Raw genomic sequence first — 269,916 nt, 5'->3', positions numbered from 1 at the left:
TAGATACAACGATTCATGTTTTTTGTTTGTTTTGTTGTTGCTTTGAATAGCCTTCGATAGAGAGTATAATCAAATTGATATTAAGCTGGCGCATATATTGCACTTGCACACACACACACACACAAACATGCAAACAAATATATGAATGCATGCACTGCAATTGATCAATAATTGATTTTTCATTTATTTACTGTGCACTAATTTCGAACAAATAGTTGTTGGTTAGTGTATACCACAGTTTTGTTTGCTGGTTTCGCTTTAGTATTTGACTAAATTATAGAAATTAATCAAAAACAAGTTTTGGCTTAAAAGTTCAATTTTAAGAATGTGGCATTGGCGCGCAAAACGTCAAACAGGTTTATAAATGTTTAAAAATACACGCCATAAAACATAACGTAGTATAATGAACATTATTGAACTTGACAGTGGTCATTCTAGAAAATGTTGCCCACTGCTTTCCAGCGCAGCAGAGTGCTTCAAGTCAGCTGCGGCAGCACTTGACATTCATTAACTCTCTAAAGCTTAACGCAAACACTCTTAGCAAACAACAAATCATTTTTACTTACCGGCAGTGGGCTGCACTACAATAGAGTCGCGCGGTGGAGCTACCATGGCACCTGCGTCAGCATCAGCACCACCATTGCCGCCCGCTCCAACAAAATACTGATTAATATTGTCCTCAAGCTCGTTCTGCAGGTCGAATGCGGCATTTTAGCATATTTCACAATAAATTCAATAGAAATTCAACATACCCGTACAAACCGCAAATTCTGTTCGCGGTAAGCGTCATTCGCATCCAGAAAGTTAGCACGGCGCGACATTTTGGATATTTATTTACTTTTAATAAAATAGTGTTTGCTTTTTTAGTTTGTCATTAGCAAAAATTGCGCATGTCAGAATGTTAGTGCTGGCCACTTAACGATAACATTGCGGCGATATGTAATGCGTGTTGTAAAATGCTTGCAGTTACGGTCTATCGGTTTTTGTTATTGCTGCTGCTGCTTCTTCTTAGCTTGTAAAGCCGACCAGCTGTTTGCATAGTATAATTATTTTTTCTATGATTTACAGTTTATATTTCGTGAGCAGTTAAACACGTGCAGTTTAAATCAAAGTGAAAAAAACTGCAGCATGGAGGAAACTACAATTCCGCCCATAGGGGAATCTATGAATTCGTCCATGGACCAGTTTTGTGGCTCCGAATTTTGGGTAAATAATTTGAGACATTGTTATAGCAATCAGAGCATAACCGAGGGTCATGATATTTTTGCTATAGAATGCCAATAAGACCTGGTGGACACTGGATCCGGATTTTACGCCCTGCTTTGAGCAGACAGTCTTAGTTTGGATACCTTGCGCCTTCTATTGGTTATTTGTGCTCTTCGATTTCTATTATCTGCGTGCCAGCTTGGATAAGAATATACCATGGACTAAGCTCAGCATAGCCAAGCTGCTATTCAATTTAGGACTGGTAGTTGTCACTGCCTTGGATTTGATTATGGCCTTTATAAAGAAGGGCGGCGACTCCCAGCTGGCTCTAACTAATCTAGACGTCTGGGGTCCAATTATAAAGCTTGCCACATTTGTAAGTATTCTTTGTATATATTGAATTTCGAAACCCTTGCCTTATGTTTATTTTTGTTATATAGTTGATGCTATTAATATTTATACCACTGAATCGCAAATATGGCGTGCAAACCTCAGGCTGCCAGTTTCTGTTTTGGTTTCTACTCACCATATTCTCCATACCGCGTTGCCGCACGGAGGTGAGGGAGCAGCATAGTCGCAACAATATACTCAACACGCAACCGGCTGATTCACACGACTTTTCCTGGGAAGAGTATCAGTTTGTGAGCTTCTTCATATTCTTTGCATTTACATGCGTAATGCTGATCATAAACTGCTTTGCCGATGGCTTGCCAAGACAAACCAAATACAAGCGTGGTGAGAATGAAATCCCAGAGCTCTCCGCCAGCTTCTTGTCGCGCATTACCTATCGCTGGTTTGACAGCATGGCCTTGAAAGGCTATCGCAAGCCGCTGGAGGAGGATGATTTGTGGGATCTGCGCCCACAGGACAGCTGCAAAGAGGTTATGCCCACATTTGCCTTCTACTGGAACAAGAACATAAGGAAAAATTACAAGGCAAGCAGTGCAGCCACAGCGGAGCCCAAAGCGCAGTTTAGCAATGGCAAAGTTTCATTTGAGAATCCTCATGGACAGCGCAGCGGACGCAAGAAGGGCATGGCCAGCATTATGCCGCCCATTTACAGATCTTTCGGCGGCATCTTTATGTTTGGCGCCTTCTTTAAGCTAATTGCTGATATGTTAACCTTTGCTCAGCCACAAGTGTTGGGCTTGATCATAGGATTTGTCAATGACTATCAAAAGGATCCGCAGCCTGAATGGAAGGGCATTATGTATTCGGTTATGCTGTTTGTGCTCGCTGCCATGCAAACCTTCATCTTGGCTCAGTATTTCCATCGCATGTTTATTGTTGGCCTGCGCATTCGCACAGCTTTGATTAACTGCATCTATCGCAAGGCGTTGCGCATTTCGAATGCTGCACGCAAGGAGTCCACTGTGGGTGAAATTGTCAATCTTATGGCTGTGGACGCGCAACGTTTTATGGATTTAACCACATACTTGAACATGTTGTGGTCTGCACCACTGCAAATCGGTCTGGCGCTTTACTTCTTGTGGCTGCAGTTGGGTCCATCTGTGCTTGCCGGTCTGGCGGTCATGATTATTATGATTCCCTTGAACGGCGTCATTGCCAGTCGCATCAAAACCTATCAAATACGCCAGATGAAGTACAAGGATGAGCGTGTCAAGCTGATGAACGAAGTGCTAAGCGGCATTAAGGTGTGTAGCTAATAATTTATTTTATATTTGATTTAAAGTTAAACTCCTATTTGTTGCAGGTGCTTAAACTGTACGCCTGGGAGCCCAGCTTTGAGAAGCAAGTGTTGGACATACGTGATAAGGAAATTGCTACACTGAGGTCTACAGCTTACTTGAATGCCAGCACATCCTTCTTGTGGTCCTGTGCGCCCTTCTTGGTAAGAACCGTGCGACTTAGCGCGTACTCTTTGCATTCTCTTTACAGTTACTTGCCGTTTTGGACTTGGTTTTAAACTTGACCTGTGTGTCTATTATCTACCCAAAAAAAAAAAAAAATTGTCTAATGACATATTAATAAATTAAAAAAAAAAAAGATATCCTTGGTGACATTTACCACTTATCTGCTGGTCGACAGCGATCATGTCTTGAGCGTCGAGAAAGTCTTTGTCAGCCTTGCACTGTTCGATATTATGAAACTGCCGCTGACTATAATGCCCATGCTAACGGTCGATATAGCCGAGGTAAAGCGCACAATTGGATGCGAAAACACACAGCTTACAAATATCCTCTTTAATCTATGGGACAGCAACGTTGGATTCATTATGCACTTATTTATAGAAAATATATATTAACACTTTTACGATTTATATATATACTTTTCTAGGTATCATTAGTTACATTCGCTACTTATGTTCTCATCGATGAAAATAATGTGCTCGATGCACAGAAAACTTTTGTCTCATTGTCATTATTCAATATTCTTCGTTTTCCGCTAACAATGTTGCCCATGATGATCACCAATCTGGTGCAAGTAAGTTTATGGAGCAATTACAAATTTATTAATAGCAACAGCAGTTCCAAGTGTGTCTAAGCACACACTATGAACTGTTTTGCTTGTATTTTGTTAATGTCTTGTGATTGTAATTATTTATAATTTTTTATAGCAAAAAAAAACCAATGAATATTATTTTGTATGCACTAAACATTCCCTACCCTACAAGCTATTTAAATTGTATTTTATATTTATTGCTTAAATTAGTCTAACTCAACAGCTTTTGATTTAAATTATTTATTTAAAAACTTTACAAAACGACAAATTTGGACAACATTTTGCATTCGGCATTGGGCAACTATTTCTATTCGTTAACAATGCCCTTGCAGAAATTGATTTTACATATTCTTTTAATATTTATGTCCGTTGGTTTTTATTTAATTTTTTATTCATTCAAAATTCCCTAACCCTTGTATTGCTGCAAGGGTATTCAAAATTCGGTTTGATCGACTTTATGTTCTCTTATTTTGTACTACATGCGCACCCATTATATCCCACATAATCCTGCCTTTACTAAACTAAACCTACCTACTAACTGTTACTGTGTGTTTTATTTATTTTTATTGTAAGAAACATGCTAATCTATTATATTTTTGGCATAGACGCAAGTTTCCGTTAAGCGCATTAACAAATTCTTGAACAGTGAAGAGCTGGATCCCAACAATGTGCAGCATGATGCCTCCAAACGTAAGTTCATCAACATAAGCATACCCAGATCTCTATTTATTTTGTATTTTATTTATTACAGGTCATCCCATGAGCATTGAGAACGGCCACTTCTCGTGGGGCGATGAGGATGAGTTGACGCTCAAGAACATAAATATTGAGGTGCCCAAGAATAATCTGGTCGCCATTGTCGGCACTGTGGGCTCCGGTAAGTCGTCAGTGATACAAGCGCTGCTCGGCGAAATGGAGAAAATCTCCGGCACGGTCAATACAGTGGGCAAAATGGCCTATGTGCCGCAGCAGGCGTGGATCCAAAATGCCACCGTACGTGACAATATATTGTTTGGCAAGCCGTACGATCGCAAGCGCTACAATCGCGTAATCGACGCCTGCGCGCTGCGCACAGACATTGAGATACTGTCCGCTGGCGATCTCACCGAGATCGGTGAGAAGGGCATCAATCTGTCCGGTGGCCAGAAGCAGCGCATCTCCTTGGCACGCGCTGTGTACAGCGATGCAGATCTTTATCTGCTGGACGATCCACTGAGCGCTGTCGATGCGCATGTAGGCAAACACATCTTCGAGGAGGTGGTCGGACCGAAGGGCATGCTGGCACGCAAGACTCGCGTGCTGGTCACACACGGCATCACCTTCCTGCCCCAGGTGGACAACATCTATGTGCTGAAGCTGGGCGAGGTCAGCGAGTTTGGCACCTACAATGTGCTGCTCAAGAACAAGGGTCGCCTTTGCCTGACTTCTTGATTCAACATTTGCAAGAAGGCGAAGAGGAAGCCGAGGAACTAGACCAAATCAAACGCCAGCTCAGTCATACAGTGGAAGAGCCGGAATTGCTTGGAACATTTGAGAAAGCCATCAAACTAGCACGCACCGAAAGCCTGTCAGACTCTATGTAAGTAAATCAAATAGAGATTAGTATGTAAGTGATATATCTATAAGTTAGATCCCTTCTATGTTATTGCTATTTGATTGATCTAAGCAAAAGTCTCTTAGATCTTAATTCTTAAAGATTCAATCGTAGCTGCATAAACTAAACTTTGATTTAAAAGCTAATACTCTAATTATATTTAATCTGCTAAATTTAATCGGAGTTAGCTTCTTAGTTAGTTAAGTTGCTTTATCTTTTTACTAACATAGTATTTGTTGTAAAACTTTTTTATTGACCTCTTTGGCTACTGAAAATCTCATGCATAAAATATTTATTATATTTTTAATTAAACCTCAACTAAATACCTTTTTTTTGCTTTGCAGCTCTGTAACCTCTGCTGATAGCTTAATCGGCAGCGGTGGCGGCGGAAGTTTGCGTCGTCGCGCCAAGCGTCAGAGTTCCCACGACTCAGCGGCCTCGGCTGCTTCGTTGAAGAAGAAACAGGAGAATGAGGGCAAACTTATTGAACTGGAAAAGTCTCAAACGGGTGGCGTTGATTTCGCCGTCTATAAACATTACATCAAGAGTGTGGGCATCTTTTTGTCTGTGGCAACGCTAGTGCTGAACTTTGTATTCCAAGCATTCCAAATTGGCTCCAATCTGTGGCTCACCAAATGGTCCAACGATGACACTGTGGCTAACGATACAAGCCGTCGTGACATGTACCTGGGTGTCTATGGTGCCTTTCGGTTTCGGTCAAGGTAAGTTCATTGTGATACAGTTTATAGAACTTACAAAAAAAAAACTCGTGTGTGTCTCATTTATGTTTAATGGTTTAATGTTATTGTTGTTGTTTAATGCGTTGCGCTTAATGTTTTATTTTTTATTAATGTTTGTTTTTGTTTTTTGGTTTTGGGCTTTTATGTTATTGCTACGCTAACTCACGCAGTAAATCTTCCAAACTTTTTGGCGCTGACAGAACTTGCTCAACCAAACGCTCCCTTTTTGCACTAGAGTAAAAAATACTAAACCGCTTAACCCGAAATTAAGTCCAACAACAAATGGCAACTAACAGCTTAGCAACATGCACTATTTGCTTTAAAGTTTAGCACGCTTAACTATAAAGTAAATTTGTTGTGTTTGTCAACTAAAACAGAATAATTTATCCCAAAAATTCTCATTCCTTTCCACACTGAAACTGCCCAATGACAAATCAAATTTAGTTGTCATCAATTTCTTTGCATCGCTTACCATCTCCTTGGGCGGTCTGCAATGTGCACGCGCTTTGCATAATATTCTACTCCATTCGACTTTGCGCTGGCCCATGGAGCTTTTTGATACCACACCGCTGGGACGCATGGTGAATCGATTTTCGAAAGACATTGATACCATTGATAATGTGCTGCCATTCAATATACGCGTCGTTTTAAGTCAGGCCTTTATGGTAAAGAGAGCTCTCAACGTTTATCTTAATGCACTCGAATAATTCGTTATATATCACAATCATATCATTCGGTTTGAGTTTTGAAACTATTTACGCGGTTTGCGGTGCGCTTAAGCTAATTTACATATACTCTTGCTAAAACTAACGCGCTTACAGTTCTAACCAGCTATCTATCCACACTTGCTCTGAGTCTGGGCTGCATTTATAGCGCCTTCTATTTGCACAACACTATGCTTAAGTATACCATGCGCTGGCCCATGGAACTGTTTGACATAACGCCGCTGGGTCGCATTGTAAATCGCTTCTCCAAGGATGTCGACACCGTTGACTCCACGCTGCCCTTGAACTTACGCGTAGCTGTGACGCAACTATTTGCGGTATGCAACATAAAAAATAGAAAGTCCTAGGTCTGTCTTGAAAAACGAATCGAAATTACAACTTTTAAAACTCTTTGTTCAAACTAGTCTTATACAGTTTTCATTTATTTCATCAGTCATTCCTTTTGGAAGAATCTAAACTCTGTACATAGTTAACAATTTCTTCGATATCGCATTTCATGACAGATCTAAAATCAAATATAACCTGCTATATTTTAGTTTATTTCATTTCATAAATTTAGTTATAGATTAGCTTTATATATCTTATTTTTTCTTAGCGCTGGTTTAGCATAGCTTCTGTCACGCCTCTTGCAGCGCTTTTTGTAGTCGTTCTTTTATTCCATGTCTAACTACGTTTAAAACCTGATAAACTTTCTTTCTCTTATAGTATTTGCATACTTTTGTGCCTCATTAACTTTGGCACTGGGTTGCATTTACTGTTCGAAGCTGCTGCACGAACAGATTGTCTTTAATGTATTTCGTTGGCCCATGGAACTGTTTGACACGACGCCATTGGGACGCATTGTGAATAGATTCGCAAAAGATATTGATACCATAGATAATACATTGCCAATGCTCTGGCGCATGGTCATTAGCACATCATTTTCGGTAATTTAAACATAAAGCAACTAACACAACAAAAAAAAACATTGCACAACCAAAAACAAAATCATCGCTGCACCTTTTGGGGCATTAAAAGGGTGAATTTAGAACATTCTTTTACAATTGGTCTTTCAAAATTGATAGCAATAATTCGAATATAAAATTTTAACTTCGTTGTGCCTAAACTTAAGCCTACTTTCAATATAAAATCCATTTCCTTACCTTTCTTGTAATAAGTATTGTGCACTAACTAGCGGGTACTGTTAAATTGCTAAAACAACTTTGCATGTCTAGCATGCTTAGCTCTAGTTTAGTCAATTGCTAAGTTAAGCGTTTTAATCAATGCAGTGTTGGCACGTTATTTGTCGGGACTTTCGTTGGCCCTGGGTGGGCTGCATTGTTCAATGGATGTGTTTACCAAGCTGATCGGCATGGTGCTTAAATGGCCCATGGAATTATTTGATACGACACCAATTGGTCGCATACTCAGTCGTTTTGCCAAGGATATCGATACAGTTGACAACACTTTGCCTGTTATACTTGCACAGTTCCTATCCACCTGCTTTTCGGTAAAGATTACAATTCAAAGAATTTCTAGAGCAAGCCCAAAATCCATACAAAAATATGCTACTGCTTGAAAACTTTAACCTAGCGCTACTAACAAATATATCAAATTAATAAATCTTATCAAACTATCTAAACTTTTACATTCCATCTTAAAGTTATAACAAGTAAACGCATTTTATTTTGATTTGAGTTCATTTTGAGAACTACAGAGTAACAAAGTTTCTATATCAATTAACTACACGCTAAGCTTTTGCTTTTATATTAAGTCGTAAGCCCTAAACCCACTCTGTCGATTCGCTAGTCGCAGAGGTTCTTACTAGTTTCAATATGAGGTTGCAATAGGTATGGTTGGGGTTGAATACGTCTAAGGTATTCTATAATCCCTGGTATGGTTTTAATTCGAATTCAGTGCGCCCATTATATTGCATACACTACTATTCTTCAATATTGAGAGCTTTTGTTCCGTTCCTCTTTGACTGCTCAGGTGTGTTTGCCTACGTTATGGTCGTGGTCGTCTACGTGGGTGGGCTACGTGCTGCCAAAATAATTCATAACCAACTGCTATATAAGGTAATACGTGGTTCGGTCTGTCGCTTCTTCGATGTGACACCGCTGGGTCGCATCTTGAACAGTTTCAGCAGCGACATGGATGTTGTCGATGAAGAGTTGCCCGCCACCATGGACTCACTTTTGACCTTTGTGTTTATGGTATTTTTCTTTAAGCTTATCTTAATTTAGCGCAAGTATTATTTATTTTGTTTTGTAGCCCAAAACTTATGGTTTGTACTTTCCCATGAACAAATATCCTTAGCATCTAAGTTCTGCCATTCAAAGTACACCTGCCATGCTCTTTCTCTTTCTAACAATTCTGTCATGTAGGTCTTTGCAATTACGGCGCCGCCATAACACTATTCAGCTCCTCGCTTAACGCCTCATTTAAAGTGTTTCGCCAACTCTTTCATAATATCATGCATTGTCCATCTGAATTTTTCGACATAACGCCCAAGGGGCGCATATTGGATCGCTGTTCGAATGATGTTAACTGCTTGGATATGGTAATGCCCTTGAATATACGCATGTGCCTATCCACAGCATTTCAGGTAACCGCCGTAGTCTTCTAGGCACTATAAGAGTTGAAATCATTTAAGCACTTTTTATTATTTTGTTTCAAAATTATACTTTGCGAAGAAACTGCGTTTACATTAGCATAGTACAAAACTAACCTAAAAATTGATTCGTTTTTAACCTCAAAATTTGTGTACAGTCCACACATAATAATATTTGAAACATTTGCAGCTGCTTGCTACATTGGCACAGCACTATTTGTGGGCTTGGGTGGCCTTAGGGGTGCCCAGCGACTCTTTTGCTTATTATTTTGCCGCATTATGCGCGCTCCCCAATACTTTTTTGATATCCTACCACGGGCGCGTATACTTGATCGCTTGGCCAACGATGTGTACAAGTTGGACAGCGTGTTGCCAGAACTAATACGTACTTTTAATTCCATAGCGTTTCGGGTACGTTTCTTCCCAACTCCCAACTACCAATTACTGTAACTAACCCCAAAAAAAAAGAATAACAACAATAACTAAACATTTGAAACTTAAGCACGTAGCAATTTGAAAAGGGAGCGCAGTGTAGTAGACACTGTAAATATGCCAATTAGTTTGTAACTATCATACGCGCGCATGTCAATTTGTCTGTTCTATATACTGGGGTACACACTTTACTTCAAAGCTAATATATATTATTTTTTATCATCATATCATTACTAAATCAATAATTTTTGTAATTTTATTTAATCGATTGTATAAATCGCTGCAGGTTGTTGCCAATCATTATACTTTTTTCGGACTGGGCTTATATACTTGAATTATAGTTTCCAATCTGGGCTGTCTGCAGCATACATCGAGTGCCCATAGCTCGTCTTTGGGTTAATTATATTTTATTTTGTTTATTTATACGTTATTTTATAGGTCGCAAATGATACCATGTGCATTTTTAATAAATCGATATACAATCATTATTCTATAATACAGTGGTTCTTTGACACCACGCCCACCGGTCGCATTGTTTCGCGTTTCTCCAAAGATATAGAAACCGTTGACCAGAGAATGGTGGAAATCTTATCCGATTGTCTTTGGTGTGCACTTGAGGTAAATCTTTTTGCAAATATTCGGGGCATTTCAAATTGCTACAACACAAAATTACAAATATTAACAGCACGTTCAACAGTCTATGCCATAACTTTCTTTACACACGATTTAAAACTCAAAGCTTTGTAGCCTAGTGTAATTAGTCTAATTGAAGCTTGTGGTATTCGCAGCGATTTTCTCATTCATTAAGGTCTTGATGCCCGCCGTTGCCGGCGTGCGTGCGGCCAAGTTGCTACACATGTTTATCCTGACGCATGTGCTGCATGCCCCAACGCAATTCTTCGATACCACGCCAGTGGGACGTATTATGTCGCGTTTCTCGAAAGATATCGATATGGTTGATCAGATACTGCCACACCTAATGCTGCATTTTGTGTGGGTGGTACTTGAGGTAAATGCTTCCGATGCATGCCGCACAGTGGTTCAAAAGCTGCAGACATCAATGTAGTATTTAATGTTGTAAAGCTTCATCATAAGAAACTCTCTACTCAACTAATGTAACGCACTGGTGGAAGTGGATGTTACTTTATATCCAAAAAAATAATACCCTAAAATAAATAAGGTTACATTACACTATTAATAAAGTTAAAAGCACTTAATTTTTAGCAGCTCTTGCTAATTTGCAATTTGTTTATTGCACTCTAAAAACAATTGAAAAAAGAATTGTATACGAATTGGAATCCAAGCAAGTGTAACCAGCATCGTATATCATTTATTTTTATTATAACTTAAGTTTATATTTTTATTTATTTTTTTGTTGTTCCACGATTTCTCGACTCAAATCAAATAACAGCGTTAGGACTGCGTTCTTCTCTTTTATTTTTAGTCTAATCAATCAGCTAATTTTTTACTCATTATTTTCCAACTAACTTCACTACGCACTGCACCAATCAATATTGCTCCACATATTTTTGACTAGCTGATATTAATATTTCTTTGTTGTTGTGTTAGGTTTTGGCCACAATTGTGGTTATTAGCATATCGACGCCAATATTTTTGACCGTCATAGTGCCCATAGGCTTCATCTACTACTTTGCTCAGCGCTTCTATGTGGCCACCTCCAGGCAGCTGATGCGCTTGGAGTCGGTCTCACGTTCGCCCATCTACTCGCACTTTGGCGAAACAGTCACGGGAGTGTCCACTATACGTGCATATACTGTGCAGGATCGGTAAGTCAACAAAATATATAAAACATACGCATTTTTAATTTGTTTTTTTAAATGCAGCTTTATTGATGAATCGGACAACAAGGTGGACAAGAATCAAGTATGCAAATATCCATCGCTGATTGCCAATCGTTGGCTGGCTGTGCGTCTGGAGATGGTGGGCAATCTGATTATATTGTTTGCTTCGCTGTTTGCTGTGCTGGGTGGCCAAACGAATCCTGGTCTGGTTGGTCTGTCTGTCAGCTATGCGCTGCAGGTAACCCAAACGCTCAATTGGCTGGTGCGCATGTCCTCGGACATTGAAACAAACATTGTGTCTGTGGAGCGCATCAAGGAGTATGGCGAGACGAAGCAGGAGGCTGCCTGGGAGCTGGAGGAGGACAAGAAGAAGCCACGCAACTGGCCGGAGCAGGGACGTGTCGAGTTCCAGAACTTCCAGGTGCGCTATCGCGAGGGTCTGGATCTGGTGTTGCGCGGCGTTAGCTTCAACATCAGCGGTGGCGAGAAAGTTGGCATTGTTGGACGCACAGGCGCCGGCAAGTCCAGCTTGACGCTGGCTTTGTTCAGGTAAGTCTACCTAAACAACATACATAAATTATTTTAATTAAATTTGTTTACATTTTTAGAATTATCGAATCAGCTGGCGGCAAAATTCTCATTGATGGCGTTGATATTGCCACCATGGGTTTGCAAATGCTGCGCTCACGCCTGACCATCATACCACAGGATCCCGTGCTGTTCTCTGGCTCGCTGCGCTCCAATCTGGATCCGTTTAATGTCAAGACAGACGATGAAATCTGGAAGGCGCTGGATTTGGCGCATTTGAAAACATTTGCCAAGACCTTGACCGCCGGCTTGAATCACGAAATCTCTGAGGGCGGCGAGAATCTTTCCGTGGGTCAGCGTCAATTGGTTTGCTTGGCGCGCGCGCTGCTGCGCAAGACCAAAGTGCTGGTGCTGGATGAGGCAACAGCAGCTGTCGATCTAGAAACAGATGATTTGATACAGGTAGAGTAACTATTGATGTTGCTACAAACTGCCAAGCTAAGCATATTTACTTTTACTTTTTAGAAAACAATACGCAGCGAATTTAAGGAATGCACTGTGCTTACCATTGCGCATCGTTTGAACACCATATTGGACTCGGATAAGGTTATTGTGCTGGATAAGGGAGAGATTACAGAATTTGCATCGCCCACCGAACTGCTGGATAACTCCAACAGCGCCTTCTATAGCATGGCCAAGGACGCCAATCTGGTTTAGTTAGTTAAATGGAACGAAACTCATATTCAAAGAAACGGCAGCTAATAGATAATACTATATAGAACAATAGCTTAAAATCAAAAGAATACTATTTGGCAATTGTAAGAGCTCTACCTCAAGCGCAGGCAAAAGCTACAAAACATAATTAACTACAACAGCAACAGCAATCAGAGAACTATATTATTTTGTATTCGTGCGTATGTGTGTGTGCAATTAGTGAATACCATAAAATGTTCATAATTTATAAGCCAAAAGTTCAATGCCGATGTAGCCAGGTGTTTAATTGTTAAATGTAAGCGTACTCAGTACTTAACCAAGTATTTGTCACTTTTACTTGTATATATATACGTACTTATATACACATAAGTATGTGTGTGCTCTATGTATATGAAATTAACCACATGCCAAGTTTATTTTTCTATGCAAATTTTACACTTGAAAAAAAAAACGTACACTTTATGTAATGTACTTAAGCTACAATCAAAAAATTACTTAAAACAAAAAGAATTTGCCTTCGAGTGATTAAATCAGTTTAAGCTAATCAAAGCCCAGTTGTTAATGCAAGTTGTGCAACATTTTGTGTACTTAAAACAAATGCTAATCTTTAAGAAAACATTTAAATAAATGCCAAGTTAATTAAACAACATGTTTGTATACTTGCTTAAATTAATGTTTATTATGAGTGCCAATGCGACTTGGGCTTGTGAAAATAATTCTTTTTGTGTAGCGTCTTAGAAATTATAATTTTGTGTGTGTGAATTAGTTGAGCAAAAGCTGTGCCACTATGTTGCTATCATCCGCACCACTGGAGCCATGTAGACCGGAGCCGCTTTCCAGAAACTCGCGCAGCTCATTCTCCAAATCTCCGCCAGTGCTGACATCCGGCTCGTCCAGCTCCATGGGCACTTGACTGCCTACAGCCGGAATATGTGGCAATGCTACAGGCTGCTGCAGCAGCTCTGGAAGTTGCACGCGTGGTGATGACGGCGGTGGCGGCAGACCAACTGTAAGCAACAAACAAAAGTTCATTATAAATTCAATAGCAAATGTGAGACACGCTTACCAAAAGACATGCCCATGGCCTTGCGCAGCGCATATTGATCCGCTATAGCTGCAGGCGGCAGCTTCTTGGCCACCTCAGATAGCTGCTGCGTCAGCTGTTGTGCCATTTGCACTTCTTCTGGTCCAGGCTGTGCCACCAAAGCTAGATGCGTGGGCAGCGGCTGAGACAAACGATCATGCTGCATTACACGCAGTTTATCAATCAGCGTCATATTGTTGCTCAGCTGCTCATGCATGCGTTTGGTTAGCTCAAAGTTTTTCATATCTGCTTCAACGTCGTCCAGAAAACTCACATCTATGCCCACATCCTTGAGCGTGCGCAAATGCTTAAAGTCTAAGCGCGTGTTCTTGTACTTTTCATACTCCAGCTCGATTTGTTCGCTCGTCTCCACAGCAGCATCGCCTTGCGTCTGATTGGTGAAGCATTTTTCTATTTCACGCTGCTCATAGCGCTGCAGCTGCATGCTGTAGAGCTCATCCAAGGACTTGGTGTGCTCGCCATTGGTGAGTATGTCCAGCAAGCCGTTGGCTATGTTGGTGCCATAGCTAGAGTCCTTGGTAAACTGTAGAATACTTTCAGCATACTCGGCGCTGGCTACATCGCCGTAGGTGCGCAACACCAGCTGCGTTTCCTCCGCGCTCAACGTGGAGAAACGCGAATCGAACGTAGGCGCAAAGCTGGCAAAGGGACCATAGTTCATGGGCTTCACCGTCTTCACAATGTTGCGCTGATCTGTATGCAAGCCATGCAATTGGCCACTGCCCGTGGGCAGCTTGCCCACCAAGTCACCAATGGTGACTACTTTCTCAGGTCCCTCATTGCCGTCGCCAACGAGCACATTCAATGTGGTGCTGCCATCTTTGCGTTGACGTAGAAAACCCATTTTATGCGCTCGCTGCTTTCTATTAATGCGCTGCTTGGCCTGCTGTGATGCGTTTTGTACTTGCGCCAGTATCTCCTCGCTAGTCAAATCATCCACATAAGGCTCAAAGTGCGTTTTGGGCGCATTTTCCAAACGCAGCGCACGCTTACGTTCCTCCTCCTCCAGCTGTGCTTGCGTGGGCTCTTCTGCGCCCGTCGACGCACCCTCATCTGCTGAATCATGTGCTTCAAAGCCTGCTAGCTCATTGCTGCTGAACTCGAAGCCCAACTCCTTTGCAGTGAGCTCTCTTATGTAGCCAGAGAGCGGCTTGAGCGTGCGCATCAGATTCTCCGGTTGCAATTGCTTAATGCCCAGCTGGAGCAGCCGCTTGGCTGCCTTGTGGTAAACGGTATCCACATGGTTATAGCGTATGGCATTTTCACACATTAGCCTAAAGTCATCGCTGAATTCACTGAGCGCCGTGTACTCGTGATCATCAATCTTCTGGCGCATTGTCGAAAAGTCCATGGGTTTGCTAATGATGGACGAGTAGCCGGGCGCAATGTCGTCAGTGACAGGCCAGGCAAAGAACTGATGTGGATCACGTTTCTCCAAAAATCGAAGTAAATGTTCCAGCAGTTTATTAAGCGGTGACTTTTGCTGTTTCAGCTTCAGCACACAGCTGCGCGGCTCTCGTCCGGACTCACTGCTACTGCTGGGCGTCTTGGGCGCCTCTAATGCTTTGGGCGTCAGTGCATTTAGCGAACTAGCACCGCCTGGTGTTGAAGCAGCCGTCGAACCAGATGGTGAGGGTATTAGAAGCTACAATATATATATATTAATTTAGTTACCAACAGATTAATATTGAACTTACATCTGGTAGAGGTTTTGTTGGACTGGTGTTGGTCAACCCCAAGCTGGAGCTTGCAGGTGAGCGCAGCAGGTCGTCCAGCTTGCGTGGCACAATGGGCTTTGACACCGGACAATGGGATGGTGAATTATCAGTGGTTATGCCTGCATAGTATAAAATATTTTCAGGCAGTGGCTGTGACACCTCCGCATCGTCGTCCATAAAGCTGAAGCCATCCTGGCTGCAATCTGCGTCTACTTGACTGCGTGGACTACGATGCTGAGATTTCCATCCACTAAAAGTGGTATCATCTGCAACAGCAGAATCATCATGCAGCTCTGAGTTATGCTCGCGGTGTCTTTCGCGGCTGCGATGACGCTTCTCCTTGTGATGTTTGTGCTTCTTCTCACGATCCTTCTTCTTTTTCTTCTTCTTTGATTTCTTGTGGCGCTCGCGATGTCCCATTTCACCGCATTGCAGCTCCTCCGGCACAGCTGGGCTGCTTGGTGCCGCCGACATCATTGCCTCAGCCGCCGTCGGCGGCCCGTGTCCATCCAATGTGGTAAGTGGTGAATTTGCGCTATACTCGGGTGTTGCATTTGAGCCTACTTTTAGTATTAGCTTTAAGCCACGCTGCAGCTGCGCGGGATCTTGATGTTGACTATACTCTGCGCAAAATGTAAACAGCATTAAAAATCTGCAAGCCGCATTGCCAGCACGCTTTTGTTTCTTACGCTTACCCTCATATTTTTCACGACGTTCCGATTTGTTCTTTTTGTGCTTTTTCGATGAGCCCATGTTGTGAGAGTGGGCGGCTAGCTACGCCCCTTTGCTACAGCTGGCAAACAAAATTCACAAAAAAATAAATTAAAAGAACAATATTTGGCCACAGACGCTAAAAAAATGCTCGATTAAACGCATTGCAGCTCGATAGCAAAAGTTATCGAGTACGCGAGTGGCCAATTGAGCTGCCGCCACATGATTTTCAAAGAGTTGGCAGCACTGTCGCAGTTAGTTGCAGAAATTCAAAGTGTTGTGAGCAGTTGAACTAAAAAAGCTTATTGTTAAATAAGTTAATAGTGATAATAAATTAATTACCTTTTAATGACGACGTCGACGCGGCGGCGATGCCGAGTGCTGGCGCTTTGTAATAATGTTGCTTGACTTGCCGCCAGGGCTTCTGCTTGTGGCTTTACTATTTATGCGCGGTAGCTTTGGAGTACTTGCAATTGGTAAGGCCATTGGCAATAAATTCTTTCTGCTTTTCGACATGCCGTTATACATGGTGCGCGTAGAGTTCAATGCTTGTATAGATGTGTCCAATTTATTTTTGATCTTGTCCAGATCCTGACGCATACGCTGTATATCCAACGCTATAGTTTGCCTATCGCGCTGCAGTCTCTTGTGTTGTAATAACATATTTTCCAGCACAGACTTTTGCAACAACACTTCTCTGATGCGACGCTGATTGGCAAAGTTTTTCTGACCCATGTCGCCCAGGCCGCGTCTCAAAACCTGCTGGGACTGATGATTCAAGCGCGCTTTGATCTGTGATATGGGCAGACTGTTCTTCGATACACCACCACCCTTAATACGTTTGCCTTTCTTTGATGCAGCAACGTCAGTGGGTGGTACTGGAATCTCAGCGATGGCCGCTGGTATAGCAGGCACTGACTTGCGCGGCGGCGCCGTAGCTATAAATATAAATTAATTAGAACTATTAAGTTTTAATATGAAAATGTTTACTTTTCATATGCTGATGTATGTTATGCATCATGGATTGCACTCTAGTGCGCATATCGGGCTTTTGTGCAAAGTAACTAGCATAGGGAGCGCCCAGCCTGTCGGGCCCAAGCCGCAGCGCAGCTTTTTGGGCCAAGTGCGCTTGCTCTTGGCTATCCGAATCTCCCACAGAATCGCGCAGCTGATTCTTCAGTATATGATGCAAATTCAGTCGCATGGTCATCTTGATTAGCGCGCTTTGCCCTTGAGTTACTGAGAATTTGGAATTTGCAAGTTTTAAAATAAGGGCCAAAACTGTTTACCCGACAATAATTTTGAAATTTTTATTAATAATTTTTTGACAGTAGCTTAGCTCATGCCTGAGTTAAAATTTCGAATGCATAAAATGTTGTTTGCTAAGCATAACAAGAAAATGAGTATGAGTAGTTAGCTTGTTTATTGTTAAGAATTTTTAAACTATATAGTTAACAGCTTTAATTTTATAGATGACTCTTGAGCTGCTTGCGCGCTAGCTGGGCATAGATGGTGCCATGTGGCTTGTCGACGGGTATGAAGACTTCATTATTGTCGCCGGGCACAACTTGCTGGAACGGCTTTGTGTCGAAGGTGAAGTAATGCTTGTTGGGCATGGTCATTGAGATGACAGAGACTTGTGGCAGCACATCCAGCACCTGCTTTTCGCTAAGATAAAGCGTATGCTGCACTGAGGGCGAGGAGACTCCCACATTTGGATCGCCAGCAAAGTTCTTTAGTATAATGTTCTTGATAAGCTGCCAGGCATTGCCAAAGTTGACAGTTTCTGTATCGGAGTACTCCCAGGAGCAGTCCACAACTGTGCTGAACAGACGATCGTACTGATCGGGCAGCGAACGAAACTCATCCTTGACAAAGTTAACAAACGAGGATTGTGTGGTCTTCAGCACGCGCAAGCCTTTGATGCCGCTGATGACTTTCTGCTTGGGATCTGCAAGCAAATGTTAGTAATTTAATTATATCTAAGCTAAGTTAACTCACCATGACGACGCATAACTACATCGCAGTAATGCTGTGCCACAGGCGTAAAGATGAACGCGTGATTGTGCAGCCTGCGATTGCCATGTGCGCTAAAGTTGCAACCACCGGGCGTGGGCTTGACTTGCTGCGCTTGCTGCGTGCCTTGAATTTCATCCTGGCAAATGCGCTGCCAAGGATACGCCTCGACATGCACATGCGCCTCCTCCACATGCGCATACTTGTTGATGAAATGTTTGGCCAGCAGCAGCGCAAATGTTTCCGGATTCTGAATGCCGTGCTTCTTGGCCAGCAGATAGACTGTGTTCTTCTGCGAATCTGTTGCCACAATATCCGAATTGTTGCCTTGATAGTAATCCTTTTTGCTGTACAGCTTCAAATGCGTGCCCACCTCGAATTCGTGTATGGTATGCACAGGTCCTTCACGATTTACATGCAGTATCTTAACTGCATCCTTGCCATAGCCATGATCGGTTATTTCATATTGAAAAGGCTGCTCCATATTCACTTTCTCATGCTGCTGCTTAGCTGCATAGCCTTGTGGCTGTCTCAATGGTGTGGCAAACATAATGCTTAAACTTGAACTGTAGCCAGCTGCAGAGCTAACGCCTATTTATCTATCAAATGTTATGAAATTCGTTAGGATTTAATCAGAGTCTGTCTGCAAACATAAATATCTAAATGCATACAGATAAGCGTAATCTCTCAGCTAAGCAGTGAGTAAAGTCAAGAGCGAGCTACTGCTGTCTGTTATTTTGTTTCTATTTCATCAAGTAGCGAGTTTTTCCTGGGAACACTATCAAAGCATAAGAATCTTCCAAAAGTTGCTCTGCCAGCTTCAACTGAACTGGCGTACGTGCTGCTCTAAGTAAATAAACATTGCATCTGTATCTGGCTAACAATATTTGAGTCTTGTAACTATTTTTAAACTTTTACAATCTTATATTTTAGCAGCTTAGCTGGCGCTTGGGCATTGCATATATCATTTTCACTAGCACTTTCCATATATCTGCTCAGCTTTAGTTAGCTCTAGAGTTTTATTTGCATTGTAACTCACTCTGCAAATAAATTTTAAAACACGTGCATGTTGTCAAGCAGCACAGAAAATATCTGTCGCTTTAAGCTACAAACAAATTTGTTTATTTACCAACAATTGGGCGTACGTGTGTGGGTGTGGTCCACGCTCCCACGAACGTGCACAAATATTTTGTAATGTTATGCAAGTGTATAGAGTCTTTTTGTTATTGTTGTTGATTTTATGACTGCACTTAGTCGCAGCAGCTAACGGCTTTTGTGCTTTTATGCTCGCCGCTAAAATAAAAATTTGTAAAATTCATAAATAACGACAGGTGAATATTGCCGTTTATACAATTTTGCATAAATGCAGATTTTTATGAAGTTTATTAAAGCTTTTGCATTAGCAGCTGTGTTCAGTTGGGCGGCAAATTGAATTGACTATATATATAATAAGAAAAAACATTAATTGTTCAAACATTATAATAATTTATGAATACTTATTAAAAAGAATTAAATTTCTATATTAATCAGAATCACAAAATATTATTTTACTCGTATACATGTTTATTTTTTGTATATATTTCAAATGTATTTACAAAAAACCAGCTGATTTATTTTAATGGAATTTTTAAAACATTACGCACGTTGTAATTATGTAAATTGTTTTTATTTTAAAAAGCTTTTTGCACTACAATGTTAAGTTTGCTTGGCTTTTGTTCTTTTTAGCAAAAGTTCAACGCTAAAGTTAAGCAGCGATGCTTCAGTTATGAATGAGACGCGGAAATAGTGAGCGTTAAGTCAAGTTTGGGCTTCACCAAATAGTTGTAAGTTAAACAAGTGAACGCTTTTGTCTGTGGGCCCTAAACAAGCGTGCAAATTGTTTGGGCTCGGAAACCGAAAAAGTCGCACCTAATTTTGAACCCAAAGAGCGTGTGGGCTGACCCGACTGCTGTCAGTTGCGTTTTGTTGCGCGTTATCAACAGTTAAGTTATGCGTGCCCAGGAATATTTGCTGCTCAGCCTTTGCTGTCTAGTGGGCGTGGCGCGCGCAGCGGTGCACGATGAGCTGAGCAATTGCGATTTGCAGGGCGTTTACAGACAGCGACAGACGCTCATAGAGTCACCTGGTTATCCGGATAACTATCCGGTGAACAGCTGCGTGGATTATATGATACGCTCGCCATATCGCTGCCCCACCAAGTTTCACATACAGTTTCTGGACTTTCAGCTGGAGCTGTCGCCGAACTGCAGCAAGGATTACTTGGCTATAGGACTGCAGAACGATGGCGACGATATGGATGTGCTGTGTGGTCAGGTGCTGGGAATTAAGAAGTATCATACACCGGATGGCATATTACGCTTGCGTTTTCTTAGCGACAACTCGCCTTGGACTACAGCTGGGGGATTTAAGCTGCTCATCACACGTTTAGCCTGCGAGAGCGAGGATTTGTTTGTGCGTGGACGCGAGGTGGAGCAACAGGATGACACGGTGCAGGTGGAGGCGCATAAGCAGCATCAGCCACATCAGCAGTTGCCACAGAATCAGAGCTTGCTGCATCCGCAGGCGCCTTTTGCTGCCTGGCCAGGCTATCAGCCAGTTTATCACCCAGCATATCCTGCCAATTATCAGCCCGCCTATCAAGCTAATTATCCAGCTTATCCAGCATCTTATCCTGCCTTTGCTGGTGGCTTCTATTTGCCAGCAGCTCAGCCACAGCCATTGCAACCTCAATTGTTGCCACCAACAGCAACTCCCGCCCCACCTTGCAACAACAACGAGCAGCAACAGCCACAATTTCCAACTCAACCACAATTTCCAACTCAGCAGCAATTCCCAACTCAGCAGCAATTTCCTTTGAATCAACTGCAATTTCCCACCGCGCAGCAACAATTTCCCTCACCGCAGCAACAGCTGCAGCTACAACAGCAATTACCCGCCATATCGGATCAATATCAAACCACAGCGTTCCAGCCACAAGGCGTGCAGCTCAAGGATTACGATGCACAAACGTTGCAGCAATTTGGCGGCGCTGTTGATCTTTGCTGTGTGAGCAGCTTTACCCAAGCGCATTTCTACCTGTCCAGCCCTGGCTTTCCACGCACCGTGCTCAATGGATTGCTGCCGCGTCAGCAACGCGACTGCGTCATTTATCTGGAGAAGCACACAGCAGCTGTGGCTGGACTACGCATACAGCTGAAGTTCTTTGACTTTGGCCAGCCGACACCAGCAGCAGCAGCAGCTGGTGTGGGTGCAAGTCTATGCAATGGCGACTTCTTGGAGCTGGATGGGCAACGCTATTGCGGCTGTCGTTCGGGTCATGTGCATCGCTCGCTGTGGCGTGAGGGACGCAAGGCATTGCGACTGCGCATGGGTCAAGCGGGCAGCGCTACAGGCAATGGCTTTCTGCTGGAAATCTATCAGGATCAGGATACAAGCAACTATGGGCAGCCATTCAATGGCTTGGGCCAGCAGAATAACAATGGACTAGTAGGACTTGCAGGCTTGCCACAACAGCAGCCCAATGGTCTCGCTGGTCTTGCTGGCTTGCCACAGCTTGGCTTTTATCCTGGCTATCCAACTCAGCTGGGCGCCTATCGCCCGCAGCTGCCGCCGCCGCCTTTAAGCGCTGCGCCGCTCTGGCCCAACTATCCCGCGCGTCTGCCCAATTATCCTTTATTGGCGACACCGTATCGCCAAGCGCGTCAAGCTTGGAGCTGGGCACGCGGTCTGGAGCAGCCAGCGCGTGTTGTAGAAACCAATTCCACGCGCAAGGAATTTTATTTCTATGATGCAGATGAAGCCTTTGCCAAAGCTGCGCTCGACGAAGCCGACGGCAAGCCACAGAAACTTATAGCTGCCAATCAGCCTGTGGTTAAAGCTTTCGAGCAGAGCAGCTGCAGCTTCGACTACATGGAGGTGCTGCGTCTATCTGTGGACACATTGTGGCTAACCAAGCCCATTTGCTTTGCGCCTGTGCGCAGCTGGTTTAGCAATATATTTGGTTAGCTCAAGGTACAATAAAAATAAATATAGAAAGCGCTTGCAACTGCTTTGAAAACAGAAATAAAATTTAATTTTCTATAAGCTTAAGTATAAGCAGCATTAGCAATTAGTTTTTTTATTTAAAAGTTAAGCTGTTTGCTTTAGCAGCGGACTCGAAGTTAATGCAGCTGACGAAAAAGTTCGGTCAGTAGTTCTGTTTGATTATTTTCAAAAAAGAAAGCTTTAGTTTTGAGTATTGAGCTCTTCAGTTTAATAAATTCTAAGTCTTCACTTTGATGAGTCTACACAGAATAAGTATGAATTAGACTAATTTATAATTCAAATCTCGCAACACTTTCACTAAAAATAAAATGCTAACAATTGTAGCTTTAACTTATCTGCGTGCAAAAATAATTTATTAATCAGATTTTAAGCGCCATAAGCTAAGATAATGTTTTTCAGCTTGCGGTAGCTGCAAAGCGATTCCATTTAACTTGAAAATTTAGTGTTCAAATTCAAGAGAAGTCTGTCTCAGCTGCTTAGGCATAGTCTGGCCAGGTCTGACTGTCATAAACAAATGCAATGCATTGTTAGTTAGCTTACAGTTGTGCTGACAAGTTTACATACAGCTGTCGCTCTCACTCATTGTCAGTCTCAGCTCTAAGTAAAGCAGGCAGAACGGCTGGAAATTGGCAACAATGTGTGCCGCAGCTTTAGGCCATGTTCATATCGAAAGCTGACTCAGCTTTAAGTGAAAGCTACTTGACGTCATTGCCGCATAAATATTTTAGGCTAATTTTGTGTCAATTCATTGAAATTGGGTTTAGAAGATTTGCGTTGAAATGTTTATATATTTATTTAATTTAATAGCTTGCTTCAACTTTACACATGCATTACATAGATTAGTTTATAGTTATGCATATTGTTAAGCATACATATACATATATACACATTAATAGTTATAGTTGCTGTTTGCTACAAAATAAAAACATTGTGGTTATGATATGACAATTAAACAGACAAAACATTAGTTTAGTTATTAAACACAAGTATATACAAAACATTTAGAGATTAAAGTTAAATGCTAAAGTTGTGGCTTGAATCTATGTGCGCTGTCTATTAGTGTGGCTAAAATACTGTTAATATAGTTAGTTAGTTGGTTAATTGTTGTTGTTGTTGTTTGGCTTGAAGACTGTTGCTGCTTTTAATTGTTAGTGCTTGCTCATCGACTCGCTGCGCTGTCGTCAATTGTTTGCTTGGTATACATATGTCCTGCCGTCTGCCATGTCCAGTGTGTGCGTGTGCGTGTGTGTGTGTGCTTCGGATTGGCTGCTTGTCTCTGGCCCTTAGCCCAGGAAGCGTATGTTGGTGAAGACCGCCTTGGCTGGTCGCTTGCGATTGCAGAAGTTAACGGTCTTGCTGTGATTGCCCTTGCGATTCTCGTGAAGATTGACGAGCAGCTTGTAGATATCCTCCTTGCTGGGTGTGCAGGCGTAACGCAGCTCCGGTTCATAGTTGCTGTTAATAGAATTCATATAAGCACTGCTAACAGCAAAATAGTTTGCAATTAGCAACATTTTTGACAGCACAGACAGCACTAACATAGACTAAGCTAAGTAAAGCTAAATGCATAGTTTAAATTAGAGTTAGGCGCGAGCTGCTTATACAATTACCGAGCATGCACATTTGAAACGAGCTGCATATATTTTTTATATTGATTGAGATTGATGTGCGTATGCGTAATAAAATTAGATTGAGTCAAAGCAGGCTCGTAGCTATCTCTAATCTAAATAGTTTATATATATAATAGAAAAATGATAAAGCTAACAATTTATTTTTTTTTTTATTATTTTTTAATATTATTTATAATTTTTTTGTGCAAATTTTTAGCTATATTTTTCATTTTGATTGATGTACGTATGCGTAATAAAATTAAACTGAGTCCTAAATATTGCTTTTGTAGACTCGTAGCTATCTCTAATCTAAATAGTTTATTTATATAAGAGAAAAAGCGTTAAGCTACCATTTTATTATTCATTTTATGTCATTTCTAATTTTTTTTTTGCACATTTTCAACTAATTCTTGAGACTTGAGTTCATTATTAAGTTCAACTATTAATTTAAAATGTGTGCTTCAATATGAAGAATATTTATTTTTATGCCAACTATATTTTTATAGTTAATTTAAAATGATAAATTGTGTCTAATATTTGCTACTCAAATTGCTTACAGCCTTAACCTTGTAAATTTTACATTACGCTTAAGTAAATTTGCTTGAGCTTAACTTGGAACTATAAATAAAAGGATGCGTGTAAACTCACCCGCGAGTGCGCGTGTGACGCTTCCAGGGGAATCGACGATAATACCGCGAGCGCTTGGCCTTGCCCTCGCCCAGCATCAGTGCCTGCAGTCCTTGCTCATTATTCAGCTCCGGGTAGTCAACTGTTGTGTCTGGCGCTAGCTGAGCGGGCAGCTCTTGCTCCTCGACATAGACCAGCGGCAGCGTATCCAGCGTTGGATCCTAGCATATTTATTTTTAGCTTTGCTACTTGGCAGCGGCTTTGGCTTACTCACCTCGAGCATTTTCATAAGCAAAGCGGATTTGTCCACCAGCTCCTGCTCGTCACGCAAATCCTCTTCCATTCTCTTGAGCATATCATATTTATTGCTGGCCACTTGCTGCTGCTGCTGCTGCTCAGCAATTGGCGCATAGTCTGGCTCCAGCTGTAGCTCTTGGCCCAGCTCAGCGTCCAGTGCCTGCAGCAATTCTGCAAAAGGAAAAGCCACAAATATGTTGGCTACTAATCTGGCCACAAGTCAACTCGAATCGAAGGCTTGAGTCGACTTCCGCTTGCCTGCCAGTCAAAAGTTTAGTTTGCTATTTGTTTGTTAAGCTGTAAGCCACAGCTTAAAATACGCGCTCATACATATTTTAAAGCTATATATAGTAAATAACTCGGGTACTTAGCGCTCTTGAGCTGTCAACTGGCGGAAATTGACCGGCGACTGTCAGTCAGTCAGTCAGACAGACAGTTGGTCATTCATTCTGCTTGCTTGACTGGCAGCAGCCAACAAGGCTCCCGAGTATTTGCGCTCAGCATTTAAATGAAGCTTCAAGTTTACTTGAATATTTATGAGCGAATAAAACAAACAGGCGACATTGCATTTAACCCAAAAGTGTTGTTAACCTAATCGAATTATGAACTCATTTTTGATTATTTCCAAAACATTTTTCAGCTTGAATGCGTCCACACAACAAATTCGCAAACTCGCTCTTAAGTTTTTATGTGTGTGGGCGCGCTCAACTGTTTGCGTCTCTGTCTCTGTGGACACTTCTGAAAATTGTGCACTGACCGGAATTATGCATTGCCCACTTCAGAATGAAATATGACAGCGCCGAGAGTCCAAGAGCAAACAACAGTCAGTCAGTATTCGAATTTTAGCTAGCGTTGAGTGTGAGTTGAATAAACTTTTGTTTAAAAATAGCTGCTCAAATATAAATTGAATTAAATTAAAGCCAGCAGTCAGTCAAAAATTAATATTAAACAAAATTTTTAAATTTTCTAAGCTGTTAATTCCAATGAGCATTCAAAACAATTATTAATATGTAGCTATTAGTTCTGAATTAAACTAAAACTACAATTGGCAAGCTTATAAAATTCAAATCAATAGCTTCGGTTAGCAATTGAATTGAATTTACCCACAAATATTTATTAGTCACTTGGCTTAAAGCTTGTGCTAAGCCAACTCAACAAGCTTGTAACAATGCTTGTATTAATTTCATTCCCGCGTATCCATGCGAGCTTGTCATGTCAGTTTTTCTTATATTTCATGCTAGGCCCTAACCCCAGTTCATTGTACGCCTACGCGCTTGTTCATCATCAAGGGCTCGAATGTCAGCGCAAATCCGCGCACAACAGCAAAAAAAATGTCAAAGTGTATAAAAAGCACAAAAGGCGCTGAAATTTAATCTCGGGACTTACCATCACCAGGATCGTAAACGTTGCGCTCTGGCGCGTGTAACTGGCGACGCGACTGCAGTGCGGCATCCAAGTTAAGCAGGCCATTAAAGTGACGCGACTGCTGCTGCTGTTGCTGCTGCTCGCCATCAAAGCCAGCGCTGTCCAAGGGCGCGCTGGCTGCCTCAGCTGTTAGAAAGCCAATGGCGTGACGTGTGCTGCCCAAGATCGTGGCTGCTAAGATGCAAAGCGTTAAGATGTCCGACTTCATGGCCGTCATACGTGTGTGTGTGTGTCTGACTGGGATTAAACTGGCGGCTGGCTCGGCTCTCAAGCTCTGCAAGGAAAAATGCGTGGAGTTGCGTATTATGTATATGAGGGTAATTACCATTACTACCGCTTAAGCATGAAAGGCACAGCATACTTTCACACTTTTTGTATTTAACACACACACACACCCATACACATACATCGTAGAATTTTTAATAAACAAGTTGCTTGGGTTAAGACGTCGAGCCAACTTTCTTGGCTTTTCGTTGTTGTCTTAGAGCTTGTTTTTATTTTAAAGCCGCTATTCGCATCGTTTCATTTAATTAAGCGTAGGCGTGGCACATCCCACATCCCCAACCGTAGCTCAACTCGTTACGCTTCCCAACCTTGTCAGCCTAGCCACAGTCAAGCTCATCATATGGTTGGGGCTTATTTTTTCACTTGTTTTCTTTTTGCCCACCCTGCCTTGATAACTTTTCTTTTTTGCCTGGTAACAATATAAATGAGTTGGCTTCAAAGTTTTGGCACTTGCGGTCTCCCCAGGATACTCTCGAGTTTGTGATTTGTTTGCCAGCATAGAAAAGAAATGATTGTCTGCCCTGCTATTCACAAGAATTTTTTATTGGCGGCAATTTGGACAAGTCAAGGGTAAAATGCAAATCAAATATGGCTTAGATTGCTGCTTGTCGATTTTGAATTAAATTAAAGCGCAACATGCTTTGCAGCAGTACTCTTATCGATTTGTTATCGAGAGATTTGCTGTAGGCAAATTATGTGACTGGCGCTCTTGGCAACATGTTGCTAGCAACATGCTGCAACACTTTTAAGCAAAAGTAGCGCATGGACGAACTGACTTTTTGACTTTTGCAAAGACAAACAAATTATTGAATTAGACACAGCTTGAGTAAATAATTGAGCAGCCAAAGTCAACAAATAATGCTGGGGGTGGCGTATCAATAATTATATTTCATCTGCGGCGACAGTTCATTAAGCGTAAGCAAAAAACTTTTCGCTTTGATTACGTTGCCATGTAAATTTTATATAATTTTGCGCAATTATTCGCTCTGCAGCCTTTAAATTGATTTAACGTATGAGCAATATTTATATCACGTATACGTGCTGTTTACATTCAAAATTGACTTGCAGAGTGTGGGAGCATATGCAAATTTTTTATTATATTTTATAGCAAAACATTTGCTCTGCTTGCAAAATGAAATATCAAAGGCAAAAAAAAATTGTAATGTAAAAACAAAACATTGCAACTGTTTACAATAACAAAGGCTCAGAGCCTTATTGTTATGCCTGCAAATATATTTATGTACATTTATTTATACGCATAGACTGCGGCAGTAAAACATGAATCGTTGTCAAACTGTTTTAATTAACTTGTTGACATAACGCCGAAAGTTTTTCCGAAATAAAAAGGACTGGCATGTGTTTTTGGCTAATGTCAGCTCCTTGGGGTAAAATGAAATTTATTTAATAGCTACACGATATACGAAAAAAAAATAAAAAGAGAAAACTGTAATGCTGTCAACTCACCTGCTTCGCAATAAATGCTTGGCTAATTGCCAGCAATGAGAAAATTGAGCTTAAATAACTGTCCGACCTGTTAATGGACAGTGTATGTGTTTGCGTGTGTATGTGTGTGTGTGTGACTAACCCTAAAACTAAGAGCCTAGTATGCCAAATAACAAGTGCTGTGCCTGAAGTGTAACAAGTTGTTTAATTAGCATTGGACAAAGCAGAGCGCACAGTGGCAAGAATAACTTTGATAAAAACTATTACGTAGGACACGTTTTGGGCCAATTAGCTAAACGAACTGTGCTACAGTCAAGACTGGGTTAACAAAAGTTATTTAGTCTTAAAGCTAAATATAAATTTAGACAAAAAAAATTTGCATTGGAAATAATTTAAAAGGTTGTTGGCTGCAGCTTTTTTGTTTGCTCAGTTTAGAGAAACGTACTTGGGTAGCTCTGGGGCAGCAGCAGATGAAACTGTAACTAAATTTATATTTATGCTTTTGTATTATATAAATTGCAAATTGCATAAATTAAATCACTGCCTTTGCCTAAATGTCATAAATGTTTTATAAATCAAAAATGTTTTATTAAAGGCCACACAAACAACTGATAGACAGCGATCAGCTTGCGGGTTAGCAAATTGATTCATATTCGATTTATGCACACACACACCAATGCATTCAGTAGTGACTGATTTCACTGCTTAATTCAAGCTGAATTCAAATATGGTTGAATGCATTAATTTTTCCTTTATCTGATTTGAATTCGCTCAATTCAAGCTTAAAGCATTCTTTTGATATTGAATTTAAATAATATATTAAAAATTTCTATGTTGGAAGGCATTCTTTGGATTTCCCAATGTACGGTGTGATGGCAAGTTTTTTTCACTTGTATTCATTGACGTTTCACATATTAATGTACACATCGAAGTTGGCTATTCTTTTCATTATATAATACTCATTAATCAGTTTAAAATGCTTCACTTTGCTTGTGAAAGGCGAGACTGTTCTATACATTGTTCTTTTTTTATTTTTAGTGAATTTACTTGATTTTTTTTAATTTTGCCATATATAGTGATTTTTGAATTCACGTAATTTTTAATTTTAGGCTTACGTGCTTTTGTTTTCTACGGCTGTACAAAAATAGACAGCGAGACTGGCTTTGAATGTTGCGTCGACAACGACTACGACGACGCCAGTTATTTGTCAGGTATGATTTTTGCGATAATTAAGTAAAAAAATAACGTAGCTCGTGGGAGTCCTTATATCTGATTTGTATTTCACATTTTAGAGAATCTGAAATATGAAGATTGTAGAGAAACCCAATGAAACTGTTCAAAAAATCTCTTCTACAACTGATATAAGAAATAAAGTTTATCAAACTAACTATACATGGACTATAAAAAACGCCAAGGTGTTGTGGAAATTTGATAAATATAATGGCTTAAAGTCAGAAAGATTCTCTGCTGATGGTGGTGTAGCAAATTCATATTTAAAGTTCCATAAGGCAGACCCGGACGTATTCCTTGAATTTCATTCGTCTATAGAAACGAATTATGACTCTATAATAAATTGTATACTAAATATACCGGCCCTGGAGTATGGTAAAGAGTTTCTAATTAGCTCTATAAAATATCCATTCTATCTTGGATCACTTAGCGAAATCAACAACAAAATTGAAAAAATTTATATTGATAAGATAATTATATATTTTGAACTTAGTATACAACAAATAAATGGAATTGAAAATTCCGCAGATGCAAACTTCAAACCGCGTATAGAAAAAAACAATGGCAAGCTACTAAAGGAACTTGGGGATTTACTCCATGATAGCAAGTTCACTGATGTGATCATCATATCGGCCGATAAAAAGGAACTACGAGCCCATAAGCTCATACTGGCAGGTAATATTTGTATTTGAATTTAAATATAGTTTATATACAGATTTGTATGCTTTTGATGTAGCACGAAGCGAAGTGTTTAAGGCAATGTTTAGCCATGAGCTGGAGGAGAACAAACTAAATGAAGTGTCTATAAGCGATTTCGATGCGGAGGTTATACACGAAATGCTGAAATATATGTATACCGAAAAACTGACGAAATTGAATGATTTGAATGCAGATCTTTTAGCCATTGCCAACAAGTATGAGCTGCAGGAGCTCGAACAAATGTGCGTAGATTCGCTGCTTGAGCATCTTTCTATCGAAACAGCAGCAGAAGCATTCCAGCTGGGCGATCTGTACAATTGGCAAATACTAAAAGATAAAGCAATGATTATCTTTGAACAGTGCACAACAAATTGGTTGAGGAAAAACGCATTCCAAGAACCTCAAGTACTAAAGAACATATTTGAGATCATTATGAGTTTGCCAAAAGCTAACGTAGCCGAAGAAAGCAACGGTACAGCGGAAGCAACAACACATTGCAATTCCATTTAAAAAAATTGTGCTAAATAACTTTCGTATCTATCTTAGTTTTAATATTGTTTAACATTGCGCATATATATATCGATAAACAAAAGCCAAAGCTAGCGCACAGATTTCCAAAATGTTGAAATATTTCTTTAAATCTGAACACATGTGTTTGCTGTTTGCTGTGGCCATAAATTTCTCTCTGCTTTTCACTTTGTAGTGTTATTTCTTTTACTTGCCCAGGGATTTCATGCTGAGCATTTTGTTCAGCAGAAATATTGCAAATATTTTCTCAACTTTGTTTGGCATTGGTTTGTTTTTCTTTTTCTGTTTGCTCGACATTTATTGCTGGACATTGTTAAGCAACATCTCGTTTGATTGGCCTGCTGCAGGTAAATTAAAAACAACTACACTTGCACTCAAAGAAAAAATTGGATTGGGTTGAAGTTAAACGAATGAGATTTGCCTATTACAAAATTTAAAGCTGTTGCCTGAGTTCGACTACAAATTTAATTGCTTAACAAGCAATCATATATTAAAATATATATTTTTGAAATCGAACTTTTATAGCTAAAAGTAAGCATAACTCTAAATTAAATATTTTACGTGAACTTTTTGTGTAATTACAAATAACAAATTTAATAATAAAATATTAATTTCATTTGCTTTTCGCTGATAAAAATGATGAGCATTTAGATTAAGAAAACTGCATCTTCTATATATATACTATATATTTAATTTATTTAATTTTAATTTTCTATGCAAAATGAACTTGCAATTATATTTTGTTTTGTTTCTGTTTAAAAAAAGAAATTATTTTGTATATGCCAATCTAAGCTAAGTTCACTGCTTGACCCGATTTTTTACACACGTGTTTGTTCTTAGCACACACATGCTGTTTGGCTTTTGTAGAATCTTATTGTTCAGCTCGAACTCAGGTAAACAAAATGACAGTTGATTGATGGGCTTAAATTTTAGAGCAACACTACTTACGCTAATTGAACGATTTAAGTTTGAGAGTTAAAAATAAGTTTTCTAATTGATTGATGCGCCCAAGCGTGAGCTAAATATAAAACAAATATAAATTAATTTGTTAAGGCTTAGCTTTTAGTTTATATTGCTGAACATATTTCAATGGCTCACTTAAAGTCCTTCACATCATTGATAACCAAAAGTTAATTTCAGCGACGGCATTTCTAAGACTTCGCGACGCGTTCACCAAATGTTTGCGCAATTTATAAAACAAAGCTGCATTAACTTGTAGCTAATTTAGCAACATGAAGTTAATATAAAATATTAAGTATTTGACACTTTTTTTTGGCGCGTTAAACTCACTTTTAAATTTTTGTTTAAATGGCTTTAGACTGTGATTAGTTGCACTAGGGCAACTGTTGCTGCTACTACTTGTTGAACACTGCGTAACCGACTAGGGGAGCTAACGACTTTTATAAAGGACGAGCGGCCAGCGCCGAGTCGTGTTGGCTTCGGTTACGCATACGAACAAATAGGCGAACAATGCGTAAAAGCTTAGCCAAAGCTTTTGTGTCGGCAGCTAAATTTTGTGGTTTTATCAATGAAATACTTTGCGACATTTGTAACAGCGTCAAATTCGTAAGCAAATCGCTGGCAATTTGGGCAAAACGCTGCGCGCTGCTAAGTAGGCAACAAGTTTGATATGTGGGCGACAACATAAAGGGTGAAAGGGGGTGGAGGGTGGTGTTGAGCACAGTAGGCATGTCACAATTGTTGACAACACTTTGACGCGTCATTTGTTTTTAGTTGCACAGGCGTGGGCGTTTCTCAATAAGGCTATGACGCCATAGAAAGTCCCAGAGCAAAGTGGTCTAGTCTGAGGCGTGCAGCAACGAGCAGCTAATGCAGTTAATTCAAGTGCTAGCTGTCAATAGAGATTTGCTTAATTAAACTGCGATATTAATGCTAAACGCTGCAATTAGTGTCACCTAACAAAGTGTCAAGTCAAATTGTCAAGCTGCAAAAATAAATCGCAATAGTTAATTTCATCATGTTGTTTGAATTTTTTGCCTGTGCTACAAATTTAAGCTATACGGGAAAAGCTTAAGCAATTAAAATAAACAGCTGTCTAAACAACTCTTGATTGCTGCTGCTGCATTTATATTGGCTTAATATTTGAGATTTGACTAAAGCGCTGTGGTTTGCTTTACATGTCTGGCTAATATGATTATGCCAAAAATAGATTACTTTTCAGCTAAAGTTTGAGCAGATTTGTATAAGCTAAATTGATTTCGTTCATTGTATGAGCCTTTGAACATATTTTTAAAAAGTTCATTGATCGCTTGCCCTTTGGTAGTTGCATTTTCAGTAAACAATAGTTTTATTTTTACTTTTTACATATGCAAAGCTGTGCAGCGACTAACAGTAAACAAGCCTCAAGCACTGGTCAGCTCAAACGAGAACAAGCAACACTTTAAAGTCAACAGTTTGCATTGACTACGAACAGACAGTTAAAAGGCTACTTTGGGCTAAAATAGCAAAGTGGCAAATGGCTGACGCCTGTGGCAAGCAAAAGCAATAAAAGATATGCATATATAGTAAAGATTTCAATTCAAGCTTAGCCCAGAGCAAAACTATTTATAAGCTTTTGATTTGCATATAACAAAGTGCACGTTGCAATCGAATATAAAACACTATCTCATGTTAGCAAATGCGTCACGCGTTGCTATTGGATTAATGCGGCAATAGATAAGCATATTAGCTCAGCTAATTACAATCAAACTGAGATTTGCTAACAGCTACTGTCAGCAAGCGCAACTAAATAGTAATAATTCTAATTAAAAATAGATAGCAACAAACAGTTGCTGCTCTCTTATCAGCTGTCAATGCAAATATTTGTAGCATACTCTGCGGCCTACGTATATTTATTGTTACGCATACGCCGCGTTGTCAGAAATGTCTGTAGTTTAATTAAAGCGCATTGACACTTTTTGTTTGTTTATTGCTCATTGACTGATTTTTAAACGTCATTTCGCTAAACAGTTGCTAATTCTCTAGCTTAGTCACACTGTTTAGCGTAAAAAACAGTGAATTGCTAAATTTTGCAATTAATAAAATAACTAAAAACAAATTATTCGCCACCATCATCATCGGAGCTATGAGGTTCAGTTTTTTCCTGTACTGCTTCTTCGTCTCCTTCTTCCCCGTGCTCCTCCTCTTCGACAGGTCCGCCTGTAATGATTTCCTCCGCCAGCTGATACAGCTCCAGTATGTTCTTGGCATTGCGTAGCGCCACAATCTTCTCATCCTCGTAGCGCAGTTGATCGTATTGCTGCTTGGATATGAGCAGTCCGCGATTGAACTCCTCATCCATCTCCTCCTGCAGCACTTCGGCGTACTGCTGCTTGGCCACACTCAAACTGATCAAGCTCTCGCTTTTCACAGACTCTTCGCTCACATCAGAGGCATCGTCCATGTACTTGATCTGTATGGCGCCTGGATAATCGCCAAAGCTAGCGGAGCGTTCGCGTGGCGCATCAATGTCGCCACCAGTGTCGTCAAACTCAAACAGATCCAGCTCGGTGGGCGCAGTCGTAGTCTTCACTTCCTTCTTGCTATCGTCCAGCTGATTGCGTATGCGCAGCTCCGTTTCGCGGAACTTTTGTCTGCCCAAAAAAGAGAAATTCAGCTAAGTTTCATTTCATTAACTTTTAAGCTTTAAGACTTGCCTGGCGCGCACTATATTAAGTATGTCCTGTGGATCCGATGAGAAGGGCTTGGGCACACGCAACGAGCGTTCCTTCATCTTGGCACGCTCCTGTTCCAAAAACTCCTTTAGGTTCTGTTCGCATTCGCGCCACTCCTCGTTATCAATGCTAACAAAAAATTTTTAAAGGCAACAAGAGTTAAAACAAGCAGCTTATGCATATTCATTTGCTGCTAAGTCAGACAGACGTTTGCTGCTTAGCCTACGTTTGTTTAGCTAAGAAAGGTTACCAAAATAGATTTAAGACTGCGCAAACACAATGCCAAAATTATAATTTTCGAATGGCAAACAGCAACCGAATTTCTAATTTAAGAATATGTCAGAATATCAAACATTTTTATACAGTTTAGCAATTTGAGTTTAGTCAAAGTTTTGCTATTTAAAAATTCCAATTCCAAACATTTCATTCAATATTGGCTTAATACTAACGATAGGTATTAAAAGAATTTCAAATTGTTTGAAATCTTAAACTTTAGCTGCTCATACTAATTGCGATTAGTTTGCTCGCATAATTTTGTTGCTCAACAGTTTTAATTACCGAGCGCAAAGTTTCGCACGCTCCACACAACTTACCGTAACAAATCCATGCCGCGCTCCGCATCCTCCATTCTGTACTGCTCGACGAGCAGCTTCTGCTGGCGCTGACGCTCGTGCTTCTTTGCCAGCAGCTCTGCCTCCTTGGCGGCATGTTGCAAACGCTCGCGTTCCCACTTGACGCCCTGCAGCTTCAAACGCTCGGCATTCTTTTCACGCGAAGTTTTGAGCTGCGAAAAAAGTAAAAAAAATATCAGTTAAAGCGAATTGCTGAAATGTTAGCGCAAAGACAAAGACCTTGGAGCGTTCCTTTTGTATCTCAATGTTGGCATCTTTGTTAACCATGAATATGGGATCATCGGCCAGCTCTTCGGGTATAATATTCGTTTTGCCTTCGATAATTAGCAAACGCTCACGCTCCACTTCACGTATCTGCAAAAGTTAAAAGCAGCTGATAAAATAAATATAAATACAGCAAGTTTAATTGCTGTTAAAGTTTAAAGCAAAAGTTGCCATAGTTGAGCACAGTCGACAATGTTAAACTCAGTAACATTTAGACTTGCTTTTAGCTATGCTGACACCTTGGCGAGTCCTTCCCTTTCCGCCACAGTCAACTGCATTGTCTGACAACTCCAAGTGCTCATTTCCGCACTCAAGACTCTTTGCATGTCTTGTAGGCATAACAAGAAGTTTTTTGCCTATCGCGATGGTCTAATTTTTTATGATTTTGACAGCTTGGATTTTTGCCATGTCGAGAGCTCATTCAATTCAATTGTTTGCCACTGCAGCGAGTTGGGCGTGACTTTTAAGCAAAACTTTTGGCTTATACAATTTTGTAGCGCGACAATGCAATTAGCTGGACCCAACAGATTGGCAACATTTGTCTTGGCTAATTGGCCACTTGACTTACCTCACGCGCCTTGATGCGCGCCAAGAGTTTCCGCCGGTAGTCCTCATCGATGCGCTCGCGCAGCTCCTTCATGTAGGCGCGGTCCGTGAGCTTGACCACATTGGTGCCCATGAGACGCTCGAGGCGCGCGCTAATTCGTGGCAAATTAAAACTGCAAAAGGGTTACTTGATTAATTATTGTTTCGTATGTAATTTTTAATATTCACGCCTGCCGCCGGCATAATTAAAAACAATTTGGCACCTTTATGGTTAATAACGGTATTGCGCTTGGCTTGCACATGGGTCACGAACTTGGGCGCACGGCTTTTAGCCGCTTTTGCTGTTTTGTACGCTTGTAACTGTTGGTAACGAATGAGGTCGGCCACATATTTGGTTACTATAGCGCCTATAATGCTTGCCTCAAAATTCGGTTGCCAAACACCCGAAACCGACAACACAAGGACAAGACGTGGCCCCGCCCACCTGACTAAACGGGGCGTGGCGGGCAGGCAAACAGTGCGGCAAATAAACAAGCAGATAAATGTGAAAATTTCTTATTGCCAAAAAAAGAAAAAAAACAGAAAAGTAATAAATAGAAATTTTGAGGCAGACAACAAAATACTCTGCGAATTTAACAGACAATAAATATTCAATTTAGAATATTTTTGTTACTACAAAATAGTGCTCTACTGTTAATGCGAAACTTACAATAGTAAATAAATATTTTAATTATGTTTAAGAGTTTATACAAAAATGTATAAGCTCAAGTATATTTTGAAGCATTATGCTGTTAAATAAATCAAGTGTATATTTCATTATTATTATGCTTTAATATTTGTCATATTAAATATAAGTGTCTTGCAACTTCGTCTTTAACTTTCTTTTAAGCCCCTGCTATTTATTTTGATTTGCGCTATGAACAATGCAAACTCCCGAACAATTGAGCGTAATTTTAGACATGCAGAGGGCGTTTGTTACCGTTGGCATAGGTCTAACCCAGCTTGAGTCAGCTCTAGACATTTGTCTGCTAAGTCGTTCGCCAAAAGGCTCATATGTTAGCCTAGCAAGTGTTTATTCGTTTGTTTTTTTTTTGCCATTTATTGTGCTCTACATATTTGCGAGCCTTTTTTTATGGTAATATAGGTATATTGTAGTCGCACATGCGATAAAATCTTTAAAAGCAGACAGCGACATGATATATGCATACACTCTGCTATGCATATACATATGTATATATATATACTATATATGAACAATTCGCGAAAGCAATTAGTAAGGCATTAACATGGATTTATCCAACATTTGGCGTTGCTTGCCACACGACAGACATAAAAATATTCATGTATTTACCATGCTGATGGCTTTCTGTCGTTTGCTGCACGAACCACACAGTGAATAGCAAAATTTAGCTAAATCGCTCGAATATAATGTAGCTATATTAAAATGACTTACACAGATTTAAGCTTAAGCTAATAGAAAACTTGCAAAATCTACTAGAGAAATCTTGCAGTAATGTTTTTTTCTATTTAAATTTACAACTATATGAAATACGTATACGACATGTGTACGTATGCGTAATTTTATTATTTTCTTGCTATAATAAAGTGCGCGCTGACATTTATCGCCCACATAAAGAGTACTCCAACCACGCTATATGCATATTGGTGGCCATTATAAATCACGACCCACCTCTGAGCAGCTGACAGCGTGCGGATGCAGCTTCCCAGCGGTTTAGGTCAAAGGGTAGAGACCAGCAGCAAGTCAGGAAATTGGGATATAAGTTAAACGCTTCCGTTGTGCACTACTCAATTGTTTGTGTCTTAAACAATTAAATACGCTGACAAACAAGCAGCAGACATGACAGATTGTCGCTTTGCTCGCTCTAGAGCTCTGGAATGGGCGTCAATATGGGAAATTTATGCCGTGTGCAAGAAACACAGCGACAGTTGACTTATTGATAGCCCTGATACACACATTGATTGGAATTTCATTATCAATGTCAATGCTTATATTTGTATGTATGTGTGTGTGTATTTTTGTTAGCTCCATAGCTCGCAGACAACACTTAAGCTGGCACTGCAATTTACCTGGCACATATTGAAAAATTGATTGAATTGAACTTTGACGACTTTGAACTACGACTGAGCTTAAGGGGGTGTGTGTAAGGCTTAAGACATCAAAGTAAAAACAATGTTGTTGTCAGTGCCATAATATATGTTTGTGTATATGTATGGGTGTTAACAATGTTGGACATTGTTTTGTCACAGAGCCTGACAAATGTAAATGTAGCTAGCAAAACATTGAGCAAATATTGTTTTCAGTTTAAGATTGTCTGCAGCTTTAAAGAGATGGGCAGCTGCTTGCGATGCCAAAAGAGCAAGAGAGAGAGATGTAGCGATAACTAGCCAAAGGTGTATCGATAGGCAATTTAAGCAAACGCTAATTGCGGCCCTGGTTTAATAACTACTCGAACTGCAAATGAACTTAATGCACATTTTGCTCTTCATTTTTTTTTTATCACATTTAATCAAATTATTTGCCAAGCATTTTATGTGCATATTCATGTGTTGGCTAAGTGCAAGTAATTTTCCATTGATTATATTTACGACTTAATTAGCGCACTAACACTTACTGGCACTGTCAACAGCATGTCAGGCGATATTAGTTTACAGTCAAGCCTCGTAGGAGCAGCAGCGCTGGAGCTAATTGAAAGGCAAAGTCAAATTGCTATAAAAGTTGCAGCCCGACGACGACGACGACGAAGACGACAACCCGCGCACGCACTCGAGTATCAGCGGCCTGAGCGCCTCTAGCTATGCAATGGCTAATTAATGCGCGGCACGTGCATAAATTTCCAAACACTTGACATTTATGCGTTGCGCAGCGCATTAAAAATTGATAATTGCCACACGTAGTGCTAAGGCAATAAATGCGGCTGCAAGTGCAACTCTAACCAATTTTATTTATAGTTCTAATGCTAGCTCGTACCTCTCTGGCGGCTCCAGTGTGCACTGCACAAAATCAAATAGGAAATCCTCCTCAATTTCGGCCATGGCAGCCGTTGCAAGTTTACTTTTGCTTTTTTTCTTGATTTTTTTGAACATGCTGTGCTACTGAACGTTGGCATTTAATTGAAACAACTTGCTGAACTTTCAACAGTCAGCGGCGACAGTCGAATGTGGGGCACACCAGCTGGAATTACCCGTTTGCACACAGACACACACACACACAGACACACACATGTGTGTGGCAAAAGCGTGTGGCACTGCCTGCGTTTGCGACTTTAATGTGGCAGCAGGTGAGTGTGTCGTGTTTCAGCTTTCAGCTCGCATTGGCCAAAGTAGTAGGCGGGATCTAATCCGGATGAATGTCGAGTTCACCATATCGCATGTGGAGCCAAGCGTTTAATGTGAGGCTTAATGACATGACACCAATGTCAATATTATGACAAATACACAAACTTGCTATGTCAACAAGTTCGCATTCGACACTGCGCCAAATTTGACAGCTGAACAGATTTAAATATTTTTAAATCAAAGACAGCGCATACATATAATTGATAGTTAGAGTTTTCATTAGTTGACTGAGTCGCAGACTTGCATTGATAGGTAAACAACTTGCCCAGTTTATTCTTTCAGTGCAAATAACAACGACATTAAACGCTTTTTATAGGTGACAGCTCTATTCTTATAATCGTCTGCCAAACTACAATACCCATACATATGTTTGCAAAGTATTTTGCATAGGCAATTTTTGCTCCACTTTTGTTTTTAGCCGCACGAATATCGTTTTTGTCATATGCATATTTGTTCTATAGCCAAACGATTCGATGAAAGGGTTGTGGACTCACATTACCAATGAAACCAGATAACAATTTCGGTTTATGGCCAGGTTCCATGCCACAGAGTCGTGCAATAATTCCCTTTAATCGACTTGCAGCGCGGAAATTGAGCAAACACTTTTGCCTGCCAGACGTGTGGGGTGTGGTGTGGGGCCAACTTGTTGGCCAATGCCAAGCTGGCTGTCAATGCCATGCTGCAAGTCATTTGTGTGTTTTAACCAGCTTTAAGTCAACTCAAAACGACTGTCGCTGACCTCTGCGCTGCGCTATGTGCGCTTTTCACCTTTGCAAATAGTTCTGATTGGTATTGGTATTGGTATTGCGTTTTCCATTTCCACGCTTTCCTTTACGCAGCGCTGTCATCTCGGGTTAATGCTTGCGTCTGCCTGCTTAGAGAGAACCAAGGACCAAGGACTGTTTTAAAAGCCAACGTAAATTCTTTTTAAATTTAATAAGCTTATGCAGTTTGTGTGCTGCCTCCATATTTTGCTTTAAAGAGCGCGCAAACTTTTTAAATTTAAGTTGTTTTGGCTTAAAGCTACAAAGGTGCAGCCAACTGATAAGAGTAGCAACGCTCTCATTTGAAAAATCGCTCAGCATGCATGAAATTCAAGAGAGAGCGCAAGAGAGTTCAAGAGAGAGCGCATTACAGACTGAGTATGTGGGAGCATCATTTGGGAGCTTCATTCGCTCCCGCTCACACCGTACACAAAACGAAAAGAGCGAGAGCGAGAAAGCAGCAAGCATGAAGAAGAAGCTAAGTAACCTAAGAGCGCAGTCCTCTACCTTGTATTCTTCTACTATGTGTGGGGGGACGACAGCTGTGCAAGGCGAACGAGAAAGTTAGTTGAGGATCAGCTGCCAAGCTGAGCAGGTCAACGTGCAGTGTTTTCACTTTCAGCTTTGTTTTCTTCTAAGCAAATGTGTGTCGATTATTTATTCGTCTAATGCATTCTGCTTATTTTCCATAACACTTTTATTTACATACTAAATACTAAACTTAACATTTAATTTATATGTTCATTTGATTATAAATCCACTTTGGAAAATAAGCGTGTAGCTTAGATAATCCAAGAACGAAATTAAATCAATGACTACCAATTGCTTACGAATATTATAAGCTACATTATAATATAATGTATGTTATTTAACTGTTGTTTATAACATATATCATTAATTTTTATCAAAAATAATCCAATGATTAATTAATAATTTGTGTTTTTGTTTTTCAATTATAATAATTTACGCATTACGCAACTTTATGTAGTTTACCTTTTTTTAAATAAAAGTAGCAAAGTAAACAGTGCTAATATTTAAATAAACTCTTTTATTTTGGCTTACGTGCACTTGACCAGATCCTGCAGATCCTCCGATGTGAGCGCGTACTCAGCCGTGAGCACTCTTGTCTGGCATTTCTTACGACGACTGCGACGCTTACGTCGTGGCAGAACAGCAGCAGCGGCAACTGCAGCGCCACGCAACGTCAGCGTCAGATTATCACTCGAATGTTCACTAACCAGGCTCTTGCCCAAGACGACACTCGCTGCTGCAGGCTCGTGGGCGTATTTGTCACCCGCAGCTGCAGCGACAACTGCTGCTCCGGCCAACGCCTCCGCCTTGGCCTTTTCGGCGAAGCTGTCGCGTCGCCAGGACGGAGTCAATGTGCGTATGAGATTCTGTGTGTCCGCAAAGCCATCGTAGTTGAAGCGCTTGCGCTGACTTAGCCCGGACAGATACTCCAACGTTTGCCAGACGTTCATCTTGTTCGAATGGTGTAAGCGCTCGTCGTCGACTGACCAACAATCGTTGCGTGCAATGCGCTGGGCGAGCAGCATCGTCACCGTAGTGCACTTGCCGCCCCCAGCTGCCACGACTGGCAGCAACCATTCGCTGGAATCGGAGCGAGCAACAGTGCCAGCAGCTGTGAGTGACATATGGGCTGCAGTTTGTTTACGCGGCCCACAACGTGGGGAAACGGACACGCAGCTCTGGTAACGCTAGTAACTGCCACGTGAGTTGTATTCTATATTTTTTTTTAGTTTTGAGTTTTTTTGGGCGAACGTAAATTGAAATGTAATTAAGTTCTGTTTAAAACTTTTCGTTGCAGGCGGCCAGACAAGGGGCAAGGCGTCTCGCGTGCGACGCTGCCGACGGCTAAACTTAATTTGAGACCAAAGCTAATGGCAGCAGCAGAAGCAGCAGCAGCAACACCTCAAGTAGTGTGGGGAGGATCAAGCTGCCACTTTGCTATTGCGTGGCAGCGTCGACGCGTATCGTGTTTATGGCTGGCATATGCAGTCCAAGGTAGCAGCCAAAGCAGCGGATAGGAGCCAGAGGTGGCAACAATTCAACGCCATTAAAAATAATATCATTCTGATTGAGTGACGCGCCGCTTAAGTACTTTCTTTGTCGTACTCGTACTGACACCATTTCCGCTTTTATTTTTGATTTCCCTTTTTATTGAACACGCAAAGTGTTGGCTTCCCTAACGCCCAGAAATTGTCTACGCAGCAAAGAGCTACACTTAGGTTACATAAGTGGAAATAGGGCTACCGACAGTCTAGACACTCTCTAGAAATTGTCTAAGCGCTAAATTTGTTTAAAAACTTAGCGCTTGAATTTGCTGATTTAATAATTTTTTAAGTAGTTGCTGAGCAGAGCGAGCGCTTAAGACAGCGCAGCCAATTTCCTGCTATCATATATTCCCCAATTACTTGGCAAACTTTTGCTGACAGCACGTCCAAAGGCTGCAACTGTTTCGTTGCCGAGCTGAAGCCATCAATCAAACGCTTAGTTAGCATCGCGTGACGACCATGCAAACCCAACTCAGCTCAGCTCTCAAACTCCACCCAGAAATTAGCGCCCGCATTGCTCAGGCAAACTTCAGAGTCCAAGAGTGCAACTGATGCAACAAGCTACGCGCATTGCTGCTGCTGCTGCTGCTCCATCGACATTTTATAATAAAAGTTTTTAATCGTACGAGGTGTGGCCAAAAATTCAGCAAGTGCCGCGATTTGAATTTAATTGAATGTCAATTGCATGAGCGCCAAGCAGTGCCAGTTGACAATAATAAATATAAACCGCACATAATATTGACATTGGTAATGTGACAGCTCGTGGCCATAAATATTACAGCTTTGTTATCAAATGTGCAATACTCACGCAACAATTACATCTGGATCCTCCCACCATTTTTTTTGTGTAGGTGCCAAACGCAGGCTCACCTGACGCCAGTGATTCTTATGTACCACCTGCAAAGCACAATTGCAATGATTAAACACGCTTTAGTATCGTTCAGTTAACATACGCGATACTTCTTGGGATCGTAGGCATTGTGGTCCTTCTCCGTAAATACTAAACGCGCCATATTCCAGCCTTATGCAGCCTAATCGCGTATAAATTGTATAAATATTGTAAGCTAGAACCGTTAAATAATTATTGTTTTTACTAGAGATTTCGCTTTGACAGCTCAAGAAAATGTTATGAGAGTTTTAGTGTATTATCAATCAATCTGTTTAATGTACGCAAAAATATCTACAACTATCTACTAGCAAATGCTTTAATTAGTTAGCCCAACTAGCTTTTGAAAGCATTGCATATCGTTTGCTAAAGCTTTTAGTCGGCAAACTTATTACAGAGCAAACAAATATGTGGAAGTGATTAATTAAATTCCAATTGAATATGCTGATGAAATATATATACCACCTAAGTATGTATAAATAAACCAGACACACAACTTCTCTACATTCAACAATTGTGTTGATTGTTGCTATTGTCGTTACGTATACGTAATCTAGTAGATTGAACATTTCACAGTTTCTAAGCCAGGGTTACAGCGCAAGTGCTTGAGGCAATAAAAACAACTTTATAGCAATAAAAATATATTTCATCTTGTTAAAATAAAACATCTCAGATTGTTTAAATAGAGCAGAATATTTATTCAATATATTTATTTAAAGTTAAGTACATTATTTCTTATGTTTATTGTTTGCTTAGAGACAAAATATGTTAATATATTAAAAAGCTTAAAATAATTTTTAAATTAACTAACTTTATATTTATTTTACTACGTTTTTTTACCCTAGTGAACTTTATGTAGCCCTTGTTTAACTGACAGTATGAATTGATTGGCCAAAACGAAAACTTTAACAGCTTTAACCGTTGTATGTTGCGTTAGCCCGTTTATCACTAAGCTTGTCAACTTCGCGTGGCTAATTGTCGTGTACTTGAATTGTCGATTGTGGGTCTGGGTCTTGATCTGTGGGCTGTCTGTCTCAAAGAGAAGGTCAAGGGGGGCGTTTGTTTGTTGCCCGGCCAGTTTCCGCATTAACATGGGCATGGACTCGTATGCTAAAAAGAATTATGTATTGAACAAGAAGTTGATTTCGTACGCCTAGAATTGGAACTATAAAAGCCCAGCAACTGTGGTCAGCTGTCAGTTAGTTACGTTTACAATTCACCAACAGCAACATGAAGGTGAGCAGAGAGCAGTCTGCTCCAGTAGAACTTAAATTAATTCCATTTAACTATTTCCAGTTCGCCGTCGTCGTAGTCTTGTTCGCTTTGGCCTGGGGTGTCAATAGCTCCGTGGTGCCACTTGTCTATAGTGCTCCTGCTGTTGCTGGATCCGTTGCGGTTCATGCTTCGGCTGTGCCTGCTGCGGTCGCTGTTGCCGCTGCTCCGGCTGGACCAGTTTTGATTCAATCTGCTCCCTTTTACCACCCAGCTGTTTATGCAGCTCCACATGTCGTTGCCGCTCCCGCTGTAGTCGCTGTTGCTGCCCCAGAAGCTTCGTATGTGGCCAAGACACGCGGTGCTGTGCATGTGGCTCCATTGCCAGGACACTCACAGAGCGCTGCCTCCGTCAACTTGGAACCTGCACCTGGAACTTTGTAATTGAACACCTTCGAATCCAACACAACCAATGACCTTGCCATCTTTATCTTTTAATTTCGCAGTCAAATTTTTTATTTCCCACTCACATTCTAAGTCAATTTTTGTTTGTAATCAGCTCCTCTCCTTCTATATTCTGGTATTTCTGTTGCTTTTCTTACACAATTCTGTTGAGCAAATAAAACAAGTTGTTAAAAAAATAATACTTTTAATACTCTGATTATTTTCCATTAATACAATTATACATCCCAGAGATATGCAATAGCAGTTAACTTTGATTGCAATATTAAAATGCTCTAATTACTGCACTATTAAAAGCAGGTTAGAGTATGAAATTAACATTTTGATAACTTAGTAATCCAAATGTTGTACAATTTAAAAATTCATAGTTTCAATTTCAAAGTGCTGGTCACACTGCCTGTATAAAGTATCGTAAAGTACAATACGGTATCGAAACTGCTTATAGCAGCTCTGGCAACTCTGTCAATGCATTGCATGTTTTTTTTTATTGTTATTGTAAATTGCAAATAAACTGTGCGGGCTGCGCCCGTTAACAACATGTCTAAGCTTTATAACGCAATACCGGCTGGCTTCGAGTCCGATGAAGAAGAATTGGAATACATGCTAGCCGACCTGAAAATCAAACGACTGGAAGACATAACAACTGGTAAGTGGTAGCAGGCAAAGTTAAAGGCTACGTTATAACTCTTAACTCCGACAGGTGCAGGCATAGATGGCGACTTTGATGCCACGCTGGACAGCGATTTCCAGCAGTTCTTCGATTCATTTCGCAGCAATTGGAATATGCACAACAAATGTAAAACGCCGTATATGCAGAAGGATTTAAAAAGTGCACTGATGCGTCATCAAAACCCATTGCTGATGGGGCTTAAAATATTTGCAAATTGCCCGGACAGCAGCAATGTGAAGAACAAAAGTTTATCACACTTTGTGCTGGACACTGTGTGTAAGCTGCGCGTGGAGATGCCGCATCTAAGCGAACAGTGCGACGAAAACATGAGCATGATAGCTTTTCATTTCGTCAAGACCACTGGCATGCAGTCGCTTAACAATGCCATGATACAAACCTATCGCATACAACAAATTCGCCAGCTATTGGTGCCTAAGCTAAAGCACCTGCTCGAAGGTGGCAACTATAAGGAAGTAACGCAGTGGTCCATTAGTCTACAGTTAACACACGAGTTCGATATGATGGAGTTGGCTTTTCCTTTGGTTGCGCAAGAGAAACTGCCGCTGGCCGAGGAGTATCTGGATCAGGCGACGCATCAGCGACTGCCTTTTGTTAAATTTCTTGACTCACTTCTACACAAGGACAAGTCAGTTATCGAGCTGTGTGAGCATTTGCTGAGGTTTGTATTTCAAGAAGCAAATTTATTTAATCTTTATTAATCAACATTGCTTGTCTCAACAGCCGCTATAAAAATCTTAAGGTCTCACATCATGTGCTCAGCTATCGCCCTGTGTCAAAGATCGTAGCGCGCTTTGCTAAGAAGTACAACTTTGATGACTCCATTACGCCCAATTACAAATTCACCAAGACCTGCAGTTACCTACATTACCTCTATCGCGAGTATGAAAAGTCGCGTATTAATCTAGACAGCTTTCGAGAGCTGGTGACTCTCCATGCCTACAACTATGATATACAAATGGATTTTGTTAGCTATTTGGCTGCAGCTGCTGCTTATGGACCACACGAAGCGGAGGCCATATACTGGTATCATCAGTTTAAAATCTTGCCCGAGCATTGTCCACTTGAAATCAAATCACTGATCTCAAATAAAGCGCTGCAGAAACAGCAGGAAAGGCAACATCTACCACTGACCAAGGAAGAGCCTGCAGCCAGTGAAGCGTACCTGAGCATGGATCTGCCCGATGAGTGCCTAATTATTGTGGATACAGCCTTGCAGTTTGAGCGCATGCTGGAGCATCTACAACGTGAGCAAATCATTTTCATGGACTCCGAGTGGATGCAAAATGTTTGTGTGCAAAATCAGCTTTGCCTGCTGCAAATTGCCACAAACCTTAATGTGTACCTTATTGATTGCCTTGCCAGCCAGGAGCTGAGCGAGCAACATTGGCGCACCTTGGGTAACAACATATTCAACAATCCCAACATACTCAAGGTGGGCTTCTCTATGCTAAGTGATTTAAGCGTATTGCAACGTTCGTTGCCACTGCAGCTGCGACTACAGATGCCGCATCATTATTTAGATTTACGCTCTGTTTGGTTAGAACTTAAGAAGCAGCGTCATGGAATTGAACTGCCATTTGGCAATGTGCAGCAGGCAGGTGAGGCGCTTACAGATCTGTCCATGCTCTGCCTGGGCAAGAAGCTCAACAAGGCCAATCAGTGCTCCAACTGGGCCAATCGTCCACTGCGACGAGAACAAGTGCTTTATGCGGCAATCGATGCGCGCTGCCTTATGCTCATCTATGCCTGCCTTAACAACTATGTGCCCGACATTAATGTTATTATTGAGAAGAGCATTGCTAGCAACAATTTCTTGCGACGTGGCGGACACAATCTCAAGTAGCCGCGATTCTCAGTAATACTTAGGTTAAAATCAAAGTATTTTCAGTTATATGCATAACAAGGTATAGAATGTACTTTATGAAAAATAATAATTGCAACAAGTGTGAATACAATACAATACAAAATACTGTTATCAAAAATAGTAAAATAGCAAATGGTAAAAATTCTTTTCTTTCAACTAGAGTAGACAATCGATAGTGTAATTCCTGAAATTTTGACTTTGTACGTTGATATGTTTCAAAAGTAACGAGATCTTTAACTTAGAAATGGTCTACTCTAGTTTTCATAACAGTCTTAAACTTATTTCAAGTCATATGCATAAGCACTATTCCAATCACGTTCGAAAACATTATGCAAATCCCGACGCAAGGAAGAATTGGCACTCTTCAGCGTGTCCTTTAACACCAGACCCAAGCCCGCTGTGTTGGTAAAGTAGTCGCCCGACCAATTGGAAGTGCCTATATATGCCACACGATCGGTGACCATATACTTATTGTGGTTAACACGGCCAAAGGGTATTTTAAGTTGCTCTGCATCCGCAGGCACAGTGAAGAGACGCTACAAAAGATGCAAGTTTAATAAGCTAAGAATACATTTATTAGTCATTGGCCTTACCACTTGTATATCAACATTTCGACTCAGCATGGAGAGATCCTGCAGTGAGCGCAGATAATGTTTCATGCTTTCGTCAGAGTGTCGCCACCAGGAGATGAGCAGCTTGACAGATACGCCACGCTCTATGGCCGCCTTGCGCAAGGCATTATCTATTTCCGGCCAGTAGTGCTGCTTGGATGTAAACACCAACAAAGGATAGTAGTCCATGACAGCCACGTTAACAAACTCCAGCGCCGTGTTGATAGTGTTTAGTATGGCATCCAAGTCATGTGTGCGTCCTGTGGCCGAGAGTGGCGGTGGTGAGCTAGAAACATACCCTTGCATTTCATATTTTTTATTAATATTAAGAGTCATAGGCTGTTCCTTATTGTAGTTAGTGTTGTACTCCCAAGGCCAGCTACTGGGTATGCGTGCATCTGGATTGCTACCCAAATACCAATATGCCTTAAAAACCTTTGCCAAGTCGCTAGTCAACTGTGGACAGTTCTGACCCAGCACTCCCAGCTCCTTGACCTGCGTTAGTGCACGCCAATCCATATTAGCGCTGCCCAGGTAAAAGTGCTGTCCATCCACAATCCAAAGTTTTGTGTGCAAAATACCGCCACCAAAATATTTCGGAAAGTCCAAAGTAACCACCTGAGCGGCGCCATAGCTAGCAAGCAACTGCGTATCCATATCTGGCGATACCTTCGATGGTGCGCTCTGTGCTATACGCAGCTTGAACTTTGCATCTATACCATTATTTAGCAAACGCTTAAATATGGCATCGCCTGGCTGTGAGCTGCTAAAATTGCCTTCAGTGTCTTCACTGCGCAGCGTCCAATAAAAAGAACCAATGTCTAGAGTGGACTTTGTATTGTCCAACAAATGTTGCCAGGCATCATAGGTGCTCATGAACTTTACACTGCCGGGCGTAAAGTTAAGACCAATGGGAATGGACTCCACTAGCGTTAAGTTGCACTCGTATTTGTTGTCATCCCGCTTGGACTGGTAGGATCTAAGTAACGGCTTTGGGTGCAGGGTTGTGCCAGCCAAAAAGAGTAACAGAAATGTGGTGAGCAAAAACATTTGTACTGCTTGCACATTGCTTCTTTGCATCTGCATCCTTCTATCCGTGGCATTTTCAACATCATCATCATCTTGTGGCAGTAGTTGCTCTTTCGACATTTTACGCACTTAAATGAATCATTAACTGCTGATCGGAACTTTTTGCACTTTTCTTAAAACTACACTTCTAGTTTTTATCTTATGCCATTCCACCCAATTTCGCCTTCGCGCGCAGTTCGCAATCTATCGATTATAATAATATATCGCCTAATAATTGTTTGCTTCGCTCAAGGTTAATATTATTTACTATTAGACTAAATAGCCTTGTAACATGTATTATTTTAATTTAAAAATAAAACGTGACATGATTTTAGCAAACAATTAATAAATACAAACTACCAAATTTTAAATCGAAGCATGTGACATCCCTAGAACTCAAGTTGATTAATGTAAACAATTTAAAAATGGCCAAACGTTTTGAGCCCCTTAGTGAGTTCACGCGCGCAAAGAAGCCTAAACTAGATGTCAGTGTAAATAGAGGCCGTCCCAGCAGCCCAGTTAGATCCAATATAGTCGATTTCTGGGCCAGTGATGATGACGATGTAATCTTGTTGGCCACACAGCAGGCTGAGGCAGTGGCCGCGGAAACAAATTTGCAGAGCCAAGCACAACCCCATGAAAATGGTGTACTTATTACAGAGAGTCAGTTTGCGGTCGCTGTTGGGCGGGCAACGACCAGCACCCAAGTACTACCAGTGACAGCAACGCAGTGCTTGGAGAACACAGTCTTGGAAGATATATTTGGTGACGATGGAGCCGATGCATTTTCCTCGGCATGGAAAGAGATTCCCCTGCCTACGGTGTCAACTAAAAGTACTGAACCTGATCCAAGCACAGCGAATCGGCGGCAATTGGCACAGGAAAGGCAAATCAAGTTTCTTATGGAACGCGTCGATGCGCTGAAAAAGGATAATACAAAATTGCAGAAGGATCTAGTAGAAAGCAATGATCAAACGGGCATAAAAACTGGCGAGGTGAGTGTGCACATTATATGGCCTAAAAAGAAGCTACTAATGCACAATCTGTAGGTCAGTTTGCTGCGTAATGAGCTGCGCCAAGTGCGTCAGCAGCTGCAGGCTAGCAAAATGGAGAAACTAGCGCTCAACGAAAAGGTAAACAAGGAAGTGTTGGCCAAGGAAACAGAATTGAATTTTTCGCTGGTGGAAATCTCCGAGCTGAAGATACGCAATGCCAAAAACAGTGTAAACTGCACCGTCAGAGAAAATCAAGCGGATACAGTGAGCACTAGCACGGAAGAACGTCGCAATTTACTGCGCATGCAAAAGCTTGTCATTTCGGGCTCTGCCAGTAAAGCATGTGCTCAGCAAACGTTGAACAAAGTCTTTGCAAGCGTCAGCGAGTCACACAGCTTGTCCAAAAGTCGCGTTCTCTTCGAAGTGGAACTGGAGCAATTACTACTCTGCTATGCTGAACTGCAAACACAGCCCCAGGACGCGTTCAGGAGTACTGAACGCTTAATTGAGTCTGTGTGCCGCGTGTTCAGCGAGTTTTGGTCCTATGCCCATAGCTTAGAGGCGCCACAAAAGTGCATGCTATTTGGCTATCAGCACTTTGATTTGCAGCTGGATGATAGCAGTGCCATGCGCGAAACATTGACACAACCAAGCGTTTTGTTTCGACAGGAGCGCGCCATAGTACTACGTCGTTATATAGCCACCCTGGCGCACATATGTAAGCAATACTCAAGCGTAGCCTGTGCTTTGTTTGAGAAGCAGCATGGCAAATACTGTGTCCTGCAAATAGCTGGTGAAGCCGTATCCAAGTTGGGCTACTCCTTTGAGCTAACGCAACATTTTGGTGTACTGGAAGCGACAGCAGCTTTGCTGCACAGTTTGTTGCAACATTTGGAAAGTGGCAATGAGGCACAGTTAGCTGCCATTTTTGGTTTACTTAAACATATGGTGTTCACGCGTCCCAGTGCTTGGGTGTTTAGGGAGCTTAGCCAATGCCTGGTGTTATGTGGAAGCCGACCTAAACTTTTAGAGAAGCTGTGTGTAAATAGTCCAAGTAGCTATTTTCTATCCGATCGCGTGCGTTCGGTTTATCGCTTTGCGCCCCATTCCTGTGTAATTCAAGTCTATGCTGGACTGCTAGAGCTTTGCTTCTGTGATGATTTGTGCTTGCAGCCCATTCACTTTCAACTTTTACTCAACATATGTCATAATCATGTGAGATTTGTCTATGATTGCTTTGCCAATAAGCCAGAGTTTATATTGCGCATGCTGCCGTTTCCAAATTTTGCGGATGAAGAGCCAGCAGAGCAAGAGGAGACTTTTAGTCGTGTAGCTCCACTTGCTTCCAACTTGACAGCTAACAATAATAACAGCTCTGCTGATGTGTCATCAAGCAAAACGATTGCTGCACAGGATCAGGGTTGTGAATGTTATGTCAAGCTCTGTCTCAGCGTCGTAACGCTAGTATTTCAGATGCTATATCAATGGACATTGCGGCAGAATAAATCTGGTGAATATTATATAATATACGTTTACTTTAATGAATTTTTCTTATATGTGTCTTTTTTGCAGATACTTCAAGAGTAGCTGAGATCTCACAGTTAGCTGTACAATTGTTGACACTTATCTTTCGCGAATATTATTTAACCTGCCTTTTTCGCGATTCGGAAGAGACCACTAAGCATTACCTATATCTTATTTGCAACTGGTGGAAAGATCATGCTACACTCTTGAATTTCAATGAAATGCACAGTAATAATTCTAGCCTCAAAATGTTTTTATTTAGTTAATTTTATTATATTTTTAGGGCGTTATTTAAAGCGACTGCGTGAATTGCATTTTATGCTTAAACCACTGCATCAAGAAGCTAATCCCAGCAATACTGTCAATGATCTGGCTGACTGGCAGCGCATTTTTAATACACAACCAGCGGACAGAGTCGGTGCTGAACCTTCTTTTAATTTAAATATAAGAAACTTTTTCAATGGCTTAAAAAGCATTGACTGTAATTTTGAGTAAGCTAGCTTAATATCATTTGTTTAGTTATACTTTTGTTTCACAAAAATGTAAATAAATTCGATTTCTTTTAGTTAACCTAACGCAAGCAAATTCAAATTTGTGTACATCGATAACAAATCGATAAATCGTAATACGCACCTCACCAGTGATAGAAATGTAAATACACACAGTTTTAGAGTCACATAGAAAATATGCTGCGAAGTTTGTCTTTTCTGAAGGAACGCAGGTAAAGTTTACAATCAAACAGAACACAATTACAATATTTAATGTTACATTCTTAGTATTACAAGCTGTCGACCATTTGCTGGTACTATAGCTAGAAAAAGTAGCGAACAACAAACTGCAGAAACTGCACGCGAGGTAAAACATCATGAGAATCTGGCCGGCAATTGGTGGGATAAGAAAGGTCCGATGGGAGCACTTCATGCGCTAAACGAAATACGGTGAGCAAAGCTGTCATATTCAATTCCAAGTCAAGTAATTAAAAAGCAACATTGCAGAGTACCTTTTATACGTGATGGATTGGTAACGCGGGGAAATGTCGAATCACGTTATATAAACACTACAAAGGTTTTGCATGGACAGCGCATATTGGAAGTGGGATGTGGTGCAGGCTTGCTCACAGAGCAATTAGCACGACTCGATGCACATGTGACGGGCATTGATCTGGGCGAGGAGCTTGTCAAGACAGCACGCGCTCATTTGACAGATTGCAGCGCTGAGCTGAGCTCCAAAGTGCAGTATAAAATGGAATCTATAGAACAGCATACCAAGTCGCATGGAGAACATTATGATGCTGTCGTGGTGTCTGAGGTATTGGAGCATGTAGAGGATAAGGTAGCGTTATTGCAAGATTGCGTGCGCTCGCTTAAGCCAGGCGGCTCAATTTTTATAACAACTATGAACCAAACGTTGCCTATGTGGCTCGGCGGCGTTGTTCTCGGAGAGTATTGTCTAAATCTGGCACCCAAGGGTACGCATCACTGGGACAAAATGATATCACCGCTGGATGTGCAACGCATCTTGGACACAAGTAAGACAAGAATTATGTTACTCAACTTTTGCTTTAATTCTATCTTCCTGTTCTCAAAGTGAATTGTCAGACTGTTTTGTTGAATGGCAGCACCTACGATTTTTGGCGAAACACTTGGCGCTGGATAAACTCCACTCAAATGTGCTATGCACTGCAAGCCGTAAAGGAAGTGCCAGCGGACTGTAACTGAGCTTAGTACTTAAGCAATGTATTTTACAACTATATTTAATAAGTAAAGAATATTAGACTTGTACATTATCATCGTCCTGTCGTGGTTTTTTAAACTGCGCTTTCTTTTTCCACTTTGGTCCCTCGCTGGATTTGCGTTTGTTAAACTCGTTTTTTGTGCTAAACTTCTTGGACATTGTTCTGCTCACAGTCGGTGCGTTGTTGGCGTAATAAGACTCTGCCATCTCCTTGTCCGTAACCTCCTTGGGTTGTTCGGGCCTTGCATTGCCTGCTTTCTCTGCCTGTTCAAGCTCCAACAAACGCTCCAGCTCTGGATTCATGCCTCGAAAGCTTAGTCTGCCCTCAATTAAACCCTCACAGATGGAATAACTCGGTTCTATGATGTAGTTAGAATTGCCATTGAGCACCATGCCACTTAACTCATTGGAGTACAATGCGCGGCTTTGCTCATCATCCGCTTCCTTTGCCACCTTGGCTTTGGTGCGTTGCATGAACTTCATGTCCAGAATGCCACGCGATAGTCTTGGCTTAACTTTAGAAGGCATATTTAATATATATGTCAAATTTTATACTTCAAAACTAGACTGCACGTTGTTTCTATAGAGAATAGGCAAGCACAACAAACACCGCTTAGTGATGTGTAAATCTTAATGGTATATGAAACTATGTTTCGATAGCTCTTAATTTATCGTCGCAGTGCGCCAAACGTGTTCGGCTTCTAAATATATATTTTCAGCAATATTTGTTATTTTTCTATCGTATACTAGTTACTGCATACAAAAGAGGTCATACAACTTTGTACAAGCCGCAAAGTAGAAGACCTTCAAGTATATTTTGAAGTATATTTCAAATAAATATAAAAAGCAAACACTGCTATAATTTTGGGCAAAAGTCGTGACTAATTTTGCCAGATCACAAAAGTAAGAAATGCTAAAAAATATGGCAACCTTGCTTAGTTAAAATTACAGCGGCAAGCCCATTTATCGGTTACCAACAAGCTATTGGCTGCCTCTAAAGTAATTTACAACAAGCATAAAACATATCAGTAATGGAAAACTGCTTGCAAGCTATTTTTATATGCACATAGTTGATTTAATTTGGCTTTTAATCACAGGGCGCCAAGATAAAAAATTGTTGATAAATTTTGTGGTGGTCGAACGATAGAATTTATGTACAGTGCTGGGAGTAGAAGAAAAGTGACATAAATGGCGGAATTGTGCTAAAGCAGCGCCAACATTTGTATTTAATTGCGGATTGTATAAAATAATAGTTAATTTCATAGCTTTAAGACGCGGCAAAGCAAGTGTGGCAACTAATTGGTCATCAAATAATCAAGATATACCAGAATTTAAGTGCGCGCCATGTATAAGCGTAAATCTGCAGCTGCAGCTCTACCTTCAAAGCAGCGGGTCAGTGTCAGCACCAGCCCCGAAACAGCAGATGAGTCTGCTGCTACTGCTGCTGCACATGATGATTTAGACACAAAGTCACGCGTAGAGCTGACAGAGGATCAAGAGAAACTGGACATGGACGAGCAAAACTCAAGCCAATCACAATCTCAGCCAAGCCAACAGCGTTCTGTTGGCTCGCTTGTGTTATTGACCCAAAAATTTGTTGAACTAATGAAGCAGAATGGCGGCTCGATAGATCTGAAAGAGGTAACATTAGCAAACACAAGGCGCCTAGTTAAATATAAACATTTTGTTCTAATGCTCAATTACAGGCAACAAAAATCTTGGACGTGCAAAAGCGACGAATTTACGATATAACCAATGTTTTAGAGGGTATTGGCTTAATTGACAAAGGCAGGCACTGCTCGTTAGTACGTTGGCGGTAAGTTTCAACAATATTTTTTTATACGCTAACTTATAGTTACATTTATTTTTAGGGGCGGAGGCTTTACTAATGCCAAAGACAGAAGAGCGTATGAGATAGCTTGTGAGCGCACAAATCATTTAAAATCATTAGAGGATGATTTGGATAGGCAATTGGAGTATGCCCAACGCAATTTGAATTTTATAATGCAAGATCCAACTAATCAATCGTATGCGTATATAACGCGCGATGATTTTTTGAACACTTATGGTGACGACACAGTCTTCACTATACCCAATTATGATGAAGAAGTAAAAATTGAGCGTAATGACGTAAGTGCATGATTTTCATTTTTATTCAGTGGCACGCATTCCATACTTTATTTCGCAGGACGAACTGCGAGTTTCATTAGATAATGGTAGCACAATTGACATTCGTCTGGTTACCGATCAAGGTACGGGTATTACGAATCCGCAAGATTCGGATGGACCCTTTGATGAGCAACACTGCGACACACCAACGCCAAACTCATCGCCTTCACACTCTAGCGATGCGGGGCAGGGAACTGGCAACGTCATTAAAGACGAGCATACGTATTCTTGCAATCCAGAACTAAAGGAAGAGAACAAAACGCTGGAGAATGAGCTAACTGCAAAAATAATATTTCAAAACTATTTGTCGGGGCATTCACTAAGAAGATTCTATCCGGATGATCCCAATTTAGGTGAATGAGCACAAGAACTTTGTGGTTGATAGCATCAAACTAATAATGTGATCTTATGATTTCAGAAAACCCTCCACTTGTGCAGGTGAACCCACCCCAAGAAGACTTTAATTTTGTGCTGAAAAACGACGAAGGAGTTTGCGAATTATTTGATGTACATTGTTAGGCAACAATCGTTAGGCTTGCGTTTGTAATTGGCCGAGTGCATTGTGCAAATATTTAAGCTTAGTAAAATTCTGACCTTTAATTATTTTTTATAACGTAGGCATTTTAAATTAGTTTAATTGTAATAAACTTTTGGCCAATAAAAATTACGTCGATATCTAGTATGCGTACACCAATGTCCTTTTTTGTGTTCTTAATTTTGCTAAAATATATTGAAACACAAATTCATTTAAACTTAAGCCCTGCATTCTATTTGACACAGGTGTGTTCAAATGAACCATTGACTCACATGCTCACAAGTATTTTAAGGTAACGGTTACAAAATCGCAGTTCATAGCGCCAAAGCATGCGGTAGCACACATTTAAAACGTTTTCTAATGCTAAGATACGACGCAGCTATTGGTAATTTCAATTAGTTAATTATAAAATGTGCATTTGAAGCTTACGTGCATAGCAATACATTCAAACACCACAAGCCTGTTTTGCTCTAACAAGTAACAAGGCATTAAGTTTGTTGAAAACAAAAAAATATAACGGCACTTCTTTTGAAGAAAAATCGTGAACGCCTAACAAACATCTTCGCAGGTTCAATATGCGGCGCCGTGAAATACAACAATTGTTTGCACAAATTGTCCAATCGGAGGGCGAGGATAAATATACATCAGAGGAATGGCAGGAAATTTTCGATGACTTTTGGAAATGCATGTTGGATATTACAGTGCCCTGTGTTAGACTCGATACGGTAAGTTTTATGTTTGATGTACTTGCATTCTAGGATTAAGCAGCTTGTGTTTCTAGCCTGAAAGTTTAGATGAGCTACTAAGGAAATCTAAAGAACCTGTGCCCTTAAGTCGTCCCCCGTCTCCCGACGATTTGGAGCCTTTGTCAGTGTGGCGAGCGCGTATGAGGGCAAATTTTAAGCCACCGCAGCCTGAAAAGATAGAAAAGGTGGAAACTCAATTAGAAGAGATAAAGAAAGTTATAAAATCTGCACCACTTCGTAAACAGTCACCAACAACTGTTCCGGAATTTCCTAAACGTAAACGTGGTCGTCCTCGTATACTTAAAAAAAAAAATGAGACGCAGGCGGCTCAAGGAAAAGAAAAGCAAAATAATAAAGATCAAGTGCCTATAAAAAAGTGCAGTGATGAAGTTAAGGTTAAAGACAATGTAAGTAATAGTGTTTATTATTATATGTTGCTAATATTTGTCATTTAAATTTCTCAGAAAATAAAAGATGAACCACTGAAGGTAGAAATAAAATCTAAACCCTTCAAAGAGATCAAGATAATAGGAACTGAAAAGGCACCCGCGATAAATATCAAACCTAAGAAAATTACGCAAACAAAACGCAAACCTGTAAAAATATTCTGCGCTTCATTACAGTTATTGCCAGCTAATAAATTCCTTTTGTTACCACAGATGCAGATGCAACTAATCAAAGAAGCACATGTTCACCCAATAACTCCCATTAATTTGAAGATTACTGAGAATATACTGATCAAAGAGAAGCCTATACAATTGCCATTGAGTGCAGACGATTTGAGCTTGCCCAAGAATGCAACTCCCTCGCTGGAAGCAGATAATAAAATTAACAATATGCCATTGGAAAATATAACACATGAAAACCACTTGCCCAAGAACACAAGTCACGTGCTGGATGCAGATAATCAAATTAACAATATGCAATTTGAAAATATGACACTCGAAAGCCACTTGCAGTTGGATAACGAAATGACTGAATTGTTTGCTGATAATATTGTTGATCAATTTATGGATGTGGAGCAGACAGTTGGCGTTGAGGAGATTGATCGTTTTATAGAAAGCTTTAGTAACAAAACGCCTTCTGAAATTGATGATGCGCTTGCGGATACCACACATTTTTTTGAGAAGTTATCAAAAACGCCTATAGACTTGGATAGGCTGGACTATGAATATGACGAGAATCTTGATGGCGATATACTCTCAATGGACACTTCATGGGAGGGCGATTCGGATGATGACAATGCAGCCAAACAGACAAAGAAAAAATATAACTTAAAAACTGCTAGCAATAAGGAGCAACAGCAGCCTCAAGAAATTGTGCCAAGTACAGCTAAAGCTGCAGCAGTCAACAAAGCAATGGCTAGAAAGCAAGCGGAACCTCAAAGTAAAGGGCAAATTATTGCTATAATACCAGCTGATGACAATTTAAGTAGACAGATGAAGATAAAGGAGAATTTACAACCTGCTCAGACTGAAGCTCTACAACAGTCCGCCAGGAAAACACCTACTGCGCCTACAACGATGCCCAAATTTCGCATACAGAAGATATCTAAGACGCAGCCAACGCAACAAAATTACTTACCGCTAGATAATATTATAAAGAGCATGGATACCAATGGGCCCACGTCACAGATAAAAAAAGGTAATGGACATCAAACGCAACAACAAGCCTGCATAGAGCGACGTGTGACAGCAACACCCGCCGCACCCGCACCTATATTTGCGCCACCTTATCGACGACCGGCGCCAGCTGCAGCAGCATTACCAGTCGCACCACCACCACCAGCAGCAACACTACCAGTTGCACCACCACTAGCAGAACCACTACCAGTTGCACCACCAGCAGCAGCAGTAGAAGCGGACCTGCCAATAAAACCTTGCAAAGGTATCTACGCTGCACTCTTTGGCATCAATTGTTGGAAATATTTAAGCAAAACCTGTGAGCAGTCGAATTGCAACCACACGTTTAATGACGCGATCTATGTGCAGAGATGTCTCAGTGAGCTGCATACAAGAGAATTGCTGAACAGCTATAGTTTTGTGCTACGCCATGGCATGCTCTTTAAATACTTTTTTATGTTGTATGCAAATGTCTTTTCCGCAAAACAATTTCTGTGGGGCTTGCAGCAAATGGTTGAGGACTGCGCGCTCTATATGGATCTAAGCGCACCGTTTCTTATGGATTTATATCAATGCTTATTAAGGCATGGCATGCCAACACAGGCAGCTGCAGGACACTTTATGCAACATTTGTGGCAGCCAAAGCAGGCCTGCAAGTATATTAAATCTACCAATCAGTTGTTGCTGATCCTAGCACATGCAGATTGGTACAGCTACATTCCACAGCTGGACCAATTATTGCACAACGAACCCTTTCCCTTGCCTCTACAATTCTTATCAATCATTGCTCACAATGCAATGACCACCAATCAGCCCGAGCTAGTGAAAAAAGCGAGCGACTACCTGTTGTTTTATCCAATCAACAAAAGTACCGAGAACCTCAGTTCCGCTCTGCAATTACTTCAATCGATTCTGTCATATACTGGTGGACAACGAAGCTAATCATAACAATAAAAATTGTATGGACCTTACAATAATGAACTACTACTACATAATTGAAACACAAGATGCGTATATTAAAATTAGTTTTGTTTATTTACTTAAAAAAAATAACACTTTATTATATACTATAGCTTGGAAATTAATTTCGTTTTTTGCCTCTGCTCCAATTCTTTTTGCCGCCTGGGCCTGCTTTGCCGTGGTTTTGGCTCTTGCCTTTGCCCATTGGCTTCATGCGCTTGCGCGCACCTGTAAACTGCTCAGAGTCATCAACGTCTACAGCGCGCTTTTTGCCACCCTTATAGCCCTTGGAATCCTCCAAATCCTTAAGCTCTAGTTTTGCAGTGCGCTGAGCTTCAGCCACTCGCTCCTGCAACGCCAGCACTTCATCCTCCTCGCATTTGTACAGAGGCAATTGCTTTCCTAGCAAGTGCTCTATGCGCTGATACAACTCTATGTCATATTGACTAACCATAGTAATGGCTTGACCCGAGCGTCCAGCACGTGCTGTGCGTCCCACACGATGTATATAGTCCTTACTATGTGTCGGTATATCAAAGTTAATAACCACATCTACATGTGGTATGTCCAAACCACGCGAGGCCACATCGGTTGATATTAAAATGGAACGATTTTTCGCTTTGAATTTATTCAAAGCCGCCAAACGTTTGTTCTGTGACATTTGTCCATGCAGTGGTATGGCCGCTAAGCCCAAGGCGCGCAGCATTAACGCCGTCTTTACAGTATTATTGCAGGTGCTGCAAAATATCATAAAACTATTACCAGCCAGCTCATTGAGTATGTGCACCAGGTAGACATCCTTGTATTTAACGGGTATGAATAGATAGTACTGTTGCAGCTGATCGACTGTCTGATATTTGTTGGACACCTCCACCTTGACGGGATCCTTAAGCGAGGCACGCTGTAGCTTTTTCACTTTCTTTGTCATGGTGGCGCTAAACAGAAATGTGCGTCGCTCGCGGGGCAACACTTTTAATATTTTATCCAGCTCCACTTCAAAGTCCATGTTAAGTATGCGATCGGCTTCGTCCATAACCAAGTACTTAATTGCCTTTAAGTTGAAGCCTTTTAAGTTCTCAAGATGGTCCACTAGACGACCGGGTGTTGCAATTATTACGTGTGGCTTTTTAGCCAATTGTAGACCCTGAGCCACCATGTCCATGCCACCAACTATGACACAGCACTTGATGCCAATGCCGACGCCTGTTGGGTAAGTAAAAGTACTTGCATGTTACTAAAAAATAGTTTTGGTATGGATAACATATGGTTACATTAGCTTTACTCAGAGGTAGTGACGAATAAAGAAATTATAATTTCATATTTTCGTTTATATAAACATAAAAATCAAAAAGGGTTTAACATCATGGTATAAAGCAAAACTGTTTCTATTACATTATTTAATGCAACACTTACCCAGTGCCTCGAACTGTTCTCCAATTTGGAAGGCCAACTCACGTGTTGGCGTTAGCACAAGCGCAAAATATCTCTGCGGATTCTCAAGCAACGCATGCAATATGGGCAGAGCAAATGCACCCGTTTTGCCCGAACCTGTTTCAGCCAGTCCTATTACATCTTTTCCCTGTAAGGCAACAGGTATAGCCTCCTTTTGTATCTTAGAAGGTGCTTTCCATTTGAGTTCCTCGCACGCCTGGCACAACGTATCATTCAGACCCTACATTTGAAAAACAGTTTAAGAAAATGCTTAACCTTATGAGTTATTTGTATGCGTACAAGATCTTTCCAGGTTAGTGCTTTTTCATTTTCTGCTGGCTTGTCTTCGTCGCCTTCATGTTCAGAGCCTGCCTCAGCGTCGCTCTCAGCCTGATCCTCTTCTTCGGAACCATTTTCTTCATCAGAAGCAGCGTCATCGCCGTCTTCAGCACCGCTCAATTCTTCGTCATCCTCTTCTTCACTTGTTTGTAGCTCTGCTTGCTCCTCTTCTGAAGTTTCTGACATATTTTTTTATATATTCTTACGATTTTGCTACCAGAACACTACCTTCTCGTACACGTGCTCGCAGAAAAAGAGCGACAGCAGAAAATAGCTAAGTCTAGCTATAAAATTGAGAAAATTCCAACACTGCTTGAACAGTGCTCTGTAATTGTGAAGACAAAAATGTACTATTTTTGCCAACGAGCTGCAGATGAATTGCAATAGTATAAGAAATAAAAACCAAAAAGTTTGTGAAAAATTTAGTGTTCAAATGAAAAGTAAGCATAAATTATTTGCGCATTACATTAAAGTTGACAAATGTAGGCGTTAAATTTTGCACGTATCTACTATTATTAAATGCACACTGATACGATTTTAGAGTGTTAACTTTCGGTCAAACAAATACGTTCGCCAGTAGATAACTACTGAAAATTCCAATATTATGAGTTAATCTTTTACTTTTACACCTGTTGTAGCTTATACTATTATACATTTTAAACATAATTTGTGCATTTTGAGATGTTACTAACGTTTTGTAATTCGCAATTTTAGGTAAACCATAAAAATCCATTGTGAAAAATTGTGGGTGGTGTGGGAGACTCAATAGTAAAAGAGCGTAAGCCAAAGTCAGCGCAAGGCGAGAGTGAGTGTGTATGCGTACGTGTGTGTGTGTCAGTCGAGGAGCACGACATGTATTTGATGTATACTCAGCGGCCGAAGAGAGCGCAGCTATAAACAAGAACAAAACACACATGCACATATACATACAAACTGGCACAACAGTAGCATAGCTTGTTGTGGGGGAGTGGGAGCCACAGTCGGTTACGAGTAATACGCCAACGCGAGCAAAGAACGGCAAAGAAAAAAAAAAGAGGAAAAGAAAAGGAAGCACACACGTACGCAGCAAAAAACAAGGATATTGCAAGAATAACTATAAAAACCGAAAGTAGAGTGACTCAAGTAGAAAAAAAAACTTCAATATGAATCCAGCGGTTGATGCGTGGGTGGTTACCCAGCGTGAGAGAGTCAAGTATCAGGAGCAGTTCAAAGCGCTGCAGCCCGTGGGCGGCTTTGTGACAGGAGCTCAGGCTAAAGGATTCTTTTTGCAGTCGCAGCTACCGCCACTGATCTTAGGACAAATATGGTGAGTCACTTACACATATATACAATGCATGTGTATGTACAAACATGAAAACCAAAAGAGGCGTCAACTCTCACTGATAAGCAAAGAATTTGCTGTTTTTTGTTTTGCTTGCTCTTTAGCATGAATTGTTGATATGAACACAAATTATTTACATCTTTATCTTTTTTGTTATATGCAGGGCTTTAGCCGACACGGACTCGGATGGCAAAATGAACATAAATGAGTTTAGCATTGCATGCAAGCTTATCAATCTCAAGCTGCGTGGCCTGGAAGTGCCCAAGACCCTGCCACCTACACTGCTTAGCTCTCTAACGGATCCAGTAGGTGGTCAGACGCCCACAATGACGCCTCGGGGATCGACTAGCTCCATGAGCCCGATGGATCCGCTTAAGAGTCTGGCTACTGCGGTGCCTGCGCCCATAGCAGCGCCTCCAGTTGCTGTTGCAACTCCAGTTGCTGCTGTTGTGCCGCCCCCTGTAGTTGCGCCAGCTGTGTCCGCTGTGCCCGCAGCAATTGTATCGCCACCACAAAGCAATCCACCCAGTCGTCACATGTCCGTTTCGGAACGTGCGCCATCCATTGAATCACCGTAAGTAGTTTGCTACATAACATAAAACTTGAGCAAATAAGTTAGCAGTCTTTTCCACCCTCTCTGTTTCTCACAGTCAAGGCGAGTGGGCGGTACAGGCGGCACAGAAGCGGAAATACACGCAGGTCTTTAATGCCAATGATCGCACACGTTCCGGCTACTTGACTGGAGCTCAGGCACGTGGCGTGCTAGTGCAGAGCAAACTGCCACAGGTGACGTTGGCGCAGATCTGGACGCTGGCTGATGTGGATGGTGATGGCCGTCTCAGCTGCGATGAGTTTATTTTGGCCATGTTTTTGTGCGAAAAAGCGATGGCTGGTGAGAAGATACCTGTGACCTTGCCACTTGATTGGGTGCCGCCGAGCTTGCGTAAGATTAAGTCACGTCCAGGCTCTGTGTCGGGTGTTAGCTCACGTCCTGGATCTCAGCCAGCCTCGCGACATGCGTCGGTTTCATCACAAGGCGCCGTTATGGCGGACATTGATGCTGCTGCGGGCTTGCCACAGAGTAAGTAAATTTTGTGCTTTAAATTGATCATTGAAGCTGACATTTTTTGTATTTTGCAGACTCGTTTGAGGACAAGCGCAAAGAGAACTATGAGAAGGGCAAAGTGGAGCTAGATCGCAGGCGCAAGTTAATTGAGGACCAGCAGCGGAAGGAGCGCGAGGAGCGTGAGCGTAAAGAGCGCGAGGAAGTTGAGAAACGTGAGAAGGCACGTCTGGAAGCAGAGCGCAAGCAGCAAGAGGAGCTGGAACGACAGCTGCAGCGTCAGCGTGAAATCGAATTGGAAAAAGAAGAGCAGCGTAAACGTGAACTTGAAGCCAAGGAAGCAGCTAGAAAGTGAGTTGACGACACAAACTCTCGCCATACAGAAGCATCTAATGCTTGCTTACTTTTCATTTTATTTTGCAGGGAACTAGAGAAGCAGCGCCAGCTGGAATGGGAGCAAGCCCGCATTGCCGAAATGAACGCACAGAAGCAACGGGAGCAAGAGCGCGTTCTCAAGCAAAAGGCACACAATACACAGCTGAATGTGGAGCTCAGCACGCTGAACGAAAAGGTTGATTGAAGAGCAAATAAATACGCCGAGTGGCTTACTAAATTTTCTTTTTCCCTAGATCAAAGATTTGTCGCAAAAGATTTGCGATACACGCGCTGGTGTAACCAATGTGAAATCGGTTATTGATGGCATGCGCACTCAGCGCGATACTTCGATGAGCGAAATGGCGCAGCTGAAGGCGCGCATCAAAGAGCAAAATGCCAAGCTGCTGCAACTCACGCAAGAGCGCTCGAAATGGGATGCTAAGAGCAAGGCCAGCGGTGCCGGTTTGACTGGCGATGCAGCTCAGCAGGAGCAGCTTAATGCTGCCTTTGCACACAAGCAGGTAACTTAAGCAGGCAACAGTGAATACAACAGCTATTAATTTGTATATACTTTCTTTTATTTATATAGCTGCTGATCAAGCAAATTAAAGACAAAGTGGAGAACATTGGCAAGGAAATCGAAAGCAAGAAGGAGGATCTCAATTCGAACGATGTGACCATGACCGAGCTCAAAGGCGAGCTGTCCGCTTTGATTGCCAAGTGTGAGGAGCTGTACAAGGAGTACGATGTTGAGCGAACATCTGTGCTGGAATTGAAATACAATCGCAAGAATGAAGCAGCTAGCATTAGTGCCAGCTCAGCTTGGGATACTGGCAGTGCATGGGGCAGCACTGCGGCAGCCAGTGTGCCCGCCGCAGTGGATGCCTACTCCAGCTATGGCCTGGCCAGTGAGTCAAGCGCAGCTGTTGCTGAAACAGCGGGTGCTGCTGCTGCTGCTGTGGATGACAGTGGACCAGCGCCAGAAGGCTTTGTTAAGTATCGCGCTGTCTATGAGTTCACGGCACGTAATGCCGAGGAGATAACATTTGTGCCAGGAGACATTATATTGGTGCCATTTGAGCAGAACGCCGAGCCTGGCTGGCTGGCGGGTGAAATCAATGGTCATACTGGCTGGTTTCCCGAATCTTATGTCGAGAAACTGGAGGAGGAGGAGCAGTCGGCTGTGCCAGCTGTTGCCGAAGCCGCAGAAGCTGTACCTGTAGCCGATAGCTACAACGACAATAGCATGCTGCCTGAGTCAACAACTGTTGCAGCTGGCGACATTGAATATTATATAGCCGCATATCCTTATGAATCTGCTGAGGACGGAGACCTCAGCTTCGGTGCCGGTGAGATGGTGATGGTTATCAAAAAGGAGGGCGAATGGTGGACAGGCACCATTGGCAATCGCACTGGCATGTTTCCCTCAAACTATGTGCAAAAGGCTGATGTGGGGGGAACAGCTGCCGTCAGCACCAGCGCCAGCGCCACTGAGGCTTCATCTGCTGCAGCTGCTGTTACTGAAACTGTAGATCAGGTGAGTGCAGCCGACATACAGTTCAAACTCGATAATTCAGACAAGCATAAACATTATGAATTTCTTGAACTTTTGTCTTTTGAATTTTGTAAACTTGTAATTAAGTCCGAGTGGTGTCCTTACTATCGAGATTGTACTATATATAATAGAGTTCCCCAATATGTAATGCGTTTTTAACCAACCCTCATGTGCTCTCATCTACTAATCCAATGCTTCTCATCGGCCCCCAACACACAATATAACTCAACACCCAAATTGAACATTTGCATTAAACACGCTGCACGCTGCTCAGGAGTTGACATACAATGGAAGTAATGCTGCCTATGCCGTGCAGCAGCCGGAGCTGCAGGAGGCGGTGCAACAGTTACAGTCACAGCCACCACCGCAAGCACAGCCCGCTGAGTTGGAGGAGGCGCCCACCAATGAAGATCTCGACACTGAAGTCTCACAGATAAACACACAGTCCAAGTCACAGACCGAACCGGCAGAGAGCTACAGCCGGCCCATGTCACGCACTTCTTCCATGACACCCGTAAATAGTTGATTTGCATATACAAATATATATATATATATAATGGTTATTTATAGTGCACACTGCCAAGTTATTTTGCTAATTGTTACATTCGTTTATTGCAGGGCATGCGCGCCAAGCGTTCGGAGATAGCACAAGTCATAGCGCCCTACGAAGCCACGAGCAGCGAGCAGTTGTCGCTGACTCGCGGCCAGCTGATTATGATACGCAAAAAGACCGACTCCGGCTGGTGGGAGGGTGAGCTGCAGGCCAAGGGCAGACGCCGGCAAATTGGCTGGTTCCCTGCCACTTATGTTAAAGTGCTGCAGGGCGGACGCAACAGCGGTCGCAATACTCCCGTCTCTGGCAGTCGCATCGAGATGACCGAAACAATCTTGGGTGCGTCTTGGTTGTAGCCGAAATATGTAGACTGAAAATTAATAAGCTTAATTGCAGACAAAGTGATTGCGCTCTATCCGTACAAAGCACAAAATGATGATGAGCTATCGTTCGATAAGGACGATATTATCAGCGTACTGGGTCGCGATGAGCCGGAGTGGTGGCGCGGAGAATTAAATGGTCTCTCTGGACTATTTCCGAGCAACTATGTGGGACCCTTTGTCACGTCCGGTAAGACAGCCAAAACGAATGGCACCAAGGCGCCGTGAATCTCACAATCACCACAACAGTAACAATTGAAACCAACACCATGACACGAGCTCTCTTTATTTACACATTCCAAGAGTAAATTTAAAATTCGTTTATTTTTTATTTGTTCGAATAAGTAACGCCAATTTGTTCTCGCCACTGCTGCTCCTTAGTTATAATTTAATATTGTTGCAATACCAATGCACGCACACACACACACACACACACATACAATATGTGCAACTATTGTTAATTATATAATTGTTATTATTTAGTTATTTAGCATTTATTTAATTTTAAGTTACAATTACGTCCTATGAGCATTGTGTTTCCATGTTAGCCAATCGGTAGCTTTAATTTTGATATTGATATCGCATACGCCTATACTTTATATTATATAGTATGTTTGTATTTTGGTAGTCCATTATTTGTATTTATTTTGTCTCATTATTAATTGTACACAAATATTTATACATTTTTGTTTATTGTACATAAAAGTAAATTTGCAAATGAAACTAAATGATATTTTTAATGTTGCTTAATATTCGTTTTATAAAATTCTGTAAACAGGAAACGTATAACGAGGCATTGGTGGTCTCTAAACAGCGTCAGGACAACGCTTCACACAACAACAACAGCAACCACAATAATAAAAATTATTATACAAATCACACGAACAACAATTAAATGCTTACAGCTCTAAACTAAGTTAAAGCCCCAACAAAATATTAACAAAATGTAGTCAAAGTTTAGTAAACAATTGTATTAGATATTGTTATTATTATTATAATTCTGACTAGGCTCATTTGGGAAAAAAGTGCAATCATTACAACCAAAAACAACAACAAAAAAAACCCTAACTAAAATCAGTAAAAAACTAAATTACACTTGTATTTTTTATTTCAAAGTTTTGATACATTAATTAAATGTCCTTTGCTTGCAGTAAGTATTCTCATAGCGATCTGAATAAGATAAACAAACTCATGCTCATCAAAATCAAATCATGCAACTTTAAATCTCATAAATGTAATCAAAGTACCATTAAAAAATACAAATACAAATAAAATTTAAAAGTTACAAAGTACATACATATTAAAAACGATAATTGCTATATACGCATTCATAGACACATTATATATAAATATATATAAAAAAAAAACGAAACACTAAAGAATTCTGTTATATTAGATGTGTTTTGCAAAACATGAAATCTACGATAAATATATTAACTATATATGTAACTATAGCGATTTTTTCGAACCAACAAGTTATATAAACACTACTAACTACCTAAATACATGCATACATACAAATATATTTATATATATATAAATGGTTTTCTGTGTTTTCCAAACGTATTTGTATATAAAACAATATTTAATATTAATTGTTAACTATATACTAAGCATGATGACCATTCTCTTATATACAGACATATGAACACAGACAGACACACATGCATATACATAGTTATTATATATATTTCAATGCACTTTTGTGTGCGTGCAAGACAACAGTATTTATTTATTGTATCGAAGATTATATGCAATTTATTTTCAAGTCTACTTTAAGCGCTTAACTCAACTGCCATTATTATGTATATTACTTTAATTCTAATGCTAAAATGTTGAAATTATGTTGCAAGCGTTAAAGTTGCCTAATGTTGTATTGTATAAACTGAATATTGTACAAAATGAGAAATTCAATTCAATACATGCATATACATCTACATATATACATATATCGGAACATATACTTATAGCTACATATGTTATGTTATGCCCTGTTATGCTGTGCATCGGTTCTATAAATGATAACTAGTATATGCCTATGAATTCTAAACAAAACTCACTTGCCTTTCAAGCTGATAAACATTGTAACTTGTTATTGCATACAACTATCTGATATATGCGTCTATAGCTCTATATAGTACACACACACACACATGATGGTATGAATTAAAACCAAAGTAATTATCTAACGAATTATACAGTTGATCCGCAAGCTAAACTCATATTAAAGCTAATGTTGGTTTAATTAGTAATCAAGGACACACACAAATTAAGCTATATACTAAATAATAAGTGGTCCTTTAAGCAAATGTTAATGATTTCAATGCAATATGCTATGCACACTTCAGACACACACACACACACACACACACACACACATAACTTATATAATGCTCATTTATATGCGTATTTGTTTTAAATGTTAAAAAGCGTTAATGAATTCAAACTATGCAGTGAATTAAGTATTAAACTAAATATATATATAACTAATATATATAACGATTAATAGCAATCCCCAAAATTATATATACATAGCACCCACTCACACACACACACACTTGCATCAACTTTAAATGCGAAATGATGACCAGCGATATACATACAGCGATATACTGACTTACATATTTACCTAACAGCACATGCATACAGTATATATATATCGGGAGTTATTTAACAAATGGAAAAAACTAAATAGTAAACACTTGCAAAATTCATTAAGCATATTGAGGTATATCAGTTGGAAAACCAAGAAAATTAATTAACAAAGCATATTTGGTGAAAATAAATGTATAAACGGTATTTCAAACAACAACAACAGGACTCTTTTTATCTAAACTGGGAAGCAGGATACTGGGGCGTCGTCACATAATGTTGTCTTGCTTGTTTACTATTTTGTTCATAACTTCGCCAAATAATTTGTATATCATACAAATTTTTAGCTGAGTTATAGCTCTGCAAAGTCGGAAAGTCAACAAAAAGTTACTCTTCAGCATTGGTTTTGTTGAAATAACTTTAACAAAATCGTAGACTTTCCAAGTTTGAATGCAGTTTTATTCTTATGCATCTCACGAGTCTAACAAGGCATGAAACTCCGCAATCGGATGCAATTTCGCTGAATTACGGCTTATCCAAGTGCGATATTTCACAAAAAAATTTTACTTGTTTGTTAACTATTTTGTTCATAACTTCGCCAGATAATTTTTATATCTTGCAATCTTACACACATTTTAATTGTGCTTCCCACGCCAACATATTGGCGTATAAAGCATTTGGCTCGTATTTTATTTAGTTTAGCTTTAGCAAAATCTTGCAATTAAAATATTTAATTGTTTGACAAGCAGTAAGTCTGAAAGTTGCTCAAAATACTTTATTTTATTTTAATACAAATTTTAATTTATTTGCACTTTTTTTCGAACACAACAGCATATATTTATTTAGTATCTCAATGGACAAATAAGCCCTACAAAACTTCGTTGTGCGAATTTTTATTTTTGGCTGAGATATAGCGCTCTATAAGTTTTTGAAAGTGATTAGAAATGAAGACGGCATCATTTTTGGCGAGAATCCATTAATACAGGGGTTTACATCTAGTATATTTTGCGCAAAATACGAAATCCGTTAAACTTAATTTCACACAGATTGACTCGCTTTACTTCGTTTGATAGAGCCATCTCAGAGTTCTATTAACAATTTGCTTAATTGATCAGAGGCTAATCGGATAGCGAATTTTCGTGCTGATTACGTAGGCTGCTATTTCAATATGTGAGCAGATATTTTATGCACAAAAATTATAGTCGTTTGGATGATTTAATATTGTTATAATGTTTCGAGAAGACGACCTTCGCCAAAATAATTTTTTATATCTTGCATGCTGAGACATAACATACTATTTTAAGTTGGTGGCTTTCCAACCCAAACATAATGAGAGCTGTATATTAACAGCATTTGGCTCGGATTTTTTTTAGTTTAGTTATAGCTTTGCAAAGTTTGAAATTAAACAAAAAATTACTCTTTCAGTCATAGGTTTTGCTGGCTATTTGTCAAAAATTTATTTATGTCGAACACACCAGCATAAAATTTTTCTAGATCATCTCATGTTGTAGTCAATATTTAAGCTACAACTTAATGAGAGTGACGATTTTTTTTTGGCTGAGCTATAAAGCCTCTCAAAATTTGAAAGTGGTAAGAAAATTGAAGACGGTATCGAATCTACTTTGGGTATAAATAATTCTTACATCCGATATTTTTGTATTTGCCACATCATATTTAATTATCTTGAAAATATCGTAAGATTCTTAATTATCCGAAAGTCTAGAATGCAGTTTTATTTCTTATGCATTCTCACGAGTCCTACAGGCAGAAACTCCCCGCAACTTCTCGACATTGCATTTCGCTGAATTACGGCGTATCAAAGTGCGATATTTCCACAAAAATTTGTCTTATTAGTTTACTATTTTGTTCATGTCACAACTTCGCCAGAGAAACTTATTTTATTGCTTGCAATTCCGAGCCAAACATTTATATTATCTCGTGCTTCCCACGACTTCAACAGTCATATGAGGCGTATTATTTCAGCCTTTGCTCGTTTTATTTATGTATTTAAGTTATAGTTTTGACAAAGTCTGAAATCTAAACGCCAAAAAGTGTCACTCTTCACAGCATTGGTCTTAGAGCTGGCCAATAGTAGAGCTTATGTCAAAAACAATTTATTGTATTTTGATTCCGAAACACAACAGACCATAATATTTATTTAGTATCTCATGAGTAAATTGCCATACCAAACTTACATGTGCTTGATTTTTTTGGGCTTGAGATATAGCTCTCAAACTACTTGATAAAGTTGATCAGAATTAGAAGACGGCCTCGATTTTGGCAAAAAATTTTTACAGGGGTTTTCATTCACCGTTTTTGCCAAAATATCGAGAATCGTAGACTTTCCAAGTTTGAATGCAGTTTTATTCTTATGCAGTTTGGAGAGTTTGCTCTTGAAATAAAACAGACTGAGTTGCTTATGTTTGATTTTCGTTTGCATTTTTATTTTTAGTAAAATTTGCTTATGTTTTATTTAAAATCAGTTTAACAGTTTATGTGTTTTTCTTTTATTTAATTTGCTAAATCATGTTTAAGAAGTTTTTGTTTAATTCATTCATTATCAATCAATTTCTATGCACAACTTAAGGCCTACGTATGAAAATGTTGCAAATGTTTTTTCTTATATTTTATGAATTAAAACTTTCAATTTATGTTATGTGACTTTTCTATAAAAAATTGCAGCAGTAATTTATATAGCAGACACACGCTCAAATATAACACAGCTCTGATTTTAGTTTATGTTTTAGTTGTTGTTGTTGTTATGCTTGAAACGACAATTTACAAGACATTTGAAATACTTGTAGCTGCTTATTGTCTTACAATTAAAAAAAGTAAATGAAATACGAAATCAATGTGCATATGCTGAAGGCAATTTCTTGGATAGTTTATGGTTAAACACACAATCCATAATAATATACATACGTTATTAAATTAGTGTTTTTAGTTGTTTTGTTAGCATAACGTTGCACTACAATTGAACATAATTAATTAGGTTTTATGTTATTTTATATTGTTTACCAGCTTGAGTTCATTTACTTTGCTCATACAGTCATCTTATGTCTTATAGCTAGAGTTCTTTCGGTTAACTTTCGGTCAAACGGCCGCGCATCAATCGTAAATGTTTACAAAAATAATTTATAAATTACATAACTCTTGCTTTACATATACATACATGCTCACTATGATGTAAGTAAGTAGTTAGTTAGGCTACTTTAACTAGTTTAGTTTACTTTTTACACGTTTCTTATCTTTCTCAAGCTACGACATTAACTAAATCGTAATTCGTTTGCAACTAAGTACGCGCCTACATTTTGAAATTGATCTAAACTAAAAAACTTAAGCAGAACTTTGGCTAAATTGTTAATTATTATGGAACACATTAGCAGCAGCTACATACATAATTTAATTGAAATACTTTAATGCATTAGTTAACAACAAAATAAGTAAGTAAAAAAAAAAGAGTAAGCAGCAAACCTAAACTAATTTTTATATATAGTATGTATATAGTACTGACTTGTATATTTTGTTGTATACACAATTTTTTGTTGGTTAATTTGGTTTAATTGGTTGTTAAAGCTTTTTCATGTATTAAACCGTAATTTGCTTACAACTAAATCTCATCAATATATATAGTGTATAGAACTGACTAACGGCTTATTAGCATATATACTATGTGTGTGGGTTAATCGTTGCTGGCCTCAGTGGAACAACTCGTAGGGGAACAGCTGCTGCCTGCTACGCGCACTCGCCTCCTCCGCTGCTCAAATGATGCTCTCATCATTCTTACGCGTCAATCTTATGCTGGTGGTTGTTGTGGTGGCACCACCTGCTCCTGGACGTCGGCCGCCCAGGCGTGGTGTGGCGGGCGTGGTGAATGTGGTTACCACAATATTCTCATCGTCGTACAAATCGAAATCCTCGCCTTCATCGTCATCCTCCTCATCCGCCGTATCGCTTTCCGTATCCTCGTAGTCCAGCAGCGCTGTGGTCACCTGATTCTTGCAGCCTGGCACGCCCACAGCCGCACCGCCCACGGCGCCAGCGTTCATGTGTCTACGCTGTGTGCGCGGCGTGCTCGCCATGGCGCGTGGGCGTGGCAGCAGCGGCTCGCGTCCGCTGCCGTGCATGGTGTTGTCGCTCTTGACGCCGCCGCCAATGCAGGCGCCGTTGCTGGCCAGCGGCACAGCGTCCCAATCATCGCTGTCGGCAGGCTCGCAGAGCGACTTGGAGTGTCCATGCTGGTAGCTCGACTCCTCGGGTATTGTGTCACTGTCATGTGTGTTGTTGTGTGGGTTAGGTTGCAATGGTTGTGAATAAAAAGGGTGTAGAAGTAGAGTTAATGTTAATGTCAGTTGCATGAGTAATTTTGATAAATGCTGCGATTACGAACTATGAGAGAGCTACTAAAACTAGTTAAACGGGGGCCGCTACAGATCAGTCGAATGAAACTACTAAAATTCAAAACGAGTAGTTTAAACAAAGTTTAATAAACTACACACAATTTGTTGAATAATAGTTAAGCTACTTATGAAAGCAAATTAAATGAAATGCATAGCGTAGTAAGCAACAAATGGTCTAAGCGTTAGTTAGTATATAATATAGTTATAGTTGGGGATTAAGTATAGATATGTATATACATATATACAATGCAATAGCTTTATATATATAGTTATAGTCCTGTTTACCTGTTTAGCCGTAGCTTAATCTACTGAAAGTTGCTCAAATCAAATGCGAATCTGATCAAAGCTATAGCGCTTTAAATTAATTTGAAATTTCGAGTTGTTAACTTACTTAGACAATCTGAAATATTTAAAGCTAGGCCAACATAGTTATGTAGGTATAAGTTTATTAATTGAGCGTGTTTAAAATATAATGAAAGCAAAGTATGGTAAAGAAATTAAATTGTTAGCTCAAATAAAGTGATTTCAAATAAAATATAAATGTTATTATTATTGTGAGTAGACAAGGCATATTTAATCCTACCTAAGTATGATATTTAGTTACAAGTGGATGCGTTTCAACTTTGGGCATAGCTCTATTGTTAGTTTCAAGTTCTAGCTGATTCGTATGTGATATGCTTTGACTTTGATTGATCTTTAGTTACATATGTATTTATGTATATACAGATTATACAGAGAGAGAGAGAGAGAGATATCGAAGTTAATGCTTCAAAGTGTTTGTACGATTTGAAGTTAGTTTGCTTATAAAGTTGAAATTCGACATTGGCCGGCTTTGGTTGCTGTTCTTAATGTTTATTGTTTATGCCCAAAATATGTTTGGTATGGGTCTTGGGCACTCGGATTACTTGGAATAGTACGTGGCTCCGCTGCTCTCCGATGTGGGAGAGCTATAGCTGGTGGTTGTTGAATTACTCGGGGAGTTGTTAGTTATTAAAGCTGTTGTTGTTGTTGATGATGTTGGAGTTGGAGTTGTTGTTGTCGTTTTGACAATTGTGGCTGTTGTTGTTGTAGTTGTTGTTCTTGTGGTTGTTGGACTGGTTGTTGTTGTTGTTGTGTGTTCTAATAAATTAATTGCTGCTGGACTACAGAGTAAAATTCTACTTGGCCTGCGTCCGGTTGCAATAAGTCTGCAAAATAACCATCACATTAAGACCAAGACGCCTCACACATGAGCAATTTGGGATAATGGGTGATATTAAATCGATTTGTTGTTGTTGTTGTTGTTGCATCAAGTATGTGTGTGTGGCAGCAAAACGCAGCAGACAACAAAGCTAAGCTAATTCAAATGTTTTTTTGGACATATTAAAATAAATAAAAAGGGACTTACATAAAGTTGTGGTTACAGAACAGGCGCTAAGCCATAAATAAAAAAAATGCGTATGCGCAATTTATGCGAATCAAAACATTTATATACATTGGACGTTAATAAACAAAACTTTTGAATAACATTTTATTTGTTTTTGGCTTCAAAAGTTTGCTAAATAGTTCGAATTTTTTAAATTCAGCTACTTTTATTTATAAAACTCTTAAGGCAGCTTAAACATTTAAATTATTGCCTTGGTCTGATTGTTAATCAAACTAAAACATTCAACGCAATTATTTCAAATTGTTTATAATATTCCAGCCTTGCCATCCACTGTTAATTGCATTCAAAGCTTTTGCTACAAAATCATGCGCAGTATTTTTTAATTGACGAACAAGACAATAAAACTTCAAATCAAAAGTTGTTATTTAGTATGCCCCTTAGTCAGTATTAAAATCTTTTTAGTAAGCATTAGTTGTAATCATTAATATATATACATGAAAATAAGAAACGCTTGCAATGAACAAACTACAAATACAAATGCACATGCAACAGACACACACACGCACACACACACATACATATATATACGTATAGTTGTGTATGAGTGAACGATAGAGAAATTTGTGGGAGGGCGCACGTGCCGTTGGGTGCTGGACTCACCCGCTTAGCTCCAGCATGGAGCCGCGACGCACATTACGCCGATGACTGGCGGTGACTGCGAATGGACCCGCATGTCCATCGGGTCCAACCTGATGTGCGTTTAGTGGACCGCCGGACGTGGAGACGGAGATGGACTGCGAGCGCGCGTCCAGCCGCGGATTGTGCATAGACGTGGAGGGCGTTGTGCTGGGCACAATCACCAGTGGGTCCAAACTGGCGATGGCATCGACGGCGCCGCTGCTGCTGCCGGCCTTGGAGCTGGAACTCTCGCGGCGAAACAAACCTATGACGGACTTGGGCTGTTTAGGCTTGTTTATACCACCTTTGAGTGTTTGGGAGCGGGAGCAGGAGCGTTGCATATAATGTACAGTTGGTGGTGGGCGTGGTGTAGGATATACAAGTGTGCGGGTTGTTGGTTTTGGGCAACAGTTGCCAATAAAGAAAAAACAATGCGGCAAAGAGAGAGAGAGAGAGAGGCGGAAGAAATAAAAATCAATAAACATCAAAATCATTTACAAAGTGTAGTTTAAAGTTTTTTTTTGCCAATCTTAAGTGCAGTTGAGGAATTAAACCATATAAACATATATAATTTACATATGTATATTTCATTTCGCGGGCATCAATTGGTAAACAACTAATTAGTTTATAACTTTACCTAGAAATGTGGCACTTGGCGAATTGTAGGCCAGGTACTCCTTGTTGGAGGCCCAGGCGGGAAACTCGTTCTGCTGCACTGCATCCGTGGACTCGTCGTCGCCCTGCCGCTTCCAAGGCAGCTGCGACTCTGTGGCTGTGGGCGTGGCCACGCGACGTTCGCCATCCGAGTCACGTGACAAATTGCGATCTTCCTCTGGTATTGGATGCTCGGCCACTGTAAATAATTGCAAGTGAATTTAGTAAATTTTGCTGCTAGTCGGAGCTGTGTGGCATGCAACGCTATTGAGAGCGATTTGTGGCTTAAGCGCTGTTATTGGTAACTAAATAGGAAACCAAAGGACACGCAGGATAAGAAGACAAGAACAAAGTGCACTTAACAGAATACGGCAAATGAAACTTCGATGGTTAAACTAAGAATTTTATTAATAATAATGTAATACATAATTAAAGAAATTATTAATTAACTAATGTTGCGTTTTGCTTAAAGTAATATGCGCTGATTTTTATTAATTAACTTATGCATAGTAATTTATTTCGATTTTAGTTTCAATCTGTAGTGCAGACACGTCTTTGACTTATACGAATATTCAATATTGGGGGTGGGAGTTGGGGGTGGGCAACAACAAATAACTTTGTCATGCACAAAAATGCCATGCTGCTTTTTTTTTGTGTTTGGTTTGCTTTTGGAATGCGTTCAACATTATAGTTTATAATTTATGGCAATTGTTGTTGTTACTTATGTATGTTAGCTACTTAATTTTGGCATTACTGCATCTAAAATGTTATGCCCGATATTATATTGATGGCTCTACTCCAATATGCAAATGTGTTTGCCTCTAGCAAGCAAATTCATGTTTCATGATTTAATTTACAGTCAGACCAGCAGTTTGATAATGACAGCGAATGACAATTTCATATTTATCTTTTACAAGTCTTAAGGAAACTAAAGCGTTTAAGTAATTAAATTATAATAAGAAAGCATTAGAAGTAAACTCAAGTAGCGAATTCAAATGCTTTTTACAAATACTCGCTCAAGCTGAAGGCATTTAAGATTTACGATTTTTATTAAACACTATTTTTTATGTATGTGTGTGTGTGTTTGATATGAATCTGCATGTTATTTAAAATATAGGTAATACTGCTCACCAATAAAACATTGTCTAAATTTGCTAATCTCTTTAGGTCTGAATCGTTTGAATGCAGAAAAATAACTGCAAGCTCCCACACCTTGCGCTCTACTTACATTCGTTTATTCTCTCCACCTCTCTCTCATTTTCTTGCGCTCCAAGCTCCCAAACCATGCGCAGCTTACGCTCTACTTACATTCGTCTATTCTCTCCCCCCTCTTTCTCTTTTTTTTTTGGCGCCTTCAGCAGCAAGAGCTTCAGTATTTTCTGATAGAGCGAGAGGAAAGCAATCTATGTATGTATTTAACTGCGCATGTGTGCACGTTTTATTTGTTTCTGATTTGCTGCTGATCTTTGTCTTTCTCTTTAGCACGCCATGTCTAATTTAATATGCATACACATATATATGTATGTATATGTATGTGAGTAATGAAGTTAGCAAGGCTGTACTATGGAAACCTTACACACTTTTTCGAATAGTAATTATATATTTGTATATTTTTCTATCTTTTTCTTAATATAAATGCTTTTGATATGTAATTAATTTCGAGTAGAAGTTGAAGATAATATTGAAATCTGCGCCTTATCTATTAAATGGCATTGTGAGCATTGTTTTTTTTAATAACAAATAGTCGGAAATGTTATATTGTAGCGGCTAGCTGCCTAGCACACTCTCGTATAAGAGCTGGTATAAGAGTTTGAATAGAAGCTTAACGGCTGCCATTTTAGAAGTTGCTGCTATTACTCACTTGATTTTAACAATTATTAAGTATTTAATTCACCCACATGTCTTATGAATGCTTGATTTGGGATGTAATCTAATGCTGATCGTATTATGGCTATGAATTGATATGAGTGTGCATGATTATATTCTTATAGCCACTGAATAGTTGTTGGTTATACTCTTAATGCATTATTTGTGTTGTTGTTGATGGTGGTTTGGTTTACCAATGCTCTGGTATGAACGATCCCGACGCCAAGGCAGTATGAGTTCAGCCGCTGTGGGTCCAACTGATGGATCTGGTGAGTCTAACTCTGGCTGAGCATCCTCTAGCTTGGGCGCATAATGCTGAACGATGCGCGCCTTGGATGCATCAAAACCGGGCAGGTTTTGTATATGCGCTATCAGGGAGTTATTATTAGCGCGATCCGAGTCAGCTAAGTGTGTGTGTGTTCGAGTTGTTTTTATATATCGAGTAATTTGGAATTTGGTTTGGTTTGGGGATTTGTTGAGCAACACATTGGTATACAAATTAATTGGATAGGCATAAAAAGTAGGAAACGGGAATAAAAAATATAGTAAAAGTATATATAAACGTTGTTATAGCTCATTATTTAGTTTAAACCTTAAATTTTAGGCATATGGCGTTTAAGGACTCAGTTTATTTAATATGCAAACAAAGTTTTGGAACTGAGTGAAATCAAAAGACAAACGAAATCATCAAAAGGACTAGAGCAAAGCATTGAGAGAGGTAAAGGACAAAATCAAATTTTTGTTTGTGTACAAATCTTAGCTAGCAGGCAAAAAAGCCTAAAAATCTTTGCTACTGTAGCTACTTGAAATGCTAGTTTGCTATACAAAAATGTCCTTGGAACTTTTGAGGATTTCTTTGACTCTAGAAAATCAATCACTTCGAGCGTACTTTAACAAATTAAACACGTTGATGGCATTTTTGTGTATTCAAGTGTTAAGAAGTCGGTCAAGGCTATATGACAGCCGATCTTATTAAAGAATAAACATAAAGGTAATGCATGGACCAGCCACCAATAACCAGATGTACATACATAGATATAAATAGCTTACAGACTAAATGGATAACATATAGAAGCGAGATGGTGACTTACGTGATGATTTAGCAGTAAAAGTAAGACCGTCATCCCAATCATCCGTAGGCGGTATCACATTGATCTCATTCGGATTCTGTTGACACTCCTCGGCTGTTTCATTAAGCACATCGTTAATATAGTCTTGGGTATGATAATTGCGATTAGGAACAAATGCATGTGTTAAGAGCAAAGGCGGAGGATTTGATGTAAACCAATTAAGAATTTTTGATAATTTTGAGCGCACCGCAGGATTAAAAGCATGAATAGATGTAAATAAATATAAAATTGTTGAATTAGTCACCAATTGGTAAATGATTAACATTTTTGTTATAAATTTAGTTGCATGCGATAAGTTCAATTTTGAATAAAAATGTTTAAAGGTGCAGGTTAATTAATGATATATGGCGGGTGAGGAATTAGCTAAGTTAAGTTAGTATAAAAATTAAGTTCTATAAAAAGCTACAAAATATATTTTATCTATTGGATTATTTTTCGCTTTTGCTTTTCTACAATTTGAAGCTAGCATTACAATTTGTTGAACTCGTGTCCAATTTGTGTTTTTATAGTAATTTAATTGCTGCATTTAGCGCCATTTACCTATGTCTAATCTACGATATTTGTTAAGTGAATTGTGAGAATGTCTTTTTCTGTAAGATTTTTTGCGTGAATGGTTTGAACTCGTATTCGTACCAGTTGACAGTTGCTTGGTGGTGCCATTCTGCTGAAAATCAGTGAACGACACATGATTTTGTTTGACATTCTCTTTGGGCTCCTGCAAAATATAATAAGCATATAATTAATTTAAAATTAATTTATGTATTTATAACACACTTTACCTTATTGCTGGCTCCACGTTTGCTGCGCTTGTGATGTTTGCGATCATTGAACATGCGCCGGAAATTCATTTGCATTTTATAATTGACCTGCAATTGAGTTAAAAATATAATAAACCATTACAGGCTGAGTGTGCATATTTTATAATTTTGTGGGTGTTGGGTAGCTGGTGGTGCTGCCTGCAGAGATTTGTCAATGCGTTTAAACTGTGCGGGCTTGTGGACTCACCTGTGTGGACAAATCTCTGTCATCTACTGCGTGTCGGCTATAACTAAGACGACGGTGCTGTAAGAATACGGACAATAACTAATTAATACACAAATCACAAGTGTTATAAAGCCATAGATTCAGTTATTATAGTTACAATATTAAAGTTGCACAAAGAGTACGATTAACAACAATTGTTTACATGTTTAAGATAGATCCCAACTTTTAATTAAAAGTGCAACTCAATGCACTGCACTTCGATTAGCCGAAGCTTGAATACACTTTCCATAGATTCACATTTTGCAAGCAGTTTGTATTTAAACGCTATGGAAAGCAATTTCAGTTTATACTTATATAAAAACACAACATTTAGAGCTATATATGTTATCAGAATATGTTTGTTTTTAAAGGTTTTTTTTTAAATAGCAGCTAAAGTATTAGATGGTATCAAAGTTGTATCAAAAGTGTAGTGTAAAGTTCAAAAAATAGCTGTAACATTTTGTAAAAACAACTAGCTAAGCTTAATTAAAACGTGTGTAAGAATAAAATGAAATTAAAAATTTGTTGTGCTTTGAAATAAATAAATCATTAATAAATTTTGTACATGAATATTGTTCCAGAACCATTTCAAATCGAAAGCTTTTGCTTTAGCGAGCGTTCACTGTATGGCTAAATGTGATGTACAATTGCGTGGAATGTAATTCTTTTGAAAACTAATTGCTGTAAAGTAAAAACCAAATCGACTGAACTCTATTGTGTGCTTTTGTTTTTGTTGTTTAATTTCCAAACCAGAATTGTAAACAGTCTAATTGAATTAATGTTTGCGTGAATATTTGTGCATTGTGTTGTACAATGTAAATGTTTAAACTAAAGTGTTGAATTTATTGTGGTGGTGGTGTTGTTGTTGTTGTTGTTTTTGTTGAAACAATTAAATGCATGTGAGATTTGCTTTGGCATTTAGCAATAGTTTAGTATCAATATTTAAAGACTGTTAACACCAATTGGAATACATTAAGATAATTACTAGAAATTGTTAATTATATATATAGTATAGATAGATATTTATGCATTACAAAAAGAACGTATTGCAGTCATGAGTATAGACACAAAAGAAACGGTTAACATTTAATTGTTGAATTTAATTGGGAAAACAAATTAATTATTGTAGCTTAAATCATATTAACAAAATGAACCAATTTATTCGTACCATTTGTATAGAAGCCTTTTAATCATAATTATATAACCAATTTGTTAATCGATATATTATATTTATTTTGTTTGGCAAAAGCACACAAAATATATTTTATTTTTGATTGAAGTTGAGTTTTGAGGAACGCGTTTATATTATTTTTTTATTGCAATACGTGTCGTTGACGATAAGTTGAAGTTGTAGTTGTAGTTGGAGTTGAGTCACAACGGGAAGAAATCAAACAAACGATTAATTACAAATACATATATGAAGAGTATCTATAGCAGATATCAATAGTCAGCATATAGACTTAAAGAGAGTGTGAATAAGAGATTGTGAGTGTGTAAAGAAAATGCCCAAAAAGATGAACTCAAGCTGAATAAGCATTACGACTACTAAAGGCGTAAGGTTAGTAATCAAAATTTGGTGAATTCGTAACTGAGAGCAAGTGGTGAGAAGTTAACTTGGGCCGAGTGTGTGTGTGTGTGTGGTGAGTTACTTTAATAAGTAATGTATGCAAGGTATGTAATATTAGTAATTCAAACTGATACTGCTATATAGTTGAAAAATCAAACGAAATTGATTATTATGAAAACTGCAGGTGAAGAAGTTTTGAGTTATACGCACCCTTCGATAAGGCTTCAGTTCTTCGGCCAGCAGATGATGTATCTTGGCATCAGTCAAATCCTTCTTGGATGGATTATAGTCCAGCTCAGCCATATCCAGATTGTGCGAGCAAGTGTTGTCCAAATTTGTCAAACTGGGACTAATTAGTAAATAGAATATGCAAGTTTAACAAATAGTGTACACAGATTTAACGCAGAGACTAACAGCAATACAGTTAAACGAATTTCAGATAGATTAAATAGTTAAGAAAGTATATAAATTAATTACGTGAGTAAAAGTATTTGTGCTTGTTCATGCTACAAAAGAAATGGTTACTACAAGATTATTAATTAGTTGGCAATAATCATGCAGAGTCGATTGTGTATCCAAAATTCGTTTACCAGGTGGTGTATATGGTTGGCGGTGCCCACCTGCCGCCAATATAATTATTGGTATAGTTTCTAAACAGCGCGCTCATCGATTCGGTGCCAGTCATTTGTCCAATTGTCGAAGGATTACGACGCATAACCTCCATGGCATCGCGCATTGTTAGCTTGGAGTAAGTCTCAATAATTTTGGGCTCAGCGCCCTGCTAAACAAATGAGCACAAACTGTATATTTGATATACTATATAAATAGTTTGAGCTACCTTAAGATCTCTGATCAGCAGCGGGCGTATGAAGCGATTGTCGAAGCGCTTGAATTTATCACGCACATTATAGTTGCCCGTCTTGCCCACAATGTCCTCAATGCCTGCCATCAAGTGATCCATAAACTAAGCGTATGGGCATAATTAAACAATCTATTAAGCATTTAATATTTAATTTCTTACGCGCTCATGTATGCGCTCATTCATGGTCGGCTTGCGTTTGTTGGCGCGCTTTACATTGAGTATCTTGACCAGCGGCTTTATGGTAATGCCTTGCAGAAAGACAGTAAAGTAAATCACAGCAATGGTTGTGGTCACAAACATGTTCTTATGCTTGACCACATTCTCATCCACGAGCAGCACCAGCGCAAAGGCCACAGCTCCACGCAACCCGCCATAGGACATTACAAACTGATCCACGCGCGATAACTTGTGCAATCGAAAGCGATTTGCAATCGCCGATAACAGGATGACACCTGCAACAAAAGTTAAATTTAAAAAAAAAAAGCTAAATATCTTTGAAGCCATGATGCTCTAGCTAAGCGTTTGCTTTTTTGTTTTATAGTTAGACAAATTTATATAATAAAATATTGCTTACCTATTACACGAAACACGGAGCAGAAGAGAATGGTCAGCACCACAAACCACGTATTCCATACGTGCATATTGTTGACGGTGGCCACACCTAGGAACATGAATATAATCGTCTCCGATGAGCTGGACAACATCTTGAGCGCGTACTTAACCGTTGTATGCGATTTCTGTGAGATGTTCGACTCCACATAGTTTTTCATCGTAATGCCACAGAAGGTAATGCTATATACAGATTTGAAATATATAATTTATTTATATATTTATAGCTATAACTCACGCTAAGATGCCGCTCATATGGAATATTTCAGCATTCAAATACGCCAGATAAGCCATGACAAATATAAAGATGGGCTCAATAACGCGCACATGATCCGTAAAACGCGTGGCCAAGCCAGTAAGGAAGCCCCAGATGATGCCTGTGTAGCAAACTTATAGCATTTCAATTCCTAATAAAGTTGTAGAACTTACCTATGGCAGTGCCACCTAAGGCGACGACAAAAAAGGAGCCCACGCCATTGATCACATCCTGGGCTATAATACGTGGCAGGCCAATTTCATTGTAGGACTCCATCATGTGATACATAACCACCTGTAAGCAAGCAGAGCCCATGAGTAAGGCTTGCCACAATTTGTGGCTTACCGAGCTTACCGTTACAGCATCGTTCAGCAAGGACTCGCCAAAGACAACAATATAGAGTATCTCATTGACATGTATCTCCTCGAACACGGCCAGCACGGCAACCGGATCTACGGCGGATATTAGTGAGGAAAACAAAAAAACATCCAATAGCTTGGGCGCATCATCACCAAAGATGCCGCATTGTCCGCAGGCATAAAGCGAGCCAGCTGTTAAACAATAACAAATATATTAAGTTAAGATATGGTATATGCAATAAATTATTGTTTAATTAAAATCACACTGTCTTTTATTTCACAACAATTTTATACGCTGCATTTTTTATAGCTTGACACTTTATTGTTTTTTTAGGGGCAACTTTAATTACGCATTGCATCCTTGACTTTTTTATATAGCCACGTTGCACTTTACTTTATGCCCCTTTTGTATAAATCAGTTGCAAGTGGTCAAGTTACTGTTGCTAGCTTCAGCCCACACGTCTGTGCAACACGCGCATGCCACAAATTTATGTGCAACTTATGTAATCAGTCTTGGCTAATGCCACACACTTTGTTATATGCAACGTGTGTAGCTTGCAAGTGAAATGTAGTAGATTACATAAACGACTCTATAAGTCGCTATTTATAAAAATTATACTGCCACAGAAATCTCAAGAGATATAAGACTGAAATAACGCAAAGCAAAGCGTGGGAGTTACAGAGCTTAGAGATATTTGATTGCCTGCAATATTTAGTTAAGTTAAATGCCAATTAAAAAGCTTTAAAATTTTAATTCTGCTTAATAAAAAAGGAATCTGTGTTTATATTTATTTTGATGTATATTTCATTTCCCTGTTTAGCACTCAATAACTATTAAAACTTTCCTATGTAATCCCTTGGTTTATCGACCTATCAAATATTTGCTTAGTCCAACGCTCCCACGTCATTGACACTTTTGATGAATGGGGCACACTCCTGTTGACGCAGTCACGGCTCAGCCCACACACAACATTCATTCAAGTTTATTACTTCAAGCCAGATAGCTTACTCACCAATTAGAGACGCATTGAAAATAGTGCCGACCACAGCCATGAGCAGTATGGTGCCCAGATTATCGAAGAACATGCGATTGGGCATAAAGTAGCCCGCATCCAATATTATGGGTGGCAGCATATAGAAGAAGAACGTGTTGGGGGTGAGCGGGGAGACGGCCACATCGGTGCAAAAGTAAAGCACAACGCCAATCACCACGCCCACCACAATCAGCAGACAGGACTCCGGAAATATCAGATGCAGCTTGGGCGTCATATGGAAACCTGCAAGGCAATTAAAGCAATTTATTAAATTACTAGTAATAAAGTAAACATGTAAATTGTTAAATAAATGAAAAGCAGTAGCTGCTGCTATAGTCGTTGTTGCTGGACTTTCACTTTAATATTTGCTGTAATTTGTATTTTGCTTGGCGAGACAAAAAACAATTTCATTTCATTTACATAAAATTCTAAATGTATCTCTAACACACACAAAAAATTAACCGCTTATGGTACTTAGCTGTGTTTGCCTAATGGCATAATTTTGTATTTGGGTTAATCATAATAATGGGAATATGCAAAAAATTCGCAGGCGATTGTGTCAGAAGCTGTAATTGGATTAAAGCGAAATCGGGCAGTACAGGCAGCTAATATTTATTATTTACTTTAACAATATTAGGCTTAGCTTATGTAAGTCTACTGGGAAATTTCTTGTACAGTAAACTCTAAAGCCAAAGCGTAAACTTTCTTTTAAATTAAATATGCCAAAGTTAATTTTGCTTGCCACTTTTAGTTTGCTTAAGTTAAGCAAAGTCTGTTCTTTCACTAAACAAAAACTAAGAGGCGTTATTAAAGCTAACTTACTATATTTAGTGCTATGATTTAATTTACTTAATTATTTTCATTATCATTTGCTCAAGTCTGTATTTAAATTCCATTATGCAATTAATTTGTCTAGCTGCTGCCTTAAAATTTGCGCTCTCATTTTAGTTGCCTTAAATTGTGTATTAAATTCACACTGTGGCCTTAATTCGATTTTGATGGCCAAAAGCCATTGCCTTGACTCTGGATAATTACATAAACGGCCGAGCGTGTGTTGGATTTAGTTGCACTTGGCACTTGTGCCAGTTATTCAATTGCCAGGATACGTGGCAAATATTTGGCGCTTTATACAAGTCCTTGACTGAATTGGATTTGGCCAAGGTAGCCAAAGTGGCAGCTGATAGCTGGCTAAGCGGCAAGGCCGAGGTAAGATTGCTCAAATTATTGCAGCGTGCAAATTGTTTATGCAATCTGGCAATTGTTGCTCCCAGCAGAGAGAGAGGCTTAAGGCCTGGGGGTTCAAGGTTATGTTACCGCTTGTTGCGCACTTGGCCATTTGCTTATGCAACGTCCTTCAGCTGCACACACGCAAAGCCAACACCCACACACACACACACGGAGAGAGTAGAGAGAGTCAACCAGGCAAGCAGCCAGCCAGGCAGCCAGGCAGGCAGTTGACTTGACGTAAATCTGCATGACAGCGACAGCGACAACGTCGAATCGTTATATAAAGCTCGTATTGATTTTGTTGCTTACGTATAACGACTTGTAGTATATGTACGCAGGTATATAACTCACCGATTTTGGCTATGCTGGCCGAAAGTATCCAAACCCCAATGATGAACGGCGTCTTGACGCGCACAAAATCCACCTGCGACAGCGGATAGCGGTGAACCTCAGACTCCGCCTCATTCCCATTCGACGCAGTAAGCGGCTCAGCATGTGGCGGCAGCATAGATGGAGAATTTGTTGCTGCTGCTGTTGCTGCGGGCGTAGGCGTCGCAGCTGACGTCGTTGCTGACTGCAGCAGCTGTGAAAAAAAATAAACAGCAGACCACAGATGGTTAGATAAGAGTTTCAGTTGGCAATGAATTTGCAGCTTAAAAGCAATTGCAGTTAAATTTAAAGGCAAGACGAATTAAACAAGAGAAATAAATTTAATGTATTGAAAATATGTTGAACAAAATATTTATATGTGCAAAGTATTGTTATAAATAAAAGTAAGACTGCTCTAATTATTAGTTCAATTTAAATAAGCGTGAAATTTAAAACCAATAAAATAATAATTTTTTGTCATTATTTGTATAATACCAGTTATACAAATAAAAATTCTGCTAATAAACAAACTATTTTTATATTTGTCTAACAAACTAACGACAGTTCGCTAGATAAACAAACTGAATTAGTTTTTTTTTTTGATGTCATGTGACTTTGATTTCGCTAAAATTGCTTTTAGCTTAGCTCAATTATTGTAATTATTGGTGGCAAGTGTCACTGTCAAAAGTTTGTGGCTTTGACAAGCGCTGAGTCAAGTGCAATCAGTTAAAGAGCAATTTGTGGCATGTGGCAAGTGTATTAACTGCTGGTCAAGTTTATTGATTATCTAACCATTAAAAAAAATGCTCGCACTTACGTTTGGTGGCATGACTGCATCGCTTGCCTTGCTCTTGGGCGTGGCGGCGCCCACAACGCTCACATTGGGACGTGCCTGGGCGCAGGCGAGCAGCAGGGAAATGCAGCAGAGCAGCTGCAGCCAGGAGAACTTGCTGAGCTGCACTCTGTACTTTTTGCTTGGTGGTTTCTCACTCGGTGGTTGACTGGGTTGACTGCTGGACGCGGCCTGTTGCCCAGTTGGGTATAATTTAGCTAGTATTGGTTTAATAGCACCATGCGGCTCCAGCTCCACGCCAGCGCTCCAGCAGGCGCGTCGGGCCAAATTCATTTGCTGTTCCAGCGCTGGCGTCGCGCTGTCGTAATCCTCCTCCGTGCGTTTCTTCATGCTGCTGCCGTTGCAGCTTGTTGACTTACTTTGTTTATATTGACTTGGAGCTCAAATAGGAATTGCACGCGAGCGTTGTTCGCTGGCATAATACTCAAACTGCTTGCGTATACGTAATATTTTCAGCTACAGTTCCAATTGTTGTTGCCTGCAAAAGGAATTTTTGTGTGTGTTAGTCAACAGTTTAGCAATTTAATTTTTGGCTGGAACGACAAGTCGACCGACCTGCCACAATAACCAACTGAAACTGGTTAAAGCCACGTTGGCGCACTTGGCTTGAAGACTCCCACGCCCGAATTTCAATTCCCAATTCCCCAACGGGCTATTTACTCAGCAAATCAATTTATCAAAGCGTTTGCGTGTCTATGTGTGTGTGCTCAAATGTGCTAAAATCTGGCTATAGCCTATATATAGTATATAGACATGCATACACTGCTAGCTAATTGAATAGCTACAAACTCTAAATACATAAAAGTTAAAAATGATAACAAATAAACTATTTTGATTTGAAAATTTACACGCTATAAGCTTAAAGATATTTAACTATTTTTGTCAATTAGTTAGCTAAATTATATATTATGTGTCTAATCATTTGCCTAATTTAAATTGTTTCTATTCAAGCGCATTCGAGTGTTTAGAGCTCTGTATGTTTATTAAGTATATCAACACGTGATTTTAGAGTCATCAATGGAATTCGTTGATAGACTTTGATTGCAAATTGTTAAATTAATATATTAGTTTAGGCATGAATTAATTTAGGCGCTGATTGCTTGATTGATTTCAAGCTCAAATGTTATCAATTGAAATTTGATTTGCAGCTGAAATAAGCATAGCATACTTTTAAGCTGCGCTAAATATTTTCATATGCAAATTAACTCATTTAAAATTTGTAAGTTTTAATAAATGCGTACAATTTTCAAATAACTGAAACTCTCTATAGCTTAGCTCGCAATATTCTTTTTATAGCCTGACTTATTTGTTATTATTATTTGCTTATCAACTGCAAATATTTCTTTTTATTTGCTAACTTTGTTAAATATCACACTGTGCAATATTTAAACTTTTAACTGGTTGAATCCAGCGCACTTAGCGGCTCTAATCTGTTCACAGTTTGTTGCTAATTACACCTAAATTAACACCTTGTGAGTTTAAATGTGGGCGCGCTATCTGCAGCGTAGATAACAACAGATTTTAATTGGGCAAGTAGCCGGCGATAAGCTTCAATTGTAATTACAATGAGAGCTGATTACAGCTGCTGCTGCAGACGTCAGCACAGTTATTATCGTAATTGATATAAAACATTTGTTTATCTTATTGTTAGTCAAGTGCAATGTCAGTGGCGCTCGATCAATTGCAGCCTCTCAGCTAATTGACTGTGGGGTGTTTAATTATTTTGAGTAGCAACATCAATTGACAGATGGAAAGTTTATTATGTGCAATTGACAAGACTCTGAGCGCAGTCAAATGATTTGTATGCAATGCAATCTCTTCAATGAGCTTTCAGCTACTTGCAAGTTGAGTGGCTAGTAAGACGCTTATGGTTACAAGCTTAAGTGGGCATTAGCCATTGGCAAAGTAAACTTCAACTTTTAATTAAGTTAAGCGTAAAAAAATTGTCAAGCTCAGCGCCACAAATGTAAAGTTAAGTGCTGGGCTTTTAAACTAGAAGCAAATTTAAATATCTAAGAGATATTTACTTCAACTTTAGACTAAGGCCAAGCAATGTGTATATAGAAAATCATTTAAATAAATTATGAACTGCTTCAAATTGTTATAGCAACAAGTATACAAAATTATCTATAAATAAATGAACTTCTAATTTCTAAATGAAGTAAGTTTTGCTTAATTTTGTGTGGCTTGAGTTCTTAGCTATGTTAGCAAGCTGCTAATTAATTCTTTTTTAATAGGTTAAGTTGCTTATAATTTAGCTATATGTAAAACCGATTAATATATCATAGCGAGCTTGTTGTATACGCAACTTTTGCATTGCACCCAAATTGAATTTATTGTCAGCACTTAAAATAAATGAAATAGTTAAAAAATAGCGTCTAGTGTCACGCAAGTCAATGCACAATGACTTTATTTATTTTATTCAATGAATTATGAACTGCGATTTGCGTGCCTGGAGCGCTTAAGCCCAAATCCCAAATGGGATTGACGCAGCTGGCGGCGTCGCTGGCGTTTGGCATTAGCTCAAGCGTTTACTTTGGCCGCAATGCGACTATTTTGGTTGCATACACAAATATTTGTGTTTGCCCAGTGTGCGGTCAGTGGCCAGCCAAGCTAATGTACTATATTGTATTTTTAAAGGTCAAAAGTAAAAATTTTCGAATATGAAAAACGCCATTTGTTTATGGCCGGCCCACAGTACGTATAATCGATATATGCATTTTCGGTTTTTTTGGACGCGTACCAACTAAATGCTTGTCTTTTAACGATCTAAAAATGCAACAACATTTTGTTGCTCTCGTTGTTGTTGTTGTTGTTGCTTTAGTTACGCAAGTTGTAGCAACTCTATGGGCATCGATTGAATCGGCACGTGCCGCACTGATTTTCATTAGAACGCAGGTGAGTGGGGGCTGCATTCAGAATCAATTGCAGCCAAATGATCTGGCAGCTGCTATAACCAGTCGAAAGCCATTCCAACCAGCTCAAATTAGTTTTGGCAGTAAATAGAAGATTAGTCAATAGTTCCGCAATGCACAAGTTGCTGCCAAGTTAAGCAATTTATGACTGACTACAATTGCCACATGTGCAATTTGCGTAGACGAGTGAGCCATGTTAACTGAGCAGCCATCCCTTAGCCCTTAGACACTTGTCTAGTTGAGTTCAATTGCATGTGGCCCAGTTAACTGACCGATTAGCGCAAATTGCGGTCAAGTGTTGAGACCTTAGCACACAAAAATAAAATCTTTACACATAAATTATTATGATTCTATTTTGCTTAGTTTGTGATTTAACTTTAAAATCGGTTTAAGCAATTTATGGCCACATTCGCACAGTAAAAGAATTTAGGGACATGCTGTAGAATATTTTAAAAACACACTTGAGTTAGACTTATGGACAAAATACTCTGTGCTTGCAACAAATCTATAAATAAGATTTAAGCTCCAATATGTTTACAAATATTTTATAAAGACTTAACGTTGCTTATTAGACCTTTTTTTATAAATATTACATAGCACACATTGCTCTTTTGCAATGTGTATAAAGCCATTTAAGGGTTGCATGAAAAATCAGCAGAAAAAATTATTTGCCAAACTGACTTAAGCAGGGGTGGCTACATTGACTGACTGACTGACGCGCTAGCACCCAAAATATTTGTCAATGGCTGGGTTGCCTTTATTTTTGTTTAGGGCGCCAATGTAATTGTGCTTGGGAGATAAACAAAAGTTGCCACAAAAGCGTAGGGGGCACGATTGTTATATTTATGAATGCGTTGCAACAAATTGGGGCAAGGGCAAGCATTATTGATTAAAGTATTAAGACAAAGTTGTGCGCCAATGACAACAACTAAAGTAAATAGAGAGAGAGTCTAAGACAACAATAAATAATGAAGTTGCCTTAATTTGCAAGCGCATAAAACACAAACTAGTTTTAAGTTTGTGGAAAATAACCAAAGGTTAGGCCATTAGTGTAGCTATAAATCACAGTTTACATAATTGAATACCTTATCGAGTTATTTTTGTTATATTCGTCAGCAGTTTACAAGAAATAAAGCACCAAATTGCTATTGCCTAGCTTACAATTGTTGATAACAAGCTAGCAAATCAATGAAAACTTATTTACACATTAACCAAAAGTCTGATAAACAAGCTCATTATGTGCCTGGCAATATATTTCGAATTTACATTAACTAAACTTAACAGCTGCAGCTGAGTTTTAACAGTGAGAGTCACTGGTAATATTCCAAGCATATTTCTTATCAGTCAACGCAGCTGAGAACTGGCAAAATATATTTTGGAATGAGACCAAAATAAACTGCGAGCAGTTGCAGCAAAAATTCATTTCACTCACAATTTATAGCACTTTTTATTTTTAGGCTTTATTAAGTTTTGAATTTTCCAACACAACTTTTATACTAATGCACTTTTTGTATATTTTGTATACATAGTTTATAAATAGCTGCAATTTTATTCATAAATGTTGCAAATCAATTGCAATTATCAAATACTATAACAAACTCGCGTAATATTTACAAACACATGCATTACAAATTGCAATTTTCAGTAGTAGTGCGCATATTTTTAATTTCTTTTTATTTTTTTTTGCAAACAGAGGCCGGCAAAATATTTTGTAAACTGCATGCCGCGCTCTGAAGCTGAAAACTGAAACTGAAAACTGAACAACAACCAAACAGCAGGAAAAACTCATAACACTCAGCAAGGGGTGAGTGGTGAGCGCGCTTTTGCTTTGAAGAGTGTTAGAGGCGAGAGACTGGGCGAGAGAGAGAGCAAAGAATGTACAAAACATGAAAGAAATAAACGCCGGCTGCAAGCACAGCACAGTGTAGCAAGAGCTGCAGAGCAATAGCTGAAAATACAGATATGTGCATAAATTTTTGACATGGCTTGCTGCACAAAAATATATTAAGTGCATTAATATATATAAAATAAATATTAAATTATAAACGCAGCTGCTTGACTGCATTATATTTAGTGCAACAACAAATGCATTTTTAGACACTGTGCGCTGCAGTTTTGTTCCAGGGCGGCTAGCAGCGCTTTAACAGCGCTCACCCTCGCAAATGTTAGTTAACAGCTGCTAAGCGTTTATTGTGTTTGCAAATAGATTGGCAGCTAACACGAATTGAATTGATTACGAATGCATTATTTAAATGCTCTGCAGCACATATTAAAGGCTTAATTGGCCATTTATGCAAACTGCTGGTGGATTAAACTTGAACTTGTCTGCCAACAATGTGCATTGTTAAAAGGAATTAATAATTGAGCGCACAAGCGGCAGCCATTCAACTGCAATGTATTGTCAGTATGTGGAATTTAAATTGATTTCGCTGTAACGGTGTGTGTGTGTGTGTGTGGCAAGGATAACAAGCGCCTGGTAATTCGTTTATAATTACAATATACACTGTAGTCTGCTTGCCATTGTAACTATGCACTTTTACATAATGTATGTGAGTTTGTATGTCGCTATTTCCGTATGAGGTTCGTGGCATTTTCATATCGATCCGCAGGTCCAGGACGTGTCAGAGTGTGCCCAGGCAAAGGGGCATGATAATATAGACAGCGACTGGCGCCTTGTAACTGCGCAAACTACAAGAAGTAGCAGCAGCATTCAGACAAAAGTGTAATAAATGATATCTGTGGCATGCAGCAGTCATTATCCTTGTACTTGAACGACACGCGCTGCAGCCTCACAGCTGCAATCTCATCTAAAGCAGCAGAATGCGCTATATTTAATTGAGTTTATTGCTTTAAAATAAATTGACTGCTGTACCACGCAGCCTCAAAAACACAATCAAACTTTATCAAGTATACGCTTGCCAAGGCAACTTTTGAGTTCGATAGACTTGAGTGCTGCGGCTCAAGTTTTGGTGTTGATACTGACACCCACCCAATGAGCAACAGCCAGGCGGTCTGGCTGACTGGCTGGCTGACTGTCGCGTTATGTAAGTTCTATGACTAGGACTATGCCTCAAGGACAAGCGACGGCATTGGTGGTAATATGAGCATGGTAACGAAAATAGCAAAAAAGCAGCATTTAGTGCCAAGCAATATTATAAAATGAAAGCAAAAAGAAGACACACACATTTATTACACATACGCAATGACCAAGCTCGAAGGACAAAAAATAAGCATTGACTAAATCAGTAGCAAATAAAACCCGACACTGTGTATGGGGCGTGACAAATAGCACAATAGTTATGGCTACGTGGAGATACGAAAAAACGCTCGTATCAAATGAAGCTAAAAGATAAAGGCATTGTGCTAGCGATGGCACAAAATAAACATATAAATGTAAATTGTGTAGCATTTGCTGAAGTAAAGTGTAACACTAATGACATGACACACACACGCACACACACATGTTTATATATAGATAATGTAGCACACTTTTGAGCGCAGCATGCAGCTTGTTATTATTATTGCCTGCTGTAACAACAAAAACAACAATAACAATAGCGAGTTGTGACAACTTGTTTTTGTTTAGCGTAGGTACCGTTAGCGTGGGCGCATTTGCACAAACGGTAAATGCGGAACATGCGCATTGCACGTTGCCGCCTGCAAAACATATGTTTGGCATTTAAAGCGTGGGAGCGCAACCACAGACAAAGAGAGCGACCGTGTATGTGTGTGTGTGAGTGCTTCAAGATTTTTTTTATGGCAGACTTAACGTTAGGATGCTTTTCAGTTGCCAGGCATTGGCTCATTAGACTTATAACTTGGATTTATAATGACAATACATCAGCTTAAAGTTACAGTTACTCATATTACAGCAACTCGCATTACACTTTATTATGCAATTAACATTTCGCTTAAAGCGTACGCATAATTATGTAAGTCTTTATTTTATATTTTTATTAAACAATTCAAGTCAGGACTTACCGCTGCTTTTGTTTGTTAATATCTAGCTAAAGTACAGCAATCAGCAGACACGCCTCAGCATTAGTTTCCATTTGCACTAATCAAACCAAATTCAATTTACACTTAATTCTGTTCAAACGGTTTGACAACTTGTTTGTTTAACTGCTCACACCGCAAATCATCTAATAATTGATTTAACTTTAAGAGTAGCATTAGCAACTTTAAGCACACACACACACGCACACACACAGGCAAAAGACAAACAAGGCAAACAGCTAGTTGTTCTAATTGTTATTTTGCTTTACAGCGAGCGCTTAAGCACATTAAAGTTTTGCATTAGATTTGCCGTTTTCATATAGGCAGCAAACAATTTAATATGATTTTTGTGAAAATTGTTATAGCTGCTAAAGTCAAACTGCCGCCGGGCCATTGCCATTGCCAATTTGCTGGAGAACACGCACTGAAAGACTAAAAAATTTTTCAGGCAGGACACTTACAGGACAAACGCAAGCGATAGTTAGCGCTTAGGGTTGTGCAGCGCCAACTATCGATAAAAAGTTTATTGTGTGAATGGCAAACTCAACGGAGAAACAGACATTCAAACTTACAGTTTATTTAAACTACATATTTTATATTATTGTATTTGTACATTAGTTTGTTGATTTATTTTCTCTAAAATTGTTATTCTAATTTTCAAAATAGTTTGCAATTCGTTAAAAAATTAGATACAAGTATTCATTTCTTTTATTCTTAATTGAAAATGCGCTACACATATGGAAAAAGCATTCATCAGTAATTAATTCTTGAGGCGCGTGTCGACTTGATGTACTGGCGATCATCGCGCGAAGATGCGCCGCGCTCTCGTTCAAACTTCTCATGGCTACGCTCATGTGGGGACTTCTCCTATTAGAAAATTAATATTATATTATTTGTGCTACAAACAATTGTTTAAAACTTACTCGATGACGTTCCGCCCGTTCACGCAACTCGTCTTCGCCATTTTGTACTGAAAATCGTTCATGCTTGAATTTCTTGGATATAACTTTTTCTTTTCTTGCCTCACCTTCACGTCGACGCTTATGCTCGCCGACGCCAGACTCCTCATTGCGATCCCGCTTACGTCCCAGTTTGCGATCCTTGCGTGCGTCGCGCTCCTCTTCGGTTGCCTTGTCTTTGTTGCGCTCTTTGGTTTTGAGACCTCGCGCCTTCTTCACGCTATCTACGAGTTCCTCTACCTTCTGTAATGGCATTACAATTAGTAATTGACAATAGAAATATTGAAATTACAAAATATTTACAATTGTATAGAATTATAAATCAACACGTAAACTAAACAATAGACCGAATCTTAAGCTCTTGTCGCCCTTAAAGCACTGAACGCCCATGCCCATGCCCACGCCCACTTTTTAGAAACAACCGCCCGCATCGCGCTGTGTTAACTTACCCGTTAGCTCACACAATCGAGCTCAACGAATTTACAACTAAATGGCAGTCACTGTGTTGGATGGTGTGGAAGTCGCACCAGAAGATCTTACGGCAGTTACAGTTGAGTATACAGTCGGAGGGGGGCGCTGACTTAATCAGAAGGTATACAATGAATCCAGTTTCCGTTTGGACAGCTCACACTTGTCATGATTGTCGTGGTTTTTACAAAAGATGATTGCTTTTGGACGGAGTTTCGTTTGGTTCCATTTAAAAGAAATAGCCATGTTGAAATTGTGGCTGCCAATTCGATAAAGTTGCTACGAATACACGGACAATCTGCTTCAGTTCTCATTTGGGTGAGTTTGATAAAATGATGTCCCATTGTTACTATTTGCTTCGGTTCTCATCTCGTTGAGCTGTAGCTTCCCTGAAGTGTCACTCCTCCAAAATACAGTTGAGAACGGATCATCGGCTTCAAGTTTCTTCTGGGCTGTTTTGTAGATTTACATTTTAACACATTTGTGTATGTCTTTTTATCACTATCGTTATAGCTTATGGTGTATGGAGTGTACTGGGGAATGTTGAGTCATCTCTTTCATCGAAGTAAACTGCTGCATTTTGATTCCATTGACTATTAGTTATAGTCTGATGTTATGTTTAAGTTTGTGCGTTGTTATTTACATATAGCAAGACCTCTTTATGGCTTATGCGTCAAGTGTAGTTCACATCTCGGTTTAAATATTGTTGTTGCTGCTTTTTGTTATAGCATCTTGGGCTTTGTGTTCCAGCGTTGATTTAATTTTAAGTTTTTTTTTGTTTGTAGATATGCTTCCAAATTAAGCTTAAGGATTTGCTGCTTCCAGTATAGCGCCGAAGTCCAAAAAGTTTAACGTTGTCCAAGCGAGTATTTTGTCCAGCAACGTCTTCGTATTGTCTTCTTCGTCTTTTAACTTATAACACTAGCTTAACTTACAACTAACTAGCCAACAATAGTAAATTCATATAAAAATATACCTAAATTGTACCTACATTTCAATGAGCAACTAATATAATACATATCCAGTTCAACTGTGCGCTTACAAACTAAACAAAACTTATAACTAACTGGCCCCCATTGCAACACTTGTGTATACTTAAAAACGACTGCGTTTGATAACTAGCATGAGATCCGGTTGTATCCAGCTCTTTGTTTTTGGATGGGATGAGTTGGTTTGGGTATTCCTCTCGCATGTTTTACAATTCATTTGCGTACGCATGCCACCATATGCTACTAACCTTTGAACTGCTTGACGACGCTTCCAATTTACGACGTTTCGAATCAACTGCGTTTAAAAGAAATTGTTTAGTAATTGAATGCAATATTAGCATGAGCAACTCAACCTTTTTCATATTCAAGTGCGTCAAGGCTGCGACGAATTTGCAAGGATGCGTTGCTTTCGTTGGATACTGAACTGAGATCACGATCCCGCTGGCGACCATCGTATTCATCAAAGTGACGATGATCCTGATTGTTAATCAAGTCCACAGTCTCCAAGGCGTCGTGTCTATGTTGATTGCGCTCCTCACGCCTCGACGGCTTCTCACGCTTCAAACCTCGCTGCGCTGCTGCCTCCAGCTCTTCCAGACGCTGCGCCCGTTCACGTGCGCGTTGCTGTATTTCTGCTTCAGTGCGTGGCTCCTTGTTAATGTTGCCGCGATCCCTTTGTGAGCTGCGCGTGCTGCTCATGCTATGACGCTCCTCACGTTCGCGCTCGCGTTCACGCTCAGCCTCGCGACTACGGCGCTCAATTTGGCTGCCATTGCTGCTGCTGTTTGCATTGCCATTGTTGCTGCTCGACTGCAGCTCGTCACGCGTCTCCGTATTGCGATTCGACTGCGTTTCCCTTGCTGTCGCTTGAGCTGCATCGCGTTTGCTTTCGCGTTCGCTGGCGGCAGGCGCTGAAATTGATTTTGCTGGCACTGTGCCGGCATCTGGCTTGCTAGACTTGCTGGCAGCTGCAAATACAACAATAGTTAGATATAGTCAACGCAAGCGCATTGCAACTTACCTGATTTGGTGTCCTGCTCTTTGCTGGACGGTTTCTGTTCGTTGTTGTAGACGGGCACGGCAGTGGTGGGCTTTGCTGCAGCTGCAGCTGGCGTTGTAGTCGTCGTCGTTGTCGTTGTTGTTTTATCGCTGGCAGTCACCTTAACAGGAGTGACAACAGCTGGTGTAGGACGCTCAGCAATTTGATGGAAATCGCTTTCCTTGAACATGTGTGGCGTCTTTTGCTTGAGCTGTCCAATATAACTGGAGGCAATGGCAAACAGATCGGGACGCTTTGTCTTCTCCTCTTCGCGCACTTTGTCCACCTTGCGTTCAATAATCTGCGCCAGCTTAGACAGCACCGGATAGTGTGGTAGGATGCGCATTAAAATAATAAGCGCATTACGTATTTGCATAAAGTCCTTCGAGTCCAAGCAGAAGACAATTGCTTTTGTAATCTTGTAGTGCCACTTGTGGCACACATGCCGATAGTTCTCATAGCCCACATGATCGTTGGCCTCCGAGAACTGATTGCTGACACGGAACTTGGTGACAAAGCCTGGATAATTAGCACACTCCTTGTTGAACACCGCCTGATCCGCATGCCAGCGCATAACAGTCTCCAGCATGGCGCACAAGAAGCGACCATAACGCGTAGCCTCGCCCTCCGTGCAGGAAGTAACCGAGTAGGTTATGTCACAGAACAGCTACAAGGATTAGTGCATAAATTAGCAATACGCTTAAGCGATTTATGCTGTCGACTTACTCTATCGTAGCACAGCAGCGTGCTAAAGTTCGCCGTCTTTAGATTGTGTATGGTCTGCACGAACTTGGCGCAGTAGAGCGCATCCAAAGCGGTGAAGGTGCAGCGTGGAAATAGGCACAGCTGCAGGAACTGTGTAATCGTATCGTTCTTGGCCGATTTCGCCGAACGCAGCAAAAACCAACTGTCCTTTTGCTCCTGCAGACGTTGCAGTATCTTGTCCACATGCTCATGCTGCTTCTTGCGCTCGTCGCTCAGCTTTTCCATTAGCGCTATATAACGCTCCTGCTCCTTTTTGTTTTTCGACTGATTCTAGCACAAAACAAAATTAATATATTGACATTGTGTTTAGTTTTAGTTAAGCTCACCGAATCCTTGCCATCGGCTGCCTGTTGTGCCAATTGCTTTAGCTTGCCAATTTCACGCTGATAAATATCATTGGGCACATGCAGATCGTACATGCTAAGGCTCCAGAAAGTAACCAAAAACTGTGGACTAATATCCTCCCATACTTTGATGCTGTGCAGCGGTCTAACCGACTCCACAATGGGGCTCATAATCAGCTGCGTAGCCTCCAAATATTTCTGCAGCTTTTGCGCTGTTGTTAGCTTCTTGGCATTGGGATCTGCCTTGCGCAGCTGATCATACTTTTGCTATAAGCAAATATAAATGTTATATAAAAATGATAAAAGTTACAGCTATAGCTTACATTAATCTGATGCGTAAACATGGGACGCGCTAAGAAAAAGGCCACATCGGTGTTAATATGATACTCGCGCAGCATTGTTATAATCGATGGCAGTCGCTCCACATATTCATCCACTGAATAGCTGGAGCCCAAGAAGGTGCCAAACTGCACCAGCGCATCCTGGCACTGATCGTACAAGCTGCCCACCAGCTTGAGATGACTATGTGCAGCTGTTTCACGATAGATAACGCAATGTTTCTGCTGCGCCATTAGCAGACAAAGCGTAACAGCCAAATCGTTGTTGGCCAGCGCTTCCTTTAAACGATTGGAAGACTTTTTGGTGTTGCGCACCTGGCTAAAGTAACCAGCCTGCAATTGAAGTTTTTTATATTAATTATATATGCAAGCAAGCTAAAGTACGCACCTCTCCACGCAGCTGTTCACCACCGCAAAGCGCCTGCAGCTGATCGTTGGTCATTTCCTCGCAGGACTCAACGCCGGCCATTTTATGCACAATCTCGCGTAGCACAAGCAGATCCAAACTCTTTTGTGATTTCAACTGATTGGCCACATATTGCAGCAGGCCGCTCATCTCAATGTTGTACTTTTTATAGATAGTGCCGCAAAATGAGGCCAGACTTTGTAGCCACAACGACAACGACGTGCCATCATCCTTAAAGCGTCCACGTCCCGTCATCGTCAAGGACTCAATTATGCAGTAACCCAAGCAATCAAAGGACAGCGCCGTCAAATACTTGAGCATATCGCAAACAGGTCCAATCAAATTGTCGTACATCTGAATTTGCACAAGTATCTGCATAAACAAGCGCGAATTAAGTGTTGAGTGTTGAGTATATAATGACTAAACTTACATAGTCAAAGAGCAAGCCCGGCGTGCAGTGACTATACTTGCCCACCAGTCGTCCCAGCGGTTTCACATTCTCCTTGCTGACGCGCTTCATCAACGCCTTAATGTCACGCTGGGCAAGGCCACAGCGACGTATAAGATTCGGATGCAACTGATAGCTGTCGTTCTTCCAGCGTCCGTACAGACTGTAGCGCAGATGATAGGGAAAGAATTTGAGCACCGCCCAAATTTCCTCAGACATGGAACAATTGTTGTCCAGATACAGCAGAGCAGGCAATATGGACGCATCCAGGCAGCTAATTATTTCATAATAATGCTGCTCTGCCTCAGTATTTGGCGCTGGCCCATTTAGATTATCCACACCGAGATCCAGCAATATTTTGCACATAATGCGTGTCAATTTGTACATTAAAACCGTGTCATGGTACATGGAAGGGCCCAGCACATTGGCCATGGGCCAAGTGTATTTACGTAAATCGCTAAATTCGCGCGCTTGCATCTTGGCCAGCAGCTTGGTATCGTCATATATGCGATTGCGGCTTTGCTTGCGTCCAGCTGGAGCCTTGAACACCTTCTTATAGTAAATCTGCTCCACAGACAGATGCACTAGCTCAATAATGGCACGCGCTATGGGCTCCTGTACCACAACACTCTGCTCCGGCAGTTTTTGTATAATTCTATAGGCATTCTCCCAATCGCCCACTTTGAGAAGTGCCTCGCACAGACCAAACTTTTGATTGCCACAGTACTTATCCTCATCGAATTTCTTAGTTGACGGCTGCACTGCATCCTTGTCCTCCTCCTTTTTGTTTGTGCAGATGACATGCAGCTTGCGCACCATTTCTCTAGCGTCGGCCAGATCTGCATCCCAATCCGCACGTATTTGTGCATCATTTGGCGCCAGCCAAACATACACATCATTGAGTTCAATCACCCCATGCTTCAGCAGCAGCGCACACACATGGTAAAGAGAGCGTGGCGTGCGGCTGGCATAAAAATAACAAAATTTGTAGCCTAAGACTTCGCATATAATGGCACCGGTAGGCATATAGCTACGCAGCAATGGTATAAACAGCTTCCAGCGATCTGGGCGTGTCTCAAAGGACTCTATGATAATGTCTAGTACGCGGTTAGGATCTAAATTAAAGCAGCCTGCGAGACATAAAAGCCATATTAAGTGGTAGAGCTACACAATTTGTTGACAGTTTACCTATTAACGACTTGATTATGTCCATAATGGCAGCGGGCGTTGTATGCTCATCGAAGTCCTGATTTAGTTCCGTAATAAGCTTGGCAAAGCCCTCGCTCTCTTCGCGAAACAGATTAAAGCGACGTTGTTTGTAACTGCAAGTGCACATCAACATTGGATCTTTTCTTTCCAATTAGTTATGGCTATACTTACTATAACTTAGTCTTGACCTTAATAAACTTGGTATAAAAGCTTTTGTTTTTCACAATGCCCACTTCTTGTAGCGTATCAATTTCCAGCCGCTCCTTAAGCAGGCTCTCCGGCAGCACCTTATCCAGATCCTTGACGATTTGCACAAAACTGTGACGCTCCTCCTGCAGGCCATCAGTCATTAGGGAGGTTTCGCTGTCCAGTATGTTAACCACATCCAGTATAAGGCTTGGGAACTCCTTGTGCAGCGCCTGTAAGCAACAGTTAACATGAAGCGAGACTGCAAGCGATTGACTGTGCGTTACATACCACAACATCGTTGAGCACGTGCAGGAGTACGTCCTTCTTCACCTTGAAGCGCAAGGCTTGCCATATCAGTTGATAGATGGCATTCGAGATGCCAAGCTTGAATGTGCCATTCCGATCGAAGACGGGACTATCTGGCGTATCCTGTAGCTGTTGTTTTAAGTATTTCAAACTAAAACGAAAACGTAGAAATAGTAGTAGTTGTAGTTGAAGCCGCGCTCTGCGAAACTATTAGATTCTCAGCGTGGGGAAAGTGTTGCATGTAAATGTGAATAATATGCGCGTACAATTCGCTTCTCCCGGATTTATCAAAATGCTTAAATATATCTGCATTCAATAGGGTTTCTTTCAGTGTGTTAGCCACACTGCTGCCGCCATTGGTATCTGCCTCGGCCGCATCAGTCGATGCTGCTGCTGCTGTTGTTGTTGCCGCTGTTGTTGCGGATCCATCGGTCTCTTGTGTTCCCGTCACACTGTGACTCTTGGACAGTTTCTTCAATCGCCGCATGCAAGTAATTTAGGAAAACCGCGCGGCTAAAACGTTTACTTATTTACGTTATACACTTTTGTGTTGTTTATTGAAGTAATTTACAAATTTTCACACTTTTCTCTGTCTTTCTGAGTGTGAGCGATAAGTACGTAGAATATATCGATAACAACAGTCCAGACAGGGCTGGCTAACATAGACTAGACAAAACAGAGCGCAGCAGGACCGCTTTGGAATTGACACAAACACTGATCGTAATGGAATAAATTATATATCCGCCTAGTTTTAAATTCACAGATGTAAAATATTAAATCAAAAAAATAAATATGTACATACACATTAAATATAAACCGAAATTTTACTATCAGTAATCTAAAATAAATAAAATATAATAACATTGTGGCTTATGTTAGGCTCTAATTTTTCTTAAAAGTAATTTATTTTAATTAATTTATATAACTTAACTCACATATACGCGTGCATATATATGCACAGTTTATCTTTACAACTATTGCAAAAAAATTAAAATAAATTATTACATTAAATTTTACATTCGCCACAATCGTTTTTGGAATTTAAGCAAGTTATCGAGTTTCTGAAAACGCTTAACTTAATTTGGACTATACACTTTGATGGGCTATACCATACATACATACCATGTACATAAATAGTATTAAATAATTTACAAAGCTATCTTCAAAATATCAACCTCAGTAAAATCGTATCTCTTACAACTTATATAAACTGTCGCCGTCTACTTTAAAGTGTTGCCCTTTACCCTTACCCTTTACTCAATATTCCAAACATATGTATGTATGTTTAAAAATTAAAAATCTACATTTAAAAACTGTTAAAAAAAATGTGTTTTTATTTATTTAAATTTGGGTATTACATACATATATATTGAAAAGCACAAGATAAGGGTAGACATATTTTTTTTTTATTTTTGGTGAAATAAATTTTCTAGAATTAAGGTGAAGATCGAAAAATTTGGGATGTAGCCAATTATTACAATTCGTTGTGCACTTTTAACTTAGATTAATGTATCTATCGTTTTCTAATACAATGGCTCATTTTCTATTTTAACATCACATTCTACCAGTGAACTATGTAAAATATTTGAGCTCCCATTCAGAGAGCCACGTGAACCAAGTTTATTTGGTTCCGGTTGGTAACTGGCTGGAGCGGGTGTTAGTCTGGGAGTGTTTACAGTTTTGGGGCTCTCAACGGCCCGAATTTCTTGCTGGTTCAGATCCATCAACATGCGGCTGACCTCTGTGCGAAATTTCATGTTGTTCATGCTGGATAAAGTTTTCACATGTGGCAACAAACTGATAAGAAAATTATAGTCTGGATCATCTTTGGCCGTTGGCTCCGATGCAGGTGTAGAATTAGTGGTGGTGTGCCCATTTTGATAAATTCCATCCACTGAGGATGATGTGCGACGGCGTTTTGTGCGCTTTGCAGGCACAGCTTTAGGCATCATAGGTGAAAGTAAAGAAGGTGATGGGTTCTGATGCTCATTGCTTATTTTGGATTCAGTGTCTTGAGTCGACTCAGCTGGATCGCGCTTAAATATGTCACCCAGTATTTCAAAATCACAAGAATCATCGTCTACGTCAATTATAAAGTCATCCTGCCTTTCCTGTTCAGTACTGGTACTGTGGTAGTCTATTTCAATATGGTATGGCTCTGGTGAAAACGGCACAATTTTGTTGGGATCAAAGATTTCACGCATAAATTCCAGCGCACGAAAATATGGCCAGTGTGAATGTTTGTTGAGTCCCTTTTGTATTTTCCGTACCTCTGACCGGTAGTTGTCGCGCAGAGCCTTGAATCGCTTCCTGCAATCGGAGACTATAGATATTTTTAGATTATTTAGGTGCAGTGCTAAATTGCATTATTAAACTTACCGTCGTGTTGCATTATATATGCGACTTCTTGCCATTGCGGGCTAAAGTGATCCTTTCGCAATGTTAATGAGACTGTTGTATCCCATAGCACTCGGCGTTGTCGTACCTCAGCGATCAGTTGAAAATTGTCCAGCTTCATGTTGCTATTTACAACAAAAAATATTTTGTTTCGCTTTTCGCTCCGTGCAGTGTAAACAACTAAAAGCTGACCAGGGACGCAGCAAATTCACTTAACAACAGCACAGAATGGCGTTTAACTGCACGGGACAATGATTAATTATTGATTTAACATTAAATTAAATGTTATAAAAATAATTTTAACAAAACAACGCGCAAACTGCTAAAATGCAGGCAAAACTGTGCAGACGCGCTGTGACAGCAAAAACGGCGTAGGCTAATGCACCCCTGGTAGAACATAGTGAATCATATGTTCAATGGAACAGCGGAATCAAAACACTGTCTAAAACTGAGAGGTACCTCTGTGTTTATGTGTCCGACTGTTTTGAAAAATAATTATTTAAGCGCAAATAAATAAAAATGCAGCAAAGCGAGGATGTTAAAGATGAAGATCTGCCTGCAAATACCTTGGAGCACTTTGCCGAACTCGACCAAGTGCTCGAAATGATAGAAAATATGCTGCCAATACAGGCAGAAGGTTTTGAGCGTGGGTTTGAGCATTATACAGAGGTCCTCTCCCGCTACCAAGAACAACCCCACTTGTTGGATACACACCTGGAGGTGTTGCTGTCTCGCCTACTGGGCAAGATACGTGAGGCAGCGCCACCCACAGGTGCAAGGGATGCAGCTTTCAAGTATTTGTATATAATTTGCAAAGTGCGCACCTACAAGGTGTTGGTAAAGTTTATGCCACATGAGCTGAGTGATTTGGAGTTTGTGCTGCAGCTGTTGGAGCAACAGGATCCGAAGCAATTTGAGAATTGGGAGACACGCTACATGTTGCTGTTATGGATGTCCATATTGGTATTAAATCCATTCCATATGTCACGCTTGGATGCGCAGCAGCTTGGAACTCCAACAGAGACTGACGAAAACAATTTCGTGCTCATCAACAATGTCAACAACCAAGCTGTCACGGTTACGCCCAAAATGGAACGCATCTTTGAGCTCTGCAAGCTATACTCCTCCACCAATGATACTTGCAGCAGCATGGCTGCCTATCTGGCTGCCAAGTACTTTGTACGTGCTGACATAAAGGATTTATATTTGGAGCGGTATCTTGACTGGATTATGGATCAGCATCAGGCGGACACTTTGCAGGTCAAGTTTGGTCAGTTGGCCGCAGTGGCTGCCATATTGAAGCATGGCAAGCGCGAGGATCTGCTGCCCTATGCGGATAAGCTGCTCAAATGGATTGTCGGCTGTCAGTACAAGGATGTCAACGATTTTCTCAAATACAAGTATTATATAAAGATTGTGCAGCGTCTGGGATTGGTGCATCTTAAGCCTAGAATTGCCAGCTGGCGTTACAAGAGAGGTAAGTAGATGGCAGCCACCAAGAAAATAAATTTAATAATATGATTAACAATTGACAGGCACACGTTCCTTGGCGCGCAACTTGAATCAGGCCAGTGCTGCTGGCGATGCTGAAGTCATAGCAGATGCGGATGAAGCAGACGCTGATGCAGAGGAAATTGTCGTACCAGATGCTATTGAGGAAGTAATTGAAGAGCTGCTGCAGGCTTTGCGCAGCGGTGGCAATGACATACGCTGGAGCGCCGCCAAGGGTTTGGGTCGTGTGACCAATCGTTTGCCCAAGGAGCTAGCTGATGAAGTCATAGGCTCGGTTATTGGAATTCTCAGCCCGTTGGAGCCGCATGAGGCTTGGCATGGTGCCTGCCTGGCACTGGCGGAGCTGGCCAAGCGTGGTCTACTGCTGCCCTATCGTTTGCATGAATTGGTGCCGCTGCTTATGCAGGCGCTCTTCTATGATGAGATGAAGGGTTACATGTCTGTGGGTCAGCATATTAGAGACGCCGCTTGCTACATGTGCTGGGCCTTTGCACGCGCCTACAATCCGGACGATCTGAAGCCATTTGTTCAGCAAATCTCGTCGGGCCTGCTGACTGTAGCTGTGTTTGATCGCGAAATCAATTGTCGCCGAGCTGCTTCGGCTGCCTTCCAGGAGAGTGTGGGCCGTCTGGGCAACTTTCCCTACGGCATTGAGATTTCCACTACTACTGACTTTTATTCCGTAGGTCTACGTCAGCATTCCTATCTAGTCATCAGCGATTTTATAGCTCAGTACGAGGAGTATCGTGAGCCCATGATTGATCATCTGGTGCAGCGTAAAGTGGGCCACTGGGATGCCGCCATCAGAGAGCTCGTGGCCAAGGCGCTGCACAAACTCACTCGCCGTGCTCCGCGTTACATGGCTGCTGTAGTGCTACCACAGCTACTGGCAAAAACGGAAACCATTGATCTCAATGCGCGTCATGGCTGTGTCTTGGCCATGGGCGAAATTACTTTGACGCTGCGACAGCTGGAGCTAGAAGGCCCAGGCAATGTTTATCTTACTAATCAGCGCATTGCAGAGTTGAACGAACTCATCAATAGCTTTGTGGAGCGCAGTTACTATCGTGGCATGAGCGGTGAGCTGATGAAGTCCTGCTCCGCCAGCTTCATACGCAACTGCAGCTTGGCTCAGCTGCCCGCCACCGATGTCTGCTTGGGTAAGTTAAGCTTAGCACCCTTTTAAATTCAAATAAAAACGCTTGGCTTACAGCCAGTTGGCAGCGTGTCATCGACATGTGTCTCATCACCACGTCCAGCACAATACGCACAGCAGCTGTGGAGGCCTTTGCTGAACTAAGCCGTGCCTACTACTGCGAGGAGAAGATGAGTGCTGGCAATGCGCAGATTATAGGCCGATATCTGGAGGGCGCCGACAATGACTTGGAGGAGCATATTCGCATGGGTCATCTGGCTGCCCTAGGCGTGTTGCCAGAGTTTATGCTGCGTCCACAGCTCAATCCAGTGATGTATAAGCTGGTGCTGCATTCACTAACGAATCAATCAGCGGCTGGAGATCACGAGAATCAACAGACATTTCGCTGGAGCGAGGCTCGCACCCAGAGCGTGTACGCATTATGTAAAATAGTGCAAACCATAGGCTATGATGATACCAAAGATGGATTTGGAAATCAGCATCTCTTCAATGACGTGGTGAAGTGCATGCTGAATGCGATGGCCGAGTATACACTGGATAACCGCGGCGATATTGGTGCCTGGGTGCGTGAGGCAGCCATGACATCGCTCTTTGAGATTGCTACTACGTGTCCCAAGGAGATGCTTGAAGAGGACTTGGTGCATCAAATTGTCGCGGGTTTCATGCAGCAGGCGGTGGAGAAAATTGATCGCACACGTGGTCTAGCAGGCAGACTCTGCTGCAGACTTATACACACACAACCAGCCATACCACATATAAAGGCGCATGCTCGACTCCTTGAAATATTTCCAAGTGATGAAAATACAGTGCTCTGGCTCTTTGCTGATAACACATTCCCACTATTTTGCGAGCTATTGGCATTGCCTGACTATTCCAAGCGTGTGCTCTTGGGTCTGTGCGCTAGCATAGGTCAGCTTACAGAATCTCTGGTTAGTTAGCTCATTATAAGATATATTCTATAGCATTCATTACCATTTCTACACTACAGATCAAATACGCTTCAAATGCATTCTTCGAGTTTCTGCGCTCCCACAAGCAAATGGTTCCGCGCTTGTGCACAGAAATTATCCAAATTTTCGAGGAATATTTGCTGAATGAGCGCATTACATATCCCATGCTTAGCTTCCTCGACATACTCATGGGCTCAGGCACTATTGATGCTGTTTTGCATGATGAGCAGAATTTGTTTGCCGAGGACGTCTATCGTCTGCTCAACTTGGAGGTCAAGGGTTATAAGAAGCTCTACAAAACAGCCACCAGCATCGGCACCTATTGCCAGCTAATCCAAGTTCCGCGGCTAAGCCGTCGCATCTTCGCCAAGATGTCAGTATTTCTGGGCTTGCAGCATGTGCATGTTCGTAAAACGGCTGCAACTAAATTATACGAGGCGCTGGCGCTTCATGGCGATGCCACTGAAATACCCGAAGAGAATATGGATGAAATCCTCTCTTTGCTATCAGAAACCGACTGGACTGCTCCGTTGGTCCAAGTACGTCCACTGCGCAACCAGCTCTGCAATCTAATAGGCATACAACCACCAGTAAGCGGTGGAGCTGCTGCTGCTAACAAGCAGGTCACAGTTGCTGATAAATAAATAGTATTGCAGTATTCATTAATTACTCCATTAATATATAGACATAACTAGTATGTCATCTCTTAATAATTACTACACAAATAAATAGACATAAATAGTATGTCATTAATCAAAAATTACTCCATACTGAAAACATAATCCGAATTTGAGAAAAAAAAACTATTTATTGTTATTATACACAGAGCATAAACAAAAATAAACTTTCTTGCTGCGTTACTTAAATTTGAATTTGAATTTAAATAGAAATGATGGAAATGGAACAGCACAAGCTCTCAGCTATTATTAAGACTAACCAGAACGCACTGTTATATTACAAATTACGCATATAATTTATTCTAAGCTAATTAGTTCATTTTAATTTATTAATATAAGCCAACTTTGTTTTATAACTACATTTCCAAGTTGCTCTTATAAATGTGAAATTGAAACATTTTACTGCAGCCTTGTCAGTATTTTTTTAATACCAGTGCTTAGCAGGGCTGGCAAACTCTCACAGGAACGTGTGTCTGTGTGATTTGTGATGTAAAATTAGTAGTTTCTTCTATTGCTACACAATAGTTTTCGCATTTAAAAACATGTGTGTGCCGCAGCGACGGCTTCAGACGTATTTACATTAACTCTGAGATATTACTCACAAATCGTAGCGACACGAGTTTTCTTTCGAAACACTTGGCAATTAATACACGTTCATACTGTTGTTACACAAGAAAAGCCAAATAGCCCAGTTTTTTGTTTAGTAAATCTTCTCGTTGTTATTTGTTACCTGCCCACCATAGACACATACAGAATATTGTAAACGGTATTATGAGCATTTGGACTGTACGATGTGTTTGCCAGAAGTTTTGCCGGCAGGCGCACATTTTAGCTAACAGAAGAGTGTTGCCGTCGACCAAGCGAATTCCAGCGGTCATCAATGGTAAGTGCACCCTACAAGTGAGGTTATGTTCAGTTTCACAATTCTCTTGTCTATTGCAGGCATCAGCCGGCCGGCACACAACAGCTTATATCAAATGGTAAAAAAGCGCACGCTTGAAGCAAGAACCAAGTTGCAAGCAAATAAATATCCAAATAATCAAGCCTGCATGAAAATGCCAAAGACCGTGGAGTTTGTATCCGATGTCGATGAAGATACACAACCACCTACATTGCCCACTGGTCAGACTCAGCTGGGCAATGTCACTGCATCAGTAACAAATCAAGATCCACAATTTCGAGTGGTATAACGCATGCTAACCACATCATCATATTCATCAATTTTCATTTTGCAGCCGCTTCGTAGACATTAATTTATGTTTTATGTTTTGCAGGGCTTTGTCGACAGCAAATCCTATTCCACAGCCAAGGATGTGCTCAAGTCTTCGCAATGCGATAAAGTTTGCCCACAACCCCTAGATCCCTGCAAGCCGGCTCCCAAGGATCCTTGTGAAGAATTCCATAAGCTGCGACGTGAGAGCGAAATCACTGGTGGTGCACAGGGCGGTGGTTGCGACGGTGACAGTGAAGACGAGCAACAAAAGCGTCTGAAGCTCAAATGCTTGCTGGGCGCTCTAGCAGCGCTGCTAGCTGGTGGCTTTGTATGTGAACAAATAAGCTAACGTGTTGTTTAAGTATAATAATAACTTACCCCATTCAATGCCGCAGGTGGCCTGGATGATGACACGCAAGAAGGAGTGCGAGGTGGACGGTGATAGTCCCGACGATGCACGTAAGCGCGCTCAACTATCTGGCATGATTACCTGTATGTCTAAGCTTGGCTATATGTAGTCCACAATGCTAATTATCTCTCGCTTTCTTAGCACCTCCCAGCTCAGAGCAGTTGCCTAAGCACGTACCCTATTTGATAATTGGTGGCGGCACCGCTGCCTTCTCAGCGTTCCGTGCCATTAAATCAAACGATGCACGCGCCAAGGTGTTGATGATCAGCAATGAGTATCGCAAGCCATATATGCGACCGCCACTATCCAAGGAGCTGTGGTACACACCCAATGCTAATGAGGATCCCATTAAAGATTATCGCTTCAAGCAGTGGACGGGCTCGGAGCGCAGGTAACATGATAGCATCACAGCTAACCAAGTGTCTTCACTTATGTCATTTTCTTTCACGCCGGCAGCTTGTACTTTGAGCCCGACGAGTTCTTCATTGAGCCCGAAAAGCTGGCAGACAGTGGTAATGGTGGCATAGCCGTCGCTCAAGGTTTCTCAGTGAAAAAAGTGGATGCACAGAATCGCATTGTGACATTGAACGACGGCTATCAGATTAGCTACGAGGAGTGCCTCATTGCAACGGGCTGTGCGCCCAAGAACCTCAACATGTTGCGTGATGCGCCACCGAGCGTGCGGGAGAAGATTATGGTCTATCGCACACCCGAGGATTTCGATCGGCTGCGTCGCTACGCAATGCAAAAGCGCTCGATTACCATTGTGGGCAATGGTTTCATTGGCAGCGAGCTGGCCTGCTCGCTGGCTCACTACTCCAAGGAGAACGAGGGTGGCAAGGTGTATCAAGTGTTCCAGGAGAAGGGCAACATGTCCAAGGTGCTGCCGCATTATCTAAGCGATTGGACTACGCGTCGCATGGAGAAGCAAGGCGTCTGCGTTATACCCGATGCCAGCATCAAGTCCGCCTTACGCGATGAATCGCAAGTTAAATTGGAGCTAAGCAATGGCATGACGCTGCTGTCGGACATTGTAGTGGTCTGCGTAGGCTGCACGCCCAATACAAACATAGCGGGCACCTCCCAGCTGGAAGTGGATCGTACTCTGGGTGGCTTTGTGGTCAATGCGGAGCTTGAAGCGCGACGCAATCTGTATGTGGCCGGTGATGCTTCCTGCTTCTATGATCCGCTGCTGGGCAGACGGCGTGTGGAGCATCATGATCACTCTGTGGTCTCTGGACGCTTGGCAGGCGAGAACATGACTGGAGCAAGTAAGTAGTGAATGTCTATGCCGCAAAGTCTTTGCTCATCCTAATGCCTTTTGCTTGCAGAGAAGCCGTATGAACATCAAAGCATGTTCTGGTCTGACTTGGGACCTGAAATTGGCTACGAAGGCATTGGCCTGGTGGACGCCTCTCTGCCCACAGTAGGCGTCTTCGCGCTAAGCAAGGACGATGCTAAACGCTCGGACAGCCACACGGACTCAAAGCCTGCGGACAAGAGCAGCGAAGCGCCGAAGCAAACGACTGTCGTCGAAGGCGAGCTGCAGTGCAATCCCAGCGATGAGCCCAACTATGGCAAGGGCGTTGTATTCTATCTGAAGAATGATAAAATTGTGGGCATTCTGCTGTGGAATCTTTTCAATCGCATTGGCCTCGCACGCACGATAATCAATCAAAACAAAAACTATGAGGACCTCAATGAGGTTGCAAAACTATTTGAAATACACGCGTAGTCGGCAACTGAAAGTTTTATCTATTGTGCACTTGTCTAACTATAAGATTGTATGGACTACACTACTGCCGCTGTCATTATCCCAACTCCCAATCCTGTCCCTGCACATAATATTCCAAGCAGTTAGTTTATGTAAATATGTAACTAGAACAAAGTGGCAGAGAAATGCAACAGAAATTTAGTGTTATTATTTTTTTGGAATAAATTGTTGTTTTTAGTAAAAATGCAAGCAGCAAAAATGACCAAAATGAACAAAGCTAAAGCAGCCTACAGCTTGTTTAATCGATGCATTAAAAACAGATTAATAAATTTATTGTAATTCAATAAGTTTCAATTCGCTTTCCAAGTTGCTGTTTCAATGGCTGGCATTTTATATTTATGATTTGAATAAATTGTATTTGTAGTTCTAGTTTATAAGGCGTTAACTAATGAAAAATAAATTAATGGTTTTCAAAATGTGTGTATTTTGTAATGGGAAAATTGTCATCATAAAAAATATATATTGGTATGCTTACCTACAGATTTCTGCCTAAACGGGTGGTAAAAGGTTTTGCAAATTTTCCGTAATAAAGTTGCAGCTGCTGCGGATTAAGTTTAGCGCCTATTAGGGTCGCCAGGCTTAAGTCCAATTGGCAGGTAGCCTGCGTACTGCAGGTAAATCCTTAAACTATGTATAAAATACGCCTGCAGCACTTGACTTGACATCAGTTGAGCTATAGCCAGCGTATGATGAAGTTTACGCCAAACCAAAAGGACAAACAAAGCACAAAGATGATTGCAGAAACTCATGGAGCACTGGAACTGGAGGCAGCCACCGCATTGCTAATGCTGCGCTATCAATACGACCTAAAGGCATATGCAGCAGTTGCCAATTGTGCTGCCACACAGACGCCATCGCCGCCGCCACCAGCGCCAGCAGCAGCAGCAATAGCAACAGCTGCTGCTGTTGTGGTAGTAAACAAGCTGGAGCCAGCAGCTGCAGACAACTGCACGCCCAAGGAGCAAGTGCGCACAATGCCAACCTCAACGCAGCCGCTAAAGAAACGCAGCATACCGCCGCATCTGCTGCAGCGTTCACTAACGCCAACAGCCAAGGCCGGACTAAACCAGAGCAACAGAAACAGCAGCAGCAGCGGCGGTGGCGGCATCAGCGTCGGCGTCAGTGGTGGCGGCATTACCAAGCCCAAATTGAAGCCACTTGCATCGCAATGCAACAAGGCATTGCTCAAGTCCTGCCGCAACATGATACGTGAATTCCTAGACAATCAGGAACTGATTTAACATTTAACATTTAGATTCAAAACTTTTTAAAAGACGTTCCTTAGCAGTAACATTCATTTCAATTCATTTCAGTTTCTCATTCATTTATTTATTGCATATATAAATTTGTTTCATTTTATGTGTGTGTGTGTGTGTTTTATACATATCATATCGAAATATCGAAAGATAATGATTTTCAATGGAAGAACAGGTATTGTGGCGACACTAGTGTGCTAATTATTAGCTATTGGCGGTGTTTAAACTTAAGCGTACGCAAAAACAAACAAATTATATATATTATATATGCTCTATATATAGATTGTAAGCTAAGTTAATAATTACAAAAATTGTATGTGTTTCGCTTCATTTTCATTAATAATAAACATAATAATATAATTATAATGCTAAATGTACTTGTGTTTGTGTGTGCTGCAGATGAGAGACGTAATAATGATTATTAAACATTAATAAAGTGTATGTGTGTGTGTGCACAAAAAAGCAACTAATCAAATGTTTTTAATGTTTTATATGCATATATTGTGGCTGTGGCTTAAATATGAACACCTTGCGCTTAAAAATAAATTAAAATGATTAAACATTATATTAAATTTAATATGTGTGGAAGCCAATGTTGTTTTTTTTTTTCAATTAAGGTTTAAAGTAAACTGTTGCAGTTTTCCGTTTTTTTTTTTATTATAAAATGCGCTCAAGCAATGTTAAACTCTTTCAATTTTTATTTTATCACAATTAATTTGAAAGCATAAAAATTAATGGCTGTTTGAATTATAAATTTTCTTCTTTAACAATACTTTTAATTCATTTTATATTCTTTCATATTTTTTTTTTGCCAACAATTGCAATTGTAAATTGTATATTATAATTATTATATTTTCTTTTCTAACAATTTTGTTTATGTGAAACCATTGTTGAGGCAACATTGTAAAGCTCAAAGGTGACAACACTTATATGCTAATGTGTGTGTGTTGGTGTGTGTTGGTGAACTTAATGTTTAGTTAAATGTAGAAAATTGGCACATAACTCTGTATAAATTGTTAAAGGCTGCGCTGCGCCGTTTCTCTTAGCAAAAAATCTACTTAAATTTAAACAAATTGTTTATGTTGTTGTTGTGTGTGTGAGAGCTTAACTTAATAAATATGTTGTTTGTTTTATATAAAATATATATATGTGTATGCATTTCTATGATTTAGACAGCTACTAAAAGCAAGTGTATGTATGTGTGTATCTGTGTGTGTGTGTGTGGTATGTACAAGTGTGAAGCAGTTGCTGGTCCCAATTGACAGCTGCAGTTGTTGCTCAGGTAAGTGGATTTGTTGGAAGTTGGACTTGATTGTCATTTGTGTGTGTTTCGTTCTCTACTGTTGCATGTGTCTAAATGCCGTTGATGATGATGTCTCCTCGCTGCTGTTGCAATCGCTGTCCATGGGCACAGCTTGTCCCTGCTGCTGCTGCTCCAATGCATCCATGGGCTTGGGTGAGCCAGCACTTTGCTGCTCCTGCTCCACTCCCGACTGCTGCTGCTGCTGCTGCTCGTTGTAGCGTATGAGCTTAATGGTGGTCAGGCCGTCAGCATTGCGTATGAGCCTGCAAAGAGCGCTGAGCATTAACATTTGCTTTTTGTGGTAAGCGTCTGGAACTTACGGATAGCAATCCTCATTGTTGCTGGCGCTGGCGCTCTTGCTGCTTACGCTCAGATCAGTGGGCTTGAGATCTTCGTTGGCATGATCGGGACTATGGCTGCCACCGCTGCCGTTTTCCAGCTTCAGCGGATGAAATTGAAACTTGTCGCCAACTTGTGGCGCACCGGGCGTATGACAGGATACAGCGGCAGGTGAATTGGGTGGCGGACCAGCTGCAGCAGCGGACAGATAATGGAACGCCTGCATAAACAGCGGCGAAGGCGGCTGCGGTCCGTAGGCAGCGGCGGCGGCGGCAGCGACTGCAGCTGCAGTTGGCAGATTCATGGGCGCGGCATTGCGCGAGGCAGGACGCTGTGGCGACTGCTGCTGCTGTTGTTGTTGCTGCTGCTGCTGTTGCTGCCAATTGCTGGGACTGCTGGGCGGTTGATTGGGCGCTGTTGCAGGCGTGGCAGCGGCAGTCGCTGGCGTCGTTTGCCGCAACAGCGATATATTCTTTATATTCTTGAGCTCCGTGGGATTACGCAGAAACTGATAGCAATGGCGCTCGCCCTGCACTTTGCGCAGAATATTGACGCGATAATAATAACGCAGAGCACGCGACATTTTGTCATAGTTCATGGACAGATGATTCTTCTGTATGCCCCAGAGCTTGGCCAGCCCGGCGGGATCGACAATCTTGAAGACGCCCGTATCGCGGCACTTCCAGGCAATCAGGTCGCTGTACTTCTGATTCCGATCGTTCAGCAGCTGCTGCAAAAAGTCCCACAACAGGCGTCCATCTAAACCAAGAGAGAGTGAGTACGTTAGAGCTGGCAGGGATTATCTATTTAAAGTAAAGACTTACTTGTATTGGGCTCGGAGTTCTCCGGGAAGAACTCACGCTTGGCCTTGTACATATAGCTGGGCGTTGTGGGCGCCGAGATGGAGCCACCAGCTGGTGCAACAATAGAGCCGCCTCCAGTGTTATCCAGCGTTAGCTTTTGCTGTTGAGATTGCTGCTGTTGCTGTTGCTGCTGCTGCTGTTGTTGTTGCTGCTGCTGCTGTTGCTGTGACCAAGTGTTGACAAAATTGTTGGTCAGCTGCTGTGTCCAGTTGGGCTTCAGATCCTTGTGTATGGGCGTGCCTGGCGGGCTGCCAGCGCTGTAGCCCAGCGGAGCCGGCGGCAGCGCATTCGTCTTGCCCTCGGCGTACTCCTCCTCGGAGTCGGAGTGATTGCTGCTGGCGCTGCTGATGCCCTTCATGGGTTGCACGCCACTTGCGGGCTGGACGCCATTCGTTGTGCTGCCGCTGGCGCTGCCATTTGTAGGCGTCACCGCACTGGAGCCATTCTGATAGGCAGTGGGCTGCGGCGGGCTGCTGGCCTGGGAGTCGACTGAGGGTGGCGGGCTCAGCGTGACTGAATTGGGCGCCATAAAGTGATGCGCTGCCATGTGGGCGGCAGCGGCTGTGCTGCTGGCGCTGCTGCTGCTGTGGAAGGGATTGCTGCTGTCGGGCGGCGCGTTTAGTGGCGGCCAGGTGGGTGTGGGCGGGTGACTGTGAGGCGAGAGCGGATAGCGGCCCGTGGGCGTCACAGGACTGTTGGGCAGATGCCACTGCATCATGTGTGATTCGATGATGAGCATTTGCAGCACATTGTGCAGCACATCGCCGGCGCCGGGGCAACGATGTCCGAAGTCGGCGCGTGTGAGCAGGCAGAGCGCCTTGCCGTTCATTTGGAAGAGATCAAAGTCGAGCTTGGGCAGATCGAATTCACGCACGCAGAAGCGCAAAAAGACGAGCACATCGTCACGGCTCCACAAACGCGGATCTGAGGGCAGCGATGGTGGCAGCTGGGTTTTAAGCTCCGCCAGCTGGCTGGATGGTGGTGGCGGGCAGCGCCAGATGACATCGCTCCAGATGCTGGGATTGAGCGGATTCAATGATAGCTGTACTGGAAGCATTTTCATTTTGGGACATGCAACGCGCCAAGTGTTAAGTAGACCGTCGTCGTCGTCGTCGCTGCTGCTGTCGTCCAAGCCACAAGAGTGTCAATCTGCAAATGAAAGCAAAGCAAAGAAATCGAAGCATTAGTAAAGGACACACACATACACTTCCGTCACTAAATAGCTGAGCACACACATCATCGCCCAGAGAGAGCGAGAGAGTAAGAACAAGAGCGTACGTCCAGACAGAGACAGTTTTTCGATTTTCGCATTCCAAGCAAATCAGATTGCTTCGTAAACAAACAGGCGCGTAGCCAAAAGAACCAAAGAGCGGGAGAAGCAGCCAAGTGCATGAGTCAGCCTCTCCACACTCACACACACACGCACACATATGCGGCGGCGACACTTGGCGCTCTCTCTTAGTTGTGCGCGCTCGCTCTAATAACAAAAACACACCCCCACCGAAAACGATCGACATGTGAAACGCATTTCAATCTCATTTCGTTTCAATTTCAAACGTAGCTCACACTTTGTTAGTCGTTTATATTTATGTGCACAAATACCTTTGTATGTATGTATGTAAATCTAAATTTTAGCTTTTTTAATTGAAATTTTCTCAATATGGTAATTGCCATAAATGTGTGCGTCGGCGTTGGCAGCAGCAAATGCTTACACTACTATTCCGGATGTGTACAAAGCAAACACTGAAAGCAGTCTACAAATACAAACAGACACACATACATATGTATGTATGTATGTAGACTTGCACTCTACACACACACACTTGTGCATATCTTTGCATGATCAGAGTCGCTTAAAGATTTCAACATAAACGAATATATTGATGCCGCTGCTGCTGCTGCTGTCGTTGGTAAGAGCGCGTGTTGGGGGGTAAGGGGGGAAGCCTACTTTACGAAACTTGAAAGCCGTGCCCAAGTTGCCCACTCGGCCAGGGCTTGTCTTGCCTTGCATATCGCTGCCAGTGCAAAGCCAAGCAGACGACGACGATCTCGGCAAACGGAAGTGCACATTCCATACCCAAAACCCGTTTTCAAAGCAGCAGCAGCAACAACAATAAGAAGCTGTGGAGTGCTGTGGATGTGGAGAAAGACGATGACGACGACGACATCAACTAATAAATCCGCCACTGGGTAAAGAGAGCAGCAAGCCAATGCAAAGACGCAGCAGCAGCAACAATTTATCCTAACCTGGGGCCCCAAGCACCCTGTATATTGCTCGGACACACACACACATACAAACTTATATATATACATACATGCAGGCAGGCAGCCATACGTAAACATATAAAAATTTATCTCATCTTGGCTCTCGCACAGCAGAAACTTCCTCATTCTCCGGGAAGCATTTCAACAAGTGAGCAAAGAAATTTACTTAAAGTTCAGTTCAAACGAGTGCAAGCGAGATGGCAATAGCAGCAGAGAGAGCGCGCGCATATAAGAGAGAGCGAGCGTGTATAATAAATATTTCTTATTACTGTGTTGTTGTTGTTGCTGCTGCTGCTGCTGCTTGTTGAGCAAGAAGAAGCAACAGGCACAACAGATGATGATGATGATCGTGTGTGCATAAGTGTGCGTGTGTATGTGTGTTTATACGAATATTTTATTGTCTACATGTCTTTTACTTAGAGGGGGTCTATTTGTTTTGTTTAAGAGGTGCTGGTGCTGCTGCCCCCGCCCCCGCCGCTCGGCCTATGGAGCCTACGTGTTATTTTGGTTGCCGCAACAACATATGGTTAAATTTGACTAAAATAAATCCATGGCATACATATAAACATACACATGTTCACTCGCTGGGCAGCAGCAACAGCAATAACAACAAACAAAATAAACATATAAACAGTCGGTGGCACGTAGTAAAATGACAAATGAATGTTCATCGGACAACAACGAACAGAACAAGAACAACAAGAAAGTTTCAAGAAGCAGCAAAAAGCACAGCACGCAATAAGCTAAAGAATAAAAAACAGATATACAAACACATAGAGAACGCGAGAACATGTGTATTCTAAAATCTCTGCCGGCAAATGATGACGCTGCCAGCAGCAGCAGCAGAGACTGCGACTGCGGCGCAGGAGACGCAACTGGGAGCAGCAAGGGGTAAACAGGCGCAAGGCACAGGTAGTTAGGTATGCGGATGATGGCGAACCGGTTTCAACGGAAATTACAAACGAAAAAAAAATAAAAATTATAAAACGATCAGTTTAGAAAAATGCCAACAGCAGCAGCAGCAGCCGACGCTGCCCCCAAAAACAACAAACAGCCCCAGCAAGCGACTAAGAAATGTAAAAGCTAAACAACAACAGAAACTGCAGCAAACGCAAACGTGTGATGGAAATAGCAAAGAGCAAGCAAAAAGCTAAAAAAGACTTTTGTGTGTGTGCGAAGAATTTTTGCAGACGTTTCCGTTTTGCCAAGATTTAGTGCAGTGGGCGGGGGGCTAACGGAAATGGGCAGACAGAGCAATTCAAATATGTTATCGATAAGCGATTAATATACAAAAATACTTGTATGACAGTTGGAATATACTAACGACTGACAGTCACCCTTTGCAGCAACAAGGCAATGATTCACACACTTGAGTGCGTGTGTGTGTGTATGTGTTGCTGCAATTTGAGAGTTAATGAGTAATTTCCGCAGGCGCATCCTCCCTGGGGCCAATCGAGGCTGGGCTTTCCACTGGTCTCTGGCTGTGCATCAAGTGGCTGCTGCTGTTGTAGAACGATGTGAAAAGCAAGAAAAATCTGATAACATAAAAAGGCAGAAGCGACAGCCGCCACGGCGCATTAAGATTAAGTGCATAAGTGAGTGCAAGAGCGAGATGGCGGCCGCTGTTGCTGCTGCTGCTGATGATGATCGTAGCTGGCAGCAGGTAGCGCAGCCAAGCCAGCAACAACAGATAAGAGGCGTTGGCGGCTGTGTGCTGGGAATAAGGAAATGCGTACCTGCTGCGGATGCACTTACATCTTTGTATGGGACTTCTTGGAAAAGCAAAAGAATAGACACGCATGTGGTGATGCCCAAAAATACAGCGACGGATTGACATTTGATCTCTTTTATGAGTGCGTTCCACTTACTGCGCGTTGTTTATCAAGCAGTGCGCCTTGGGCCCTCAAGTGCCAACCCCTAGATTTGGTCCTAAGCTGAGTTACGCTAAGGTTCTGCTTCTTTGTTTGCCTGGGCAAATGAAATTCAATGAGTGAAGACAACAAGCAACGTGTGTTTTGCACGTGTGTGTGTGTGTGTGCATTGGTAGCCTAGCATCGTTAGCTATACTACGGCATATCAAATACTCAATTAATAAGCACAAAAATTCAAAACCAAGTCAACGACCTGCTTTGCTTTATAACTGCTAACAAATAATAAAAAAAAAAGAAATACAACACATACATATATTTAAGAAAAGACAACAACAGACACGTAGCTGAGTTGAGCTACTCGTTACTACACCCGCTCTGCTCGTAGCTCCGCACCCCCCTCTCCGCGCCTAGCAGCAAAACTCGCTTTAAAAAAAACCCAGCCCAGATATACAAATAGTAAACGTTGTTGGAGCTTGGAGCTGGAGAGCTGAGTGTGCATAACAAGCGCGTGAGCGTAACTACGCGCGTATTGGTGAGCATATATAAAATATATAGAGACGCCAATTCCGGGTTCTTCTTTGCTCACACCGAAAACCAAAACGTCTACGGTTCAATTTCTGTCTAGATCGTCACTTTAGCTTAGCTTTTGTAGTTGTTTGTGTAGTTTGTTGCTTTATAAGCGCCGTAGGCACTTTTTTGTGGAGCAACCCAAGAGCCCCAAAGCAACAGACAACTGAGCGATCATCCAAAAACACAAGCAAATCAATCATTGTTACGCACTTGGATACAAAAGAGTGAGAGAGAGAGAGAGAGAGCGAGAGCAGCACGCTTAGCTAGCAAATTAGGTAGAAGCAGCCAAACTCGCTTTGAAAGATCAACAACAACAATTTCTACAACGCTTACTTTTGTTTTTGTTGTAGCTTCAACTAATTATCTATGCTAAGCCACTGCAACTTGTGCTCACACTTTAGTCAGTTATTAAATGTTGATCACGCGACAAGATCTACAAACAATAAAGAAGAAAAAAAAGATCATGCATGTAGTTCATAAACTGTAAGCTCAGCTTGAAATCTTTATGATCTCTTAACTTTTGTTTGTCTTGTTCATTTCTAATGTGTCTAGGGCGTTTGCTGCTCCAAAGTTTTCGACACTTGAAGCGCTCTTTTGACTTTTTCTGCTGCCTCATTGTTCATCTTTATGCTTTGCGCATAGTTTCGGCTTCTTCTTCTACGTAGGGGGAAATGATATGAGACTAAAGATATGCCGCATAGGAAAAAGACAACAACAGCAACTGAAGCTGAATACAAAATGCTTAATGATATCAAACGTTCGATAACCTTTTGGTATTTTAATATGCAAACCCCAAAGCTAAAGTTGAAACTGCTTTGTTTTGCTTTTTTTATAACATACGTATATTTGGAATCTTTTTTATCGCTTTTTATGCTGCTGCTGCTGCTGATGATGATGATCATTAGCCATTACCATAAGCAGTGGAACAATAAAAGCACAGCATCATCTTAGCCAAGATGATCATCAACGGTAGCTAACTCTCTACCTACCTACGGAGTCTCAGTAATCATATTTTTCTTCTTTTTTTTGTATTTTCTACACTTCTTTGTTGTTTTGCGATGAGTTCATCAAACGCTCGAGCAGAGTTCAAAATCGTATGTGGCTAACCAACTATTTATGCATGGAATCCATGGAGTAGCCTGCCACATGATGATGACTGGGCGTAGTTGGAACTGGACACACAGTCGTCGCCGCCGCATCATCATTTGTGCCCATTACATTCAATTAGCTGCAACTGTGTGTTTCAACTTTTGCGATTTTCTCGCACTAGTTGGAAGAGAGAGAGAGTCCACTACACACACCCCACTGCACCACTTGGGCTTAATCTAAAAGTTCCGCAACTTAATAAGGCAGTTGTCGTCAGCGTTTGACTGTCATGTCATCATCAGCATCAGCATCATCATCATGTCGCTTGCACAGTTTGCAACAAGAATCATAAATGAATGTCTATGTGTCTGTGTCTGTTCGTAGGGGTCGAGTTCAGCTTTGGGTCTCGACTTGGTTCAATTGAGTTGGTTGACATGCGTTGAAATTGCTTCCGTGTTTGAAAGAACATTGACAATTAACTAAAAAATGAGCTTGACAACCAAAAGACATTTTTAAATGGAATTTTGCCGCATATCAAAGTCAAAGGCATTCCGTTGTAGAAAGTTTAGCGGAAAGAACGATATTTGGGAAGATTCGAAATCATCAATTCTGTATTCTAAGACTGGTTCTGAAGTTTCGAAGTTCAGAAAAGAATTCGAAATACATGAAGTCTGTATTCTACTTTCGGACTTCCAAAAAGAATACGAAATTCATCAATTCTGTATTCTCCGACTTGTTATAAGAATTCAAACTTTAAGCAGCAGTTCGAAATTCTTTCTGTCTGTATGCTAAGACTTCCTATTTCTGCTCTCTTCTATTTGTTATCTTGGAACTTAAAGAACTTGCACTCGTGCATTGATTTCAATTAAAAGAACCGAAGGCGTACTTGTCCATCAAAGAGATAAGCTCAAGCCCCTTGACTAGGTTAGGGCCTTGTCAGTTTCGACACACAACTGTTGTTAGCTCTGCTTTTAAGTAAAACTAGTAATCCTAGTGTTGTCTAGTATTGTCTTGTTCTCATATCAGCGAGTGAGTAGCATATGGTATTATGAAATGTAGAATTTCCTTTTTTTTTCAGTAAGCTTATAACAAATATGCGTAGATAAGATAAGCATAAGATAGATACAACATTTGCTTTGTTTGCCTTATTTAAAGAGACACACACACATACGAGTGAGTGTGTGTGTGTTGACTTGAAAATAAATCGACTTGGTTATTGACTTCCTGTTGGGCTTTTGGTTGCTCTCGCTCTCTCTCTCTCTCTCTGCGCTTTCCCATTGGCAATTGATCTAGACAAGCAAGTCAGCTTCCTGTAACGCAAATGGGCAATTAGATCAGCGTCCAAAGCACGGATGTGGCCATCCATCCAAGAAAAGTTGAAGTCAAGCCAAGCTAGGCAAGCAGCCAAGCTAAACCACTCACACACACATACATACACATAGTTATGTATCTAAACCGGTAGTTAGTATTTGCGCTAGTAATCAAGCACATAGCTCAGATCTAGGCATGCATGGAGCCCAGTCAACAGTTCCAAGCCTGTTCACAGTCTGTTGTCTGCTGTGAGACGCAGTCGATTGTAGCAAGAACTTTGGCATGATCTGATCGTTGCCAGCAACAACGATCGCGCCTCGCATCTTAATTACAGCGCACAGTGCAAAAAAAAGAAGTCGAGAATATACAAAAAACTAGCTGCAAAAACCTGAATTGTAAAACGTTCTAAGCGAACTGAGCTCGCAACGTTTTGCGCGTCGCTTGGAAAGACACTTAATAAATGCGGAAGCGGATGTACGAGCAGCGGACAGCACGCTAGAAAGAGAGAGAGAGAGAGAGAGAGAGACAAGCTGACTATAATCAGAAGCAAGTCATGCAAGTCCAGAGACTGAAAACTTGGAGCAGCAGCAGTGTATAATTTTCATTAATAGATTAGCAAAAATCGCTCACGTTTTCTAGCATTCTAAAGTCACTTCCTTAACTTGGAACAATAATTAAAGGAAACTGTGGGAAACGCATGTGCAGGAAATATATACGTATTGCTATATCTAAATTATGGGGCATTGTCTTGAGACATGCGATAGGGCGACTTGTCTTATTGATTAAATGAAAACACAATCACTACAAGCGCATCAGAGCTGCTGTATGAAGCGACGAGCCGAAAGAGCTACAGATATGCTTTGAACTGAGCGCGCAGCCACACATGAGATAACGGTAAACATATCGATAATAATGTTGAACAAGCGATCAACATGCGATATTCAAGGTAACAAAATGTTGATTAAACTTGTAATTGCAAGTTGTTAAATTTAGTTACAAGAGATTTTGTTTATAGTTTTGAGCTGCCACCACAAAGTTCAAAGTTCTGCAACAATAAATATTAAATTGATCAGTGCAATTTTCTCAGACTCTTTTTATAGTTCTACAATTGCAGGAAATGACTTTTATGTCGGCGCAGACAACTTAGCAAGCACTAGCTATATACATATATATACTTTTTACACAATAGATATTACAGTATATAGTAGTTCTACAATTTCCAGGCATTGCTGAAATTTGTCATAAAATTCAAACGAATAATGGCCGCAACGTTAATTCCAAGTGTCAAATGATATGACAGCAACAACAACAACAACAACAATAATAACTAGAAATAGCTGTGGGGCATTTGGCAAGTAGCTGGAGCGGCATAGACAACAAGTGCTAGGGAAACGTGGAAATTTTTTAGAAGAATGCTACACACATATAATGCTATATACATATATAAGTGCGACAAACAGCAGCAGATTATATTATAATTTCCAAGTAAAGCAAACAAATTAAAAAACAAACAACGAAATTGACACGAAAGGCACGTAGCGAAAAAAAATGAAAAGTGGGAGCGCGTCAAAGGCTGCTCAAGCTCAAGATGCTGAGCTGGCTAAGAAGCCGCCACCAAGTTGTGTTTCGTTGTTTCCTATTGTCGCCACCAAATTCATAATTAGCGTCTGCACCAGCACCACGTGGCTTGGGGCAATGCAGCAAGTTGCAAGTGCTGACAATAGTTGTGGGCAGGCAATTGAGGCTCTGAGGCTGCTTTATTTAGCTCATTAGCTGCTAAAGTTGTTGTTGCTGCATTTTGTGGCAGACACTTGACAGCAAAGCACTTGTCAGTTGCAATTGTTGTCAGTTGTCGTTGTTGTTGCATCTCTTAGCGTTGAGCTTTCGTAGGCGTGTATCTTCTTCTTTATGCAATTATCCACGTTCTTTTATCTAGTATTATTACTTACTTATAGTGCTCATACTATTGTTGTCGTTGCACTAGTTGCTTATCAACGACAATAAAATTATAATAATAATATTAATAAGCTATATAAAATTAACAACAAACTGAAATCAGCATAGAAACACTAAAGTTGATAAGCTACAGTTACAATCAAGTAAATTGCATCCGCATATGACGTCGCTAATATTTGTTTATTATCAATTAATTGTGTACACACACATACACATACAAATATGAATTTTATATGCTTGTGTGCGTTTATGTTAATTACTTGCGCAAATATTTGCCAAACACAGCGGCTAACTTTAGCAGCATTAGCATAAATATTTTAACAGCTGTTAGCAGCAGTTGCTTAACATTTGTATGGAATCAATTTTAATGTATGTAGCATTATTTTGTGTGTTTAAATTTGTAAATAAATCAAACATATTTTTGTCAATTTATGTTGTTAGCATTAACATAATTATTTTAACAGCTTTAAATTTGGCTAACCAGTTACTTAACATTTTTTTGTAATAAATTTTAAAATGTATGCAATTAAATTTTGCATTAATAATTATAATAAATTCAAATTATTGTTCATACATTTTACACAATGTATATTTGTAATTTTCACTTAATTTGCACAGTTGCTTAACATTTATTTGTAATAAATTTTAAAACATATGTATAGCAATTTTTTATGTATTTAATAATTTTTGTAAATAAATCAAACATATTTTGCCAATTTAGTGAATGTTAGCAGCATTAGCATAAATATTTTAACAGTTACTTAACATTTTTTTTAATACATTTAAAAATGATTTGTACATTTTTTTATGCGATTTAATTTTGCATAAATATATAAAAAATCAAAGAATTTAGCAAATGTTGCATTAACATAAATATTTTAACAGCTGTTAATTGCGCTAGTCAGTTACTTAACATTTCTTTATAACTATTATCATGTATTTTATTTATTTAAAATTGTGCTTTATTTTTGAAAATATTAAACATCTTTTGCATGTAATTTCCTACAATTATTATTGTTTAAATATTTAGTTGTATTTCTCATGATTACGTGCATTACTTTCAAACTCAAGTGCTGAATATTTTTTTCTTCCAAATCTCTATTTTTTATTTGTATTTGTAGACTTGCCACTTGTGAACCTTTGCGATATGAAGAGTGAATTGCTTGCGTTTTGTTTTGTTTATTGTTTTCTACGTTTTTACGCAAAGCGCCTATAAATAATGCATAAAAAACAAAAACAATAGCAGCTAGCTAGGCTAGCGTACATAATTAACAATAATTTAAATTTGCTTGTGTGACGCGAGCGCAGTAAAATTATTATAACAATAAACCAGACCAAGTGCAGAGGTATTAAAAAAAAAAAAACAACAAAAAATTGCTAACAATTTGCTGCTGATTAGTTCATATCAATTAAGACGCACACTAATACAAATACAAACTGACCACAGCTACACACCTAAATATTCCCACTGGCGTCATTTCCGGTTCCCCACCTCAACCCCAATCAGTCTATAAACAAACCCACGCCTCTTGCCCCTGCCCCAAACTGCTGCCGACTCAAATTTTCGTTCCGTGTGCGGGAACGCTGCGAATTTTGCTGCTGCTGCTCCACTTGACTCGCTTATCGTAGCTCGCCGATTACACACACACATATATACACACGCATTGGTAACGTGTATTCTTTATCAATGCTATCGGTTCTTCAGCATCAAATTGATTTATGAACGATTTGCCAAAAATAAATAAACATGTATGTTAAACAATAAAAACATTTTTTTGTGCCACACTTTTTGATAACGCGAAAATTTGCAATTTGGCAGCTGATTTTGTATCTATTGAGAAAAGTGTTAATGTGTGTGAGAGGCTGCAGCTGCGTGTCCTGCTTCCTTCCGTCTGTCTAGCTAATTTCCTTGAATTTATTTTCATTGTGAAAATTGCAGCGCAGGCGGGAGGGACACTCGAGCTAAACAATTGGTAGCAAGCTTAAGGACCACCAATGGTGAGGCATGCTCAACAGGTAACAATTGCAGGTAGAACTTGCACTTGACAATATAGCATATAGCAATATATAATATCATGCTGTGTGGCAAGACTTTTGTTGCATTTCCTTTTTGTTGCTTACGCCACAGGCCAAAAAGAAAATTCAAAGCGTTACGTCTAGCCACGCAACCCCCTCCCCTCTCTCTCACTCCCGCTTAGTTAAATAGCTAGAAAAAGAAAATTACCTAATTGTGTTGCATCGACAAACAAACAAGAGACAACATTACTCCACTTCTTGCGCCCTCTTTTCCACTCTCTCTCTCTCTCGCTCTTGCTCTATCACTTGGCTTAGATCGCAACTAAGCCCGTATATGTGCCAAGCTAGTAAATGTGCCATAAGACTTGGGCTAAGAAAACGGCAAATGCAGCGAATTTTTGCTTGTTTGTTAGTTAGTTTCTTTCTTTCTCTTTGGCGCAGTTAGATAATAGCCAACAACAACTACAACGAGACACCGTTAAAGCTACAACAACCAACAAGCCGAGCTCCCAAAAGCCATAACATTGTTGTTGTTGTTGTTGTCGGCGGTATAACTCAAGCAAGACTTCCTATATTTTGAAACACGTTACGTTCATTCGTAACATAATTCACACAACAGGTTACTATTTTTTCTTTTTTTTTTTTTGCGCCACATAGCAACAACATGTAGCCAACTCATTGAGTCGCGTTTTAGCCAAATGCATTTGCTTTAACTTGTGCGCTGTGCATCGTTGGTTACCAAGTTATGGGCGCTGGCAGCAAGATTTATGTCAAACTTTGTTAGGCTTAATTGAAGCTAGGATGTAAGCATCTGTCAAATGCAGCGGCGATCGATTTAAGCTGCTTTATGTTATTCTGATAAACGGCAACGACCTTTGGCAAGCTTAATCTTTGCTTTGATTAGACTAATCTAAACTAAATTTACTGCATTGCTAATGCTGCCTAAAAATAAATGTAGACAAGCTTCATAATTTATGCTGTCAGGGCTGCAACATTAAATGTAATAAGCTGCAAATGAGCGAGTCGGAGCAAGAGTGAGAGGCTGCGATCGAGTCGAGTTGCTTTTTTTTATGGGAAGCTGTAAGCGCGAGTGTGCGAAAGAAAGCAAGAAAGAGAGACAGCGACTAGGCTAAAACATTGTTGGCAAATTCAGGTTAGTGTGTGATTTTTGTGGGTCGCCACACACACAAGTGGGGCTAGTGGCATAATGTTTCAGTGGGTGGCTGGGTGTTGGCTGTTGCTCACTCATGTGCGTTCAATTGCAAAACATCAATATGGTGCATTAAGCGATAACAACACGCAGCAAAGAAAACTAAATACACACACATTTGCTTTGTGCTTTGCTACTTCCGCATGCAAGTTAAAGCAACTAAAAACAGCAGCAAATCGACAGCACAACTGCAACTTATTCTATAATGCAGTATGTTTGTATGGGGTCAGGAGCCGCACGCAGAGCGCCTCACATCCGCACATTGTTATTAATTGCAGCCGCAGATATATATAAGCCTTAAGGTTTTTTATCCCCCCCCCGCCCCCTCTTTGATCATTTGTGATTACAAGCAAGCAGCGCCGACACAGCATACGTAATATAAGGAGCGTGAGCGAGCAAGAGCGCCGCCTTCACGCATACTACAGCACTTTTTTTTTTATTGTGTTGGCATGCTCTTCCTCTTGCTTGCTTCGCTTTTGCCTTTTTCTGGCTGCTGCTGCTGCTGACCCGACAGATCGTCCAAGTCTCGACTGCTTTGCTTTGCTTTGCGCTCTCTTCTCTGTTTTTGCTTCCGTACAACTTTTGCGCTCTGGCTTACGTTGTTAACGCTGTTGTTGTTGTTGCGCTTACGCTGCCACACATTCACCCGTTACGTTGTTTTGTGGAGCAATGCGGAAGTGAATTTAATTTATTGTATTTACGTTTTTTGCTGTCACAGTGCAAACTAGACAGACAGACAGAACCAGGAAAGGTAATCGCTCTCGCTCGCTCACGCTTTAGCGCTAGCTAGCTAATAAAATACATCAAAATCTGTGTTTTTTAAATAGCAAACAATTTTAATCAAACAGATAATGTTGTGTATATTTGTATATTTTCAGCATGTTTCAACGATTTGTTTCGTTATTCGCTAATTGGAGAATCGAGCATGTTAAATAAATATCACACACACATACACACATACATATAGACTCATACGTTATTTATACTATGATCAAATTTATTGTCGGCAATTTTTGCTTGTCGTAAGGGTTGTAGAACAAGGGGTTGGGGGAGTGTGGCGGCAGCAGCGTGATCAGGTGCGCTGCTTCCTTGCCCGAGCGCTGCCGCCACCACCCACAGAGCTTTTAAGCTTTTTACGTGAGTGTGAGTAAGTGAACTTTGTGTGTGTGTGCGTGTGTGTGATTGTAGCTAAACCAGAAGCAGGAACTGTTGGCTGTTTCGCTTTAAAGCGTTAAGTTAAACGCAACTTGCGACTGCGGACAGGCGACTGCGGCTGCGACGAGCAATCGTTACAAATAAAACAATTCTCTGCTTCTGTGCTGCTTTTGAGCAACAGACGATTGATTTGCTGACGTGCGCTTCAACATAGCGCGCCCAGCAGAAGAATAAGAAAACAACACACAAATGATTAAATAAGTTAATACATTAAACAATTGGAGCTTACGCTTATGGTTATGTTTCACTTCCATAGAAAAGCGCTCCATGCAATCAGAGACTCGTCGAACCCAAAATTTTCAATTTGCCTTAGTTACAACTACAACTAAATGCTTAACACTTATTTTGGCTGTAATTAGAGTTCAACTGCAGGCAAAATTAAGTGAAAATTAAAATGAGTAGAGAGGGAGCCCTTTAGCGCTCATAAATCAAACAATTTTCGTTTGCTTTAATTGAAACAAATCCCATGTATACAACCATGCTAAAGATTAGTGCGGGCAGCTGGCTGTAAAATAGTTAAACTAGCGAAATTATCTTGTCAAAAGAATTTACAATTTGTTGACCTCTAAGCGCGTCTGACAACAAACGCTGTAAACTCATATAAAACACAGTGTCAGCAAATGACAGAAACAATAAAAGCGATTTCAACAAGATTAGCGTACGGGGCTACGGGACGCATTTATATCGCGCAGCTGATAAAGTCTGGGCGAGTGGGGCGGGGGCGGGGGCGTGGGCTTGTTGTAAACAGATTTATGTTTCATGTTAAGTGCGATATGAGTTAAAACATATGGGAGGCAGCATTAAACAGAAATAGCCAAAGCAAAGAATTAATTTAATTGCTTACCTGTTTGCTCCACTGTGCAGTGACGTCGTCGTCGTTGAGTTGCGGCGCTGCTGCTGCTTCTGCTGCTTGTTGTAATACGCGGCGTTGAGTGAATTTTATCTGTTTGCCCGTTCTTAAAGCTTTTAAGCTTATGGCGACGGCGCAACGCGGAAGCGGATACTTTTCGTTAACTTTTGTTGTTGTCCAGCTTGTACTTTAATCGATGTGTGTGTGTGTGTGTTAGTGTGTTGTTCTGCTCACGTTAAGTAGCGCGCTTTTACTACAACTGCTGCACTATTTTGCTACGTAACGTAAACGTAAGCGTTGCGCTACGTAATGCATGCACTTTGTCGCTGCTGCTGCTGCTGCTACCAACTGATTTCCTGGTTGGCGTATGTGTATTAGTGTATGTCAAGTAGCCATTTAGCTAAAGATTGTGAGAGACTTTAAGGCAGTGGAGAGACGACGGCAATGTTTAATCCTGTGTGCGTCTGCTTTAAATTTGTTTTGTGCAGTGTTTCTGATTCGCCATTGCAAGCGAATGTCAGCGCCAAAGCAGAATGGGCGACAGCATTAAAGCAACAAAACACAAATCAAGCGCAAGCAGCCAAAGACGTTTGGGGCGAGAGCGAAGGCGAAGCGAAGGAGAGAGAGAGAGAGCGCCCCCCAAAGTACTTCCGTCTGTTCCTGACTCTTCAACCATGCACACACACTCACACTTAACAAATAGACGCGCTGCACTTGTGCTAGACCGTATTATTATTGTTGTTTCTGTTATTGGTCTTATTTCTTTACTTTGGCCCTTTTTTATCACTCACGTTACGTACACGACGACGAACACATGCATATGTATGCATAAAGAGCGCGCGCGACGCGCAACAACAATAAAAAATTTGCTTCCTTTTCACTTTTGCTTGCACACTACTTGTATTTGTTGTTTTTCTTTTTCTCTCGGTTTTTGTTGCTAATTTTTGTTTATTTCTTATGCCTTCAGTACACACAGTTATTTTAGCTTGCTTGGTTCTCAACGGCGGCTTTTGTTTGTTATTGTTATGTTATGTTTTCAATTTGCTTGTTCAGCTCAACTCCAATTGTTGCTGCACTTGTATAAGTTTAAAATTTAGTTGGTGCTGCTGCCGCTATTGAATCAAATTCAACTTTAAACAATATTTTTGCACAACTACAATTCGAAATTATAATTATTGTACAACAAATTCTTATGCCGCAGCAACACACGTCCGTTCACCACGACAGTTTCTTAAGTTTTGTTTTCAACATGCACGAGCAAGTCTATGCGCATGCTAAGCAATGTTGCCAACTTAGCTATATTCACGTCAAATCTGGCTATTTTTCATACTCGAAAACTGGAAACAATTTGGCAGAAGCCTATTATTTTGTCTATTTCAAAAAATTAATTTGCTATTTGCTGCTTAGACGATTACTTTAAAAAAAAGGTCGCTGACTTCGCTTTTACACCAATTTCCCAATTTATTCACTGCAGCTTTTCTCTTTCTCGGAGTCAGCCTTTTTTACCCTTGCTTCCAGCCAGAAATAGCCTTTTTTCTGATCAATAGTTGGCAGCACTGATGCTAAGACGTAAACACCGAGAGCGAGAGCGAGTGAGCGAACGAGAGCATACTCTCGCATGCAGACCCAGCGGCAAACAAGTGGCTTACATTTTATTTTTCACTCATGTCTGCTGCAACACAGCCTATGCTCTTAATGATATCAATGTTCACTTGCCTCACTGGGTAATGTGCGGGAGGCAGAGCAATGGAATGAGAGAGAGAGCTAAATCGAAACACAGTAGAGAATAAAATTGAATTAGTGTGTGTGCGAGTGAGAACGATATAAAGAGTTTGCGATCGTTTGTCTTAAGAGTGCCAAAGAGAAAATAATAAATAAATTTAATATTTGTTTTATATATTGTGCATTCTTCCGTTGTTTATTTCCTTTTATAATACATACATAATATTAATTATAGCGGCATGAAAAGCTCATCACACATTGTATAATATTCAGGTATATTTTAACATTTCACTGAGCTAGCTCCTTATATTATAAACAAAAATACATGCATATGTATAAAAAGCTTTAGTAAATATTAAAAAAAATTTATTTTTGGCCGAAATACAATTATTAACAATAAATGTAGCAAAAGGTGAGAATTAGTTGTTGGCTTGATTTGTTTATTAAAAATGTGAAAATGTTTTTCAAACAGGTGTGGGCGTAAAATAAAGTTGTGATTCGAATGTGATAAAAAATGTTAACATTATTAACTTAACAATCGCATTTCGATGAACTCATTGAGTGGGTTTGCATATATGTAAATAAATTGATGAGCCTTCGCAACAAGTTGGTCAACAGCTTTGTGATATTTCCGCTTGCCGAGACATTTTCCTACAATAAAAAAAAAAACTAGAGAAAAAGTTCGTTAACCAGTTTTTCCTAAACATCGTTGACATTTAAAGTCAAATGGCCATAAATGGCAGCGATCAAGACATAACCGTGGCCTGTCCCACTCCCCACCTTGCTGCTGCTGCCCCCGCTGCGCAGTTGGCCCAAATTAGTTGCAGTGCAGTGCGTAGCGAATATAAGAGATGAGCAAGAGTGTGAGAGCGAGAGAGCAATAAGGATTGTGATGCCAGAGCCAGGTTCAGAGTTCAAATAGTCGCTCAATTAAGACAATCAACACACACACACATTAACAGTGGCATACACTTGCATTTAAGCGATCATCAGCATTTTTGCAAATTGCGTCTGGTTCAACTGTTTGAGTGGGTGTGGCAAACGTCATAGGTCGGCCGACGACGACGATGATGATGATGATGCTATAGTAGTCCAATTTTTATGCACTTGTAACCTCTGGCTATATGTTATATATGTTCAACCTGCTGCTGTCAATCTGGCAAGCATTAGTCTAGTCTTAGTCACAAGTTCGATGCCCAAGTGCAGATAATACATTAAAATAGAATATCATCATACAATGTCCAGAGCAAAAACTCTGCCGTGCTCTCACTCTCTCCACTTATAGACAGCCCAGACATAAACCCGCTCTCGTTCCCCAAAAGATTCATATTTGTAGTAGTCGCCGTCGTTGTTTATAAAAATAGCTGCAACTCTTTGGCTGCCATAGACGGCGACGAATCTCTGTGATTCCCGATGCGGAAGTATTCCAGACGCTTCACGTTTTTTGGTCACTTGCCAATCGGACAAATTATTAGCACTAAAATGCGGGCAATCGGGGCCGCCAAACGGGGGGCAGGTTTGTCTGAAGAGCAATTGAAAATGGAATGCAATAAGAACTCAAAAATTCACATAAATATTTAAAAGAAATGTATTCAGCTAGACAAGTGGAATTCAAATTGTTTGACGCTTTGCAATTGAATGTTTATTATTTAGTTAATTAAGTAAATAAATGGGAACGTAATCATTATAAGTTATATTATAAAAATTGCACGGTAATGATTATTTTCAAAGATAATTATTATTTTTGAGTAATTTCATAAGGCTTAGAATGATAACAATCTTAATATTCTGAAAACCTTACACCAATTACTAAAAAAATGTCATTTGCCAACCTTTGTTACCTATTTTCTATGCTCAGCATATCTCTTTCATCTAGGCTCAAATTGATAAAAATCCTTTTAAAAATGCCGCAACTTCATTAAAAATTCTATTCATATCCTGGCATACCGCCCACACAGTAGCTCTGAACTGAAATATTTAAGCAGAACACGATCCTAACCGCCCTCAGTTGCCACCTCTATAACAATTCGTTACACTTTTCCGGGCGTACAACTGAAAAGTAAATTTAATTGAATTTCAGTTTTTGTTTTCAGTTACACTTTTTTAAGGATATTAAGTGCAGATCCTGGTTGGCCTAATTGTTACACATACACCCAAGAAGCAACAATGACTAATTGTTCAACATTTGCCGCCATTGGAACGCATAAAAATGAACATTTTGACAGTTGCGTCGAAAAATCAGAACCTGCCTAAGGATCAGCTGTGTGCATTAGTGTGTGTGTGTGTGTGCAGGATATGCGCTTACAATGTGCAGCCAAACGAGCAAAAGAAAGAAGAAACCGTGGGAACAGCAACAGCAGCAGGAACCAGATGAGAGCCCCTTAGGGCGCACTCAAGGAAAACCGTTTCGAAAATCAAAGACCTGTAGAACAATCACCTACAAAGTCGAACTCTTCGGCTCCGGTCAGGATTATGGCAGTTCCAGTATCGAGAGCAGAACAAGTTTCGTGTTCTAATTTAGCGCCCTCAGAATCGAAAACGAAACGACGCGCAGCCAAGCAGAACACAAAAGCGACAAACTCAAACCAAAATCCCAGGCAGGGTATAAGCCAAAAGCCGAATGCTGTATGCCCTGCAAGAAATATTTTTTGAGTTGCTTACAATTTCAAAACGTCATATAATAATAATAAATATTGTTTCCATTATGTTGTTAATTGTAATCTATTTTTGAAATGAATAAGTGCTGCATTTTCTATATTCTGTATTTGAATATATTAAAATGATCTATTAGAAATATTTTGAAAATAAATTTAATAATAAGCGATTAATATTAAATGTTATAGTATTATTATTTATTAGAAATAATTTGAAATTAAACTAAATCTTGAGAGATTAATACATATATTAAAATAATTTGAAAATACCTTGAGCAATGAAAGATGAATATACAATTTTTTTAGTATTTAATTTGAATATATTACAATTATTTATTAGAAATAATTTGAAATTAAATTGAATGATGAGAGATTAATATAAAAATGTTATAGTATATTAATTTATTATTATTTCAAACTCTTCACTTACATAATCGATATACCCAAGCGTAGAGTGTAGACAGCAATGCACTTAGGGGTTGAAAAGTGATCGAGACAAAGAATCAGCGTAGCAAGAGCCACAAGTGTTGCCTCAGAGCAGGTTGTGCTTACCACAGAGGCCGGTGAAAGGTTTCGGATTTCATGCAACGAGTCGATGATCAGTGCATTGTGCAACTGCGATACGATACCAACGATCGATGGATCGATCGATCCTCTAGGGCAGGATAAGCAGCGTTTCCCCCTCTTTAAAAAAAATGCGTGCCTTTGGCTTCTTATAACGTGTGGAATGTGAAATTTTATCAATTAAATATCACACACACACACACTTACGCACAATGTGTAGATGATCTTGTCAGAATTGTATCTGTATCTGGGTGAAGTCGTTGCCTGGCCCGAGGTTAAGAGATAGAGATAGATATAGAACTAGCCGTCATGCGAGTCATGCGATAGCTGCACGCACTCAGACTTGGGCTATTTTGGAAAATGTGCGCCACATCCGCTCAGAAAGGCTCTTTAGACAGAGCTCCGTCATCATCTCGGCTTCGTTCTTGATCTTGCTCTATGCCATTGGCTGCATTTCTTGGAAATCGTTTAAGCGCAGCAGCAGCAACAACAACAAGTTGATGATGATGCGTCTGTAGTTTGAAGTGAAGCTGCGCGCTCAAGCTGATGTTAGGGACTCGGCTGTTGAAAATGGAAAATGCTGTGTAATTAATTGCAGCAGCAGAGGATTGCAGACACAAAGCAGCAGGTTGCATGCCACATCCTCTTCGAGTGCCTGGGAATTTGCTACGGCTGCAGGCCAAAGGAAGTTCTAACTCTGCAACAAAAGGAAATGTCATAAAAAAAAAACATAAACTGCGCGTTTTCTTTTTTTACGAGTCAAGTGCCTTGTCTAATTTTTTTTGAAAGTATGTATGCCTTTATTTCAAAAATTCACACTGACTTCTGGCTCTTTGATTCACATATTCACACTTTGAAAAGATTTTATGAAGCGAAACGAAAGAGTTTGTAGTTCATAACATTTAATTGTTATTTAATTTTGTAGACAGCTGCTGATTATGTAGAAATTTTAAAATAAATATAATAGCTTATTATTAAATACTGTGTATTGAATTCTGCTAAATTATAATAATAAAAAAACCACAACAATTGTATGTTTTATGTATAAACTTACGTTTAGATTTAATCATCACTGTTTTTCTAATGATTTTATTTTTAAACTTATGCCAAACATCTAATAATTGTTTTGTATAGCTTTAGTATTATGCATTTTAATTTATGAACTTACATATATTTATTAAATATTTTTTTGCAGCCAATATAAATATTTAAAATAGCAATTTGAATGTATTGCCTTTTATTCTCTTTAATCTAATAAATTGCTTAGAACATTCTATAATTCTAACTTTGACTAATGCCCACTAATTTATATAATGAGCAGCATAATTTCTTTCTTGCTTTCGCATTGGGGTTAAGCTGCTTGATTAAATCTAAGCAAGCAACTAAAACTAAAACTAAGCGCAGCTATCGCTACAATATTAATGAGGAAGCATTTGGCCAGACATCACATAAGACTGCAACAAACACTCAAATGGATCAGTTACAAGCTAAGTCAAGCTTGAGCTGGAGCTGGAGCTCGCTGTTGGCTCTGCCTGCGAGCCACCCACTCCACGCTGGAGTCGTCGATGTTGTAGCATTTTGGTTATTAACTTTCAAGCAGCTCGCTCATAACAGTTAAATTGATTGAGGCATATTTGCCAACATATCGCGCTGATTATATAACTTCCTCAAGTAAACACAACAAACACTTTAGACAGAGCCACAGAAAAAAACAAAAACAAAAACAAAAAAGTGTTACAAACACGCTACCGACTAACGACTAAGCCTGCCACCAGTTCCAGCTACAGTCCCAGCCCCCATAGCCGTATCCAAAAGAGAGGCGCCGACAACGACACCGACACCCACTGCCTTACATTCATAATCTATTTGCCATGGAAGCGGCAGCAACCAGCAAAGCAACAACAACAAAATGCTGACATATACATATACATATATATATATACATATATATCCATGTAGCAGCGACACAGCATCCGGATTCGTAATGCCAAAAAAAAAAAGTGTAAAAGAAAGCCAAGTGAATGTTCAAGTGTCGAAGCAGTTTATACACTTGTTAAATTGAGTTTAAAGAGTAAGTCAAATTTAATGTGGCGCTTAGCACTAAAATTTGTTTAAAGACACAGTTTAATTTTTTTAAAATAAATATTTGGAGTTTAAGCATAAACGTTAGCAGCTAAAAAAAATTAATAACAAATTTGAATGCTTAAGTATTTAAGCATACATCAATAAATTAAAATTGTTTAATGTAGTAATTAAAACAATTTAATGTTTGTTAATTTATGTATTCAATAGCAGTTAGTAGCTAATAAAGTTTATTAGCTTTTGCTAAACATAGAATTAGCTTAAGCTTTGTGCTTTGTTCACTTTCTTTTTTCTTAAGATGCTTAATTCTTCAATGTATTAATTTTTATTTTATTTATTTTTATTTAATGTCTTCATCAGCTTACTTTTATGAAAGATTCCTAATATCTTGGAGTATTATTTTTATTTTTTATTATATTTATATTTTTAAATGTCAACTGTGCACAGACGACGACAAAAGAAAATTGTTTACACAAAAAATATTTAAAAAAGTATTTTCAAAGCATTAAGTTTAATGTTTTTAAATTTGAGTTTTTGTGTTTAAATTTAATAAGCTTATAGATTGGGAGTGTTAAACAGACCCAATAAAATTTATGTTATAATTTAAAGCTTTTATTATTAACTTAAAACCTCAAGCCTTAGTTCTATTAACTATTTATTGAACTTTAACTATTTGTGTTTACAATTCGTGTTAAAATGTTGATTAAATTGCCAACTACAAATATTTCATAACAAAGCCCACAATTATCTTGAGTCTTCACTCTTGGAGCAGAGTATAGCTGCGAAGGCAGCAGCAAGCAGATCTGAAGAATTCAGGTTTGCAATGCGGTAATGCACAGTAAGCGGAGCAAAAGCAACAGAAGCTGAAGCTGCAGCTTGAGATCCAAACTTACCTGTCCGAGTGGGTCGCCTCTCCGAACGCCATAAATGGCTGCAGAAAGACGAAGAAGCGGCGACTGTTGTGGCTACTGTGCCAGTGTTCCACATTTCGCATACGGAAATCTTGGCGCTTTGCTTTGGCTGGCGTGCCAGGTCTTGGCCCAAACAAAGCGTTAGCAGAGACAGGTGGACAGTTGGGGGTCCGGTTGGCGAGCCGCGAGTTTTGGTTTTCTCACCAACCAACCAACCAACAACAGACTGACCTAGCTGGCTGCGCTCCTCGCTCCTCTCTCTCTCTCTCTCCATGAGCTTCACTTTGTCTGCTTCCTGCTTTGAGCTGGCAGCGCATCATCTTTTGCGGTTCTCGATGCGGCCACAACTTTCACCTTTCACGTAATCTTTGGCCAAGCTCTGCAGGCTCTAAGCCAGCTTGGTTAGCTCTGTTTATGGTCTATCTATCTATCTAGCGGTATATTGGCCATAGATATTCCAACGGTTTTGATTGAAGTGGCTTTTTTATGTGTGTGTGTGTGTATGCAGGCAAATGATTGGGTTAAATTACATACCCATATATCCCACTTAGGCGGCATGTGTGTGAGTTGAACTTGCAACTTGCAATTGCAGCTGCAACAATCAATGGAGGCGAGTTTATGTTCTGGGCTTTAAGCTTAATTAAATTCCAACTAATGTTAGGCATGCGTGTTGTTTAAGCTAAGCACTACTAATTGATAGTTTTATATAGTAGCTTATAGCTAAGTAAAATGCTTAAATTAAAACAAACCAATTGAACTATTTTAGTGCAGTTTGAAATTCTTAAGAAAATTCTAAAACAGCAGCAAGCTAAATTTTGTTATTATTATTATGTAAAATATTTATAAGCCTCAGCAAATATTTTAATTTGAATAATAAAAGCTATATTTTCTTTTAGAACTTTTATTAGTTAAAAAGCAAAGAATTCACAAATTCTATGAAATTTATAAATAGTATATTAATTTAAGAAAATAAATATTAAAATCTATTAAACACTTGCTGCACATAGTGGGTGAAACCCTTCCCTTCTGCTTAAACCACAACATGATGCCGCCTCATTAATAAACCTTCGACATAACCTCAAAAGCATGGCGCATAAATTTATGCAGACCCAAGATCCAGACACAACCCTTATGCTAAACTTTGCTCGTATCATGGTTAGGCATAGAAATTTATTGCAGCCCAAATGCGGAAATAGTGCACGACTGGCTAGCAGAGGAAGTTTGGGGGCTGGGGTAGAGAAAATTAACTTTGCATGGAATTTAATTTACGTTCACGACGATGATTTCCTGCGCTAAAGCCTGAAGCCGGAGCTGAAGCAGCTTCCGTCATTTCCTTGATGCAAAGGTTTTTCTCTTTTTCTGCTTTTTGTGTGTCAATGCCTTGCAGCGCCTTCATTACGCTTCCTGCAGGATGTTGAGTCGTCACAGCGTCATAGTCAGCAGCCACTATGGAGACCTGAATGGTTGTGTTGAGCTACAGTTTGTTTACCCAACGCCTGCCTGCCTGCCCACCCCCACTTGTCATGTTAGTGCCTGGCAAATGGAGTCCTGCCTCCTGTCTCTCTGCCTGCCACTTCCTTGCAAATGCTGCAGCTTCCGTTTCCGGGATATAATGTTCATATTTTCGAGGACATTTACAGGAAATAAAGTACGTCGCCCTCGCCCACCTGCCACGCCCACCACTATGCGGCACACACTATATATGTGCTTGGCTTGCTTGCGAACTGACTTCCGCTTTTTGGCGCGCAGCGAGGACGAGAGAACTTTGCCGTGTGCCACACACTACGGCCACCCACCCAAAACGCCCTTTAGTTTTGCCGTAGCTTCCGTAGTGCCAGCAGGATGTCGACTGCAGATGCAGAGTACGTTTTGAATTTTGTCGCACTTCCTGCGCAAAAACAGAGAGCGAGCGAGATAGAGAGAGAGAGAGCAAGCGTTGGGTGGGGCGTTGGGTGTTTTAGTTTTGCTTGTGGCTTGGGCCTTTGGGTGGGCTGCGTGCTCTTCCGCTTTTGCTCTGTCATCAGCAACGTAATTTCCGGAACGCTCTTTGTGTCTGGCTCGTGGGTGGCAGTTGCCCCAAAGGATTAAGTCTCAGCATGAGCAAGCGCAGTGTTTTATATTTAAAGGCAGCAGCAAGAGCAACAGAGTTCAAAGAGTTCATACACATCAAGTGGCCGAGGGCATACATATCAAATGGCCACCAACAACAAGTGATCCGCTCGGCATATCCAGACGTGGCCGGTATCAACGACAGTTCATCAAATTCTCATGTGACCAAAGCCAAAAGGTTCAGCGCATTTCGTATGAAATTTGATATGCGTAACACATATTAATGACTTCTTTCAATTTTTACATAACACTCGGCACTCGAACTGACTCCAGGTTGCGCACCCAGCCCAGCCCAGCACTTGTTGCATTCTAGGGTTTGGCGACGACGCCGCTGCCTCGGAAATTCCCAATCCCCCGATCGTGGCGACCCTATTTGACAGGCCCCAGTCGCAGTCCCTGCCTACTCCACAGCACGTGATGGCACGCCGGACAATGACAATGGAAGTGCCTTTCTGGAGTGGGGGAGTCAAATATTTTGTACCCTCTGTACCTGTGTGTGCAACAGGTAGCAAGCTGCATTTGTATGCAACATGGCGGATGCGCCGGCTCAAGCGTTTATTTCTTCATTTGACGCAAATGATGTTCGACACAAGGCTGGAATGCAATAAACCGCTAACCAAGCAGTAGCCAAGAAGCTCAATTCAAGCCAAAACTGCGTCCGAATCAGTATCAGAGTCTGCTGACCGCAGTCCAATAAAAACAATAACAAATAGACTGAGAGAAAAAAGCTCCGTTTATATGGAACATACGTTTTAAAATTAAACTAGAACTTAATATCAAACTAGCTCAATATTTATTAATATATAATTAAAGTTGTATAACTAAAGCTAAATACACTCACCCTTTAGTTTTACCATTTATTGATTTAATTAAAAAAAATACAATAACTCAAACATGTTAGAGCAGTTAAAAATTTTGTTTGAATTGAAATATAAATATAAAAAAAAAAATAAATGTACCTATCTTTTAATAATTTGATGTTACCTAAAAATGCAAAACTATTGTTACCTATTTTTAACAATTTTTTCTTGCAGTGCATGCATACTTGTTATTTGAAACCCGGATTTAAACAGAACATCAAAAAGAAAGAAGAACGAGCCACAAATTACTTTTACCGATCACACAAAAATATAAAAGAACAAAAAACAAGAAAAAATAAAATAAAGAAGAACCTGAGCCGACACTGATGGCAGAGATATAGTGAGAGAGAGAGAGCGAGAGAGTGAAGAGGACACCGGTTGAATACAAATGCATAAATTAAGGCACCGAGAACGAACATAAACAAATTTCCTATGTACGAATGCACTTGTGTCCAAAGGTTCATATCAATATGCCAGTCTTAAACCCAAATCCCACATCCAAACGCTACAGCAAGTGTCCAATTGTGCATGCTAAACGACCAGAGCCAGAGCCAGCGCCCCCAGAGATTGGTGGGCGTTAGTTATAAGCAGCAATGGTCATTTGTATTATTTGAAAGGCCGCCATGCCGGACGAGCCCATTATTTATGGCTAGGAATTCCGTTTTGTAGCTTATTAGTTAACATTACAAACGTGCATTTGCATTTATATATATAAAATTGTTTAATTGGTAAATATTGCAAATAACTATTATACGCATATAACAAACAATTGATTAATTGAATTCAAGTATTTAAAATCAAACTGCGCTGTGCTCAAGCTAAGAAGTTGGCACCGCTCAAAGTTCAAACTATTTAACTAGAGTAGCCACATACATTAAGCCAACTTATGTATGTGCATTTAAAATATTGTTCTGAAGCATATAAAAACCTACTACTTAAACATTATAACTTAAATATGTACACAAGTCCTAAGTAAACGTTAGTCGTGTCAAATTTATGTGTTTAGCGCTGCTGGAGCATCATCAAAGCAGCAGCAGACGATCGCTGAGCGTGATCATCTGCTGGCAGGCCAAATCTCAGAGACCCGTATGGCTCGTCTGCAGCTGCTCAATGGAAATGGATAGCTGCTCCAGGCGCTGCATCAGCTGCAGCATATTCTCCTGCGCACGGCTAGTGTTGAACTCATTGCCATGCTCCAGTGAATCCTCCTCGGCGGCAGCCAGCTCGAAATGCAGTTTGGCTAAGCTCTCTTGTTGTTCGCGTATCTTGGTCATCTGGTCCATAGTGCAACCGGAGCCTTAAGTATTTGCACAATCAGCTATAGTATTAAGTATACGCCAAGTATATACATACCGAATGCTTTCAGTTTGCCCGAGTGGAAATCATCTAGTAGACCTAATAGCGCACGCTCCATATGCTTCACATCGGGCACTTCGGAAACAAAGGAATGATGTTTAATCGGACGATCATCAAACTTATCGCTGTGAACGCTCGCGTTTGGCATCGGCGTGTTTATATTGTTAATGTGTTGGTTTTTAGATTTTGTGCAATCGTTATTATTATTATTATTGTTGTTGTTGTTGTTTAGGTTTGTGGGCTGAGGATCTGGTGATAGCCACTCGCTGCTAACGAGCGTTATGCTATTTAAGCTATGCTCACTGCTGTGCGTCGGCTCCAGCTGATTGCGCTCTGCATTGGGCATAGCAATGATCAAACAAAATAAAACATGAAAATAAAAAGTACAAAAATCATAAAATGTTATACATGACTACAAAATAAAGAAACTTATGCGCACACTACCATAAAATATAATGATAAAATATAAAATAATATTTTCTACACACTAAAATGTTGCACTTATCAAATTTGCACTCAGCAAGAAATTATAATTATCATAAAGCTAACTAATATATTTTAGCCATAACAAAATAAAAATAGATACAATTCTATTAAGAAATATTTGCTAAATTTACGCCGCGCCTTTACAAACACAAAAAGCTAAAATGACACTGAGCAAAATCCCAACGACAGGCTAAAAGTTTGTCTCTTCCTCTTTGGGCCCATTATTTGCAGTTTTCTAGGTGGGGCCAAAGGCAAATGGCATATAATTTCAATTATTGAAATTATAATAACTATACTACGCGTGTTTGTGTGATTTGAGTGTGAGAAACTGTAATATGTTTAACATATGGCCTGAAGTGCGTCATGGCCAAAGGTCGTCCGCTTAATTTAGTTTAGCTTCCGATTGACTTTGCCAAAGCGAACATTTTCACAGCGACGTCGACGACCGACTGTAAGAGTATAAGAACATTTGTGGGCACGTTTTGGCCAGCTGAGCGTTACCTTTAAGCAATTTGCGTGGGCGCGTTTTGAACTCGAAACGCTCATCGCCTGCACCGCTGCCGCTACCTTGGGCGTGTGGGCGTGGCCTTCGTTCATTCACATATTGTATTGTAGTCTTGGCAGTTTGCTGCGGCTGTTGTCCTTTCTCAGAGATAGTACGCTCTATGGAGCAGGAGGCTGAATTGCGGCTACGCGTTGTGTCGCCGCTAGATATTCCCTTAATCTGTTTAGGAAAAATAATGTAAATACAGAATGAATCATGGGCGTGGACTTACATTGATCTTTGGTGTGGCAGGCGTTTGAGCTGATTTGGCTTCTTCCTCAGTTCTCTACATCGTTTGGCACCAAGCTTTTGTCGTTCCACAAGCTTCATCATTAGGTTCCATCATTTGTTTTTTGTGTATTTAAAGCTTATGCAGTAGAACAAAATTTGCTTTGTTATTGTTATTTCCACTCAACAGCAAGTCAAACATAAATATGTGCAAGTATCATCCATAACAGTTTGAAACAAGCAGCAAAACTATAGAATAAGTACCTGCGTGCGAGCGAGACCCACATATAACAAATATGCAACGTTATGTTGCCAACTACAAGCGAAATGTTAGAACGTGCGCTATTTCTGTATGTTACTCAAGTATATCAACCGGCCTCCACTTTGATGAATTCAAATAAATTACTTGTGGCGCTAAGTTTAAATTTCATTGCTTTTTTATTGCTCTAACTTGTTATGTCATTTAGCAAGAACACGTACACAGTAAACTATTTAGGTTCTATTTGTTTATCCAGCGATTTCACTGGCATAAGATTATGCCTTCTTTTTAGCAAATCCCATTGTGTAAATCATGTGAACAATGCTAACCAAGCCAAGACCACACAAGCCAACCGTGATGCCAAAAAGAACCTTGTCCGGTGGTCCTCCTTTCAGAAACACAGGCATGTCATTGTGAGCCTGTAAATATTGTGATATAATCAAATATTTAAAAGCAAAGCGATTCTAAAATACCTGGAAGGTCTTCATTTTGCCAGCAAGTCCCTCGGGTAACGCCATGATAGCTAAAGATCATTATGTAATAGCATAAATTAAACAAATATATCAAGTTTATGCGACATGAGCTTAGTTTATATAAAGTTGACAATTACTTGTAATAACAGTTGAACTATGTATATTTATATATTTTATTCTGGTTTTAATTGTAATAATTTGCACTCACCTTTCGAATTACAAAATCTTCTGCTGCTAATTGCTTATGTTGCTAATGTAAATTGATAAAAATAGAAATATGCACATATGTTTGCCAACTGCAATTTTAAATGCAGTGTTGCCAGCCGAGAGTACTTTTTGAACTCAAATCAGAACCGTTGAAATTCAAATTGAGCGGCATATGAACACGCGAGTGACATTGTGAACGGCTCGATATTCGATTTGTCCGTTCCGTTCGCGCTATTTTGGCTTTTTGTGAATTTTTTAATAGGCGCTCAGCAAAAACTGGCAGCGGAAAGCGCATTATTTACTCATTTTTACTCAACGGCGTAGAGTGTGTTGCGTGAATGGTATTCGACCCTGTAGTACAACAAACACAATTAAGATATAATATAATTAAGCTAATTGCTACTTTTTTGTGTCATAAACTTTTTATAATGCCACATAACTAAATAAAAACATCTAAATTACGAGATGGCTTACTTTATAGTTCATTTTGAGTTGACAAAATTATGCACACTGCTTAATTATTTAATAAATATAAGAACTACAGGGACTAGCATTTGGTAATGTTGTTGTCCCACTTTGTCGCACAGCAAACGTGATGTAGCCGAAGCTGTTATTTTGGGCGGCAGCAACTGCTTTTCGTTTGTGGGAGCCTGGTGGGGATTACAATAATTCTACACGTCGTCGTGTGATGCCAACTAATTTGTAGACACAACGAAGGCTGAAGAGACGTCATCCGGCAGAACGATGGACAAGGGGGAGCCGAAGAACACGAGTATCTTCTCCAGAACTATTATTATTTATTCATTTATTTTATTTCCATTGTTGTTGCACAGCTCCATTGATATTCAAAAATAGTTTCCATGTTATGTTTGTTACTACTCTCAGTCTCTACGTTTTATAACCGTTAATTTGGTTGGTTAACGTAAAAGTACATATAAAATAAAAAAAACCATACATGCTTAAGTTTAGTATTGAGTGAAAAAAGCAAAAGCGCTTTAAGCTCTCAAATCTCACAAGATATTGACATCGCCCTACTAAAGCCTTTGTCGATTTTTAGCTCCCAGTACAAGAACTTTCAAAATCTGTATGATGACGCCCACATTGGCAGCGGCGCCGCAATGGCTAGCAGCAGACAACAATCCCGGCCTCAAAACGCAGCTTATTATATTTAGTGAGAGAAACGCTAAACTTTTGCCGGTGATACACCTCCCCGCCACAACCTATTTTCCAACAAAGCTTGCGTTTCAAAACGCTCTGGACAATAAGTATCAGAGCAGAAGCTACATTTGAACTTGAGTCTGGTGGCATCAAGTTTAGCTTTATTTGTTAGAACTTTATTTTAGCTTTCGCAGCGACAGAAGTAGGGGAAGTCAGCTTAAATGCTTATCAAGAAAAGGGTACGATTTTATATACAGTATTATATTATGCTTTTTGTACATTTAGTGTATTTACATGCGCTTAAAGCTTAAGATTCTGCTGCTTTTTTAGCCAAGGCCATAAAAAAACAAAAGCTTACAAAAACAAAAGTATTAGCCAATTTCAGCAATACCTGACACAAAATAAAAAGAACAAGAACTTGAAAAGCATTTGTACTAAGTACATGTGCCCCAGTGGCAAGTGCTTTGTGGCTACCATTTTGTGTCGTTGCAATCAGAACTGCGGTGGCAGCAATACCAGCAAGCACGGCTACTCCTTTTCCTTTTCGCAAAACAAAATGGATTGCTCTTTAACTAAAACAGTTAGCAGGCGCTCAGCAAAACGAACAGGGTCAAACCAAACATAAACAAACACCATACGTTTGTCTCATTCGCGCTGCCGGCTGTTTGGCCTCAGTGTTGCCAGATTAGCTTATTTCAGGCTAGATCAAGCGTATGCTAAACTTTCATACACGTAGCGCAACACCTGGCAACACTGCTTGGCATTCACAAACATTCAATGGCCGGTGAAATAACATGTGCACAACAGTCTGCTGCTAGTCGCTGCTGGGCGCCTGCTGAAAAATTCAGAAAACCGCTACGAATATAACGCATTCACACTATTCACTCACTCGCTCGCTCGTGTACTCGCTTCTTTTCTTTTTTATTTTTCGAGTACGTACTCCAACAAAAGGTGAAAAATATACTACTTGCGTATGAGTTTAATTAAACACTTGTTGACAATCGATATGCGTGTGGGTGTATAAAAAGTTATCAATAATTGCAGTAGGTAAACAAAATACTGGTGGCTAGGACGAATGTGTGGGTGTTGCACAGTGATTATAAGACTCCAATTGTGGAAAGGGAACTCCCCGCTTGAGTGCCAACTGAATCTGACGCGAGTGTAGGTCGTAAACTCAAAAACAGAAATGAATGGTTCGACTATCATCTATTTTGCTGCGTGCTTGGCCAATTTCTTGAGATTCACTCAATAACATGGTGTGCTTATGCGCCGATAACATAAACACAAAAGCGAAAGTGACTGGCATTCGATTTAATGTACATGTGTACTATTGGTGTCAAGCTTTTTACAGTAAAGACAAGTTTATAGATATATCCTTATTATACGATTTTACTATAGCACTTTGTCAGCAAAACTACCCACCCTAATGTATGTTATGTTATGTTACATATGGCTTAAGACCAACAGCTGCAATAATCGTTATCGATATCGCAAACAGCTGTGTGATGACAACAAAGAAAAATGGCCTGCGAAGTTAAAACATTTGGTAATATATTAGATTTTCGCAAAGTACAAGAATATTTTGGACTCGGTCATGGTAAGCTAAAGAGATGGTGAACTAATCAACATGAATATAATGAAATCTAATTAAATAGACGACAAATGGCTAAATGCTGTCAACTATGCTGTATCGAAGGAGACAATAGCGCTGGCGCAGGGCGAAAAGTTGGCATTCTTAACAACTTGCTGGAATAGTCGCGGCAATGAGAACACATACGCCTTGAGCTGGTGCGGCGAACTGGAGGATGCCAATCAGATTATAACGAGTCTGACATGCTTGCCCATAACACAAAGCCCCAAATCAGCCGACGTGGACTGGACCTGCGTCGCAGTTGGACTTGCCTCGGGCTTGGTAGTATTTTATACAGATGCGGGTGTTAAACTATTTTCTCAGTGGTATGTTCCAGAGTAAGCAAGTTTTAGTTGATTTCTAATGTGTTTCTTTATTGTAGTTTCCAGGAGGAGGCTGTGCTGGGCATAAAGCTTTTATCAGCGCCGCGTTATTCGGAGGCTGATGCGCTGCTCTATATAGTTTATGGCAACTGCTTGTGCTTTATCAACGGCCAAGATATACTGCCCATGTTGGCGCACAGTCGCCATCAGTTGCCCAATTCCGAGGTAGTGCCTTATCAAAAGTACAAGTTCAAGCGTGAACGTGAGTGCATTATCAATGATGCTGCCGTTTGCAGCACGCAACGCACCTGCAGCTTCGATTACATAGTGCAGCAGAGTCTGGCCTATGGTTACTTTGCCAAAGTGCCATCGACGCCAGCGCGCAGTGCTCAGGTGCTAGCAGCGGGCGCTGAGCCATTTCTGGGATTTTTTCAAGCTGAGCAAGGTTACAAAACGGTCAGCATGCGTGAGGTGGCCAAGGATGTGCTTGGCATGGCATACAAAAATATAATGGGTGGACTTTTTCGACGCGAGCCCGAAGCTGCACAAACTCCACAGCAGGCAGAGCAGCAGCCGCTGCCAATGCGCACAAGCTGTCGCCTCTACGATGGCAAACGCGATGGTCTCAATCTAGCTATAGCGCCTGGTGGCAAACTAGCTGCAGTTACTGATAATCTGGATCGTGTAATGCTGCTGGACACACAGCAGGCCATTATACTGCGCGTCTGGAAGGGTTATCGTGATGCGCAGTGCGCTTTTGTGCCTGTTAAGGAGAAATCTATGCGTGGCATTAAATCGCAGCAGCGCAAGGCACTTTTCCTGGTTATCTATGCGCCGCGTTTGGGCTGCCTGGACATTTGGGCGCTGCAGCATGGACCTAAGGTGGCTGCCTTTAATGTTTCCAAGCATGGCCAGCTGGTTTACAACAATCACAGCGCACTGGGCGTAGCCAACAGCAAAGCGGCTGCACCTCAGCACTGCCTTTTTCTAGATCCCAGCGATGGCAGCCTCAAGGAGCTGCATATTCCATTCCATTATGCGCTTAGCGAAACCAATTCACAGACCTCGCGTGATATTCATTTGCTGCGTCGACTGCGCAGTCAGCTGCGCACGCTGACACATGCAGCTGAACCGGAAAGATCACAGCAGCTGGCTGCCATAGCGCAAGGTGGTTAGCGAAGCTGGAAACGCTTGAAGTGCGGCAGCAGTGTTTGGAAATGCTGCTCAAAAGCAAACGGACTGCAGCCGGAGCTTTTCCAAGTGATTATTCGTTGCTTTGGCTGCAGGCAAGGATGTGCAGGATCAGGCTGAATTTCTGCAGCAAATTGAAAACTACAAACGTTTGACGCAACTTTATCTGACGCTCATGAATGTGCAAGAGCAGCAGCAGCAGCAGGAGAACGACGTGGCTGCACCACTTGAACTTTTGGAGCTAAGTGATGCGGATTTGGTTACTATTAATCAGCTGGTGCTGCTGCTGGACACTGAACCTGAGGCCAAACCAGCAACACGTGAGGTTAGCTTTCAGCTGCAGGGCACACAGCATGCGCAGGAGTTTGTGGACTACTTGAGCATATTCAACATAGACACATCCAACTGCGTGTGTCTGCTGCCAGAGATGTCGGATAAGTTTGGCAGCGTAAGCAACGAACTGTTTGGACGCTTCTTTGCGCAAGGCTTGTGCTTTGAGCAGTTCAAGCAATGGGCCGAGCAGGCGTGTATACCCAGCAAGGATTTGCTAACGCTGGTTATCTACTTCTGGCTGGATAAGCCCTTCAAGTACAGCAACTGGTAAGTCAAATCAAATTGCTTAGACCTTGTTTAACGCTTCGCTTTTGCAGTGATGAGGTGGTGGCGGATATGTCACGCATTGCCGCCATGGTGCGCGCTATATGCGAGCTGGCTGGCGAGCAGATACATGACTATGCCTACAATGCCATCTCACCCTGGTGGCAACAGGTGCGTGAGCTGCTGCTTGAGAGCAAACAGTTCTCTGGTTTGTTGGTCGCCATTGTTTGCAAGACGGTAGCAACGCAGCTGTGGCGCAGCAGACGCGATGGCAGCTGCGATGAGGGCGTGGAGGAGGAGCACGAACGCTGGGAGCGCATATCACATGACGAGGCGCAGTGGGGACTGCTTACAGGCAAACTGGAGGACGTTTCGGTGCTAGGCGCCATACTGGGGTAAGTCTTATGACATTTGCTAGCACTCGCTTATGCCAAATAATTATTTGCAGTCAAGCCAAGCTGTGTCGCGCACCTGTGGGACCTGAGCTCGCCTATGAGCCGCCGGATTGCAGCTTGAAGTGCATTGTTAGCAGCGGCAAAGGGATTGTGTCTGAGTTGACAGCCAAGTGGCTGAATAGCTCACGGCTGCATCCAAAGCTAGTGGTGGAAATAACACCGCCTGAGAATGAAACGGATGATGAGCAGCAAAAGCAAAGTAAACCAAAGCAAATGCAGCAAAAGCCGCAGCAGCAACTGGAGCAAGATGAAGAGCAAATGGAAATGGAACTGGAGCAAGGCGTTGAGCTGCAGCCTGCGGAGCCTTTCGAGCCTGTGCTGGAGCGCTTGGCGCTGCTGCGTGCGCATTTTCCCTTTAGTCTGGAGTCCGGTGTGCTGCTCAGTTTGATGGCCTGGCAGCATATGGTGCACTGGAGCAAGCAACCCGCCAATTTGGAGCACATGCGTGCTGCCTTGCGCTGCCTGGAGCAATATCGCACGCCAGATTGGGCGCTTAAGCATGGCATCTGCTGCATGGTGTGGCATGCCACGCTCAAATATCCACTGCAAGCTGTGGCCAAGCTTATGCAAAAGGTGGGCCGCCTGCCTGTGGATAAAATGTGCCAGCAGGATCTGGATATGTCTGCTGGACTGGTGCCTGAATTTCTGGAACTCTGCCTGGAGTTTTTGCAGCATTTTAGCAGCTCGCTGGAGCATGAGAAGCGTGAGCTGCGCTTTGAGCAAAACCTAAGCGAGGGTCAGCTGCCGTTGCAGTTTCTGGCGTTGCAGCAACACAATGCGCTGCCCCAGCTGCTGCAGCTGCAGACGGAGCTGGTCAATGTGCTGCACTTTATAGCGCAGTTCCAACTGCGCTTGCCACGCCCACTGAGCACACTGTTCGATGCGCTGGCCAACAAAGCGTTGCAAGCGGACATCAACAAGGAACTGCCGTATGTGCTGCCCGCACCAGATCTCGTGCTGCAGGAGCAGCGCACAGCATTTCTCTGCAGCGTGGTGTCAGCCACCATGGATCTGATACGCGAGGATTTGGAACAGCTTTACATACTGGATCATGTCTACTACATGTCCAAAATATGCGCCATAGCCGACAGCTGGCAGTTGGATAAGCTGCCCATACTGCGACGACAGGTGGTGGAGCTGTATGCATTTGGCTATGATGCGGAGGCGCAGCTGCTGCTTGCCGACATAAGCGAGGATGAGGAGCTGGGACGTCAGCTGCTTGAAGTTGCTGGCAGGCGTTTGAATCTTTATGCCGATGGCTCCAAGACGGCCTTTCTACAGATTGCCTCCGTTGGACAGCAGCTGCTTGCCTATTTGGATAACTTGGTTAGTTCTTGCACTTCATGCATCATTATTGTTTCTAATGCTGTTTTTAATTGCAGAAAGAGTTCACATCGGAGCGCAGCATTGCAATTGCTGCTACCAAACCGGAGGAGATTGATATCGTGCAACTGGATAAACTGTTGAGCCATGTCTACAAATGCTTAAGGCAGCGCGAGTCCAAGCTGCTTGCAGTTGTCGCTCAGATGTACAACGCCGTGCGAGTTCTGCAGCAAGCATGAGTGTGAACATTTAAATTAATTGCTGGCATTGGAAGTTACATAAATAAATTATTAACAAATAGAATCCTTTGAGGATAAGTTAACAAATTTAAACTAAAATAATTTGTATATAAAATATTAACAGCTAATTGTTGAAGTAACGTCCGACTGCTTCAAGCGCTGTAAGTAAACTGATTAGAAGGCGCGCAAATTAGCAGCGCCTAACAACTGAACGTTTCGTCTCTGATCTGTAAGAGAAAATATATACGAAGGCGCAAGCGGCCACCAATACGAATGAAGTTCTCTTCGAATTTCGCATCGCAGGCAAGTCCGACTGCTGCAAGCGCTGTAAGTCCAACTAAGGCGCGCAAATGATCAGCAGGTAGTTAAACGATTGCTCTTCGATCTCTGAGAGAAAATATACACGAGAGCGCAAAACAGTCAACAATACGAATGAAGCTCACTTCGAATTTCGCATGAGCACGCTTCTCTCACAAGCAAGAGCTGGAGCGCAGTTTTTCGAATTCAATGAGCGCTGCTTCACTCAGAGCGGCTCTCTCGATAAGTGCACTCACCAATCTTAAAGCGTTCATGCATTCAGTCTGTGCTCTTCCTCTGTTGAGTCAACTAACTGCTGCTAGTTTTATTTTATTTTTTCTATGTTAAAATTAAATGAAACTCTAAACAATTAATTTTTTATAGCTGTGTATTTTAATTTCAGCATAATTGCTATTGAACTATTGCTGCGACGGCTCCGAGCTCTTGTCCTTGCCGCCTCTGGAACGCTTGGGCGGCTCGCGTATATTGACAGCCGATGCCTTTGGATCAATCTTGCCCTGCACTGGCAAATAGTGCTCCAAGTAGTTTTCGTTCTTCACCTGACCAATGATGGGCGGCATGGGTAGAGTTTCCTGCAGATCAGATGGATACACTTTGAGATGTGTGTACACTGGTATATACAGCTGTGTGGTGTCCAGCTCGATGCGCTGCTCCACAGCACTGCGACCCGGCAGCTGAAAGTGTTTGCCCAAAATGGGCTCACGCAGTGGTCGATCGAACATGTTCTTCATTTCGGCGCCGGCGTCGGCCTCCACCTCGCGCTCCTCCTCACGTTCCTCTGTGGGCTTGGCGCGCTTCACAACGCGCTCGGCTTGCACGCCAGAAATCACCTTGAGTGTGGTGGAACTAGCTACCTTCTTAATATCAGGTGGCAAACGATAGGCGCGCTCCTCGTCACCTGCGCGCTCAAAGGGTGAAAGCTTTGTCCAGGGCAGCACAGTGCCCAAGGTGCCCAAATAGCGACCACCTAGAGTCCACAAGCGGCAGGAGTAGTCGTGGCTGCCACTAAAAATTAAAAGCAGCTTTTAGTAAGAGCGCTTTGGTTAGAGCATTTGCTTACCTGAAGATTATCTTGGGCAGATTGATAAACGCTATGGAATTGATTGCCTTGAGATGTGCCTTGAAGGAGCTGACCAGCAGCGGCTCCGGCTGATTACGCACTGCACGCTTGGCGCGCGTCAAGAAGAGCTCCTTGCGCAGAAATATGAAATCCAAGCGTAGTCTGGGCATGCACACCTTAACCTTCTCCGACTGCGGTATGCTAGATAGATAAGAAGTAAACTTTTAGCCAAAATTCCAGCGGTAAACAATGGGGTCTATGCCTAGTAGCCTAAACGACAAACCAGTTTACGATTTATTTATTATTATTTTTATGAGGGAGCAAACTTTGTTGTGGAATTTGTCTCGACACGCAAGACCTCAAAGTCAAATTTGTTGAGCAACTGGGGGTGGCTCAATCAAGTTGATACATGTGTTCCTATAATGAGTCGTGCCGTTAGCTCCAATTTTTGTGTGGTTTCTTTATGTTGCTACGACAGCTGTTAACTGCCTACAGTAAAGTGTGCTTAAAACGAACAATAATAAATTTTGTTGAAATTTTGGTTGATTAATAAATAAAAATTTACTGTACAAGATTTTCTTTGAAGGATAAAACATAGATGGATATCAGTTCGATTATTATAAAAATACTAAACAGCCACAAATATTTTAACTACTTATCACAAACTCCTATCAATAGACTTCATTCTATCAATACTCACCAGTAATTAACTATATGCCAGACCTTAATGTAGCCAAAGGCAGTGCCCGTAAATAGAAATCGATTCTTGCGATCGGTGCACATGGTTAGGACGCAGTCACCCACTTTATGCACAGCCAGAAATTGTCCCAAAATGCCGCCATGCTGATGATGCGAATACACTTGAATAATGCCCGTATCCAAGGATATATAAACGCTAGCTGAAGTACAAACATATAATATATAGAAGAAATTAGCTAAGCAATTGCAACTAACCGTATTCCTTGTTCATTGGTCGGCTTTGCAGGAAGAGCACAGCCTGCACAGAAACGGGCAGATTGCGGCCATATTCCTTGACAGCATCCTTGGGCGTAAGCAGATTGATATTGCTGCGACTTGTGCGATTGGTGAGGCTGAGGAACGATTGGAAAGTGTTGGAGCGCTTGCTGCGACGTGTTTGCTTATCCTCGTCCTTGGTAAGCTTAAGCTCAATGAAGCGCGTGGGATCCATGACGCTATAGCGTCGATATGGCTGACCCGTTTCCAGCTTCCAGAAGATTATTTCGCCAGAGTAGGTGGCGGTGACGACGCCCTCGCCCATCTTAACATCTGCGCAGGTAATATCATCGCTGTGGAACTTGGCCCATTTTTTGGGATCACCATATTCGCGACCTTCGACATCGTTGAACTCGGTAACCTGACGATCCCAGCCCATGGCCAAAATGCTGAGACAAGCAGCAAGTTAATGCTAAACTAATAATTTAATAAATATGCTTACCGATCTACAACCCAGATCACAGCGGTAACCTCCATATCCGGCGCTATGCTCATGTTGCGCACCACCACTGAATTGTTATAGTTCCAAATCTTCAGGGAGCCGTCTCTAGCGCCAGTGAGTAGAAACTGTTCCAAGGGATCAAAGCAGGCAGCAGTTATTTCAATATCAATCATCTCGCCATATATCATCTTGGTGTGACAGTTCTTCATAATGATCTTACGCCTGCCCGTCCATGGATCCCACACTATAATGTAGCTATCCAGACCACAGGTGACAATGTTGCGGAACAAGCGATTGTAGAGCACCACGGAGACGGGCGCCGCATGGGTGTTGCCATCGGTGAGATCGACGCGCACGCGTGGACAACACTTGATGGTGATGAGCTTGCGTCCGGCCACCATAAGCTCACGCAGATGCGAGTGGTAATAGTACTTGATGTCCGTTTCACTGTGATGAATAATACGCACCAGATCGCCATAGGTTTGCAGCAATGTGTGCTCCTGCAAATCCCAAATCTTGATGATCTTATGATAGTCCACGCTGTACACTTTGTTCTCCTCCGGCTGCACAAAGACAGCAACAATGCCGCCATTGTGACCAGTTAGTATAGCCGAGGGCTCCGAGGATATATAAACATCCCAAATGCGCACAAAGGTGTCGGGTCCACCAGTGACTACAACATTCTTGCTCTCAGCCACATAAAAGACTGACACACCCAGCGGTATGCGAAAGTTATTGCGATCATCGCTGCCCACCATTATCAGTCCTGGACAGCGGCCACGATACTTGCGCGTGTTTCTATACTCCGCACTGGCGAACAGCGCATTCATATGCAGCGAGTAGTAGACACAGGAGACGAGCTCATTGTGCAGATTGATATGCTCGCGCGCCACCAGCAGCGGTATTCTGCCCTTCAGCACATCTGCCCAGACCACCTCCACCAGGGCGGCGCCCGGCTTGGCCTGGAAGGGTCCACGCAGATATGGTGAATAGCTTAATATACGCACATTGCCCGCATAGTCGCCCAGCACCAGCTTGGAGTGCACTTTGCCATTGTTGTAGAAGGCATAGCTCATGCAATAGACGGCGTAGGGTAAACTGCGTATGACCATGCGCAACGTAAAGGTGGTGGCAATGGTCTCATGAAAGCGCAACTCACGCTCCGTAGAGGAAGTGCACACAATGCTCACATCGGAGAGCGCCTGCAAGGCCAATATCCAAGTGGGCACCTTCAGATGAACTATGACAAATAAAAGTGAATACCATGAATAAACTTTTTATGGCTACTTACTGCTCTCGGAGACAGCGCTGCGTAGCGGCTCCATGTGCGCGCTCCAGAAGCGCAGCTGTCCCTCATGACTGGCCGTCACCCACATGCCAGAGTTCTCGGGCGAATCTTCACCGCCAAACGAATAGTTTGCCGTCTCTGTAATCTCATCCATCGGCGACTGATCTGACTTTACCTTGAGCAGCGCAATGCAACACACAGCCGAGCGATGCTCAGTCTTTCTTATAATTGGTGGCTTCGATATGGGCATAATAAGCGATTCCTTTTGACTGCTGGGATCCTCCTCCTGAAAGCCAAATATCAAGTACGAAACAAACTCATTCCAGTCGATCATAAAATCGCGATTCTGATTGATTTTGAGAAACAAACGCGTATAGGTGTAGTCACTAAATGAAATCTCCACATCTTCGAGCATGCGACGCAGATCCGCTTGATTCACCACTCCATTGAAGGATTTGAACCATGTGTGTAGCTTGGCCAACTGGGTCTTTGAGATGCGATCGTGCAGCCGCTCTGAAGTCTCCGTCGGCATCTCTGTGCCCGTCGATGATATGGTCTGATAATCAATCTCCACATCGCTGGAGTTACTGGCTAAATTGGCACCGGACATGCTTATGGTAAATTAACATAAATTGCTTAAATTATACAATCATAAATTATACAATATTTATATATAAATGTTTATTTGTTTGTAGTGTTGTTGCTTCAAAAGGAATTTAATTTAAGTCTACTAGATGGATTTACAGGCAGCGCGCAATGAGCTCGTTAATGCCCGTACCACGATCGCCGTACTCGCCGCCGCGCTTAAACGCAACGGATACCTTCTTCTTCCAGCCATCGCGTGGACTTGAGAGCTGCAATTTAAAGCAGAGAGATTAATCAGAGAGCTAAACATTAGTTTTGCAGGACATACCGAAAAGGAGCAGAGGAACTGATTCACGGCGGCAAAGTTGGGTCCCACTGTAAAGATTTCATGTATAATATCCTCCAAGCAAATGATGCCCTTGTCGCCCAGTTGTTCCTCCACCATTGTGTTACTCTGTATGGCCGTCTTTTTACCCTCAATGCGCGCAAAGCCCTTCTTGAACAGCAACTCACGTATAGTGTTTAGCGTTGGAGGGCCATAAACCACAAATGGCTCTATAACACGCAGTAATATTTGATTCTCCTTTGTGTTGGCCAAGAACACAGCGTTGTGTCGTTGTGCCATGCGCAGTGTCATGAACACATCCATTGTCGTTTTGTCAAAGATCTTTTTGCCCGCATGGCGCATGACCAGCAACAGTTTTGGATTGGTTTCGGCTGACGCTTTAGCGCTCTGCTCTGTTATATTTGTGCGTAGTATCGTCTGTTTAATGCGGTTGGCTGTACGCTCTGCCTTTAGGTAGCCCATGACAAAGGATTCAGCGCGTCTGAATTTATGATGTGTCTTTGTGGCCTTGAAGCGCTTAATGCGATCCGTGCGCTTCTGTTCGATGACGGCCGCATCTTGAGTTATGCGCCGCTTACGGTGCTTCAGCACTGACACTGTTTTGCCAGGCAATTTGTTAGGCACTGCGTATCTGTAATATAATTTAACATAATTAGTTATGCGCCATTAAATAATTATTAGTTTAAACACGCTTACTTGTCGGACATTGTGTTTATTTTAAGATTATTTGCTACACTTTTACAAAAACACGTGCAAGCACAATCAAAACAAAAACTTGAAGGGTTGCCAGACAGTCTAACGCACGAGCAGCTGTAATTTTATCGCTTATCGAATACAAAGTGCTCGAACTTCGATTGAAATCAAATTACTATAATATAAATGAATTTGTTATTTAGTGCTTGAAACTAGCCGTTTCTAAATAACAGTTATCTCTCAAAGTGTTAAACATATTACATTCCATACAGCTTCCGTGTCTATGCGCTTACACCAAAAATACGCCTCTCTCTCTTTCTCTTTCTGTGACCCTAGAGGTGGCAATGGATTTCTGCACAAGCTGCACGCATGCCGTTGCTTTTATATATATTTATTTTGAACATAATTAGTTAAACTTAAATTATTCTGACTCAGCTACTAATAATTTGGTTTGCAACTTAAACTGTTCTATTTATTATATAAATACATAGTTCTGCGTTGTGTTTGAGAACGTGTTTCTGACGACGTGCTCTTGCTCGACACGCACACATCGCTAGGAGATTTAGGCGGGTAGGTTGAAAATGATAAAAACGCCGGTCTCGTTTCGAGTCTCTGTGCCAACATATTTTATTAATGTAAAAACATTGGAGCAGTGCAAACGTGTCGTAGGTTCAACTGTCGCGCAATATTTCTATATTTCATGGTAAATGCAAAAAGTCGTTAACAACAAACAAGTGTGCAATTGTAAATATATTTATATATACATATATATGTATGTAGTATGTACATACATGTGCAATTAGTGTTACCTGCATGTGTTTACAGTGCCTGTGTATTGGTGAATGAGTAGTTTCGTAAAAATTACTAGTGAATTTACCACTGACGAAATTTAGCACAAAACTATGGTCGAGCATTGAACCCAACTAGTTTTTATGCATTTCGTAAATCGTGGTTATTAACAAAAACTTTATGCTGTTATTTTTTATTGATTTTCGAGCACAATCAACAATTTACTGCTGCAATCCACATGTTGCTTACCGTTTGTAATTAATATCATAGTGCCATAATTCTGTAACTATTACTGATAATAACAACTGAAAAAACAGCACAGCTGGCAATTAAATTGATATCATCGAATTCCCCTCCAAAAAAATAAACAACTATTTTATTTTCTTCTATTCAAGTGGCAATGTTAGCACATACGGGAGATTAATCAATTGAAGTAGTAAACTATTGGGACAACAGCGTAGCCAGACTCCAATACGTGCTAAATTGCTGGGGATACTACGTGCTCCACAATGACAGAGCGTTATGCGAATGGAGTGACCACCAGTTTAGCTGAGCCTAATACCAACGGACGTGGGAACGTGAACATCGCAGAAGAGGATGATAAAATAGTTTTGAAACGCAAACTAACACTTATCAATGGTGTTGCCATAATAGTTGGCACTATAATTGGTTCGGGCATTTTTATAGCACCCACTGGAGTGTTTATTTATACAGAGTAAGTAAAAGTTTGTAAAAACGTTCTTGAACTTGACAACACCCACGCGCGCTTTGAGCAAAACAAAACAATTTGCATATATCAAGGGTTTTCGTAAAAGGTCAATAGAAAAATTCTTAATAGAAATTGTGAATTTTACGTTTCTTAATTGATATTAATTGCAATTCAATCTTTACGATTTGGGCTGTGTGGGGGTTTTGTTTATGAAGCTTACATTACATGCCCCTGAGAAAGTAATATTTGTTTATTTTTTTGCAAACTATTCGAGTGGGACACATGAAATCGTTGCCCATTGTTGCATCAGCATTTGAGAAGTGTGCGTGCTACAATTACAAGACTGACAAAACTTACCCAAAATAAACTTGCCCCAATCAACAAGAAGCAGAAACTAGCATAAATAGGCATAACAACGTTTTGATACTCTAACTAAAAGATTATAAATTTTATAATTGAATGCTAGCTAGCTTAAAAAATTAGGCTGAAATGACTGTACTACATATACATATTTTTTAGTCAAATTTTAAGTAGCAAATATTCGTGGGAATTCTATTTAGTTATTCAATAAAATCACACATTATTTAGCGCATAATTGAAATCATTTGTAAGGGCATTCATACACGATTTATGTGTAAAAATTAACCAAGTCTCGCCACTTAAGTCCAATGGAGCGACAAAGCAAGAGGCTCCGCTGTCCATTGTGCTTATAAGTATATATTTAGTCTTGCATACCCCTCCACATCCCGCACGCTTGACATTTTGGCACTCTACTATATACACAGATCCGTCGGAAGTTCGCTCTTGATTTGGTCTGCCTGTGGCATTCTTTCAACAATTGGCGCTCTCTGCTACGCTGAATTGGGCACAAGTATCACGAGATCTGGCGGCGATTATGCTTATCTTTTGGTTGCATTTGGCCCACTTGTTGGATTCTTGCGTCTGTGGATTGCTCTGCTAATTATCAGGCCAACAACCCAGGTGAGTGACGTTTGACAATTGATATTAAATTAAAATTGATTGTTTATTTATTTAATGCTCAAGTCAAAACAATATTCAATTGAATTCAAACTATGGGCACGCGTTTAAGTTCAAGCAGTCGCGGCCAATCGAAACTTTCTCCACAGTCCAGCTAAAACAGGCATTCCAAAACCGGTGCTAAGTGAAAATTAATGCAGCTCCTAAAATAATTAGTCACTTATTTGGGAGTGCCAGAGCAGCAAAGTTGCAGCGGACTTCTGAAAATAAAGAATTGCAACAGCAACTTACAGTGAATGCACGTTAATTAAAACATTTGAGCCAGAAATTAAGCAATTAATAAATGATGTTAATTTTCAAATTTATAGATATTTGGTGATTTTTCTTAAGATGGAGAAATCTTAAAATAACTGAGAATGTAAGCTCAAATTTAATAACCATTCTTGTATTTTGTAACTGTGTCTTTTTATTTCAGATCTATTGTTGCATTGACCTTTGCACACTATGCGGTTAAACCTTTCTTTGAAGACTGTGATCCACCACAAAATGCAGTAAAGCTGCTCGCTGCTGGCTGCCTATGTAAATATTATCAATAACTCATTTAATTTAAATATTAACATTTGCTGCTCTAGGTCTGCTTACGGCAATTAATTGCTTGTCCGTCAAGGTGTCCATGAAAGTGCAGGATGTGTTTACGGTGGGCAAGCTGCTGGCGCTGATTATGATAATACTCGCTGGATTGTATTATTTGCTAACTGGCAACTCGGAGAACTTTTCGAATCCATGGGAGGGCACTTATAATGCTCGCAACATTGGCTATGCCTTTTACTCCGGCCTGTTTGCCTTTGGTGGCTGGAACTACTTGAACTTTGTCACTGAAGAGTTGCAGGACCCGTACAAGTAAGCTTTAAAAAATGCACGAATCAAAGGGCAAACTTAAGATAAATGCTCTGTCAAGTTAACTCAAGCGTTTCGCACTGTTTGCGTCATGCGCAGGCGACGGAAGCAGCAACAAGTGGAGGAGGCAACAGCAGCAGCCGCCCACTTGTTGAGCGTCCTTGAGTGCTGAGTGCGCTTTCTATGTGTGTCTGTCTGATTGTGAGTGTGAGTGTGGGGGCGTTTGGCAACTGTGCTGCTGCTGCTGCTGCTTTCTTTCCCTAATGAATTCAATTTGCACAAACTGAAAGCGCAGCAATCAATTTAAGTGCCGACCGACAGCTGCCTTACGCTCCATGCCACTCGGATTTTTGGTCATTTAGCACGTATTGTATTATATATGGCATAAGATTTGCATTTAATTTATTTAATTTAACTAAGCATCGTGATCCCAGTTCCCTAGACAAGCCATGCCGCTGGTCACGGGCATTTATGTGCTCGTCAATCTTGCCTACTTTGCTGTGGTGTCCAAGCCCGAGATGCTTAGCTCCTTGGCCGTTGCAGTTACATTTGGCAACAAAGTCTTTGGTCCGCTGGCATTTATGGTGCCCATCTTTGTAGCGCTGAGCACATTTGGTGGCGTCAATGGCGTGCTCTTCACCTCGGCGCGTCTATTTGCAACGGGCGCACAAGAAGGACACTTGCCCAGATTCTTTCAGCTATTCCATGTGAAGCAGCAGACGCCCATACCCTCACTCATATTTACAGTAGGTCTACAATTATTTAATTGCAAATACATATTATTAATGAATTGCCTTCTTTAGTGTCTAATGTCGCTATTGATGCTGCTCACCGACAATGTTTATGCGCTCATCAATTACTTCAGCTCAGTGTTGTGGCTATCTGTGGTGGCAAGCATTATGGGCATGCTCTGGCTGCGTTACAAGAAGTATATAAACATATAAGTTATTATATTTAGAAACTAATTTGTTATTATAATTGCTTGCAGACCCGACATGCCGCGTCCCATCAAAGTGCATTTGGCTCTGCCCATTATCTTCATGACAATCTGCGTGACTTTGGTAATGCTGCCGAACTACAAAGAGCCTGCAAATCTACTCATTGGCATTGCCATCACACTGGCCGGCATTCCCTTCTATTATCTCTGCATTGCCTGGAAGCAGAAGCCCAAGTGCTATGGCCGTCTGTCGAACGCCATGGTGGAGCTTTGCCGCGCTATATTCAATACTACCATAATAGAAGCAAATGAAGCACTCAAATAGTCTTAAGCAATATGTCTTGCATGATATTACTTTCTCGTTTAGACGTTAGCCATTCCTCAGCTTCGAAACGCTAGCTTTAGCCAAAAGTTTTTTGTGTATTAACTTTGTATTTATTTAAGTTAGCTTCAGCAATGCAGCGCTCTCTTGCCATTCGTTGTGACATTTTTAGGGAAAATTTATTGTATACGCAGTAACTAGACTTTAAGCCAACTACAACTAACACTACAATATGGCTAGTGGATATATACATACATATATATAATATATAAATATTGTTACTACACCGGCTTGCGTCTGTTTAACTCCAACGCAGTATCCATGAGCGTAGTGCCGCGTATAAAGTCAGCGGCCACAATGTTGGCGTGATTGCCCAGCTCATCGCGATACAGCTGCGAGATGCGCCAGTTAATATTGTCGGCCATCTTACGCAGTCCGCCATGTTTGTCCAATATAACATCCCAAGTCTCTGGTGTAAGCTCAGCCATGTCCACAACAGGGCGACTCGAGAAGCGCCTAAGATCCAACAAATTAGTTTGTGCAATTTTATGCAATTGTATCCACTTACGACACATCAAAGTCATTGATAAAGCGCAAGTGTCGCTCCAGTCGCATCCAGGTCTGCACATTGCCCCAACGCTGCTCCACGCCGCCAAACAAGAGTTGTGGAAAGTCCTGCACTACTTCCTCCTTATCGTAAGCCAGTATGACATTCTGTTGCAGCTTCCACATATCGTTCATTGTGGCATGCCAGCTGAGCGATGGATGCACCAGCAGATCACCAAACTGTTCACGCAAATAACTTACCAGCAGCCTATGCACGCCCAGCCCCTTGCCAAAGCCTATAAAGAAACCCAATTGAACATCAATGCTGCAGATAATTCTTTGGTAAGCCACTTACCCACTGGAAACTCTTTTAGACCAAATATAACAATCTCATTTGTTTCCAGCACAAAGTCCTTGACCTGATCAATGACCTCCTGCAGTGGCCGCTGCTTGGTGATGCCATGATATATAAAGAACTTTTCCTCCGACGGACGATAGTAACCCACGCGTATATCCAAGTAGCGTGCGCCATGCAGCAGCTGGCCACGTATATTATCATCCTGTGTAAGCGCATACTTGGTCACCAGATTCTCGCGCAAGAGTGGATCAAAGTTGGGTCGATAGGAGCCAGAATCATGTGTGCCGGGTATGAAGAGATCGCGCAGACGCAGCTCACCAATAACAGGATGCAAATCACGCATCCAGCGTGGATAGGCGCGCAGACAAGTCTTGCTGAGAATACGCCCCTGGTCATCTATATAACTGGCCCAGTAACCATAGCAGTCGGTATGCGTGGTTACATTGCGCGACAGAGCGTAATCAAAGGGCACGCCTGTGGTGAACCATTGTGCCGCCAGGCTGGGCTTAATGGCAGCCACAACTTCCACACTTCCACCGTTGGACACCCAGTATTGATGGTTGCTGCTCGGCACTGCGCGAATAACCGAACTGGGCGTGCTGGTGTAGCCATGGACCGGCACATAGGCAGGCTGATCTTCGCCAGCGCCGCTGCCCTCTTCGCTGTGAAAGGCTGCCAGTGGTGTGCCTCGGGGCAGCACGCGGCGCTCAAAGTTAGTCGGATTCTGTGCCGTCAGCAGCACATGATCGCCTTCTCGAGCAGGCGCATGTTGCCAAGACACTTCCAGGAAACGTTTTCTGGCGCTGATTGTCAGCCAAAGCTTAAGCTGCTTTGTGGGCAAGGAGGATTGCGATTGCTGCTGCGCCCAAGCTGCGCCTATTAGCAGCAGAAACAAAGCTTGCCACATTTTATAGGGTCAAGTTGTCGCTTGCTGGTTGAATTAATGTTGATTTGTTTTGATTGCGTTTAAGGTTAATCAGCACGTTGAGTTCCGAGCACTTAACGCAGTTGCCTCAGTCACAATTGTGAGCGCTACACCGTCAACGTCTCGCTAAGATCAACTGCCTCCAGCAATTGTTGCGCGTCTACTTAAGCACAAAGCGTTTTGTTAGCTTGAGGTGCTGGTGCTGGTGCTGGAGGCTTGTAATAGTATCTCTGAGTAAACAAGTTGTAAGATTTACGAGAAAAACAAATAGACTTTCCTAGTCTTAAACTCAATCCGTGTCGAGTTCAGCGTTTGTTTGTTTACTCGTCAACTTCTCTTTAAGCACTATAATAATTCAGTAAATACAATTTGTACGAAAGCGCAGCGAAAATATAACAAATTTACTTGATTAGATGGAAATACAGATAAGGCATGCGAACAGCAACAACAAAGAACGAGAATCACACGGATGCTTTGCTGTTTGGTATAAAGTTCCAATTAAATTATGCATGTATATCTATAATTGGTCATTGTAATTGCGCTGTTTGCTTATGTTTGGCATTTAATTAACTTTATTGTTGCGATTCAGTGCAACAACACAACGCGTTTTTGTATTTAATAATTGTGCGAATTAATCAAAGTAATACGCAACGGGAATTATGCTAAAAGCTTTCAGCTTTAGCTCTTTGTTTACTTCCGTTCGCACAACCAACAAGCGTGCGATTTAAATTACAACTGAAGCTCAGCTCGTAAGAACAGCGTGAGCTTAGTAGGGCAAACTTTCTGTTTACACTTGACATTGAGGTGTTAATTCAAGTTCAAGGGCTGCATTATATTTAGTTTCCTTATTTTTAGCTGTTGCTAATTTAACAATATAAACATTTAAAAATTCGTTAAAGCCACAGCTAACTACTGTGATTAGCTCGCTGTACGCGCATTTGTGCGATTGTCGATACTTATCGAAACAGTCGAGCGCCAAGATATTTGTTGCATTTAAAAATGCCGGAAATATAATGCTTTTTTATAAAACAGAGTCACATCAAAAACAACATTAATGAATAATGCCGCAACTTTGTTTTAGTTTAGTATGTTAGACATACAAGGTCAGCCTTTCTCAACTGGAGGAACAAATAGTTACATCAATAACAAAAGGTTGGTTAAACAATACCAAACTGTTGCGTTGCTTAAGCTTTGAAACGCTGAAACTCAACGAAATGGTGTCCGATTTAAAGTTTAAAAACTTATTATTAACAAAACTGCATTCAAATTTAAGTTATTAAATCCTAATTAAGCAACTAATGAACGAAATAGTAAACAAGCAAAACAAAAACAGTGCGAAATTTCACAAAAAAATTTTCTTGTTAGTTTACTATTTTGTTCAAATATAACATTCGCCAATAATTTTATATCATACAATCTTATACTCATTTAATTGTGCTTTCCAAACGCCAACCATATTTGGCGTATAAAGCATTGGATCGGATTTTTAAGCTGACGTTTAGATTTCGCAAAGTCTGAAAGTTAAACAAAAGTTACTCTTCAGCATTGGTTTCCTGCCATTCTATTTCAATAAACACAGATTTTTTAATCTAACGAAATACAAACAATTTTTCTTTTGTAGTATCTCATGAGTAAATTAAGCCTAAATACACTTCTGTGCGATTTTTTTATTGGCTGAAGATAGTACTTCTCAAAAGTTAGAAAGTGATAATAAATGAAGACGGCATCATTTTTGGCAAAAATTCAAAGGGTTAACATCACGTTTTTTGCCTAATTTACTCCTGATATTATAAATAAACATATGCTGTTGTGTTTGATCAGTAAAAATTTAGAACAGTTAATAGAAAAGAGAAGAAAAGCTGATAATGTTAAGTTTCGTTGAGCGTGCTGTGTTTAGTTATTTAAAGTTTATCTATGAATGTTTTATTTCAAGACTTTGTCTGAGCTCTATCTCAACAAGGATTATAAAACTAACAGCAATACAATTTAAAGAAACTAAATTCATTTTGAATGTAAAAATTCATTTTGAACTGGGTAAAACTTTGCTGCTTTGGCAAAGGTAAGTATGACGGATCTAACAGGTAAGTAAGGTAAGTAATGTTTGTTATTGTTGTTGTATTTATACAGGCACTTCCTGTCCGTGAAGATTTATGAGCGCTTACGCAATCAACAAACGCTATTGAGAACAAACCAACCTAAAGAATCCTTTCTCTCTCTCTACAAATAATAACACATATTTATTTATTGTTTTTGTTTAGAATTTTATTAAATAAATCCATGTATATACAAATATTTATTTCAATAAAATTCTAAACAAAATGTATATACAATACAATATACAATGTATAATACTAAAATAATAGTAATTATTTGGCAGTAAACAAAATGCTTAATTATATAAAAGTAATATTAATTATATTACAAAAATAACATAAAGTAATTTGTCGACTGACAAACCAAGAGAGCATAAAATGTTGTATGTAATTAGAATAATAACAAAATATTAAATAGTAGTTGAACAATTATTTGTTGCTTAAAATACTTTGCACTACTCTTATTATTAATCAATAAATACAGCTAACTAAAGTTAAAGTTGCTTCAGGATCCGTTCGAGCTATCATTGTTGTCGACTGATGATGATAACTGATGATTTGTCCAGATGGCTTCCGCTCTCAAGGATGTGGACTGCAAACTGTTGACTGTGAAGCGGTGAAGTCCGTTGCAGTAAGCACTTTTATTAGTGGAGAGTCGCCGCAGCTATTGCCCATGATGTTGTGTAAATAAAATACAATATTTGTTAAATGTTTTTTGATAAGAATAAAGATGTAGATGCAGATGAATTGCTTTTTAACTTACTTTTTTCTAGAGATAGGCCATGGCATGGATGTCATTTGCTTGACTAGCTCAGGCCTGCATATTGTGGCTGCCTGCAGCTCAACAAATAGAGTTACATCAATAACAAAAACTTGTTACATCAATTACAAGCGCTTGCGTTCTGCAAACTTTTTTTTAATATACTTACCCTACCCTACCTTCAATTCAAATTTGAACTTATACATTCAAATTTAATTTAGTTTATTTTTAAATAAAACTTTATTAAGTTCCGACGAAGTAAGGACAACACATCCCCTGCACCCGACTTTATTTTAGTTTAATAAGAAGCTTTGAAAAGGTGGAACTCAACTAAATCAAATCATATTTGACTGTTTAATAAGTATAATTTTACGTTGCTTTGAGCCACGTAATTAACATGACTATAAGTTTGATTACATGACTAAGCTACAGCTATGTACATGAGACGTTTTCAGAGCAGAGTGTTTAAACTGCAAAATCAATAGAAATTATAAAGTTAAGTTAATATTGATCCCATTTAAAGATTGACTTGGATTTTTAGAGTGCCACCGTTTCCATATAACGTTCAAAGGAACGTGTAAGCAGCGTGTGATCTGGCGCTAGATGAGTGTCAGCCATTACAGCGAGCCTATAACGATCGCCATAGCGATGCAGGTTGAGCGACAAGCAAGTCTTTGATTGCGGTGGCCTGAACAGCAGCACGTCCTGCACTCGCTGACCCCAGGCGGCCTGAAATTGTGGATCAGCTGGACCATAGACTTCTGTTATGGTCACTGGAAAATTGTATGAAAAAAAGTTGATGAAGATTTTGGTTAACACATGTGGCAGCAACGATGTCAACAAACTATATTTTGTTTGTCCGATCGATGCCAAGTAAATCATAATTTGCTGCTTGCGTATGCGCTCGACAATCTCGTGCAGCTGGAGAGCCTTTAGCGCATCCGGTGGACCCAAAGGCAGCTGAAGAAATATAACGCCGCCAATGTGAGACGACTTGTCGCCGCTGCGATCGGTGAAGTAGCCCTGGGCAATGGTGCGACAGGTAGTGTTTAGAAGCGCTGGCACAGCAGCCTTATCCGTATACGTATTAAAGTAATCATGCACTGCACCGGCCAGACAGGCTAAGCTGAAATCGGATTCGCGCAGTTGCTGACCAAACATATGCTCATGACGTTCACGCAATTGCGATCCATCGATGGAACGGCTGAAGGACACAATTTTGCGTCCAGCGTAGGATTTCTGGTGCAGTATATTTAGCTCCTTGGTTGGCTGGACAAAGAGCACATCATAGATATTGCGTGGCGCCATAAACAGCTCATAGCAGATCTTCACCAGCTCCAGCTGTGCGTAAAATAATAACGGCACATAAAGGTAAAGCCGAGCACAGTGAGTGTCGCTGTATGAGGTCTGACCACGTAGCAGCACATCACGCAGCGCCAGCAGCTCGTAATAAACATAATATGGTAGTAAAATGAAGTTGTGCAGCAACAAATGCCAAATGAATCTTGTCCAGCACTTGACCATGTTCAGCGGCTGTAGGCTATGCGTTAAAGCGGCACGTGCCACTGTCCAGTTGAGATTGCGCTGCTCCAGCTCACGTACAAGCAAAATATAAATGGTCTGCAGCATGCCCACATCATGGCGATAGCTATGTCCAGACCGATGCTTGAGCTTGCGACGCAGCGCTCGTTGACGCCAATAACTCAAGCTAACGTTGACCAGCACAATCAGCGACAGGGACAGCAGCTGACTGAGGTTACGCGCGTCCGGCTGCGATTTGACGCCATCGGGCGTATCCAGAGATTCAAACTCATAGATGAACTGTTGCCAGCGGCAGCTAATCAAATGCTGCACATGCTGCAGCAGTTTGCTTATGTGCTCCGGCTGGCGAACAAAATGTGAGAGCTGCTTGGATACAGCTGGCGTTGTGGCAGTCAAAGCATCCACAAAACTTTTTTTCTCGGGATCCTGAAGCAGAAGCATCTCACTCACATGCAGATCTTGCTCCTCGGCAATGATGAGATGATGCACTTTTATTAATATGTAGTAGGGCTGCGTGTCATCCGAATTAGGTATTACAGTCACCTGCCATTGGGGCAAGTCCGAGGGTATGTATTTGGCGGCCAGCTCGCTGACGTATTCCTGTATATTCGATTCGCTGACTGCACGACCACGATACTTGGGCGTACTCAGCAGCACGTGATTGTTGATGTTGAAGCCGCTAAAGAGGGAGGATGCACTGTTAGTTAGGGCCATATGTTGTTGTCAATCGTACCTGCTATCATTCACCCAGGCATAGTGACCCCAGCATGTAACCAGCTGCTGTCTTAGCTTTGGGTATCGCAGCACACCCGTCTTATCCTTCAGCTCAATCAACTGCGTGCTGTAGGCGCGCTTGATGTGCTCAAACTCGCAAGGTCCCTCCACCTGCAGCAGAAAGTGAAAGATGCCTGCGTTCTTGGGCGTATCAATTAGTGTGCGTATCTTTTTGGACTTGGAGATGGTCAGATTGGGATACTTGATGCTCAGCAAATAGTTGGCTAGCTCGTTGCCGAAATGCGCGCCTGCAATAAGATTGAACATTGAACAAAATTAAATACAAGTCATTATCAGCAGCACCAGCAAAGAAAAAAAAAATAACAACCAAAGTAGCATTGCTTATCACTCTGGCAATTTTTATGAGTAATTCAGTTGGTCAAGGTTCATTTGGTCGAGCGTCTGGGTGCTAGGTTCCCCAAAGGTGCAACAGGTAATAGAGTGCTTTTATTTACAAACAATGCTTATCAATGCTTGCTGGGTAATCAGCACGCTTCAGCGCCACGCAATCGAAGCGCAACCAATAACACTTGACAGACTCTGATCCAATGCATCCTTTGGCTGAGTGAAGCGGTTAATCAACCCATGACTCGTTTTATTTATAGTCGGCCTGTTTGATCTATATATATTCGATCTGTGTCAGCTTACACAGAAACGACAACAACAGCAGTGGCATCAACATTAGCGCCACTATAAAGCACAATAGAGTCTTCAGAAATGAGACGCACTCCAGCCAAACACTGCAGGAAGTAATAGATTTGTTAGATGTATGCAAATCAATTATTTAAATTCGATTATACCTTTCCATGATTACTTATACATATATTTTATATATTTGCTTAGCTTGCGAATTTATTTAGCGTTGTCTATCACTTGATGCGTCCGTTCGTTTCACTGTGCTTAGCTTGACTGATCTATAAGACAAAGCTGTTAATGCCTTATCAGCAAGCATGTGCAGTTGATAAGACAGCTCCTGTCTGTGTATAGGTATCAGGATGAGTTCTGTTTTCATTTTTAATTGATGCTTAAAATGTGGAACGCTACTAATGAATTTATTCCTAATGCAAATAACTCCTTTATTGTTTTTACCGTTATATTCAACTCGCCCAAGCTTAGATTACTTGCGTTTTGTGTGAATAGCAAAACTGTGGATTTTCTTGAATTGCGAGCTCTGGTCACACTTTAACTATACAGCTGTTTATTCAAACAACAAACTGTTCATATTTTGTTTTCCTTGGCTTCAAAACAATTTAAATTAAGTGCCATGTTTCAAACTGCTGTTGTGCAGCCCACACTGCATCAGCCGCTGCACTCCAAGGTGTCCAACTATTTGAATAATCAACGCCGCACGGGACAATTCTGTGACTTGCTGCTTGAACTGGAATCGGATGATGCGCCTTGCACTTGTAGCGTGCACTACTGCGTCGTGGCCGCTCAGAGCCAGCTTATTGGCATCAAGCAGCAAAAGCAACAACAGTTCTCCATACATAATCCGCTTAAAATAAAAATTACCAACTTCAGTTGCAATGTTTGTCTGCAAACTATTGTGGATTTCTTCTACGAGGACATTGTATCGGTTTCAAAGGAGCACGAACAGCACTTTCGTGAGCTGGCCAAGATATTGGCTGTAACAGAGCTGCTCAATTTATACCAACTGGATCAGTCCAATGACAACAATATAAGCATTGAACCAAAAGCTGGCGAGGCTAATGAACTGGACCACCAACTGCAGTCGACTACAAAGCCGGATGTGGTTTTTGAAAATCAGCAAAGCTATTTTAAGGTACATTTTAAATTTGTAAGAAGAAGTCTTTTTATTTACTGACATAACTTCAGTTGAAGAATCCACGTGCTGTTAAGTCCAGCAGTAAAGTCAACTACTGCATAGGCTGCGACTTTAAATGCTATCAAGTTCAAAAGATGATTGACCACATGAGTAGCTGTGAGCCCTCCCACTTGACCTGTTCCCTATGCGAGGTGGGTTTCCTGGATTGGCGCGAGTACGACACACACCTGCGACATCATGGCTCCGATCTGCGCAAGCCCTTCTTCTGTTTGCAGTGCGACAATCGATTTAGCACACGTGCAGCTCTGCTAATTCATCAGCCAAAGCACTCGACGGAAACGCCACACGTCTGCACACACTGTGGCAAGGCGTTTAAATGGAAGCAGGGACTAAGCAACCATCTGCTGGTGCATAATCCGCAGAAGCAAATGCTGTGCGATGTCTGCGGCTACAGCACAACGCATATGAAGGCCTTGAAGAGCCACAAGCTCTTGCACACGGGCGAGTTCTTTGCCTGCACAGTGCCTGGCTGCAAGCATCGCGCTAATCGCAAGGAGAACATGAAACTGCACATTGAGACTCACAAGCAGGGACGTGATTTTATTTGTGAAATCTGCGGCTGCAAGTTTAGCCAAAGCAAGAATCTCAAGCGTCATGCGCTAAAGCATACAGAGGGCGGTCAGAATCGCTACAAGTGCCAGCTGTGTGGCTTCAGTAGTCATCGTTCGGACAAGATGAAGGAGCATGTGCAGCGTGTGCATACGGAAAAGGCGGTGCAACTGGAGCTTTCCGAAACAGTCGACAGCTCATTTGAGACTGACGACTTTGCCTTGCCCAACACTTGAGACGCCATCAGCGACAACAAAGGATGCCAATGTCGAACAAGTAACAAGAAAAGCACGCAAGAGCGCCATAGCAACAGCTACAATCCCAAGTGTTAAACGCTTAATGACGTTGCTGCCAAAGGAGACAACAGAAATGTTGCCTTAAGCTAGATCAATTTATAAGAGTTGTTGACTGATATGATATGATCATGATCAGTGAAGACTTAATTTATGCATTGATTGCTTTACTAATCTAAAAGCCTAACGACTTAATTGAAAGCTCCTTTTGTTGTGGCAGATTTCTTTCTTAGCTACTAATGAAAAGGCCACGTTATATGCATATATAAATTTATGTATATGTATAAGTGATAATCGTGGCACACGCCAGTGCTCAATGTTGTTTGTGGTTGGACAACAAATCCACTTTAAACTCAATCATAAGGTCTGCGGCGTCAGTTAAATCATGTTGCGCACTTTCACCGCGAAAACAAAATAAAAAATGATAAGAATCTGGAGTATAAGCCATAAGGGCGCCAAAAGTGAATGAATCTTTAGGCCTGGGATGAACATGTTAATTGGTGTAGCATACGCTGACGAATGAACCGTTAAATATGAAACTAGAGCAGTGGCACAATCTCGAGCGCATTACACGCCGCCCCATGATTAGCACCTTTCAACGAGGCTGCGGACGTTCTAGATACAGTAGCTGATAGATACATTTCTCTTGCATTAGCACCCAGATACAGATGCGCATATACATACATGTGTTGTTGATGATAGATTTTGTGGCGCAACGCTGAAGGTTCTGGGTTTAGTTGACGTACGAACTCCCAGCTAAACGGCAGCAATTTCAATTGTTAGCGAAATCCTAAGGATATAAACGGATAATGTGGCGCGCGTATACGAACATGTCGAACGAAAAGCCGCAACCAAGAAAATGCTGGACAAGCATATGGACTTTAATCCTACTGTTCCTGCTGTTCGTGTTTGCTCTGACGGCTGTGGCGATGCTGGAAGCGCAACGTGAAGAAAGTTCGCAGCAGCAGCAAGGCAACACTTTCATTGTGAGTCGTCTGTGGTCGCACTTCAAAACGCCGGTGATGAATGAAACGGGTGAAGAGCTTGTTGCCACCGTAGAGCGCATAGCTAGAGAGGCAACAAATGCTAGTCAGGCGCGCAGCAACAACTACTACGAGGAACAGCGCGCTGTGGTCGTCAATGCGGAGAGCCAGCCGTTGGCGCCGCGTCAAGATGCATTTGGTCCGCCGCAGCAGGCGAGATCGAGCTCTTATGAAGAGCCTTACTATGATGGCAGCGAAACAGACGATTACGGTGCGCAGCAGTCGGCGGAGCAAGAGTATGGATCGAACTCCGCTGAAGCAGGTCGTGCAGCTCAGGCGCGTCCCTACAACTCCTACTACCAGCAATGGCAGTACGGCAGTGCCACGCCCACGCCCATGCCGGATAGCAAACGCAAAGCTGCCCGCTAGCAATGTCAATCGGCTAATCAAGAGTAATCACTATAAAAGATACATCATTGACTTTAGTTGTTTTTAAACAGGGCACCTTACCCCGCTTATGACGAAGTCTATGACTATCCCATGGGCTTTCAGCCAGTGCGTCCACAGGCAGCGGCGCCTGCTATCCAGTCCAAGCAAGCTGTAGCTACCGTACCAGAGTCATCGGAGAACACGCTGTTAACCATTTTGAAAAGCTCAAGCAGGTATGGGATCTCTATAAGGCTATAACTAGAGCCTGGAATGCTGTTGCTGAGCGTCATCAGCAGAGCGCTGAGCAGCTAAAGAGAGAGCAGCAGGAGAAGCAGCGTCTGCGCCAGCAGCAGCAATTGCAGCAAAAGGATAAGTCAAAGAACAACGCCAAGAAACCACAACAACGTAATCCCTCCAAGAAACCCAAGCCAAGCAGCACTACCAGCTCGCCCAGCAGCAGCAGCAGCAGCAGCAGTGAAAGCAGCAGCACTTCCAGCACGACCGAGCCAGCAAAAGTTGTGACTGCCACGTCAGACAAGGTGGAGACTAGTAAGGGCGCCAAAGGAGATGCTGCTGGTCAGACTGCAGTGCGTGGTCTGCGTCAGAAACGTGAACCGGCCAGCGATAGCACAGATGTGGGTGAAGGACGCTATATTAAAGGTGATCCGCTCAAGGGCTACTATGATTTTGTCATCACGGAGGGCTCCTATAAGTTCTGGGCCGCCTTTCAGGTAAGACATGCATTAATATACTTATTTGGAATTGCTTTAAGCTTGTTTTTTTTAGGTGGGCACTGCGCTTTTAATCATCTACTCTACCTTTGCGGCCATTTACTACTCCAAGGTGAATCCATTGACCAGCGACTACGATTATCAGGACTATTTGGGCGCTGGGCGTTCCATGACTGGCGGAGATGCGGACTTTGTGGATGATGGCGATGCCAGCACTGACACCAAGCCTGCTTCTCGCGTTATGGACTGGTTGCCACGCACAGCGCATTCGCTTAAATTCATACTGGATGCTATTGATAAGCTGCCCCTTGGATCACGATCAAAAGGGCAGAGTCTGGCTGGTCGACGGGGAGCACGGATACAGCAACATCCGAAGAAGCAACAGGGGCTATGAAATAGGAATACTTTTATATTATTATGAAAATAAAAAACCGTTTTTGATAAAAAAGAAAAGTATAAGTCTTTTAATTTACAATTGCATGGTGTTTCTGGTCGACTGCGACTAGTCTTCGCTTTTATTTTATTTGCTAGCTGAATGGGCAAATGTTGACATTAAAATCGTAGATGGCATCTTTTTACTATCTTTTTATTTATTTATTTATTTTTGACACAACATTTTAATGGGCCCTTATTAATTTTTCTTTTTTTAAATACTTTTTCATCATTCTCAATTGCCCGCTTACTTTTACAATTTGCCATTCACAGCTTGCGCGAACATTCGGCTGCCGAACAGCTGTTTTCACAATTGTTTTTCATTTTAAGAAGTAGACGACGTGTTATTTGCATTTGTAATGAAAACAATTTTTTACAACAAGTGCAAAGTAAAGAGGAAATAAACCATGCACAGCATAATACAAATAAAAGCGCAAATGGCGCAGATGCTAATGGTATTGCTTATTTTGCTAGCGGCAGCCTGTGCCCACGAAGCCAAGGATTTTGATGATTCGGTGCTTTACAAAATAGACTTTGAAGTGCCTGATATACCTATAGCGAAAGAAGAAGCGGTATGTTAAACTAGAGTAGTTAGCATCTATCTATAATAAATAATAATCACCTCATTTGGTAGTTGGGACATCAAATGCGATCGTTCTTTACGCCGGACATGGAAAAGTTTGAGTGCATCATACCGACTCTGGAAGCAACAAAGGAGGAAGAGAAAGACAATCAGCTAGAGCTGTGTAAGTGTATAGCCAAGTGATTTAAAGCTTCAAATTAATAATATTATTTAATTTAAAGCACCCATTGCGCTTCTGCAGCCCATATTCTCGTCGCCCAGTTGCTCATTTCGCATTGAGACGTATTGGTCATATGAGATCTGCCATGGACATCATGTGCGGCAATATCATGAAGAGCGCGAGGGCAAAAATGTCAAGTTTCAGGAATTCTACCTGGGCAAGTGGACTGAGGAAAAAACCGAACTGGCCAAGAAAGAATGGGAGAACGATCGAAAGGCTGGCAGACCCAGGCATAAAACGCTGAAAATCGATAATGTGCGTTACCCGTATTATGAAATGGAACTTACCGATGGCACCATGTGCGATATTATAGATGCACCCCGCACTACAATGGTGCGCTATGTATGTTATCCACACGGCAAGGATGATATTTATTCGTTCAAGGAAACATCTTCGTGTAATTATGAGGCTATCATCTTGACATCTACGCTGTGTGCTATACCCGCCTTCCATCCCGAAGAGACTAAAGAGATACCCATTAAATGCTTATATGCAGACACAGATGAGCCTCATAAGCCCATCAGCATGTTGCGACAGGAACTAAACGAATGGGCTGAAAGTGAAAATGATTTGTTAATATCCAAGGAAAGCAAGGCAACAACACCAAAAGTATGGTCGAAAGCAGAAGGCGATACGGTCACGTACAAATTCAGTGGCGATGTGGATAAAATCATTTTGGAGCTAATGGCTAATGGTGAAATTGATGTGGAAAACGATTTGCAACAGCTGGTCCTGTCGAGAACGCCCTCAGGAGCAGCACCTACTTCCATTAACGATCTGACGCCTATAAAGGAGTTCATATCGGGCAAGAACTGTCTAACAGGCGTATGTAAATGCTGACATGAGTATATTTTCGATATATAACTTTGATTATTTGCAGGGAACTGGCTGGTGGAAATATGAATTTTGTTATGGCCGGCATGTGCGTCAGTTCCATAAGGAGAAAAACAACGAGGTAGAGCTGTTTCTAGGCTATTTCTCTGAAGAATCACATCGCCAATGGGTTAGCACAAATCCGGATAAGGGCGCTCGTACGCCAGGCCTGAGTTCGTCCCTATGGCATCACTATGAGAAGGGCACACATTGTGATCGCACTAATTTACCGCGTGAAGTGGACGTTAAGCTCACTTGCATGCCGGTGACCACCAGTGGCACTGCTGTGTCCATGTATCTGCTGGAGCCCAAGACATGTCAGTATATACTGGTTGTTGAGTCGCCCATTATTTGTGATCTCATGGCGTATGCGGATGAAAGTGGCCTGGTGAAGGCGGAGAATTTGCAAAAGTTTTTAACAGCTGACCAGTCAACGGCGCCTGCGTCAACTACGGGCCGTAGTGCAGAGTCTGAAGAAGAGATACGCTCCTAGAGTACGCATGTACATATATAAAGAATTTTAAGAATAAGTAGTATGCGTATTTATTCAAGTAAGTGCAAATAAATGTAGCTTAGCAAAGACACAAACCGCCAAGGTAGCTCGCTGATTCGATAAATCTATGCAAACTAAAAAGTTATCGAGCAACGTTACATTTAAAAATTTAATTTATTAATTTAAAAACAAAATTTACAGTTAAACTTATTACTAAAATTAATGTTTCTTGACTTTCGATTTTTGTTTCGATTGCTCTGCTTTGCCTTTTCCACCACAACACTTGCGCCAGAAGAACTTTAGCACAATTTTTGTAATTTTCAAAACAATAACAAGAATGACTGCTAGAATCAAGTAGACATCCAAATTGTTGCTGGTCAGCCAGTTCATGTGCACCAATGTGCTCTGCATGTGGACGGCACCTTTATAACGAACCACATAGTCGGTCCAGTAGACAACAGAGTCGCGTGCCGTCATTGGACGATCCCGATAGAGTTGGGAGAACTGCTTCAGCTTGGCAGTGTATTTGGTGATTCGCTAGCAGTTCTTTGATGGCCTCCTTTAAGGCATCCGCCTCCAGATTGGTCAAGTCCAGAGCCAAACCATAGCCAGCTTCAGCAAGCTTTTCCGCATTGGCCGGTTGATCGGCAAAAACTGGCAACGCGAGCATAGGAACAGCATGATATTGTGCCTCGGCCATGCCGCCCTTGCCGGCGTGCGTTATAAACAGCTTGATCTTGGGATGTGCGAGTATGTCGTCCTGTGGCAGCCAGTCCTTGTAGAGTATATTGGCAGCTTTGCCGGGCGTATGCTTGACATCTTCCCATTTCCATATAATGCGCTGCTTTAGGCTGGAAAGAGTTTTAAATATGTTGCTGATTATTTCGGGCTTTATGTGATCGCCTTTTAGATTGCTGCCCAAGCTGAAGAGTATGGCGCCATCCTTAGCTCCATCCAGAAACTCTTTAATGTCCTGTGGCAGAGGATCAGGCTTCTGTTTAATCTGTATGCCGCCAATTTCAACAACTGCAGGCACATTGGGTCTAAGAGGACCTTCGCTGAGGGCATGGCTGTTGCAGAAGAGCAAGGAGACATTCTTCTTAGCCTCCTCAAAGGAAAGCATGTGTGGAATCTTGCCCCACATGCGGCTGCAAAAAAAAAATTTATAAATAAATATATAAATAAATAATGCTGCATTACTTACTCGTAGAAACCGGTGTCCAAGCTATCCAAGTACCAACCCAAGAGACGGAACACCATAGTGGAGGCAAAGTTGGTCATACGTTGTTTGAAATTCATGGGCTTGCCATCGGAGGGCATATTCATATTGGGTACTGTGGATATCAGTACGGGATTGCCCATCAGCTCATTAATGTGGTCCATGGGGCCAGAAGTCCAGCTCAAAATAATGGGGCACTTGAAAAGCGAACCCAGACCCACTTGATAGCGATTGAAAAAGAATCCAACCACAACTGCATCGAACTTGTTGTCTTTGTTGGTGTAGAGCTCTGTAAAGCGCTTATCTTCCAGCACATCCAGCTGCTTATATATGAGCATTGAAAACGAGCCAAATAGATTCTTAATCGTGGAAAACAGCGACTGCTTTTCCCTGGTCATGTCACCCATATTTTTATTCAAAGTCTTTTCATCCTCCTTACTCATTGGTATGACAATATGCTTGATGCTCTTGTGCGTAACTTTTGGCTCCAAGGATGAGACAACCGTCACGTTGTGACCCTCCTCCGCCAAGGCTTTCATCACAGACATGTGCACAATTAAGTGGGACGGACTGTGGCTGGTGAACACGCCCAAGATGTTGGCGCCATCGCTGGGCAAGCAGCTGATACTTAGGCTGACGAGCAGCGCAATTAGCACAGAATTTCTCATGTTGTGTCCTGCTGTGATATAAATATTAAACTAACTGCTGTGCACTCCAATTATCTGTTATTTATACCTGTATTACGTGCTGATAAGCCTACACCAATATCAGATAAGTAATGCCACTCTACTACAAATCTTGAATGCACTTTTTGTTTAACTTGTTGTGCGCTTATGAAATATGGTTTGAAAGAAAACTCAAATCAATGGCTGATGAAATTTCACTTCAAACCAAAGAATTTTAGTGTTGAACTTCTAATCGCCACGCATATGCAAAATACATAAAAAACAATGCATTAATAATAAAGTACACTAACGTATACTTAATGTGTAGATAACTCCCCCGCGGGCATATACATAAATAGTTTCGTCTTTGTTTTTATTTAACATTCTACGCGATTCTCTGCATATTAATTACCCGCAAGATTCCAATTTGGAATAAATATAAAATTCGCTCGACGCGCTCAGCTCGTTGTCTGTCGCAAAACTGAACATTAGTTTCTTATATAAATTGAACAGATGCCGACAGTTAATAAGCAGCGTGCACTGCAAGAAAATGCGCTCAATTTAAGTGTAAATGTAACTATTGGCAGAGTATTTTATTATTGTGTACATAAAATAAATATAGTAGCACACAAATATAAAAAGTTTGATTGTTTTCATTGACAATGTATATTTGTTTTTGTTTGTTGCTGGCATTTAATCTACTTGTTATTAAATAATTAGTCGCACTGACTCAGCTGGTGATAAACGCTGTCATAGAACAAACTGTTGCTAACGACAGCATGAGACCCTGTTCATAAAATATAAAATTGATATTGATCTAAAAAGCTTTAAGTAGCAACACTTTATTATATTATTATGATTATATTAATCAAACGAAATGTAGCTATTTTAATAATATTCTATTTACATATTTTATTTTACGTGTTATTGTTTATTTTACACACAATTGCGCTCAGTGTAAACGCACAACCAGCGTAGCGGTTGACAGGGAGAGATGTTGGTGCTTAAGTGAGTGAGGCAAGCGTTGGCTATTAATAGGGAAAAACAACTTGTTGATATGTATGTTATTTATGTCTATATACATTCATGTATATATAAACTGTATATATGCACTTATCGATACAGGTATGTGATTGGGGTCTAAACTAATTGTTAACGCTGTAATAACAATGCTGCACCTAACGCTGCGTATACGTAATACATATTGGAGTATGACAATTAAACAACTTAACTGGTTTTGACCTTGCGTCTTGACTTGCGGCACACACGTGCCACAAATCGCAGCAGCAGCCAACATAGCAGCAGCGTGGAGAGAATAGCAGCATAGACATCCAGATTGTGACGCGCTATAAAACTCAAGTGTAGACGTGGTGACTGCAGATGATAGGCGCCCTTGTGCCGCAGCACGTACTCCGTCCAGAATACGACGGACTGGCGCGCCGTGAGCGGACGATCGCGGTAAAGCTGCGAGAATTTCTTGACCTTCAGCGTATACGTAGCATTGCTAAGCAGCTCCTGTATGTGCTGCTCCAGCTGCTGCTCCGTAAGCTGCTGCACATCCAGGCTGAGGCCAAAGCCAGCCTTAACCATTGCATCGGCGTTTACCCGGTTGATCGGCAAAAACTGGCAACGCTAGCATCGGCACGCCATGATACTGCGCCTCGGCCACGCCTCCTTTGCCAGCATGCGTAATAAACAGCTTGATCTTAGGATGCGCCAGTATATCGTCCTGTGGCAGCCAGCTGTGAAAGTAAATATTTGTCGCGTTGCCCGGCGTCTGCGTTGAGTCATCCCACTTCCAAATTACACGCTGCGCCTGACGCGACAGCACATTGTAGATGATGCGCACTGTGTCCGAGCCCAGAAAGGAGGCTTTGATATTGGTGCCGAGGCTAAAGAAAATGACGCCTTCGCTGCCATTGTCCAGAAAATCGCGTAGCTCAGCGGGCAGCGGCGCCAGGCTGATCCTTGATTTGTACGCCTCCAATTTCAATGGACTGCGGCACAGTGGGACGCACAGGTCCCTCGCTATGCGAGTGGTAGTTGTAGAACAGCAAGGACGTGCGACGCTTGGACCTCCTTATAGCTTTCCGGCAGATGCGAAAAAGCGCGACTAAGAAAAGAACATAAAAATAAAAAATTAATTTGTGAATAAATATAGCAATTGATATTATGAATTATTTTGTAATAGTATTACTTATAAATAAAAGAAATGAATAAATAAAAATAATAAAATATATGCAACAAATCTTTTATTTTACAATCGTCGACGCTGGAAATGTTTTGTTGCTTAATGCGGCTCATCATATACCCCCTGGCATTTCTTAATGCCAAGGTGTATATGTCTTATCAATGTGTATAAATAAATTGAATAGGTCTAACAATTTTAGCTTTATCAGCAGACCTATTTGATTAATGCTACGTGATAATTTCATTCAAGTTTGAATGAACACTTTGCTTTGGCTACTCGCTCACCTGTAATACTTTTGCATATGATGCTCCATTCCATAGCTGATGCCCTCGAACACCAGCCAGTTGAAGTAGTTGCGCAGGCGCCAGCTAAAGGTCATGTCCTGCGCCTGCAGTGGCGTTTGACCGACGCCTGGCACGTAGGTGGGATCGCAAACATTGCCCACGTGCTCATCCACAAAGGGGAAGGGCACGCCCACCCAGCTCATGATGACAGGCACATCCAGCTTGGCTGCTATGCCCATGCTAAACTCATTGAGAAAGTAGCCTAGCCACAATAAGTCAAACTTAATCTGCGGCTGCTCGTAGACGTCGCGTAGATTTGGATGCATTCATAACAGTCCAACTGCCCTCCCATCATTTGCTGCGTGTTTGTCAGCAGCTTAAGCATGGCCGATAGCATTGATAGTTTCTGCTTTGTCGACTGCTCCATTTGCTGATTAATGGCAAGCAGGCCCTGCTCTGTCGGCGACGCCAGCACCACCGTTATATTCTCATGTGCTGCCAGCTTGGGCTTCAGCGCCGTCACTACGGTTATGTTGTGTCCTGCATCCGCCAGCGTCTGCATCATGGCCATGTGCACGATCAAATGCGAGGGACTAAATGTGCTAAACAACGCCAATATGTTTGCTGCCCTGGCAGGCGTCGCTGCCAGCAGCAGCAGCGGTACACCCCAACACACTCTCATTGCAACTGAGCTCCGCTTGTTTGAACTCATGCTCATTTATGGGGTCTCTGCTCTCCAAACATATGTTTTGCTTTGAATGATGACAGCGCACTACTTGAGAGGTCTATAGAATTATCAGCTGGCATTATCAACAGTAGCGTGTTTACGCTGATAATATTTACGTGTATGCGCGCAAGTAAATGCCCAATCAGCGTTGCAGTCTAGTTTACAATATGTATGTATATAGCAACTTAAACTATTGTGTACATACAAATATTATAAATTATAATAATAAACTTAAAAAGTTATTAAATGTTGCTGAAATTTGTTGACTCATTCAAATAAAATATTTTGCATTGCCATAGAACACTCGTTAATGATAAGCGATATAAGAGAGAGTATAAGAGACTTTTGAGGTCATTCAATATGCAAATTGCAGCCTTTAAATTCATTAATTGTCGTCATATTCTTTAACAGTAGAGTGTGCAAACATTCTATGAGCTTAGTGTTCACGATCAAGATCAATATTTAATGCGACATAACATTACAATGCTCAAACAGCTTATGCAATCGCTGGCTGTATAGCTGGAGCTGTGTAATATATTTCCAACCAATTGTTGGAGGAGTTAATGATGCCACTCTACTCTGGAACTTCTTCAGTTCAGCCCTGTCTATTAATTTATGTAACTGTAGCTATGTATTTTAATGTAATCCAAATTAAGCCTAATTAATTCAATATAGATAATTGATTTGTCTTTACCCGTGTGTAACATGAAATTTAACGTCAGTCTGCATTATGAACTTCTACCTAAGACTTGTTCTAGATTGCTTAAACTTTCTGGGCAAGATTCTAGCAATACATCAATTTAAATATGTGCGCGAGGAGAACAAATTTGTGAGATCTAAGTTTTGGCACATTTATTTGAAAGGAGTAACTTTTTCTGCATATTATGGCCAATAAATCTTAATGTATCTTACAACAGCTATCTTGCAATCCAGACTTTCACTTCAGAATTACGACTATCAGTCACATATCACAAGCCTGCTAACTCAATTTAAGTTTTGGCACGTTCGATATCTTAGCCTCTTTGTTGTGAGCTGGATAATCAATGAATAAATCGGCTTGATCTGCGCAAACTTTTAAACCTTTTTCTTCGTGTTCATCGTATGCATAAAAATGTATTCCGTAAGAAATTACGCTTACCTTTCCGCACTTCTATGATACTATTCATAAGAGAATTTCTTTATTGGTATTGTATGCACCCTCTGCTATGGTCATCCCTATTTTTGCTGTCACTAACGGGATTCAGAACAGCAATCTTAAGCATTACGACTTATGTGGCTATCTTGATATACACGAGCTACGTGAAAACCTTGGCTAAATACTTGGAGCTGCCCATAAATGAGCAGCAAGTGAAGCGTTCTCATTGTATAAAATACTTCGTGCAATTGATTTTACTGCGTCAGGATCTGCTAAAGTACTGTTGGATATTGCACTCGACAAAACTGCTTGAAGATCTCCTTTTCGTATTAGATTACTTTATAATGTGGTTCGTCAATATAAAGGGGCAGAATGAAATTACAATTCTATTTACTTTAACATTTCCTGTGATAACCGCAAGCTCGTTAGCCCTGTTGCGGGTAGTAAACAAAAATGCCGCAATGGAAAGGCAGATATTCGAAAAGTTATACGATTATGAGCTACGTCGAAATCTTAGAAAGTTCCAAAGCCATCGGAGCTGGCGAGTTGAGACTGTAAGTTGAGTTTTAAAAGCATCAACAATTTCTATACTTTTTTTTTAAATACTAGCTTGAAGGTATTCACCTAAGGCAGTGTATACCTGAGGGATTTTCCGGAAGAGCTATAAAATATATGTATGAAAATCGTTCACTTCTCTTGGAAATCGCCGACTTTTTTGTGAACAATTATTTTTTGTTTATGGGCTTTCATCTCACATACACTTATTCAGATCTACACAAATAATAATAATAAAATAATAAACATACTGCTCTTGGAAATTTTGAACTTAATTTTTGTTAATGGTGTATACTTGTAAGTTCCTGTGAGCTGTTTAATCAGTAAATGTATTTTTAATGTAATCCAAATTAAGCTTAATTAGTACATTATAGTAAATGGATTAATTAATTAATTGTCTCTATCCTGTGTAACATGAAATTTATGGTCAGTCTGCATTATGAACTACTATCTAAGAGTTGTTCTAGACTGCTTAAACCTTTTAGGCAAGATTCTAGCAATACATCAATTTAAATATGTGCGCGAGGAGAACAAATTTGTGAATGCAATTTGTTCTTGCTGCGGATATGCATTAGCTTTTTTTTATTTATGGCCAAAATTTGCATAAAATTGTAGTTAACACCTCAAGAAAATGAATGGACATATTAGCGCATAACAAACCTGCTAACTGATTTAAGTTTCGCCGTTCGATATCTTAGCCTCTTTGTTGTGAGCTGGATATCAATGAATAAATCGGTTGATCTGCGCAAATTTTTAAACCTTTTTCTTCGTGTTCATCGTATGCATAAAAATCTATTCCGGAAGAAATTACGCTTACCTTTCCTCACTTCTATGAAACTATTCATAAGAGAATTGTTTTATTGGTATTATCTGCGAGATTACTTTACATTATTTATACTAACCGGATTAAGAACAGCAATTTTAAACTTTACGACATATATTGGTGTTTTGATATACACGAGCTACTTGAAAGCCTTGGCTACGTACTTGGAGCTGCCCTATAAATGAGCAGCAAGTGAAGCGTTCTCTTTGTATAAAATACTTTGTAGAATTGAATTCATTGCGGCAGGATCTACTAACGTTCTGTTGGATAATTCACTCAACAAAACTGCTTGTAGAAATCTGTTTGGCATTACATTTCTATATAATTTGGTTTGTCGAAGTGGAGGTGGGATTTCAAGGGACAATAATAGTTTTTGTATATCCTGTGTTATTTTCAAACTCGTTAGCCCTGTTGCGAATAGTAAACAAAAATACCGCAATGGAACGACTGATATTTGAAAAGTTATATGATTACGAGCTACGACGAAATCTTAGAAAGTTCCAAAGCCATCGGAGCTGGCGAGTTGAGACTGTAAGTTGAGTTTTAAAAGCATCAACGATTTCTAATTTTTTTTTTTTTTTTGAAATAACTAGCTTGAGAGAATTCACCTAAAGCAGTGTATATCTGAGGGACTTTCCGGAAGCGCTATAAAATATTTGTATGAAAATGGTTCACTTCTCTTGGAAATCGCCGACTTTTTTATGAACAATTATTTTTTGTTTATGAGCTTTCATCTCACAGATACTGATTTGGATAAATAATTGTAACAAAAGATTATTGTTAATAAAATTATTGTGTAAGAAACTTTTATTAAAAACTATCAACTGAGTTATATGATAAATTAAGCAGCTGAACTTTAAGGTGGGAACTATAAAGCAATTGAATTGGGACGTGAGGTGTTGCTGTATAATATGATAATGAATTAAGAAATTTAGATCTTTCACGTTTCTTTTCAATTGCTTTCAAAAGAATATACAAACCCCTCGATATGCAAAGTGAAGTCAATTTCGAAAAGCTGGAACAACTTCAGTTCAAGCGTTGGCACTTGTAAGTTTCTGTGAGCTGTTTAATCAGTAAATGTATTTTTTATGTAATCCAAATTAAGCTTAATTAGTACATTATAGTAAATGGATTAATTAATTAATTGTCTTTATCCTGTGTAACATGAAATTTATGGTCAGTCTGCATTATGAAATTCTACCTAAGACTTGTTCTAGACTGCTTAAACCTTTTAGGCAGGATTCTAGGAATACATAAATTTAAATATGTGCGCGAGGAGAACAAATTTGTGAAATCCAAGTTTTGGCACATTTATTTGAAGGGAATAACCTTCTTTATCGTATGTCCAATGACGGTTATATTGGTATTACATCCTCTTCAATCAGACTTCACTTCAGAATACAACTATAGGCATATAATAAGTATGCTAGCGGGATTAGGTATCGTTATTCGATATCTTAGCCTCTTTGTTGTAAGCTGGATGCTTATGACTAAATCGCATGATCTGCACAAACTCTTAAACGTTTTTCTTCCTGTTCATCGTATGCATAAAAATCTATTTCGGAAGAAATTACGCTTACCTTTCCGCACTTCTATGATATTATTTGTAAGAGAATTCGTATTTTGGCGTGTTATGAGCCCTTCATTATGGTCAACCCTATTTTTGATATCACTAGCGGGACTCAGAACCGCAATCTTAAACTCTATGACTTATGTGGGTGTCTTGATACACGCGGGCTACGTGAAAACCTTGGCTACGTACTTGGAGCTGCCCATAAATGAGCAGCGAGTGAAGCGTTATCTTTGTATAAAATACTTTGTCGATTTGCATTCACTGCGGCAGGAGCTGCTAAAGTACTGTTGGATTATACACTCGACAAAACTGCTTGAAGAACTCTGTTTCGGATTAAATCAGTATGTACGTTGGTTTGTCCTAAGGGAAAACGATTATGGAATGACAATTCTATATATTTTCGTATTTCCTGTGGTAACCTCAAGCTCGTTAACCCTGTTGCCGATAATAATCAAAAATGCCACAATGGAACGGCAGATATTTAAAAAGTTATATGATTACGAGCTACGCCGAAATCTTAGAAAGTTCCAAAGCCATCGGAGCTTGGGACTTGAGACTGTAAGTTGAGTTTTTAGAGCATCAACGATTTCTAACATATTTTTGCTTAATACTTAGCTTGAGGGAATTCACCTAAGGCGGTGTATATCTGAAGGACTTTCTGGAAGCGCTATAAAATATTTATATGAAAATGGTTCACTTCTCTTGGAAATTGCTGACATTTTTGTGAACAATTATTTTTTGTTTATGAGCTTTCATCTCACATACACTGATGCGGACACACAGAAGTAATAATATTAAGAACTAGCAACTGAGTTATATGATAAATTAAGCAGCCCGGTAATAAATAAATTATGAACTTTAAGATGGGAAAGTGAAACTAATTTGGGAAAGAGTGGAAGCATAAAAGCCTAAATGCTATTAATGTTTATGTGTTGGAGGCAACTAATTAATTTAGTATTATGTGCAGGATACATAGATATATGCAAGCATTATGTTCACATTATGTCGCTATATTAACGGAGGGGAAACTTTCTGTGGGCTTAGTGCTCAACATGGCCGACGGCTTAAGACTTCTCTTGCGACTGCTTGGCTTCATAACAAAGTTGATATTTATAAATGTATTCTACTATGTGCCCAGAAAGAAAAAATTTGTGATATCGACGCCGCTGCTTATATATGTAATATGTCTACATGTATTGCTGGTGTGGCCCTCGACCGCTCGAATTTTTGTATATACATCTGAGCAGAATTATGGAAATTTCGATGAAAACTTTACCAATGAGAGACTAGATGTGAGCTTTGGACTTTTCATGGCGTTCGTGCGATACGCGAGTTATGGTGGAATGGGCATTCAATTATTAGTGCAACGCCAGAGTATTTGCGAAATGCTAAATCATTTTCTACAAGTTCACAGCATGCATAAGGAACTGTTCTTGACCAACGTGTGGGTTAGTTGGAAGACAATAGTGGCGCACATCCTAAGCGATTTCTTTATGTTTGCTGTATACTTTACCATTTGTGATTCTCAACTAACTTTTGCTGTTATCCTGTTCGATCAACGTACCGTGCCCGTCAACATATTGTGCGATTTGGGATTGTTAATGCACAAACAGCTAATGCAATCGCTGGCTGTATATCTGGAACTGCCCGCTGATGAGCAAAAACTAAAGCGTGCCAAGTGCGTATTATATTTCAAGGAAGTGTTGCTGCTGCGGCAAAAGCTTCAATATGTTCTCTGGTATCTAAACACAAGTAGAGCAATGCAGGAATTGTCGGTGCCACTGTATTTCATGTACTTTGAAAATTTTAGAAGAGACCGTCTCGAAACTTGGATCATTTTGAGTATATTTACAGTCGTATGGTTCGCATCGAATACGTTGCGTGTTGTGCTATTGTCCAAGAGCATTGCCGCCTTGGAGCGAAGTATTTGGAATCGTCTATACGATAACGAGCTGCATAGACTACATCTAAGGTTGCCAGAGAAACGTTGCTGGCGCTTGGTGATGGTAAGCGAGCGATTTATTTATGCCATATTCATATTTTTAATACAAGCATTTTGTAGCTGGAACAACTGCAGTTCAAAAGCTGTACGCTCCATGAACGTTCGACGAATTTATATAACTGCAGCTATGTAAGGAGCACACTACTCTTGGAAATTTTGAACTTTATCTTTGTTAATGGTATGCTAATTGTAAGTTTATGCGAGCAGTTTAATTAGTCAATGCATGCATTCAAATTAAGCTTAAGACTCGTGCAATTAGTGTAAATGGACAGTGCAGTTACATTTAGTATATGATATACTACAAATGTACTTTACCCAGCATGAGTCAGTCTGCATTATGGGCTACTACGTAAAAGTTATTTTAAGCTGCTTAGGCGGTTTAGGAAAAATTTACGCATTAAATTCATTTCGTTATGTGCCAGCGAAAAGGAAATTTGTGATCTCTAAATTTTGGAAGCTTTATTTGAAACGTATACATATATTTGTATTATGGCCAATATACATAAGCTTCATAGTTTTAGGTCTGGGCTCGTCTGACTTCACAGCAGAATTAAACTATCTACAAATTGAGATGCATATAAAGACATTTAGTAAAATCATTCAAAGCCTTGGCCTCATTGCCGTGGGCTGGATATTAACGTATGAGTCAGTTGATCTGTGCAAGCTACTAAACCATTTTCTTGATCTTCAGCGCTTGCATAAAAATCTATTTTCGAAGAAATTACAATTACCTTGGTACATTTGTTTGCTACTCTTCATTAGAGAAATAATTTTCTTTCTAATGTCGGGCGCCGCCTTCGCACCTTTCTTCGCGGCAGTAACAGTAGTCCGAACAGTAATTTTAAACTTTATGACCTATATCGGTGTCTTGATATACACGTGCTACTTAAAAACCTTGGCTGCCTACTTGGCACTGCCCATTGCTGAGCAGCAAGTGAAGCGTTCTCATTGTATACACTACTTCCAACAATTGATTCTACTGCGGCACAAGCTGCTCAAATACTGCTGGATCATTCACTTGACAAAAATATTTGATGACTTCTGTGTCGGCTTACACTATTATATAGTGTGGTTCACCCTAAACAAGATGAATGTTTATGCTATGACTGTCGTAGGTGTTATGTTTTTCCCTGTAATATTGTTTAACTCGCTAGCCATTTTACGCATAATTAACGTGAATACTGAAAAGGAACGGCAGATATTCGAACATTTATATATATACGAGCTAAGACGAAATCTACGAAAAATTGAAAGCCATCGAACGAATTGGCGAATTCATACTGTAAGTTGAATCTTAAGAGCGTCAAAGATTTCTAATCTTTTCATTGCACAGCTTGAACGGATTCATCTAAAGCGATGCCTACTTCAGAATTTTCCCGGTGACTTTATGGAATATCTGTATGAAAATGGATCACTCTTCTTGGAACTTACTGACATGTTTGCGAGCAATTTTTTTTTGCTTATGAGTTTTCACCTTACATACAGTATTTATGATGTTGTTGATGACAACTTTTTACCTGAATTTGATTAATCTAAACTTAAGCTAATGATAATTTATCATTAAATTACATAAATAACTCTCGATTTGTACTTCTCCGAAATACGAAAAATACGTCATTTATTCATAAAATTATTTCATATTTTAAGTTATATTTATTTATTATAGTTGATCATTGATTAATCCCACAGCTCCATACTAAGCATACAAAACAAATGAATTCAATATACAAATTAAGGCTCGGACACTTAACTTAAATCAGTTAATTTCCACTTAATGATAACTTTAATGGATTTCACTCAGTGTGAATATGAAATTTACGTCAGTCTGCAATATGGGCTACTACATAAAAGTTATACTAAGCTGCTTTAGCATTTTAGCAATAAATATATTTAAATGTGTGCGCGAGGAGAACAAATTTGTGAGATCTACATTTTTGTTCATTTATTTGCAAGGAGTAAGCATCTTTATCGTATGGCCAGCAAACATACTTTACCTAAAGTTTTATGTGGAAAGAATCTCCGATTTCAAATTCGAATTTGCTAATATAATATTTGAGATACTCGATTTTATTGTGGCCATACGATATATTTGCAGCATTGTTGTTTGCTGGATAATAATTTCTAAATCGCTTGATCTGTGCAAACTGCTAAACCGTTTTATTGATGCTCATCGCATGCATACAAATCTATTTGGGAAGCATTTGTGTCTACCTTGGGGCACTTGTATCCTACACTTTACTAGAGAATTAGTTTTCTGTTGTGTAATGAGAGGACCAAACAATCTGCCGATGTTCCTAATGGGACTCAGAGTAGCAATCTTAAACTGTCAGACTTATGTGGGTGTCTTGATATATACGTGCTACTTGAACACCTTGGCTGCCTACTTGGAACTGCCCACGAATGAGCAGCAAGTGAAGCGTTCTCAATGTATAAATTACTTTCAACAATTGATTTCACTGCGGCAGGAACTGCTGAAATACTGTTGGTTTTTCCACTTGATAAAACTGTTTGAGGACCTAGGCACTGGTCTATATTTGGATTTAAAGTGGGTCTTCTTTTGTAAGGCGCAAACGCATAACTGCAATTATATGTCAATGAAGCTTGTGTTGTTATTATTTCCTATGCTATTCACTAGCTCGTTAAGCATGTTGCGCACAGTAAAAAAGAATTCCGCTAGGGAACGGCAGATATTCGAACATTTATATGAATATGAGCTAACGTCGAGAACTTAAAAATTTCCACACCCATCGAAACTGGCGAATTGATACTGTAAGTTGAGTTTTAAAAGCATCCACGATTTTGAATCTTTTCTTTTTATAGCTTGAGGGCATACACCTTGGGCACTGTTTGTCCAATGGACCTACCGGAACCATTGCCAACTTTTTTTATGAAAATGGGCCACTCTTCTTGGAAATCAGCAACAGATGTTGCTTGCTTTTGACTTATTATTTCACACTCTTTGGTACGGAAACGGCAGCATAAAACGTTGAGGAATAACTCTAATGCAATAAAGTTTGCTAAGCTTAACTTTATTTATGAATATTTTAACAACATATTTTATTAGTGCAACTTTAACTTTTTACGCTTCTGTGACTTGTTGCACAAACTGCAGCAAATAATTTTAATAACGAGCTTAGCTAGCAGCAAGAGCAGCGTAGCCACTGAGATCAGAAAGGCATAGACATCCAAATTGTGATAGGCAATGAAACTCATGTGCACCGCTGTACTCTGCAAGTGGACAGCGCCGTGATGGCGTAGCACGTACTCCGTCCAGTAGAGCACTGTCTGCCTGGCACTGAGTGGTCTATCCCTGTAGAGCCGAGAGAATCTGCGTATGGCCTGCGCGTACTTTTTGGTTCGTAAGCAGCTCATTTAATTGCTGCTTAAAGTTTTGCTCATTCAGTGAGAGCAGCTCAAGAGTGAGTCCATAGCCAGCCAGCTGCATGTTCTCTGCATTCGTGGGCTGATCACCAAAAATGGGCAACGCCAACATAGGCACGCCATGATATTGAGCCTCGGTAATGCCGCCTTTGCCTGCATGGGTTATAAAGAGTTTGATCTTTGGTATGGCGCAAGTATATCGTCTTGGGGCAGCCACTGCTTGTAGAGTATGTTGGCAGCCAGACCAGGCGTCATTTCAGGCTGCTCCCACTTCCAGATTACACGCTGCTTGAGTTTAGATAATACCTTGAACATGGACTGCACCAAGTGCGGCTTAACCGCTGAGCTTTTTATGTTGGAGCCCAAAGAGAGTAGAATGACGCCATGTTCTGCTTCATCCAAAAAGTCGCTGATATCCTTTGGTAGCGCATTGGGATGCTGCTTAATCTGTATGCCACCAATTTCGATTATGCCAGGCACCAGCGGTCTGATGGGACCTTCACTGATTGAATGTGAATTGGTAAACACCAGCGACACATTGCGTCGCATCTGCTGCAGCGTGGGAAAGTCAGCTATGTGACCAAACTGCTGTTTATAGTAATACTGCATTTGGTGCTTGAAGTGCAGCATCATAAGCTGAAAGATGAGCGAGTTACTAAAGTTCTGCAGCCGCTTGCCAAAGCCCATGATTTCGCCCGGCTTAACTGCGGTGCCCACTCTGGGTATGTATGAAGGATTTGTGGGATTGCCCACTAGCGTATCAATGTTTACAGCAGGCGCTTGCACCCAAGCCAGTATCAAAGGCACACGCAGCTTGGCCGCCAAGCCCAAATGCAAATCATTTAGTATATAACCCAGAAACATGAGATCAAACTTTGTTTCATATACGCGCTGAAAGGCTGCGTCCGACAGCAGATCCAGCTGCGAGTCCAACATGTTCTGCACACGTTTAAATAGCATAAATATGGAGTTCTTTTGTCCCGCCATTGTGCTCATCTGTTGCTCCAAATTGTGCTCCTGTGCCTTGCTCATTGGTATAACTATAAGCTGCATATTCTCGCACTTGACTTTGGGTCGTATGGTGGTCACCACAGTTATGTTGTGTCCTGCCTCTGCTAGTGTCTGCATCATGGACATGTGCAGTATTAAATGCGAAGGACTGTGACTGGTGAAGAGTCCCAGAATGTTGGCGCTCCTGACGCCGCTTGTCGTAGCCAAAAGCCACAAGAGACTTAACATTGAGCGTTGTAGTCCACGCATGCTCAAGATGCAACTAAATAAGAGTTCGCTGCTTCAATACTCATTTATAGGCAAACATATATATTTACTTAATAGACTTCATTGGCAATCTGCATATCAGTTGTTTACACAAGACAAGACATATTTTGATAAGACTGCAAGTATTTTAATTTACAGAGTATTCAAGCGTCGCTATAATGCAAAATTTAATATAACAACTGGAATTTTATTTCAAGTTTGTTGTCGCATTGTCATGAGTCAGCAAAAAACATTTAAATCAATAGCGCTGTTCTATCAAATATTAAAGCGTTGCCTTCTGCTGAACTTTGTCATGCAGCGTCAAGCAGTGCAAGCAGTTTAGCCAGTTTATAGCTAGTGTTACAGCCGTTTTATGTTTGGTGTGTTTTGTGTTTATAGAATGTGAATTGTGTTTATAGCACCCACATAAATTGATATAAAAAAGTTCAATCGCATTTTTTTTTAGTTGCGTTATAGCTATTCAAAGTTTGAAATTAAAAACAAAAGCATTGCTGCATTTCTTTTCTTGCCATCACTTTCTTTATATCGTTATTTATATTTATAAAGCTGGAATACGAATTACTCTACCCCCACAACATATGAAACATATGATGACCAGCAGATCAGACCATCTACATATTTATTTATTTACTTATTCACAATTCGCATATCAGCATATCAAGCCCAGACATATGTATTTTGCTTTAGAATTTTCTCAGTAACAAAATTTATTAGATTTAAAGTGCATTTATACAATTGAATCGAAGTGTTAATCGTAACTTTTTAAGCTCTTTAAGCTGTTGGATTACAGTGGCCATTTACACGCGTAAGGCCTTCTTTACAGTTTATAGGGCTATTTAGAAATTCTCTAATAACATATAGGCTATCTAGTGGCTCATCTCTAAAACTCAATTCATTTTCTTGGTTGTATTGTGGTGTAGCTGAAGATTGCGTTGTAATTTCATGAACCGACTTTGATTTCCATGATCTACCACCAGATGGTAGCCTGGATATTATAGGCAGCATGATTCTAGATTGTCTCGCTGGGTCATTTTCGGATTGATCTGCATTTGGAGGTAGCGTTGCTGTCCCAGGGCTAAAGCAATATTAGATTATTATATATGCATAATTATTATGCATCAATTTGGCTTACACATAACATCGAGTAACCATTGCAAAAGCTTAGAATACTTAGCGTTATAATCGCACAGAAAATCAAGCACCTCATCGCGCTGCGCACTTTAACCAACTAAAACGATGTAGAAATTCTTTTTTATTTGGTATAATGTTTTCTATTTGAAAGAGAAAGAGAGCAAGAGCACGTGGAACTTATAGCATTCGTTTCAGATTTATAAATATATGCAGCATATATGTATTTGTTTTTATTTATACAAGAGCATGATAGACGGTAGAATTTATTTTTATATTTGTTTATTATTCTATTTTATTAAAGCACTTGTCGGCATCTATTAGCTGATCCTCTGGACATTTTATAGAACAATCAGATATATAGTATAATTATATACAATCGTAATGTTAAGCTTATTTGTTTTATTTAAACTTAAGCTTTTCGTGTGTCATGAGTCAGCAAAAAACATTTAAGTGAATAGCGCTGTTCTATCAAATGTTAAAGCGTTGCCTTCTGCTGAACTTTGGTCATGCAGCGTCAAGCAGTGCAAGCAGTTTATCCACTTTATAGCTAGTGTTACAGCCGTTTTATGTTTGAATTTTGTGTGTTTTGTGTTTATAGAATGTGAATTGTGTTTATAGCACCCACATAAATTGATATAAAAAAAGTTCAATCGCATTTTTTTTAGCTGCGTTATAGCTATTCAAAGTTTGAAATTAAAAACAAAAGCATAGCTGTATTTCTTTTCTTGCCCTCACTTTCTTTATATCTTTCTTTATATTTATAAAGCTGGAACATGAATTCCTTTTTTCACCTGTACCCCCACTACACTTAAATTAGTTAAATTTCTTGCCGCCTGGCGGAATACGATTAGCCTTGGTACGTAGCAGCTGTTGATTGTGACCCTTAATGTGAGCCCAGTGATTAATCTCGCGCAGCTCGCACTTGAACTCGCGCAATGTTTGCTGCAGCTCCGGATAAAGCAGCTTGAGCACGCCGTGATCCAGCGTGGGAAACATATGATGAAGTGCGTGCTCGCCAAAGTGCGTGAGCACCAGCAGATCGGACCATTTAATATCGCCACGATCGATGATGGTGTCCAGCTGATAGAGTCCCCAATCGTAATTGTCGCGCATGGCATCGCCATCGTGGTAAATGCGAGGATCATGATGAGCTGCTGTAACGCCAATGAAGCCAAACAAAAAGCTGCCGAAGCACAAAATAATGATCCAGCTAATTAAAGCAGCGCTCAAGCTGACGCTGGTGCTGAAGTATAGAAACGCGGGCAGCGTAAAACCCAACAGATCATGCCAATACATAATGTTGGACTTGCAGAGTGAGTAGACCAGTCTAAGTGCATAAAATGGATTAGTAAATTATCAGCAGTAATTATTTATGGGGCGGCTTACCGCTCGGTAAACTGCACTAGACTCAGCAGCGTAAAGATTACGGGCGATATGAGCACGGAGATAATGCGCTGTGGCTTGCTGGCATAGCGCCTGCTGGGCACCCAGCAGAGAAAGGGCTCGAAGAGCGACATTTCCAGATCGTGCAGCGAGTTGGGATAGCCATGATGCGATAGCGCGTGCGAGATGCGCCAACAGCTAAAGTTCATGAGCGTCAGATTGAAGCAATACATGCGCCAATTGTCGCGCTGATGAAAATAATTATGCGTGGAGGTCGCCAGCCAGCAAAGCGCCAAGCCCGCCAGAGCGCGTAGGGCAAGCGAATCGCACACTGTGCTCGCCCAGCTGAGACTAAACAGGCTGAGCAAAATGCCAGTGTGTAGCAGCTGAAAGACAAGAGCAAGCTATAAAATTAAATTAAATGAGCACAAGCTTAATGCTCACTTCTGTCTTTTTGCTGGGCTTGTAGTTGAGCGTCTGTAGCTTTGACCTAACGCGTCGCTTGAGCGTCATATAGAAGCCATTCGGCTCCAGCGTAAATTTATAGTTGCGTGGCTTGGCGGCCGTGCGCACCTCGAACTTGCTCAGCAGTCGCTCTGCATGCTGCTCAATGTGGTGCGACTCAAAGGGCTCCGTGATATCTGTGCCCTTGGTGCGCTCTATCCAGAAGGCGCCGCCTATATGCCGCTGCGCAAAGTCCGACAAATCGTAGAGTTTATCGCGTATACGCCACAGACCCTCGGCCTCATCGTCTGTATGCTTGCCCGCCAGCCAACTGCAAGCGTAAACAAACAAAAACAATCACATATAAAATAGCATATTAAACTATATTTACACCTTTCATTGCTAATCTGCCAATGTCGACGATAGCTGGGATAAGTGCGTGATATGCCCGAAACGCGCCAATCTTCCAACTCCACATTGGGTGTCATTATCGCTTTGTTTAATGTAATCACCAAAACCGGTCAACCAACGATCTCCGCTGCTGTCCGCGCGCTGTCCATAAGTCAACTGAATTTGTAGCTGGAGCGTTGCTTTGCTTTTGTTTGTTGCTGCTGCTCATTAATTAAAAGAGAGAACTTTTTGCTGCTCTTATCAATAAAATAGTATTCAATAAAGTGAACAACAAGTCGCTCTATCGAGCATTGCAGCGCGCTAAACTTTATTTTGTTATTATTATAAAATGTTTATTTAAATGCTCAAACATTTTGCATTTGAATTTTCTATATGTAAGTAATTTAATACATTTCAATGTGCATTTATTCAAATTAATTAAGCGTAGTTTTTTAAGCTCTTCGTCTACAGTGGTTATTTATAAGCGTATAACCTTCTTTACACATTGCAATGCTATCGAAAAGACTTCTAAAGTTGTGTTCATTTGCTGGGGTGACTTGAGTTGTATCTGAAGATTGCGACTTTTCATTTTTCGTTGGATCTGCTGCTAGCTGTGCAATTTGAAATCTATCTGGATGTAGCGTTGGGCTAAGCAATATTCGATTATTATAAATAATTCAACAAGTTATGTGAATCGCTTACCCGAAATTCCATTGCGCATTGCCAAAGATTAGCATAAACAGCATTAAAATCGCAATTAAACAAAAAGCCAACTGCCTCATTGCGTTAAGCTTCTAGCTCTGCATGAGATAAATAACTGAGTAATGTTTTTAAAATTATATTGCACATTTGTTGTCTTATCAAGTCGCATTGTGTTTTGTTTGAGTCTCATATAAGAGAGAGAGAGAGAGAGAGAGAGAGCACTTGCTATTTAGCTAAAGCGATTACATTAGTATAAGCAGTTCATTTGTTTTATTCTCTTTGCAGAGTTAATATTAGATTTTAATTCACTTTCGTTCAATATGCAGCTGAAAGAGTCTTCGCTGGAACAATTCTCTTTTATAGTCACATACATATTTATTTATTTACTTATTCACAATTCGCATATCGGTTGTTTACACAAGACACAGACATATGTATTTTGCATTTGAATTTTCTCAGTAACAAAATTTAATAAATTTAAAGTGCATTTATATGATTAAATTGTTAATCGTAACTTTTTAAGCTCTTTAAGCTTTTGGTTTGCAGTGGTCATTTACAAACGTAAAGCCATCCAAACAAAACGTCTTGCCACCTAGTTGATTTCTATCATTATATTCAATTCGTTGGTTGGATTGGGGTGTAGCTGAAGATTGCGTGGATATTATAGGCAGCATGATTCTAGATTGTCTCGCTGGGTCATTTTCGGATTGATCTGCATTTGGAGGTAGCGTTGCTGTCCCAGGGCTAAGCAATATTAGATTATTTTATTATGCATCAATTTGGCTTACACATAAATCGAGTAACCATTGCAAAAGCTTAGAATACTTAGCGTTATAATCGCACAGAAAATCAAGCACCTCATCGCGCTGCGCACTTTAACCAACTAAAACGATGTTATTTGAAAGAGAAAGAAAGCAAGAGCACATGGAACGTATAGCATTCGTTTATAAATATATGCAGCATATATGTATTTTTTTTATTTAATACAAGAGTATTTTCTTTGCAGAATTTATTTTTAGATTTATTTGTTAAAACAGCTATTAGCTGATCCTCTACAATCGTAATGTTAAGCTTCTATGTTTTATTCGAACTTAAGCTTTTGGGTGACAGTGTCCTCGTGAAAGTATAGAGCCTTTTGGACATGATCTTTGGGGCTGCAACATTTCAGCTGCTTTTCCTGCATTTGGAATTTCTACTCTAAGTTCAATGATTAGATCAGGAGGTAGCGTAGGTTGCCCCTGGCTAAGCGCAATTAAATTATTATGAATAGTTAGTATTATGCATCAAAAACGTTAGTGGCTTACTCCAAAATCCGTTCACCATTGCCAAAGCTTAGATAGCTTAGCATTAATATAACATTTAAAAAGAAAAGCAAATGTTTCATCACTTGAACCTTCTGGCTCTGCATGTGATCAGCTAATGACTAATTTCAAAACTGATCGTCTGTGACGAATTAGTCTTATCAAGTCTCAAAGAGAGAGAGAGAGAGAGAGAAAGAAAGACAGTGCTTAGCTACAGCGATTATTTAAGCTTATGTATTAAATATATTTGTTTTTATTAAAACTAAGCAGCATGTGAAAATATATGTAGAATTTCATTTTCTTGCTAGATTTAATAATTGGTCGACATAGCAAATAATCATTAATCATATTCCTCTTCGTAGTCCCTAGAATCCATAGAAAGAAATTTAAAAGTTTATTAAGTTATTAATCTTATAAGCTTACTGGGCCATTGCATATAGCTTATTGCCAAAGTCTAGGCTGAGCAGTATAAGTAATGCTTTCAAAAGCAAAATCCCAAACGGACGCACGTTGAAGTTCATGGCGGCGCTGCAAGTAAACGACTGATGCAATCCGTATATATAAGGCCATTGATTGCAGATTGTAAGACATGAGTTATAATTGAATGTATTAAAACTGTAAGCAAGGTAGTTTTTTTTTGTTGGCTAACACTATTTAATAGGAAGTCGCACTGACTGACGCCAACGTTAATTTTAGCAGGTGCTGTTCAAACTGTTGGCGCAGCGGAGCTCATTGAGCTTGTGACCATAGCGCTGAGAACTGACCCAGCGGGGTTGCTCAACTGTCACCGTATGTGCTGTGCTTGGTGCGCATATTGCGTCATTTTTATATATATGTATATACATATGCATGTTTCTATCGCTTGATGTCGGCTGATAAGTGCATATGCGACTGGTCATATCAGCATGGAAATATTTTGTTTGTTATGCGTTTGACTTGTAGAGAGTTTACAAGCGTGCGCCGGCAGCGACTGGTGCACAGTTTATTCTATTGAGCGCTCGAGTAAGGTAGCCATGGTGATTGAGAGCTGGAAGCAGAGCGGCATTGCCACAAAATTTCCAAGCTATCGCAATTCAGCGCTGGTAACTGCGCACAGCTGGCAGCAGGGCAAGCGACAGGACGACGAGGCTGAGGGCTTGTGGCGCATATACGATGGCATCTATGACTTTACAGAGTTCATCGATAAGCATCCGGGCGGTGCGTTCTGGATACGCGAAACCAAAGGCACGGACATAACCGAAGCCTTCGAGGCGCATCATTTGAGCAGCGCGCCCGAGAAAATGATTGGCAAGTACAAAGTGCGTGAGGCGGCCAAGCCAAGAATTTATACGTTAACGCTAGATGAGCATGGCTTCTATAAGACGCTGAAGAAGCGCGTGCAGGAGAAGTTGAAGAGCACAGACAAGTCGCCCAAGCGCAAGAGTGATGTAAGTTAACACTTTGCTTTAGCCTATCGATTTGTTTAATTGCTGCTTTAGTTTATACATTTAGCACTTATACTAGCTACTTATCTGTTTGGCTTGCTGAGCGCCAAGTACGACAGTTTGCTGGCGTTGGTGCTTGGAGGCGTGGCACTTTGCTGGACTGTCATAGTGTCGCACAATTATTTTCATCGTCGCGACAATTGGCAAATGTACGCCTTCAATTTGGGCATGATGAACGTTTGCTCCTGGCGCATTTCGCACGCCATGTCGCATCATATCTACCCCAACTCCTATTTGGATCTGGAGCTAAGCATGTTTGAGCCGCTGCTCTGCTGGGTGCCCAATGCGCATATCAAGAGCCAGGCGCTGCGCTATATCTCCTGGATTACCGAGCCCATTGCCTATGCCATTGCATTCTTCATACAAATGGGCACGCGGTTAGTTAGTGACGACGCCTCGCTCAAGCTAATCTCTGTCTAATCTGCGTTTTTTGCTTGCAGCATTTACTACTCGCTGCGTAATACGAATGTTATGTATTGGCACGATCTGCTGCCGCTGAGCATACCGCTGGTTATGTACTACGGCTCGGCGGGCACGGCGTGCTGGCTGCTCTGCTTGCGCCAGTGGCTAGCAATGACTTCGATTGCCAGCTTTGCTTTCTGCGTCATTGGACTGAATGCAGCGCATCATGACCCGGAAATCTATCATGAGGGCGATGCTAATCGCGAGGATCGCGACTGGGGCTTGTTCCAAGTAGACACCATTATCGATCGCGGCGATCTCAAGTGGTCGCAGTTTCTGGTGCTCACACACTTTGGCGATCATGTGCTGCATCATTTGTTTCCCACGCTCGATCACGGACTGCTGCCGTCGCTCTATCCGGTGCTCTATGAAACTTTGGATGAATTCAAGTGTCAACTACGCGAATGCAATCACATTGAGCATATTATAGGTCAGCACAAGCAGCTGCTGCGCATTGAGCCCAATCCACGGCCACCAGGCGCAGCTTAATTTCAATAAAGTTACACTTTCTGTTTTTTTTTTTAAATTGATTTACATTTATTTTGTTCCTTTTTTGTATACTTTTTTCAGTTTTGTTTAATTATAGTTGTTGAGCTTTTAAATTTAAAAAAAAACTAACATTAGCATAAGCGCCAGTGGTTGCAAGTTTGTCTGTCTGTTGTTGGTCTGTCTATTTGTTTAAACAATTACAAATTGAGCGACGACATTCAGCCCCGCACACTGCTCAGCGTGTCTATAGACGGGGCTCATTTTTTGTTGTTGTTTCACTAGTTCTTGTTGTTGTTTTGAATGCATTTTTGTAAGTTGTATAAAAAATATAAATACAATGACCGCTCTGGGGAGCAATGTGCCAAGGCAAATGTCGCGCTGACTACAAACTGTGCCTCACTTAGTACTTATGTCGATCGGATCGATTGTTGTTAATCTAATGTTTGTTGTTAGCACCGCTTTGGCCACCCAGCTCAATAGGGGTTTGTTTTTATTTGTGGCGCGGCTATAAGTTTTCTTTTTTAGCTTTGCCTTTGTTGCAAATATTGTTAGCATTTGTTGTTGTTGTTGTTTGGTGTTTGCCTCCCGTCGTTGTTTTTTTTGTTTCGATAGATTTTGTTATAGTTTTATTATTTTGTTTGTTTAAATTAAGAAATTAATTTAAAATCATAAACATAAGCATTATGAAATATCATTTAAAATAAATTAAAAAATGAAATGGCATTTAGAATTCGTTTTCAGGAGCAAGGTCGAATCTTGGTGGGAAAGCCAATCCGTCGAATTGTGGCCTAACGGATGTCGCACGGGGCTGCGGAATAGAAAAGAGAACAAATCAAATTAATTATTATAAATATATAAAAATGTAGTAAGTGGATGATTTCAAAAAAACATGCAGACGAGTCAACAAGTTCAACGAGACTGGCAACAATAGACTGAATGAGCGAGAGAGAGATAAAAAGAGAGAACGTGCCTTGCTACGGTAACGCAGCATACATTGGAGAGAGCGAGGGGTAAATGAGACTAACACAAATGTGTGTGTGCTCGCGCTCTTTTGTACATTTGAGCGAGCTATGAGAGCGTTGGGAAATGTATAAGAGAGAGAGAGACGTAACTCATGATTGGAGTTTGACTGTAATGAGCTTTGTTGTTTGTGTTTTTTCAACGAGACAGAACAGCATTAACGAATAACGAGTAACGAGTACAACTACTCGTTGCCAGCAGTCCAGCACTTACAAATGTGTGTGTTTTGATTTTTTGGTTTTGGTTCTCATTCTCTTGCTTTTTATAGTCAGAATATGTTTGTTACTGCTCCAGCGCGCTCTTGCGGCCACCCTTTGACGCCGTTGGCTGCATTACACATGTACAAATATACATATACATATATAAAGTATATCTTTGGTTTTTAATAAATATATAGTGGAAATAGAGTAGCTGCTTTGATAGTTTTTTTTTTGAATGGTTGTAGAGCAAAGCACAGTCGATTGATATTTGATATTTGGCGATCTTCATAAATAACAAAATTTTAGCAAAGAAAAATGAACGCATAGTTGGTTGGTATTCGAGGTGAGTACACGATGATCGATGAGTTTTCTCAACATTTTCTTATTAGCTTTGCCCAATGCGCGTTTGCCTCACTGATTTGAATTTCTGTTTGTTTGTTTTTTTTTTCTGTCTATGATGCATCTCTATATTATTATTGTAGTAAATATATATTAAATTCTTATAAGCTATAATTCTCTTTGCATATTTTCCTCTCTCATTATGTTTACAATATAGATTTTGATTTCTTGCTTTTACTTGGGCTGTGCCTCAAATTTTGTATCGATTATTATTTGCTTTTAATTCTGTGGCAGTTGCAGTTGCAGTTGACAATTGTTTTTGTTGTCGTTGTTGTTGTTGTTGCAGTTGTGAGTTGTGAAGAAGCAGAGCGCGTACCGCAATATATGAAAGGTAAAAATATATACACAATATACAATATATATATATTTTAAACTATTTTAGATGTCTCAATAGCAAAATGATTGCTTCGCTTGAAATGAGCTTGATTGATATATTTGGGTTTGGGTTTAGGTTTGGATTTGGGTTTGGGCACTTACCGCTGGGCTGCCACCACGACCAACGGAACCGGCACGTCCCTTGGCGCGGAATTTGCTGATGGCCTGCTCGGCCAGATCGGCGCGCTCCTCAGCCTCCTCAAGCTCCTGCTGGGCCTTGCGGAATTTGGCCAAGTTGAGGGCAGCGATTTCCTCGGCCTCCTCAATCTGCCTCTTGTATGTCTTGATCTTCTGTTGCAGCTTGTCAACCAGATCCTGCATGCGCTCGTGGTTCTTGCGGTCCTCCTCAGACTGGAAGCTCAACTCCTTGATGCGACGCTCGGACTTGCGCAAGTTCTTCTGGGCATCGGCGTGTCTCCTCTGCTCACCGTCCAGCTCGTTCTCGAGCTCGCGGACGCGCTGCTCCAGCTTCTGGATGGCCTTCTTGCCGCCCTTGAGGGCATTGGCCTCAGCCTCATCCAGACGCACCTGCAACTCCTTGATCTGCTGCTCCAAAGCCTTGCGCAGCTTCTCCTGAGTCTGGGCATGATCCTGCTCGGCGCGGAGCTCATCAGCCAGGCGGGCGGCATCAACCATAGCCTTCTTGGCCTTCTCCTCGGAGTTCTTGGCCTCATTCAGCAGCTCATCCAGATCGGAGTGCAGGGTCTGCAGCTCCGACTCCAATTTCCTCTTGGCAGCGGAGATGGAAGCGTTCTGGGCGGAAACTTCGTTCAACTGCTCGTGGGCATCGGCCAGCTCCTGCTCGGCCTGGCGACGGCCGCGATCGGCCTGCTCCAGCAGAGTGCGGGACTCCTCCAGTTCGTTCTGCAGAGCGTTGGCACGACGCTCCGAGATGCCGAGCTGTTCGCGGGCATCGTCACGGGCACGCTGCTCTTCCTCAAGGGCGGTCTGGATGTCCTTGAGCTGTTGTTGGTAGCGCTTGATGTTCTTCTGGGCCTCGGCGTTAGCCTAACAAATTCAAAAACAAAATTCAATTAGTTGCTATTCTAAGCTTTTTTTAAGCTCTGATTCACTTACCTTGTTGGCATGATCCAGAGCAATCTCCAATTCGTTGATGTCGGCTTCCAACTTCTTCTTCATGCGCAGCGCCTCAGCCTTGCCCTTGGCCTCGGCTTCGAGGGATGCCTGCATGGAGTCGAGAGCGCGCTGGTGGTTCTTGCGTGTGTTCTCGAATTCCTCTTCCTTCTCCTGGATGCGACGGTCGATTTCCTGGCGCACCTGCGACAGCTCAAGCTGAGCGCGCAGCACCTTGTTCTCCTCCTGTTCCAGAGCAGCCTCAGCCTCCTCCAAAGCAGCCTGGAGCTCATCCTTCTCAGCCTCGAGGCGCTTGCGTGCCTTCTCGATCTCATGGATGTTGCGGCCACCCTCACCGATCTGGTCGAGCAGATCCTTGACCTCATCGGCCAAGTTCTTGTTCTCACGACGCACAGCCTCCAGCTGCTCCTGGCCCTCCTCATAGGCGCCCTTAAGACGGAACAACTCGGTGGAGTAGTTGCGGCACTCCTTCTGGCTGGCATCGAGCTCAGCGGCCAAATCATCGACCTTGAGCTTCCACTCGCCAATGATCTTGTCGAAGGCCTTCTGCTTCTTCTCGGCGGCGTTGGCAATGGCATTGGCACGGTCGACCTCCAGCTGCAAGTCCTCGACTTCGGTGGACAGGCGCTGCTTGGTCTTCTCCAGACCGATGCACTTCTGGTTGAGCGACTCAATGGTCTCTTCAGCCTCAGCCAGACGAGCCTGCAGCTTGCGCTTGGCCTCCTCCAGCTCCTCGGAGCGGGCAACACCATCGCTCTCGTACTTGCTGCGCCAGACCTGAGCCTCAGCATTGGCCTTGCTCAATTGACGCTGCAGATCAGCCTTGCCCTCGGCCTCCTCCTCAACCTGTTCGCGCAGGTTGTCGAGGTCGTGCTCCAAGTTGCGGAACTTGCCCAAAAGTGTGGCACGCTCGCGCGACTCCTCATCGGCCAGACGCTTGGTATCCTCCAGCTGTGTGGTCAGCGAGATCTTGATCTTGGACAGCTGAGACACCTGAGATTCGGCCTCCTCCAGCTGGCGCAGCAGATCGCTGTTCTCAATCGACAGCTTCTTCTTGCTGGCATCGAAATCGTTCAGAGTCCTGTTGGTCTCATCCAATTTCGACTGCACCTCGTTCAAAGTGTGCTGCAGCTGCTTGGCGATCTTCTCCTGGGCAGCCTATATAATCGAAAAAATTATAGATTGTGTAAGTAAGTGGATTGCATATTGATGTAAGCATGTGTGGCAATTGTTTTGTGTAAAGCGCTGTACAAGTTTTAGTTATAATAAAGGTTTGGAATTGAGGTTTACGTTAGAGAAGCGTGACTACAACCAAAAGAGAATATATACAAAGATACGTATAATAGATGGATAGATAGAGAGATCAGCATATAATATACAGCAGCTCGGCGGAACGGCAGTTCAATTCAATAGGTTGGCATATATATAGAGTTTATACCTTCTCGTTGGTAATGTGATCGACACCGGCGCGCAGATCGTTCAGCTGGCCGTAGTACTCGTTTTTCTCCTTCTCAGCCCTGTGCAACACATAAGAGAAATGGTAGAAAGAGAAAGAGAGAGAGAGAGAATTGTGTGTGTGGTTAGTTTTGGGGGTTACATTCTGTTTTGGGAATTACAAAAGAGAGACAAAGGCGAGAAGCGAGCGAGCCGTAGACGAAGTCGAAGTCCATCCTAATTGAGCGCAGGGTTTTTATTTTTTGTAGTAGAGAGAGAGATAGAAACAGCGTAGATCACACTTATATGTCTTGTATATGTGTGAGCAAGTGTACGTGTGTGTTCAGTGTTATCGTTTATCGATCGTTCGTTTACCTTATCGCGCGACGCTTGATCGCAGGCGGTACGAGTTTGATTCAACTCATTGTGGCAAGTCTGACGATCGTGCTCAGCCCTAAATTAAATTAAAAATTGTTTTGGCATTTAATATTTACATAGCTCACACACACACATTTTGGACTCTCTTTGCACCTGAAATAGCTTGGCAATATCTTTGGCTTTAGTTTATATCGATTCGGTACTTACTTGGCCTTCAGCTTGTTGAGCTGATCAACCTGTTCGGCCATCTCGGCAACGGCATCGTTGTGCTTCTTGCGCAGATTGGCCAGGGTGGACTCGTGCTGGATGTTGGCTTCCTCAAGATCGCGACGCAGCTTGCTGAGCTCAGCCTCACGTTTCTTGTTGAGCTCAATCTGTGCGGAAGTGGCACCGCCAGCTTCCTCCAGACGCTCGCCCAACTCCTCAAGCTCGCGAGCCAAATCGGCGCGCTGCTTCTCAGCCTTGGCGCGAGCTTGACGCTCAGCCTCGACCTCCTCCTCGAGCTCCTCAATGCGAGCCTGCAGCTCCTTGATCTGGCGATTGTGCTTGAGCACAACGACCTGCTCATCTTCCAGCTTGGCGGTAATGGAGGACAGCTCCTTGTCCTTGCGCTGAATGGTCTGCTCGAGCTCCTTCTTGTTGCGCTCCAGATCGGCAACAGCCTCCTGGGTCAGCTTGAGGTCACCCTCAACCTTGCGCTTGCCCTTCTCGACATCACCGCGCACCTTCTTCTCACGCTCCAGCGAATCCTCCAGCTCATCCAGAGTCTGCTCGAGCTTGGCCTTAACCTTGTTCAAGTGATTGATCTTGTCCTCGGCGGCCTGCAGTTCCTCACCAGTCTTCTGGTTGCTCTCGCCCTGCATCTTCTTCTCCTTGTTCAGCTTGTTGATGAGCTCATCCTGGTGGGCGATCTCGTCGTTCAAGTTGCGGATCTGGTGATCCTTGGTGGCCTTATCCTGCTCGGCCTTCTGGATGTTCAGCTCCAGATCCTCGATGTCCTTCTTCAGGCCAGAGATTTCCTGATCGGCCTTCTTCTTCTGCTGGAACAGCTGGTTGCGGGCATCTTCCTCCTGAGTCAGACGCTCTTGAATGTCCTAAAAACGCAAAAGCAATATTGATTTGCATTACGTATACGTAATAAATAGCTAATGTGTATATATAATTTGGAGCGTAGGTGTGCACATTTGCTGCTGTCGATCGCTCATGGCGCTAAATTTAGAACGCGCACACATCAACAGCTCGCAAAATATGAAAAGCACTCGAAATAGAAATATGGATATGCTCCATAAGATTTGATAAATTTTTGAATGGGGGATGGGGGATTTGATTTATGTTTGTGTTACTTACGCGCAGCTGGTTCTCGAGGTCGTTCTTCTGGGCGGTCAACTTGGCGTTGCGCTCCTGGTAATCCTGCAGGGCACCCTTCTCGCCGGACAGCGAGTCCAACAGAGCGGTCTTCTCGGCCAAGAGCTTGGCATTCAATGCCTCCAGCTCCTTGCGCACTTTCACTTCAGCGGCATGCAGTTCCTCAGCCTTCTTGGCCTTCTCCTCCAGACGCTGTAAGTCATTAGAAGCGGTAGTAGGATTAGCAATTGGAGTTGCCAGTGGTGGCCTCAGGCTCAGCAGCAGGCTGAACTGGCGTTGGCTCAGCTATGGGCTCTGGCGCTGGCTCAGGCTGCTGGCGCTTCAGCTGCTGGCGGCTGCTCTTCAACTGGAGCTGCTGCTGGCTCGCCAGGCTCTGCAGCTTTTTTCGTTTTTTTGGCTTTCTTTTCGTCAGCCATTTAAATAAGCACTGAGACGCGTTTAACTAATTTAAAACGAACTCTGTATTGCACTTGTGCTTGTTAAATCGTTAAATCGCTTTGAACTCGTTTATTGAAACTACAATTAATTTAATAATCGTTTGCCAAGCCGACTGGTCAAATCCAACTGGAATGGCTGCTGCGTTTGCACTGTGCTCGACCTGCCGCACAAAATTAGCCAAAGTGCCCCAAAGCGTGCAACATACACACACAGCTGTGTGTGTGCTGTGAGGCCCCGTGGCATGTGTAATTGCTTCATTTGCCTTCGCAGATTCATAAATTCATAAATTTCATTTGCTATCATTTCTCGCACTTGTGGGCCAAGCAGGTGTAGATCGCTTGCTAGCTCGCTCTAGCACACATATAGATATTGAATTTATTTGTGTGTGTGGCGCTGCTGCTGTTTATTATTAATCATCAGCATTGAATTGAGCTGACCAATGCGGCGTATGCGTATTAATCATACGCCCAGCTGCCTCACTTTTTTATTATTTAATTAGCATGCTAATTGGCAACAATGACCAATTGCTAAGCAAACTAAAACGCACTATAAATGGCGTTGAGCGTTGTTCGCTTCAACTTCCAGCCAATTGGCCAATTACTTTAGCAGAAATTTGTGTGCGCATTTGCCAACATTTGTGGCTATTTTTATAGCTCAGTTCTTGCTTTGGAATGCACCAGGCGCTGTGTGGGCGTGGCATTGGCTATAAATGTGTATTGAGCATTATGTTGGCTTAATTGAGCACAAGCATGGCCGCTCTAATAATAAGCAGCAAGCTTGTTGCACTTGCTGCAGCTGACGCCACTCATCCAATTATGCTTGACAATAGCCCCAGGCCAGCGGACATGCCAGGGCCGTCGCCGTCGCCATTGGATTTGAGCAGCAGTCGCCAGCTGCTTGCGCCAAGTTCAAAGCACAATCGCCAAATAGCTAACAATAAGTTTCGTTCGAATTTCATTTCAATACTCACAGCAATTTCATCCTCAATGCGGCTGACGTTGAGCAGTGGCTTGATCTTCTGCCACAGTTTGTACCAGGGCCAGGTACGCAGCTGCAAGTATTTGCGCAAGTTGCGCTGGACAACCTTGAGGGCGACGCGCTGCTCCTGCAGCTTCTTGAAGCCCTTGCGGGACAGATAACCGCGAGCCCAGGCCTGCATCCAGGACATGATCTTGCCCAAACGCTCATCACGGAACTCCTCCATCTGACCTAGCACACCAGCGCGGAAGAACACCTAGATATGCAGCAAGTGTCAAGTGGCAAGTGGCAAGTAGCAAACAATAAAAATAGGTTAATCTCAGTGCTCAAAATTTGCGGCGCTGTCTGTAAAGTGGAGTCGCATGCTCTAACTCCAGGCTCTAGACAACTTTGGGGGCTACAAAAACACATTTCGACAGTTTCGGATACAGGTAGAGATAGAGAGGATGGTGGGGAAGTACAGTAAAACAAGTAACAGAGAACAGTTTACATAGAGAACACAAGACAATGAACAAACAAATATAAAGATTAATGTCTATGAAGTTAGTTTGATGCCCATTAAATGAAGTTCGTTTAGTAAAGAAAACACATAGAGCTTAAAACTAAATGTCAGTGGTAGCTACACAGAAAAAAAATCAAGTTGCAGAATTGATCAATAATTTATATTTAACTAAGTGCTCTTTGCTGCAATAATTTTTAATTTATTTTAAATTTAAGTTTTTAAATTGATAAAAATTTCGATTTAATTTTTTTCTGTGCATGCGTATGTTTGTATGTGTGTGTAAATGTGTAAGTCTCAGCTAGGCAACTGCTTTGAAATTAACTCCTTAGCCATGGTACTAACAGCTCCTCAGTATCGAGAACATGACGCTGAAGCGAATTACACGTTGGAATTTAAATTTTGTTGATAACTTGGTAGATATATTGTCTCTGGATATACCTTAGTGTTACCCAAACGGTATTGATCTTCGGGCAGATCAATAAATTTAATAATGATATCGGTGGCCTTTTTGTCTTTGTCAACGCCCACCAAAAGTTTGGGGCACATGATTTTGTAGCTGGGGTAGTTGTATCAAATGAGTTCAAACAGTTAGTATTGGTATAAACAACTAAATATTATAATGAAGTACAAATTATAATTACTACAAATTAAAATTATCAATAAATAGTGGGGAAAGTATATGGGGAATATGTGGGTTTTCTTGTGGGGATTTGCACCTTTTTTATAAAGGTTTAGCTGCTGCTTGGTTTGCTGTATAGAGTTTTACCAACTTGCAGTGTAGAAAAGAAAGAGATAGAGAGACATGCTCACAACAGCACAGCGCAGCCCATAGCTCAAAGCTTTAGGCTTCATTTTGAGAGCTATGTGCCTGCCTGTGAGTGTGTGTGTGTGTATCTGTGTGTGTGTGTGAGCATGTGAGCTGCTGCTGTAGCTGGGACAGCAGTTTGTAACTTTAGTCTTGTCGTGTTTTTGTTTATAAGAGAGTATAAATTTTTATCGTGCCTTTGTGTTACCCAAACGGTATTGATCGTCGGCCAACTCGGTCGATTCGATAAGGACTTTCGTGCATTTCTTGGGATCCTCGATACCCTTGATACCCTTGGGGTTCAGGATTTGGTAGCTATATATTGTTCACATATAACATATATAAATGAATTAACAGTAACAAATGATAAAACTATAACTACAATTCACTATTGTATATATAGAGCATATAGTTTAGTATAACTAGCTTAGGTCTAGTGTTATTTACATTTCGAACTTAAAGCTAATGAATTCAACTACTTGAAAGAAACTCAGAACCCATGCTACAGGCTTGTCTGAAGGGTAGTACGTGTCTAAGAGTGTGTGTATATGTGTGTATAGAAAGGGGCTAAGGTTGCTATGTGTATAGAAAGGGGCTAAGGTTGCTATGTGGGGATTTATTGTGGGGGTTGCGCCCCTAGGCAAAGTTTTGTTGCTAGTTTACTAAAGGGCGACTCGAACTATGTGTAGAGCTGCATTTCAATTGGCAGTTTAAGAAACGAAGAGAGAGAGAGAGAAAGAGAGAGTGTATGAAATAGATAGATAGATATAGAAAGAAAATATAGATAGAAAGAGTAGAAAGTGTATAACTTGTATACGGATATCAGTTTGCTTGTAATCCGTCGTAAGTGTACGGGAATTCATCAAAATTCAACTACTTTTTGGAGTTTTCAATGGGTACGCAAAATGCATAAAATTAAATCAATTGGAATTGGAATTGGAAATTTAATATTATTTGTGTGTGTGTGTTGGAACTTGACTATGCCTTAGTGTGTCCAATACGATACATGTCGGGATCCAAAGCGGTGGATTCCAAAATAAGCTGACCACACTTCTTAGGATCATCGATGCCAACAATACCACCTGGATTCAGAATTTGATAGCTGCAAATGTAAAATTAACTTTGGTACACTCTGCAAGCAGCGCCTAACGTAGAACTTTCTATTTCTTTTGTAGTGTGTGTGTGTGACTTTGTTGTATGTGTGTAAGACGAATGAACGCGTTGGCGTTTTGACTCATTCGATTGAATTATTCACTTTGACATAAAAGTTTTGCCATCCAACTCTTAATAGTATAAAATTTCGAACTCGAAATCAGCGAATAAGCTAAATATTGAATTTTTCTTATCATGCCTTGGTATGACCCAGACGGTAGAGATCATCATTCAGATCGGTGCTCTCAAGCAACACCTTGGAGGCTTTCTTGGGATCTTCGAGGTCCTTAATACCACGTGGATTCAAAATCTGGTACCTGTGGGTAGGTTCGGTTGCAATGCATATGTGTAAACAATAAAGGACTCGGTCAATATACATAAGAGACACATATAGTTATATATACGATATGTACAAGAGGTACACTCAACAATAAGAGAGACAGACAAGCCTCAACCCATTTATACACTGAAAACAATTATATGTATAGCTGATGCTTGGGTAAAGCAATGTTCACATTACTATATACATTAATTGGAATTTGGACTTTTGGTTTGGTTTTTTGGACTACACTAGACGATTGAAGTAGCTTTTAGCGGAAATTGATGCGTGCCTTGGTGTTACCAATGCGATATAAATCTTGATCCAGTCCAACGGCTTCCAAACATTTCGTGGCTGCGTTCTTAGGCAATTTCTCAGCTGCCATAACAGCAGGTGCCAGGATCATATAACTAGGATTTAATATTACAAGTTAATCAAGTTGTCAGATATAAATAAGTCTAAGCTCTAACTTAAGGTCTCTCCCCATTTAGTCTTGTGTATAATACAAAGTATTTGTGCTTGAGTAAAGTATAGAGTCTTAACTAGTGACTAATGTCTATTGTCTATAAGAAGTTTTTGTGTTTGAAACTTACCGCATCTTGAAGTCGGGGTAGACCATTCTGTTGGGGAAACCTTTACGGCAAATACGGATACCTTCAAGCACACCGTTACAAGTCAGCTGGTGCATAACCAAGTGAGCATCAACCACGCCGGGCTGTTTCATTTCGTTGGGAATGATGCAACGTACGAAATGAGGCTGTGTGGAGCGCAGAATGGCCATCAAGCTGTTAAGCTGCTCCTTGTAGGCAGACGAGACAGTGGCGAAGCCACCACCCTTCTTGCCACGACCACCCTTGGCCTGTTCACCGCCACCAGACTGACCAGGATGATCAGCGAAGATTTCGATGAGCAGTTTGTTCTGCGACTTCTTGAACTGGTCGACAACAGTGTCGTTCAGAGGATCCTTGTTCTTCTCCAACCAACCGGTGATGTTATAGGCGACAACACCAGCATAATGACCAATGGCAAAGTGAGCTGCCTGCTGGCCGGGCTTTGGTGGCTTGGGCTTCTGGAATGGAGCCGACTTGCCCAAATGGGTGTTGGTCAGCTTCTCCGAGAAGGTCTGATCGGTGGCCTTGGGGAACATAGACTCTTCCTCAAGAATGGACAGGATACCCATAGGCTATAAGAAGCGAAGATAAAATAGATAAGTAATGCTGTCGAAGATTTAAATGAACGCACATTAATAAGAAGCACGCATTAGAATTGAAGTGAAAGCAAACAAGACGCTGAACAAACAAACTTATGCTAACTAAGACTTTAACTAGACGTACGTTAAACGTTACAGTTTTACTTTTAGTATATAGCACTTACCCCATTCGTTAGTTGTTTATAGTATATAATTCTATTGGCAATTTTTAATTTGTTTAATTTTCTTGCTTTTTAGCTAAGCAAACTTATAGCTATGTTATAATTTTTGTTTTTTGGAGTGCAAATTGGTTAATAATTGTTTGTCTAATTTCATTTTGCAATTGTGTATATTATTATTGGTGGCGGTCAGTTGGCTATATCTGTACTCTGAGATAGTTGCAAGCCTCGCTGTACCTTTTCAATTAAATCAATACACATTTGCAGATCCATGCCAAAATCAATGAAGGTCCATTCGATGCCCTCGCGTTGATATTCTTCTTGTTCCAAAACGAACATGTGATGATTGAAGAATTGTTGCAGTTTTTCGTTAGTGAAATTGATGCACAATTGTTCGAAACCGTTGTACTATATATCGGAAACGGAACAATATTTATGACAAATAGAAAGCGTGTTAGTCAAATCGGATAACATTATATATGCATGTATCTTTTGCTTTGTTTTTTCTGTGTTAGTTACGTGGGTGGGTAGTTTCCCCCTTTTGCTTTTGGACGACGTGTGTAGTACGACACGTTGGGTCTGTGGGGTCTGGATATATCTATATGTGCATAATAGTCTGTAATAATATATATATATATATAGCGGGGTTACATCAGTTCTAGATGAATTGGCCCAAAATAAGAAACAAACTTAAGTACTAGGGAGCGCAGTATAAACAAAAGTGCGAATTTTGTTTGTGGCATTGACATTGGTGCGTGGAGACGTTGAACAAACCTTTTCAATCAGATCGATACAGGCCAACAGATCCATACCGAAATCGATGAAGGCCCAGTCAATACCTTCCTTCTTGTATTCTTCTTGCTCCAAAACGAACATGTGATGGTTGAAGAATTGTTGCAACTTCTCGTTGGTGAAGTTAATACACAGTTGCTCGAAACCGTTGTACTATTTATATATACATGGGTATATATATGTGGATTGGGGGGAAATTTGGTACATTATACAAGTGCATTTTGGAATTTTCAATACAGTGCTGAGAGAGTGCGCCTAGCAAAAAATAAACTGTGCTCTTTGGGAATTCTTGGGGAACATATATAGTGTCGTATGTACATAGAAGACATAAAGTTTTTACCTGATATGCATCAAGTCATCTGTAGCCTGTCAACTGAAATTCAGTGCTAAAAACACACACAACAAGCAAATTTTTTGGTGCAAAACACACATATATATATACAAAGGTATATATACACATAAGAGATTGAGAGAGTGAGAAATTTAGCTTAAACACCTTTTCTATAAGTTCGATACAAGCGAGCAAGTCCATGCCGAAATCAATAAAGTCCCAGTGTATGCCCTCCTTGGTATATTCTTCTTGTTCCAAGACGAACATGACATGGTTAAAGAACTGTTGCAATTTCTCATTGGTGAAGTTAATACACAATTGTTCGAAGCCATTGTACTACAGGAATATTTACATAACGTTTTGATATATATATATATAGAGCAGTCTAATTAGATTTGGAGATCTTGAGGACATCGTGTGTGTCTACGTGTGTGTGTGTGTGTGAGAGAGTGAGAGTGGTGCAGAGGCTGGTGCTCAAAAATAATTATATATCCCAAGACCTAGTCTATTTTGAGAGAGTCGGGTTAGCTGTTTACCTAGGCTACAACTGAAGAACATTGCAAGACAATGTAATCCATTTATAGCTTTAGCAACTGGCTCATATGTCTATGTTATGAATTTGTATTCATTCCATAGCACATGACTGCCAATCGCTGCTTGTGTGTTCAAAAACTTACGTCGAAGATTTCAAAACCAGCAATATCCAGCACACCAATGAAATGCTGACGCTTCTGCTTGGTATCCAGAGTCTCGTTACACTTCTTGACCAGCCATTTGAAGAGACGATCGAAGACACCCTTGCACAGAGCACCAATGGAGTTGGTGACCTGCTGGACGTTACGGCCCTGGGTGACCGAACTCGTTACCGACCTTGATGCGGGGCTTGAGCAAGGTTCTTGTACAGCTCAGCGGTGTCGCAACCGAACAGTTTCGACACACGTCCACCCTCCTCTTCACCATCCTGCTCAGCCTGCTCCTCGCGACCACGTTGCTTGAACTTCATGCCACCCATGTGCATGACAGCGGCGGTGATGCGGTACACATCCTCCTTCTCCTGCTTGGTGAAGCCCAAGATGTCGAAGGCTTGCTACAGTTTGCGGAAATTATAAGAAACAAAATTAGTGTGTGCTACAATTTTGGCATGCAAAAGTTTTAGTGGCGGGTTTTTCAGCATTAATTATATCATTTTTTTATTTTGCTTAGATTGTTGTTGAGTGTAGCTTATAAACTAAAACATGCAAACATGCAAACAATTTATATAAAAAAAAAAGTATTTTTTTTAGGCGAGCGAGTTTAGTAACCTAAACATGTGCTATAGACAAAAATATAATATTTTTACCAGGTTGCATATAACTTAAATATTCCGGAATCAATTGTTGCTGCTTATGAACTAACAATAACAAAATGTATATAGTATAGGGAGTATTGGTATTTCAAAAGGTGTATTGCGTGCTTTTTTTATATACTAGAGATTTGGAACGTACATTCAGTTTGGAGTCTTAAACTTTAAACGGCGCTCAAGTCAGCATTGAGGCGTTATAGAAAAAAAATTAAACTAGTTGCTAGATTTGTAGACAACACTCAGTTATGTGGCTTTAGTGCTACAAATCGACATTCTCTGCTGTGGAAGGTACTATACACACAGATCGTAGTTATAACTAATTTAAATATATATATAGGGCATACACATTCCAACAAGCTAAACACACAAGTCAAATTTAAAGGGTTGAGTCTATGGAACAGTCAATCCATTGGGGCCCTTTTTTGAGGCAGGAGCGGAACTTTTTGTTTTAGATACAGTTACGCTAGACTTGCGTAGCAGGGATACGTCATTCCATTCTTACTCTAAGAGCATTCCAATTAACACAGAGTGAAAGAGACTTAAGTACTGGCAATATAGATAGACAAAGTACTAGGTCTGGAACTGGAACTGGGTAACCAAATAGAACACATATTAACATTTTATATACTATATATATGTATATGTTGGGCGTGTTGATGTAATACAGCGGTATTGTTTTTGTGTTTTTCTGGCACACAATTGTCGTGAAGACAGTACCGTTCTCTTAAGAGAACTCTCTAGGCTGTCACTTACATCTGCAAGCTGGAATTCCTCACCGTCATCAATACTGGGCACAGTAACCTTGCCCTGGGACACGTTGAAGTAGTCGTAAATGTTATCAGAGAGGGAGCACATGTCTACAGAGAAGGAGTTTTGTTTGTGTTTTTTTTTTTCGGTCATTTACAGTACTCATAAGAAAACTTTTCTGTTATGTGGCAGGAACATTTTGTGGTGTGTAAACTTTTTATGTGTATGTGTGTGTATTGGTGTGTGTGTGTGTGCTGGGAACTCCCCATTTAATGGTGCAATTTTATAATAAAAAGCCAGGAGCGGGCTTCTCTCGAGAACCTATGATATTTCAATACTCAAGACATTATTAGTACCCGGTGTCAGTTTGATAAGCGAATTTTCAATTGTCTGATAGCTCTATAGAGAGCTCCTGCTCCCAGCGTTTTGGGACTGGTGTCAGGTATGGTTGAATAAGTAAGGTGCAAAGTGCCAAGCTACAGCGTAGAGAAATATATTTATATATAGAAGTAAAGTGGACAATAGTAAGAGAGAGTGAGAGAGAGAGAGATAGAGAGCGAGTAAAGCGCACAGTAACTCAAAAAAATTCCGGAATAACGCTAGAAAATTAACACACTTGAAAACTATTTACATAAAAAATTTACTACTTGGTTTTTTTTTTTATCGCAACGATAAGGCGTGTTCGTTTCATAGAAAGAGATAGAGAATTCATAGAAGTTTTATAAATATTTTACAAAAGTACTGTTGTGCTACAAATGGGAACGCAATTGGGAATTTATTTTTGTCTTTGGCGTTGGCTGGCAACACAACTTACATCAGTTAATTCAAATTCTTCACCATCGTTGACACCGGGTATCCGTGTTTTACCCTGACAAATGCCAGGATAATCACCAATATGTTGGGTAAGAAATACCATCTCTAGTTTTTGATTGGAGTGTACGCATTATAAATTTATACCCAAACGAATAACATATTTAAAAATATAAAGAAAATGTGTGAGAGCCCCTAAGCCTGCCTAATCAATTAAATCAAAATTATTAATGTTAATTTGGTTTAAGTTTTAGTTTGCGTTTTAGCTTTGCCGCAGATTGAAAGCGTAATGAATTTTTGAAGTTAAGACACATTGAGGGATTACAACATGAAGGATACGAGACGGAAACAAGTTGAGGTCAATGACCAATTAGAATTGAATTGACGTTAAGACAGATAAGGTGAGAGCAGATAAGTAACCATGTCCTGTATGGCCTTACATCGACTTCGACCCATTCTTCGGCATCGTTAACACTCGGTATTGTCGTTTTGCCTTGGGAGACAATACGATAATCGTGTATGTTGTTCGAAAGCAGGCAATAATCTTTAGATATTGCAATACATGAATGAGATTGGATAGGATGTGGTACATATATGTAAAAGGTAAAGAATTTCAGATTTAATAATGTGCTGAACAATTCATATATGTAAATGTTAGCGGGGGTATAGTAATGAGTTAGAGGATATAATGAATAGGGAATAGGTAGGTGTTGGATGACACGCGATAGTTTTGAAGTTTGCTACAAATTCCAATTATCTGTTGCTTGGGATGATATGTTTGGCAATTTGTGTTTGAAAGCGATAGAGGAGTTTTGGGCCTACGTAAACGCTATGATATCTATGGATAACGATAACGATTACGATTTGCAAAACGCGCTATTTAAGCTGGCAAAGAGTTAACCAAATAATTACTCAATTACGATATTATAAATTGACTAGTAGTAGTAGATAAAACCAAATAAACAATAAACTGTTTGCTTGAGCAACAAAATGAGGGCAATTACATCGGTGAGGTTGAACTCCTCAGCATCATCGATACTGGGCACAGTGACCTTGCCCTGGGAGACAATGTGGTAATCGTAGATGTTATCGCTCAACAGACAAACACCTAAACAGAGATTGTTGCGTTTGAAAATTAAATCATATAAATGTGTGAGTGTAACCTAGAAATACACTGCTAGAAAATGTTGTAAGAGAGAGAGATGAGGTGTGCAGATGTTGGAGGTGTATGTGTGTGATGTGAGTGTATGTGTATACCTTTAACACCGGGAACGGAGCCAGACATGATCTGGTAGAAGATGTGGTAGGAGCGCTCCAGAGATTGCTGAGAGATGACACGAGCCTTCTCCAACAGATCTGTAGTAGAGAAGTTAAATTATAGCAACTCGTAAATGGCAACAAGTGTTAGCTAAACTTACAGGTCTCAATATCAGCACCAGCCAGTTTACCAGTGGGGCCGAAATGAATACGGATGAATTTACCCTATTCAAAATAGTCAATTAGCTTTTATCCATTTTCAATTGCCAAGTGTGTTGTACTTACGAAACGAGAGGAGTTATCGTTACGCACGGTCTTGGCGTTACCGAAAGCCTCAAGCACAGGGTTAGTTTGCACAACCTGATCTTCCAGGGAGCCCTTGTTCTTCTGGGACTCATCCTTCTTGGTGGAAGCGCCAACAGTGGCGAAGTACGCAATGACCTTCTTCGTGTTCTCAGTCTTACCAGCACCAGACTCACCGGTAATCAACATAGATTGATTCACGTGGTTGGTCAACATGTCGACGTAGGCACCGTCAGAAATGGCGAAAATATGGGGTGGCACCTCATTACGGCGCTTGCCACGGTACATCTTAGCGCAACGGTTGGTATACACAGGGTAGCGCTTGTAAGGATTGATGGCAACGCAGAAAAGACCGGAGTAGGTCTAAAGTGCAAGCGTTTATTGGAGTAGAAAATAGATATGTAATTAGTATGAAGTTTTGAATGTTTGATGTGCGGTTAGTCAATTCAATTAGTGAGGGTGTAGTACGTCTCTAAAACCCAAGGTATACATTTTAAGACTCGAACACTGCGCAGTAGTTTAAACAGTGTTGGCAAGTCGTATTTTAGAGACGTCTGCTGCTTTTGGTGGGGGGGAGGATGGTTTATTAACAGTTGTGTTTGTCTTTGGTGTTTTTTTTTTGGGTCCAACCAGTTTGTCTGGCGTTCTAATAAAGTACGGGTGGGGAAACTTGCTTAAAGTTTTTGGTTTTGTTTGTGGAATGATGATGATATTCGTATAGTGGTTTTCTCAGCTCAGCATCCTTTGAGTGTTTGTTTGCAGTGTATTGGAACCGTTTGAGTTCCAGTGTAGTGCTCATCTGACTGGACGGCTAAATAGTTTAGTAGAAGCGTAGTTAATGCGCACAATATAATACCAATGTGTGTTAGCGTTGTTTAGAATTGTTGGCATGTCATTGTTTTGACTAAAGATAGATGAAGTATGCATTAGTTAGTGCTACAAAAGTTGCATTAGCTTATATTTTTTGTAAGCAATTTACTTTCGAGTAAGCAGCAGGTGTGCAGAATTTCGTTTTTGGTATTTGTGATAAGGACAAGTTAAGCATGTGGTTAGGTTTACATTGAACGGCTTTTGTTTCGGGGCTTGCCATACCGGTACGGCAATTACTTACATAGATGAGCTTGTTGTAGTATCTCTGCCTCAAGTTATGGAGCACAGAGGCATCGTTGAGGTATGTCAAGTTAGACATATCCTCAGCTTTTTCGTATTTTGGAGGGTTCACCTGCTGGAGCTGATCTTTCTTTAAGTCTCTGGTCTAAGTATGTCAAGTCACCCATAGTACGTATTTTATTTATTTTCATATCTTATGTATTTCTCAACCACAAATTTGTTTTTGGATTATGTTTTCATTTCACTTAAAGAAAGAGTACCCATATATTAGTGAGTTTCTGGCATTCGACACTTACGTAGATAAGCTTAGCATAGTAACGCTGGCGCAGATTGTGCAGCACGCAAGGTGTGTTCAGCACGGTCATGTCAGCCATGTCTTCAAGTTTTTCGAATTTTGGTGGATTCACTTTTTCCACCTTCTCGGATTTGAAATCTTTTACCTATTCATTATTAGAGTATGAACTTTATCAACTGATCGCACTCTAATAAACTTAAGCAAAAGCAACATTTTAAACGCAATACGAGCAACAGCAAGCAAAACTCCCAACAACTCTCATATGATAAACTCTATTCGTAGTACCAATTATAGTTTAGCATATGAGAGTTATTAAGTTTATACTTTAGATTGCTTCTAGCATTTAAAATATTGTTTGCTATACTAATAAAAACTGTTTGTTGTTGTTGTTGCAGCTTTCTTTACCTCTCCACCAGGAAGACCGACAGAGACGATATCACCCTTGGTAGCCTTAATCTCACCAAGGAGATAGCCCTCCTTCTCGTCGGGCACCCAACAACTCTTCTTCGAATCATAGGGTTTCGATTGATCGATACGTCTTTGTTCCAAAGACACGAACAGGTATGGGGTGGGATCCTCATCCTCCTGGCTGGCAACGGGCTTCGGCATCTTGCTTAAATTTCGCTTTTAAACTCAAAAACTCGAGAAATTATATTGGGACTTTTAAAAATTATTTTGTTGATCGCGTCGTTAGCCCAAAACTTCCCTAAAAGAGAAAAATAAAAAGAATTGTTAAAAAACAAACTATAAATGTGTGCTGGCTTTTTAATTTTGGATATGCTCAGTTTTATTTTCATTTGTTTATGAGGCTTTTGACCCATTTTCTAAGTTGACAGCAGCAGCAGCAGCAGCGTTCATATTTTCTTTTTATGTATGTGTGCGTGAGTTTTCCAAAAATTTTCACACCAAATATGCGCATAAAAATGTTTTCGTAACCGGATATTTTTTTTAGCTGTATATATACGTAGAGCGAAATGTGTGCCATAATATTTGGTAGCACCTTAGGATTCAGTTAATTAATTGAAGGCCTTATTGTTGTTGTTGTTGTTTTCATTGTTGTTGTAAACACACAGCTACAATAACAACAAGTAAGTTGTGTGGGTTGTCGCCTAAATATAGATCAGTGCCAGATCGTTCAGTATATATAGTTCTTGCGTGTGCGCATACATATACACATAGGTGTGTGTGTGTGCGTGTATATGTGGGGCGTTGGTATTATTACGTAATTTGAATTTTTCTAACATTCAAATATATAGAATTTGATAAATTATATATAATTCAAGCTTTATTGATTGCATAAACGCGTTACCAAAAAACTCACAAAATAGGTTTTATCGGCACTTTCGTAACTGTAGCACGCGAATAATTTGAAAAACGTCAGCGTGTTCTAAAACACACGAGTTGCGAGATTGCAATGATCGCGTTTACACCGAAAGTCTACAAATATCGAAAACTGATATATAGAGAGCCGAGACGAGTAATAGGCCAAAACGACAAACAACGTACACTGCTAAACGAACTTTTTCACGAATGCGTTATTTTTAAAATTCTCGAAATTATTTCGAAATTAAACACAACTGCATCATACATAAAGAGCTATATGTTGTTGTGTGTATATGTATGTTGATGTGAAGCGTAACTACGCATGCTGTTTTAATAGATATATATTTTATGTAGATTTGTTTATATCGCGCTCTTTCTAATGCCTATGGTTATTTTTAAAACATATTCGAAATATTTTGCGCATGTATAAGTAAATACATAGCTATATGTGTGTCTTGTCTGTGCCTTTTATTTTTTGTATATACGCATATTTGAATCACAGGTATTTAAGTATGAAGTCATACCGAAAGTAATTCGACATACTATTACATAGTCAATCAGCTAGCTAGATATATATAAAAGATATAGCATGTTATTGCCATCTCCTTTTGTTTAAGGTATTGATTGCAAAAAGCTGATAGCAAAGTGAATAAAAAAAACGTTTTAGCTAATGAATATTAAGAAATTTTAATTCGAAAACGAAATTGTCAATTACATTGTTGTAGATTAAATTGAATAATGAAAATATTAAAGTATTGAGCTAAAGCTTAGCTTTGAAATTTGATTACTTAATATTGGATACGACTGATTATTATACAAGACTTTCGATTATGTATGTTTACTTAATTCTTTACTTTGGCAATTCTAGAATTATAATGCTGATGTAAGGTTAGATGAAGTAATACGATTTGTTGCTACAATTAGAGCGCCATATCCAGTTAAAATGGCGTTGGTATTCCAGTTAAGCTTTACATATGCAAAATATGTAAACGTTGCACTTTTCAATTGGCACTTTTGGTGGTTTTACAGTTTATTATCCTTGCAAAGGATCAAAAAACACAGGATATAACACGCACACACACATATACACATATATATATAGAGATTTTTTATCAATTGTTTTATGTGTATTGTTTCAACATTTTCTTTTGGCTTTTTGTCAGTCAAAAAGGTCAAACTATTGCTGTCTCTTTTACACTGCTGCTGTTGCTGCTGACGCTGCTGCTGCTGGCGCTGGACACTGCTGCTGGGTTGCTGAGGTAATATCCAAAAATTAAATCGCACATCAAGGGTGTTGCACTTACGCGCTCGAAAGCCGTTCTGAACCGTGCAACCGGTAAACTTGCCTTTTATACGTGGCAATTTGATACCCATAAACTGTGCCGACGAATTCGGAAAAAAGCTCTCCAACCGATCGTCAGTGTGTCGTCAGTGTGTGTGTGTGAGTATGCGTGAGGAGTAGATTTTGGCTTTGCTTGCTCCCTTTTTCGGTCTATCAGCAAAGCAGTTCCCTGTTGTTTTTAGTGGCGCTCTATGCGCGTGTATGTGTGTGTTTGCATGTGTGTGTGTGTGTGAGAGCGATACATACATATGATGCAATCGCCATTAGGATTCGTTTGTGAGCGAAAGCTTTTCTTTTATTGCGTGAGCGCCAGCAGCGCGCTCAGCGCTGCGCTCTCTGCGCTCTCACTCTCTTTGGCTGACTGTCCATCTTTCATGTTTCATTGTATGCGTGCATCAAATTCATTTCAATGACAAATTTTGCATTTGCTTAAATTCTTTGCTGCTGCTGCTGCTTTTGTTTTTATTACTGCGCTCTCTCTCTCTTAAAATCTCACACACTATTTAGATTTTGTTTTGTCTTGCTCAGCTAGTGATCATTTTTCGTTATTTGCTTTATGCTATGTGCTTCAGCTTCAATGCCAATTTGATCTGCCACCGGTTAGGGGGCGTTTCAAACTTAGCCGCAGAAATTAAGACAACAGCTGATCGGATCAATCTACATTGCAGTTAATTTGATGGATGTGCGCTCAGCTCATTTACAATTTATTTATGGCTTGGCGTCAAATTGTTGCTGGCATTTTTACAAATTGCAAAAATAAATATCGAAAACTGCTTGCTGAACTTCAAAAACATTGATCGCAGACGAAATGTACACGATCACACAGACGCCAGCTACATATAGTATACATATATATATATATATATAGCTACTGAAAAGTGCCAAATCAAATAAATGTTGTCGGCGTCCTTCAGCGCAATGCAATGCATTTTTTTCAATGCTACACTACACATATATATATATATATATAGCGCATATAACTGTACGTTAGCTAGAGTCCTTAGCGTAGCTATAGACATAGAGCTGCTCGCATTGCGCCCACGCAGCATGCGATATATATATGAAAAAAAAAGAAATGTTTAAAAATTAAAATTAACAAACAAATAAATTCTGAGCATAACAAATGCCAAGACAAACAATTTTCACATATTCTAGCTTATTTATAGTTGCGCGCATTTTCGCTACTTTGATTGGCCCTAACCCCCTTTGGCCTACGCCGCTGTCGCCGCACATATGGCAGCCTGATCTTTATAAAAAAAATCCAAATTGTATGTACACTATATTGTGCGTAATTGTTGTTGCTTTGCTGCTGCTGCTGCTGCTGCTGCCTGTTCACACATATAAAATAATCATCTATATTTTCCTATTCAAGTTTTTTCCAAGTTTTATTTTTGTGTATGAAACACAATCTGCGACATAGTCGGGGGAAAAATCATTTTACGCAACAAACAAGAACAATAAATATTGCGAACATCAAGTACACAATTCTGAAATTCTATGTTTTGTTTGCAATATAATAAGTATAGCAGGCATTTAGTTGGCATAAATGTTGGTGATAAATTCCTAGACTGTTCTAGATAATTCAGTTAAACGGACCAATATATGCAAAAATGCCTGATTAGTGCACAAAATAGGGAAACCCAAGAACAACAGACATATTTTTTTCACTTGTCCTCAATATGCTGAGAGAACAGAACACATTTCGGTTTTGAGTCATTGACGCAAAGCAATTTTGCACTTTAGTGTCAAGATGTTTTGGCATGGGCAACGCATTCAAACGATCGCCACAATGACGACTAAGCGGGGGGCTGGGGGTGTTATAGACTGACTGACTGAGATTTCTATGCCACACACACACAAATGTGGCAGCAACAATAATTGCAAGCAAATGGTTTCTATTTTAGCAAATAGAGCAACAGCAACAAACTACTCTACACAACTTTTGGCCTTATCAACTTAAGCTTTAATCTTGGCTTTAATGCATTTAAAGTCTTTGGCTACACTTTGTTGTGTATTGCTGTAAGCAATTGGTGCAGAAAATATTTCAAAAACGGCAACCGTGACCAAAATACATGCATAGTCTATAGATAACTCTCGCATCTCTCTAAATGCATTGGAACTTATCCAAATTGTCGATATATAAATATCCATCGTCAGGCCCGATGTTATTGTCGTCGTCGTCGTCGTCGTCGGTCAACGTCGCACTCAGTCTCGGCCGCATGTGCATTGGCCCAGCTCTCCACTCTCCACTCCTCTCCACTCAGCCTTGCTCGCTTCTGCATGCCCAGCACTTTGACAGCTTCGTATAGCAGGCGAATCGCTCGTGTCTCTGTGCTCGGCTCTCTGCTCTGCTATAATGCTAAACATGACAAATGAATGAATACTTCCTGAATTACGGCATGCCCATCATTATGTAAGCCTACGACTCAGTATGATTGATAGACTTTTGCGCTACACTTCGTTTTGGAAATTCTCAATCTGCACTTGCAACTGTCAGTCAAGCATTTAAAAATTGCAAATGACATTGAAACATTTAGTTTAAAACAAATATATACACTCAAAAATGTTAATATGATTTATGATGGCTTAGCTATTAAATCTTAGCAGCTAACTTTAAGCATTGCTAGGATTTTTGTTTGAATATTATAACTAAATAAAAATCAACAGTATTGAAAATAGAAATATAAGAAAATAACGTTCTATATTTTATGTTAATAGCTATTAAATTTATTTGCACTTAGCTGCATAAAAATAAAGAATATTGTTCCAATTTCGTTTAAACTTTGCTTTAATTTTTCAAAATATTTTTATATTGCTTTCTTTATTTTTATCTACGCTGCACATTTTCAAATATTTGCTGTCATTATGATTTTGGCACAGTAAATTCATTTTCCCTTAATTGCTTTAAAATATCAAATCTATATTTTCTATTTTTTTCGTCTAGGCGCGCTTTTGATTAATTGACTTGGCTCAATTGCAAATCGCACACGCGTAATATATAATTTTATTCAATATTTAGTACATATATCGGCTTCTTAATTAGCCAATAAAACCAAATCATTTCGACTTAGTCATTCATGTGTGGAGCATTAAAATTATTTCGGTAAGCATTTGTCACCCAATTAAATTGACTGCACCGTGGCCCCAGTCGGCGTACAAATTCATCCAATAATAAGTTTCGCACATAGCCAAAGTGCTATGGATGCAATCTCATAATTTCGAATGCATGAAAAATTCAATATTCAATTTTAATCACACGAGTATCTATTGTATTGCCAGCGATAATGAATAATAAGATTAAGGCAAACATGAACATATAAATGTAACATTTATATGAAACAATCACTCAGCAAATAACATACAGCGAATAATATGCTGTAGCCAAATATTTAGGGGTTTAAAAAGTCCTAGATCTTTAAAAAAAATCTAAAATTTATTTGGCTGAATTACAATTTATAAAATTTTTTTCATTTGAAAATTTTGCTCAAAAAAAAAAAAAAAAAAAAAAAAAAAAAAACGAAAAAAAAAAAAAAAAAATCATACGATATTTGGCAAAAAAAAAAAAAAAAAAAAAAAAAAAAACAAAAAAAAAAAAAAAAAAAAAAAAAAAAAAAAAAAAAAAAAAAAAAAAAAAAAAAAAAAAAATTACCAAAGATAAGCTAAGAAAAAAAAAAAAAAAAAAAAAAAAAAAAAAGAAAAGCGAAAAAAAAAAAAAAAAAAAAAAAAAAAAAAAAAAAAAAAAAAAAAATAAAAAAAAAAAAAAAAAAAAAAAAAAAAAAAAAAAAAAAAAAAAAAAAAAAAAAAAAAAAAAAAAAAAAAAAAAAAACAAAAAAAAAAAAAAAAAAAAAAAAAAAAAAAAAAAAAAAAAAAAAAAAAAAAAAAAAAAAAAAAAAAAAAAAAAAAAAAAAAAAAAAAAAAAAGAAAAAAAAAAAAAAAAAAAAAAAAAAAAAAAAAAAAAAAAAAAAAAAAAAAAAAAAAAAAAAAAAAAAAAAAAAAAAAAAAAAAAAAAAAAAAAAAAAAAAAAAAAAAAAAAAAAAAAAAAAAAAGAAAAAAAAAAAAAAAAAAAAAAAAAAAAAAAAAAAAAAAAAAAAAATCATTTTTAATTTGCTCTAATGCACTTTCGATTCTTTTTGATAATTTGTTTAAGCTTTCGAATTAAAATAATAAAATTGTCAGACTAATAAATTTGAATATGTGTCAACATTTCTATTAAATTCTAATTTCTGAAATTGTTGCCAAAGATAAGAATCTGAACTGCAAACTGCTGTGAAATTCAGATTTATGCCAAAATGTCATTTTTAATTAGCATAGCTGTTAAATAACGATTAGCAATTATATTATTTTTGTTTTAGGGATGCACTTATAAAAAAATTAAGCTCAGTCAATTCTTTTATATTTACAAAATTAAAAAAAATGTGAAAAAACTTTTAAAAATAAATTAAAGGTGTTTTAAATCTTTTGAACTAATGTCCAAAATTATCTCAATTAAACCAAATTATTTATAAAAAAATAATTTTGGCTAATACAGAACATTTTTGCTATAAAATAAAGACAAATTTTTCTACAAAACTAGCACAAATATAATAATAAAATAAACGCTAAATTAAACTTGCGATCAACAAATAGTTGTTTAATTTAACAGCTACGCTAATTAGTAAACTAAACTATTTGGCAAGTATATGCAGTTTGGCGAATGCAACCCCCTCTTGACAACGCCACTGCCTAAACATAATTCTTTGCATGCAATAGACGGCCAGACTTTTATTAATGATGAGTGAAAATGAGTAATGAAAACGTTCTTAAGCGCAGTCACTCTCTTGACCCCCCCTGCGCTATTCGCAGGCGACGTCTCTGGCCGTCCAAGCGATTAATCATATGCGAAAAGCTATAGACATGAGTCAGTACCTGCGAGCAGCAGAGTGTACAAGATTTGTAAAAATACATGTGTTGCTTCAAATATTTATTAGCAGCAGGCCAGATATTATTTTTAAACCATGGCAGGCATTATTCATATTTTGTTGAAGGCACGACTCCAAAAGCGCAGGTGAAAAGCTATAGCCAGACTCTATATGGGTCACAAATTTGGGAGCAGCAGGCAGCAGCAGGCAGAGTCTTAAATGTTGACCATGTGTAGCTGGCTGACCCAAAGTTGTTTTCGAACTGGGGGCCAACAAGTATATAGCTGGCTATATACTTGTCTATATGCTGTGTATAGCATACCTACTAAATCTAAAAAACATTCATATGCGTTTAATATAGCCGCCGCTATGGTCTAAATTTAAAACAAAAGCTATTTAGTTGCGAAGAAGCGAAGAACTTCATGCGATAGAACAATTTTTTGCTTGGTCTTCTCTGCGCTGCTGTTCGCTCTGCCTGTGGCTATTTCAAAATATCTATTTGAATATCTAAAATTTACTAGATATATACGCCAATACATATATAAGCAGAGCAGCGAAATATGCTCAGGATATACTGAGGCAACGCATACGCCGTGTGGTACAAGCTCTTTGCTTTCATATATACATATATATATATATGTGTATATATCTTACAGCTACAGTTAGTGTCAGAGATATGTACATGCGCATTTTATAGCCTGTATCTGAACAGTTCGTGCCAGTCAGCACTGTCTCAACTTTTTATTTTGTTTCTTGCGGTACTTCTTCTTTTTGTTTTTATCTGCTTTGCTCTGTTTACCCTGCTTTCCGATGCTGTTGCCATTTATGTGATTATCCGCTTCATCATCACTGTCAGTGCAGCATATATATGCTTATATATATATGTATCTGTATAGTAGTGGGTCGCAGTCGATTCGACTGATGTTTCGCCATTCGCTGCTGCTCTGCTCTGCTCTGCTCTGATTTAACGTCACAACTTTGGAATGCTTTTCTCTAGGCAAAAACTTTTGGTTGTGCTAAATGGGATTAGTTCAGGGGGGCGGCGCAGGTGCTGACAAAAATTGAGAGTGTTATTCTACTGGATTGCTGCTTATTGTTGCAAAGCTCTCTACACCACACCTAGATACATTTATTTATGTTATATACTACTTAGCCAGCTAATGGGCAGCCAAAACTTATATCAGCGATAAGGTCAAGACAGCTCTATATAGACAGCTAGGTGTCATAACTTTGGTTTTTGCTCGCTTTACGTAAGCTGCATAGAAATTGCAGATAATCTAATGATTAACTTTGAGTATAACTATGATTGACAATAGGCTAAGAGCTTCTAGTATTTAATTTATTTATAAATTCTTCTGAAGACAACATAATTCTTACATTTTTCATTTATTTTTCATTTTTAGACTCTGTAAAAAATGCACACAGCAGGCTTATAGTTTAGTTGAATGAGTTATTTATGAGCAAGAGACTTGGTAGTCTATTACTTTATGGAATTTTGTTTTGGTTGATGGAGTTTATCTCTGTGTTTATGTTGAAGCTATGAAATTCATTAACCTTAACCCTCATATAGAGGAAAGCGTTAAAGACTAAAGTTATCGTCGAATTAATTTGCAATTTAAGCATTTTACTATTTCAGTACTTGTAATAATAATAATAATGAGATATATAAAGTTTTAAAATTGCTTTCAATTTATATTTTAAGCAATGCAGTATAACTCTTATTTTATTTTTAAGAATTTTACAATTAAATTTTAAATTTTTTTTATAATAAAAACTGAAGCTAAGAGTTATTTGCAGCATTTTTTAAAATTCAATAACTAATAAAATTCCTATTAGTAGAATAGTTTCTTATAGTTTAAATTCATTTATTTGAAAAATCTTAGTATAAAATTTAATCTAGTAATAAAAGTTGCAATTGATGTTAGTTAAAACTTTTTGTTTTACGCTATGCACAGAGTCAACTAATGTCGTTTGCGCCTTATTGTAGCTAATGTATTTTGTCGTTAAAGCTTGTAGTTCTATTTTAACTACATTTTAAATAAATATCTAAGCCAACTAAGCTGCTTTGCTGCTAGGTACAGGAAGCTACACTAGCGCGCACTTGCGCATGCATACAAATGAGTAAATAAACAAATAAAACCATAAAGTGTCTACCAGGAACGCTGATTTAAGCAAAGATACACACAGACAGACGAACAAACATGCGTTGAGAATTTATTATGCCAACCATAAACAATTAAACGCTTACAAACAAGGCTAAAGGATGCAGTACAACATGTTCGGCTACGCCGATTACAGTTGCAGTTTAGCCAAGTTATTATCAGAGTGGCTCTTATCAGGGCTGTAAAGCACGCTTGTGGCATGGCATATAAATCAATATTTGCTTATCAGCTGAGAATTTACGCAGGCCGTGTTGCTTATATCTAAGTTGGAATATTTTGTCAATTGTTGGACTTACTTGTTGGCGAGACAGCGCCATGGGCTATTGGACGGACTTGCGTGTCTGGCTGCTGCGTGATCCGGCCAAGTTAATACGCTACTTGGTGCTGTTCGTTTGCTGCGTTATAGTCATAGTGCAGTTGTATGAATGCTTCTCCAAGCTGCACGATCCGCCTATCTCGACGCACTCCTACTACAATGTGAATCAGACAATTGAAATGCCAGCTATAACCATATGTCGGGAGCCGCCCTACAGAGAGGATGTGCTATCAGTAAGTGGAATTGAAGTATCCATTTCATAGATTACCACTCACTTCCATTGCAGCAATTGTCCAAAGGAGAATGTCCACATCCCAAATATGCCACCTGCTGGCTGGATTATCCTTTTGGAAGAATTCCGCTCGATGAATTCTTCATGAACGGCACCTACGAGCAGAATGAAACCTTCTACAGTTTTGGTTTAGGTGGTGCTGAAGAGAGTAAGTTCGTTTTACTTCCATTCCGTACATTCCCTCCATTCATTACTTCCATTCCTTAGATGTTTACATTGACAGCAGTCTGCATTTCTATATGGGACGCTGTTATACGCTGCGTCCGCGCATTGCTATGAAGCGTGTTTCCAAGCCTGTAGGCTATTCGCTCATGCTGGAGCATAACGTTGGTCAAACTGCCACCAGCGATGTGGACTTCGTTTCTGGCGCCGGCTGGCATGTGTTCATACACGATAAGCGTGAGAATTTTACAGGTGCATTTGACTTATTTCATTCGTACTGCTAAAGCAATCGCTGTCATTCTTGCAGAGATCAATATGAAGGGTTCGGGACGTGTCGAATATGTCTTTGTAGCCATTAATGAAGAAATTGAAATCAAGCTGCAAAGTCAATACTTCAACAATGTGGAATCACGCAAGGATAGCTGCTCCAATCAGGAAGGTTACAGTGATCTAAAGGTGAACTCCATACACATTTCCTTACTTGTTGCTTATAATGCTCTTGCAGTGCGGTGAAATCTGCATTTGGCAGGACTTGGCTGAGAAGACCAATTGCTCGGGTCCCTGGATGCCAGATGTGCAGCATCAGCCCTGCAATGACACCGACTCCATACGTGATCTCATTGCAAGCTACAAAGCGTAAGCAAAGTTATGCGTTTGAATTTCTTTATTATTTTTGTATTGCCCGCAGCGTTTATGAAAGTGATGATGATTTCGATTGCGATTGTTTGGAGCCCTGTGAGTCGCGCATTTATACGACGTATGTACAGAGCCGTAAAGAGTTTAGACAGCCGGAACCACGCACGCTTATCTTTATTTATTATACCACAAAGCTTATATCGGTATGTTAGCTAAAGTCCTTTTTATTCCATTTGGAATATCATCGTTTTTTCTTCTATGCTATGCCACAGATGCTGGAGGAACGTCCTAGCTATGATGCTACGCAGTTCATATCAGAAGTAGGTGGCTCACTGGGGTTTCTGCTTGGTCTATCCGTGCTGGGTCTTATAGGCATTTTGGAACATGTAAGCAACTTGCTTATATACTTATATATTATATACTTATATACTCTACTTAGCTGCACGTTATTCTTTTTAGCGGTGGTTGCATAAAAGTCTGCAGCTGAAGCATGAAAAGAAGAAACTTGCTGCTGCTAATGCAGAAGATGACGCATCGCAGTCTAGCGCGGAAACCTTTGGATGTCAATGAGGTTTACATAGTGAATAACGAAAAGTTGTCAAAATATTAAGCGCAGCTGGGCTGGCGCACAGTTTAAATAAATGTACAAAGTTTTTAATCAAATAAAAAGTAAAGCTAAACTAATTAAATTAATGCGTTTGGGTTAAGCTTGCAGCCAGACCAAACAGCTCAAGCTGAGCGCAGCCAAACTGAGAGCTAAGCTTGAAGCGCTAGATGGCGCTTGCGTAAGCTGCGTAACCTTGTCCAGCGTATTGTTGAGCGTCTTGTGCAGCGTATCGATGAACTTGGGCAGCGGCTTGGGCACATTGCACATGGTTTGCTCAATGGCGCTGGCTACGCTGCCCTTGAGTATGCGAAAGTTAATGCTGCCGGGATAGAGCTCGTCGTAGATGAAGCTCTGCAGCTGATTGGACAGCACCCAAAGATTGTGTGCAGCATCTATCTTAACATCGCTGGGAAAGATTAGCTCTGTATCGCTCATTTGCACGCGATCCTGCAGTTTGTAGTCGAGTTGAGTGCGCCAGCAGCCAATGGAGTTTTGATTGGGCAGCGAGTAGAAGAGCACATCGCTGTCTGTATCGAGGAACTGCGCGCCTGCCTGCATATCATTGCCACGTGAGCCAAGCACCTTGAACTCGCGATAAATATCAGATGAGCTGGCCAGAGACTGATTACGCAGCACAGCGGTGTTAACAGAGAATTCCATGGTAGAGCTCAGCGGATGAAAATAAAGCGTAGCAAAGCCATCAGCTGCGGGTTTGGACAGCGCTAAGCCATAAAGACCATCATCCCATTGAAACTCTATGTCATTAATGCTAAAGTTGCCCGCTACAGGATCGGGATGGAAAAAGTGATGTGAAACACGCCAGCTCGTTTGCTCATGCCAAGAGTAAACCACCAGACCAGGCGCACCCAAATCCGCAACATAAGCATAGCTATGCTCACAATCCGCATCCTCCACAGCCAAATTGGCAAAGAACGAGCTCGTCTTGCTCTGGCTAGCGGGTATAGCATAGCGTCTAAGCAAATCATCATTATGCAAATCGTAAACCAAAAGCTGCGCGCTGCCATAAATCTTGGTTTGCTCCAGCACGCCCGCAATGCGCGAGTCCAGCACCCAGAGACGTCCACAGCGATCAGCGCGCACTCTAAATGGCGACACTAGCTCCGGCTCAGTTTCGGCCAGATTATGCGCCACCCAGCTGGGATAGGGCTGCAGTACAGGCATCTTGCTGGAGGTGTCTGTAATAAAAATTGAGCATTACTAAGCGTGATGATGACGTCATAACTTTGGTTTTTTTTTTGGTCATTTGCATTGATGCTAATTGGCTATAGTCAATGCCTCGGCTAACAAAGCTGAATCATACCAAATACAGTTAGCTGCAATACTTTGTAATTAGCATTGCAGCTGTCAAGTTGGCTATAAGCTCATGGTTATTAAATCAAATAAAATTTACAAACAATATATATATGTGCTGAGTTAAAATAGATAACTAAGCTATTGTCTACTCTGTATAATTTATATATATATATAGCTAACTACAGCTTAGCAACAATTTGCAATTTCTTAAAATTTTATAAAGAAATTAAACAGCTCATCAAATTTATATAACTAAGTATATAATTGTTAAATATGCTAACTAACTATTTGCTAGGCAAACAAAAAACATTAAAAATATATATATTTAGTTATATTATATACATTATACAAGCTATTTTTAACTTTTTCTTATATGTAACTAAATAAATTTGAGTTTTGTTTTAACAAATATTTGATTTAGCTTTAATATTTTTGAAGTAAGTTTTTCACAAATTCCAAAATAAATGTATGATTAAGAATTATGATTTGTTTAGTTAAAATACATATATGTTTATGCATATATATGCTATATATGGTAGCTATAAATAAACTTTTGAACGCTTGATAAATTTAGCATATAAAGCAAAGGCGCGACGCACAAGGGGGCAGCATAATATAATATATTTTTTTATTTTTTAATGATATGAAACTACGACAATAAATTTATTTAATTATAAATGCTTTGCCTTAATTGATTAAGTACAAAAAAATACTTTAACTATTAAAGTAATATTTACTTAAATTTTCAAACTCACTGCACATTTAAAAATGCAAATTGTTGCTAAATTTACATAGACAGCGCTTTTGTTTATACATTTACTTAGGTGCTTATGTTTGCTTAATGCAAATAATGAATGCTGTTGATTTTTCTCAGCTTGCTAATGATGTTGGCCAGCAGCAATATGAACAAAAGCAAAGCAATTAAGTGCAGTGTAGTATATGAAAAAAAAAATAATATTAAATTGTTTACAGAACGAACAGCTGAATGCATTTGTGCTAAACATAAATCCCACAGTTGGCTAACATGACAATGCAGCAGCCAGCAAGTTGTAAGAACTTGGCATTTTTATATGGCATAAACAATTAACAAACAACAATCAAAGCAATGGCTGTGAGCACTTACCATTAAGATCAAGGTAGCCCAGCGTGGCTGGCACACCGTGGCGCCATCTGGGGAGCGTTACAAACAGGCGCTGGCGATGCAGCTCGATGCCGAAGGGAATCACATTCGCCGGCTTAAAGGCTCCGCTTTCGATTGCCGTCCAGCGCGCATCGTCGCTTTCATATTTGAAATCCATTTCACGCCATTCGTAGGCCACACGCAGATTATCTTTGCCCAGTGCCACGCCCACACCTACGCAAAGCAGCAGCGCCGCCCTCGCAGCGCAAATAGACAGCATGCTGATTAACTGTAAATAATAATTGCAAGTCAAATTAAATTACAAGCTCAGTGGGCAGCCGCTAAGCTTCCGTTGCAGTCAACCTTGGCTTAGCCATAAAAATTAAAACAAAACCAAAAACAAAAAATACAAAATGTCTAGTGCAGAATCAAAATCTATGAAAAATTTGAAAGTAACCTTCAAGCTGAAACAACAACAATTGCTAAACAACTCAACATAGTTTGGCGGCATAAAAATAATTCAAAAACTTGTTATGTCTAACAATAAAGACTCAAGTGTTTATTGAGATGCTCGTTTTTATAGATTCAAGTGTAGGAAATGATTCAGCTGAGCTATGTAAATTTAAATTTAAATTTATATTAAACGCTGACTCTCATGAAATTATTATCAAAACTTTTAAGCCGCAAACCTTTTAACCGCTCAACTGATTTATGTCTGCAAGTTTAGCTTTAGTTGCTTACTTAATCATTCATTAGGAAAGTGACAAATTTGAAAGTGACAGCAAACGTTGCGTTGCAATGATTACAACATGTGTGGCAAGCCAAGTAGGCGTGGCATTTGCTTATGTAGCCCAATAAGTTTGTAGCCTAAGTCTTTTGCCAAACAATTAGGTTAAGCCAAAGTGTTTAGTAGCTAAAATTTGAACTCATGCTGAACTTGTTTGTTAACAAAAATATGAGACACACACCTTTTTATTTAGGCAGACAGCGAAAAAAGCACAACCGACATTAACGAAGCTCAAAACGAAACTAAAAGTCGGCAGCTTAGCTCAAAGCCACGCGACCACGCTGAGCTTGAGATTTGAGAGAAGTACGAGACGCTGTTTAGCTTTAAATATCACTGAACTTGAATTAGTCAGCTTGTGTCTAAGCAATTAATGAAACAACTGTATTTTAATATAGCGCGCACTTTATAAAAAAGTGTAACAATTATATTTAGCGTTTTTACTTTGTAATTAAGACAGCGCGGGTGGCTGCAAAACCAGTTTTAAATCAAATAGGCCTATAAATGTCAGAGTTTTGGGCTAGTCCCAAAGCCTGAAGTGAGTCATGCTTAATGTTTGGGTTTTTTGCTTAAAGTATAAGACGCTAGTATAAGAGCATTTCATATAACAACAAATTATTAAAGATTTTATTATAAAAATATACCTGTTCTACCAAAATTCTATACGTACTTGTTGGCATGACTCATTTCAAAGTAATTTAGCTGCGCGCTAACTAAACGCACTGCTTGCATGCTCAGCGAACTGCTTGCCTGCAAAGTCGTCCGACCGCCACAACCAGGGCTGCGCTAACTATTGTGGCAACTCTATTATAGCTTGTTTTGCAGCCCTCGCATTGTGTTGACGTGTTGTTGGCAGCATTAAATTAAATTATTTAAGTTAAAATAGTGTTTGCAATTAATCAAAATGTCGCAATTTGGCGCGCCCAATGATTTCTACGCCTCCGGCCCAGCAGCGGATGCCAGCTATAACTTTGATATGCCTGAATTTGAGCAAGAACTGTAAGTCTGCCCACTTGGACACAAACGTTTAGTTGTTGTTTACCTTTTTGCTTGCTTGTTGCACACACACGCAGCAATTTCCAGAGCTTTGATAATACACAGCCCTCGGTGCCGCCCAATTATGATGCAACATATAGCAATGCGCCCAATCAGGGTCTGGGCGGCTTTTACGATCCCAACGCATATACAGAGAACAGCTTCGGGCAGGAGAAATCCTTTAAGCCGGGCGGCGGCGGCGGCGCGCCCACTGGCAATGAGTTTGAAGATGAGCCGCCACTGCTGGAGGGTAAGCGCTCAGCCATTGCCTGCTTGCAGTTAATCCATTAATCCATCTCTTTGCAGAGCTGGGCATCAATCCAAATCATATTTTCCAAAAGGTAAGTTGCAGCCGTCTGCGGGCTGCATAAATTGGCAACAGTTTTTGGGTTAGGGCTAAGCAAATTGCATATTTTATTTCCCGCCGTAGGCAACTACTACGTCCGTACTTTGGTTTGTTAGCAGCAGCTCCCAAGCTACTGCATTATTCCTCTTGTGCCTGCTACGCATTTCACTTTTGTTTTGCGTTTTCTAATTTAGCAGCAGCAAAGCAAAAAAGGGAGTGAAAGGGGAGTGAAGTGCACTCCCTGAGCTTTTGCTGCTTTTGCCAACTGCAGGCGCAGACAGCGACAGAGCAGAACTTTGCGCTCTGTTTTAATTGAAATTTAAATGTTTTTGCATTTCGCTTTTGTACTTATTTATTGCATGCTCTGCTTTTCGCTCGTTTGCATTGTTGTTTTGTCGTTAATGAAGACATATTTTTTCATAGCTTTGCTTACAAATGTCTGTGCGTGTCATTGTAGTAGTTGCTTTTTGTTTTTGCTTTTTTTTTTTTTAAATAAATAAAAACCAACTTTTGTGTTTTTAATTAAACTTTTTTCGCTCTATGTAACTTTTTTGCATTTGTGTAAAAATTTGCAATTTTTTGTTCTTGTTGTTGTTGTGTTGTGTCCTGTTTTCTGTTGTGGAATTTATTACGTTTGTGTTAATTGAAAAATGAAAATGTTAATGAGTCTGTGTGCCATCATAAAAATTAAATGAAATACTAATTAAATTGTATGGCGGCAGCAGCAAAATCTGTGCGCAGTCAATGGGACGAACTTAACATGAGTAAATGAATTAAGTTGCGAAAGCTATTAGAAAAGTTAACAAATTGTTAACATTTAAATGTTTGTGGAGTAGAAAAAATAATAAATTTGTATAACGAAATTGAAATTTAAATGTATGTAGCGTAAGCATTAGAAAAATTAACAAATTTGTTTAGCGAAATTAGGATTAGATATTAGAAAAATGAAAATTAGCAAAATGTATAGCGAAATTAAAATTTGTTTGTAATTTGAAAAGTTGAATGAAATTAAAATTTATAGAGTATCTAAAAAATTAATAAATTACAGAAATTGCAAGTTTAGAAAAAAATTAACAAATTTGTACAGCGAAATAGAAAAATTAGCAACTTTGAATAGCGAAATAGAAAATTTAGCAACTTTGAATAGCAAAATAGAAAAATTTTTATGTCTGAAGCGTGAATTCAATAAATAAAAATATTTGTATAGCGAAATTCAAACTTAAATGTATAGAATAAATTAGAAAAATTAAAGTTAGAAAAGTGTAATAGTGAAATTAAAATTTAAATGTTTGCAGAGTAAACTAAAATTTAAATATTTGTGAATTAACAAACTGTGCATAGTGAAATTAAAATTTAAAAGTTTTTTGAATTAAATTTAATTAAAGCGTGAGCGCGAAAGAAAGAGAGCAAGGCAAGAAAGTAAATAATTTAGCTAAATAAAATGAAAATTATGAAAAATTAACATACGCCAAACTTTTGAAAATATAACAATGGCAGCACCACAAATTAGTTTTTGACAAACTGGTTAAGTAAAATTAAAATTTATTGAGTGAATTAGAAAAAGTAAACAAATTTGTAATAGCGAAATTAAAATTTAGCTTAATATTTGACAACTGCACTTAAATTACTGATCCAATGTACTTAACGACCTTAGCTGCTTAGCTGCTGCTGCTGCCACACTGTTTACACTAGGCGTATACTTAACAAAATGAGACTAAAAGCCCATTGAAGCGCATAAAAGCGCCCACACTGGAACGCTTAAACTGTTGTTTGGGCAGCCTTTGACAGCATAAAGGATATTTAATTTGAAGTCAGCTTAATGCTGCTATAATTGCTGCAAATTCAATTGGCAATAAAGCCAATTGTTGTGCCCAATGCTGTTGCTGTTGCTGGTCTAAATTCTCATGCGTCAAACGCGTTGACAGGCAGCGTTGCTCACTGGTCAGCAATATCATTTATCATCAATTTCCATTTTTCAAATTTTCACAACAGCAGCAGCAGCAGCGAGACTCACAGTCTGACGTTTGGAACAAATAAATTGTATGCTGACTACAGCCGCAACCCCTACAGACCCCCCCCCAACTATAGTTTGCTTACACTTTTCTATTATTTTTTGCAGACTCTGGCCGTGCTTAATCCACTGCGTGGCACTGAGCAGCAAATACTGCAGGATACGGACATGGCTGGTCCGCTGGTGTTTTGTTTAACATTGGGCGGCTTTCTGCTGCTGGTGAGTGCAACGCCTCTCTTAAAATTATAAACAAATTGTCACGTTATGTGGCTTTACTTACAGAGCGGCAAGGTAACCTTTTCCTATATCTACGGCATTGGTGTGATGGGCTGCATTTTCTTCTACTGTCTGTTGTCGCTGATGGTGACGCGTGCTCAAGTCACATTTGGTGCAGTCGCTTCCGTGCTGGGCTATTGTCTGCTGCCCATGGTGGTGCTATCTGGCATTAACATTTTAATCACTATACAGTAAGTAATTGTTGACTTTGGGCGCCCACGCTTTGTATTTATGTTTTTAATTGAAAAGTTGCCAATGCATTACAAAGTTTGCCTAAGCTGCGGCAGCTGCGACTGCAGCACGTCTGACGTTCAATATTTAGTCATTGGCCGCAGGCTATTGTTGCAAACAATTGAAAAGTCGCTGCTGCTATGCAAATGTCTTTAACTTAAACTGAGTTGCCAATTTTTTCTCACGCGCTGCGTTTTAGCGCTTTTAATTATGTTGCAAAAAGCATAAAAAAAAGGAACGAGCGCGCTGGCAACTTAATTTGCGCTTTTAGTGCACACTTGGCTGTGCAGTCTGCACAGTGCTGAAAAAAAGTATACGTACGTGTATGGTTAAAAGGCAAAGCGCGCCAGCTATGCGCCGTTTAATTTTCGCGCCACTTCGTGGCAAAGTGTATGGGTCTGGCTAAATGAAGAGCGTGGCGCGTAGTTTGGTTGGGTGTCCAGTTGCCCACGTACTATTTTTGCTTTTCAAATATGTGTCCAGCACTTGTGCCATACGTACTGCAATTCTTTTTTTCAACGCTGCTACGCTGCGTATGCGTAACGTCATGTACTGCCAACTTTTTGGTCAGCACTACGTAGCGGCACGTCATAATTTCAACGTACTCCAGCAGCAAAAACAACTATTGCCTTGGTTTACTCGACACCCAGCAGCAGCAGTTGCTCCAACAACGCTCCTTTTTTTTTTTTTACCAACTGTAGCTGCCCAATTGCCATTTGGTTGCCGGCGCTTACTTTTTTTTATTTGTTGGTTTTAAACGCCTGCATTTTATGTGTGTGTGTGTGTCTGTGTGTGTGTGTGATGTTCATATACTCGCCTGCAAGTTTACAGTAAATATTTTTGCAATTTTTTTAGACAGACTTTTTAATTGAGTTTGTTTGGTGATGCAAAAGTGCACAAAAATTACACAGACAGCGACTAAAAGTGGGTGGTTGGGTTGGCTGGTTGGGCATTGCTTTGATTGGTTTTTAGGCATTTAGGCTTAGAGCGTATAAATCTATAGGCCAACGCCAAACGGGTTCAGAGCTCTTAAACAATTTTTAGATTTCTGTTTTGGGATTAGTTGACAGCTGAGCGTGCGCCGCCGCCGACATAGCAAAAAGGCAATCCATTAAAAGTAGTAGCCAAAAGCATTGAAATTATTTATAGCAAAGCTTGGCCAGTGGCTAAATCAATTTCGAGCTGTTCCGAGTGGGCAGCAATCCATTTCATTATGATTGTTATTGTTAGAGATTTGCGCTAAAGTAATTAGAATTGCTACTAGTCTTGGGGAGCTTTGATTTAATAGAGCGACTGCTAAACTTTACAGCAATTTTCTTCAGTTTGCACATCCTCGCCTGCTGTCTTTGTTTGCTTTGCTCATTCATTCACAAAACAAACACACACACACACACATATATATGTGGCGTATACGCAATTTTTTCTTCTTCCGCTGCTACTCATGCATATGCATTGTTTATTGATTTTATGCCTCACTCACTCACTCACTCTTTTTTTAATACTTTTTACGCTTTTCTCTCTTTTTGTTTGCAAATCTCTTTGCGTTTTACAGGGGCACACTCGGCCTAATTGTGAGCGGCATCTCCATATTCTGGTGCGCCATATCGGCCTCGAAACTATTCGCCACTGCATTCTCCATGGACCATCAACAGCTGCTGATTGCCTATCCGTGTGCAGTGCTCTACGGAGGATTTGCGTTGATTACCATTTACTAGGCCGCCTCCAGGCAACAACAACAGCAACGAAACAGCAACCATGTTGGCATGTGTATTGCAATATTGTGGCGTGGTTTTAATTGTCCTGCCCACATATACACACATGCACACACACACACACTCATACATACATACGTTCAGCCTTGTCATAGACATGATAATATTTTTTAAGAAAATAAGCGCCGATTGCGAATTTGTTTTCCATATACAAACACACACACACACACGCAAGTAAATACATATGTACATAAATATACCTTTTTGTTTGTATTTTGGTTGTGTCTGTGTGTGTGTATTGTACCTCAGCCGTGTAATAAATTTGATTGAGAAAAAAAAAATTGTTAACAAATTGAAATTGGTTTTTTGCCAATGTGCCTGGGCTATATCATATGGGGGACGGACGCACACACACACACACAGACATATTGAAATTTCACGAGGCTGTTTCCGTATCCTGAATTGCGCTTTCTGCTTCAGCTTACGCTTTGGCCTTTTGTTCGTATGTGTGTGTCTGTGTGTGTTTAAGTTTTTAAAATGCACATACACAATATTGTGTATGCCTGCAGCTTATGTTCACAAATCTCTGTTTATTATTCAACAGACAAAATCATATGTATTCGTAATAAGCGCGCACTCAAAAGCAGTTTAAACTTTAATTAGAATTCAAATAGTTGCAGTTTTGCTGACAGCTTAATCAAGCTACGCAAGCATGTAAAGTAAGTAATCATGGCTTATGATTGCTTTTCGTCAAGCAGCGGAAATTAAATAAGTTAGTTTTCCCAAGAACGTCGCACTGCACTTGTTGTCACTTTGAATGCCCGCGAACTACTGAACTTGGCGCCTGCCTGCTCACCCACGCCTAACCTGCGCTCTAAGCAAGAAAAAAACGTCAGGCGACGTCGTTGCTTGGAGAGTAAGCGCAGTCGAGCGCTCTCGATCGCTGCCAGTCAGCACTTAGCTATGTGAGGACTGCGCTGCCTACGCTGAGTGAGAGAGAATGTGTGTTGCTGCCTTAGCCTTTGCAAATGGAGCGCTCTAAGCTAGAAAAACGTCTGGCGACGTCGTTGCTTGGAGAGCAGGCACAGTCGGTTGCTCTCGATCGCTGTCGGTCAGCATTTAGCTGTGAGGACTGCGCTGTGAGCTGTGAGGACTGCGCTGCCTTCGCTGTGAGAGGGAGAGAATTTCGCTGCCTTCGCTTTGGCGCTTGTCTGCTTACCAGACTCGACTCTCTAAGCAAGAAAAACGTCAGGCGGCGTCGTTGCTTGGAGAGCAGGCGCAGTCGGGCGCTCTCGATCGCAGTCAGTCAGCATTTAGCTGTGAGGACTGCGCTGCCTTCGCTATTAGAGCAGAGAGCGTGGGTGCATGGCTGCTTTGTCGCTTGCCTGCTTAGCTTACTTGACTCTCTAAGTATGAAAAACGTCAGGCGACGTTGTTGCTTGGAGAGTTAAGCTAAGCTACGGAAGGACTGCGCTGCCTTCGCTGTGAGAGAGAGAGTTTGAGAACGTAGCTGCATTAGGCTTTGCAAATGCAGCGCTCGAAGCAAGAAAAACATCAGGCGGCTTCGTTGCTTGGAGAGTAAGAGCGGTTAGCTATGTGCGCTGCCTTCGCTATGAGAGAGAGAGAATGTGAGCGCGTGGCTGCCTTAGCACATGATGGAATATTCCAAAATGGCCTTATCTTTGCTAAGAGAGCGCACTGCGCTGCATTTGATGTGAGAGCGAGAGTGGCAGGCTGCCATAACTGAGTGTGCGTCGCTGCCTAGCTTCGAAAGTGCAGCGCTGCAATGCTGAGGACTGCGCTGCACTTATTGAGAGAGTGCGTCGCTGCCTGTGGAAGTTTCGCTGCTTTGGTGCGTCACTGTCTTAACTGCCTGAGAACTGCGCTGCTTTTACTCTGAGAGTTTGCGGCAGCACTTGCGCTAAGTAAGCACCGTTAGCTATGAATGGAATATTCCATTATGCCATTGAGTCGGAGCGTCGCTGCCTTTGCTTTGAAACTGCAGCTTGCCTTATGTTAAAATATATGAAAAGTTGGCTGCGGCTTAGCAAAACTGAAAAATAATTGTTTTGTATTTAGTCAATAGCTCAGCTTAAAATTAAAATAATTTGGCACTTACATATTTGTTGTCTTCAATAAGCACAAACAAATATTTAATTTTAATGCACACAATATGTACATATATAAATAAATAATAAGCGACGGGCGACGGCGTCGGCGTTTTGAGGTATGCAGAGTGTTAATTGAATTTGTTAATGGCCAAGCAAAACAAAAAAGAAGATTGAACAAAAAAGGGTTGCCACTCGTCTGTGACTGCTAACCATATGCAAATAATTCAAGCGTTAGTACGCATACCGGATTCGCGTGCTTGTCCTTGGCAGCGTCGTCGTCGTCGTCGTCGCATTTTCATATTACATAATTAGCGACGTTATTTTTTTTTTATACTCTTTGACATTCGTCTGCATGAATAAATTGCAAAATGCGTAGCATACTTTGTGCTTTGCGCTTTTTGATTTCCGTTCCGTGTCCCAACTCGGACCACCACCCGCTTATGCAAATTGTTGTAATTACTACAATTCGGCTGAGCATTTTTATGGACGCTTGGGCGAGAGGCAACACACAAAGAAAAAAAATGTTATATATAATGCATATATACATATATACGGAAATATTTGTGCGCTAATTGCGTGGCGCGCATTTTAAAAAAACGCAAAGCGCAGAGCGGGCGCAAGGAGCAAGCCAAAGCGGCAGGATCTGTGTGTTTAAGCGCTGCTCATCAAAGGCGGAGCTTGCCATTAGCGCCATTAATAAACATTCGTTAGCTGTTGGCAGCAACAAAAGCGCAAGCGAAAGAGAGAGAGAGAGAGAGCGAGAACGCGAATGTGTTGCTGATAATTAGAATTAGCTCACAATTAGCAAAAAGGCGAAAGTCAAGCAGCAAGTGTAGCAAGGTAGTGGGTTGGGGGTGGGGGTTGGGTGGCTATGATGTATGATTGTTGTGCTTTGGGTATGGGGCTTAGCTTTAAGCTTATTAGCTGCGCTCAATTTTGAATTAATAAGCAGCTTCGCAAAAATCCTTACAAAAAAAGAAGAAGAAGAAGAAGCAGCAGCAGCAGCACGCCGTAATGACGCAGTAAGCGTTAAGCCAACAATAGCAACACCTGCGGACAAAAGCAGCTTAACAAACGGCGCAACAACAGTAACAACAAAAAACAGTTAGAGCAGCTTGAGCTTGGGCGTGGCCACAACAAGAGTTATTACATTTTAGCTCTTTGCTGCTGCTTCGCTGCGTTCCACTCACAGCAGCAGCAGCAGCGACGCCAGCAGCAGCAGCGACGCCAGCAGCAGCAGCGACGTCAGCTTGCCTGCTTGGCTGCATTTTAATAAATATGCAATCTAAAAACGCAACTAACAAAGCCACAAGGCAAAAGCTGCCTGTGCCATAGCCAGAGACTAACGGTACGCAGCCATGCCCTAAAAGTAAAGGCGTTAATTACGCAGCCGTCCTAGCTGCTGCGCCCGCAAGTATGCAATAGAAATTGTGGCATCAACGCCATTATGGCTAAATGACATGAGAGACGTGGGCGGTTGTGTGTGGGCGTGGCCAAGCGTGCACTTGCCACAATTTTAATTAGCGTGCTTAAAAGCGCATTGAATGGCTGACAAAGGCAAAGGCCATAAAGCTTTATCGCCCAAATACATATGCGTGTATGCGTGTGTGTGTGCGCGTCTGGATGCTGCACAAATAAATAAATTTTAAAATTTGCGGTAGCATTGCTGGTCAACTCAAGCATTTTGATTGTAATTCTCGCAGCGCAGTTCAAAAGCCAAAACATTGCGGATTAAGCCAAGGGCAAGGAATGCTTAAATTGTTAACTGCTCACAAATTTTGAATAAATCAAAAGTGCAATCGAATGGACACAAACATGTCAGCGTATCAATATTTAATAATCTAATTATATTAACGCAATAATATTTGTAGCAGAACTGTGACAACTTTGCATAAGAAACTTATAAATAAATTGGCTAATACTTTTTTACTTAGCAACTTAATAAATAAATACTTAGAAACTAATAAATAATATTGCAACAGACTCTTTTACTTTAACAGAAGTTTTTTTTATATTCACAAAGCATCAAAATATTTAATCAAAACTGGGAAGTAAGAATTTAAATTTGTAGGCATAAAAAATAATTGTCAAATTGTAAGAATTTGTTTACTTTAATTTTAGTTTTATATTTCTATAAATAATAAAAATAAATTGTAAATATAGAACAAGTTTTATTTTATACTAATAATCATCAAAAAATTTAATCATTACTAAATGCTTCTAAATTAAGAATTAATTTTGCAGGCATAAAAATGAACGAGTTTTATTTTATATTTTAAATTATCAAAAAATATTTAATCAATACTAAATGCTTTTAAATTAAGAATTAAAACTTCTAGGCATAAAAAATAATTGTAAGAATTTTTTTTACTGTAACTTTTGTTTTATATATCGATAAATAATACAAATAAATTGTAAATATTTTTTTACTTTAACAGAAGATGTTTTATTTGATATTACTAAGCATCAAAATATTTAAACAAAACTGAGAACTAAGAATCAAAATTTGTAGGCATAAGAAATATAATAAATTGCAAATTGTAAGAAGTTTTTTTTAAACTATTATTTAGTTATTTTGCTCGACATATTAAAAGCTTACGTAATTTTTATGATTTCTTTATGCTAATGTTTTGCAACAAGTTAAATTTGCGGTCCAAAATAATAAATTGCAAATATTATGCATTTTTTCAAGCGTGTGTCTTTTATTTTATGTTCACAACACGCAATGCAATTGAATTATAATATGTAATTAAAATTGCAACTCACTCTCGCTTAATACAAATTGCATATTTTTATGTTTAAGCGCAACTTGAAGCTAAACTCATTATGCAGCAATTTGAATTGGTTATGATGCTCGTGCTGCATATAAAGGATGACCATGTCTGCGGCTACGTAAACGTAGCTGATGATGATGATGATGATGATGAGTAGCAGGTGAAAATGGCGACTTAGCTGCTGGACCGCCGGCGCTGTGGCGTGGACTTTTCAAAAAGCCAAACCAAATTGTTGGCTGAGCTGGCCAGACAGACAGACAGACAAGCATACGTAATCGCTTGCTAAAAGCCAAATGTAACATTTATGGCCATGCATCAAAATGGCCAAAAGTGTGTGTGTGTGTGTGTGTGGGGGTGGGTGCAGCGCGTTGATTGCTGTGGCCAAAGCTTGTTGCATACTTCCGGACGCCGAAGCAAAGCCACAGCATTGAGCGCTCTACGAACACTTGTGTGTGTGTGTGTGTGTGTGTGTGTAATATGCAAAAGCAATTAGCTGAAGAGGCCAACGTAGACTATAATATATGCCGCTTATATATATAAAATACGCCTGTGTGTGTGTGTTTCAGTTTAAGAAAACAAAGCACTTGAATTTCGAGGCACAGCTGAATGTGCTAAGCATGTTTATTGTTTTTCACTTTTCATGCACTTCAATGAGCTTCAACCTTAGTAGTTAGTTAGTAACGTTGCTGCAAGGCTGCCCTGGATAGCTGCTCAGTCGAGTTTAGAGCGAGAATGAAGTCCGATTTCACTGAAACTGTAGCTAATCCCCGACACAGCAGTTAACAGGCAACGATTACTTGGCAACAAGTCAATTACGAGTTTAGCTATAGTGTAAGCGAGAGCGCGCTAGTGTGCGAGTGTGCGAGTCTCTAGTGCTGTTGGCTGCGATAAGCGAAACTCTCGGCCTGACAACACAATAAATTCCAAGTCCTGGCCAGCCGGCTCACTGCAGCAGGATTCCTTTTTAATGCGCCAACTAATTGAGCGGGGCCATGCGGGTGCCGCATGCCACTTGCCACACACACACACACAGCTGTACGCTCGACCTGTTAGCTCGTCTTATCGCCAGCTGGCAATCGCTTGTAATCTCTGCTTGCCTCGCTCTCGCTCTAGCCAAAGTTAAACGCTTAGCATACACTGCCAATTGGCCAAAAGGGTATTGCAACTTGCTTATGCTTTATGTGCCACACACACACAGTTGCATTGCACTAAGCGTTTTTGAAATTCACATTCACATTCACATTGGAAATTCCAAAGAAACTTTAATTAAATTAAATGCAATATAAGTGAATAAATTAAGTATAATTTAATTACACATACGCATGCATTATGCAACAACAGCATGTGGTAAATCAAAAGGACAGCTTGACTTTGTATAAATACAAGTGAGAGAAAGAAATAGAGTGAGAGCGAAGCAATGAAAAATGTTTGCAGTTGTAAATTTTAAGTATTTTAAGTTATTTGACTTTAAGTTGTAACAAACATTTGTAAAAATTAATTGCAATAGTGTATTTAAATATAATTAAGCGCATAAATTTATAGCAACTTAACTTTAAAATATATTGAAATTTATTCTAGGCGAGTTTAAAAATTAAAATAAGCGTAAAGCATAATAATAAATTTAAAATGCTTATAAAATATTTAGAAAATTTAAAACATTTTAAAAATGAAACTTAATTTTGAAAGTATATAATTTAAAGAAGTTTATGCTAATTTAATTCAATTTGCGTTTAGTTATAAAAAATAGCAATAAAGACTGAAAAAGTCAATTCGAATTCTAAATAAGCATGAAGCATTGCTCACAACTTAAATAATAATAAATTTAAAATGCTTATAAAATATTTAGAAAATTTAAAACATTTTAAAAACGTATAAATTCAAAGAAATTTTATTTTGAAAGTGTTTTATTTAAAGAAGTTTATGCGATTTTAATTCAAATAAAAAATAGCAATAGTAAAAATCCATTATAATTCTAAATAAGCATAAAGCATTGCTTACTACTTAATAATCTTAAATTTAAAATGCTTATAAAATATATAAAAAATATAAAACAATTTTTTCAATTATTGTTTTTTAAAATTGCATTAACAATGAATATTTTTAATGCTTAAATTTATAGCTAAATTCTAAACTGCAGCTGTTTAGCTTTTATTTTTGCAGCACTGCTTGTTACAAATGTTATCGATAAGCTTCAAAGCTTGCTGAATTCGATAAATCAATGCAACACAGCTTAAAAATGAATTAAATATAATTTTTATAATATTTATTTATTTTTTGCAGCGCATTGCGCATTCGTTGCGCTAAACTTTGCTGCGCTTGTACAAATTACATTTTGGCAATTTTTACAACATTTTTATTGCCTGTCGAATGGCAAATGGCTTCAGCTCTGGCTGAAGATTGGCGCTTTTTTGGTCAAGATTTGGCTGGCTTTGCGATTTCAGTTATGCGGTTTTTCGAATTCAATTAAAAGGCAACATAACATTACTCTTGTTAGAGTTAGAGAGAGAGAGAGTGCAGAAAAAGAAAGAAACTTGGCACATAGTTTGGACATTGAGCTAAGCTCTAAGCTGTGTTAGCTGTGTTAGCGATAGGGCCAAAACGAGTTAAAGAAATGGCCAAGCTAAAGAGCAGAGCACGTGCAGCAAATTTGGATTTAGCTACGAATCATTCAGGCGGCAACAACAAACAGACTGAAAAACAAGCAGTTGCAACTAAAAGAAGCTTGTAAAGGGCTAAAGAGTTGAGTGGGGTGGGGATGGGGGGGCAACAAAGGGTTAAGGGCCAGCTCATACGCTTGACTGCATTTGCATATTTTGTTGCGAATTGTTGCACGACTTGCTGCTAATAGGAAAATGCGACACAGACACTGAGTAGACGAAGAGCGAGACAGCAATAGGCGAGTGTGCGTGTCAGCACGTGTTTGTTTTTGCATATCCAATGCTATATGTATGTCAAATGCTTAATCAGCCGCAGACACACATACATAGAAGCTAAAGCTCAAGCAGGCTGAAAAACAAAGCAAACGATTGAACAAGCGTTGCATAAATATTTCAATAGCATACTTTTCGGCTACGTGCAACACCAACTAGTCCGACTTCAAAATAAACTCAACATTCCGCATTCCTTGCGCTCTCTATCTGTCTGTGTGTGTGTGTGTCTGTGTGTGTGTGTATTTGTGTATTGGACTGCATTTTGCTTAACGTAAATAATTGAAATATTTTCACAGACAGTCGCCCATCAAAGCTTTTCTAACAACTACACCTAGAGCTCCCAGCCCAGACACATTCTGTCTTGAATATTTTGGCAGCAGCAACAGAAAAAAATCAGTAAACATATTTATGAACTCAACGCATTATTAACTAAAGATAGAGACAGACGTACATTTGTTGCATATTTGTTGCCTAAGCTTAGCTTAGCATATTTTAGTTGCTAAATTTTGTTTAATGCTGCAAGTTATAGCTTGAGCTTTAAGCTGCTCTCAGCCGAAACAAAGTCAATTAAATCAATGCCTGCCTACACATGCTTCAAATAATTTGCATTTTTATGCAGACGCTGTAATTAAGTATGTACAGCAGTCTTTTAGTTTAGCTAAAGTAACGTATTTTGAGCGTATTTGACTGTATGAGCAGCTGGATCTAAGCAACTAGCTGAGCTAGAGACTTAAATCAAATAGTGAGTTGATTGCGAGAGCGCAGCAAATAGGTTTAGCTTGTCTTGTCTGTAATGAACGCCGAGATTCTCAGAACTAGCTAGCTTAAGATTCAATTAAGCACTAAATTGTATTATAACTGGCAGCAATATTTAGACATGTCTTACTGTATGATACGCCCAAGATCTCAAACTAGACGACTACAACTCAATCAAACATAAGTTGGTTTATCGACTGCAGCAATATTTTAAGTGTTTTGTTGTATGAATTGCCAAGATTCTGCAATAGCATAGCTATAGACTTCAATCAAGCACTAAGTTATATAATAGACAGGAGCGAACATTTTTAGCATATCTTATCTGTATGAGCGCCAAAATCTCAGCAACTAGCAGAGCTAAAGACTCCAATCAAACACTAAGTTGTATAATAGACTGCAGCAAATATTTTTAGCATGTCTTGGCTGTATGAACAGCAAGATCTTATAGCTACAGACTCCCAACTAAGCAGCTAGTTGTGTATAAGTCTAAGCTGTGATTTTCTGCCAACATAACAGCATCTTCTGCTGTCGACTGTGCTCGGCTTCATTTTTAATTGAAAACGGATGTATTTATAGCAAATTAAATTATGTCAAACGAATGCCCCAGCAGCATAATTAAATATATGTGTGCACATATGTAAATTTAATTTGTTTTGGCAGCAGCCCAAGCGTTAATTAAAATCCTACGCACCAAACTAAAATAAAAAAAAAGTTAATATTAGCTTATCAAGCAGGCGGCGTATATCGATTAAGCTGATTGGTGTGCTGAGTATAAATTTAGCAAGCAGCGTAGGCAGTCACTGGCTAAAAATAATATGTGGAGATTAGAATCTATGCGAGAGCTAGAGCGTAGCGATGTGTGCGGCTTCTCGTCGTTGTCAGCAGAACTTTTGCTTGTCTTAAAGTATTTTAAACTCATTTAGCTCAGCAGCTCGAAGCTCGACATGGCTTTTGTTGTAATTTCGTTGTCATTAAGTTGGCATTATAACAAAATGCCTTTTCAATCACTTTTGACTAAATGCAGTAGTCGCTGGTGGGCGGCGGCGCCACCACCAAACAATTCCAGCTGCCAGCTGCGACGTCTGCTTGGACGCACTTCAACGAGTTTCTTTTTTGCCAATTTTTAAACAGGACGAAGCAGAGGCAACCACAAAGTTTAACAAAAAAGAAAGCAACAGCAACAGAGCTCAGCGCAGGGCTGTAGCTTGGAGTGGGAGTGGGAGTAAATTTCGAGCGTTTCATCAATGTCACTGTGGCTGGGCTGAGAGCAAGGATCGTAGGCGGCGACGCCTGCCCACGCATATCCTTTTGTATTTAAAATGTTTGCTTCGCTTGATGAACAGCGCGCTTTACAGAAGTTTTTCTCTTTATGTGTATGTACTTTGGTTTTCTTACATTCCACCCCCCACTCCCACTCGTTGCTCTTTGTTGTTGTTGGCTGGCACACAACAATTTCATTATCTGCGGCGCTCTGGCAAGGACTTGTCGCTGGAGCTTGCAGAGTGAATCAAGCGCCAGGCACTGACTGATAGGCCAGTTGCTGGTGTGACAGGCGACACGCCACAGGATCCGAGTAGAGAGAGCTCTGAGCTGTGCACAAATTTTTATGGCCAAACTTTTTAACGCTGCTGACTCATGTGTGTGTGCTTGGAGTAGTGCAGCGATAATGCGGCGTTAAGCACAACAAACAGGATACACGCGCTGCAACAACAACAACAGCAGCAAAGTGTGTCTTGTGTCCTTTAAGCGAAAATCAGCTTGAGGCGCATTTGCATAGGCTTAATTTAAATTCCCTTAAACAGGCAGCAGCATATCAAACAAAACATAAAAAGGACAAGCAGCAGAACCTTTTTTTCCTTCATACTCAAGCAGGCGCCAAAGCCAAATGACATATATATATATATATATAAGAAAAGGTTCGCCCAACTTTTGGCAAATAACTGCAGGCGCTTGAGGACGCACAACTCGTCAGGCAAAGCGCAACAAAACAATAACATGGCACAAAACATGGCGACCTCGCCACAGGACCAACGACGACGACAAAAAATAAGAAAACCCAGCAGCGTAACCTCTGCCACTCCACACGCGCAAATAATAACAAAATCAAAAGGATTTTGCGTATAAGTTGCAAATTAAGTTGCCGCCAACGTCGCCAACACACTCCTTAAGCTGGCGCGTCCTTGAGCTACTGTGCTGCCCCTGCTTATGATATCCTTTTGGCCTTGCGGCTACAACATGCATGCAACATGTCCTTACAGCCACACGCGCTTCCTCTTTAGAGGGGGGCCAAAGCTCATAAGGAGCACATAATGAGTTTGTCCTGGGCCGCGCAACTTGCGCCGCCAAGTGCTAACAACTTTTTTCGCAACTCCTCCCCCAGCTAAACAGCTGCTCGTGCTCCACAAGCAAACAAACAAAACAAACAAATATTGTTTGCTTTTGAGCAAACAAATACACGCAGCGGCTTTTAAGCCGCACGTAGCAGTTACAGTTACGATATTGATATGGCTAAAGATATAGCGAGAAATTAATGCATAGCAAAACATGTTGCTTGGTATTAATTTAAATAAAATTTGGGCAAAACTTAGCTGCATTTTAAGATAATTTCGAAGCTATGCAGCAACAGAATTTAGAATATTATTAATTGTTATAAAAAGCTTAACCTATAAACATTTTACTGTCATGCATTCCATTCAATTTATTTACACTAAATAAACGCAGAAAAGTGCGCTAAGTTTATTGTAAACAAAATTTGCATCAACGCTGCTTAGAGCTTCAGTGAATCTGCCTACTAGATTTATTTCCTAGGCACCTAGATATTAACTTAGATAGATAGATATATATAGATAAGCTAGCATTTAAAAATTCTTAATAATTTACAATCACAAGTGATTTCCTTTTTTTCTTTATGTAATATATAATTAGGTTAAGCTATCACTTAGATAGTAGTATACTGGTTTAATAAATATGTACAAATTTTTTTTAATAAAAAAAAAAAAAAAAAAGTATTTTAAGAAATTTATATATTTTAGTTAGAGCGTAAGTAGAACAGAAATGCATACAAAAGGCTAAAGCTATAAATTGAATTAAATTTATTTACATTAAATAAACGCTAGTGAATAAAGAAAACTGCGCTAAGTTTATTGTAAATAAAATTGCAACTACGCTGGCTTGAAATTCAATATTTTAACTTAAGCTTCATTTATTCGTTTCCAATGCAGACTTTTGGCATTATTAAAAAGTTAAAGCTATAAATTCAATTCAATTTATTTACATTAATAGTAAAGAAAACTACGCTAAAATAAAATTTGCAACAACGCTGCTTAGAGCTTCAATATTTTAACTTAAGCTTGCGGCTATTTCGTTAGTTATCAATGCAAACTTTTGGCATTGAGCGTAATTTTTTTAAAAAATTATTTAAAAACATGTTAATTTATTTAAAAACATAGCCACACTGCTTAAATTTAATTAATAGCTGCTATAACCAATTTATTTAAGTTTGCATTAACTTTAGTTTGAGCTACTTTGAATTTAAAGTTTCAGCAGCAACTATAACTTTAAACTGCTAAACTTGTACAACATTTAGATGCACAATCTAAATATAATGAATTCTTATTTTAAATTGACTCTTCATTTTATATTTCGTATACCTTTTTAAGTTAACTAAGCAACGCGCTGCCAAAAGCTAAACAATTGTCTAGGCTTGCCTAAACTCAATTAATTATGCTAAGTAATTAAGTAACGACTTACCCCATGGAGTGCTGCTTAAGCTTAACATTGTGCGACTTATAATTGTTGTCACAGTTTCCGGTTGCTTTAGCTACTTTAAGTATTGAAGCAGAGCTTGAGCTTTGGTGACTTTGCAGCCTGTAAGTTAGAAACATATTAGTAGCAATAATATTAATAAGTGTCTTTTGTTTAACTTAAAGTTAAGCAATTTATACAATTTATATTCTATATACATATATTGCTTAAATTTTTTTTATTTTCCTACAAAAGGACACAACTGCTTAGCTTAATATACAATAAAAAGTGCCTTGCAGCCCTTTGCCAGCCAAACAAGCGCCTTACGATTACACATCAACCACATAGTCGTGAACCAATAGTCTGTTCAGCTATAATTGCCCATCAGTTTTATGCCATTTTCTTGGCCAGCTCACAAATATGTATATAGCTTCGTTTGATATTATGCTGACATGCTTGTTTATTTAGTTTATTTGCTTTGGCAGTTTCGCTTTGAAAGCCGCTTAGCCCTACAACGGGCCAATGGCAACTGTGGCCTGGCAGCTTATCTAAGAGCCAACATCGCTGCTCTGACCGAAAAAAGCCTTTAATTGAGTGCAGGACTTAGCATATATGCATTTGCATGTGTGTGTGTTTGACTTTTTATGCGTTTTTAGCACTATTATCCTTTTACGATTATCGCTGCTGAAAACGAATCGACTGTTTGACGTTCAATTGAAATTTTGCATTAAAGCTCAATGGCTTAACCCCTTCAAATTATGCAATAAACGCCACCCCAAGCCCCAACATGGCTTGAAGTCAAAGCTTAACGTTTAACTGCAAAAATGCTAGCGCAAGTGTTTGAGTTGGGGTTGGGGTTGAGGTTGGGGGTTGTTGCCACTGACACTGGCAACGGAACGGCAGAGCCAATTAGCGCGCATTGCTCATACGCCACGTTTCTCATGACAGCCGCCCCACACACACACACCCACACACATATATATGCATGGCTTACGTCTTTGCGCGCTACGCTCTCTCGCATAGCGGAAACGGAAGTTGTAAGGGGATTTTCAATTTGCAATTGAACTGATTTTTGGCTTGCCTGTTTTTTTTTTTTTTTTTTGAAGCTGCGCTCATTTTATGGCTGACTTGCTTACTTGGCTGTGCGCCGTATACGGAAATGTAATCATCGCAATGCCGACTCCACGCTTAACTTTCACAGATAGAGTGAGGGGAGAGTGGAGGCACACACACATATAAACTTACATTTAATTTCCACTAATTGAATCGAAATCGATCTCTCTCTCTCGCTTTGCATTTTTTGTTGTTGTTGCCACACAGTTTGACGTCTGTTTTTTGGTTTGCTTTTCATTTTCAATTTTATTTTTGCGGCTGACTCCTTTGGCCATAATAAACTTTTCGTATAAATCAACGTATTTTGTCGACATTTGCGCAAAATTATCGCACAAATTTTCGGGGCACTCTCTGCGACTTAACCCGTAAAGCAAAAAGCAAAGGGGTCGGATCGGCCGCAAAAGAAGCATGCAAATGCCAAAAAGTGCGGTTTAAATGGCAAAAGTTGTGGCACCCAAAGTGCAAAACAACCTACAACAAACACAACAACATCGAGAGTGGCGGCGGCAACAAACTTGCCAAAGTGATTTTAATGAGCAGGCGTCAATGAAGATGATTCTTAATGTTGCACTTACTGTGGCAATTCAAGCTCAAGTTGCAAATTCCACTTGTGTGAATTTGACGACAAAAAAATCTGCACTTCAGATTTCAGCTGGCGTAGAAGTTTTAAGTGCTTTATGTCTGCCAATCGCTCAGTTATCGATTTCGAGCATTGAGCATTGCCTGCAAGCAATTAATAAATATATATGGAATTAATCAGATTGTAGAGCTTAATAGATATAGCAATGTAAATTACAGTTATAATAATAATATTGTTACCAATAATAGTACAAATTATTTAATTAATTAATAACTAAATATTTGTATTTTGTTAAACAAAATATACCATAAATAAAACGTGACGTATTTTTTTAAATGCTTGTTTGCATAATATAAATAATAATGCAATATATAATCAAATATATTTGCCTAATGCGAAAATATTTTTATTTAGTTTTACATCTAAAATAGCAATTCCCAGCTAAGAAACCAAAAATTTCGGCACTTAAAATTTGCATTTTGTTTTCTACATAAACAACGCAACGTTTTCCTCAATATACGCAAATTTCTTAATAATCTTATCATGAAGTGTTTGCATTTGATCCTCCATAGATTGCCTGCCCGTTTTGGGGTGTATAAACTTCATGGTGCCGAGCTCGTAGAGCTCCTCGTTGCACTGCTCGCGAATGATGCCCCAAGTGATGTGAGCCTCATGTCCGCTGGTGTTCTCCACCGCCGTGATGGCGCATTTGTAGAAGAGCATCATGTTCTTCAGCATCCAGACGGTCTTGTAGAAGGGACAGAAGCAATCGTAGTCGCTGTACGAGTTTTGCTGCAGAAAGTCATCCTTGAGCAGCTTGGCGACCTCCAGCGTAATCTTGTCCGTTTCGTTCAGCGAGGTTTTGCCCACCAGCTGCACAATTTCCGAGAGATCTTCTTCCTCCTGCAGCACCTGCTTGGCCATTGCACGCAAGCCGATAAACTCCGGACTCTCCGTCTCATAGAATTCCTCCAATGAGCGCATGTACTTGGAGTACGACTGCAGCCAGTTGACAGAGGGGAAATGCTTGCGCTGCGCCAGCTTCTTGTCCAGACCCCAGAACACTTGCACAATGCTGAGCGTGGCGGAGGTAACGGGATCCGAGAAGTCACCACCGGGTGGCGAGACGGCGCCCACAATGGAGACGGAACCCTCACGCTCGGGATTGCCTAGGCATTGAATATGACCAGCGCGCTCGTAGAAGGAAGCTAAGCGTGCACCCAGATAGGCGGGGTAACCCGCATCGGCAGGCATTTCAGCCAGACGTCCAGAGATTTCACGCAAGGCCTCAGCCCAACGTGAGGTGGAGTCAGCCATCATGGAAACGTTGTAGCCCATATCACGGAAATACTCGGAGAGTGTAATTCCCGTATAGATGGAAGCCTCACGAGCAGCAACAGGCATGTTGGAGGTGTTGGCCACCAGCGCTGTACGCTTCATGATGGACTCCATGACGCCATTGACCTCGACTGTGAGCTCTGGAAAATCGCGCAGCACCTCGGACATTTCATTGCCACGCTCGCCGCAACCGACGTAGACAATGACATCGGAATTGGAAAACTTGGAGAGCGACTGAGAGATGACGGTCTTGCCGCAGCCAAAGGCGCCGGGAATGGCAGTGGTGCCGCCTTGGACGCAAGGAAAGAAGGCGTCTAGGACACGCTGCCCGGTTAGCAGTGGATTCACACCTGGCAGCTTGTCGGCCACTGGGCGACTGCGACGCACTGGCCAAATCTGTAGCATGGTGTGATTGGTGATCTCGTTCTCGAACTCCGTTTCCAGCACCATATCGGTGACATGGTAGTTACCCGCTGGTGCTACCCAAACAATTCTGCCTTGACTACGTGGAGCCATCATCAGGTGATGCTCGATCATGCTGTTCTCATGCACAGTGGCAAAGATATCGCCACCCGTAATAATGTCACCCACTTTGAGATACTTCGGCTCAAACTCGTAGGTAATATCCCTAGGTAGACTGCTGACGTTCACCCCTTTGGGCACATAGATGGAGTTGGTCACCTCGTTGATGGTGCGCAGTGGACGTTGGATGCCATCGAAGATGCTGCCCATAATGCCGGGTCCCAGCTCCACAGACAGCGGCTTGCCCGTTTGGAATACCGGATCTCCCACGCTGACACCCGAGGTTTCCTCATATACCTGTATGGTGGCCATGTCGCCCTCCAGTCTGATGATCTCGCCCACCAAATGAAAGTGTCCCACTCTCACCAGCTCGTACATAGCCGCTCCGCTCATTTCCTCAGCATTCACTACTGGTCCCGAAACACCATAGACGCGTCCCAAGCCCTTTTCCGGGAAATCCCCCGGATCGCTGCGCGTCTCCTGCGGCTTTTCCTCTGATTGGTCTATGGAAGCCTTCTCAGGCAGCTCCGCAGCTGATCTGTTGGCTACTTCCAAAAGCGATTCCACGCTTATGAACGAGGTGTTGGTAAACCCATCTATAAGATTGGGTATAATCTTCTTTTGACAACCGCATTTCTTATTCATAATTAAAAATAAATATTACAAATTAAACTCTTACGACTACTAATACTGAAATAAGTTTACAAATTTTGACTGATACAACTCGGAGTAACATTTAAAAATGTATATAAGAAATATATGAACGAGTTTTACTTTTATAAAGAATTTTTACTGACTGTTATTGTATTACTATTACAATCTTGATTTTGATAAGATTAAACCACGCGCCACAAAATAAAATTCAATATAAATTGTTAGCATTGTTGTAATATCTGGTAAACATAATATTTCTCTCCATAGTTAATTAACTGCACACGTATGCAGAGCGACTCAATCGAATGTAAATAAAATTACGCAGGATATTTCAAAGGACAATGAGCGTGCGAGTGAGTGAGAGAGAGATATACAGTCGCTTTCAATTACATTAAATGTATTTGTGGTTTGCACTTTATTCGTACATTTAATATTTCATACTTTAAATATTTACATAAGTTTTAACAAACAAACAAGGAGAAAACATGACTTTTTCACAAAAATAAACAAAAGAATTTTCCATTCATTAAACAATAATACTATGCATGCATTTTTGTAATTGTATGTATTATATATGCGCTGTTGTGTCTGTGTGCCTGTATGAGCGCACATATTTATGTGTGTGTGTGTGTTTTGTGTGCGCTTTGTAATGGAAGTACATAGAAGGACGTTAGTTAGTTGTGGTCGACTGGCTGTTTGGCTGGCTGGGCCCAAGGATAATACATAAAGCAGAAGTAGCAACCGCAGGCCGGAATGTTTTTCATCTCTCAGGCTTTCGACGCGTGTGGAATGTGTAACGGTAAATTGTAAACTTGTAATTTTGGATTTACGGAATGGAGTTGGAGGGGCGGCTCGGAACAGTTCGCACTTGTTATATGCCACTTTGTTGCCATTTCTAGATAATTTTTAGCTTTTTTTTTTTTTTTGTAAAAGTTAACTACATAACAATATAAGATTAGGGTGTAAAAGTACGGCCAACATGGTCTCTAATCCTCCAAATTTCTGAACGCCTGCTGCAGATCTTCGTGCAATTGCTCAAAGTCGGCCTTGATCTTGGCCTCACCATCCTTGACGGGATCCTTGAACTTCATGGAGGACAACTGGTACATAATGTTGCCCATGGCCTCGCGAATCACATTCCAGGTGATCTTGTTCTCAGACTGAGCAGTGGACTCGACGGAGTGACGCGCCATGTCGTAGAAGTCAATGATGTTCTTCAACATGCCGACGGTCTTGTAGAAGGGGCAGAAACGATCGTAGGACGAGTAGGAGTTCTGTTGCAAGAAATCATCCTTGAGCAGCTTGGCCACCTCCAGAGTGATCTTGTCGGTCTCAGCGAGCGATGCTTTGCCGACGAGCTGCACAATTTCGGACAGATCCTCGTCCTCCTTGCAGAATCTCCTTGACCTTGGTACGCAGTGGCACAAACTCGGGGAAGTTCTTGTCATAGAAATCATCCAGAGCGCGCATGTACTTGGAGTACGAGATGAGCCAGTTAATGGAGGGGAAATGCTTGCGCTGAGCGAGCTTCTTGTCCAAGCCCCAGAACACCTGCACAATACCCAGAGTGGCGGAAGTGACGGGATCGGAGAAGTCACCACCGGGTGGCGAGACAGCGCCGACAATGGACACGGAGCCCTCACGCTCGGGATTACCCAAGCACTTGACGCGACCGGCACGCTCGTAGAAGGAGGCGAGACGCGCACCCAAATAGGCTGGATAGCCGGAATCGGCAGGCATCTCAGCCAGACGACCGGAAATTTCACGCAAAGCCTCGGCCCAACGTGAGGTGGAGTCAGCCATCATGGAAACGTTGTAACCCATATCACGGAAGTATTCGGAGAGGGTGATGCCAGTGTAGATGGAAGCCTCACGAGCAGCGACAGGCATGTTGGAGGTGTTGGCCACCAGCGCGGTACGCTTCATGATGGACTCGGTGACGCCGTCAATTTCAACAGACAGTTCGGGGAAATCACGCAATACCTCAGACATTTCATTACCGCGCTCACCGCAACCGACGTAGATGATGACATCGGAGTTGGAGTACTTGGAAAGGGCCTGCGAAGAGTGGGAGTTGCATGAGTGGGAACTACAATGAATAGCTGGGAGCTGCTTACCTGGGAGATGACAGTCTTGCCGCAACCGAAGGCACCGGGAATGGCAGTGGTACCGCCCTGGACGCAAGGGAAGAGCGAATCGAGCACACGCTGTCCGGTAAGCAGTGGATGATTGGCGGGCAGCTTCTCGGTGACGGGACGTGGCTGACGCACGGGCCACACTTGCAACATAGTGTGCTTGGTAATCTCGCCATCGAACTCAGTTTCCAAGACAACATCATCGACCTTGTAGTTGCCCGAGGGCGCAATATAACGCACTGTGCCCTTGGCGCGTGGATTGACAATCATCTTGTGCTTGACCAGCGTGTTCTCATGCACCAGACCATAAAGATCACCACCGGTAATGTGGCTGCCGACCTTGACATTCAAGGGATTGAACTCCCAGTGAGCAGTGCGCGACAAGCTGGGCACATTGACACCCTTGGGTATATAGATGGACTCGGTGAGCTCGTTAATGTCCTTCAACGGACGCTGGATACCGTCAAAGATGCTGCCCATAATGCCGGGGCCCAGCTCAACGGACAGTGGCTTGCCAGTACGCAGCACGGGATCGCCGACAGTGACGCCAGAGGTTTCCTCATAGACCTGAATGGTGGCCATGTCGCCCTCGAGACGAATGATCTCACCCACCAGCTCATAGTAGCCGACGCGCACCAACTCGTACATAGCAGAGCCGGACATGCACTCAGCAGTGACCACTGCATAACAAAAATTAATTAACAATAATAATTAATTGTGTGTGATATGGTTGCTTACCAGGGCCAGAGACAGCGAAAACGCGTCCATATTTGGACTCACGCTCCTCATCATCGAAACGCTTTAGGTTAGACATTTTGTTTTATTTTAGCTCTGCAAATAGATAAAAATTAATTAATAATATTAGTTATTTACACAACTATTGTGCCATGCTTGTAATGAAAAAATTTTCGCTTATCGCTGTCAGCTGACAACAGCAGCGCATGTCTGGCAATAATTAGAGGCGTTAAAGGCAGTGGCCGCGCCCACTTGAGCATTTAAATAAATTATTTTAGCTAGTTAAGCTAGTTTTAAGCGCTTTTTATTAATAAATACAGTACGAAAAAATTATTTAGTGCTACTTTTAACAAATTGGGGCTCGCTTAATGTACAAAAGTTTATAAGCAGAGCTTTTATTTCACGTGACGCTGCGAGCTTTTCGAAAAGTTGCTGTCAATTACGTTTTTTGATAAGTTTGATATGCAAAGCGCGAGTGTGTGAGCGAGATCGTTGCTTGAAAACGTTTAAAAACTACAAATATTACAAGCTGTTTGCTATTAAAAATTATATACAGTTAATTATTTTGTGGTTACGTTTTAGTTTCTGCTTCTTCTTTTACTTATTACTTATGCGGGTGCGTTTCGTTTCCAGTCAGCGCTTTGTTATCTAAAAGAGCGTGAGCGCGTAATTGAGCGCGAGAGCGAGACTAAGAGAGAGCGGCGCGCTCTCTTTCGAACTCGACTTTTTTGACAATTGTTATTTGACGCGTTGATCACAAGACTGCTGTCAGCTGACAAATGAAAAAAAAAATAAGCACAGTGCGCTGCTAACTAAAATGCGAAGCCACCATATTGAATTTTAGTCATTTACGTTGGAATTGCTGGCTGGGGCTGCTATAACTCTAATAAGACATTAATTAATTGTATCACAAGACCCCGCGCGGCAACAAGCAGCAAGGTCAGCTGACTACTTTTTTTTTCACTACACTAGAAGTAATTTTTTATTTTCACGCAGAGTTCGCACTTTTTTTAGCAGCTCTGCTTTATCGCGTACAGTTTGCTGTGTTTTAGTTGCATTTTAGTTTTAGCTGCACTTATTATCTAATATGCATGCGTATTACATTTGCCTACAAAACTCTTTTTTTTTAACACTTTTTTGCGCTTGTTTTAGGCTCAACAAGCTGCGCTTCAACCTTGTATGCATTTAGTGTTATATTCTATAGCTTTTAAATTAGTTTCTTCATATTTTATTCAGTTGTTTGCTTTGGGCTTACTTTTTTCTGTCTTGTGACGTTCCCGCTTGCGAACGTTGCTGCTTTTCTCCACAGAACTAAAACCGACTGAGCACAGCAGTTTCCAATTGGAAGTCGCACCGATCGCACAGCAGTTCGAGCTTTCGGCTGTAGAGCTTTCGTTCGTAGCAGCTTTGCCAACCAGTTGTGAGCGTAGAGTTTGCTGGATGACAGTGTGTTTGGCAAGAAGAAGCAACAGAATTAGAGTAGATTAAGTGTGACGTGGGCTGTTTGTTTAGTTATGAAATGCAATACTTACGCATTTATATGCACACAACAGTTTGACGATCAGCGCTGCACTTTAAATTTAACATTTAATTGTAAATAATTATTTTTAACACATTTTTAAATAAATAATAATAGTAATTAATTAATTGTATTTATTTTTATATCATATTGATATTGATATTAAATAAATAAATTAAAATTAGCAGTTTAATTTAATTTTGAATACTTATTTTAACGCATTTTTAATTAAATAAAAATAATAAATTCAAATAATATTTAATGTAATTATTTGCATATTTTATTTGACATTAAGCAACTAAATATTGTAAATTAATTAAATTTATAAACTTATTTGTTTAATTTAATTGTTATACCATTTTAAATAATTTTTTTATGAATAAAAATAATGAATTTAAATTATAATTAATGTAATTTTATTCTTTTCATATTAAACTGATTAATACATAAATAAAATTTACATGTACAAGTTTAATTTAACATTTAATTGTAAATGCTTAATTTAAAAAATAAAAAATATATATATTAAATTATGATTTGTAAAACATATTCTTTTATATATTTTTTATAAAAAAAATTAATACATAAATTAAGTTTACAAGTAACTAATTTTTAAATTAATGTAATTTTATACTTTTACTGTTGTCTGTGCCTTTTGTACATTAAACAACTAAATAAATAAACTAAATTTACAAGCATTCAATTCATTTCTTTGCTTGCAGCAATTAAATCTTTTAGTTTGTAAGCAATTAGTATTTTTTTTTTGCTGTTGCTGTTGGGCAAGCAAAAAACTTTGATTAAAAATTGCATTGTTAAAATATATACGCGTTTGTGTGTGTGATTGTTATTTTTGCATATCAGAGTACAAAATGTTTTTGTATTCCTTTCCATTTGCCATTTGTTTGTGTGCAACCAATCATCTGCATTGGTTACAGCACAGAGAGCAGAAAGCCAGAGAACTATGAACTGTGCGGCGCCTAATTGGAAAGCGAGCGGTCAGGCCAAGAGAGCGAGCGGATGGATTTTAATAAAGAGCGGGGGGAGTAGAACAAAATATTGTGAGCACAAAATTCAAAAGTGGCAACTTACAATGAGTAAACCATTGCTTACAAAGTAGTCAACAGTCAGTCGATGCCTTAGATTGCACAATATATGGAGCAAGGGGGGGGAGGGGAGGAAGCATGGCCGCCTTGCATAACTTATAAATCGATGACGTTGGCATGCAGCAGCAGCAGCAGCAGCAGCAGCTCTTGGGACATTTGCATAATAAGGCGAGTGAGCTCTGCTGAAAAGTTGCTGCACTTGGCTGCCATTGCCACTGAGATGAAGAAGCAGCAGCAGCAGAAGAATTTCGAGTGCGCTGCGCCAAGTACACCCAACTGCTCTCCCTTAACAGTAATTCCCAGCTTGCCACATGCAACGCAGCGCTGAACATCGTCTGCTTGGATAAGTGTCGGATTTTGTGTCAAAACGGCGCAGAAAAATCCTCGAGTGGCAACTCGTAGGACCAAAGTGCAGAGAGCTGTAGTTGACAGTTAGACAAACAGACAGACAGACAGACTCACTCGCTGATATGTCAGACAGTCGGACATATTATCAGGTATACAGCTATCTATATATCTATAGCATGTGCCAACATTTTGCATTTTGTGCAGCGCTTCAAGCTGATTTCATTTTACATTAATGCGACAATAAAAGAATTACATTTTTAATTTGCACTTAGTTTAGTTTATTTTATAGCATACCAACTGTCTTAGCTTCGTAGCTAAGTAACTACTTAAATATTTAGCTTTACAATGAGGCAAATGTAAGAATAAAGTTCCAAGACTTTGTTTTAAGAAAAGAAAATAACTTATTAAAATGTAAATAAAGGCAAAACATTAAAAAAAAAGTTGTTAAGTAATATCAATGTAACAAAAATAAAGATAGAAGCTTAATTCAAATTAAACTTATAAATGCTTTCAGTTATTTATTTAAAATATTCTATATAAACAACTTGCATATAAGCAACATTCTATTGTATTAGCTTTTGTTTTGTTTGTTAACAACATTTCTATACAAGCAACCCCTATTTTATTACTTTATATACCATTCAACTGTAAAAACTGATAACAAAGGCAGTTTATCAATTGAATTAAAAAGACAAGGCCTAGAAAATTTGTATAACAAGCATTGATATCTTTTCTATTTTATATATATATTTATACCAATTTAAATACCATTTTGCTATGTAAGCAACACAATCTATATAACAATTTTTTGTTAATATGTGCAGCTTAATTATTTTATATAATTTTTTAATATATTTTAATTTATGCAGCTTGAGTTTATTTTATATTTTATTGCACACAACTCAAAAATCTAAATTACATAACTTTTAAGCATCAAAGATTTTTATTTGAATTGTATAAATATTTTCGATCAAAATTCTTTTCATTTCTAATGCAGCCAATAAACTGCAAGCAGCTTGCATTTAATTTGAAATTTCTATGCTACTCAATAATTTAAATATTTGAGACACACAAAATATGCGAGTGTGGCATGTAAACAAGTATGTTTAGTAGTAGTTTGGGCATGTGCTGCATAAAATGTTTGCTGGGCTGCTGAGCTGTGTCTGTGTTCATAGCTGGAAGCGCACACACATTAAGTCATAACTTCATTTGGTCATTTCATTTACGCGCGCGCGCCAAGCTCAATAAATTCATTTGGCCTTGTTAGACAAGAGAGCTACAAGCAAACAGAGAGAGAGAGAGAGTGGGGTTGGGGGCTGGGGGTGCAACCTGACTGGGGGCTAATCTTGTTGCGCATTGCCATAATTTTCAATTTACATGCAACCGACGACACCCGGAGCAATAGATAGCCTCGCATGTATGCTGGAGCTTCCATCCCCTTGGAGCGTTATATTGGTCACAATAAATTAACTGCAATGTGTGTGTGCAATAGAGAGAGAGGAAGCTGCACATGTGTGTGTCCATTCGCTTGATTATAGCCTGCTACATGGCCACAGCTTGCAACAGCAGTGGCAGCAACAGCAGCAGTGGCAGTTGCATTAGCTTGTTATTGTTTGTCTGTGTGGCAGGGTGGCAGCCTAAGTGCAACATTTACATTTGCGTCATCATTTGCCATTGTCCTTGCCGTTGCCTAATCATTGACACATTCCATTGATGCAACACTCTGCTGCGTTGTTGCATGTGGCATATTTACGAGTTGCAGCGCCTAATTGTGAGCGACAGCTGCTCTTAAAAAAGAAAAGCGCGCCACTTATTTGTAATTAGTTAATTGCAGCGACAAGCCAATTGAATTAAAACAGGTAAAGGCAAAATAAATAATTAAATTGGGTCAGCAAAATCGCAATAATAACTGCTAAGTTAAGCCGAACTTTCTGAAATTTTCGGCATCGCTCGAAAACATAATTAAGCGTTTTTGTGATTTATTTTAGATTTTTATATATTTTTTTTTAATTTGTATTTAAACAGGGGGGGACCACCAGGGGGGACGTTAAAACAAACGGGGAAAAAAAAAAAAAAAAAAAAAAACATGAAAAAACGGACTCAGTTTGTCTTGCTGATCAAGATATATACTATCTTTGTGAATCTGCCACGGACTTCTTTTCCCTGTTAACCAACTTCATATACCCCTTTACCATGTTGTAACATTAAATGATCAAAGTGTATAAAAAAGCCAATTAGCTTATATCAAATTCAATTCTTTAGTAAGTAAACTGCGCGTAATTCAAATTCAGTGTAAATGCATTTAAATATAACTAAACTCAAGCAATGAATTTCATTGGATTTATTCAATGCTTTCTTTTTAATCTCTGGCGTTTACTGCCTTTAAAAAATAAAAGCACGCGACTTATTTGTAATTAGTTAATTGCAGAAACTGTGAGACTTAAAATTAAATAATGCATTTGCTTATGCTTTGCAGTCTGTGCCGCAATTTGCAGCAAATAGCCAAAATACATGCCACACACACATACATGGAAGGGGCTGGGGGCGTGGCTTAGACTCATGCCTAAGTGCAGTTCGCTGCCAACGTAAACAACAACAACAACGAGCACAACAGACAGCAGCAGCAGCAGCATTAGAAGCTTTGGCTTGGCTGCTGCAGCTTTTTGGCCCCGAAAACAATAAACTTTTTACTCATGGCACACACACACACACACACTAAGGATTAAACTAATTTGCAAGAACATTGAAAATCCTTTAAAACTGCTCTGCAGCGCATTCAGGCCACAACCAGAGACCCCAAGATAGACTAAATGCATTGCTTGCATACAAAGAGAGCGAAGAGAGGAGAGAGCAGAGAGCTGAGAGCAGCATGTGCTAGCAATGAACTAAGCTTAGTCTAGTGTGTGTATCTGTGTCTGTCTGTGTGTATGTGTTTTGCATGTTCTGAACTCGCAACTAGTCAAAACTTCGGCTATAAAGTTAATCAAAATATAATGTCATGCGCAAAACTAAAAAGTCTTATACTGATTGTCAACAAGCAGTTGCTTTTAAACAATATCATATCATACACTTGTTATAACTTGTATATTTTAATACAATGTTTTAAATAAAGCAATATACTGCGCTCTTATTATAAGTTTGATATTTTGTTTCGAAACTTTAGATGAAAGTTAAGCAGAAGTTCTATATTCTAATAGAGGTAGCTGAACAGCAAATTTTTGTATAAGCATATAACAAATTAATTTAGTTATAACTAAAATATATATTTTATAGAATTGTACTTTATATAAAAAGATTCAAGAGTTGATGGCCAGTCATAACAAAAGAGACAGTTTTGTCTCAGCTACACAGTGCACTGAAAGAAAAATTCTGTATTAACTTAGAGAGTTTTATTTTCTTTGCGCAACCAACATCGATTTTGTTTTCATACGAGTTGTTCAGTTCTTCATTGTCTATTGTTAATATCTTATTAAATTTAATACATTATACATTTTAACTAGCCTAATGTATGTATATACATATAATTTTTATAATGTGTACAGTGTATTTTCGAAGCCTTACATAAAATGCTTGAATGAGCTCGCAAAATCAAAGACACAACAATATCAAAAGCAAGAACAGCAGCACTTGATCAACGGTAAATGCTGAGAACGCACTCTCTTCTAGTTTGGGCAGCGCAGCAGCGATAGCGACTGAGGGTGAGTAGTTTGCAAAAGCAAAGACATAATATCAAAAGCAAGAAACGAAGCATTTGAGATCAACGGTAAATGTTGGGAATGCATTCTCTTATAGTTTTGGCAGCGCAGCAGCAGTGTTGCCAGATTTTGAGAGACAAGATAGGCTAGATTGAGAAAAAAATAAGCTGGAATAAGCTAGACACTAAATTTAATGTACATTGAAAAGGATCAAAAAAAAAAAAAGTTTCGGCGCTGTTGAAATTTTAAGTCGAAATTCATGAAATTACGATAGTAAAAGTAAAAACAAAGGTCAGCGCCTGCAAATTTCATACAATTTTGAAGAAAATTTACCAAAATTAAAATAAGCTAAGAGAAAATTAAAATATGCTAGATTTCAGGCTATAAGCTATTTGCTACATTTATAAGCTTTTCTATTTTGAAATATGCTAGAACTAGCCTGAAATATGCTAAACGAGCAACACTGTACATGTAGATTACTATATTTCGAAAATTAATTGCGAGTAATAATCGCTTGATTAAATAATCGTCTGCATTAATCGATGACTCTTACTACTTATCCACGGTAAATCTGATCGGGCAGCGGGGGAGCCGCGACTGAGAAGTGAGTAGGCAGTCGAGCACACTAAGCTGAGAGCGCAGCTTTTGCATGCTGTCTTATGTTCTATAAATAGAACAGCGCCTACGCTCTCATGCTGGCGCTCTCTCTTTGTATGGCACGTTGCCTTTGAAGCGAGTGCAGTCGACCCCATTGTATTATTGTATCATAGTGAGGCCTGCATGCTCTGTATTTCTCTCTCTCTCTCCAATTTTTCCCACGCTTAGCAGCGCTGCTTTAGCGCTAAGACAGCGACGCTTCGGTTTCAGGTAGGCTCGACTCTTCTTTTTGGGTGTTTGGGTACTTGGCTTCATTCGCTCAACCGCTCACATATCCGTATACATAAACGAAAGAGCGACAGCAAAGAAAGCAGAAAGGAAGAAGAAGCTAAGTAACCTAAGAGCGCAGTCCGCTACCTTTTATTATTATATCATGGGCGCTACAGCTTAGTGAGGGTTGAGTTTAGTTGTTTGCTGTTCACATCGCCTGATCGCTGACTGCCATATTTTTTTTCTTAGTCTGCTGCTCTCTAAAGTCAAATTTAATATTTAATGCATATTACAACAAATGTTTAACTTACATATTTTAAATGCACACAACTTCGTGTATAAGTTGTGTATATTTTGATATTCAGTATGCTGGCTTTTCACATTGTCTTGCTTTCACTATTACCCAAATCACTTCACACTAATAAGTAAAAATATGTTCGCACATACTTTATTATTATTATCTGTATACTCAAAAATAAACAAACTTTAAAAGTTCAACTGCCACACTTAAAAAATATCATAATATATGTTAATATAACAGATCAACATATAGTTGACGATTTTTGTAACTGATTAATAACAGCTTTATATAAAATTGATGCAATTTATATAATATAAATAATTTAATTTGTCAATGTAATGCTTAGTTATTTAAAATATTGTCATAAAACAATAATCTGCAAGCTAGAAAATTTCTATTAATTGCTGAATGTGCATGCCATAAATAAATAAAAATACTAAAATTTAAAAAAACGCACTAAAATTTTTAAATTTTAGTTGTCGACTATTCAGCAGCACATACATAAAATAAAACTAGTGCTCTCCCTGGACTTTGAACCACAGGCAACTAGCTCAGCATTCAATTGTGGAGACTCCCAAGCACACAGTCAAAGTTTGTATACGTGTGTGTGTCTGTGTGTGTGTGTGTGAGAGCTGCTGCTGGTGTATTGCGCATTTGAACTTAACTGAATTATTAGCCGAGTTATGTGAATTATGATCTCTTAGTGCTGATACCACTGTCTGGTGCCTCTTGCAACGCTGCTGGTTGCACTTAGCCGGAGACTTAAACCCGAACTGCTGTTGTGGCATGCAACCTGGACCTGGCTGCCGCCCCAATTGGCTGGCGCGGGGGCACTTTGGTTAATGCATTTGCCCACTGGCCATGTGGGATTGTGTGTTGTTGTTGTTGTTGTTGTTGCTCAAGCAATTTCAAAACAATAACAAACACGAACTGAGGAGCATGAACTTTTAGTCAGCTTTAGCTGCATAGATATATATATATATATGGATATATATGGAGCAGAGTTATGCTGCGCATATAAAACGAAAACACAAATTTCAATGCCTTTGCCTTGAAGTTAAAGCTGAGCGAGCGCAGGAACGAGCCGAGTCGAGTCGAGCCGCCTTTGTTATATATTCATGTCGATGTTATTGCCTTTGTTTTGGTTTGGACCACAAATCCCAGCAGATTGCAGCAGCAAATACAAAAGGCGTAGAGCTTTTAGTGCTGGCAAGGACACGCTGCCTGTGATCCACGATTGGCAGGATGTCGCCGCCGTGCTGGAGTCAAGGGGAGGATCTGGAGCAGTGTTGCTCAAAATAAGCAAAATTTTGAGCAAAAATAAGCTTAAATATTAAAATTAAGTCAACTTATTTCAGTTCCCTTTATTGTTTTGTACTTTGTATTTGAAAAATCTGAGGTCCCTGTTAACGCTCATATTAACTGAGTTCCTGAAATGTTTGCCGTATACGACATGTTCAATTCAAGTCTTTTGTGTGCTATGAATTCGTTGACAATTCATTTGGAATATTTGCAATTCGATATTGGTTTGGTCAGTGATTTCGTTTGTGTTAATACTAAAGTAAAATTAAATGCATTTGCATATTAATTTCCTTACCAAATTTTTATTTTTACAAATCTGTTATCATGTTTGTATAGCTTTTGATTAAATCGTAAATTTGCCGCTTCAAAATAAGCTAAATTCTGAAGTAAAAATAAGCTAAAAGAAAAGCTAGATGTCACTTAATTTTTCAAATTTATTTATTTATATTTTAATTTTTGATATTTTGTAAGCTTTTGATTTGATTGCCTCGCTTAGAAAATAAATTCACTAACAGCTATTTGCTCATTTTAAAAGCTATAACATAACCGCTTGAAACGCGCTAATCTGGCAACTACTGTTTTTGGAATGTATGATTTGACATCAGCTCGGGGTTGGATAGCATATACAGCTAAACACAAGATGTTTGTCCTTTTCAATCCGGCCTCAAGCTCGTCGTCTAAAATCGAACCTGGAGAATGGCTTAATGCCAAACCGACAACAACATCACACATGCAAATCTTGCGTGTGTGTGTGTGTAAATCTGTGTGTGCGTATGTGCGTTAAGCGATTTCAAGCCAAGGTAATCGGAGCAGGTGACAAGGCGGGGCGAGCGTCGAAGCCTGCAGCATGCGTAATTAACCTTTGACACGGCCTTACTGTATATGTGTGTGTGTGTCTTACGTTATGGCATTAGCACACACACACGCACACACAGACACACATTCATATTTCATTTACCTGTTCGGTCCTTTTGGCAATTAGGACAATGCAGGTGGCAGCCAATTGAGCTTTGAACTTTGCAACTTTTGCCTCTGCTTGAAGTTTCTCTCTCTCTCTCTCACTTTCTCACTCTCTCTATTGAAAGATTTTTGCGCACAAAATTTAAGACAAACGATTTTCTGTTTTTCCAATATGCAAAATTCATTGCACGTCGAGTAAATTACAACTGCATAAGCAACAATTAACTTCCCAAGCCTAAGCGGCTTATTTATCGACTAACGTTTAAAGCCCAAAAGCTTGCATATTTGTAAAGCAACAACAACAATCACTTTTGTTATTAAAGCTTGTGCATTTTTATTTTGCTGTTTTTTTTTTTTTTTTTTTTCTAAGCTGTATTTTTAAGTAATAACGAAAACTGTTGTTTTGAACTTGAAATGCTACATGAAATGCAACCAAAAGTTTGAATTTTATAGCTAGTTAAAGGTTAAGCACTGGCAACATTTTAATACATTTAAGCTGTGATTAACTTGTATATTGTCTAGTTAAAGTTTAAATGCGTATTAATGCAACAGTTAACAAAATGTTGCTGTTGTATTTTTAATTAACCTAAAGTTTTAACATGAATTGTTGTTTTTAATTTTGATAAAAAGAAAAGGTGTAAGATAATTACAAGCAGCATAAATTAAATTTATAAAAAAATTATAGATTATTTGTATTTGAACTACAAGACTGCCTTATCTTGAAATATCTATATATGTATAAACTATTGTTTATAAGTGCTCAAGTGCTTAGCAAAATTATTGTATTTTATAACAATTTAAAGTCAATCATAACTAGCTCTCTTAATAACAATTGTGCTGTTGTTATTAATTTCTTTAAATTGTTTTTTGTAAGTTTTAGCGGAAATTGCAATTGCATAAAATCAGTGCTTATTAAAAAAATAGTTGCTATATAAATTAAACATTTTAAAAGTTCGTTAAGTAATGAGAATTATTTGCAGCACATAGACTCAACTGTTATATAAGGATTATTAATCGTATTCATTAGTAATTAGTTTATTTTTGTTTAAAAGATGAACTAATAATTAAACTACGATTATTTTTGATTTCGCAGCATTTTTTAATGATTACGATTACAAAGAATTAGAAATATTTGAAAATTAACACAAATTTTTAAAAATAATCACAAGTTATTATTTATAATTTTTTTCTGACTTATTTTGACTAAATTTTTAAAACATAATCAGAAATAATCACAAGTTTAGTTAGTTAGATTATTTTTATTTATTTTTAAATTTTTTTTCCTGACCTCTATTTGACTGACTACTTAGAAAGAAAAAATTATTTGCATCAAAATCTAGCAAATTCTTTTTTTTTTTAGTTTTATTCACTATTCTAAATTGCCAAATAAAAAAATATTTTGGTAACAATATAAATGTTATTATTTTTTTTTAAATTTTATCCAAATTGCCAAAATTTATAGCAATTTTGCATGCCCACTTCTGTTTTAATCGGCGCTAATTAAAAAAATATTGTTGGTAACAATATAAAGTTTATGTTTATTGTTTTTCTTAAACTAAGCTAAGTTGCTTTTATTTTGTTATTCAATGTTTGCCATGGCTGCCATGCTCGCTGCCCTTTTTCTTGGACTTGTGCCACTTCTTCTTGTGCTCCTCGCCGCCTTTCTTGCCCTGCTCCTTTTTGTGGCCCCACTTCTTGGACTCCTCGTGCTTCTTCTTGTGCCCCTTGTGGCCCTTCTTCTTGTGCCCCTTCTTGCTGTGCCCCTTCTTGCCGTAGTGCTCGGCATGGCCGCCCTTTTTGCTCTCGCCCTTCTTATGGCTGCCGCCCTTTTTGTGCTTCTTCGCCTCTTCGAATTCGCCGTGTTTCTCCTCGCCGCCCTCGACATGATCCT

The 269,916-nt window shown here is 40.2% G+C and overlaps 50 protein-coding genes across 74 annotated transcripts in view; 21 read left to right on the top strand and 29 right to left on the bottom strand.

Moving 5' to 3' along the window:
• The window catches only part of LOC108607081 (PIH1 domain-containing protein 1), a 6,788-nt gene extending 5,858 nt beyond the window's left edge, over positions 1-930 (bottom strand). The window contains exons 1-2 of one of the 2 annotated variants that reach the window (XM_017997705.2): positions 753-930; positions 567-690 (exon numbers count right to left, since the gene is read on the bottom strand). In XM_017997705.2, the coding sequence (XP_017853194.2) occupies positions 567-690; positions 753-821 (193 nt within the window). In that variant the 5' untranslated portion in view covers positions 822-930. The remainder of the gene's footprint in view (positions 1-566; positions 691-752) is intronic. The other variant, XM_017997714.2, reaches the window with a different exon arrangement.
• A 136-nt stretch (positions 931-1,066) lies between these two features.
• On the top strand, positions 1,067-13,203 carry LOC108607022 (multidrug resistance-associated protein 1). The gene is given in 15 exon segments (XM_033294101.1): positions 1,067-1,206; positions 1,274-1,582; positions 1,647-2,861; positions 2,921-3,058; positions 3,505-3,651; positions 4,275-4,359; positions 4,421-5,088; positions 5,091-5,248; positions 5,608-5,968; positions 5,970-5,985; positions 6,825-7,045; positions 11,323-11,540; positions 11,598-12,104; positions 12,164-12,545; positions 12,609-13,203. Coding segments are annotated over 15 exon segments (4,695 nt in total). The 5' UTR covers positions 1,067-1,128; the 3' UTR covers positions 12,801-13,203.
• Positions 13,204-13,460: 257 nt separating this feature from the next.
• Positions 13,461-16,405, bottom strand: LOC108606995 (bromodomain-containing protein 7). Its single transcript, XM_017997573.1, has 4 exons — positions 16,316-16,405; positions 15,600-16,243; positions 13,864-15,547; positions 13,461-13,804 (listed from the first exon to the last, which is right to left on the bottom strand). The coding sequence occupies exons 1-4, from the start codon at positions 16,371-16,373 to the stop codon at positions 13,560-13,562; spliced, it is 2,631 nt and encodes an 876-aa protein (XP_017853062.1). The 5' UTR covers positions 16,374-16,405; the 3' UTR covers positions 13,461-13,559.
• A 126-nt stretch (positions 16,406-16,531) lies between these two features.
• LOC108607012 lies at positions 16,532-17,644 on the bottom strand. Its single transcript, XM_017997598.1, has 3 exons — positions 17,322-17,644; positions 16,674-17,269; positions 16,532-16,623 (listed from the first exon to the last, which is right to left on the bottom strand). Exons 1-2 carry the CDS (start codon positions 17,539-17,541, stop codon positions 16,677-16,679), a joined length of 813 nt encoding a protein of 270 aa, XP_017853087.1. The 5' UTR covers positions 17,542-17,644; the 3' UTR covers positions 16,532-16,623; positions 16,674-16,676.
• Positions 17,645-17,707: 63 nt separating this feature from the next.
• Positions 17,708-18,935, bottom strand: LOC108607004 (uricase). Its single transcript, XM_017997586.1, has 2 exons — positions 18,333-18,935; positions 17,708-18,282 (listed from the first exon to the last, which is right to left on the bottom strand). The coding sequence occupies exons 1-2, from the start codon at positions 18,895-18,897 to the stop codon at positions 17,798-17,800; spliced, it is 1,050 nt and encodes a 349-aa protein (XP_017853075.1). The 5' UTR covers positions 18,898-18,935; the 3' UTR covers positions 17,708-17,797.
• Positions 18,936-20,336: 1,401 nt separating this feature from the next.
• LOC108601945 lies at positions 20,337-22,376 on the top strand. The gene has a single exon (XM_017989929.1). It carries the CDS (start codon positions 20,337-20,339, stop codon positions 22,350-22,352), a length of 2,016 nt encoding a protein of 671 aa, XP_017845418.1. The 3' UTR covers positions 22,353-22,376.
• Positions 22,377-23,178: 802 nt separating this feature from the next.
• Positions 23,179-31,901, bottom strand: LOC108594533. 3 transcript variants are annotated; one of them, XM_017979738.1, is made up of 5 exons: positions 31,826-31,901; positions 26,312-26,624; positions 24,903-25,096; positions 24,650-24,849; positions 23,179-23,873 (listed from the first exon to the last, which is right to left on the bottom strand). In XM_017979738.1, exons 2-5 carry the CDS (start codon positions 26,565-26,567, stop codon positions 23,675-23,677), a joined length of 849 nt encoding a protein of 282 aa, XP_017835227.1. In that variant the 5' UTR covers positions 26,568-26,624; positions 31,826-31,901; the 3' UTR covers positions 23,179-23,674. The 3 variants fall into 3 exon arrangements, with proteins under 3 accessions (XP_017835227.1, XP_017835225.1, XP_017835226.1); XM_017979736.1 differs by lacking the exon at positions 31,826-31,901 and adding an exon at positions 26,676-26,745 and having other exon boundaries at positions 23,675-23,870; XM_017979737.1 differs by lacking the exon at positions 31,826-31,901 and adding an exon at positions 26,676-26,738 and having other exon boundaries at positions 23,675-23,846.
• LOC108594535 (protein roadkill-like) lies at positions 29,134-30,610 on the top strand. The gene is made up of 3 exons (XM_033294900.1): positions 29,134-29,289; positions 29,371-29,983; positions 30,045-30,610. Exons 2-3 carry the CDS (start codon positions 29,383-29,385, stop codon positions 30,515-30,517), a joined length of 1,074 nt encoding a protein of 357 aa, XP_033150791.1. The 5' UTR covers positions 29,134-29,289; positions 29,371-29,382; the 3' UTR covers positions 30,518-30,610.
• Positions 31,902-33,444: 1,543 nt separating the features above from the next.
• LOC108596776 (probable DNA double-strand break repair Rad50 ATPase) lies at positions 33,445-42,959 on the bottom strand. 2 transcript variants are annotated; one of them, XM_017982887.1, is made up of 7 exons: positions 42,801-42,959; positions 42,656-42,744; positions 35,674-35,824; positions 35,061-35,195; positions 34,803-34,993; positions 34,192-34,338; positions 33,445-34,128 (listed from the first exon to the last, which is right to left on the bottom strand). In XM_017982887.1, the coding sequence occupies exons 1-7, from the start codon at positions 42,858-42,860 to the stop codon at positions 33,594-33,596; spliced, it is 1,308 nt and encodes a 435-aa protein (XP_017838376.1). In that variant the 5' UTR covers positions 42,861-42,959; the 3' UTR covers positions 33,445-33,593. The 2 variants fall into 2 exon arrangements, with proteins under 2 accessions (XP_017838376.1, XP_017838368.1); XM_017982879.1 differs by lacking the exons at positions 42,656-42,744; positions 42,801-42,959 and adding an exon at positions 40,835-41,442.
• A 911-nt stretch (positions 42,960-43,870) lies between these two features.
• Positions 43,871-44,589, top strand: LOC108608302 (adult cuticle protein 1). Its single transcript, XM_017999629.1, has 2 exons — positions 43,871-43,969; positions 44,030-44,589. The coding sequence occupies exons 1-2, from the start codon at positions 43,964-43,966 to the stop codon at positions 44,387-44,389; spliced, it is 366 nt and encodes a 121-aa protein (XP_017855118.1). The 5' UTR covers positions 43,871-43,963; the 3' UTR covers positions 44,390-44,589.
• Positions 44,590-44,636: 47 nt separating this feature from the next.
• On the top strand, positions 44,637-46,948 carry LOC108608300 (exonuclease mut-7 homolog). Its single transcript, XM_017999627.1, has 3 exons — positions 44,637-45,053; positions 45,108-45,756; positions 45,819-46,948. Exons 1-3 carry the CDS (start codon positions 44,945-44,947, stop codon positions 46,939-46,941), a joined length of 1,881 nt encoding a protein of 626 aa, XP_017855116.1. The 5' UTR covers positions 44,637-44,944; the 3' UTR covers positions 46,942-46,948.
• Positions 46,949-47,218: 270 nt separating this feature from the next.
• On the bottom strand, positions 47,219-48,818 carry LOC108608301 (phospholipase D3). Its single transcript, XM_017999628.1, has 2 exons — positions 47,556-48,818; positions 47,219-47,498 (listed from the first exon to the last, which is right to left on the bottom strand). Exons 1-2 carry the CDS (start codon positions 48,720-48,722, stop codon positions 47,241-47,243), a joined length of 1,425 nt encoding a protein of 474 aa, XP_017855117.1. The 5' UTR covers positions 48,723-48,818; the 3' UTR covers positions 47,219-47,240.
• A 248-nt stretch (positions 48,819-49,066) lies between these two features.
• On the top strand, positions 49,067-51,655 carry LOC108608168 (ATR-interacting protein mus304). The gene is made up of 4 exons (XM_017999429.1): positions 49,067-49,636; positions 49,691-51,146; positions 51,209-51,388; positions 51,444-51,655. Exons 1-4 carry the CDS (start codon positions 49,067-49,069, stop codon positions 51,653-51,655), a joined length of 2,418 nt encoding a protein of 805 aa, XP_017854918.1.
• Positions 51,656-51,703: 48 nt separating this feature from the next.
• LOC108599469 (ubiquinone biosynthesis O-methyltransferase) lies at positions 51,704-52,941 on the top strand. The gene is made up of 4 exons (XM_017986308.2): positions 51,704-51,881; positions 51,937-52,098; positions 52,156-52,688; positions 52,748-52,941. The coding sequence occupies exons 1-4, from the start codon at positions 51,847-51,849 to the stop codon at positions 52,876-52,878; spliced, it is 861 nt and encodes a 286-aa protein (XP_017841797.1). The 5' UTR covers positions 51,704-51,846; the 3' UTR covers positions 52,879-52,941.
• On the bottom strand, positions 52,888-53,501 carry LOC108599476 (M-phase phosphoprotein 6). The gene has a single exon (XM_017986320.1). The coding sequence runs from the start codon at positions 53,420-53,422 to the stop codon at positions 52,931-52,933; it is 492 nt and encodes a 163-aa protein (XP_017841809.1). The 5' UTR covers positions 53,423-53,501; the 3' UTR covers positions 52,888-52,930.
• A 325-nt stretch (positions 53,502-53,826) lies between these two features.
• Positions 53,827-55,705, top strand: LOC108601356 (transcription factor E2F2). Its single transcript, XM_017989259.2, has 6 exons — positions 53,827-53,893; positions 53,992-54,535; positions 54,601-54,710; positions 54,766-55,024; positions 55,083-55,416; positions 55,482-55,705. Exons 2-6 carry the CDS (start codon positions 54,239-54,241, stop codon positions 55,580-55,582), a joined length of 1,101 nt encoding a protein of 366 aa, XP_017844748.1. The 5' UTR covers positions 53,827-53,893; positions 53,992-54,238; the 3' UTR covers positions 55,583-55,705.
• A 243-nt stretch (positions 55,706-55,948) lies between these two features.
• On the top strand, positions 55,949-58,908 carry LOC108608160 (protein deadlock). Its single transcript, XM_017999417.1, has 4 exons — positions 55,949-56,323; positions 56,380-56,751; positions 56,809-56,940; positions 57,004-58,908. Exons 1-4 carry the CDS (start codon positions 56,174-56,176, stop codon positions 58,906-58,908), a joined length of 2,559 nt encoding a protein of 852 aa, XP_017854906.1. The 5' UTR covers positions 55,949-56,173.
• Positions 58,909-59,002: 94 nt separating this feature from the next.
• Positions 59,003-60,956, bottom strand: LOC108607505 (probable ATP-dependent RNA helicase DDX47). The gene is made up of 3 exons (XM_017998368.1): positions 60,658-60,956; positions 60,340-60,598; positions 59,003-60,129 (listed from the first exon to the last, which is right to left on the bottom strand). Exons 1-3 carry the CDS (start codon positions 60,880-60,882, stop codon positions 59,048-59,050), a joined length of 1,566 nt encoding a protein of 521 aa, XP_017853857.1. The 5' UTR covers positions 60,883-60,956; the 3' UTR covers positions 59,003-59,047.
• A 100-nt stretch (positions 60,957-61,056) lies between these two features.
• LOC108607503 (intersectin-1) lies at positions 61,057-67,173 on the top strand. Of its 4 annotated transcripts, none has more exons than XM_017998365.1 (12): positions 61,057-61,136; positions 61,411-62,002; positions 62,181-62,591; positions 62,668-63,098; positions 63,158-63,431; positions 63,504-63,651; positions 63,710-63,976; positions 64,045-64,992; positions 65,285-65,524; positions 65,629-65,902; positions 65,960-66,133; positions 67,095-67,173. In XM_017998365.1, exons 2-12 carry the CDS (start codon positions 61,839-61,841, stop codon positions 67,115-67,117), a joined length of 3,354 nt encoding a protein of 1,117 aa, XP_017853854.1. In that variant the 5' UTR covers positions 61,057-61,136; positions 61,411-61,838; the 3' UTR covers positions 67,118-67,173. The 4 variants fall into 4 exon arrangements, with proteins under 4 accessions (XP_017853854.1, XP_017853855.1, XP_017853853.1 ...); XM_017998366.1 differs by lacking the exon at positions 67,095-67,173 and adding an exon at positions 66,722-67,004; XM_017998364.2 differs by lacking the exon at positions 67,095-67,173 and having other exon boundaries at positions 65,960-66,389.
• A 4,867-nt stretch (positions 67,174-72,040) lies between these two features.
• Positions 72,041-87,136, bottom strand: LOC108607501 (sodium/hydrogen exchanger 3). Of its 15 annotated transcripts, none has more exons than XM_033293661.1 (20): positions 86,753-87,136; positions 85,918-86,149; positions 84,319-84,582; positions 83,301-83,497; positions 83,120-83,240; positions 82,929-83,067; positions 82,656-82,873; positions 82,241-82,533; positions 82,058-82,183; positions 81,810-82,000; positions 81,430-81,568; positions 80,821-80,835; positions 79,635-79,691; positions 79,409-79,495; positions 79,263-79,344; positions 78,591-78,683; positions 77,694-77,903; positions 75,617-75,832; positions 74,962-75,283; positions 72,041-72,804 (listed from the first exon to the last, which is right to left on the bottom strand). In XM_033293661.1, exons 1-20 carry the CDS (start codon positions 87,116-87,118, stop codon positions 72,297-72,299), a joined length of 3,876 nt encoding a protein of 1,291 aa, XP_033149552.1. In that variant the 5' UTR covers positions 87,119-87,136; the 3' UTR covers positions 72,041-72,296. The 15 variants fall into 15 exon arrangements, 14 of the variants coding, with proteins under 14 accessions (XP_033149552.1, XP_033149553.1, XP_033149548.1 ...); XM_033293662.1 differs by having other exon boundaries at positions 74,962-75,244; XM_033293657.1 differs by lacking the exon at positions 77,694-77,903 and adding an exon at positions 73,841-74,122.
• Positions 87,137-93,964: 6,828 nt separating this feature from the next.
• LOC117134794 lies at positions 93,965-94,093 on the bottom strand. Its single transcript, XM_033293681.1, has one exon. It carries the CDS (start codon positions 94,091-94,093, stop codon positions 93,965-93,967), a length of 129 nt encoding a protein of 42 aa, XP_033149572.1.
• A 258-nt stretch (positions 94,094-94,351) lies between these two features.
• LOC108608134 (THO complex subunit 2) lies at positions 94,352-101,744 on the bottom strand. Of its 3 annotated transcripts, none has more exons than XM_017999366.1 (15): positions 101,426-101,741; positions 101,142-101,310; positions 100,836-101,083; positions 100,644-100,777; positions 99,438-100,585; positions 98,990-99,379; positions 98,587-98,934; positions 98,246-98,530; positions 97,881-98,189; positions 97,137-97,821; positions 96,469-97,083; positions 96,364-96,410; positions 94,727-94,901; positions 94,623-94,669; positions 94,352-94,566 (listed from the first exon to the last, which is right to left on the bottom strand). In XM_017999366.1, the coding sequence occupies exons 1-15, from the start codon at positions 101,644-101,646 to the stop codon at positions 94,453-94,455; spliced, it is 4,935 nt and encodes a 1,644-aa protein (XP_017854855.1). In that variant the 5' UTR covers positions 101,647-101,741; the 3' UTR covers positions 94,352-94,452. The 3 variants fall into 3 exon arrangements, 2 of the variants coding, with proteins under 2 accessions (XP_017854855.1, XP_017854857.1); XM_017999368.1 differs by having other exon boundaries at positions 97,881-98,183; XR_001915533.1 differs by lacking the exons at positions 94,352-94,566; positions 94,623-94,669 and having other exon boundaries at positions 94,814-94,901; positions 95,108-96,410; positions 101,426-101,744.
• Positions 101,745-102,552: 808 nt separating this feature from the next.
• Positions 102,553-103,851, bottom strand: LOC108608426. The gene is made up of 2 exons (XM_017999794.1): positions 103,539-103,851; positions 102,553-103,482 (listed from the first exon to the last, which is right to left on the bottom strand). Exons 1-2 carry the CDS (start codon positions 103,675-103,677, stop codon positions 102,683-102,685), a joined length of 939 nt encoding a protein of 312 aa, XP_017855283.1. The 5' UTR covers positions 103,678-103,851; the 3' UTR covers positions 102,553-102,682.
• A 145-nt stretch (positions 103,852-103,996) lies between these two features.
• On the top strand, positions 103,997-107,916 carry LOC108608425 (tubulin-specific chaperone D). Its single transcript, XM_017999792.1, has 4 exons — positions 103,997-105,033; positions 105,092-106,228; positions 106,282-107,153; positions 107,213-107,916. The coding sequence occupies exons 1-4, from the start codon at positions 104,076-104,078 to the stop codon at positions 107,816-107,818; spliced, it is 3,573 nt and encodes a 1,190-aa protein (XP_017855281.1). The 5' UTR covers positions 103,997-104,075; the 3' UTR covers positions 107,819-107,916.
• A 409-nt stretch (positions 107,917-108,325) lies between these two features.
• On the top strand, positions 108,326-111,431 carry LOC108607572 (putative apoptosis-inducing factor 1, mitochondrial). 2 transcript variants are annotated; one of them, XM_017998463.1, is made up of 7 exons: positions 108,326-108,734; positions 108,794-109,035; positions 109,126-109,392; positions 109,460-109,556; positions 109,615-109,864; positions 109,930-110,744; positions 110,805-111,431. In XM_017998463.1, exons 1-7 carry the CDS (start codon positions 108,623-108,625, stop codon positions 111,206-111,208), a joined length of 2,187 nt encoding a protein of 728 aa, XP_017853952.1. In that variant the 5' UTR covers positions 108,326-108,622; the 3' UTR covers positions 111,209-111,431. The 2 variants fall into 2 exon arrangements, with proteins under 2 accessions (XP_017853952.1, XP_017853953.1); XM_017998464.1 differs by having other exon boundaries at positions 108,327-108,734; positions 108,794-108,831.
• A 400-nt stretch (positions 111,432-111,831) lies between these two features.
• Positions 111,832-112,554, top strand: LOC108607574. Its single transcript, XM_017998467.1, has one exon. It carries the CDS (start codon positions 111,934-111,936, stop codon positions 112,486-112,488), a length of 555 nt encoding a protein of 184 aa, XP_017853956.1. The 5' UTR covers positions 111,832-111,933; the 3' UTR covers positions 112,489-112,554.
• A 909-nt stretch (positions 112,555-113,463) lies between these two features.
• Positions 113,464-130,245, bottom strand: LOC108607573 (ets DNA-binding protein pokkuri). The gene is made up of 4 exons (XM_017998465.2): positions 129,353-130,245; positions 114,970-116,157; positions 114,127-114,904; positions 113,464-114,069 (listed from the first exon to the last, which is right to left on the bottom strand). Exons 2-4 carry the CDS (start codon positions 116,069-116,071, stop codon positions 113,841-113,843), a joined length of 2,109 nt encoding a protein of 702 aa, XP_017853954.1. The 5' UTR covers positions 116,072-116,157; positions 129,353-130,245; the 3' UTR covers positions 113,464-113,840.
• Positions 130,246-140,995: 10,750 nt separating this feature from the next.
• LOC108599927 (cap-specific mRNA (nucleoside-2'-O-)-methyltransferase 1) lies at positions 140,996-142,979 on the bottom strand. The gene is made up of 4 exons (XM_033294951.1): positions 142,968-142,979; positions 142,604-142,826; positions 141,614-141,949; positions 140,996-141,557 (listed from the first exon to the last, which is right to left on the bottom strand). The coding sequence occupies exons 1-4, from the start codon at positions 142,977-142,979 to the stop codon at positions 141,337-141,339; spliced, it is 792 nt and encodes a 263-aa protein (XP_033150842.1). The 3' UTR covers positions 140,996-141,336.
• Positions 142,980-143,293: 314 nt separating this feature from the next.
• Positions 143,294-143,872, bottom strand: LOC108604673 (cytochrome c oxidase subunit 7A1, mitochondrial). Its single transcript, XM_017994229.2, has 3 exons — positions 143,815-143,872; positions 143,607-143,656; positions 143,294-143,552 (listed from the first exon to the last, which is right to left on the bottom strand). Exons 2-3 carry the CDS (start codon positions 143,649-143,651, stop codon positions 143,409-143,411), a joined length of 189 nt encoding a protein of 62 aa, XP_017849718.1. The 5' UTR covers positions 143,652-143,656; positions 143,815-143,872; the 3' UTR covers positions 143,294-143,408.
• A 2,610-nt stretch (positions 143,873-146,482) lies between these two features.
• LOC108608506 (rab3 GTPase-activating protein regulatory subunit) lies at positions 146,483-150,783 on the top strand. Its single transcript, XM_017999907.2, is given in 9 exon segments — positions 146,483-146,568; positions 146,627-146,927; positions 146,984-148,097; positions 148,100-148,162; positions 148,164-148,231; positions 148,233-148,715; positions 148,766-149,107; positions 149,161-150,493; positions 150,550-150,783. Coding segments are annotated over 9 exon segments (3,960 nt in total). The 5' UTR covers positions 146,483-146,492; the 3' UTR covers positions 150,730-150,783.
• Positions 150,784-151,414: 631 nt separating this feature from the next.
• Positions 151,415-155,526, bottom strand: LOC108608531 (WD repeat-containing protein on Y chromosome). Its single transcript, XM_017999946.2, has 6 exons — positions 154,851-155,526; positions 153,564-154,661; positions 153,062-153,510; positions 152,808-153,006; positions 152,108-152,308; positions 151,415-152,052 (listed from the first exon to the last, which is right to left on the bottom strand). Exons 1-6 carry the CDS (start codon positions 155,459-155,461, stop codon positions 151,446-151,448), a joined length of 3,165 nt encoding a protein of 1,054 aa, XP_017855435.1. The 5' UTR covers positions 155,462-155,526; the 3' UTR covers positions 151,415-151,445.
• LOC108608530 (60S ribosomal protein L7-4) lies at positions 155,522-156,551 on the bottom strand. The gene is made up of 3 exons (XM_017999945.2): positions 156,479-156,551; positions 155,765-156,413; positions 155,522-155,705 (listed from the first exon to the last, which is right to left on the bottom strand). Exons 1-3 carry the CDS (start codon positions 156,487-156,489, stop codon positions 155,592-155,594), a joined length of 774 nt encoding a protein of 257 aa, XP_017855434.1. The 5' UTR covers positions 156,490-156,551; the 3' UTR covers positions 155,522-155,591.
• Positions 156,552-157,117: 566 nt separating this feature from the next.
• Positions 157,118-161,119, top strand: LOC108608475 (large neutral amino acids transporter small subunit 1). Its single transcript, XM_033294096.1, is given in 8 exon segments — positions 157,118-157,178; positions 157,660-157,979; positions 158,759-158,953; positions 159,427-159,530; positions 159,584-159,855; positions 160,283-160,594; positions 160,652-160,776; positions 160,837-161,119. Coding segments are annotated over 7 exon segments (1,488 nt in total). The 5' UTR covers positions 157,118-157,178; positions 157,660-157,773; the 3' UTR covers positions 161,111-161,119.
• A 78-nt stretch (positions 161,120-161,197) lies between these two features.
• LOC108608476 (PI-PLC X domain-containing protein 1) lies at positions 161,198-162,918 on the bottom strand. The gene is made up of 3 exons (XM_017999868.2): positions 162,009-162,918; positions 161,676-161,949; positions 161,198-161,623 (listed from the first exon to the last, which is right to left on the bottom strand). The coding sequence occupies exons 1-3, from the start codon at positions 162,916-162,918 to the stop codon at positions 161,389-161,391; spliced, it is 1,419 nt and encodes a 472-aa protein (XP_017855357.2). The 3' UTR covers positions 161,198-161,388.
• Positions 162,919-165,996: 3,078 nt separating this feature from the next.
• On the bottom strand, positions 165,997-169,062 carry LOC108594523. The gene is made up of 4 exons (XM_017979727.2): positions 168,906-169,062; positions 168,754-168,845; positions 168,065-168,353; positions 165,997-168,010 (listed from the first exon to the last, which is right to left on the bottom strand). The coding sequence occupies exons 1-4, from the start codon at positions 168,911-168,913 to the stop codon at positions 166,327-166,329; spliced, it is 2,073 nt and encodes a 690-aa protein (XP_017835216.2). The 5' UTR covers positions 168,914-169,062; the 3' UTR covers positions 165,997-166,326.
• Positions 169,063-169,367: 305 nt separating this feature from the next.
• Positions 169,368-170,887, top strand: LOC108597253 (zinc finger protein OZF). Its single transcript, XM_017983709.2, has 2 exons — positions 169,368-169,888; positions 169,942-170,887. Exons 1-2 carry the CDS (start codon positions 169,370-169,372, stop codon positions 170,734-170,736), a joined length of 1,314 nt encoding a protein of 437 aa, XP_017839198.2. The 5' UTR covers positions 169,368-169,369; the 3' UTR covers positions 170,737-170,887.
• Positions 170,888-170,949: 62 nt separating this feature from the next.
• On the top strand, positions 170,950-173,362 carry LOC108597244 (pinin). Its single transcript, XM_017983697.2, is given in 5 exon segments — positions 170,950-171,983; positions 171,985-172,217; positions 172,277-172,425; positions 172,428-172,936; positions 172,992-173,362. Coding segments are annotated over 5 exon segments (1,590 nt in total). The 5' UTR covers positions 170,950-171,623; the 3' UTR covers positions 173,331-173,362.
• A 221-nt stretch (positions 173,363-173,583) lies between these two features.
• LOC108608327 (endoplasmic reticulum lectin 1) lies at positions 173,584-175,683 on the top strand. The gene is made up of 4 exons (XM_017999666.2): positions 173,584-173,940; positions 174,003-174,114; positions 174,173-174,996; positions 175,052-175,683. Exons 1-4 carry the CDS (start codon positions 173,776-173,778, stop codon positions 175,535-175,537), a joined length of 1,587 nt encoding a protein of 528 aa, XP_017855155.2. The 5' UTR covers positions 173,584-173,775; the 3' UTR covers positions 175,538-175,683.
• A 44-nt stretch (positions 175,684-175,727) lies between these two features.
• LOC108608325 (UDP-glucuronosyltransferase) lies at positions 175,728-177,533 on the bottom strand. The gene is given in 4 exon segments (XM_017999664.2): positions 175,728-176,068; positions 176,070-176,685; positions 176,742-177,435; positions 177,492-177,533. Coding segments are annotated over 3 exon segments (1,611 nt in total). The 5' UTR covers positions 177,425-177,435; positions 177,492-177,533; the 3' UTR covers positions 175,728-175,756.
• A 769-nt stretch (positions 177,534-178,302) lies between these two features.
• On the bottom strand, positions 178,303-180,594 carry LOC108597722 (UDP-glucuronosyltransferase 2B15). Its single transcript, XM_017984418.2, is given in 6 exon segments — positions 178,303-179,023; positions 179,025-179,375; positions 179,377-179,493; positions 179,495-179,534; positions 179,897-180,221; positions 180,224-180,594. Coding segments are annotated over 6 exon segments (1,563 nt in total). The 5' UTR covers positions 180,579-180,594; the 3' UTR covers positions 178,303-178,648.
• A 9,177-nt stretch (positions 180,595-189,771) lies between these two features.
• On the bottom strand, positions 189,772-191,354 carry LOC108600656 (UDP-glucuronosyltransferase 2B17). The gene is given in 3 exon segments (XM_017988355.2): positions 189,772-190,065; positions 190,067-190,276; positions 190,279-191,354. Coding segments are annotated over 3 exon segments (1,557 nt in total). The 5' UTR covers positions 191,332-191,354.
• A 1,935-nt stretch (positions 191,355-193,289) lies between these two features.
• On the bottom strand, positions 193,290-194,866 carry LOC108598453 (cytochrome b5-related protein). The gene is made up of 4 exons (XM_017985099.2): positions 194,722-194,866; positions 194,329-194,659; positions 193,888-194,270; positions 193,290-193,828 (listed from the first exon to the last, which is right to left on the bottom strand). The coding sequence occupies exons 1-4, from the start codon at positions 194,814-194,816 to the stop codon at positions 193,315-193,317; spliced, it is 1,323 nt and encodes a 440-aa protein (XP_017840588.2). The 5' UTR covers positions 194,817-194,866; the 3' UTR covers positions 193,290-193,314.
• A 2,820-nt stretch (positions 194,867-197,686) lies between these two features.
• On the top strand, positions 197,687-199,197 carry LOC108594496 (cytochrome b5-related protein). The gene is made up of 3 exons (XM_017979692.2): positions 197,687-198,148; positions 198,200-198,582; positions 198,646-199,197. Exons 1-3 carry the CDS (start codon positions 197,735-197,737, stop codon positions 199,154-199,156), a joined length of 1,308 nt encoding a protein of 435 aa, XP_017835181.1. The 5' UTR covers positions 197,687-197,734; the 3' UTR covers positions 199,157-199,197.
• A 680-nt stretch (positions 199,198-199,877) lies between these two features.
• LOC108606567 (myosin heavy chain, muscle) lies at positions 199,878-218,653 on the bottom strand. The gene is given in 19 exon segments (XM_017997020.2): positions 199,878-199,964; positions 201,253-202,158; positions 202,228-203,403; positions 203,684-203,762; positions 204,265-205,151; positions 205,405-205,614; positions 206,831-207,094; positions 207,779-207,896; positions 210,210-210,799; positions 211,759-211,929; positions 212,785-212,961; positions 212,963-212,998; positions 213,000-213,194; positions 216,011-216,114; positions 216,264-216,362; positions 216,425-216,488; positions 216,549-216,929; positions 217,973-218,116; positions 218,377-218,653. Coding segments are annotated over 19 exon segments (5,889 nt in total). The 5' UTR covers positions 218,581-218,653; the 3' UTR covers positions 199,878-199,880.
• Positions 218,654-227,966: 9,313 nt separating this feature from the next.
• LOC108606714 (acid-sensing ion channel 4-A) lies at positions 227,967-229,639 on the top strand. The gene is made up of 7 exons (XM_033293365.1): positions 227,967-228,245; positions 228,299-228,452; positions 228,512-228,718; positions 228,774-228,922; positions 228,972-229,102; positions 229,155-229,305; positions 229,375-229,639. The coding sequence occupies exons 1-7, from the start codon at positions 228,012-228,014 to the stop codon at positions 229,573-229,575; spliced, it is 1,227 nt and encodes a 408-aa protein (XP_033149256.1). The 5' UTR covers positions 227,967-228,011; the 3' UTR covers positions 229,576-229,639.
• Positions 229,640-229,734: 95 nt separating this feature from the next.
• Positions 229,735-233,215, bottom strand: LOC108606704 (protein yellow). Its single transcript, XM_017982275.2, has 3 exons — positions 233,112-233,215; positions 232,147-232,432; positions 229,735-230,905 (listed from the first exon to the last, which is right to left on the bottom strand). The coding sequence occupies exons 2-3, from the start codon at positions 232,421-232,423 to the stop codon at positions 229,806-229,808; spliced, it is 1,377 nt and encodes a 458-aa protein (XP_017837764.1). The 5' UTR covers positions 232,424-232,432; positions 233,112-233,215; the 3' UTR covers positions 229,735-229,805.
• Positions 233,216-233,758: 543 nt separating this feature from the next.
• Positions 233,759-238,815, top strand: LOC108599577 (protein YIPF5 homolog). The gene is made up of 6 exons (XM_017988194.2): positions 233,759-233,926; positions 234,001-234,212; positions 234,269-234,303; positions 236,428-236,538; positions 236,602-236,786; positions 238,379-238,815. Exons 1-6 carry the CDS (start codon positions 233,832-233,834, stop codon positions 238,539-238,541), a joined length of 801 nt encoding a protein of 266 aa, XP_017843683.1. The 5' UTR covers positions 233,759-233,831; the 3' UTR covers positions 238,542-238,815.
• A 14,123-nt stretch (positions 238,816-252,938) lies between these two features.
• LOC108594449 (V-type proton ATPase catalytic subunit A) lies at positions 252,939-255,083 on the bottom strand. The gene has a single exon (XM_017979624.2). It carries the CDS (start codon positions 255,049-255,051, stop codon positions 253,033-253,035), a length of 2,019 nt encoding a protein of 672 aa, XP_017835113.1. The 5' UTR covers positions 255,052-255,083; the 3' UTR covers positions 252,939-253,032.
• An 809-nt stretch (positions 255,084-255,892) lies between these two features.
• LOC108608188 (V-type proton ATPase catalytic subunit A) lies at positions 255,893-259,284 on the bottom strand. Its single transcript, XM_017999452.2, is given in 5 exon segments — positions 255,893-256,448; positions 256,450-257,118; positions 257,178-257,875; positions 257,934-258,026; positions 259,186-259,284. Coding segments are annotated over 4 exon segments (1,845 nt in total). The 5' UTR covers positions 258,010-258,026; positions 259,186-259,284; the 3' UTR covers positions 255,893-256,046.
• A 10,324-nt stretch (positions 259,285-269,608) lies between these two features.
• LOC108608202 (ribosome-binding protein 1) overlaps positions 269,609-269,916 on the bottom strand; it is a 772-nt gene continuing 464 nt past the window's right edge. Inside the window, exon 1 of the mRNA XM_017999479.2 lies at positions 269,609-269,916. This exon is cut by the window's right edge and continues 464 nt beyond it. Coding sequence (XP_017854968.2) covers positions 269,609-269,916 — 308 coding nt within the window.

This window comes from Drosophila busckii, chromosome 2L, assembly GCF_011750605.1.
Source record: "Drosophila busckii strain San Diego stock center, stock number 13000-0081.31 chromosome 2L, ASM1175060v1, whole genome shotgun sequence".
NCBI classification, from domain to species: domain Eukaryota; kingdom Metazoa; phylum Arthropoda; class Insecta; order Diptera; family Drosophilidae; genus Drosophila; species Drosophila busckii.
This window is presented reverse-complemented; position numbering and strand designations above follow the sequence as displayed.

Bases quoted from the DNA above. Each gene is read 5' to 3' on its own strand.
- LOC108606995 (XM_017997573.1), bottom strand. From the start codon at position 16,373: ATGGGCTCATCGAAAAAGCACAAAAAGAACAAATCGGAACGTCGTGAA. The intron at 16,244-16,315 runs GTAAGCGTAAGA...CATTTTGCGCAG, and splicing joins ACGTCGTGAAAAATATGAGG to AGTATAGTCAACATCAAGAT. The intron at 13,805-13,863 runs GTAAGCGTGTCT...TGTTGCTTACAG, and splicing joins GGCCATGGGCATGTCTTTTG to TTGGTCTGCCGCCACCGCCG.
- LOC108607012 (XM_017997598.1), bottom strand. From the start codon at position 17,541: ATGACCATGCGACTGAATTTGCATCATATACTGAAGAATCAGCTGCGC. The intron at 17,270-17,321 runs GTAAACATTTTC...TTATATTTATAG, and splicing joins CATACATCAGCATATGAAAA to CTACGGCGCCGCCGCGCAAG.
- LOC108607004 (XM_017997586.1), bottom strand. From the start codon at position 18,897: ATGTTTGCCACACCATTGAGACAGCCACAAGGCTATGCAGCTAAGCAG. The intron at 18,283-18,332 runs GTGAGTTAACTT...ATTTGCTTGCAG, and splicing joins TGTAGTTATGCGTCGTCATG to ATCCCAAGCAGAAAGTCATC.
- LOC108601945 (XM_017989929.1), top strand. From the start codon at position 20,337: ATGCGTGCCCAGGAATATTTGCTGCTCAGCCTTTGCTGTCTAGTGGGC.
- LOC108594533 (XM_017979736.1), bottom strand. The intron at 24,850-24,902 runs GTGAGTAAGCCA...TAAATATGCTAG, and splicing joins TGCTTATGAAAATGCTCGAG to GATCCAACGCTGGATACGCT. The intron at 23,871-24,649 runs GTGAGTTTACAC...TGCTGTTAGCAG, and splicing joins CGTCACACGCGCACTCGCGG to TGCTTATATGAATTCTATTA.
- LOC108594535 (XM_033294900.1), top strand. From the start codon at position 29,383: ATGAAGATTGTAGAGAAACCCAATGAAACTGTTCAAAAAATCTCTTCT. The intron at 29,984-30,044 runs GTAATATTTGTA...CTTTTGATGTAG, and splicing joins CCATAAGCTCATACTGGCAG to CACGAAGCGAAGTGTTTAAG.
- LOC108596776 (XM_017982879.1), bottom strand. From the start codon at position 41,427: ATGTCACTCACAGCTGCTGGCACTGTTGCTCGCTCCGATTCCAGCGAA. The intron at 34,339-34,802 runs GTAAGTTGTGTG...ATTTTTTGTTAG, and splicing joins CGCGGCATGGATTTGTTACG to CATTGATAACGAGGAGTGGC. The intron at 34,129-34,191 runs GCAAGTCTTAAA...TTTTTTGGGCAG, and splicing joins CTTAATATAGTGCGCGCCAG to ACAAAAGTTCCGCGAAACGG.
- LOC108608300 (XM_017999627.1), top strand. From the start codon at position 44,945: ATGTCTAAGCTTTATAACGCAATACCGGCTGGCTTCGAGTCCGATGAA. The intron at 45,054-45,107 runs GTAAGTGGTAGC...TAACTCCGACAG, and splicing joins ACTGGAAGACATAACAACTG to GTGCAGGCATAGATGGCGAC. The intron at 45,757-45,818 runs GTTTGTATTTCA...TTGTCTCAACAG, and splicing joins CTGTGTGAGCATTTGCTGAG to CCGCTATAAAAATCTTAAGG.
- LOC108608301 (XM_017999628.1), bottom strand. From the start codon at position 48,722: ATGTCGAAAGAGCAACTACTGCCACAAGATGATGATGATGTTGAAAAT. The intron at 47,499-47,555 runs GTAAGGCCAATG...CATCTTTTGTAG, and splicing joins GAAATGTTGATATACAAGTG to CGTCTCTTCACTGTGCCTGC.
- LOC108608168 (XM_017999429.1), top strand. From the start codon at position 49,067: ATGGCCAAACGTTTTGAGCCCCTTAGTGAGTTCACGCGCGCAAAGAAG. The intron at 51,147-51,208 runs GTGAATATTATA...TCTTTTTTGCAG, and splicing joins ATTGCGGCAGAATAAATCTG to ATACTTCAAGAGTAGCTGAG. The intron at 51,389-51,443 runs GTAATAATTCTA...TTATATTTTTAG, and splicing joins GAATTTCAATGAAATGCACA to GGCGTTATTTAAAGCGACTG.
- LOC108599469 (XM_017986308.2), top strand. From the start codon at position 51,847: ATGCTGCGAAGTTTGTCTTTTCTGAAGGAACGCAG. The intron at 51,882-51,936 runs GTAAAGTTTACA...TTACATTCTTAG, and splicing joins TCTTTTCTGAAGGAACGCAG to TATTACAAGCTGTCGACCAT. The intron at 52,689-52,747 runs GTAAGACAAGAA...CTGTTCTCAAAG, and splicing joins GCAACGCATCTTGGACACAA to TGAATTGTCAGACTGTTTTG.
- LOC108599476 (XM_017986320.1), bottom strand. From the start codon at position 53,422: ATGCCTTCTAAAGTTAAGCCAAGACTATCGCGTGGCATTCTGGACATG.
- LOC108601356 (XM_017989259.2), top strand. From the start codon at position 54,239: ATGTATAAGCGTAAATCTGCAGCTGCAGCTCTACCTTCAAAGCAGCGG. The intron at 54,711-54,765 runs GTAAGTTTCAAC...ATTTATTTTTAG, and splicing joins TGCTCGTTAGTACGTTGGCG to GGGCGGAGGCTTTACTAATG. The intron at 55,417-55,481 runs GTGAATGAGCAC...TTATGATTTCAG, and splicing joins TCCGGATGATCCCAATTTAG to AAAACCCTCCACTTGTGCAG.
- LOC108608160 (XM_017999417.1), top strand. From the start codon at position 56,174: ATGCGGCGCCGTGAAATACAACAATTGTTTGCACAAATTGTCCAATCG. The intron at 56,752-56,808 runs GTAAGTAATAGT...TAAATTTCTCAG, and splicing joins AAGTTAAGGTTAAAGACAAT to AAAATAAAAGATGAACCACT. The intron at 56,941-57,003 runs GTAAAAATATTC...TTGTTACCACAG, and splicing joins CGCAAACAAAACGCAAACCT to ATGCAGATGCAACTAATCAA.
- LOC108607505 (XM_017998368.1), bottom strand. From the start codon at position 60,882: ATGTCAGAAACTTCAGAAGAGGAGCAAGCAGAGCTACAAACAAGTGAA. The intron at 60,599-60,657 runs GTACGCATACAA...TTTCAAATGTAG, and splicing joins CACTAACCTGGAAAGATCTT to GGTCTGAATGATACGTTGTG. The intron at 60,130-60,339 runs GTAAGTGTTGCA...CTTACCCAACAG, and splicing joins AGAACAGTTCGAGGCACTGG to GCGTCGGCATTGGCATCAAG.
- LOC108607503 (XM_017998364.2), top strand. From the start codon at position 61,839: ATGAATCCAGCGGTTGATGCGTGGGTGGTTACCCAGCGTGAGAGAGTC. The intron at 64,993-65,284 runs GTGAGTGCAGCC...CACGCTGCTCAG, and splicing joins TTACTGAAACTGTAGATCAG to GAGTTGACATACAATGGAAG. The intron at 65,525-65,628 runs GTAAATAGTTGA...CGTTTATTGCAG, and splicing joins GCACTTCTTCCATGACACCC to GGCATGCGCGCCAAGCGTTC.
- LOC108607501 (XM_033293656.1), bottom strand. From the start codon at position 87,118: ATGAAGAAACGCACGGAGGAGGATTACGACAGCGCGACGCCAGCGCTG. The intron at 86,150-86,752 runs GTAAGTGCGAGC...TTTTTTTCACAG, and splicing joins ATGCAGTCATGCCACCAAAC to CTGCTGCAGTCAGCAACGAC. The intron at 79,496-79,634 runs GTGAGTCCACAA...ACTCAATTGCAG, and splicing joins ACAGAGATTTGTCCACACAG to GTCAATTATAAAATGCAAAT.
- LOC117134794 (XM_033293681.1), bottom strand. From the start codon at position 94,093: ATGGCCCGGCGGCAGTTTGACTTTAGCAGCTATAACAATTTTCACAAA.
- LOC108608134 (XM_017999366.1), bottom strand. From the start codon at position 101,646: ATGCGGCGATTGAAGAAACTGTCCAAGAGTCACAGTGTGACGGGAACA. The intron at 96,411-96,468 runs GTTGAGTTGCTC...TTTTAAACGCAG, and splicing joins CGCACTTGAATATGAAAAAG to TTGATTCGAAACGTCGTAAA. The intron at 94,567-94,622 runs GTAAGTTTTAAA...ATTTTCTAATAG, and splicing joins AACGGGCGGAACGTCATCGA to GAGAAGTCCCCACATGAGCG.
- LOC108608426 (XM_017999794.1), bottom strand. From the start codon at position 103,677: ATGAAGCTGGACAATTTTCAACTGATCGCTGAGGTACGACAACGCCGA. The intron at 103,483-103,538 runs GTAAGTTTAATA...AAATATCTATAG, and splicing joins ATATATAATGCAACACGACG to TCTCCGATTGCAGGAAGCGA.
- LOC108608425 (XM_017999792.1), top strand. From the start codon at position 104,076: ATGCAGCAAAGCGAGGATGTTAAAGATGAAGATCTGCCTGCAAATACC. The intron at 105,034-105,091 runs GTAAGTAGATGG...AACAATTGACAG, and splicing joins CAGCTGGCGTTACAAGAGAG to GCACACGTTCCTTGGCGCGC. The intron at 107,154-107,212 runs GTTAGTTAGCTC...TCTACACTACAG, and splicing joins GTCAGCTTACAGAATCTCTG to ATCAAATACGCTTCAAATGC.
- LOC108607572 (XM_017998463.1), top strand. From the start codon at position 108,623: ATGAGCATTTGGACTGTACGATGTGTTTGCCAGAAGTTTTGCCGGCAG. The intron at 109,036-109,125 runs GTATAACGCATG...TATGTTTTGCAG, and splicing joins AAGATCCACAATTTCGAGTG to GGCTTTGTCGACAGCAAATC. The intron at 109,557-109,614 runs GTATGTCTAAGC...TCGCTTTCTTAG, and splicing joins ACTATCTGGCATGATTACCT to CACCTCCCAGCTCAGAGCAG.
- LOC108607574 (XM_017998467.1), top strand. From the start codon at position 111,934: ATGATGAAGTTTACGCCAAACCAAAAGGACAAACAAAGCACAAAGATG.
- LOC108607573 (XM_017998465.2), bottom strand. From the start codon at position 116,071: ATGAAAATGCTTCCAGTACAGCTATCATTGAATCCGCTCAATCCCAGC. The intron at 114,905-114,969 runs GTAAGTCTTTAC...CTCTTGGTTTAG, and splicing joins GAACTCCGAGCCCAATACAA to ATGGACGCCTGTTGTGGGAC. The intron at 114,070-114,126 runs GTAAGTTCCAGA...CGCTCTTTGCAG, and splicing joins AACAATGAGGATTGCTATCC to GCTCATACGCAATGCTGACG.
- LOC108599927 (XM_033294951.1), bottom strand. The intron at 141,950-142,603 runs GTAACGCTCAGC...TGCCCAATGCAG, and splicing joins CCCACGCAAATTGCTTAAAG to AGCGCAATCAGCTGGAGCCG. The intron at 141,558-141,613 runs GTATGTATATAC...CAAATACTTAAG, and splicing joins GGGCAAACTGAAAGCATTCG to GCTCCGGTTGCACTATGGAC.
- LOC108604673 (XM_017994229.2), bottom strand. From the start codon at position 143,651: ATGGCGTTACCCGAGGGACTTGCTGGCAAAATGAAGACCTTCCAG. The intron at 143,553-143,606 runs GTATTTTAGAAT...CAATATTTACAG, and splicing joins GCAAAATGAAGACCTTCCAG to GCTCACAATGACATGCCTGT.
- LOC108608531 (XM_017999946.2), bottom strand. From the start codon at position 155,461: ATGTCCGGTGCCAATTTAGCCAGTAACTCCAGCGATGTGGAGATTGAT. The intron at 153,511-153,563 runs GTAAGCATATTT...TGCTTGTCTCAG, and splicing joins GTGATCTGGGTTGTAGATCG to CATTTTGGCCATGGGCTGGG. The intron at 152,053-152,107 runs GTAAGCAAATGC...TTTAATTTTTAG, and splicing joins CTGCCCAAGATAATCTTCAG to TGGCAGCCACGACTACTCCT.
- LOC108608530 (XM_017999945.2), bottom strand. The intron at 155,706-155,764 runs GTATGTCCTGCA...TTTAAATTGCAG, and splicing joins AGTTCCTCTGCTCCTTTTCG to CTCTCAAGTCCACGCGATGG.
- LOC108608476 (XM_017999868.2), bottom strand. From the start codon at position 162,918: ATGTGGCAAGCTTTGTTTCTGCTGCTAATAGGCGCAGCTTGGGCGCAG. The intron at 161,950-162,008 runs GTAAGTGGCTTA...GTTTCTTTATAG, and splicing joins TCTAAAAGAGTTTCCAGTGG to GCTTTGGCAAGGGGCTGGGC. The intron at 161,624-161,675 runs GTAAGTGGATAC...GTTGGATCTTAG, and splicing joins ATCAATGACTTTGATGTGTC to GCGCTTCTCGAGTCGCCCTG.
- LOC108594523 (XM_017979727.2), bottom strand. The intron at 168,354-168,753 runs GTAAGCTGACAC...ATCTTATTGCAG, and splicing joins GCTGTTGTTGTCGTTTCTGT to GCGCGCATTTCGGCAACGAG. The intron at 168,011-168,064 runs GTACGATTGACA...CTCCCTCTTTAG, and splicing joins GCCTGGGTGAATGATAGCAG to CGGCTTCAACATCAACAATC.
- LOC108597253 (XM_017983709.2), top strand. From the start codon at position 169,370: ATGTTTCAAACTGCTGTTGTGCAGCCCACACTGCATCAGCCGCTGCAC. The intron at 169,889-169,941 runs GTACATTTTAAA...ACATAACTTCAG, and splicing joins ATCAGCAAAGCTATTTTAAG to TTGAAGAATCCACGTGCTGT.
- LOC108608327 (XM_017999666.2), top strand. From the start codon at position 173,776: ATGCACAGCATAATACAAATAAAAGCGCAAATGGCGCAGATGCTAATG. The intron at 174,115-174,172 runs GTAAGTGTATAG...TTTAATTTAAAG, and splicing joins AGACAATCAGCTAGAGCTGT to CACCCATTGCGCTTCTGCAG. The intron at 174,997-175,051 runs GTATGTAAATGC...GATTATTTGCAG, and splicing joins GCAAGAACTGTCTAACAGGC to GGAACTGGCTGGTGGAAATA.
- LOC108598453 (XM_017985099.2), bottom strand. From the start codon at position 194,816: ATGACACCCAATGTGGAGTTGGAAGATTGGCGCGTTTCGGGCATATCA. The intron at 194,271-194,328 runs GTGAGCATTAAG...CTTGTCTTTCAG, and splicing joins AGCCCAGCAAAAAGACAGAA to CTGCTACACACTGGCATTTT. The intron at 193,829-193,887 runs GTAAGCCGCCCC...TTATGCACTTAG, and splicing joins CTAGTGCAGTTTACCGAGCG to ACTGGTCTACTCACTCTGCA.
- LOC108594496 (XM_017979692.2), top strand. From the start codon at position 197,735: ATGGTGATTGAGAGCTGGAAGCAGAGCGGCATTGCCACAAAATTTCCA. The intron at 198,149-198,199 runs GTAAGTTAACAC...TTGCTGCTTTAG, and splicing joins CGCCCAAGCGCAAGAGTGAT to TTTATACATTTAGCACTTAT. The intron at 198,583-198,645 runs GTTAGTTAGTGA...TTTTGCTTGCAG, and splicing joins TTCATACAAATGGGCACGCG to CATTTACTACTCGCTGCGTA.
- LOC108606714 (XM_033293365.1), top strand. From the start codon at position 228,012: ATGGGCTATTGGACGGACTTGCGTGTCTGGCTGCTGCGTGATCCGGCC. The intron at 228,246-228,298 runs GTAAGTGGAATT...CTTCCATTGCAG, and splicing joins ACAGAGAGGATGTGCTATCA to CAATTGTCCAAAGGAGAATG. The intron at 228,923-228,971 runs GTGAACTCCATA...ATGCTCTTGCAG, and splicing joins AAGGTTACAGTGATCTAAAG to TGCGGTGAAATCTGCATTTG.
- LOC108606704 (XM_017982275.2), bottom strand. From the start codon at position 232,423: ATGCTGTCTATTTGCGCTGCGAGGGCGGCGCTGCTGCTTTGCGTAGGT. The intron at 230,906-232,146 runs GTAAGTGCTCAC...TTTTTATTACAG, and splicing joins GGGCTACCTTGATCTTAATG to ACACCTCCAGCAAGATGCCT.
- LOC108599577 (XM_017988194.2), top strand. From the start codon at position 233,832: ATGTCGCAATTTGGCGCGCCCAATGATTTCTACGCCTCCGGCCCAGCA. The intron at 233,927-234,000 runs GTAAGTCTGCCC...ACACACACGCAG, and splicing joins CCTGAATTTGAGCAAGAACT to CAATTTCCAGAGCTTTGATA. The intron at 234,304-236,427 runs GTAAGTTGCAGC...TATTTTTTGCAG, and splicing joins CAAATCATATTTTCCAAAAG to ACTCTGGCCGTGCTTAATCC.
- LOC108594449 (XM_017979624.2), bottom strand. From the start codon at position 255,051: ATGAATAAGAAATGCGGTTGTCAAAAGAAGATTATACCCAATCTTATA.